The sequence below is a fragment of the Cardiocondyla obscurior genome, linkage group LG05, assembly GCF_019399895.1.
Source record: "Cardiocondyla obscurior isolate alpha-2009 linkage group LG05, Cobs3.1, whole genome shotgun sequence".
Taxonomy (NCBI): Eukaryota; Metazoa; Arthropoda; class Insecta; order Hymenoptera; family Formicidae; genus Cardiocondyla; species Cardiocondyla obscurior.
This window is the reverse complement of record NC_091868.1, coordinates 9,562,766-9,844,092: the sequence shown is the minus strand read 5'-3', so window position 1 is coordinate 9,844,092 and position 281,327 is coordinate 9,562,766. Positions and strand designations below refer to the sequence as shown.

The window sequence follows — 281,327 nt, the reverse complement described above, 5'->3', positions numbered from 1 at the left end:
TGGCCTGGCCTGGCCTGGCCTGGCCTGGCCTGGCCTGGCCTGGCCTGGCCTGGCCTGGCCTGGCCTGGCCTGGCCTGGCCTGGCCTGGCCTGGCCTGGCCTGGCCTGGCCTGGCCTGGCCTGGCCTGGCCTGGCCTGGCCTGGCCTGGCCTGGCCTGGCCTGGCCTGGCCTGGCCTGGCCTGGCCTGGCCTGGCCTGGCCTGGCCTGGCCTGGCCTGGCCTGGCCTGGCCTGGCCTGGCCTGGCCTGGCCTGGCCTGGCCTGGCCTGGCCTGGCCTGGCCTGGCCTGGCCTGGCCTGGCCTGGCCTGGCCTGGCCTGGCCTGGCCTGGCCTGGCCTGGCCTGGCCTGGCCTGGCCTGGCCTGGCCTGGCCTGGCCTGGCCTGGTGGCCTGGCCTGGCCTGGCCTGGCCTGGCCTGGCCTGGCCTGGCCTGGCCTGGCCTGGCCTGGCCTGGCCTGGCCTGGCCTGGCCTGGCCTGGCCTGGCCTGGCCTGGCCTGGCCTGGCCTGGCCTGGCCTGGCCTGGCCTGGCCTGGCCTGGCCTGGCCTGGCCTGGCCTGGCCTGGCCTGGCCTGGCCTGGCCTGGCCTGGCCTGGCCTGGCCTGGCCTGGCCTGGCCTGGCCTGGCCTGGCCTGGCCTGGCCTGGCCTGGCCTGGCCTGGCCTGGCCTGGCCTGGCCTGGCCTGGCCTGGCCTGGCCTGGCCTGGCCTGGCCTGGCCTGGCCTGGCCTGGCCTGGCCTGGCCTGGCCTGGCCTGGCCTGGCCTGGCCTGGCCTGGCCTGGCCTGGCCTGGCCTGGCCTGGCCTGGCCTGGCCTGGCCTGGCCTGGCCTGGCCTGGCCTGGCCTGGCCTGGCCTGGCCTGGCCTGGCCTGGCCTGGCCTGGCCTGGCCTGGCCTGGCCTGGCCTGGCCTGGCCTGGCCTGGCCTGGCCTGGCCTGGCCTGGCCTGGCCTGGCCTGGCCTGGCCTGGCCTGGCCTGGCCTGGCCTGGCCTGGCCTGGCCTGGCCTGGCCTGGCCTGGCCTGGCCTGGCCTGGCCTGGCCTGGCCTGGCCTGGCCTGGCCTGGCCTGGCCTGGCCTGGCCTGGCCTGGCCTGGCCTGGCCTGGCCTGGCCTGGCCCCTGGCCTGGCCTGGCCTGGCCTGGCCTGGCCTGGCCTGGCCTGGCCTGGCCTGGCCTGGCCTGGCCTGGCCTGGCCTGGCCTGGCCTGGCCTGGCCTGGCCTGGCCTGGCCTGGCCTGGCCTGGCCTGGCCTGGCCTGGCCTGGCCTGGCCTGGCCTGGCCTGGCCTGGCCTGGCCTGGCCTGGCCTGGCCTGGCCTGGCCTGGCCTGGCCTGGCCTGGCCTGGCCTGGCCTGGCCTGGCCTGGCCTGGCCTGGCCTGGCCTGGCCTGGCCTGGCCTGGCCTGGCCTGGCCTGGCCTGGCCTGGCCTGGCCTGGCCTGGCCTGGCCTGGCCTGGCCTGGCCTGGCCTGGCCTGGCCTGGCCTGGCCTGGCCTGGCCTGGCCTGGCCTGGCCTGGCCTGGCCTGGCCTGGCCTGGCCTGGCCTGGCCTGGCCTGGCCTGGCCTGGCCTGGCCTGGCCTGGCCTGGCCTGGCCTGGCCTGGCCTGGCCTGGCCTGGCCTGGCCTGGCCTGGCCTGGCCTGGCCTGGCCTGGCCTGGCCTGGCCTGGCCTGGCCTGGCCTGGCCTGGCCTGGCCTGGCCTGGCCTGGCCTGGCCTGGCCTGGCCTGGCCTGGCCTGGCCTGGCCTGGCCTGGCCTGGCCTGGCCTGGCCTGGCCTGGCCTGGCCTGGCCTGGCCTGGCCTGGCCTGGCCTGGCCTGGCCTGGCCTGGCCTGGCCTGGCCTGGCCTGGCCTGGCCTGGCCTGGCCTGGCCTGGCCTGGCCTGGCCTGGCCTGGCCTGGCCTGGCCTGGCCTGGCCTGGCCTGGCCTGGCCTGGCCTGGCCTGGCCTGGCCTGGCCTGGGCTGGCCTGGCCTGGCCTGGCCTGGCCTGGCCTGGCCTGGCCTGGCCTGGCCTGGCCTGGCCTGGCCTGGCCTGGCCTGGCCTGGCCTGGCCTGGCCTGGCCTGGCCTGGCCTGGCCTGGCCTGGCCTGGCCTGGCCTGGCCTGGCCTGGCCTGGCCTGGCCTGGCCTGGCCTGGCCTGGCCTGGCCTGGCCTGGCCTGGCCTGGCCTGGCCTGGCCTGGCCTGGCCTGGCCTGGCCTGGCCTGGCCTGGCCTGGCCTGGCCTGGCCTGGCCTGGCCTGGCCTGGCCTGGCCTGGCCTGGCCTGGCCTGGCCTGGCCTGGCCTGGCCTGGCCTGGCCTGGCCTGGCCTGGCCTGGCCTGGCCTGGCCTGGCCTGGCCTGGCCTGGCCTGGCCTGGCCTGGCCTGGCCTGGCCTGGCCTGGCCTGGCCTGGCCTGGCCTGGCCTGGCCTGGCCTGGCCTGGCCTGGCCTGGCCTGGCCTGGCCTGGCCTGGCCTGGCCTGGCCTGGCCTGGCCTGGCCTGGCCTGGCCTGGCCTGGCCTGGCCTGGCCTGGCCTGGCCTGGCCTGGCCTGGCCTGGCCTGGCCTGGCCTGGCCTGGCCTGGCCTGGCCTGGCCTGGCCTGGCCTGGCCTGGCCTGGCCTGGCCTGGCCTGGCCTGGCCTGGCCTGGCCTGGCCTGGCCTGGCCTGGCCTGGCCTGGCCTGGCCTGGCCTGGCCTGGCCTGGCCTGGCCTGGCCTGGCCTGGCCTGGCCTGGCCTGGCCTGGCCTGGCCTGGCCTGGCCTGGCCTGGCCTGGCCTGGCCTGGCCTGGCCTGGCCTGGCCTGGCCTGGCCTGGCCTGGCCTGGCCTGGCCTGGCCTGGCCTGGCCTGGCCTGGCCTGGCCTGGCCTGGCCTGGCCTGGCCTGGCCTGGCCTGGCCTGGCCTGGCCTGGCCTGGCCTGGCCTGGCCTGGCCTGGCCTGGCCTGGCCTGGCCTGGCCTGGCCTGGCCTGGCCTGGCCTGGCCTGGCCTGGCCTGGCCTGGCCTGGCCTGGCCTGGCCTGGCCTGGCCTGGCCTGGCCTGGCCTGGCCTGGCCTGGCCTGGCCTGGCCTGGCCTGGCCTGGCCTGGCCTGGCCTGGCCTGGCCTGGCCTGGCCTGGCCTGGCCTGGCCTGGCCTGGCCTGGCCTGGCCTGGCCTGGCCTGGCCTGGCCTGGCCTGGCCTGGCCTGGCCTGGCCTGGCCTGGCCTGGCCTGGCCTGGCCTGGCCTGGCCTGGCCTGGCCTGGCCTGGCCTGGCCTGGCCTGGCCTGGCCTGGCCTGGCCTGGCCTGGCCTGGCCTGGCCTGGCCTGGCCTGGCCTGGCCTGGCCTGGCCTGGCCTGGCCTGGCCTGGCCTGGCCTGGCCTGGCCTGGCCTGGCCTGGCCTGGCCTGGCCTGGCCTGGCCTGGCCTGGCCTGGCCTGGCCTGGCCTGGCCTGGCCTGGCCTGGCCTGGCCTGGCCTGGCCTGGCCTGGCCTGGCCTGGCCTGGCCTGGCCTGGCCTGGCCTGGCCTGGCCTGGCCTGGCCTGGCCTGGCCTGGCCTGGCCTGGCCTGGCCTGGCCTGGCCTGGCCTGGCCTGGCCTGGCCTGGCCTGGCCTGGCCTGGCCTGGCCTGGCCTGGCCTGGCCTGGCCTGGCCTGGCCTGGCCTGGCCTGGCCTGGCCTGGCCTGGCCTGGCCTGGCCTGGCCTGGCCTGGCCTGGCCTGGCCTGGCCTGGCCTGGCCTGGCCTGGCCTGGCCTGGCCTGGCCTGGCCTGGCCTGGCCTGGCCTGGCCTGGCCTGGCCTGGCCTGGCCTGGCCTGGCCTGGCCTGGCCTGGCCTGGCCTGGCCTGGCCTGGCCTGGCCTGGCCTGGCCTGGCCTGGCCTGGCCTGGCCTGGCCTGGCCTGGCCTGGCCTGGCCTGGCCTGGCCTGGCCTGGCCTGGCCTGGCCTGGCCTGGCCTGGCCTGGCCTGGCCTGGCCTGGCCTGGCCTGGCCTGGCCTGGCCTGGCCTGGCCTGGCCTGGCCTGGCCTGGCCTGGCCTGGCCTGGCCTGGCCTGGCCTGGCCTGGCCTGGCCTGGCCTGGCCTGGCCTGGCCTGGCCTGGCCTGGCCTGGCCTGGCCTGGCCTGGCCTGGCCTGGCCTGGCCTGGCCTGGCCTGGCCTGGCCTGGCCTGGCCTGGCCTGGCCTGGCCTGGCCTGGCCTGGCCTGGCCTGGCCTGGCCTGGCCTGGCCTGGCCTGGCCTGGCCTGGCCTGGCCTGGCCTGGCCTGGCCTGGCCTGGCCTGGCCTGGCCTGGCCTGGCCTGGCCTGGCCTGGCCTGGCCTGGCCTGGCCTGGCCTGGCCTGGCCTGGCCTGGCCTGGCCTGGCCTGGCCTGGCCTGGCCTGGCCTGGCCTGGCCTGGCCTGGCCTGGCCTGGCCTGGCCTGGCCTGGCCTGGCCTGGCCTGGCCTGGCCTGGCCTGGCCTGGCCTGGCCTGGCCTGGCCTGGCCTGGCCTGGCCTGGCCTGGCCTGGCCTGGCCTGGCCTGGCCTGGCCTGGCCTGGCCTGGCCTGGCCTGGCCTGGCCTGGCCTGGCCTGGCCTGGCCTGGCCTGGCCTGGCCTGGCCTGGCCTGGCCTGGCCTGGCCTGGCCTGGCCTGGCCTGGCCTGGCCTGGCCTGGCCTGGCCTGGCCTGGCCTGGCCTGGCCTGGCCTGGCCTGGCCTGGCCTGGCCTGGCCTGGCCTGGCCTGGCCTGGCCTGGCCTGGCCTGGCCTGGCCTGGCCTGGCCTGGCCTGGCCTGGCCTGGCCTGGCCTGGCCTGGCCTGGCCTGGCCTGGCCTGGCCTGGCCTGGCCTGGCCTGGCCTGGCCTGGCCTGGCCTGGCCTGGCCTGGCCTGGCCTGGCCTGGCCTGGCCTGGCCTGGCCTGGCCTGGCCTGGCCTGGCCTGGCCTGGCCTGGCCTGGCCTGGCCTGGCCTGGCCTGGCCTGGCCTGGCCTGGCCTGGCCTGGCCTGGCCTGGCCTGGCCTGGCCTGGCCTGGCCTGGCCTGGCCTGGCCTGGCCTGGCCTGGCCTGGCCTGGCCTGGCCTGGCCTGGCCTGGCCTGGCCTGGCCTGGCCTGGCCTGGCCTGGCCTGGCCTGGCCTGGCCTGGCCTGGCCTGGCCTGGCCTGGCCTGGCCTGGCCTGGCCTGGCCTGGCCTGGCCTGGCCTGGCCTGGCCTGGCCTGGCCTGGCCTGGCCTGGCCTGGCCTGGCCTGGCCTGGCCTGGCCTGGCCTGGCCTGGCCTGGCCTGGCCTGGCCTGGCCTGGCCTGGCCTGGCCTGGCCTGGCCTGGCCTGGCCTGGCCTGGCCTGGCCTGGCCTGGCCTGGCCTGGCCTGGCCTGGCCTGGCCTGGCCTGGCCTGGCCTGGCCTGGCCTGGCCTGGCCTGGCCTGGCCTGGCCTGGCCTGGCCTGGCCTGGCCTGGCCTGGCCTGGCCTGGCCTGGCCTGGCCTGGCCTGGCCTGGCCTGGCCTGGCCTGGCCTGGCCTGGCCTGGCCTGGCCTGGCCTGGCCTGGCCTGGCCTGGCCTGGCCTGGCCTGGCCTGGCCTGGCCTGGCCTGGCCTGGCCTGGCCTGGCCTGGCCTGGCCTGGCCTGGCCTGGCCTGGCCTGGCCTGGCCTGGCCTGGCCTGGCCTGGCCTGGCCTGGCCTGGCCTGGCCTGGCCTGGCCTGGCCTGGCCTGGCCTGGCCTGGCCTGGCCTGGCCTGGCCTGGCCTGGCCTGGCCTGGCCTGGCCTGGCCTGGCCTGGCCTGGCCTGGCCTGGCCTGGCCTGGCCTGGCCTGGCCTGGCCTGGCCTGGCCTGGCCTGGCCTGGCCTGGCCTGGCCTGGCCTGGCCTGGCCTGGCCTGGCCTGGCCTGGCCTGGCCTGGCCTGGCCTGGCCTGGCCTGGCCTGGCCTGGCCTGGCCTGGCCTGGCCTGGCCTGGCCTGGCCTGGCCTGGCCTGGCCTGGCCTGGCCTGGCCTGGCCTGGCCTGGCCTGGCCTGGCCTGGCCTGGCCTGGCCTGGCCTGGCCTGGCCTGGCCTGGCCTGGCCTGGCCTGGCCTGGCCTGGCCTGGCCTGGCCTGGCCTGGCCTGGCCTGGCCTGGCCTGGCCTGGCCTGGCCTGGCCTGGCCTGGCCTGGCCTGGCCTGGCCTGGCCTGGCCTGGCCTGGCCTGGCCTGGCCTGGCCTGGCCTGGCCTGGCCTGGCCTGGCCTGGCCTGGCCTGGCCTGGCCTGGCCTGGCCTGGCCTGGCCTGGCCTGGCCTGGCCTGGCCTGGCCTGGCCTGGCCTGGCCTGGCCTGGCCTGGCCTGGCCTGGCCTGGCCTGGCCTGGCCTGGCCTGGCCTGGCCTGGCCTGGCCTGGCCTGGCCTGGCCTGGCCTGGCCTGGCCTGGCCTGGCCTGGCCTGGCCTGGCCTGGCCTGGCCTGGCCTGGCCTGGCCTGGCCTGGCCTGGCCTGGCCTGGCCTGGCCTGGCCTGGCCTGGCCTGGCCTGGCCTGGCCTGGCCTGGCCTGGCCTGGCCTGGCCTGGCCTGGCCTGGCCTGGCCTGGCCTGGCCTGGCCTGGCCTGGCCTGGCCTGGCCTGGCCTGGCCTGGCCTGGCCTGGCCTGGCCTGGCCTGGCCTGGCCTGGCCTGGCCTGGCCTGGCCTGGCCTGGCCTGGCCTGGCCTGGCCTGGCCTGGCCTGGCCTGGCCTGGCCTGGCCTGGCCTGGCCTGGCCTGGCCTGGCCTGGCCTGGCCTGGCCTGGCCTGGCCTGGCCTGGCCTGGCCTGGCCTGGCCTGGCCTGGCCTGGCCTGGCCTGGCCTGGCCTGGCCTGGCCTGGCCTGGCCTGGCCTGGCCTGGCCTGGCCTGGCCTGGCCTGGCCTGGCCTGGCCTGGCCTGGCCTGGCCTGGCCTGGCCTGGCCTGGCCTGGCCTGGCCTGGCCTGGCCTGGCCTGGCCTGGCCTGGCCTGGCCTGGCCTGGCCTGGCCTGGCCTGGCCTGGCCTGGCCTGGCCTGGCCTGGCCTGGCCTGGCCTGGCCTGGCCCTGGCCTGGCCTGGCCTGGCCTGGCCTGGCCTGGCCTGGCCTGGCCTGGCCTGGCCTGGCCTGGCCTGGCCTGGCCTGGCCTGGCCTGGCCTGGCCTGGCCTGGCCTGGCCTGGCCTGGCCTGGCCTGGCCTGGCCTGGCCTGGCCTGGCCTGGCCTGGCCTGGCCTGGCCTGGCCTGGCCTGGCCTGGCCTGGCCTGGCCTGGCCTGGCCTGGCCTGGCCTGGCCTGGCCTGGCCTGGCCTGGCCTGGCCTGGCCTGGCCTGGCCTGGCCTGGCCTGGCCTGGCCTGGCCTGGCCTGGCCTGGCCTGGCCTGGCCTGGCCTGGCCTGGCCTGGCCTGGCCTGGCCTGGCCTGGCCTGGCCTGGCCTGGCCTGGCCTGGCCTGGCCTGGCCTGGCCTGGCCTGGCCTGGCCTGGCCTGGCCTGGCCTGGCCTGGCCTGGCCTGGCCTGGCCTGGCCTGGCCTGGCCTGGCCTGGCCTGGCCTGGCCTGGCCTGGCCTGGCCTGGCCTGGCCTGGCCTGGCCTGGCCTGGCCTGGCCTGGCCTGGCCTGGCCTGGCCTGGCCTGGCCTGGCCTGGCCTGGCCTGGCCTGGCCTGGCCTGGCCTGGCCTGGCCTGGCCTGGCCTGGCCTGGCCTGGCCTGGCCTGGCCTGGCCTGGCCTGGCCTGGCCTGGCCTGGCCTGGCCTGGCCTGGCCTGGCCTGGCCTGGCCTGGCCTGGCCTGGCCTGGCCTGGCCTGGCCTGGCCTGGCCTGGCCTGGCCTGGCCTGGCCTGGCCTGGCCTGGCCTGGCCTGGCCTGGCCTGGCCTGGCCTGGCCTGGCCTGGCCTGGCCTGGCCTGGCCTGGCCTGGCCTGGCCTGGCCTGGCCTGGCCTGGCCTGGCCTGGCCTGGCCTGGCCTGGCCTGGCCTGGCCTGGCCTGGCCTGGCCTGGCCTGGCCTGGCCTGGCCTGGCCTGGCCTGGCCTGGCCTGGCCTGGCCTGGCCTGGCCTGGCCTGGCCTGGCCTGGCCTGGCCTGGCCTGGCCTGGCCTGGCCTGGCCTGGCCTGGCCTGGCCTGGCCTGGCCTGGCCTGGCCTGGCCTGGCCTGGCCTGGCCTGGCCTGGCCTGGCCTGGCCTGGCCTGGCCTGGCCTGGCCTGGCCTGGCCTGGCCTGGCCTGGCCTGGCCTGGCCTGGCCTGGCCTGGCCTGGCCTGGCCTGGCCTGGCCTGGCCTGGCCTGGCCTGGCCTGGCCTGGCCTGGCCTGGCCTGGCCTGGCCTGGCCTGGCCTGGCCTGGCCTGGCCTGGCCTGGCCTGGCCTGGCCTGGCCTGGCCTGGCCTGGCCTGGCCTGGCCTGGCCTGGCCTGGCCTGGCCTGGCCTGGCCTGGCCTGGCCTGGCCTGGCCTGGCCTGGCCTGGCCTGGCCTGGCCTGGCCTGGCCTGGCCTGGCCTGGCCTGGCCTGGCCTGGCCTGGCCTGGCCTGGCCTGGCCTGGCCTGGCCTGGCCTGGCCTGGCCTGGCCTGGCCTGGCCTGGCCTGGCCTGGCCTGGCCTGGCCTGGCCTGGCCTGGCCTGGCCTGGCCTGGCCTGGCCTGGCCTGGCCTGGCCTGGCCTGGCCTGGCCTGGCCTGGCCTGGCCTGGCCTGGCCTGGCCTGGCCTGGCCTGGCCTGGCCTGGCCTGGCCTGGCCTGGCCTGGCCTGGCCTGGCCTGGCCTGGCCTGGCCTGGCCTGGCCTGGCCTGGCCTGGCCTGGCCTGGCCTGGCCTGGCCTGGCCTGGCCTGGCCTGGCCTGGCCTGGCCTGGCCTGGCCTGGCCTGGCCTGGCCTGGCCTGGCCTGGCCTGGCCTGGCCTGGCCTGGCCTGGCCTGGCCTGGCCTGGCCTGGCCTGGCCTGGCCTGGCCTGGCCTGGCCTGGCCTGGCCTGGCCTGGCCTGGCCTGGCCTGGCCTGGCCTGGCCTGGCCTGGCCTGGCCTGGCCTGGCCTGGCCTGGCCTGGCCTGGCCTGGCCTGGCCTGGCCTGGCCTGGCCTGGCCTGGCCTGGCCTGGCCTGGCCTGGCCTGGCCTGGCCTGGCCTGGCCTGGCCTGGCCTGGCCTGGCCTGGCCTGGCCTGGCCTGGCCTGGCCTGGCCTGGCCTGGCCTGGCCTGGCCTGGCCTGGCCTGGCCTGGCCTGGCCTGGCCTGGCCTGGCCTGGCCTGGCCTGGCCTGGCCTGGCCTGGCCTGGCCTGGCCTGGCCTGGCCTGGCCTGGCCTGGCCTGGCCTGGCCTGGCCTGGCCTGGCCTGGCCTGGCCTGGCCTGGCCTGGCCTGGCCTGGCCTGGCCTGGCCTGGCCTGGCCTGGCCTGGCCTGGCCTGGCCTGGCCTGGCCTGGCCTGGCCTGGCCTGGCCTGGCCTGGCCTGGCCTGGCCTGGCCTGGCCTGGCCTGGCCTGGCCTGGCCTGGCCTGGCCTGGCCTGGCCTGGCCTGGCCTGGCCTGGCCTGGCCTGGCCTGGCCTGGCCTGGCCTGGCCTGGCCTGGCCTGGCCTGGCCTGGCCTGGCCTGGCCTGGCCTGGCCTGGCCTGGCCTGGCCTGGCCTGGCCTGGCCTGGCCTGGCCTGGCCTGGCCTGGCCTGGCCTGGCCTGGCCTGGCCTGGCCTGGCCTGGCCTGGCCCTGGCCTGGCCTGGCCTGGCCTGGCCTGGCCTGGCCTGGCCTGGCCTGGCCTGGCCTGGCCTGGCCTGGCCTGGCCTGGCCTGGCCTGGCCTGGCCTGGCCTGGCCTGGCCTGGCCTGGCCTGGGCCTGGCCTGGCCTGGCCTGGCCTGGCCTGGCCTGGCCTGGCCTGGCCTGGCCTGGCCTGGCCTGGCCTGGCCTGGCCTGGCCTGGCCTGGCCTGGCCTGGCCTGGCCTGGCCTGGCCTGGCCTGGCCTGGCCTGGCCTGGCCTGGCCTGGCCTGGCCTGGCCTGGCCTGGCCTGGCCTGGCCTGGCCTGGCCTGGCCTGGCCTGGCCTGGCCTGGCCTGGCCTGGCCTGGCCTGGCCTGGCCTGGCCTGGCCTGGCCTGGCCTGGCCTGGCCTGGCCTGGCCTGGCCTGGCCTGGCCTGGCCTGGCCTGGCCTGGCCTGGCCTGGCCTGGCCTGGCCTGGCCTGGCCTGGCCTGGCCTGGCCTGGCCTGGCCTGGCCTGGCCTGGCCTGGCCTGGCCTGGCCTGGCCTGGCCTGGCCTGGCCTGGCCTGGCCTGGCCTGGCCTGGCCTGGCCTGGCCTGGCCTGGCCTGGCCTGGCCTGGCCTGGCCTGGCCTGGCCTGGCCTGGCCTGGCCTGGCCTGGCCTGGCCTGGCCTGGCCTGGCCTGGCCTGGCCTGGCCTGGCCTGGCCTGGCCTGGCCTGGCCTGGCCTGGCCTGGCCTGGCCTGGCCTGGCCTGGCCTGGCCTGGCCTGGCCTGGCCTGGCCTGGCCTGGCCTGGCCTGGCCTGGCCTGGCCTGGCCTGGCCTGGCCTGGCCTGGCCTGGCCTGGCCTGGCCTGGCCTGGCCTGGCCTGGCCTGGCCTGGCCTGGCCTGGCCTGGCCTGGCCTGGCCTGGCCTGGCCTGGCCTGGCCTGGCCTGGCCTGGCCTGGCCTGGCCTGGCCTGGCCTGGCCTGGCCTGGCCTGGCCTGGCCTGGCCTGGCCTGGCCTGGCCTGGCCTGGCCTGGCCTGGCCTGGCCTGGCCTGGCCTGGCCTGGCCTGGCCTGGCCTGGCCTGGCCTGGCCTGGCCTGGCCTGGCCTGGCCTGGCCTGGCCTGGCCTGGCCTGGCCTGGCCTGGCCTGGCCTGGCCTGGCCTGGCCTGGCCTGGCCTGGCCTGGCCTGGCCTGGCCTGGCCTGGCCTGGCCTGGCCTGGCCTGGCCTGGCCTGGCCTGGCCTGGCCTGGCCTGGCCTGGCCTGGCCTGGCCTGGCCTGGCCTGGCCTGGCCTGGCCTGGCCTGGCCTGGCCTGGCCTGGCCTGGCCTGGCCTGGCCTGGCCTGGCCTGGCCTGGCCTGGCCTGGCCTGGCCTGGCCTGGCCTGGCCTGGCCTGGCCTGGCCTGGCCTGGCCTGGCCTGGCCTGGCCTGGCCTGGCCTGGCCTGGCCTGGCCTGGCCTGGCCTGGCCTGGCCTGGCCTGGCCTGGCCTGGCCTGGCCTGGCCTGGCCTGGCCTGGCCTGGCCTGGCCTGGCCTGGCCTGGCCTGGCCTGGCCTGGCCTGGCCTGGCCTGGCCTGGCCTGGCCTGGCCTGGCCTGGCCTGGCCTGGCCTGGCCTGGCCTGGCCTGGCCTGGCCTGGCCTGGCCTGGCCTGGCCTGGCCTGGCCTGGCCTGGCCTGGCCTGGCCTGGCCTGGCCTGGCCTGGCCTGGCCTGGCCTGGCCTGGCCTGGCCTGGCCTGGCCTGGCCTGGCCTGGCCTGGCCTGGCCTGGCCTGGCCTGGCCTGGCCTGGCCTGGCCTGGCCTGGCCTGGCCTGGCCTGGCCTGGCCTGGCCTGGCCTGGCCTGGCCTGGCCTGGCCTGGCCTGGCCTGGCCTGGCCTGGCCTGGCCTGGCCTGGCCTGGCCTGGCCTGGCCTGGCCTGGCCTGGCCTGGCCTGGCCTGGCCTGGCCTGGCCTGGCCTGGCCTGGCCTGGCCTGGCCTGGCCTGGCCTGGCCTGGCCTGGCCTGGCCTGGCCTGGCCTGGCCTGGCCTGGCCTGGCCTGGCCTGGCCTGGCCTGGCCTGGCCTGGCCTGGCCTGGCCTGGCCTGGCCTGGCCTGGCCTGGCCTGGCCTGGCCTGGCCTGGCCTGGCCTGGCCTGGCCTGGCCTGGCCTGGCCTGGCCTGGCCTGGCCTGGCCTGGCCTGGCCTGGCCTGGCCTGGCCTGGCCTGGCCTGGCCTGGCCTGGCCTGGCCTGGCCTGGCCTGGCCTGGCCTGGCCTGGCCTGGCCTGGCCTGGCCTGGCCTGGCCTGGCCTGGCCTGGCCTGGCCTGGCCTGGCCTGGCCTGGCCTGGCCTGGCCTGGCCTGGCCTGGCCTGGCCTGGCCTGGCCTGGCCTGGCCTGGCCTGGCCTGGCCTGGCCTGGCCTGGCCTGGCCTGGCCTGGCCTGGCCTGGCCTGGCCTGGCCTGGCCTGGCCTGGCCTGGCCTGGCCTGGCCTGGCCTGGCCTGGCCTGGCCTGGCCTGGCCTGGCCTGGCCTGGCCTGGCCTGGCCTGGCCTGGCCTGGCCTGGCCTGGCCTGGCCTGGCCTGGCCTGGCCTGGCCTGGCCTGGCCTGGCCTGGCCTGGCCTGGCCTGGCCTGGCCTGGCCTGGCCTGGCCTGGCCTGGCCTGGCCTGGCCTGGCCTGGCCTGGCCTGGCCTGGCCTGGCCTGGCCTGGCCTGGCCTGGCCTGGCCTGGCCTGGCCTGGCCTGGCCTGGCCTGGCCTGGCCTGGCCTGGCCTGGCCTGGCCTGGCCTGGCCTGGCCTGGCCTGGCCTGGCCTGGCCTGGCCTGGCCTGGCCTGGCCTGGCCTGGCCTGGCCTGGCCTGGCCTGGCCTGGCCTGGCCTGGCCTGGCCTGGCCTGGCCTGGCCTGGCCTGGCCTGGCCTGGCCTGGCCTGGCCTGGCCTGGCCTGGCCTGGCCTGGCCTGGCCTGGCCTGGCCTGGCCTGGCCTGGCCTGGCCTGGCCTGGCCTGGCCTGGCCTGGCCTGGCCTGGCCTGGCCTGGCCTGGCCTGGCCTGGCCTGGCCTGGCCTGGCCTGGCCTGGCCTGGCCTGGCCTGGCCTGGCCTGGCCTGGCCTGGCCTGGCCTGGCCTGGCCTGGCCTGGCCTGGCCTGGCCTGGCCTGGCCTGGCCTGGCCTGGCCTGGCCTGGCCTGGCCTGGCCTGGCCTGGCCTGGCCTGGCCTGGCCTGGCCTGGCCTGGCCTGGCCTGGCCTGGCCTGGCCTGGCCTGGCCTGGCCTGGCCTGGCCTGGCCTGGCCTGGCCTGGCCTGGCCTGGCCTGGCCTGGCCTGGCCTGGCCTGGCCTGGCCTGGCCTGGCCTGGCCTGGCCTGGCCTGGCCTGGCCTGGCCTGGCCTGGCCTGGCCTGGCCTGGCCTGGCCTGGCCTGGCCTGGCCTGGCCTGGCCTGGCCTGGCCTGGCCTGGCCTGGCCTGGCCTGGCCTGGCCTGGCCTGGCCTGGCCTGGCCTGGCCTGGCCTGGCCTGGCCTGGCCTGGCCTGGCCTGGCCTGGCCTGGCCTGGCCTGGCCTGGCCTGGCCTGGCCTGGCCTGGCCTGGCCTGGCCTGGCCTGGCCTGGCCTGGCCTGGCCTGGCCTGGCCTGGCCTGGCCTGGCCTGGCCTGGCCTGGCCTGGCCTGGCCTGGCCTGGCCTGGCCTGGCCTGGCCTGGCCTGGCCTGGCCTGGCCTGGCCTGGCCTGGCCTGGCCTGGCCTGGCCTGGCCTGGCCTGGCCTGGCCTGGCCTGGCCTGGCCTGGCCTGGCCTGGCCTGGCCTGGCCTGGCCTGGCCTGGCCTGGCCTGGCCTGGCCTGGCCTGGCCTGGCCTGGCCTGGCCTGGCCTGGCCTGGCCTGGCCTGGCCTGGCCTGGCCTGGCCTGGCCTGGCCTGGCCTGGCCTGGCCTGGCCTGGCCTGGCCTGGCCTGGCCTGGCCTGGCCTGGCCTGGCCTGGCCTGGCCTGGCCTGGCCTGGCCTGGCCTGGCCTGGCCTGGCCTGGCCTGGCCTGGCCTGGCCTGGCCTGGCCTGGCCTGGCCTGGCCTGGCCTGGCCTGGCCTGGCCTGGCCTGGCCTGGCCTGGCCTGGCCTGGCCTGGCCTGGCCTGGCCTGGCCTGGCCTGGCCTGGCCTGGCCTGGCCTGGCCTGGCCTGGCCTGGCCTGGCCTGGCCTGGCCTGGCCTGGCCTGGCCTGGCCTGGCCTGGCCTGGCCTGGCCTGGCCTGGCCTGGCCTGGCCTGGCCTGGCCTGGCCTGGCCTGGCCTGGCCTGGCCTGGCCTGGCCTGGCCTGGCCTGGCCTGGCCTGGCCTGGCCTGGCCTGGCCTGGCCTGGCCTGGCCTGGCCTGGCCTGGCCTGGCCTGGCCTGGCCTGGCCTGGCCTGGCCTGGCCTGGCCTGGCCTGGCCTGGCCTGGCCTGGCCTGGCCTGGCCTGGCCTGGCCTGGCCTGGCCTGGCCTGGCCTGGCCTGGCCTGGCCTGGCCTGGCCTGGCCTGGCCTGGCCTGGCCTGGCCTGGCCTGGCCTGGCCTGGCCTGGCCTGGCCTGGCCTGGCCTGGCCTGGCCTGGCCTGGCCTGGCCTGGCCTGGCCTGGCCTGGCCTGGCCTGGCCTGGCCTGGCCTGGCCTGGCCTGGCCTGGCCTGGCCTGGCCTGGCCTGGCCTGGCCTGGCCTGGCCTGGCCTGGCCTGGCCTGGCCTGGCCTGGCCTGGCCTGGCCTGGCCTGGCCTGGCCTGGCCTGGCCTGGCCTGGCCTGGCCTGGCCTGGCCTGGCCTGGCCTGGCCTGGCCTGGCCTGGCCTGGCCTGGCCTGGCCTGGCCTGGCCTGGCCTGGCCTGGCCTGGCCTGGCCTGGCCTGGCCTGGCCTGGCCTGGCCTGGCCTGGCCTGGCCTGGCCTGGCCTGGCCTGGCCTGGCCTGGCCTGGCCTGGCCTGGCCTGGCCTGGCCTGGCCTGGCCTGGCCTGGCCTGGCCTGGCCTGGCCTGGCCTGGCCTGGCCTGGCCTGGCCTGGCCTGGCCTGGCCTGGCCTGGCCTGGCCTGGCCTGGCCTGGCCTGGCCTGGCCTGGCCTGGCCTGGCCTGGCCTGGCCTGGCCTGGCCTGGCCTGGCCTGGCCTGGCCTGGCCTGGCCTGGCCTGGCCTGGCCTGGCCTGGCCTGGCCTGGCCTGGCCTGGCCTGGCCTGGCCTGGCCTGGCCTGGCCTGGCCTGGCCTGGCCTGGCCTGGCCTGGCCTGGCCTGGCCTGGCCTGGCCTGGCCTGGCCTGGCCTGGCCTGGCCTGGCCTGGCCTGGCCTGGCCTGGCCTGGCCTGGCCTGGCCTGGCCTGGCCTGGCCTGGCCTGGCCTGGCCTGGCCTGGCCTGGCCTGGCCTGGCCTGGCCTGGCCTGGCCTGGCCTGGCCTGGCCTGGCCTGGCCTGGCCTGGCCTGGCCTGGCCTGGCCTGGCCTGGCCTGGCCTGGCCTGGCCTGGCCTGGCCTGGCCTGGCCTGGCCTGGCCTGGCCTGGCCTGGCCTGGCCTGGCCTGGCCTGGCCTGGCCTGGCCTGGCCTGGCCTGGCCTGGCCTGGCCTGGCCTGGCCTGGCCTGGCCTGGCCTGGCCTGGCCTGGCCTGGCCTGGCCTGGCCTGGCCTGGCCTGGCCTGGCCTGGCCTGGCCTGGCCTGGCCTGGCCTGGCCTGGCCTGGCCTGGCCTGGCCTGGCCTGGCCTGGCCTGGCCTGGCCTGGCCTGGCCTGGCCTGGCCTGGCCTGGCCTGGCCTGGCCTGGCCTGGCCTGGCCTGGCCTGGCCTGGCCTGGCCTGGCCTGGCCTGGCCTGGCCTGGCCTGGCCTGGCCTGGCCTGGCCTGGCCTGGCCTGGCCTGGCCTGGCCTGGCCTGGCCTGGCCTGGCCTGGCCTGGCCTGGCCTGGCCTGGCCTGGCCTGGCCTGGCCTGGCCTGGCCTGGCCTGGCCTGGCCTGGCCTGGCCTGTGGAAATCCTTTTACGGATACCCCCGGCCTGGAACTCCGGGGTTATGTGGGACTCAGGTCTTATGCAAACGTGCTGCCTAATACCCACTAAAACCACACGGGTGGCCTCGCGCAGGCAATGATTTGCGGGCGGCACGGGAACTACGGATGTATTGCAAACTCCGCACCGCCCGCGCATCGCCTGGCCCCCATTGGACTAAGGGCCTCTGCCTGGCCAGGGACATCCCCTCTTTGGCGGAGGGGAGCCCCGGCACCCGGTCATGTTGACTGGACCGGGCCACTTCCTGATGTTAATAACTTCTCGGTGAGAGGGACCACCACACTCTCACCGACGCCTCCTGGGCGAGGGGCAGACGGTTCCCAGCCGTCTGTGTTGCCACCCCCTCCTCTGCTCAAGGCCGCGGCCGGTTCAAGCTGAGAGGCGGAGAAACCCTCACCCTTTCGGGAGCTATTGGGTCCCCCGCCTCCCGGAGGCTATCACCGGCGCGCGGCCCACCTACCTTGGCCCTAAGAAGGGCCGATTATAATTGGGAATCCTGTGGGGGTGGAGTCCACGGTCCCCCTTAACTCTAACTTCGGCGCAAATGCGCCCTAACACCGGCAGTACGACAAGTTTGTCGCACCCCGGGGTCCCCCGCCTGAGGGCCCGGCGCGACTTCTCCGCGCCGAACTCTCTCGTTCTCCTCCTTCTGCGAGATAACAGCCTCGCAGAAGGAGGAACCTTTCTTCTCCGCCTCTCCCTCCGTGATGGCTTTGATGACAGCCGGGAGGGAGAGGTCATCTATCGCCGCTCTAGGCGGCTCTTCCTCCACAAACGCCGGGCACTCGGCCAGAGTGTGATCGGCCGAGTCCCGGCTATTGTCGCACTCCCAACATTTGGGAGTGCGACTCACGGCACAGGTAGTCACCTGACGCACCATGTCCGGTGACCACCTGTGCCGCCTAAAGGCATCCCCCTACCATGACGCCGTCCATCCACTGTTGGAAGTGTGGACGGACGGCGCTCTCGAAAACCATGGGCGTCAGGAGTCATGGCCATGAGGCGACTGCCCCATTGGCTCATGACCTGGCGCCGGCAAAGCAGACGGGCTTGGCCAACGCTGAGGCGGGGGCTTGATCCCCGCCTGGCCATTTCGGTCCTACGCCGGTAACGCTCGGCGTAGGACTTGGCCTCAATATCAAGTGGCGGGATGCCCGCCATAACGGCCGCCGCATCTGCGGCGGTAGTTCTATACAGGCGGGCAACCCGCACCGCCACTTTACGCTCCGCCTGCTTAACACTGGCCAGCGCCTTCTTGTTACGCGGCAAGTCGTCCGCCCAGATAGGAGCTCCATACAGTACAATGGAGCGGACGACAGCCGCGTATAATCTCCTGACGCCCAGGAGGGGACCACCCAAATTGGGCATAAGGCGGCCTAGTGACATGGCCGCCTTGCCCATTCTGGGAACCACTTTGGCAAAGTGGTCCCCGAATACCCACTTCCCGTCCAGCGTGAGGCCCAAGTACTTAATGTTTGGCCCCACCTGGACGGGGACTCCTATCATGATTCGGGCTGGGGAGGGCGCCCCAAGAGGCATCGTGAAGTACATGGCCTCTGTCTTGTGGGGCGCTACCTTCAACCCCAGCCCGGATATCACAGACACAACGATGTCCGTCCCTACCTGCGCCAGGGCGTGGGCCTCGTTCCAATCTACTCCCCGGGCTGTTATCAGGGTGTCATCTGCGTAGCAGATGACCTGGCCAGGGAAGTCCGCCCTCAATACCTTGTCGAACGCGAGATTCCACAGCAGGGGGCCTAACACTGACCCCTGCGGAACCCGCGCTCGACCTCCATCTACACAGGGCGCCTGTCCCGGTTGACATAGGACAGGCGCCGCTTATCAAGTATTGGCCCACTACCCGGCGCAGGTACGGGAGACCTGAAAGTGCTCCAGGGCCTCCCCAATCTCCCTCCACGGGAGGGTGTTGAGGCGTTCGCAATGTCAACGATACCGCCAACAACACCCTCCCTCCTGGTGGATTCCGCGGGGATCTAAGTGATGCTATAGCATCTATTGTCGATCTTCCCTCGCGGAATCCAAACTGCGCTTCCTGCAGCGCTATTCCCCCCTGTGTTATCTCCCGGACAAGGCGGCCGGCGATAATTCGCTCGAAGAGCTTACCCGCCTCGTCCAGGAGACATATCGGCCGATATGAGGACGGCTCTCCAACAGGCTTCCCGTCCTTGGGAATAAGGACAAGGGAGGCCGTCCTCCACACAGGGGGGAAGATACCCTCCCGAAGGAGCCGCGTGTACACGCGACAGAGTCTTTGACCCAGTACCCCGGAGGAAAGGCTGAGGACTTCACCCGGGACTCCATCTGGTCCCGGGGCCTTGTTCCTCCGAACTCTCTTAATGGCCTGGGCCAACTCCTCCTCGACCACACTGGGTCGGCGTCGTCCACTCCGGACAGGGAACACCCATAGGCACGGGCCCCTGCCGAATTCGTTCCCCCGTTTCCTGGGGGAAGAGCGACGCTACTATCTCCTCGACCACAGCGGGGTCGAGGGACTCTGTCGCTGGAGGACCTCTGGGGCGCAATCGTCCAGTGACGATCTTGTACGGGCGCCCCCAGGGGTCCTCTTCCACTGACGCCATCAGTGCGTCCCACGCGGCTCCTTTGGCGGCTCTTATTGCCGTCTTAAGGGCCCGGCGCGCCTCACTGTAAGAGGCGTAGGCGGCCGCAACTGCCTCGGCGGGTTCGTTCCGGCGCCGTCTGGCGCGAAGGAACGCCCGCCGGGCTGAACAGAGGAGTGGCGTAACGTCGCTATCTCCTCCGTCCACCAATACGCCCCATTATAGGGGTGACCTGTTGCCCGTGGCATGGCGGTGTCGCATGCATCTGACAGGGCGCTGCAGAGACTCTCCACGTCTTCCAGCGCGTTACTTCTGGGCAGGTCGGTGGGCCAGGTGACCCCCTCAATGCTGCGGTGAGAGGTCCTGTTGAGATGACGTATTGCCCACCGCCTCCTACGACACGTCTCCCTGGAAGACGGGAGATCGGGAAGGTGCGACTGGGCTGCGGACAGACTCATGCCGATGTACACATGGTCTGATAATGTCTCGCAGCCCGTCAGCACCCTCCAATGCCCGACGAGTCCCTGGGCAGATGAACTTGCCCACGTCAAATCCACAATGGACTCGCCCCGCCACGCCACACAGGTACTCTCGGCCCCCTCGTTGACAATGAGGAGGCCGAGTGCGGCCGCCCACTCCTCTACCAACTCCCTCGCCGGTCTCGCTGGGGCAACCCCAGTCTGGGGACTTAGCGTTGAAATCCCCCCCCAGGAGAACCGGCTGAGGATGCCGGGCCCTTACAAAGTCCCCGATCTCCTCGAGTCTCGCTTCGTAAGTGGCGAGATCGAGGGACGAGGACAGATACCCCGATTATCACGGGTCTAACCCATTGAACGGCCACCCACCCATCCCCGGATGACAGTGGGGAACATGGGTGAGTGTGCGTCGTCCACGTGATCGCTACGGAGCCTAGAGTGTCCCCAGCCCAACCTGGATGTTGGGGGGGGACGAAGTATGGCTCCGCAGCGATCCCAATACCAAACTTACGCTCCGCCAGGCTATGAATAAAAAGGTCTTGTGCCTGGCGGGCGTGATTCAAGTTCGTCTGGAGGATGGCCGTACTAGCCATTGGAAGGGCCAGGTACGGTCTCCTCCAGACCTCCACCCCTTATCCGCCCCCTCGGTACGCGCTTAGCGCGTTGCTCCTTTGGGGGGTCACTCTCCGATCTCCATCGCTTCGGGGCCACTCCTATCTGCCTCTTGAGAGGCAACAGTGGCGGGCGTGGTCTTTGCTCCAGATTTAGACCGCGCCCGCTTCTCTACTACTTCTTATGACTCCACTGCCCCGCACTTGTCTAACTTGTGCGGGGCAGGGTTTCCACCCATTTTGTGAGAGACGGTCGACCCGCCTTCTCACACACCACACAGGTGGCTCCTCACAGGTGGCCACCTGGTGCCCTCCGCTCCGCATCTAAAACAGCATTTGCTGCGGTCAATGGCGGAGGGGCATCTCTCCCTCACATGCCCCCCCTGCAAACACTTGTAACATTGCAGGGGGCGTTCATTTAGGATTTCCACCTTGGTGGAGATCCACCCTACTTTGAGGCGTTTCTTTGACGCCAATAAGTTGGCCGCTGCAAGGGGGCAACGCACCACTGTTGTGTACAACCCACTATATGACCCCCGCAGCGGTCCAACTTTAATCTCCTTCCTGTCGATGGCTGCGGCCTTGATTACCGCATCCGCGACCTCCTCCGTAGTAGCGGAGTCATCGAGGTCGCGGATTCTTATGTCCGCCATTTTGGAGGGACGCTGGACTCTAACACCCTCTTGTCCCTCCAGCGCCTTCCTCATTGCCTCGGCCAAGGCATCCGCCTTGGTCGAGTTACCTTCCCCTCCTACCTCATATACTATCGACCCCGTCAAACCACGACGGGATCAGTTCGAGATCCCCAGGCTCTCCAAGTCTATCTTAGACTTGGCGAGGCTTAAGGACCTCCGTGTATCTGCCGCAGGGCAGGTAACTGTGATGGCCGCGGTGTTCGGCGGCTTCTCTTCTTCGCCTTCCTTCCTCGTCGTTGGAGGCGGTTGCGCCGGTTGGCGGTCCTTCCGCGTCCTGAAGGTCCCTCTTAGGGGGCTTTTGGCGTACCTCCGCTTTCGGGTGGAGGTCGTGACGTAATTGACCAAGAACTCAGCCTCTCTTTGCGTCAACCACTTTGGCCCATGCTTCGGCTGGAGAGTGGCTCTAGACGCAGAGCTTTGGGAAGCCGTCCTCCTCGATTTTCTAGGCGGTAATGACGTTGTAGGGGGAGGCATTAAGGACACGTCTGTGTCGGTCTCCCCTTTATTCGCCTTACTTCCTTTCCCGCCTCTGGACTTCTTCTTTTTTGGGGTCTGAGATTCAGCCCTTTTATTCGCCCCCTTCTTTGATGCGGGGGGGTCCTTACTTCCACCTTTTGCTTGAGGAGGGAGGGGGGCAGAGTCCCCGAATTTTCTCCTCAGCCATCTCTCAAAGAGAGAGTCGAGACGGCTCATCATCGCCTCCTCGGCTCCCTCACTTCTCGGCGGTGAGTCGGGAATAATTCTCGACTTCCCTTGTATTTGCGGCCTCACCGCCGGGGGTAATCCGCCAGGATTTCTTTTCCCTTGATGTGCTGCACGCCTGAGTGCTGCCACTGCTCTATATGGGGGAACCTCTTCCTCAGGCCGCAATGGGAAATGGAGGGGACCGGAGGCCTGGTGCACCCGATGCTCTCCTCTTCGGCTTACCTGCGCAGGTTTAATTTCCCTGCGCGCTTGTCTGGCCCTTGGATAATATAAGGAGCTCGGATCTTTCGACCTCTCGGCTGAGTATATTCGTGGAGAGGATGGTCGCCAGCGCGGACGCGACAGGCCGATGTCTTGAGGGCCTTCGCCAGCGTTCCCTTGAGTCCTTTGGAACGCTGGAGACCCTCAAGACTTGTTCCCGATCTTGAACGCGGGACAAAATGTCCCCGGTTGGAGCATTTTTGAGCTCTTCTAAATAATGCTCCACCGTTTCCTCCGCCGTCTCTCTAATTTTGGGCGGCAAGGGCGTGCAGGGGTCGAGGATATTCCTTTTCTCCTCGAGATCCGCCAGTCTCCGATCCGCCTCCACTACTCTTAGCTTGGCAGCCGCCAAGCCAACATAATCCCCGGTTGTAGGGGGACGCCCTCTTTTTCGCGATCCGGATTTAGACGATCCGGACACGTCTAACGAGACGTCTGAGTCCTCTGCACCAGACACGAACACGTCGTCCGTGTAAATATCGGCCGTTGTGTTTGACGCGACCGACGGCGACGGTGACGCCCTCCTAGATTGGTGCCGTCCCATTAAAGGTGAGGGAAGGTGATGGCCCCCCTTGCCCTCATTTGCTTGAAGGACGCGGGGCCTGGTCTATCGGGCCCCTTCGCAGTCGCTGCTTCCCCTACCGCCCCTGCGGGGCAAACGGTAGGTGGCCCATCGTTGGATGACGACGGGAGGGGGGCTGGGACAGCACCCCCCTCTCGCCGGTCTCTGGGGATCCGACCCCCCTGAGACGGTAAATTCGTCGTCTTTGCACGTGCTCTGCCATAATTAATCATTGAAATTTGGTTTGTCTCGGGTTTTCCTTCCCTTAGGCCGGTTGGGTGCCAACCCTGACGAGCCCGGCCTGCCCGATACCAACACCGACCGTCGGGCCCCGCCTCGAAATATGTTCGAGCGGCCCCTGAACAGTCCACGCTCAAACCACACGGCGCGTGAGCCCGCCTCGGAATACGTCCGGCCTCACGCCCGTACACACCATAAAAATGAGCGGGACAGAAGAAGGAAAGGAAGGAAAAGGAATACACCCCCAACCCCCTAACCCCCAACCCCACCACCCGCCGGAAGGAACAAATCCCCCTAACGGCCCCGGCAGGCCGGGCGTTTGAATTCGGGTCGCCATCCCTTACCACCTTGGGGGAATAAAACCCACCCTCTCGGCAAAGTGGTTGCCGGGCTCCGGTACCTCGGGACCGCCAAGTCCCGTACCACAGACCTACACCGACCTAATAAGGGTCGGCATCTGGCCCCAGGGAAATGAGGTTGGGTGCAAGCACCCAGACACTCGTTGCCACCAGACTACAGCGGCTCTACATCCCATGCCCCCAACTGCGCGGGCACTAATAACCGGCCTCGAATTGATTATAGTGAGGGGAGGTGGACCCTCACTAGACGGACACCAAGTCCAAGGCGCGGTATCCACTCTCGCCACGGCTCTTTTCAGAAGGAACGGTAAACCGCCCAACCTTACAAGCCTGACACCCTCCGCGTGCGTTCGGGGCGCGAGAGGGAGACCCCAGGGGATACCCACATCGCTGAATCCCGACGATCACGGACTGCGCCCCGGACTGATGGCCGCCATTCCGGAGATCTGAGTGCGAACCACCCCCGGCCCGCCCACTTCCGATTTATTACAGAGGGTAAGTGGACCTCTGTTCGACGTTTCATGTCCGAACTTATGCCCCGCAAGCGGCGTATCACAGTCGGCCATGAACCTCCCTTCCGTGTCCGCCTCCGTGTTTTATACGTGGGGGAAGGCATTGGTTTACATGTGACCTTCAGGTCCTCGGACCGTCAGATCACATGCACCCTACCCGAAGTCTATGTCTGCGGAATTATTGAGGGGCAGACATAACCCCTACAGTGGACGGTTCGATGCCTCGCATTGCCAGCCTAACTCCCCCGAAGGGGCCGCCCGGCGCCGCGCGACATTAATGCGTCCTCCTACCCGGACCCCTTTCATGCAAAGGGTAAACTAATCCCTAGCCATCCTCCGTTATTTATCCAGGGTGAGGATGGGACCCCTGTAGCGGTCTTAGTCCTCGGGCCAAGGCCTTCGGCCAGTTGTCGCGAGGAACGATGCCTGCGATTTAGGGAGCAGGCACGACTCCTAATTCGCTCTGGCCACTGGGCACTAGGCGAATAAGTACACGAACCCGAACGCGACGCGAAGTCTGCGGATTATCGAGGGCAGACTCGAACCCCCTCTGGCTCCGCTCTATGGCCGTGGCTCATGTGGCGGAACCTCCTACCCGAAGAACTAACGCCCGATGGCTGACTCGGTGCGCAGGATTCCCGAGTCATGCCTACGCCACCGAGGCTCCCTGCAAACGGGGCCAAGCTACCTAAGCGGACAAGGCCGTGCCAGAAGCCGTCACGCTGCCAGGGCGTGAAGCTCCAGCCGACCTGTGCCCGAAGACAATTTTGAGGGTAAATGTCACGGGTATAGACATAGCTTTGGGACTTACAGCTGCGTGCAGCTACAAGTCCCTCCGCCACCAGTCCACCCGATGCAGAGTGAGGCTCCCCCGCCAGCGCTCTAAGCGCCGCGTGGCAGTTTCAGCAGAGACAGTTTCGGCCAAGTCGTGCTTCGGCTTTAAGGACTAGAAGCCCCCGGCCATACTCCGAAGAGTACTTTGCCGTTACCTCCGCCACGACTTATAACCTACTACTGCCTCCGATCCGCCGCCCGAAGTTCCACACCGGTGTGTGGACTTCGCCGAAGCCAGAGCCCCGTCAGCCTCGGGAGTACCCCGGGTTACCGACTCTCACCACGAGGAGGTGGGGTTGTGCGTGGGCCGGTGCCCTTCTGAGAGTCAACCTAACCTAACCTAACCTAACCTAACCTAACCTAACCTAACCTAACCTAACTAACCTAACCTAACCTAACCTAACCTAACCTAACCTAACCTAACCTTTTTTTTTTTTTTTTTTTTTTGATTTACGTGTGGAAAAATCCTTTTACGGATTCCCCCTTGAGTTGGGGGATATGTCGGACTCCGGTCTTATGCTACAGATGTAATTGAGCTGCCTAATACCGACTAAAAAAACCACACGCTATTCTTCTCTGCGAGAGATAAGTCACGGCACGGGAGGCGACATATCATTACAGTGCCGCGCCGTGACTTTCGCATATCATTTTCACCTCTGGGTTTATTGTCTCCCTTCTTGGTAACAAGAGTTATTATTCCGCATTTCTCACGTTTCATTGTTCTGCCCAAGCTCGTCAGGCGTAATAGAACACCGTGAGGTAAATGAATCCCAATGAAAAGCCCGGCAGAGATCTCCTCACCCACAAGGGGAGCTATTGGAGATCCCCGTGAGACCCTCATCAGGAAACAAAGTCCTCTAAGTTCTTAAAAGAACTGTTTGTCAAAGTATCATAATGATGATTTCTGCTTGTGATTAGAAATCTAATCCCGTCGTAGATGCGCTGGTGGTCGTCTTCTACGCCTTGTCCGTCTTGTGAGGATTTCTCGTCTTCGTTCTGTCTCGTTTTTCTCTTTGATAGAGATAACTTCTTGACAGAACGTGCAAAAGGTACTTTTGACCGAGGGGTCTGTTAGTATTGCAGACATGATAGAGTGCAAGTTTACATGTGGACCTATAAGTTGTATTAATAAGTCTCGCTGTGTTGTAAACGCAGAGCATTCGTAAGAGTGTGGTCAGCACCATCCTTTGATGCACCGCACTCCAGCACTAGCACTTCCTTCCTTTCCTATTCGGTGTAGGAAGTCCCCAAATACACCATGGCCGGTAATAATTTGTGCCGTGCGGTAATCCAATGCACCGTGTTCCTCCAGTTCTGCTTGCCATTCTGGTAGTAGGTCTCGTAATGCCATAATTACTCTATGTCCTGAACTTATGTTAGTTAATTTGTATAATTCCTTTTTCCAGTCCGCCAGTATCCTTTGATTCTCTTCTTTTCGAAGTTGTACACTAATTTCGTTAGTGAGAACTCGATGTTGATTTTCAATCCGCTTCTTGAAGTTATATCTACGTGCCAGGGACACCGCCTCTAAGTGTAGGGGAGGTAAACCAGCAAGTATACACGCCGCATCTGTTGCTGTAGTTCGATAAAGTCGTGCTACTCTAACCGCCAGTCTTCGTTCGAAGCGTCGTATTTCTGCTAATGCCAGCCGATTGTGTTGAAGCTCGTCAGCCCACACAGGAGCCCCGTATAGAATTATACTGCGAACTGCAGTGGCGTACAACTTTCTTGCCTTCCACACCGGACCACCTATGTTTGGCATGAGATGTCCGAGAGAAATTGCAGCTTTAACCGCCTTTGGCACAACTGACTGGAAGTGCGTGCCAAAGGTCCAGTTTTCATCTAAAGTCAACCCCAAATATTTTATATAGGGGGAAGTTTGCACAGGTGTGTTGCCGACTAGTAACATGTGTTGAGGAGCCTTGCACGTGTAATTGTGGAAGAAGACAGCCTCCGTTTTAGACGTTGCGACGGTTAAACCGAGGCTTTTAATTGTCTCAACGACAATATGTACTGCTAGTTCAGATTTGACTACTGCCTCTCTCCAGGAGAGTCCCGTGGAGAGCACCAGCGTGTCGTCCGCATAGCATATAGTGTTACAGCCACTAGGTATAGGTGCCTGTAATACCGCGTCGTATGTCAGAATCCACAGGGTTGGTCCAAGTACCGATCCCTGGGGAACACCGCGCTCGACCGTTTCCGTGACGAGAAATCCGTCTCTGTTATTGTAAGTAAGTGTTCTTAGCTGTAAGTAGTCCTGTAAGATATTAACTAGGTATCTTGGTAATCGTAATTTTCATAAGCACCCATAATCACCGGCCAGGGAATGGTGTTGAACGCATTGGCAATGTCCAGAGATGTGGCCAATACAGTTTCTCCCTTCTCATTGCTTTTATGCACGTATTTCTTGACCGCCTGAATTGCATCTATCGTTGAGTGTCCTTTTCTAAATCCGAATTGGTTAACACTCAGTCCTCTTCCAGTTGATTCGACCCACTCCGTGAGTCTACAGTTGATAATTCTCTCCATGAGTTTTCCCAATTCATCAATAAGACAGATAGGTCTAAAAGACGAGGCGTTGTCCAGTGGCTTCCCTGGTTTTGGTATTAGCACCAGTGAGGCTCTTTTCCACTCTCTGGGAAACACTCCTTCCCTTAGTAACCTGGTGAATACCCGACAAAGCCTAGGGAGGAGTATGTCTGCCGCCAGGGTAATTATTTTCCCTGGAACATTGTCCGGACCTGGGGCCTTGTTGGCCTTGATTCCTTTGATTGCCCTCGTGATTTCCTCTTCCGTGACAGTAGGGTCCTCTTGTTCTTCTTCCTCTCCAGAGTCAATATCCTCCAGGGGTGTAGGTATTACTGCTTGCGAGGTGTCCCTTGGGAAAAGTGTGGTTACAATTTCCGTGATCTGCTGTGATTCCAGCATTTCCGTAGCCGGTGGTCCTCTTCTTCTATATTGTCCGCTAATTATTTTATAGGGACGGCCCCACGGGTCTGAGTCAATGGTTTCCATTAACTCAGCCCACGCTGCTGTCTTAGCTGCTGTGATTGCAATTCTAAGGTTTCTTCTGGCCTCCCGATAGTCTTCATATGCTTGGTCCACTTCCTCTTGTGTACTTCTGCGCCTTCTACGGCACCTTGTAAAGGCACGTTGCTTGATCACTGCCTGTTTCCTAAGCGAGGCAATGCTCTCGTTCCACCAATATGCTCCTTTCACCCTTGTGTTTGAACATAATGGCATTGCCATATTACACGCATCCGTTAATATACGAGTTAGTTTTTTAGCTTCGTCCTCAGGTTCATCCGCAGGGATATCTTCGGGCCATGTTGCAGACTCCAGGGCCGTCATGAGTAAATCCATATTTAATTTCCGTAGTGCCCACTTCTTTTGGTCACTGTTTTTCCTTGCGTCCGTAGTACGATTTCCGCTTGTCGAGATGATCATTCCCACATATCTGTGGTCCGACAGGGTTTCTAATTCCTCCCAGACTCTCCAGTTACAAACATGCTTGACAGCACTGTAATTGGCCCATGTGATGTCCACAGTGGATTCTCCTCTCCAGGCCACACAGGTGTTAACATCTCCCCGGTTTACCAGAAGGAGTCCTAAGCCAGAGGCCCAGTCCGCGAGGAGACGACCCTTTTGGTCCCAAAACTTACATCCCCATTCCGGGGACTTGGCGTTAAAGTCCCCTCCAAGGAGAATGGGGGTAGCCGGTGTACGCTTAATAAAGTCGCTTATTTCTTCCAGAGATGTCTCCATGTCCTCAAGGTTTATTGATGGTGGCAAATATGTGGCCATCACGATTATATTTCTCCATTTAGCTGCAGTCCATCCTGTTCCGCTTGTGATAGGGTTACATGCATTATCATTGCCCAGCCAGAAAATAGCCACGCTCCCCGCTGGGTCACTCATCCAGTTTGGATGCTTATCCGGTATATTGAAAGGTTCCGAAATGAGCGCAATCCCCCCGCCACACTCAGCGAGTGTGTGGAGCAGTAGGTCTTGCGCTCTCCTCGCATGGTTAGTGTTAATTTGAATTAAAGTTGTACTAGCCATTAAGTTCCTATTCCGTGTGCATGGCCTCCTCCTGGCCACTAATCTCTGGTGCAAGTTTTGGTGCTTCCGGTACCTCCTGTGTTTCTACTTCCATCACTTCCTTGGAGAGCTGTGGTGGATTTCCATCGTCTTGTCTATTAGTATTCGAAGCTGGTTGTGTTCGAGGTTGTCTTCTATTTGTCTTGGCATTACATGCTGGTCCTCCCATTTTGTGCCTGAATGGTTTCTTCAGTTCTTCACAAATCAGACATTTAGGTAGGTTCTTACAGGTTACTGCAGTGTGGTTAGTTTCCCCACATCTGAAGCAACTGTTTGAACGGTCTATAGGACTGTTACAGTTTTCACGGACATGTCCCTTTTGTAGACACCGGAAACATTGTAATGGTCTTGCAGGTAGAGCTTCTATTCTTGCGGAGACCCATCCTATTTGTATTCTCTTCTTCTCGATTAGTTGGTTAGCAACGGCTACCGGGCACTTAAGTACTGTCGTGTAAAGTCCGTTGTATGATCTCCTAATTTCACCTAATTTAAGGTCCTCCTGCCTGCAAGTTTCAAAACTTGTAAGTACTGCATTAATGACATCATCCTTACGTGTATAATCATCCAGATCCCTGATTCGTATATCCGCGGTTTTCTGTGGACACGCTATCCTAACCTGTTGCACACTTGCAAGTGCCGTAGAAAGTTCTTTTGCAAGAACTTTTGCCTTCTCGTTATGATTGTCTCCCTTGATCTCATAAATGATGGAGCCTGTAATACCTCTCTTGGGTCGCAGGCTATCGATTCCAAGTTTCTTTAAGTCTATCCTGTCTTTGGCCATTTTCAGGATCTCCTGGTATTGACCATTTTCGCAAGTGATCGATACGGCCGCCGAATTAGGTGTTTTGCGCTTGGTCGTCTTGGGTTTAGGCTGCTCCGGTGCTTTCTTGCCACTCGTTGTCCTACTTCCTTGTCCGACTGTCTTATTACTGTTTTTTGTTTTTCTTCCAGCTACTGTTGCCCATGTCTCCACGCCAGGGCTTTCCTTGCTTGTGCCTGCTATAGCAGTTGCCGATCTAGGGTGTTCTGATGCTGTCACCGGTTTGCTCTTAGAGCTTTCTTTGTCCGTACCTGTAGTTGCCTGGCTTGATCTAGGCTGATTCCTGGTTCGTGGCTCCCCGCTGGATTTTCCTGTGCACCACGAATGGAAGAGTTCATCTAAATATTTAAAATGAACAGATGAGATTGCGTTGGTGGAAATCTCACTAGCTTCCCTGTCTTCATTGTATCGTAAAGTGCCACCTGCTTTGTTCGTTGGTTTTTTAAAAGTTGTTTTAGTAGAAACTACCTCGCTGGTTACCACTTTAGAGGTACCGGAAATTGGACCTGTGGTAGTCTTATATGGTATAGGGTCTTCCCGCCTCTTTTTGGATTGAGGAGGCTGCGTAGGTGAGATCTGTGCGATTGTCTCCCGCAAAGTATTTACTTCTTGTTTAAGGTTTTTATTTCTTCTTGTGCCTTGTGCAATTCATTAAGGAGACTCATGGTCTCTTGTCCTGTCGAACCGTCCGTGTTAAGTCTTGTCAGCATAGTGGTGACATTTGCTCGTGTTCTGCATGCGATTTCTCTCAGGGCCTTAGAGTATTCGCCCTTAAGACCTTTGGAAACCCCGGAAACTCGAAGTACCACTGCCATGTCCCGTAGGACTGTGCTGGCAAGGTCCCGAGATGGTGCATTCCGATTATCGTCCAGGAAATCTTCTTCGAGCTTATCTGCTCTTTGTTGCGAACGTGCTGAGATGGGGTGATTTGCATTGAGTATGCGACTCTCCTCCTCTTCCATAGCAGCTGCTCTTTCAAGTGCTGAGGTTGCATCATTTCTTTGTTCCGCAGTTCTCTTTCTGCCGATGATAACTCTCTTCCTTTTGCCGAGTGGCATATTCATGCGTTCGTCATCTCCTTCGATGGACCCTCCGTAATCCGAGCCGAGGTCTCCAGTACCTCCTGAGAGATAGCTGGAAGCTGGCGAGGTTGTTCTTTGTGAGGGTGTTCCCCTCTCTGATAAGTTCTCTCCCATGCTACGAGATAACAGGCTCCTGCCCGTATCTTTGCTCTTAGCTGTCTTCTTTGACGAACTGGTCTTCGCAGACACATTATCATCTACCCCCTGCGCTGCAGGAGGTAGATTGCCCGTCGTTGGATAACGACAAGGGAACCGGGACGCTACCCTCCCCTGCCGACTACTGGGTGTCCGAACACCCTGTAGCTGTAAGTTTTCTTCTTTCTCATTGTCCATATTCATAGTTGTTGAATTGGTTTGTGTAAGGTGTCCTTCCCTAGACTGGTTGGAGCCCAATCCTTTCGAGTCCAGTCTACCCGTGTTCCGCAGAAGAAGAGCCCGAGCTGCAAATATTTTCCAGTGGCCTCTTCTTAATTTCTTCAGGTGATGTCCTCCTGTGTCCAGCGATGTTATCCTGTCCTTCCTTGCGGGGTCCTCTTCTGTGCGCTCTTAGCAGAAAGCAACATGCTTTCTGTGCCCCCTCACCACGACAAGGTGGCGCACCTCGAGGGAACCTAACCTAACCTAACCTAACCTAACCTAACCTAACCTAACCTAACCTAACCTAACCTAACCTAACCTAACCTAACCTAACCTAAGCCTAACCTAACCTGGCCTGGCCTGGCCTGAGCCTGGCCTGGCCTGGCCTGGCCTGGCCTGGCCTGGCCTGGCCTGGCCTGGCCTGGCCTGGCCCTGGCCTGAGCTGGCCTGGCCTGGCCTAAGCCTGGCCTGGCCTGGCCTGGCCTGAGCCTGGCCTGGCCTGGCCTGACCTGGCCTGACCTGGCCTGGCCTGACCAACCTGACACAACCTAACCTAACCTAACCTAACTAACCCTAACCTAACCTAACCTAACCTAACCTGAACAAGTTAGGTTAGATTGGAGACAGGTTAGAACCAGGTAGAGTTAGAGTGGGAACCAAGACCAGTTAGGTTAGAGTTGAACAAGTTAGAATTTTTTTTTTTTTTTTTTTTTGGCGGACCAAAATTTTTCCGCCAAAAGGCTAAAAATTTTCGTTTTTGCCGCCGGCCAAAGGCCGGCGCGAAAATTTACCGACCGTCATTGCAGATTCCTGTTTTACCGACATAAATCGGTCGGTAAAACAGGTTTTCAATTTTATACGGGTCGGTAAAACAGATTTTAAAAAAAAAAAAATTTTTTTTTTAGCGGACAAAATTTCTCGCGCCAAAAGGCTAAAATTTTAGTTTTTGCCGCCGGCGAAGGCCGGCTGAAATACACCGACCGTCGGTAATGCAGATTTCTGTTTACCGACATAGCAACGGTCGGTAAAACAGGTTTTTCAATTTTATACGGGTCGGTAAAACAGATTTAAAAAAAAAAAATTTTTTTTTTTTGGCGGACCAAAATTTCTCGCGCCAAAAGGCTAAAAATTTTCGTTTTTGCCGCCGGCCGAAAGCCGGCGCGAAAATTTTTTACCGACCGTCGGTAATGCAGATTCCTGTTTTACCGACATAGTATCGGTCGGTAAAACAGGTTTTTCAATTTTATACGGGTCGGTAAAACAGATTTAAAAATTTTTTTTGGCAAATAAAATTTCTCGCGCCAAAACGCTAAAAATTTTCGTTTTGCCGGCCGAAAACCGGCGCGAAAATTTTTACCGACCGTCGGTAATGCAGATTCCTGTTTACCGACATAGCAACGGTCGGTAAAACAGGTTTTCAATTTTATACGGGTCGGTAAAACAGATTTAAAAAAAAAAAAAAAAAAATTTTTTTGGCGGACAAAATTTCTCGCGCCAAAAGGCTAAAATTTTCGTTTTGCCGCCGGCCGAGGCCGGCGCTAAAATTTTACCGACCGTCGGTAATGCAGATTTCTGTTTTACCGACATAGTATCAGTCGGTAAAACAGGTTTTTAATTTTATACGGGTCGGTAAAACAGATTTAAAAAAAAAAAAAAAAATCTGCGCAAATAGAAAGATGGGGGAATCAGTAAAAACATTTTTGTTAATAAAATTTTGTTCATCTCTCCCCTACGCCTTTGAGGGCAAAAACCAAAAAAAAAAAAAATCTGCGCGGGTAGAAGATGGAATCAGTGAAACATTTTTGTTAATAATTTTGTTCATCTCTCCCCCTGCGCGCACGAGCCAAAAACCAAAAAAAAAAAAAATCTGCGCAGGTAGAAAGATGGGGAATCAGTAGAACATTTTTGTTAATAAAATTTTGTTCTATCTCTCCCCTGCGCTGAAAGCAAAAACCAAAAAAAAAAAATCTGCGCAGGTAGAAAGATGGAATCAGTAAAACATTTTTGTTAATAAAATTTTGTTCTATCTCTCCCCCCTGCGCTTTCTGAACAAAAACCAAAAAAAAAAAAAAATCTGCGCAGGTAGAAAGATGGAATCAGTAGAAACATTTTTGTTAATAAAATTTTTGTTCTCCCCACTGCGCTACAGACAAAAACCAAAAAAAAAAAAAAAATCTGCGCAGGTAGAAAGATGGGGAATCAGTAGAAACATTTTTGTTAATAAAATTTTGTTCTATCTCTCCCCTGCCTGGCAAAAACCAAAAAAAAAAATCTGCGCAGGTAGAAAGATGGGGAATCAGTAGAAACATTTTTGTTAATAAAATTTTGTTCTATCTCTCCCCTGCGCACGAAGACAAAAACCAAAAAAAAAATCTGCGCAGGTAGAAAGATGGAATCAGTAGAAACATTTTTTGTTAATAAAATTTTGTTCTATCTCTCTTCCCTGCACTTTTAACAAAATTAAAAAAAAAAAATCTGCGCAGGTAGAAAGATGGGAGATCAGTAGAAACATTTTTTGTTAATAAAATTTTGTTCTATCTCTCCCCCCTGCGCACTGGCTAAAACCAAAAAAAAAAAAGAAAAAATCTAGGTAGAAAGATGGGGATCAGTAGAAACATTTTTGTTAATAAAATTTTGTTCTATCTCTCCCCCTGCATACTACAGGAAAACAAAAACCAAAAAAAAAAAAAAAAAAATCTGGGTAGAAAGATGGGGGAATCAAAAAACATTTTTGTTAATAAAATTTTGTTCTATCTCTCCCCCTGCGCCTTACGGGCAAAAACCAAAAAAAAAAAAAATCTGCGCAGTAGAAAGATGGGGAAATCAATAGAAACATTTTTGTTAATAAAATTTTGTTCTATCTTTTTCCCCCTTGCCTTGCCCCTGAGAAAAACCAAAAAAAAAAATTTTAATATCTCGGTCCAGGCGTCAGGGGTCTGATCCAGCTTGTTTTGAAGGGCTTGAAAGCCCGCGTCGAACAAAAAAGCGCAATAGCCTAGCCTTTCTGGTTCGCGAGATATTTCACATTTCCGAAAAAAAATTTGATCGTTAATATCTCGGTCCACAGGCGTCGTAGGGGTCTGATCGAAAGCTCGTTTTGAAGGTTGAAAGCCCGCGTCGAACAAAAAAGCGCAATAGCCTAGCTCTTCTGGTTCGCGAGATATTTCACATTTTCCGAAAAACTTTGATCGTTAATATCTCGGTCCACAGGCGTCGTAGGGGTCTGATCGAAGCTCGTTTGAAGAACTTGAAAGCCCGCGTCGAACAAAAAAAAGCGCAATAGCCTAGCTCTTCTGGTTCGCGAGATATTTCACATTTTCCGAAAAACTTTGATCGTTAATATCTCGGTCCACAGGCGTCGTAGGGGTCTGACCGAAAGCTCGTTTTGAAGGGCTTGAAAGCCCGCGTCGAACGAAAGAAAGCGCAATAGCCTAGCTCTTCTGGTTCGCGAGATATTTCACATTTTCCGAAAAACTTTGATCGTTAATATCTCGGTCCACGGCGTCGTAGGGTCTGATCAGCTCGTTTTGAAGGGCTTGAAAGCCCGCGTCGAACAAAAAAAAGCGCAATAGCCTAGCCCTTCTGGTTCGCGAGATATTTCACATTTTCCGAAAAACTTTGATCGTTAATATCTCGGTCCACAGGCGTCGTAGGGGTCTGATCGAAAGCTCGTTTTGAAGGGCTTGAAAGCCCGCGTCGAACAAAGCGCAATAGCCTAGCCCTTCTGGTTCGCGAGATATTTCACATTTTCCGAAAAACTTTGATCGTTAATATCTCGGTCCACAAGCGTCGTAGGGGTCTGATCGAAAGCTCGTTTTGAAGGGCTTGAAAGCCCGCGTCGAACAAAAAAAAGCGCAATAGCCTAGCCCTTCTGGTTCGCGAGATATTTCACATTTTTCGAAAAACTTTGATCGTTAATATCTCGGTCCACAGGCGTCGTAGGGGTCTGATCGAAAGCTCGTTTTGAAGGGCTTGAAAGCCCGCGTCGAACAAAAAAAAGCGCAATAGCCTAGCCCTTCTGGTTCGCGAGATATTTCACATTTTTCGAAAAACTTTGATCGTTAATATCTCGGTCCACAGGCGTCGTAGGGGTCTGATCGAAAGCTCGTTTTAAAGGGCTTGAAAGCCCGCGTCGAACGAAAGAAAGCGCAATAGCCTAGCTCTTCTGGTTCGCGAGATATTTCACATTTTCCGAAAAACTTTGATCGTTAATATCTCGGTCCACAGGCGTCGTAGGGTCTGATCGAGCTCGTTTTGAAGGGCTTGAAAGCCCGCGTCGAACAAAAAAAGCGCAATAGCCTAGCCCTTCTGGTTCGCGAGATATTTCACATTTTCCGAAAAACTTTGATCGTTAATATCTCGGTCCACAGGCGTCGTAGGGGTCTGATCGAAAGCTCGTTTTGAAGGGCTTGAAAGCCCGCGTCGAACAAAAAAAAGCGCAATAGCCTAGCCCTTCTGGTTCGCGAGATATTTCACATTTTCCGAAAAACTTTGATCGTTAATATCTCGGTCCACAGGCGTCGTAGGGGTCTGATCGAAAGCTCGTTTCGAAGGGCTTGAAAGCCCGCGTCGAACAAAAAAAAGCGCAATAGCCTAGCCCTTCTGGTTCGCGAGATATTTCATTTTCCGAAAAACTTTGATCGTTAATATCTCGGTCCACAGGCGTCGTAGGGGTCTGATCGAAAGCTCGTTTCGAAGGGCTTGAAAGCCCGCGTCGAACAAAAAAAAGCGCAATAGTATAGCCTTTCTGGTTCGCGAGATATTTCACATTTTCCGAAAAACTTTGATCGTTAATATCTCGGTCCACAGGCGTCGTAGGGTCTGATCGAAAGCTCGTTTTGAAGGGCTTGAAAGCCCGCGTCGAACAAAAAAGCGCAATAGCCTAGCCCTTCTGGTTCGCGAGATATTTTACATTTCCGAAAAACTTTGATCGTTAATATCTCGGTCCACAGGCGTCGTAGGGTCTGATCAGCTCGTTTCGAAGGGCTTGAAAGCCCGCGTCGAACAAAAAAGCGCAATAGCCTAGCCCTTTTGGTTCGCGATATTTCATTTTCCGAAATACTTTGATCGTTAATATCTCGGTCCACAGGCGTCGTAGGGGTCTGATCGAAAGCTCGTTTTGAAGGGCTTGAAAGCCCGCGTCGAACAAAAAAGCGCAATAGCCTAGCCTTCTGGTTCGCGAGATATTTCACATTTTCCGAAAAACTTTGATCGTTAATATCTCGGTCCACAGGCGTCGTAGGGGTCTGATCGATAGCTCGTTTTGAAGGGCTTGAAAGCCCGCGTCGAACAAAAAAAAGCGCAATAGCCTAGCCCTTCTGGTTCGCGAGATATTTCACATTTTCCGAAAAACTTTGATTGTTAATATCTCGGTCCACAGGCGTCGTAGGGGTCTGATCGACTCGTTTTGAAGGGCTTGAAAGCCCGCGTCGAACAAAAAAGCGCAATAGCCTAGCCCTTCTGGTTCGCGAGATATTTCACATTTTCCGAAAACTTTGATCGTTAATATCGGTCCACAGGCGTCGTAGGGGTCTGATCGAAAGCTCGTTTTGAAGGGCTTGAAAGCCCGCGTCGAACAAAAAAGCGCAATAGCTAGCCCTTCTGGTTCGCGAGATATTTCACATTTTCGAAAAACTTTGATCGTTAATATCTCGGTCCAGGGCGTCGTAGAGTCTGATCGAAAGCTCGTTTTGAAGGGCTTGAAAGCCCGCGTCGAACAAAAAAGCGCAATAGCCCTTCTGGTTCGCGAGATATTTCACATTTTCCGAAAACTTTGATCGTTAATATCTCGGTCCACAGGCGTCGTAGGGGTCTGATCGAAAGCTCGTTTTGAAGGGCTTGAAAACCCGCGTCGAACAAAAAAGCGCAATAGCCTAGCTTTTCTGGTTCACGAGATATTTAACATTTTCTAAAAGGGTGTAGTCAGTTCGTGCCACCTCCTCGATTACTATAGGCACCTGATACTTTTAAAATTTGTATCAGGTGCATATTAACTGATCAAAGTTTTCGGAAAATGTTAAATATTTCGCGACTTAAAAGAGCGAGGCTATTTTGCACGTCAATTTACAACAATTTAATGCTATTTATTAAGTATATTTACAATATTTTATTAATCGAATCGTTTCATGAATGTCAGTACTAATCCTGTGTTCCTATTGGTTCAAATTAATCGAATGACATTTTACACTTTTATTTTGCGTTATTTATAAATTTTTGTACTAAATTATATTTTGCACGTCAATTTGCAACAATTTAATGCTATTTATTAATTATTTTTACAATATTTTATTAATCGAATCGTTTCATGAATGTCAGTATTCATGCTGTGTTCCTATTGGTTAAAAATAATCGAGTGACATTTTGCACGTGTTTTTGGCGTTATTTATAAGTTTTTATACTAAATCGTATTTTGCATGATAGTTTACAACAATTTAATGCTATTTATTAATTATTTTTACAATATTCTATTAATCGAATCGTTTCATGAATGTCAGTACTAATGCTGTGTTCCTATTGGTTGAAAATAATCGAGTGACATTTTGCACGTGTTTTTGGCGTTATTTATAAGTTTTTATACTAAATCGTATTTTGCTAGTTAGTTTACAACAATTTAATGCTCATTATTAATTATTTTTACAATATTTTATTAATTGAATCGTTTCATGAATGTCAGTACTAATGCTGTGTTCCTATTGGTTGAAAATAATGGAGTGACATTTTGCACGTGTTTTTGGCGTTATTTATAAGTTTTTATACTAAATCGTATTTTGCAAGTTAGTTTACAACAATTTAATGCTATTTATTAGTTATTTTTACAATATTTTATTAATCGAATCGTTTCATGAATGTCAGTACTAATGCTGTGTTCCTATTGGTTGAAAATAATCGAGTGACATTTTGCACGTGTTTTTGGCGTTATTTATAAGTTTTTATACTAAATCGTATTTTGCTAGTTAGTTTACAACAATTTAATGCTATTTATTAATTATTTTTACATTATTTTATTAATCGAGTCGTTTCATAAATGTCAGTACTAATACTGTGTTCCTATTGGTTCAAATTAATCGAATGACATTTTACATTTCTATTTTATTTATAAGTTTCTAAACTGAATCGTATTTTGCACGTTAATTTACAACAATTTAATGATATTTATTAAGTAATTTTACAATAGTTTATTGTTTGAATCGATTCATGAATGTCAGTATTAATGCTGTGTTCCTATTGGTTGAAATTAATCGATTGACATTTAAAGTTTGCTTTTGCGTTATTTATTGTTTTAATTCATAATTTATTTTGCTCGTTAATTTACAACAATTTAATGCTATTTATTAAGTATTTTTACATTATTTTATTAATCGAGTTTTTTGAATGTAATGCTGTGTTTCCATTGGTGAATATTTTACGCAAAATATTTTATGCTTATTTTATTCGTTTGTAGAAGATCTACTGCTTTTTCGAGTGTCCGTTGGATTTTTAACAAATTTGAACCGTCTTTTTATTCCCACAATGTGCCAAGACTGTGCATTAACGAGAATTAATTTTTATAAAAGTTTTAATAGTGACAGGTATGTGATATAAATTAAAGATTGAAGCCTGAAAAACAAATATTTCTATTTGTTTTACAGGCTTTAAACTTATAGGAAAAAGGTACGTGACGGCAGCTAACCAACGAGACCATCCGGAGACCCGGGAAGCCGCAGAAGTCTCTCTGACCATTCCTGGTGCAAGAAAAATTCCTCGACTTACAGTACTCCAGATAGCACTAACACTTTGCAGAGTGAATTCAGGTATGTCATGCGTTAGAATTTAATTAGAGTACCCTCCTCTATCGTGAGGGACCGATTTTAGATTGCTCGAGAGCCTCAATTAATTAAAAAGTGAGAAAATTGTCAAAATATAACTTTAACCTCAATGTGTCACTTATGAGATTTTTAGTTTTAATTTAAAAATACTTCTGCTTTATTTACAGGTTTGGCGCTTTGGGGACGAAAGGTTCGCGACGGAAACTAACCAAGGAAACCGTCCGGAGAGCCAGGGAAGCCGCAGAAGTCTCTCTGACCATTCCTGGTGCAAGAGAAAATTCCTCGACTTACCCAGTACTCCAGATAGCACTAACACTTTGCAGAGTGAATTCAGGTATGTCATGCGTTAGAATTTAATTAGAGTACCCTCCTCTATCGTGAGGGACCGATTTTAGATTGCTCGAGAGCCTCAGTTAATTAAAAAGTGAGAAATTAGTCAAAATATAACTTTAACCTCAAAGTGTCACTTATGAGATTTTTAGTTTTAATTTAAAAATACTTCTGCTTTATTTACAGGTTTGGCGCTTTGGGGACGAAAGGTTCGCGACAGAAACTAACCAAGGACCGTCCGGAACCCGGGAAGCCGCAGAAGTCTCTCTGACCATTCCTGGTGCAAGAGAAAATTCCTCGACTTACCCAGTACTCCAGATAGCACTAACACTTTGCAGAGTGAATTCAGGTATGTCATGCGTTAGAATTTAATTAGAGTACCCTCCTCTATCGTGAGGACCGATTTTAGATTGCTCGAGCCTCAGTTAATTAAAAAGTGAGAAAATTGTCAAAATATAACTTTAACCTCAATGTGTCACTTATGAGATTTTTAGTTTTAATTTAAAAATACTTCTGCTTTATTTACAGGTTTGGCGCTTTGGGGACGAAAGGTTCGCGACGGAAACTAACCAAGGAAACCGTCCGGAGACCCTGGGAAGCCGCAGAAGTCTCTCTGACCATTCCTGGTGCAAGAGAAAATTCCTCGACTTACCCAGTACTCCAGATAGCACTAACACTTTGCAGAGTGAATTCAGGTATGTCATGCGTTAGAATTTAATTAGAGTACCCTCCTCTATCGTGAGGGACCGATTTTAGATTGCTCGGGAGCCTCAATTAATTAAAAAGTGAGAAAATTGTTAAAATATAACTTTAACCTCAATGTGTCACTTATGAGATATTTAGTTTTAATTTAAAAATACTTCTGCTTTATTTACAGGTTTGGCGCTTTGGGGACGAAAGGGTCGCGACGGAAACTAACCAAGGAAACCGTCCGGAGACTCGGGGAAGCCGCAGAAGTCTCTCTGACCATTCCTGGTGCAAGAGAAAATTCCTCGACTTACAGTACTCCAGATAGCACTAACACTTTGCAGAGTGAATTCAGGTATGTCATGCGTTAGAATTTAATTAGAGTACCCTCCTCTATCGTGAGGGACCGATTTTAGATTGCTCGAGAGCCTCAATTAATTAAAAAGTGAGAAAATTGTCAAAATATAACTTTAACCTCAATGTGTCACTTATGAGATTTTTAGTTTTAATTTAAAAATACTTCTGCTTTATTTACAGGTTTGGCGCTTTGGGGACGAAAGGTTCGCGACGGAAACTAACCAAGGAAACCGTCCGGAGACTCGGGAAGCCGCAGAAGTCTCTCTGACCATTCCTGGTGCAAGAGAAAATTCCTCGACTTACCCAGTACTCCAGATAGCACTAACACTTTGCAGAGTGAATTCAGGTATGTCATGCGTTAGAATTTAATTAGAGTACCCTCCTCTATCGTGAGGGACCGATTTTAGATTGCTCGGAAGCCTCAGTTAATTAAAAAGTGAGAAATTAGTCAAAATATAACTTTAACCTCAAAGTGTCACTTATGAGATTTTTAGTTTTAATTTAAAAATACTTCTGCTTTATTTACAGGTTTGGCGCTTTGGGGACGAAAGGTTCGCGACGGCTAACCAAGGAAACCGTCCGGAGACCCGGAAAGCCGCAGAGTCTCTCTGACCATTCCTGGTGAAGAAATTCCTCGACTTACCAGTACTCCGATAGCACTAACAGTTTGCGAGTGAATTCAGGTATGTCATGCGTTAAAATTTAATTAGAGTACCCTCCTCTATCGTGAGGGACCGATTTTAGATTGCTCCGAGCCTCAGTTAATTAAAAAGTGAGAAAATAGTCAAAATATAACTTTAACCTCAAAGTGTCACTTATGAGATTTTTAGTTTTAATTTAAAAATACTTCTGCTTTATTTACAGGTTTGGCGCTTTGGGGACGAAAGGTTCGCGACGGAAACTAACCAAGGAAACCGTCCGGAGACCCAGGGAAGCCGCAGAAGTCTCTCTGACCATTCCTGGTGCAAGAGAAAATTCCTCGACTTACCCAGTACTCAGATAGCACTAACACTTTGCAGAGTGAATTCAGGTATGTCATGCGTTAGAATTTAATTAGAGTACCCTCCTCTATCGTGAGGGACCGATTTTAGATTGCTCTAGAGCCTCAGTTAATTAAAAAGTGAGAAAATTGTCAAAATATAACTTTAACCTCAAAGTGTCACTTATGAGATTTTTAGTTTTAATTTAAAAATACTTCTGCTTTATTTACAGGTTTGGCGCTTTGGGGACGAAAGGTTCGCGACGGAAACTAACCAAGGAAACCGTCCGGAGACCCAGGGAAGCCGCAGAAGTCTCTCTGACCATTCCTGGTGCAAGAGAAAATTCCTCGACTTACCCAGTACTCCAGATAGCACTAACACTTTGCAGAGTGAATTCAGGTATGTCATGCGTTAGAATTTAATTAGAGTACCCTCCTCTATCGTGAGGGACCGATTTTAGATTGCTCGAGAGCCTCAGTTAATTAAAAAGTGAGAAAATAGTCAAAATATAACTTTAACCTCAAAGTGTCACTTATGAGATTTTTAGTTTTAATTTAAAAATACTTCTGCTTTATTTACAGGTTTGGCGCTTTGGGGACGAAAGGTTCGCGACGGAAACTAACCAAGGAAATCCGGAGACCCGGGAAGCCGCAGAAGTCTCTCTGACCATTCCTGGTGCAAGAGAAAATTCCTCGACTTACCCAGTACTCCAGATAGCACTAACACTTTGCAGAGTGAATTCAGGTATGTCATGCGTTAGAATTTAATTAGAGTACCCTCCTCTATCGTGAGGGACCGATTTTAGATTGCTCGAGAGCCTCAGTTAATTAAAAAGTGAGAAAATAGTCAAAATATAACTTTAACATCAAAGTGTCACTTATAAGATTTTTAGTTTTAATTTAAAAATACTTCTGCTTTATTTACAGGTTTGGCGCTTTGGGGACGAAAAGTTCGCGACGGAAACTAACCAAGGAAACCGTCCGGAGACCCGGGGAAGCCGCAGAAGTCTCTCTGACCATTCCTGGTGCAAGAGAAAAATCCTCGACTTACCCAGTAGTGTTTTTTCGTGGCGTCGCCGGCAGATTTCGCAGATCCGCTTCTCGGTAACATCGCGGAGTTTAAAATAATTTTAAGTAGTACGTAATTCGAGTCACCGAATTGTGTATGGTCCGACATTTTCAAGGTATAATGTATTGTAAATTTTTAATGTACAATGCATCAAAAATTTTCCGTCCCACTTTAACAGACTGCGGACTGTCGGTTGTATATACTTTTAATATTTTCTGTGAGTACAACCGGTGTGGTTAAAAATTTTGATGCATTCTACATCTTTTATTTCAAAGCAATATAATATTAGTACAAAAAATACATGTAATGTATACAGGCGCGCGCCTGTATTTTAATTAAAGGTATTTAATTTATTAAATAAAGAAATTGTAAAAAAAAGCATGCGACTTGCCAATCTGCATAAATTTCGGCGGAGTTGGTGAGTTGTGCCGGTGACTGTAACATAAAAAGGAAAAGAATTATGTAGACATGCCAGTTAGTCAATAAGATTAATATAAAAATGTAAAGGTTTTCTTTTAATAAAGATTTTATTTAAAAAATTAATGCTTACCTAAAAGTTGCTCCGCCGTAGCAGGATGCCCCCCGGGCCTGCTCCTCCTCTCAGATGGGAGGTCGTCGTCGTCGTCGAGTCATCTTTTCGCGCACTGGAAACTCTCGCGAAATACTGTCATTAACCACTAACGCTATCACTCATAATTTAAATTATCACTCGTTAGTTTACATTATCACTCATAGTTTAAATTATTATTAAAACACGGCACCCCGTATTATAAACGAAAACGCGACACTGTACACTCACACTCACATAATATTCACCGCGCACTTTATTACAATACGCGTCGCACAATCCGGCGTAACGCGATCTCTCAAACGCAGATGCCAATTTCCCGAATTGCGTGCAGTAGCGCACGCACTATCAGTCACGTCTAACGAAACAGAAAACGACACTCCGCGAGGGACCGACGAATACTCCGGGCTGTACGACGATCCATTAAAAAATAAATTAAAAACGCGAATTACTATATCCCGAAAGCGCGAAACAATATTCCGATTACGAGAAAAGCGACCTTGTTTTGTAATAACTTAAACACGGCACCCCGTATTATAAACGAAAACGCGACACTGTACACTCACATTCACTCACATAATATTCACCGCGCACTTCATAACACTATGACTCATATTCACCGCGCACTTTATTACACTATCACTCATACCTAGTTTAAATTATTATAAAACAAGGAAAAATTGTTCGAATAGGAATTTAAAACTACTAAAATACGCATCGCACAATCCGGCGTAACGCGAATCTCTCAAGCAGCAGATGCCAATTTCCCGAATTGCGTGCAGTAGCGCACGCACTATCAGTCACGGCTAACGAAACAGAAAACGACACTCCGCGAGGGACCGACGAATACTCCGGGCTGTACGACGATCAATTAAAAAATAAATTGAAAACGCGAATTACAACCCGAAAGCGCGAAACAATATTCCGATCACGAGAAAAGCGACCTTGTTTTATAATAACTTAAACACGGTACCCCGTACTATATACGAAAACGCGACACTGTACACTCACACTCACTCACATAATATTCACCGCGCACTTTATTACACTATGACTCATATTCACCGCGCACTTCATAACACTATGACTCATATTCATCGCGCACTTTATTACACTATGACTCATAGCTTAAATTATTATAAAACAAGAAAAAATTGTTTAAATAAAAATTTAAAACTACTAAAATACGCATCGCACAATCCGGCGTAACGCGAATCTCTCAAGCAAAAGATGCCGTTTCCCGAATTGCATGTAATAGTAGTGACTGGCAATAATAGCATGACTCAATGCGGCAACGGCGACTAACGCGCGTAAGCTAGGGTGGAGTGCGTCAGGCCTTACCGCGGATCGCGTACGTGAGTCCTGAAGTACCGAAAGAAACGAGAAAACGAGAGAAAAGTTGGAGGAAGGCATCTTCATGCTCTGTTCTGTTCGCGACCGTGCGTGTGAGAGAGAACGCACGAATGATCGCTAAGAAATCATTAGAGGCGCCTATAATGATTTCTTAGCGATCACTCATCTTCTCTCTCACACACCGGTCGGCAGAACAGAACAGAAAGGCTGCCTCTCCAACTTCCCTCGTTCTGCGGTACTTCAGGTTCACGATCCGCGGTAACACCTCCACCCTAGCTCACGCGCGTTAGCGATGTCACCACAATGAGTCAAGTCATCATTGCCGGTCACTATACACTATTAGCACGTCTTACCAGACAGAAAATCGACACTCCGCAAGAGATAACGCGTACTCCGGCTGTACGACGATCAATTAAAAAATAAATTAAAACGCGAATTACTATATCCAGAAAGCGCGAAACAATATTCCGATCACGAAAAAGCATCCTTGTTTTATGATAAAATAACGTTCTCCGCGCACTAGATCACTCGCGGTATATTCACGACACTCCCGTTAAATCTTTAAACACGACCCTGAGACGTAAACGCGGTCTAACTGTCACTTTAATCCTTCGGTCGGTGTAACGAACGACACAAAACTTGCACGAAGCACCGGTATAAAACGCGCCGCGATATAAAATATTCCTACTGCGGTAGACACTCGCGGGATAGTCTACGACACTTCCTATTAACCTTGAATCCCGACACAAGAATCTAACTGTCACTTCAAACAAGGTCCACGTCACCTTGTTGCGCGGTCAAAAGTCGTCGGTAGAATGACCGCGGAAACTTCCCCCAACCCCTTCAATGTTTTCCCTACTATCGCGCGGGATATTCTTTACCCCCTTGTGTTACCCCCACCGGGAAGTATTCACTATCCTTTCTCTACCGTTATTCAAAACGCGCGACCACTTTTTTCGTTAAATTTTAGATTTCTGCACGAAGCATCGGTATAAAACGGGCCGCGATATAAAACATTCCTACCGCGGTAGACACTCGCAGGATAGTCCACGACACTTCCTATTAACCTTGGTTCGACACAAAATCTAACTGTCACTTCAAGCAAGGTTTACGTCACCTTGTTGCTCGGTCAAAAGTCGTCGGTAGAATGACCGCGGAAACTTCCCCCAACACCTACCATTTTTTCCCTATGTCGTTTCATGAATGTCAGTACTAATGCTGTGTTCCTATTGGTTGAAATTTATTGAGTGACATTTTGCACGTGTTTTTGGCGTTATTTATAAATTTTTATACTAAATCGTATTTTGCAAGTTAGTTTACAACAATTAATGCTATTTATTAATTATTTTTACAATATTTTATTAATCGAGTCGTTTCATGAATGTCAGTACTAATGCTGTGTTCCTATTGGTTGAAAATAATCAAGTGACATTTTGCACGTGTTTTTGGCGTTATTTATAAATTTTTATACTAAATCGTATTTTGCAAGTTAGTTTACAACAATTAATGCTATTTATTAATTATTTTTACAATATTTTATTAATCGAATCGTTACATGAATGTCAGTACTAATGCTGTGTTCCTATTGGTTGAAAATAATCAAGTGACATTTTGCACGTGTTTTTAGCGTTATTTATAAATTTTTATACTAAATCGTATTTTGCAAGTTAGTTTACAACAATTAATGCTATTTATTAATTATTTTTACAATATTTTATTAATCGAGTCGTTTCATGAATGTCAGTACTAATGCTGTGTTCCTATTGGTTGAAATTTATTGAGTGACATTTTGCACGTGTTTTTGGCGTTATTTATAAATTTTTATACTAAATCGTATTTTGCAAGTTAGTTTACAACAATTTAATGTTATTTATTAATTATTTTTACAATATTTTATTAATCGAATCGTTTCATGAATGTCAGTACTAATGCTGTGTTCCTATTGGTTGAAAATAATCAAGTGACATTTTGAACGTGTTTTTTGCGTTATTTATAAATTTTTATACTGAATCGTATTTTGCACGTTAATTTACAACAATTTAATGCTATTTGTTAAGTATTTTTACAATATTTTATTAATCAAATCGTTTCATGAATGTCAGTATTAATGCTGTGTTTCCATTGGTGAATATTTTACGCGAAATATTTTATGCTTATTTTATTCGTTTGTGGGAGATCAACTGTTTCCTCGAGTGTCCGGTTGGATTTTTTAACAAATTTAAACCGTCTTTTTTATTCCCACAAAGTGCCAAGACTGTGCATCAACGGAAACTAATTTTTATAAAAGTTTTAAAAGTGACAGGTATGGGTTATTGATTAAAGTTTAAAGTCAGAAAAACAAATATTTCTATTTGTTTTACAGGCTTTAAACTTTATAGGCAAAAGATACGTGACGGCAGCTAACCAACGAGACCATCCGGAGTTCCGGGAAGCCGCAGAAGTCTCTCTGACCATTCCTGGTGCAAGAGAAAAATCCGTTACCCAGTACTCCAGATAGCACTGACACTTTGCAGAGTGAATTCAGGTATGTCATGCATTAGAATTTAATTAAAATACTCTCCTTCATTGTGAGGGACCGATTTTAGATTGCCCGAGAGCCTCAGTTAATTAAAAAGTGAGAAAATAGTCAAAATATAACTTTAACCTCAAAGTGTCACTTATGAGATTTTTAGTTTTAATTTAAAAATACTTCTGCTTTATTTACAGGTTTGGCGCTTTGGGGACGAAAGGTTCGCGACGAAAACTAACCAAGGAAACCGTCCGGAGACCCGGGGAAGCTGCAGAAGTCCCTCTGACCATTCCTGGTACAAGAGAAAATTCCTCGACTTACCCAGTACTCCAGATAGCACTAACACTTTGCAGAGTGAATTCAGGTATGTCATGCGTTAGAATTTAATTAGAGTACCCTCCTCTATCGTGAGGGACCGATTTTAGATTGCTCGAGAGCCTCAGTTAATTAAAAAGTGAGAAAATTGTCAAAATATAACTTTAACCTCAATGTGTCACTTATGAGATTTTTAGTTTTAATTTAAAAATACTTCTGCTTTATTTACAGGTTTGGGGCTTTGGGGACGAAAGGTTCGCGACGGAAACTAACCAAGGAAACCGTCCGGAGACCCGGGAAGCCGCAAAGTCTCTCTGACCATTCCTGGTGCAAGAGAAAATTCCTCGACTTACCCAGTACTCCAGATAGCACTAACACTTTGCAGAGTGAATTCAGGTATGTCATGCGTTAGAATTTAATTAGAGTACCCTCCTCTATCGTGAGGGACCGATTTTAGATTGCTCGAGAGCCTCAGTTAATTAAAAAGTGAGAAAATTGTCAAAATATAACTTTAACCTCAATGTGTCACTTATGAGATTTTTAGTTTTAATTTAAAAATACTTCTGCTTTATTTACAGGTTTGGCGCTTTGGGGACGAAAGGTTCGCGACGGAAACTAACCAAGGAAACCGTCCGGAGACCCGGGGAAGCCGCAAAAGTCTCTCTGACCATTTTTGGTGCAAGAGAAAATTCCTCGACTTACCCAGTACTCCAGATAGCACTAACACTTTGCAGAGTGAATTCAGGTATGTCATGCGTTAGAATTTAATTAGAGTACCCTCCTCTATCGTGAGGGACCGATTTTAGATTGTTCGAGAGCCTCACTTAATTAAAAAGTGAGAAAATAGTCAAAATATAACTTTAACCTCAATGTGTCACTTATGAGATTTTTAGTTTTAATTTAAAAATACTTCTGCTTTATTTACAGGTTTGGCGCTTTGGGGACGAAAGGTTCGCGACGAAAACTAACCAAGGAAACCGTCCGGAGACCCGGGGAAGCTGCAGAAGTCCCTCTGACCATTCCTGGTGCAAGAGAAAATTCCTCGACTTACCCAGTACTCCAGATAGCACTAACACTTTGCAGAGTGAATTCAGGTATGTCATGCGTTAGAATTTAATTAGAGTACTCTCCTTTATCGTGAGGGACCGATTTTAGATTGTTCGAGAGCCTCACTTAATTAAAAAGTGAGAAAATAGTCAAAATATAACTTTAACCTCAATGTGTCACTTATGAGATTTTTAGTTTTAATTTAAAAATACTTCTGCTTTATTTACAGGTTTGGCGCTTTGGGGACGAAAGGTTCGCGACGGAAACTAACCAAGGAAACCGTTCGAAGACTTGGAAAAGCCGCAGAAGTCTCTCTGACCATTCCTGGTGCAAGAGAAAAATCCTCGACTTACCCAGTACTCCAGATAGCACTAACACTTTGCAGAGTGAATTCAGGTATGTCATGCGTTAGAATTTAATTAAAGTACCCTCCTCTATCGTGAGGGACCGATTTTAGATTGCTCGAGAGCCTCAATTAATTAAAAAGTGAGAAAATAGTCAAAATATAACTTTAACCTCAATGTGTCACTTATGAGATTTTTAGTTTTAATTTAAAAATACTTCTGCTTTATTTACAGGTTTGGCGCTTTGGGGACGAAAGGTTCGCGACGAAAACTAACCAAGGAAACCGTCCGGAGACCCGGGGAAGCTGCAGAAGTCCCTCTGACCATTCCTGGTGCAAGAGAAAAATCCTCGACTTACCCAGTACTCCAGATAGCACTAACACTTTGCAGAGTGAATTCAGGTATGTCATGCGTTAGAATTTAATTAAAGTACCCTTCTCTATCGTGAGGGACCGATTTTAGATTGCTCGAGAGCCTCAATTAATTAAAAAGTGAGAAAATAGTAAAAATATAACTTTAACCTCAATGTGTCACTTATGAGATTTTTAGTTTTAATTTAAAAATACTTCTGCTTTATTTACAGGTTTGGCGCTTTGAGGACGAAAGGTTCGCGACGGAAACTAACCAAGAAAATTGTCCGAAGACCCGGAAAAGCCGCAGAAGTCTCTCTGATCATTTTTGGTGCAAGAGAAAATTCCTCGACTTACCCAGTACCACAGATAGCACTAACACTTTGCAGAGTGAATTCAGGTATGTCATGCGTTAGAATTTAATTAGAGTACCCTCCTCTATCGTGAGGGACCGATTTTAAATTGCTCGAGAGCCTCAATTAATTAAAAAGTGAGAAAATAGTCAAAATATAACTTTAACCTCAATGTGTCACTTATGAGATTTTTAGTTTTAATTTAAAAATACTTCTGCTTTATTTACAGGTTTGGCGCTTTGGGGACGAAAGGTTCGCGACAAAAACTAACCAAGGAAACCGTCCGGAGACTCGGGGAAGCCGCAGAAGTCTCTCTGACCATTCCTGGTGCAAGAGAAAAATCGTCGACTTACCCAGTACCACAGATAGCACTAACACTTTGCAGAGTGAATTCAGGTATGTCATGCGTTAGAATTTAATTAGAGTACCCTCCTCTATCGTGAGGGACCGATTTTAGATTGCTCGAGAGTCTCAGTTAATTAAAAAGTGAGAAAATTGTCAAAATATAACTTTAATCTCAATGTGTCACTTATGAGATTTTTAGTTTTAATTTAAAAATTTTTCTGCTTTATTTACAGGTTTGGCGCTTTGGGGACGAAAGGTTCGCGACGGAAAATAACCAAGGAAACCGTCCGGAGACCCGGGGAAGCCGCAAAAGTCTCTCTGACCATTCCTGGTGCAAGAGAAAATTCCTCGACTTACCCAGTACTCCAGATAGCACTAACACTTTGCAGAGTGAATTCAGGTATGTCATGCGTTAGAATTTAATTAGAGTACCCTCCTCTATCGTGAGGGATTGATTTTAGATTGCTCGAGAGCCTCAGTTAATTAAAAAGTGAGAAAATTGTCAAAATATAACTTTAACCTCAAAGTGTCACTTATGAGATTTTTAGTTTTAATTTAAAAATACTTCTGCTTTATTTACAGGTTTGGGGCTTTGGGGACGAAAGGTTCGCGACGGAAACTAACCAAGGAAACCGTCCGGAGACCCGGGGAAGCCGCAAAAGTCTCTCTGACCATTCCTGGTGCAAGAGAAAATTCCTCGACTTACCCAGTACTCCAGATAGCACTAACACTTTGCAGAGTGAATTCAGGTATGTCATGCGTTAGAATTTAATTAGAGTACCCTCCTCTATCGTGAGGGACCGATTTTAGATTGCTCGAGAGCCTCAGTTAATTAAAAAGTGAGAAAATTGTCAAAATATAACTTTAACCTCAATGTGTCACTTATGAGATTTTTAGTTTTAATTTTAAAATACTTCTGCTTTATTTACAGGTTTGGCGCTTTGGGGACGAAAGGTTCGCGACGGAAACTAACCACAGAAACCGTCCGAAGACTTGGAAAAGCCGCAGAAGTCTCTCTGACCATTCCTGGTGCAAGAGAAAAATCCTCGACTTACCCAGTACTCCAGATAGCACTAACACTTTGCAGAGTGAATTCAGGTATGTCATGCGTTAGAATTTAATTAAAGTACCCTCCTCTATCGTGAGGGACCGATTTTAGATTGCTCGAGAGCCTCAATTAATTAAAAAGTGAGAAAATAGTCAAAATATAACTTTAACCTCAATGTGTCACTTATGAGATTTTTAGTTTTAATTTAAAAATACTTCTGCTTTATTTACAGGTTTGGCGCTTTGGGGACGAAAGGTTCGCGACGAAAACTAACCAAGGAAACCGTCCGGAGACCCGGGGAAGCTGCAGAAGTCCCTCTGACCATTCCTGGTGCAAGAGAAAAATCCTCGACTTACCCAGTACTCCAGATAGCACTAACACTTTGCAGAGTGAATTCAGGTATGTCATGCGTTAGAATTTAATTAAAGTACCCTCCTCTATCGTGAGGGACCGATTTTAGATTGCTCGAGAGCCTCAATTAATTAAAAAGTGAGAAAATAGTCAAAATATAACTTTAACCTCAATGTGTCACTTATGAGATTTTTAGTTTTAATTTAAAAATACTTCTGCTTTATTTACAGGTTTGGCGCTTTGGGGACGAAAGGTTCGCGACGGAAACTAACCAAGGAAACCGTCCGGAGACCCGGGGAAGCCGCAAAAGTCTCTCTGACCATTCCTGGTGCAAGAGAAAATTCCTCGACTTACCCAGTACTCCAGATAGCACTAACACTTTGCAGAGTGAATTCAGGTATGTCATGCGTTAGAATTTAATTAGAGTACCCTCCTCTATCGTGAGGGACCGATTTTAGATTGTTCGAGAGCCTTACTTAATTAAAAAGTGAGAAAATAGTCAAAATATAACTTTAACCTCAATGTGTCACTTATGAGATTTTTAGTTTTAATTTGAAAATACTTCTGCTTTATTTACAGGTTTGGCGCTTTGGGGACGAAAGGTTCGCGACAAAAACTAACCAAGGAAACCGTCCGGAGACTCGGGGAAGCCGCAGAAGTCTCTCTGACCATTCCTGGTGCAAGAGAAAAATCGTCGACTTACCCAGTACCACAGATAGCACTAACACTTTGCAGAGTGAATTCAGGTATGTCATGCGTTAGAATTTAATTAGAGTACCCTCCTCTATCGTGAGGGACCGATTTTAGATTGCTCGAGAGCCTCAGTTAATTAAAAAGTGAGAAAATTGTCAAAATATAACTTTAATCTCAATGTGTCACTTATGAGATTTTTAGTTTTAATTTAAAAATTTTTCTGCTTTATTTACAGGTTTGGCGCTTTGGGGACGAAAGGTTCGCGACGGAAAATAACCAAGGAAACCGTCCGGAGACCCGGGGAAGCCGCAAAAGTCTCTCTGACCATTTCTGGTGCAAGAGAAAATTCCTCGACTTACCCAGTACTCCAGATAGCACTAACACTTTGCAGAGTGAATTCAGGTATGTCATGCGTTAGAATTTAATTAGAGTACCCTCCTCTATCGTGAGGGATTGATTTTAGATTGCTCGAGAGCCTCAGTTAATTAAAAAGTGAGAAAATTGTCAAAATATAACTTTAACCTCAAAGTGTCACTTATGAGATTTTTAGTTTTAATTTAAAAATACTTCTGCTTTATTTACAGGTTTGGGGCTTTGGGGACGAAAGGTTCGCGACGGAAACTAACCAAGGAAACCGTCCGGAGACCCGGGGAAGCCGCAAAAGTCTCTCTGACCATTCCTGGTGCAAGAGAAAATTCCTCGACTTACCCAGTACTCCAGATAGCACTAACACTTTGCAGAGTGAATTCAGGTATGTCATGCGTTAGAATTTAATTAGAGTACCCTCCTCTATCGTGAGGGATTGATTTTAGATTGCTCGAGAGCCTCAGTTAATTAAAAAGTGAGAAAATTGTCAAAATATAACTTTAACCTCAAAGTGTCACTTATGAGATTTTTAGTTTTAATTTAAAAATACTTCTGTTTTATTTACAGGTTTGGCGCTTTGGGGACGAAAGGTTCGCGACGGAAACTAACCAAGGAAACCGTCCGAAGACTTGGAAAAGCCGCAGAAGTTTCTCTGATCATTCCTGGTGCAAGAGAAAAATCCTCGACTTACCCAGTACCCCAGATAGCACTAACACTTTGCAGAGTGAATTCAGGTATGTCATGCGTTAGAATTTAATTAGAGTACCCTCCTCTATCGTGAGGGACCGATTTTAGATTGCTCGAGAGCCTCAGTTAATTAAAAAGTGAGAAAATAGTCAAAATATAACTTTAACCTCAATGTGTCACTTATGAGATTTTTAGTTTTAATTTAAAAATACTTCTGTTTTATTTACAGGTTTGGCGCTTTGGGGACAAAAGGTTCGCGACGGAAACTAACCAAGGAAACCGTCCGAAGACTTGGAAAAGCCGCAGAAGTTTCTCTGATCATTCCTGGTGCAAGAGAAAAATCCTCGACTTACCCAGTACCCCAGATAGCACTAACACTTTGCAGAGTGAATTCAGGTATGTCATGCGTTAGAATTTAATTAAAGTACCCTCCTTTATCGTGAGGGACCGATTTTAGATTGCTCGAGAGCCTCAATTAATTAAAAAGTGAGAAAATAGTCAAAATATAACTTTAATTTCAATGTGTCACTTATGAGATTTTTAGTTTTAATTTAAAAATACTTCTGCTTTATTTACAGGTTTGGCGCTTTGGGGACGAAAGGTTCGCGACGAAAACTAACCAAGGAAACCGTCCGGAGACCCGGGGAAGCTGCAGAAGTCCCTCTGACCATTCCTGGTGCAAGAGAAAAATCCTCGACTTACCCAGTACTCCAGATAGCACTAACACTTTGCAGAGTGAATTCAGGTATGTCATGCGTTAGAATTTAATTAAAGTACCCTCCTCTATCGTGAGGGACCGATTTTAGATTGCTCGAGAGCCTCAATTAATTAAAAAGTGAGAAAATTGTCAAAATATAACTTTAACCTCAATGTGTCACTTATGAGATTTTTAGTTTTAATTTAAAAATACTTCTGTTTTATTTACAGGTTTGGCGCTTTGGGGACGAAAGGTTCGCGACGGAAACTAACCAAGAAAACCGTCCGGAGACCCGGGAAAGCCGCAGAAGTCTCTCTGACCATTCCTGGTGCAAGAGAAAAATCGTCGACTTACCCAGTACCACAGATAGCACTAACACTTTGCAGAGTGAATTCAGGTATGTCATGCGTTAGAATTTAATTAGAGTACCCTCCTCTATCGTGAGGGACCGATTTTAGATTGCTCGAGAGCCTCAATTAATTAAAAAGTGAGAAAATAGTCAAAATATAACTTTAACCTCAATGTGTCACTTATGAGATTTTTAGTTTTAATTTAAAAATACTTCTGTTTTATTTACAGGTTTGGCGCTTTGGGGACGAAAGGTTCGCGACGGAAACTAACCAAGGAAACCGTCCGAAGACTTGGAAAAGCCGCAGAAGTTTCTCTGATCATTCCTGGTGCAAGAGAAAAATCCTCGACTTACCCAGTACCCCAGATAGCACTAACACTTTGCAGAGTGAATTCAGGTATGTCATGCGTTAGAATTTAATTAGAGTACCCTCCTCTATCGTGAGGGACCGATTTTAGATTGCTCGAGAGCCTCAATTAATTAAAAAGTGAGAAAATAGTCAAAATATAACTTTAACCTCAATGTGTCACTTATGAGATTTTTAGTTTTAATTTAAAAATACTTCTGTTTTATTTACAGGTTTGGCGCTTTGGGGACAAAAGGTTCGCGACGGAAACTAACCAAGGAAACCGTCCGAAGACTTGGAAAAGCCGCAGAAGTTTCTCTGATCATTCCTGGTGCAAGAGAAAAATCCTCGACTTACCCAGTACCCCAGATAGCACTAACACTTTGCAGAGTGAATTCAGGTATGTCATGCGTTAGAATTTAATTAAAGTACCCTCCTTTATCGTGAGGGACCGATTTTAGATTGCTCGAGAGCCTCAATTAATTAAAAAGTGAGAAAATAGTCAAAATATAACTTTAAGTTCAATGTGTCACTTATGAGATTTTTAGTTTTAATTTAAAAATACTTCTGCTTTATTTACAGGTTTGGCGCTTTGGGGACGAAAGGTTCGCGACGAAAACTAACCAAGGAAACCGTCCGGAGACCCGGGGAAGCTGCAGAAGTCCCTCTGACCATTCCTGGTGCAAGAGAAAAATCCTCGACTTACTTAGTACTCCAGATAGCACTAACACTTTGCAGAGTGAGTTCAGGTTTCTAAGTTAAATTTCAGACTAAAATTCGGTTTATTTAAGTGTAGTAGAGTGTTCTAAATACAATTGAATTATTCTGTTAACTGTAAATAATTTTTTATTTTAGATTTTTGGTGATTGGTGTTCTGCGAGGGTCACAGAGGTTTCACTGCATTTGAACAAGTTGTGAAAATAGTTCTGCGTTTTCCTCGAGTGCCCAATTGGATTTTTCATTAAATTTAAACCTCCCTCTTGCTGCCCAAAAAGTTCCAAGGCTCTACATCGACGGGAACTATTTTTTATAAGTGTTTTAAAAGTGACAGGTATGTGTTTTAGGTTAAAAATTGAAATATTGATAATTAAATTATTTTCAGTCTTTCAAGTTGAATTTTTAAGTTAATTTTAGTTTTGTTGAGTGTAGTAGAGTGTTCTGATAACAATTTAATATTATTTCTAACTGTAAATTAATTTATATTTTAGTTGGCTGGTGATTTGAGTGCAGCGAGAGTCGCAGAAGTTTCACTGTGCTTGTACAACTTAACAAAAAAGTTCTGCTGATTTCTGGACGGTCCCGTTAATTTTTTATATAATTTGTAGCCTCTTGCTGCATAAAAAGTGCCAAGGCTGTACCACAACGGGTGGAGTGTGCGTCTATACGAGCACTGTCGCAAGCTCCATCGGTGCCGCTTATATAGCGGTCCTTATCGCATCTGACTCTCGCGAAAGCTCTTATCTTTCGCAACGCCTGGTGGCCGCGGCTGTTATCAGTCGGGCCCGTAGCTTTTCTCCCACCAAGCTTCCGGGCCTTCCGGCATACGTTCCTGTATGCCGGGCTGCCTATGTCGTGGTGCGCCGAGTGCCAATTTTCCGGATTGTTATCTCGGCCGCCACACCGATAACTATTTTTTATAAGACTTTTAAAAAGTGACAGGTATGTGTTTGAGGTTAAAAATTGAAATATTGTTAATTAAATTATTTTCAGGCTTTCAAGTTGAATTTTTAAGTTAGTTTTAGTTTTGTTGAGTGTAGTAGAGTGTTCTAATAACAATTTAATATTATTTCTAACTGTAAATAAATTTATATTTCAGTTTTCTGGTGATTGGAGTGCTGCGAGGGTCACAAAAGTTTCACTGGACTTCTACAGCTTGTAAAAATAGTTCTGCGTTCTCCTCGAGTGCCCCGTTAGATTTTTTATCAAATTTGAACCTTCCTCTTGCTGCCCAAAAAGTTTCAAAGCTCTACATGGACGGGAACTATTTTTTATAAGTGTTTTAAAAGTGACAGGTATGTGTTTGAGGTTAAAAGTGGAGATATTGTTAAATTAATTTTTTTGAAGCTTCTTAGTTAATTTTCTGACTAAAATTCGGTTTATTTAAGTGTACTAGAGTGTTTTAAATACAATTAAATTATTCTCTTAACTGTAAATAATTTTATATTTTAGATATCTTGTGATTGCAACGCGTGGAGGGCCACAGAATATATTGCTGTGCTTCAGGATTTTTTAAAAAGTGTTTTGGTGCATCCTCGATTGTCCTGTTGGATTTTTCATTAAATTTGAACATTTTTTTTGCTGCCCAAAAAGTTTCAAGTCTGTGAATTGACGGGAACTATTTTTATTAAGACTTTAAAAAAGTGACAGGTACGTGTTTGAGGTTAAAAGTAGAGTGACTCTTAAATTAATTATTTTCAGGCACTCAAGTTCAATTTCTAACTTTAATTCTGTTTTATTTAATGTATTAGAGTGTTTTAATTACAATTTAATATTTGTTTTAACTGTGAATGAATTTATATTTCAGTTTGCTGGTGACTGGAGAGTTGCGTGGGTCAGAAAAGTTTTCCTGTGCTTCTACACATTGTCAAGAAAGTTCTGCTGCTTCCTTGGCCATCCTGTTGGATTTTTTATCAATTTTGAAGTTCCTTCTTGCTGCCCAAAAAGTTCCAAGTCTGTGAATTGACGGGAACTATTTTTATTAAGACTTTAAAAAAGTGACAGGTACGTGTTTGAGGTTAAAAGTAGAGTGACTCTTAAATTAATTATTTTCAGGCACTCAAGTTCAATTTCTAACTTTAATTCTGTTTTATTTAATGTATTAGAGTGTTTTAATTACAATTTAATATTTGTTTTAACTGTGAATGAATTTATATTTCAGTTTGCTGGTGACTGGAGAGTTGCGTGGGTCAGAAAAGTTTTCCTGTGCTTCTACACATTGTCAAGAAAGTTCTGCTGCTTCCTCGGCCATCCTGTTGGATTTTTTATCAATTTTGAAGCTTCTTCTTGCTGCCCAAAAACTGCCAAGTCTGTACATCAACGGGAATTTTTTTTATTAAGAGTTTTATAAGTGACAGGTATGTGTTTTAGGTTAAAAATGTAGAGTTATTTTTAAATAAATGATTTTGATTTTTTTAAGTTAAATTTTTGATTAAATTTGGTTTTATTAAGGGTAGTAGATTGCTCACATTATATTTCAATAAGTTTTTTAACTTTAAAATCTTTATTTCAGTTGTCTTGTGATTGGAGTACCTGGAAGGCCGCAGAATTTTTACTGTGATTTATACTTGGTGAGGGGGATTTCTGCTGCTTTTTCGAGGGTGCCGTTGGCATTTTATTACAGTTTTTTTATTCTACTTTTGCCTTACAAACTCTGAAGCTCATAAGTCAACGGAAAATATTAATAATTTAACTTATAAAGTAACATGTATGTTTTATAAATTTAAATAAAAATCTTTTAAAGTTAATGATTTTGAATGTTCTAAGTTAATTTTTTGATCCTAATTCGATTTTATTAAAACTAGTAGAGTGCCCACGTTTTATTTAAATAATTATTTTAATTTTAAAATACATCGAAAGAGGTTAGAAAGATCGATGTATTTCGGTGACGGTAGCGCCGGGAGCATTTGGTAGACGGATATTTCCAGAACTACCAAAATCGATGCTGATATATATATGTCATCATCGATTTTGGTAGTTCCGAAAAATTCCGTTTACCACACGTTATTAGCGCTTTTGTCGCCTCAAATACATCGATTGTTAGGTGTAATTATTCATTCGGGTATCTTGGGTAAGAAACCACGACGTGTATTTTGCCGTAAGGTTATGGTCGCAATGGGTGCAGCGGACAATTCCGTATGTTTTTCACTCATAACTGAAATTATTTCTATTCTTATCTCCTAAATTATCGCCGTTTCACGAACGGCGTGTGAATTGCAATAAAAATTAATGTATTAATTCGTATACGATATTTGCTTTGTTGACAATACGGTTGTTCGTTTTTGCCACGTATTCCGAATTACTGAAATCATATTTTAATGGAATATTTACTTGCAATTACGGAAGAATTACCGGAACATATTTTCTCTTAATTCTGTTTTCTGCTTTATATTTATTCAGAATTTTTAATGTAAAAATTATAATTTGCAATTTAATGCTTAAAAAAAAAATTTTTAATCTGCATAGATAAATTATTGTTACAAATGTACAATTTTTTATAATGTAAGCTTTTTTAAATTATTTCTATATACATATTTTGTTAAAAGGTGTTTGATACATTTTTACAGGTCATAAAAATCAATAAGTGGGATGGCTCAGCTGTGAAAAATGCCTTGGATGATGCAGTTAAGGATGTACTTACGAAGAAATATAATTATTTGGAAAATTTTGCTCTTCTTGATGGAAGACTTTTCCTCTGTGGAATTGCTGTTACAATAGCTATAGTAGCATTGTTATGTGATTACATGTATCCATTTCCAGCTTCTAAGCCTGTCTTAATAGCTTGTGTCTCATTTTATTTTCTTCTAATGGCACTTTTAACTTTGTATACTACTTACAAAGAAAAAGGCATATTTGTAGTCGCAGTTCAAAGGTAAATATATATATGCAACTTTTCTAAGAAATAAAATAAGAAATTGAATGGTATTAAATATAAAATGTAAATTTATAGCAATAGAATTATAGGATGTATTAGATTTATAAAATTGTGAAAAATATCGTAATTATTTTTGCTTTCAGAGATCCAGCAGGCTTCAATCCTGACATGATTTGGGAGGCAAGTTCCTATTTAAAAAAGTATGACGACAAGTATAATTTAGTATTGTCAGTCAAAAGCGTGTCTGTGGGTGTTATTAATGAGACGAGTGTAACCAAATCTGTTGCAAATTTCATCGACGTTAACGGCGTAGTGATACCCGAATTGATAGAAGCTGTAGTTACGAGCATGCATGACAGTCTGACGTCGCAACGCAAGGACAAGTAGCAGCATTCCAACTCGTAATCAGTAAAGTTTTCTTTCCTTTTTTTTTTTTTTTACTATAAAATTATATGTATTTGCTATGCGTCACAGTTCTTTGACTGTATAACAAGAATATACAGTTTTCACATTTTCAGTCTGATATAACGTAGAAATAACAAAGAAAAAAAAAATAATTTTTATTTGTATATGGTAATTAATTATATTCGACACTTAAAATGAAAATGGATATTACAATTTTTTTATTTCAAATGCACAAGCGCTTATCACTTATTTGTGATTAGTTTGTAGCGGCGTTAATTAGCGGAAATGAGAACAAAAAGCTTGCTGATGCAGAAATTGAAACACTCGCGCCATATCAGATGGGAATTACGTTTTGACGCACCACGCGACACACGTTTAATCAGCGGGGCATGATGCGCACAAAATAAATAATCCAAATCTTTGTATGAATCACGATGACGATATGTTTGAATAGGTATTTTACTTTGAATTGGCGGATGTTTTATTTAAATGTTAAATAGGCAAAATAACGCAAATGCACAAATAGCATTATGCAGTAATAATTCGTTGCAGTTTTTTTTACATATATTACGATTTATATTTATTAATACTTGTGCTTACTTCGTTAATATTGCTCAATATCATCTGTCTTTGCATAATTTATTGGGGGAAACATTTATTGCAATATTTTATACCGCACGTATTGGCGTAGCCAACACGACGTTGCGATTTAGCGTTTAGTTTAATATCGTTGAAAAAAGAAAAAGAAAAAAAAGTGGTTTTTCATGCAATCTCCCAATGATAAATGACCGTACTTCTGATATTCCCATTATTTATATGTTTTCACCAGGGTACCTGCATAAGCTCAAAGTAGACCGAGCATTATGCAGGACGAATACAAATATACGCTATTGAATTGCTTAACAATTACAATTTTACATTTTTCAATATTCTCATTTCAATAATTTTACCATCCATCACTCAATCTCCTGTCCTCTAATTCCAAGCAGGTTCGCTGAGACGACTGAGAGAGAAAAAAGAAGGCATCGATTCAACCCACGTTTCGGCGTAAAACACGAGCACGATGAGGCGTGAGTCAAAGTCAGCATTGTCAGTATTCGCATTCAGTGGTGCGATGTACATACATGCGTATATGTACGTACATGTATGTGTGCCATGCCATTCAGCATTGCCGTCGTCATTGTCGTATCGTCGTCGGTTAGGATGGCGATAAAAGAGATCGACGAGGCTGTTTTCTGTTAGTACCCGCGTGTTCTTCGCGGCGAGCAGTACATGGTAATTCACTTTGTACTTGTAAAACTTCATCTCCGAAGAACCAGTTTTTAAAGGGAACGCGATTGTTGTGTCTGTACGTCTGTACTCGGTACGTTTATGTTTGTTAAATAGAGACCTGCCATTAAGTCGGATTTAAGCGCAATTTGTTTAACGATTAAGTGTAACTGAACTAGACCTACATTCAAAAGACGTAGCGTTAAATAAACCGGTTGCATTGAAGTTCTAGGATTTACCAAATATTATTTAATTACGTTTCTAGGTTGGACTTGGTATTAATTGATTGTTCTCATTTGCATTTTGATTGTCCTAAAAAAATATTTTATTATTCAACAATGTCATAAGTTGATCGTTTATATTAACATAATATTGAAAAATATTTTATCCAAGAGTGAGTTGTGAAGTCTTATTTTATATAATAAATTATTTTATACATTAACACAAATCAGAGAAAATGCAGAACGCAAAACATGGTAAACAGTTCATGATCATCTTACTTTCACATGTGACCTTCGGGATAAAATCAAATTCAGTGTGGAGTAATTTTTAGAAAATACAGGGTTTTTTTTTTTTTTTTAAATAAAATTGAAAGTTTTAAATTGAGAATTTTACACGAAATATTAAATAAAAGTGAATCAATATTGAGATATATATATTTAATTAGAATAAATGGTATGGAATATTAGTATTATATATTATTAATATATATTTATTTTGTTCCTAGGCTTTATGACTATCAATTTTAAATTATATATAATTATTATTTATTTAGTATAATGTGAAATTAAGAAGAAATTGAAAAATAATTATATATACATACATCTGTACATCCTACGTACACACACACACACTCACACACTCACACGTGTGTGTGTGTAGACATTTATGCATCATTTGCGATAAGTAAGAAAAAAAAAAAAAACTGGCTCAATTGATAGTAATTGTGAAAATAACTTACGTTGTTTGACTTTCAAGCGGGAATTCCAGATATTAGAAGCGTCACTATTCGATGTAAATTAAAATGTGTCAGCACAGTACTCAATAGAGAATGCATTGTTGCGGGACATTACGTAAAAGTTAATTAAAAAAAATCTTATTTTACTATTTTTAAGCTTTTTTTTTCTTATTTTTATGTCTAACGTAACATTTTAAATAATGGATATCCTAAAAAATAAATTAATTTAAAGTTGTAAAAAAAGGTAATTAAACATTGCACAGCGGTTTAGAAGTGAAATTAATATACTGCTAATTAAAATATGAATAATTAATTAATACAATTGAAGATAAACTAAAAATTAATTAGCAGAAATTTATACTTATCAGTCTGATTACCACGTATTCAGTGCAAATTTTTATTTTACGTATATTTCCTGCTTGCAGATATTTCTATCAAATTATTTCCTGACTTTTATCTTCGTAGTTCTATCTGTCTTCATAATTAGCCAGATGTATTTGGTGTAACTGATTACGTTATTTTCGAATTAATTTCGCTTGACAATATGTGGCTCTTATTCCTCACGTGGTGAGAATGAATGGCCATTTGACGAAATATTGCAACTGCATGTTGTAATGTTTCTGCAGCGTATCTAAATTTAACGTAACTAATACAAGGTGTCTTTTTTCCAGATATCCAAAAATATGGTTACAGTACAGTTATTGTTTGGTATTGTGGCTTTGGCTTGTGGTCAAAAAATCATATACCCAGATGAATATCTCAAGATGTCGGTTGACTTTGATCAAGTTTCAGTACCTGCTGATTATTCCCCGTTACAAGCGGCGGCTCCTTCTGCCAGTTACCAGTCTGTTCAAAATGATCAACCGACCAATGATAGATCTGCAGTGCAATTTAATATTGCAGAAAGACAATTTTACTCTACGACACCTCATGAACCGTTAATGCCTGCAGCAAGTCCAACAGCAAGCCCGCAACCCATGCCAGAAACTTGGAACGATCGTGTACGTTATTATTCGGTTATTTGCCCAGCTGTGATTTCTTCCTCCCTCCTCCTTTCTCTCTTCCTCTTCCTTTTTTTTTTTTTTTTCCTCTAGAAACTAATTGTTTATAAAACTGTTAATGAATAAAAGAAAAAAAAAAAAAAATATATATATATATATATATATATATATATATATATATATATATATATTATATGTTTACTATCAATTACAGGTGAACAATATTATATCCAGAGGAGTCACAAAATTTGCTTTGGACTTGGATAGAACACTGTACAAAACATCAGGCACATCAACCAGTCGACGCGAGAATACCATTTTTTCTCCGCTAAGCATATCTGTCGCCTTGTCATTAGTTCTGTTAGGCTCTGCTGGCAAGACATTCGATGAAGTTACTCGTATACTCGGCTTAGAAACCGGGGTCGACATATCTCAGCATTCGGAGATCGTTCATCAGATGTTTGGTCAGCTCTTAGCTGTCATGAATCGTAGGGTTGAAGGTAGTAATATGCCACGCCTGAGTTCTGCCAGTGGTATATTTGTCCAAGTAAGCTGAAATATATTTTTATTTATGATATATAATTTATATGATTTAAAAATAATTTCCAACAATTACAACTATAACAAAATATTGAGGTCAAATTCGTGTTTAGTCAAATTCAATTACTTAATCTTTTAATTAAAAGACTTGACGTACTTGTAACTTATATTTTAGGAAGGATATCCGATTCGACCAGAATTCAAGTCAATCAGCGAGAGGGCATACAACAGCGAGGTAATAAATTTAGATTTTCGAACAAAAAGCAGGCAAGCTCGAGACACAATAAACGCCTGGGTGAAGCAACGAACAATGGAAAAAATTGATAGTATATTGAACGAAAACCCGGATGCGTTAACTACTGTGATTCTTTTGACCGCGCTTTACTTCAAAGGAGAGTGGAACCAGCATTTTATGAAAACTATGACGCGAAAGTATGCTTTATTTTAATCAATAGGATTTAAAAATAATTTTATTTTTATTATTTTGATGATTATAACATTTCTTGTTGCAGGAAACAATTTTTTATAGAGCCAAATGATACAGTTGAAGTAGATATGATGTATAACGGAGGTGGTTTTTCTTTTTACGAAGACAAAGAAATGGGTGTTAAAATTGTGGCTTTGCCTTACAAAGGCTTGGAGGTAAACATTTAATAATACTAATTATATACCTTTTGTTTTAATTTAAAAAGTGGCGAATAAGGCAAAGTAGTTAAATTTGTAACATATTTTTGAAAATTCTATACATATGTAACAACATAAAATTTATGAGAATTTGCTTTTTATTTCAAGACGTCTATGTATGTACTTCTGCCGAACGCAGAAGGTGCCGCTGCATTGAAGAATTTCCAAGACCATCTGACGCCTGAAAAGATCCAATATTTAATAGACAATACGAAAAATGAGACTTGCATCATCGGTCTTCCCCGTATGAAACTTTCGAGCACATTGAATTTGAACAACGTGCTTAACCATCTAGGCTTGCATACATTATTCGATCCCAAGACTGCGGATTTAAGCCTCTTGTCTAATGGATTCGGCCAAGGATCGCAGGTACCAATTGCGTCGGTTTCGCAACCACAAGCTGCACCAATTTCCCAAACATTGCCTACGTTTATTCCACAAGCATCGTCGCCTGTGCCACGGCAAGTTCCAACAGACGAATTAATTTTCTCGCGATTAGGAAACACTGAAGACGAAAAGTCTGGGGTAAAGAAGAATTATTTTACGTACGATGACAAGAAACGTGGAATCACCGTAGAGCAATGGGACTCGGGCTTTAATATTCGTACAATCGGGAGAACGCGTCGCAACGCACGCAGTAAGAGACAACATAACGCCACCAAGTCTTCGCGTGCGACATACGTTATGGGGAACGATAATATACTGAATACTGAAAAGGCCACGTTAAAAGTTAACGATGCGATTACAAAATACGTTAGTCTAGAAGAGAACAAGTATCGCTTTCAAAATGTCAGGGAAAAAAGCAATAGAAGAAAACGACAGAGCCGACCAATAGACGAAAATTTTTTAAGATACTTAAAGACTCAAAATTTACCTTTTTACGGTGTGGATAATCTGCGAAACAGTGCGAATCTCGTAAATCCAGGCTTGTACGCCACCGAGATCCTGCACAAAGTATTTATGGATGTAACAGAGACAGGAACAGAAGCTGCGGCAACGACCGCAGTACTTTTGCGTCGAGATGGTAATCAGAAAAAATTAATTGCTAATCGACCCTTTATGTTTTTTATCAGACATGATCCGACAAAGCTCGTTCTCTTTTGGGGAACTGTGAACGTTCCGACTCCAAGTTCTACTGTTGTCAGATAAAATGTGCTTTCAACATTTCCTGCATAGATCATATCATATCTATCCAGAATATTCACTTTCCTATTCTCGTATTATATGTTTCTTATACTTTTTTTATATACATATTTATATCTTTGTCTCTTAATTCGAACAAACGTGATTATTTTATGACTTTTTATTACGTTATATACATGTGTACTATATTTTGCATTACGTACTATAATAATTTACCTTGCCGTTCAATTTATCACGATGGCAAGGGTTTTTTTTTGCAATATCTTTGTTTTATTATTTAATTTCATATTTGTAAAAAAAAAAAAAAAAAACTCCCACCATTTTAATAAGATAGCGTAATTAATTGGCGCAAGCGTCACTTGTGCAAACCACGCCATGTGTGAAGTGACCCTCAAGGTCTTCACGCACGAATTTATTAAACACGTAATACGTAAATCCTCCAATCAGAGCCGACTTTAACCCCTTTACATTTTTCTATGCAAGACTCTGATTGAAGGATTTTCTTACGGTCTACGTATTACAAGTTGAGTAAATTAGTATGTGAATGCCTTAAGGACTACTCGGTCATAATATGCATGGTTCAAACTGTTACCAACTCTATCGTGCGCGCAGCCTGCAAAAATTACCACGTTTCCGTCATCCGCCATTACATTCAGCACGTCGCGTTTGTTTGTTCGTTCGTTCTTACCGCCGAGAGTTCGACGACGGAAAATGGAGCGAAAAGAGGGTACGTATTTGTTGCCATCTTTCCGACGTCAGCGGACGTGAGTGAGCGGGGCTCGTCGACGCGACGACCAAGTATACCGTCGAGCCGTTCGCCAACGTGCGCGCGAGTCTACGGAACGTCTTATCTAAACGTAGAGGAGGATCGATACGCCCGTTTCCTCCCCGGTCTTCGTCCCGGCCCCGTCCCGCGGCGCCGCGTCAGTAATTCGTCTCGGCATCACCAGGTTCACCAAGAATTTCGTTATGTCGGGCGAGCACAAAACAGTACTTAAATACCCTTCGGAGTATGTCAAACTGAACATCGGGGGCTCGCTCCATTACACCACCATAGGCACTCTGCAGAAGCATGACACCATGCTACGTGCGATGTTCAGCGGCCGCATGGAAGTGCTCACCGATTCCGAGGGTAAAACCTCGTCGTATTTGTTCCCTTTTGCCCATTAACCACAGTTTCTATTTGTAGGTTGGATACTGATCGACCGGAGTGGCAAGCACTTTGGGACAATTTTAAACTTTTTGCGAGACGGCTCAGTTCCACTGCCTGAAAATATGAAAGAGGTAGCAGAGCTGCTTGCAGAAGCAAAGTACTATTGTATCAGTGAATTATCTGAGTCCTGTGAACAGGCGCTTCTTCGAAAACAACGTGAACCGGTGGAACCGATCTGTAGAGTTCCTCTAATAACCTCTCAAAAGGAAGAACAGTTACTCATAAGCAAAACAATCAAACCTGTAGTCAAACTGCTCATTAATAGGCACAATAACAAATATTCTTACACAAAGTAATTACATGCTACTTAATAGTTGCATGGCATTTCATTGTAATGGCTTCTTTTTTATTTTTTAGAAGATGTTATTTAAAACTAATTTTTGTATCTCTTGATAACAATTATTGACATTATTTTATAGATATATATATATATATATATATATAACAAACTGCATAATAAGATCAAAAACTGGCATTAAAAAAATGTAATAGAGGCCTAAATGTTTATAATGTAACAAAAAAATTTGATAAAAAGCTTATTAGTAAATGAAATGTCATAATATAATTAATTTTGATCATATTATTATTAAAGTTAATTAAATTAAAAACAATTAAATTTAATTTTTGCAGTACATCAGATGACAATCTATTAAAAAATATTGAATTATTTGACAAGATGTCACTTAGATTCAGTGGTAGAGTATTATTTATTAAAGATGTTATTGGCTCGAGCGAGATCTGCTGTTGGACATTTTATGGACATGGTCGTAAGGTAGCGGAAGTATGTTGCCACTCGATTGTCTACACAACTGATAGGAAACACACAAAGGTGAACGTCAAATAATATCGACGACTCGCGTAAAGATATGCAATAGATCTGACTGTGCATACATTTTACGCAAAATGCTATCGCGTCTTTCGATAATGACGAGATTTTCGAACAAAATTGTTTTTATGTTCTAGGTTGAATTTCCTGAGGCTCGGATATATGAGGAAACGTTAAATATTTTGTTGTACGAGCATCGAATTGGTCCGGATCAAGAATTAATGCAAGCTACGTCGTCGCGCGGTGTCGTACCTTGTACGTCTGACGAAGAAGAAGGAGAACGTTCAGGCTTAGCACGCCTACGATCTAACAAACAAAACACTAACTGACCCAGTCCCGTTCTTCTCAGTCCACCTCATACCGCGATCCTTAGCGTCGTTCGCTCATTCAAGACGCGAATTAATATAAAATGAAAACGAAACACCAACGTTTACCAAATGCGAACGCTACATAATACTTGTTTATCGTCAGTCAAATCTCTATTTCTATTTGGTTTATAGAACTGTGGAAAAAAAAAAAAAAAAAAAAAAAGGTACAGCTAGTTGAAGGACAAATTAAATAGTCTCGCTACATTTCTCACATTTCAACACTTCACTTTCGGATATAACCGCTCTAATTGTTGAATACATTTATAAGATAAATGCATTATCCTAATTAACATCAAACTGAATAACAAATTTGTGTGCCTTAAGTTTTCTTTGCCATTCTTGCTATATAAGCGTGTTTATAGCTCAATATAAATGTGCGGTTAAGAATGGCACGTTATTAACTTTTTTTTTTTATGACGAAAAAAAAATGTAACGCCACGCGCTTGCTGATTACGTGCCAAATTGTATTAAATCCGCAACAGGATTAAGTCCAAGTTGCTATTCTGTGACTGATAAAATTGTTTATAAATTTATACTCTATGGCCTAGTATTCTTACCTTATTTTATCGGCAAACGTGCGTATTTACTTCTAAGATTCTTTATATAAATATAAGTAACGTGATCTAAATACGCATTTATCATTTATAATAAAAACGAGCTAAAAATACAGACTTATGATTTAAGCAGTCATTTAAATTGAAAAAAAAGTTGTTATAAAATTTTCGTGTACAATTAGGACTGCATTGTTACCTGTTAATAAGTATTATTATTTTATTATCGTCATCATCACCGTCACCATCATTATCATATTATGTTAATATGTATCATAATTATTAATTATTATTACTTATTACTTTTACGTCATTATTTGTATAAACCACCATCATCTATACGATAAATATTTTCATGTTTATGTTATTCTTTCTTACAAAAAAAGTTGCACAATTTAATATTTCAATAAATCATATATATACGTATATTTGAAACATATGTATGATGTGTTACTTGAATGTGCATTTTTCAACAAGTTTGGAGTTCTATAAAACTGCTTGAAGGATGATGCTGAGTACACACTGCCAATAAAATAAAATTCATATTTAATATCAGATATATACAGATATATAATTAACTGACATAAGATCAGTTGTATATGAGTAGATTATTTTCGACATATAGAAGGTATGTATCTTTAATGAATAACTTAATTATTTTATTTGAATCGTAATTATTAAACGTATTCTTAAATTTTTTAGAATTTTTTACTTGAACAAATATAACTCTTAAACAAATTAAGCTAATTTTGGCAAAATCAGATTTTTTCTTTACTTATGTATAATATGTATTAAGTAAAATATACAGTGGTGTGTGTGTGTGTGTGTATGTGAATGCGTGCGCGTGTATAAATTTTAAAAATAGAACATTTTACTAATTGTAAGTTTCAAATATTTAAAGTATTTTTTTTTCTGTGACAGGGAAAAATAAAGTAGAAAAAAAAATAAGATAATGAAACGAGTATTAGGATTGTTTCGAGCGACATGTATTATGAAACAAGATATTATACATAAGTGTATGACGGAGTTTGCAGCTAGAGACAGTACATGCAGCGCAAACCTTTCTTTTTGAGACGGAATCGAATGTACATACACATGTTGAGGAGGTTGTCAACCCCTGAATTGGAAAGGCACGTCAGTTCTTTCTGAATGATACTAGACATCGCTCATCTAGTATCTATACACTACTGATCATCTTGCAAATGGTGTTTTACATAAGATTATCGTGATTGCTTTTGCATTTAATAACTATAAACAATTTTTTCGATGAAATTACTGTCTATTGAAAATTGCGATTACATATGAGTGTCGACAGAAGAATATATGTATATTAGTGAAAAATGTCACATTTGTCGCAGATATCACTGGGTCAATTCACATTTCTATCTTCTACAATATTTCTCATAGAATTTTTATGTACTTCCGTATGAATTTCTATAATAGAAACACAAAGATTCTGCTATTTCTGCATTACGTTCGAAACAGGAATCTTTATGCAATGCGAAAGAGTCTTAACTGTAAAAAATATGACAATAGGTCTTTATTTCTTCAAGTATTGCCTATTTATGTACGTTAACATGAACTTTTTTAAATTTGCGACGAGTGCTGACGATTAGCGCCACATTAAATAATAATATTAGTTTATAAATCCAATCGTATTATTTTCTTAGACCAAAGTTCTACAGAGACAGTCTCCACATTAAAAACGCGCTCTTTCAGTTCGTGTTCACGTTGGGTAGATATCAGATGGAGGAGCTTGATGTATACGTAGGCACGAGTAGATATCTAAGAGCAAAAATATATTTTTATCTAATTGGTGCAGAAAACTGAATTCCGATAAATCATCGAACGCCATTATTTTCGTTAGCTACATGGGAAAAAATGGAGAGATTTGCTCCCAGATATAATATGCCTTACCCTCTATTTTGCGTTGAAATACTACAAGTATCTTGCACTTATTATACATATAATACGATACAAATATTTTGCGTGTCTCCAAATACCAAAAGGAATTTTGCAACTATCATGATGTCATGAGTACGTTTATCAAAATACTACCAGTATTGTGATACGTTAGTATTCCGAATTTATACTAAAATACCGTCATGCATTTGCCGCAACACTATATCGCGTTAACTTTTCAATTCTAGAATTGCAATTTCTTTTTATGCAAGACAAACCGTTTCCCAAAAATTACAAAGTACTTCTAAATACGATTCTCTGTATAAATTTACAAAAAAACATACTTTTGACATACGCAAATTTCCAATTTCAGATCGTTTCAAAATTACTACAGCACTTGACATAGCTTAAAACATGAGTACATATCTTTTTTTTTTTTTTTTTTTTTTTTTTGTATTTCTTTAAAGTTATCATTAAGACAAGATCACAAATTGGTAACGCGTTATACGCAATTGCCTTAATTACACATAATACAGTTTAAACGTCTTAATTTATATATATGTATATATACATGTATATATATGTATATATATATACACATATATATTCGCACACCATCCAATCCATTCAACCACTATACCCAGAAATTCAAAAATAATTTCTATTTCGTAAAAATAAGAGATAAAATGTATTGACTTACAAATATAAATCCTATAAACTACATTTATAAATATATACATTTATGTACTATGTAATCTAAAAACTCAAGGAATATACTTTGTAAGTGCAGTTGGAGCAAATGGGATGATATAAGAAAAATGGAAGAAATCTAAGTATCTAATTGTTATTTTACTTAAAGATATTAATTAAGACATGGAATATTATAATTATAAAAATTAGAAAAATTATTAATCATTAAAAAATTAATGACACTGTGATACAAACATGCATGAATGTATGAACTAAATTGATAATTCTTAATTAACATTAATTTTCTTTGTTCAAATTATATATCTTTATATACTGCATTGATTTTTATTTTACATTTATATTTGTAAAATTCAAGAATATATTATAATTAAGTATCGACTAAATAAGAAACAAAAAAACGTATATTATGGATTATATAAAACAGTAACAAGAAAATTAAAAAAGCAAAGAGATTAATAAAACTTAGTTTTTATCATTGCGCATATATGCTGTTATTAACATCACTGCACCGTTTATATCAAATTAGTCTCAATTAAAAAATTTATGTGTATTAAAAATTGTTAAAGTTGAATTAAAATTATATTAAAACTTATAATATATCAAGTTTTATACCATAAAAAAAAAAAAAAGACGTACAATTATATAAGTACGTATTATCGTATATTTAATATTAATAAATGCTTGCGAAGAAATAAAGGAGCTTTTTTATTTGTGAATTGTAATTATTAAAATTGTTTTATATTATTATTTTCTTGCTTTTTTCTATTACATTCTTCAATTTTTCATTATAATTCTGAATTATACAGAAAAACAAATTAACTTGTATATTGAATTTTTCGTTATAATAAAATAAATTTCAATATTAGATTACATTTATATTTAACGATGTTATTAAATCGATAAATATGCACAAGATATATATGTAATTTTAAAAGAGAATTTTCCTCCATATGTAAAATTTATGTCATTGAGAAGTGATGTGTATATTACTAGGAAACCTACATTCTATCATTCCCATGTGCTCCAAACTTAGCAGTCTGTTAGCAACGACCAATTCCACACCTTACTATTTCATGTGCCTGTTACTGCATTATCAATTGGTTCCAGCTCTACACATTAAAATATAAAGTTGTTACATAATTTTACATAAACTCACATTAATTCATCCGCTTCCGGAGATCAGTTCATGACGCATGGTGAATAATTCACATAGCTGCCTCGGTCTTGACACGTTTGCAAGAGTTTACTGTATTTTCTCCTGGGATACAGTCGTTATTTTCCTCAGCGGTTGGAGAAACCGATCGCTTTTTCGTAACGCACACCTCCGCAACAGTGTTATTTTTAAGAGTTGCAGTTGCCGGCGATTTAAACTTAACTATTACGGCAGTCATGTTATCGCAGCCTGTACCATCGCCAAGAGTATCCGGTGCAAGGCAATGATCAAAAAGCTGTAATACACATTAAATTATTTATTTTTAAAAAAATATTCTAAACTTTCTGAAAATAAGAAAAATTTCAGAAAATAATTTCTGATGATAAAAGCAATGTTTGAAAATCATTTTTATATTTTTTGTAGATTTATAACGCAATTTCATACCTCTTCGCAGATTTTTGAAATGTTCTCGTAATTTTGTGACAAACGAGTGCGCACAAATTGAACAACATTTTGACTGGTCATAAAGTTCCATATTCCATCGCAAGCAAGCACCATAAATTCGTCTTTTTCCGGATCGATTGTAATATGCCTTATGTCTGGTAATGCGGAAATCATTTGTTCTTGGGGTGGTAATACCATGTTTTGCTTATACGCATGATCACCGAGTGCTCTGGAAAGATTGAGGCCGCCATTCACTCTGCCATCGCTCGTCACTTCTCCACCTGCTTTTACTATGCGTTCCATTTCCGGTGCATCTTCAGGTTTATGATCTAAACTAAGTTCGATTGCTTGGCCATCTCTGCATAATACACATCGAGAATCACCAGCGTTGGCCACATATAGTTCGTTTTCCTTGAGCACTGCTACAACGGCTGTGCACCCACTGTCAGCACCAGGCTGCAAAAAAAAAAAAAAAAAAAAAATAGGTAAAAGAATTTTTAAATAAATTTTTACTTAATATATTCGTGTTTCATGATAAACTTGGATAAATTCTGTAAGAAAATTGATATCGTACCTTTTCAGTGTTTACCATCAAATCATCTGTGTCGTCATCGGAATCATCTATATCTTCCTCTTCCTCTTCAATTTCGTCATCATCCTCGTCACTTTCATCCTCATCTACATCCTCTGTATCGTCTCCATCACTGTCAAACAATTTAAAACACAAAGATCTTAAAAACGTTTAAAAACATACAAAATTATATAAATTTTTATATTATATACATCAAGTATCATAAACCTATACCTTTCAGGCACACCGTCGAAGGTTTCATCATTTTCGTCATCATCGTCGTCTTCTTCAGAATCATCGCTGTCTTTTTTCAGTAGACTTTGGTAAAGATCCACAGGCTGAGTTCTTCTTCGGCCACTGCTAGTTATTCGTTCCTGTTGGCCTGCATCTCCGTTTTCTACAGGAGTACAAGAGCTGCTCGACACGTTATCTCCTCCGCCCTTACTGCTGTCTGCATCTCCGATCCTCTTTGACTCTGCACCATTTACTTCCACCTCGTTCGCGTTAGACTCTGCGCACGGTGGTGCCTTGCTGGGACTCGAGACTTTCTCTTTTACATCTTCAGAACTATCAGGCATATCCATAGATTTAGCAGGTTCTACATCCGCTGTAGATACCACTGATAGAGACGCGTGAGCGCTACCATTGCTCGTCGTCGAATCTAACACTTGCTCGGCTTCATTACTACCCGGGCAATCGGAGTCTTTCCGTTCTACTGTGCTGGACAGAGTTGATCCGCACGGTTGACTGGAACTACTCACATCCGTTTCATTTGTATTCCAGTCAGACGTAGATGAAGATGATGTCGGTGGTGGCGACGATGAACAACCTGCGCCAGAAGCTGAACCACTTGCTTTTTCGCGTCCTCTTCGACCTCGCAGAAAAGGACTTGCAAATGCACGTTTACATTTTTCACTTTTTAGGTGTTTTAGATGAGGATTTGTCACCTCTGACTGATATTTTGCCATCACTTGCTCCAATGGCATTGTTGCTTCCATACATAGATTACTAACATTCTCTTCTTCATCTACACGTAATGTAACGTACGAAGATAATCTTATTAAAAGTTTACTCATAGAAATTAGTAAGAAAAAAAAATTTGAACTTGCGAAACGCACAATTAGCAAGAGTATCTGTATAAATGTAAATCCCATAAAAATACATATCCTTAATATAGAAAAAAACGCACCAGATTCGGTCAAATCACACTCCTTTTTCTCTGATGTAGATGTTCCTGCTAGCTCTTTGAGAACATTGACTACCTCTGGTTTCGTAAGAGTTTCATCAAAACCAAGAAAAGCATCTATTAATGCTTGCCTAATATCGCCTTTTTTATAAGCTTCCGTCTGTTTAATGAAATCGGGAAGGTTGCGAGCACAATATGTTGCAACCTCGTGTCCTCCATGACCATCGTATACGGCAAACAGCGAGACATTCTCATCAAAATCAATGCAACAGTTATGAGCATCCTGCAAAAGAAAAATCTATTAATAATCTGTCTTTGATAACATTTTTTTCCTAATCTGGAAAGATAGCAATTGTCTTCTATTGTTCTGAAAATTTTTACAACTTGTAACAAAAGATAAAAAAATACATATCGTGAAATAATTTTATTATATATATAAAAAAAAAAAAAAAAAAAAAAACAACTAATACTACTGCTGATACGCGAAGTATCAGTGAAAGCTGTAAATGTGTAAATCATCAAGAGAATAAGTTGCAACAAAGTAACGATAATACTAATCAATATGTTGTAATTTTCATTTTATCAATTGCATATTTCGTTTGTTGGTAAATAAATGCGCGAGGAAGTCGTCTCCTGTGCACGAGTCGGATGCTGTGTCTGGGACTCTGAGACGTCGTCGTCGGCGGCATTCGCACGCTCGGCCCCGGCACGAGGCCTAGGTGGGACGCGTCGACCAGCGTACCGTGCCGATGGGGCACCGGCGGCCGGTGATCCCGTGGCCGTGCACCTGGCCGAGGGCACGCGGGATCGCCGAAACTGGGTAACGGTGCGACAAACGGGATGGGTGAGAGCGCGCGCGCGCGCGCGCACACGTCGCGACCGTTGCCGCCGTCGCCGCGAAGGGCACCGGACTTGCCGCTCACCTCCTGACTGATCCGCCAACCCTGCATGGAGCTCGCGCCGTACGCGACGTTCTTGCCCACTTGGTCGCTCGACTCCTTCTTCGTGATCGGTTCCGACAGGTAAGCTCCCATCTTTTAAAATACCGGCTGGCCGTCGTGCTACTCCCGCGGCGTCCGCGTAATGTATCGCAACAGTTCCGCCAGAAAACAGAACTCACAAGCGTGGTGCACAGCTCATCGACTAGCCTCCCATGACCGGTTTGGCTTTCTGTTTTCCAGCGCGCTGCTGGCGCCAGCTGGCTGGCTCTCGCGCCCAGCCGAAGCGCCGCGCAGTATCTTCGCGCCAAAACTTAAAGCAACGTGCGCATGTAGAGAATCGGAAGAGGCCCGAAATCGCCGGATATATACGCTCTGTTACATTTCAAGGTTCGTGTGTCACCGCGTTCGCGCGACGTAGTGGGAGCTGCAACTCCTTCGGTTATTTCGAATACAAGAACGCTGCTCCCGAATTAACAAGAAAAACGTTGTCGTAAATTACGGGAGTTTAATTAATTTTCTTGTTCAATTTTGCTTTCCAAGTCACGTGTAGGGTTGTCGCATTTCTAACGATCGCTTCGCAATTACGCGTACTTTCAACCGCGGTTAGAAAAGTGTCGCATATGAATAAGTGTCAACGTCATTGACTTGAAAACGAATAACTATATTCTGTAGTCCTATGTCATTCTACTCAACATTCTGTGCTTTATTTTGTGCCTGGAAAAAGTCATTCAAAAAGATTACGTCGCGGGCGACATGAAAGGCGCCCTGACCGGCATATTTCCGACTTCCTACATTCGCCATCTTCTTCAGCGGCATTCAGTTCGACGATCGCCATTGCCCGAACGTGAGATCAGTACTTCGCACATCGTCGCGGCCGAGATACTCACTCACCTCGTCTCATGAACATGAGGAACATAAAGTGCGCGGGGAACATTTTATCTGAAACGAATTTCGAATTTTGAACAATCCGCGCTTCGTTAAAGTGAAGGGAAGCAGCGATGTCGGCCGCGGCGGCGTCGTTCGCGTAATCGTGCGGGAGCGTGCGGAGAGAACCTGATTGGTAGAGAAAAAGTGGTGAGGAGGAGAGTACGCCGTGGTGCACCGGGCGCTTCGAGCCCAACACACCAGTCAGTCGTTCGGCGGAGCTCGCGGAGGTTAAGTTGGGTCGTGCACCCCCGGATGCGAATGCTCGGTGGGACGGTACCCCGCGACGGTCGACAGACGGCAGCGGATACACGGCACGGAGTCGATCAGTGCTGCCGAGCACCGATTCCGTTCCCTTGTTCGCGCGCTCGCTGGCGAGCGTCGGTCACCACCACCACCACCACCGCCGTCGCCCCGAGTCGATCTCGTCCCGGCAACGAGGGCGAGCCTCGCTACGCCCGCTCGTCCCAGCTCATCGACGTCTCGCCACTGTCGTTGTTGCCGCCACCACGTCGACCGGACCACGGACGCGCGGCCGTCACATCGTGCCCGTTGCATCCGTCGATACGCGGCGCCGAGGGGAACGAGGACAAGCCAGCACCGTGCGTTCCCGGCCTAGTGACCTGACCTTGGATCTGTTCGACCAGGTACGTTTGTCATCACTCACTTGTACCACGCTCGTCCCGCGCAACGCTTACGATCGGCCGAGAGCGTTTCTCCCGGCGATACATTTGATTATGGTGGCGGGTGGCACGAACGCGAGGGGTTAAGATACTTGAGATCGCTCGCGCGATAGCACGGCAACGGCACCCCGCATAACGCTGCTAATTCGGGGTGCTCAGCGCGTCTACGTGTTGCGTTAAGAGGATTTAGCGCTCGCGATAGGCTTACGTTGCTTCGGAATACCTGTGTATCTTGGCGAGGTCTCCCGATACGGCTGACCCGACTCCACTCGGCAAATCAACTGTTGTTTATCGATCTTAAAAGCGTTCCCGTATCGCGGATTCCCGTGCAATTTCAAAACTACGCTCCCGGCGCGACTCAGCGCGCGGTTGAATTCTACATTCCTCTCGGCCGAGGTTTTTTAATCGAAATCACCTCTGGGACGAATTTTCCCCATCGATCCGTGACAAGTTTTAGCGGTAACTTTTTGCCAACTCTGGCTTTGTGTCGCGCGTGACGGTCCCGCTGCGATTCGCGTAACGAAGGCAAGCTAAACGTAATCCCTCGGCAAATAGAGGGGTAGGGGGAGGGGAGGATTTTTAACCACGTAACATGTATTCGCAATTAAACTCCTCCCGAGAGCATTCGTTTTCCGTTATCACGCGAAACGGAGCTGCCTGAACTTGGCGAGCATCGAGAGAGAGCTCCGCCGAGCGGGGCGCGCAACGTCTGGCTCAACGCGCCGTCATCTCCTGGCCGCTATCGCGTACCGACTGTCCGCACTACTGCCGATCATTAATCTCCCTCGTTACGTTAAGCACTTCGCCGCGAGCTGAACGAGCGGGCGTTCGTTTTGCCGTGAAAACCCGTGGAAAACGAGGGGGAAATATTTCACACGTATCGCGACTTGGCGGTTACTTGAGGTCGAAAGTGGAATAAGTCCCGGTTTAAAGCGTTGCCAAACGAAATTCTCCTATTTCTGTCGCCTAATTGACGCACGGAGCATCACGCGCGGCAGACACAATTTTACAACGCGTCCGCGCTCAGAGGTTTTCTATCGAATTTAGATGAAACGGACGCCGCGGAAAGTATTAATATTATGTACGGGCGCATCGCGTGCTCTTCAACGAGGATTCATTCAATTTCGCTCGCAAGCGTTTCTATTTCGCGACAAGTTGCCAAGTGCCCGCGGCGGCGGGCCGATGGCAAGTGTCCAAATGCGAGACGGAACAGGCGTACGTAATCTTACAACGTTGGTTTTAATTATCCCGTTTGATCCGCCCGTCTAGAAGTCGTTATTTGGCCCATGCAAACTGTTGCACGTGCGCCATTCGACGAATTCGTTTTCAATCGGGCCGCGCGAAACGCCGAAAGGTGCTTTTAAACGGAGAGCGAGCTCGATTTTAAAAGCACATTATTAGACGAGGCTCTCTTAAAGGGTGGGACTTTTTTTTTACGTCGCGCGTACATTTTTTTAGGAAGCCACCCTGTTTTACGAGATTTTTAAGAGTAATCTTTGCGTCATTTGTCATTTCGTTGTTCATCTATTTGGTATCCTTTGCTCTTACAATTAGAACATTTATAGATTCTCGTGCAATTGGTTTCATTCGAGGTAAACCGTGTTGTTTGTCATTTAACCGGTTGCGAGAGTTTTCTTCGCTTAGTGTTCTTTCACCTGAATAGATCGTACAGGTCCTTATTCGTGATAATCACGTTCTAGGACGCCAGGAAAGTACCGGCAATTACAAATGTATCGAACGATACTAACGCGGTACGACCGCGATTTAATCAATCTTCATTACAATCGGAAAAATATTTATTACTCCACAAATCGAAATTGATAACGTAGTAACATAATGTGCAATGTAAATATTTCGCATGCATTTAATTTTGATAATAATAATCTTGCTGTATTTTTAATGGGATTAACGTGTTATTTTATATTCGTGGACAAATTGACGAGATATAAATTTATATAATTTTGCGACAAATAAAATGATATAAAATAATTTTCGAACAAGCAGTTCCGTAAATTGCAAGCTTGGCTTAAAAATTCGTAAAGGTTCTTCCTCGACGATACTTCTGTCAAGCGATGCCCTTTCGAACTAAACGTGCAAAATTTGATGAAAAGGAAATTCGTCAAGCATTTCATTTAGCTTTTATTGGCCATTGTCAGCTCGAGTCGGTGAAGGGAAGGAAAGGAGAGGTATCGTTATTTTTATTTTAATTGAAAACAGTTTAACTTGATAAATATGCGTAGGGTCGATGGATATAAAAATGTATTACGTTCATCTAACTTTACTTTTTTTCTCTGGCTAAAGAAAGAAAAGGAATTTCATCTTTCATGTACTTCATGTTGTGTTCGGATTATTATCAGTTTAAAATTTTATAACTTATTAAGAAAAAAAAAAAAGAAAAGCTCGTAAAATGTGTCAAATTTGATTTCTGAACAATGAATAAATTTTGTGCGTTCATGAATAATTTTCGTACGTTGTTAATCGATAATTGACATGTAATACGACAACCTAGAATTAGAATTATATTGTAATCTTAATTTTATCATCGGATTGAGTCAAATGTGAGCTGTCGATAAAAATTACGTAACAAATTAGAAACATTAATATTGAAAATATCACTTTTGGTTAGACAACGACTCAAACGATCAAGCGTTTTATCAGTAAATTCTTCCGAGTTAGGTATTATACCGTTTATTATTGGATGTCTGTTTGCTTCTCGCGCGAATACGAAAAAAAAGGAAAAAAAAAAAAAAAAAAACAATTTTTAATCAACGATAAATATATTCGTTTAACCTTTTAACGTGGAAACTATTCTTTCTGTTGTCTTTGTAGCCGCGTCTCGCGTGCGAAAGCATTAATTAACAGTTGATATTTTACTAGATATACAGGTCCATATCGAGTTTCTACTGTTATTACAGTATCGTCTCAAATCATGTAAACTAGTTTATTGTTCTGCCGCAAGCTTCGTATCGCGAAAATTGCACGGCTACTACGTTGCGCCACTCGGAAAATTAATCATGCGCGGTGGCAAATATGTTTTTTCCATATTTGTTATTTGGGAAACAATGCAACTACCGTCACTGTCATTGCAGCACGTTGACAGACGTTGATAAAAATATGCACGGGCTGCGCAATCGAATTACAAATAAATCTCGACAAATACAACAGCTGAAATTGCATCGCTCATTCCTATTAAAATTCTATCCATTATTTGTCATTTTGTTATTCTATTGTTAGATACATATTATTTCACTGAATATACATTATACATGGGCAGGGTTATTTTATCAGCGCGAATGATAAACTCGACGATCTTCGGGTTCGTGCGGTACTCTTATGAAAATTGCCACGTCTATAAAATGTTGGTTTATCTTACGGAGAGAATTATAAGACTCGCTGCTGCTTGCAAAAATGATTAACTCTATCACGCGAGAATGCAGAAAAGAACACTTGGACTTGCATTTATAGTCGTATTATTGCCGAAGAACCGAGGTAAAACCGGGAAAAATTTCTGAGAGAATTAATCACGGGCGAACATACTTAGTATACATATATGTATATATATATATATATATATATATATTTTTTTTTTCCCGTAATTTCTGTTTCGCTAGTCTAATAAATATTTACGTGATCGACTAGATAAAAAGGTTGACAATGACTCTGGCGATTAGCACGTAATTTGCATAATCACGATTTGGCGGAGATAAATAAAATTTATTTCGTGATGCAAGTGTTTGAGCTATTTTGCAGAAATAATGTAAAATATTTCGTAGCGACGAAACTGTCCGGTGTATGTTCTCTCTCGGTATTGTTTCGGTAGCGCGTGACTTCGTACGCAAAGCCGCCGCAGGCTATATTGTCATTGTCAAGACTCGGAACCGGCAGGTAGCGGCATGAAGCCGCTCTATGCATCGTACCGGCACGCCGAGGCACGTAACGAAAAGCCGTGCATGTCAATTACCGTACTGACAATTAATTCGAGATGGAATAAAGTTTCGTGTGTCTGTGTACATTTACTTTGCAATATTCAACGTTAAATACATCGTCACTTATAACGTGCACCCGAGGTCGCCGTATTTATCATTCGCATAGCGAAAGTTGAGCTAGGCAGGTAGTGGCATAAGCTGCTTTCCGCGTCGTTGTATTACTCGAAACACGATGGCAAGTATTAAAAGTACTAGGTGCTGTTATACACGACAACTTCGTTGTAGCAAAGGTTATTAGCTAGCATTAAAGATTCGGAAACGTGTCTCGATACAGTAGCCATTTACGTGATTGATTTATTTATTTGGAGCAAAACGCTGAGACGAACAGGAAAATGTATATTTTAGTTTTCAATATTAGATGTCCTTTATTCTTATTAATTGTTCTTTGTTATAAAAATAAAGAGTTATTAGCATTTAGCAAGCCTGCCCTACATAACGATCAATATGTAAATTTGTTAGCGATACTAAATTAAATTTCTTTAATAATTACGTTTTTTTAATAACATGTTTTCATTTTTTTTTCTTGTTTCAAATTTGCCTATCACTTTGGGATTGATAGCGCAAAATGACGTGAGAATTGCAGGATCTAGATATTCAGGTAACGAACAGCTTTAAATTAATTATGTACCGGTAATTAATTCAAGGGGGGGAAAAAAAAGTAGAAAATTTACTTTGTAATATCCAGCGTTAAAATTTTAGCGGACAGAAAATTTACTTTATGATATTTAACATGACATTTTTCGAGGAAGCGAGACACGCGCGGCCTTGGGGTTTGGTTTTTTTATTACACAAAATGTGTTATATACGCACACGCATGCACATACACATACAAGACTATATACTGTATAATCATTTGTGTAACAAGGCTCGAGCCTGACAAGTAGTAGAGCATACACGCAGCTGCGTGTATCGTGGCATTACCCTTGAAACACTTTCACGAACTATTAAACTATTAGACCGCATGATTAATTAACTCTCCTAGTTAACGATTACAAATATTGGATATTTATCGGAGCAGGTGCAAACTTTCCTGATCGATTATGTTTAAGTTAACAAAAAATTAAAATTAAAAAAAAAAACGTAAGATACATTCAAATTAAAAGATCATTAAAACGTAGCATTGTTCTCTACATGAATGAAACATTTTGTGGATGTTGAATTGTATAATTTTTTTCCAGTCTCATTACAGTACACAAATGATAATAAAATGCGTGTCGCGTGTGATTAACACCGGGAATATCATACAAACGCGGACCATGCGATTATCCTACTTTAGCGATTAGAATGCGCAGTCTTAATTAGTATTTTCGTGAGTATTGTGCGAGTGCGACGAACAAATCTAAAAAAAAGGAGGAAAAAAATTAAGGGAACGGGTAACCGACGGGCGTGAAATGAGTCTATTATTTCATTTCAGCGAGCAGAGATAATGGCAAATAAAGAGATAATAAAAAATAAATATAATATCTTATAGAAATCTAGAAGAAGAATCTTAGAAGTGATAGATTCAGAAACAAATTGGTATAAATATTTTATCTTGAAATTTATATATATATATATACGTCAGTTTTGTTCAACATTTTTATGCACGCATTGCTAGACATGAGATTTTTAGAGAACTAGAAGAAACCATGCGCGCGCTATTTTTTAAAAGACCCCAATTACGAAAAAAAATCGTGCGATTTACCAATTTGCAGGAGCTTCAGCGGAGTTGAAGGATTCTGCCGGTGACTGTAACATAAAATAAAACATATTAATTTAGACATGTTAGTATTTAAATTAAAGTAAAGATACAGCTTTGTTTTTATAAAGATTTAATAAAAAAGAATTATTTCTCACCTAAAAGTTGCTCCGCCGATGCAGGATGCCCTTCCTGGGCCTGCTCTCCTCCTCTCAGTTTGGTGTCGAGTCATCCATCCGCGCCCTGGACACTCGCGAACACCCCGACCGTGATTTTACAACTGTGAAAATTATTCATAGCTCTCGCGCGTTTCTGTTCGGTACTCACGTTTAGAATAAAGCCAAAAAATTACGCCCGAATACTTTGTGCAACTCACGGAACGACCGACGAACCGACTGCGACACGTGCTCTCCTCACACGGAAAATAAGGAGGAGAGGATAGTTTTCGTTAAACGGCAGTACGTATTAAATTCGGCACGAGCACGCGGTTGCTATCAGTGCGTAATACGTACGTGTGTGTTGCGCGACCGCTAGAGAAGGACAATGCGAGAGTGGGAGTAGTGAGGAAAATACCAAGCGCAAGCCTACGTGCCGCGCGCTAGGTATATTCCCCACTCTCGCATTGTCCTTCTCTAGCGGTCGCGCAACACACACGTACGTATTACGCACTGATAGCAACCGCGTGCTCGTGCCGAATTTAATACGTACTGCCGTTTAACGAAAACTATCCTCTCCTCCTTATTTTCCGTGTGAGGAGAGCACGTGTCGCAGTCGGTTCGTCGGTCGTTCCGTGAGTTGCACAAAGTATTCGGGCGTAATTTTTTGGCTTTATTCTAAACGTGAGTACCGAACAGAAACGCGCGAGAGCTATGAATAATTTTCACAGTTGTAAAATCACGGTCGGGGTGTTCGCGAGTGTCCAGGGCGCGGATGGATGACTCGACACCAAACTGAGAGGAGGAGAGCAGGCCCAGGAAGGGCATCCTGCATCGGCGGAGCAACTTTTAGGTGAGAAATAATTCTTTTTTATTAAATCTTTATAAAAACAAAGCTGTATCTTTACTTTAATTTAAATACTAACATGTCTAAATTAATATGTTTTATTTTATGTTACAGTCACCGGCAGAATCCTTCAACTCCGCTGACGCTCATGCAGATTGGTAAGTCACATAATTTTTTTGTCGTCGTTTGTAAATAGGGTGTTTTAAAAAATTGCGGTCACTCACCAATTTTTTAAGATAGGAATTGCAATTGCTAAACAAAAAAATCTTATTTTATTAAAAATTTTTTACAGATAAAATACCTATTTATTTTTACAATTTTGTTTTTATTTTTACGCTGTATTCAATTTTTCAATTTATTGCTTAGTCGATTAGTGAAAACAAAAAAAAAGAATTTAAAAAAATAGTAAAATCAATTTGTAACAAATAGAACACTCACGCGTTTGTATTTTTTGAAGATTTAAACAAAATATTCATATTCTTTTGTATAATTTAATTATTACTGCCCATTTTTGCTTTATCTCAATCATTTCTTATCCGAAACTGATATTTGGAATCTCGTTGCGACAGTATAAGAAAAATTACGTCCGACGTTAGCTCGTTGATTTATATGAGAATCCACCTTTCAAAAAGAAACGTTTCTATTAAATTAAAATATAGCTATTAAAATGTTCAGCAAGATAGAATTTTATTTTAAATACTTTATCTGATAAATTTTTACTTTGCACAAGATTCATATAAATTATAAATATAAGTCGTAGAGTAACTTTTTATTAAGTCTCTAAAGAGACTAAGCAAACTTATATTATTTAAAAAGAAGAAAAAAAATTACATAAGAAATTAAAGCACGCATCTTTTATTCGACATTCTTTCTTTCTTTATTCGTTATCGCCTTCCTAAGAAAGTAAACTGAAATTGATTCACTTAGTCATTGATATCCGCTTAAATCTTATGTTGCGTGAGCTTCGTTAATGTCGCAAACTTTTTTGGCATCGACAATTCCCACGATACCTATTCTTTTTCTTCCGTGATGATGATTTCCGGAACTCGGGACTTTGGCTCGAAAGAACAGGCGTCGTTCGCGCGATTTCTTAGTGAAAGTATCTTTTTTCGATTACCTCAGGGGATGATTACCCACCAAATTTATACCGGTTGAAAGTAAGGTCAATGAAATCGCTCGAGAACATGCGACAGGACTTGATTTTAAAACGAAGGACGAAAAAGGAGGTTAATGCCTTTCTCAGCACTCGTCGTGTCACCTTATACTTTGGACGTACACGCCATTTGTAAAACAAGTGGGCCAAAAGGTTTTAAGGAACGTCAGGTATCGAAGAATACTTAAACTCCGCGCAAAGTTTTTTTTTTTTTAAAGATATCAGCCTCAAAGTTGCCGGTACGTGACGTGCGATAAAGTAACTTCGTTCCGATCGAGGGCGGAGACCTTTCCCTGATACTTAGTGCTCTTAAAAGCACGTGTCTGTGCAACGTGCACAAAGTCGTAGAATAAGATCTTTATCCTTTTGACGACTAAAATAGTACGCTAAATTATTTTTTTATTTCTTCTCCGTTGAAATCGTACAGACAGTATTTAATAATTAAGAGACACGAGCCAATTTTTATTACCCTTTCTTGAATAGAAAATTATTATGCAAAATATTGATAATAACGCATTCTCCGAATGCAAGAGATCGTGAAGAGAATTGCGCATCAGTCATCTATTTCGTGACAGTCGGAATACGCGGTGTGAAATTTGCACATGATCGATTAAACCACTCTCAAGTTCTATAGAAACTTTGCAGTTTGTGTCGCTGTATTCTGTTCTTCCTCGGTAATTCATTGGTGGCGGAATATTCTCAAATCAAATTTCTTGGTTTATTATTATTATTATTATGAAATTCGCATCTTGGCTGTTCTCGTTCAATGATCATTTGTCATCTCAATGCGATCCCTTAATCATAAAGATCTATCGTTAAATACATATAGTCGTCTAAGAATTTATTATTTTTATTTCAAGCTTTATTTCCTCAATTATTTAATACGAAATATCACGTGTAATATTATCGTAGAATTTTACGTAAACTTGAAATAATTTAACGAAAATGTACAATAATCTTTTTTCCGAGAATTATTCAGAGAAATATTTCTTAAAAATTAGATTTAAAATCGTTGAGAGAAACTGCACTTTTGATCCTTGTTAAGCTTTTACTCGTGAAAAGCGACCGGTCTTGCGGCGAACGTCATCTTTTCTGTTCATCTTACGTGATGAGATTTCTATGACGATGTCCGTCGAGGTGAACGACATTCGCGGATCGGTCGGAAACATGGTAAGTCCTTCGATTTTCCAGTAAAGCCTTTCGCGCGATACCGCGTCACATTTTCACGTGGTTTTTCATCGGTATTCGTTCGTTCGTTCCTTCTTTATGCAAATTTATATTTTATGTCATCTTTTTATATTTTTATCTGGCGGCAAATTTAACTTTCGATTTTTACTTTATTTTGAATCGCGCGAAATGTATCTTTTCTACGGGGTTCGGATTCTCGGATATGATTTTGCACCGGAAAAATACGAGCCGAGTTTCGTCGATTCGAATTCAATATGCAGAATGACATATAATATTTATTTCACACCTTGAATCATTGTTTCCTGCATACTTGAGGCGTACGGAGTGTTTTAAAGGTTTAATACGTACCGCGCGTTATAAATACTACGCTCGATGCAAGAACCGATAAGCGGCCAATTAAGAATGATAAAGCGCAGATAACCTGGAGCTTGGCGATTATCACGTATTAAAAAAAAATCTATGCTCAGCCTACGTGACTCAGGATTACGGCGAAACAGTAATCTCCTTAAGAAGTACATTGACTTAATAAAGATACCGACTACTTAGTCGCGCGGCTCAAGAATACCTAGCTGAAAAGTTGGGTCTAGTTCGTAGCCGAGATATTCAACAGCTTTTTACGAGCTTTGCGCGTAGCGTGTCCTATTTTCTACATAATAAGATACTGTCTCTCGGAGCATTGTACGTTTCTTGCTTCGTTACCGGCAATTTCCGCACAGCGGCCGCAAGTTGCGACGCGCGTTGCGAATCTCAAAGCAGCGCACGTCGCGCAGGCACACCGTGATTCAGCTACCAGAATCAATTTTTAACGCACGGCGTTTTCTCTCTTTCTCTCCGTTTCTCTGAATTTCCCTCTTGCGGAACGAGAAATATCTTCAACGTGTACAGAACGACGAGTCGTCGGGCCTCGCCGTCAGGAATGAAGAGCAGCGGTTTAGCCGCCGAGAAAGAATTTTCATTATTCGTAATCACGTTTACGTACGTGAGAAGAAGGGTGTATTACACTGTCACACGGCAGCTCTGGCGTGTGCCACGTTTCCACGCGATGTGATCGAGTCAAATCAGATTACGTCAAATAACAGTCGAGAGTAGCTTTGTGTCACGCCAGTACCGCTATTGTACGTCTATTAGCGGCGTGGCCTACAAGTGGCCGTAATTCGTCGATCGGGTTTTATACGGTAATCGGAGCGCACTCGATAATTCACCTCAAGTCGATGTCGGATTAAACGTTACATTGCCGCTCATTACAAAGGGCGTTTATTAAAATATTACGCTCGCGAGAAGGCGCGTGCTGCGCGCCTTTATCAAAGTCCCGAGTCGGGAGATAGATTATTTACGGCGCACTCTCGCGTTCTTTCTTAACGATGCGAGTTAATTACCGATCGCGTTGATTTGCGCCCCATTCTCTTCCATTAGCGATATCTTTATAGCCGCGTTGCGCCATCGCGACCGTGATTCCACGTCGGTTCGCGTGCAGGCCGCGATACTACGCTGCTTAGCATGATTTTTGTCAAGGGGCAAGTATCAGGCCGCGCATCGAGTAGAATGGCCTGATTTCGCTTCATCGGAGATAACAATTTCCAGCGTTTTACACGCGGCGCACCTGAAAAATTGCAAGTAACTGTTGTAATAGATTTCTGATAGGCGAACGGAAATAAGGTTTCCTCGATTAAAAAAAAAAAAAAAAAAAAAAAAAACCCGGCAAAATGCCGCTGTATTTTTTGGTGGCGAATGAATTATTTATGCCGCGGCCCATATTTTATATTTAACTCGCCCAATGAGATGTATCGCTTTCCTTCGCTTAAATCACTCGGAGACGTTCGACGAAACGCCCAGCGCGCCGTGAACTTTTCGAACGCTCTTTACACACGCCGCATTCATTTTCCGTGCGCCGCAACACCCGACCATTTCCAGAATACCGTGAAAGCGGATTAAAATCGTAGTTTATCTTTGGCGTTTAACGTCGAACTTTCCGACATGGAAGTTTTCGCTGCAAAGTCGAATTGACAATAGTCGCGCGCGCTTTGAATTCATTCTCTCGTGATGGTTATTTTGAAATAGCGCGTTCACGATGTAATTAACATGTAATCAACACATTTACAGAGCATTTAAATTTATATAAATTGATTATAATTAATTAAACTAACTGTTGTTAATAACAAGAGTTATTTTAATAATTGTTACGTATTTATTATGTTTGTCATGTCAAAGTGTTGCATATTTAAATTTTTTTACATTCGTTGATTTTTTCTTTTTTTAATATAAATAATAATTATAAAATTTAGAGAACGACGGATTATCTCCGAGCGATTTCCCTTTCACTGAGACTTGCCTTTGTCTTATTTAGATCGAATTTTTCACTGATTTTCATTATACAAATTAATGCAAATGGCAAGATTAGAGATATTAAACAGAGACATACAACAGAAACATGCGTCTCGATGTGCGGCATCAAAGAACCAGTTCCTTATTAAGTCTTTGCCATTTCGCTGTCATTCTGCAAGCATCTACATAATTTGCAACGAGCTCTGAGATAAAGGGTACGACGAATAATTCACGACTATACCAAGCAATTTGTCTTACATTGTGCTCGCCTTCTGCGGCACATCTTTCGCGCGTGACTTTACGCTCAATAGTCTTACTTACGCGAGCACTTATGCGGTATAATGTTTGCTGTCCAATTAGCAGCGATAAGTCGCTTTACATGCCGTGTCTTGCGTGCGTTTGTGAAACTTTATCTGGTTCGTACGTTTAAGTTAACATCAAGTCGTTCTTTTCTCCCTTGGTCGAGGTAGCGCCGCAAAATGTCATAAACAGCGCAACCATTAAGCAAATCCGTCTCTGCGGAGCAGACGTGCCCGTTTGTGCAGCGCAAATAGATAATACAAGACACATGCAGCGCGAGCGCGGTGGCCCTCCTACCCTGATCCATTAAGCTCGATATCTACGCGCGTAATATCGCCGCAACGGCACAGCGTAAACGCAGAATCGATAAGGAGAAGGATAAAGGAAACGAAAGAAAACCGCGCTCGCCGTCGTGCGCGGTGCGGCGTGTGCGGACGGGCGGAATCATTGCCTCGTAAAGGGAAAAAGCCCGGTTACGGCGAGACATCAGGGTACAGTGGGATTTGTGGGTAAAATATGACGTGATATCTCTCGTCAGAGGGAAAACTGCCCGCGGCGCGTTGCCACGGAGCCCCTCTTCGAGGAGAGAATCTCTTCGCCGCTGTGATAACGCGGAAGTTGTGCGAACGAGCGTCCTGCTTCCATCCGCGGCGACCGGCTCCGCTTTTCCCCTCGTGTGGATATTCGACCTAATTCTCCGCGTTCTTCTTCATTGTGCCGCGTTGCCTCTTTTTCTTCTCTCAATTTTTTTTTTTTTTTTTTTTTTTTTTCTCTCGAACGAACTTCGAAGCACGCTCGCGGCCGATACATCTGACTCCGAGGACGGTTGCCACAAGTGGCGTTTCGAGGGAACAGGGTGTCCGATATGCCACCCTTATGTAGGGCATTTTTTCCAAATACACCCTGAATAACCGATGCGGGGAAAAGAAAGAACTCCGCCGCGACCTGCGGACCAAAGCGTAGTCGCGTGCACGGGAGTAAACACGCAAAATTATGCGGCCGCCAAAGAAGTGTGACTCAGCTGTTCTCGTGGGTCGCGTGTCGCGATCAAATGTCTTATTATAGTGTCCACACCGCTGGAGGCATGCAATAATTACACTGTAATGCGCCGGTTGACGTGTTACTTTCATTATCCACCAGTCAATTCGCGAAAGAAAGTTTTCAGGCGGTTATAAATAAACGTCGCGTTTCTATAAAAATGTTTTACACGCTAGCTAAAAGTCCGGGTCGCTAGTATTTTTCGCGCGACACACGTTCTAACGTCACTCATCGGAATCATAAATCGCCGAGGGGTTGATTCGCGTATTTAAAATGCAGCATTTAAAATGAGCCCCGGACGTTTTTGCTAAAATCGTACGCTTACGCGACAGATTTGTTCGCGGGCGGATTTGTTTTTTCTTCTTTTTTTTTTTTTTTTTTTCTTTCTTATAGAAAAATACAATGGCGGTATATCATATCCAAAATCATCGTTTCTTGTTTTCTGTGTACAGAGAAAAATGTATTTATATTTTCCAACGTACTTGAGCGTACCGTAGAGAACCGTGCCCCACGATACGGGCTTCGATAAATATCGCGGAAACTAACGATGTTAGCGCAGTCGCTTGTGTCATCGGACATAATAAAATTCTCTGGGAAGAAAAAAAAATTTCAATTTTGGTCCGTATTGTTGTCTTTTGTTTCAACAACTAGCCATATACCTGAGACTCGGTATTCTTATCAACGAGGAAGTTATTATCGGTTTTTGCGACTGTCGTATTTTACGTACCGCACCGATATAACAACTTTATCCACGTACCGCAGTGACGAGGCAATTAATTCCCGTGACAACGATTGAAGCCATTAATTTTCAATTGGCCGGCTCGACATTAATCGCGGGTTTATTAATTAGCTGCGGGATCCAAGGATAACGGCGAGCGAGGAGAGCGTCATCCTTGAGTGAGTTATGAGTCAATTGCGGTAGCTATGCTAATTTACGATCCGATGTCGCGTATCGTTTTGGACGTGGCATTAAGTAAACGTTTTGCTACATATATTTTACGAAAATCGCCGAGGTGGATCATTATAAACGCGGTGTTAAAAGCAATCGCTGGCGAGCGCGAATGCTCCGGGAAAATTTGTTTCGCGCGAGCGATGAATTGCAATTGTGAAAGTTTCGAAAATCAGATGATTTGTGAAACAGTAACCCCGCCGCGGTTCCCAGAAAACTCGTTTCCAGCCAGACAAATTCTTCGTGGCTTTTCGCCAGACTTGCCGCCGTTCCTTCATCTCGCCGGCGCTAAGCTATCCCCGTTCCAATTTGCTCGGAAAATGTTTTTCCTTGCTCCGTGACTCGAAGCCGCGAACGGGGACGACTTGGAAATTGTAAGAACGTCTTCGCGCGCGTGAAGAAACGCTTGGACAAGACGAGACTTCTTCCAGTCTTTCTAACACATATATATGTATTTTCTTCGCTTAAATACTTCGAAGGTTCTATGAACTTAAGGAGATAGAACTTGCGGAGAATTCAAAGTTTCCGAACAAAGAATGTAATAGAAGAAAAATCAAGTTTTGCGTTTCTAGCGAGACACGATATATTCTCTCTCCTTTTTTTTTTTTTTTTTTTTTTTTTTAATAAACTTGCGTTAAACTTCCCGACGCACATTCGTATTATTTTACTGAAATATATATCGAGAAAGGAAGTTTTCTTTAAATCCACTCGTTTCTCATCGTAAAGTAAATTTACTTAACGAACTGAAGGAGCATTTCTTCCTCGCGAGATTCGCTTTATTGTTAGAGGAAGTGGGCAGGAAATGTGAAGATTTGTAGCAGTTTTATCTGATTCCAATTAAATACCGTTCGGAGCGTCGTAACACTACGAGTTTCTCTTTCTGACGTTGAAACGCAAGCAAAGCTGCGAAGCTACCCGTTTACGTTCTCCATGCATTATTATCGACAGCTCGATTCTTTCCACGTTACTTCAGGAACCGACGATTGCAGCTCGTGCAATGACGACGAGAAGAAATCGATGCTTATCTCGGTCAATGCGGGAAATAAAATAAAATAACTGAATTATAGAAATCGTCGAGTTCTCATGCAGAATTTATCTCTTTTTTTATTTTTTTATTAATACCAAGCTACGGCGGGTTTCGTCATAGGTAATAGTTGCAGAATTAATTATCCCGCATTCCCGTAATAGTATCTAATATCTCCCGTAATAGCGGAGACTTTCGATCATCGAATTTCACTTATCTTCATCTCCGTTCTCGCGTATGAAACCAGAATCCTAGAGCTGACTATCCGGACGATTGCAGGAAATTGAAACTGGTGCCTATCTAGCTCCGATCTCATCCCGAAATCTCAATAATCAACAAACTGCGCGCGCGCGCGCGCGGATTAAGTGCACGTCATTATTAATTACTCGTTACATTATTGATATTATTGTATCACGTTGAATGATAATTAATTTACATCTTGTCGGTGTATATGTTTGTAGGTTGAATCGCTCGCGTATTTACTTGATATTAACTATTCTAATTCGGCCAACAAGTACAAATTTAATAACGCCAATTTTCATTCTATTGCAGAGTTCCAGCGTACTCTCAGCCCCTTCGCCATGCATGGATTTTGAACTTCCACTTCCAATACGAGAGTATGTGAAGTCGGGCGCGACGCGGAACGGTAAGTCTGACAAATTTTCCAACATTTCCGTACCTACCATTAATTTCACGCTGGATGTATTAACTATCGCGTTATCATCCCGCGATTACGAAATGACGGTAACGAGCGGCTCGTTTAATTGGGGTTAGAACAACGTATCCAAGTTATCTTATTAGCGATAATAAATATTCGCCGCTCGATAATAAACGTGACCGACAAGCGTTGCAATTACCCTGTTGCATTCAGATTCGCGTATCCGATAGGGAAAATAGACGGACGATAGAGCAGGGTTGCGCTGCATACACGCACAGGACGTGCACCGCTCTCCAAGAATAATTTAGAGAGCCTTCGACATGAAACACGGGTTACGCCGTGATGTAGGGTGATGCGATCGATTCGAATTCTACGAACGGCGCGGAACTTCTTGCCGTGATTTCTTTCGCGTATGCGACTGTTTTTGCAGCAGCTTATACGGATAGAGCATTGAGTTGGAAAATTTTTATTGTGCAAAATGCGAGAAGCGTATAAACGCGCGCGAACGTACCTATTTATGCACGTTTATACGTAAGAATTTTTATGTCACAAATATCGAGGCCACCGCTCGGTTTATTTAAGATGATTTTAATTAGGCCAGGAACGATCTTTTGTAAACAGCGGAATGTGCGTTGCGCTGTAATGAATTTTTATTCGTAGCTGAATTTTAATTAAATCTTCCTGATTATTCGCGTGAATAATATTAAGCACAGTTCCTTCTCTCTCTCTCTCTCTCTCTCTCTCTCTTGCTTAAACAATAAACGGTTATATTCTGGCGGAGAAACGCGCGGTGGAAATCACGAGTTGGTAAAATTCACGACAATGTGAAGCATGGGAGAATTTAAGCACGGACCATAAGAGAAATAAATTCGCTCGGGGATAGTTTCCGGAGAATTTCAGGCGCTCGCATACTGGATACATCGGCGTTTTCGAGGATAAAAGAGACTGATACGATATCGAACACTTGAGTCTATCTCCTTACGAGAGGCAGAGGACGTAGAGCACAATAAAGAGAGAGGCGCGTATAGCTGATCGAGTTTCAGATTACTGTACTTGTTCACGTTCTCGTTATTGAAAGAAGCAAAAATTTTCAAGCTTCGAATTATTACCATATAATTAACAATTAGTATACGTAAATAGAATAGAAAGTGTAGCGATCGGATCGTACAATTTTGTTACGCAATAACTATTGAAGTGAAACACGAGCAATTTTGCGCTCGCTACAACGAAATCTTACGTTTTTGCGCTTATTTAATCTGTCGCAGCAAGCGAGCAATTGAATAATTGCTAAATACGGGACACTTTTTCAGATGTTTAAGAACGAGAGACAGTTGCTCATGAATATTTCAGTAGCGCTGGCTCGAGTCTCTGAAACGTAAAAGTAAGAGGACTAAAAGAACGCGCGGTATACCTCTTTGAAATAAAAAAAAGAAATAAAAAAAACATTAATATATTTTTCCTGAGAGACAAATGGTACGTGAAAACATCTCGCGCGTTTTTTTTTCTTCCTCCTTCCTCTGTCTTGCTTGCTCGCGCAGAAATTTTCGAAAAAAATCTTTCATCGTTACTGCGCACGGAGAATTAACGGGGACAAACTTTTAATTCTGTAAAACATCATTTATTAACTGCGTGCGTAGGCGCGAACTAAATTTAACGTTGTGCACCGTTGACACCGAGCGGTACAATGAAAGACCGTGGACGCGTAAAATGCGACGTGGGCGTGGGAAGTACGTGTCGTTGCGTTGTGATAAAATAAAAAAAAAAAAAAAAAAAAAAAAAAGACGACGCGTGAAATCACCAGTTAGAATCGACGCTGTAATTAAGAGTGACACGCACCGACTGACACGTGAGCATGTTTCGGAAATAACGCGATCCTTTCGTACTGCAATCTGTCTGATAAAATTGAACCGCCCGAATCAGTTGTCAAAGTGATTCGTGGGTGGTCAGACCTATCGGTTTGACCCTACACTCGTCGATTATTCTTCCGCTTTTTCCATCCAACGTCACCTACGCGATTCTCTACTAGATATCCCGTTTTTCTCCCATCGCGAGAATAACTCCCGCGTTTTTGTCGTCCCACGACGGACGCGTTTCTTCAAATCGAATAAATCGCTCCGTTTCGTAACAAGCCAGGGATGAAGAGCATGATAGAAGTAAGCGCGCGTGTTAACGGTCCGTTTGATCTTTTGAGCATTGAGGTGGCCCGAATGATTTGATTAAACAGACGTTCTCTCGGCGGTAAGTGAATAGATTATTTCCATTATGCGTCCTGTCTGCGAGCCATTCTCGCAAGGAGTAGATTTCCGCGAAACAACATTAACGAGCAAGTTGCAAAATGGCCGGGAGAAGTTGAGCCGGTGGCTGAATGGATTAAAGCGCAACTACGTAGAGTATGGAGTATCCGGCTTCGGGGTTCTTCTTCCCACCACGCCAAACCCATGCGAAAACTTTTCGCAATTGTTAAAGTATTAACTCACTTTTAAAGCAGCTTTACTTTCGTGGAATTTTTTTTTTTTTTTTTTTCTTTTGCCGGCGTAAGACGGCACGAGAAAGCACTCTCCGATAATTACCTTGATTCACGCCCCTCCGTACCCGAATGGTATTAAACTAAAACAATCGTTCATGCTCGCTTCTCTATTCAAACGCGCGCTTTCATCCCGTCGTTATTTTCAAGGACTTAAACTTGCACGACGTTCCGGCATATCAAATATATTCGACCTTTCTGCCTTCAAGTTATTCCAACTATGTCTCAAAGTATTTGAAGTACACCTATAAAAAAAAAAAGAAAAAGTAAAACATCGTTAGCTATTTGCGTGTCTGGCTGCTATTACTGTCTCTCGGTGATTCGGTAGTCGGTGGCACGGGGAAGTTTCGAATTATTCGGTTAAACTTTAGCAACCACATTCCTGCCGGTTGCACACTAATAAAAAAAGAGAGAGAGAGAGAGAGAGAGAGAGAGAGAGAAAAGATATTTACCGCCCGCGATTATTTAAAGAAATATTCTAGCGTGTCCGGCGAAGTTTTTCCATTCGGAAAAGAATCGCCGGGTCGACTTGGCCGGGACTAGGAGCTTTTCTCGCGGCGACCCCATTCCATTTCCTCTCTATTCCCGTTGCGTTTCTCTTCGTGCGTGGCTAAATGAATCCGGGTGCTATCAGAATTGTATTTGTAGCGGGCCGAGCGGTACCTACAGCGAGGCGACGTTACTCGCGCGAGGGCGAGAGCGCGATATATAAAAATTGGATAAGGCGTGACGTTTAGCTGAATCGCGCGGCACGAGCTACAAACTGTAAATCTTTACTCGGAGTCACTTCTAGACGTTGTTTATTCGAGAGAGGAGAAAAAGAGGAAAAGACGTTTGAATTTATGCGACGAAAGTGCGGCACCTCTACGCGAAATGTAACGCGCTCGAAAACAATTTTCACGCCCGATCATCGAGCGGGCGTGCAGAGTTGCTGCGCCTCGAAATGTTTACGAACGCATTGTAAGTATCTTTTTAAGGCCCTTAAAATAGTTAGCGTTGACCAAATAGATTCGCGCATGCATGCACGAACGCGAAAACGTCGTAAAGCCCTCGTTTACAGTCCCGACGTTCCTCGAATAAGAGCCCGCTGTAAAACACGCCCCGCAGAATTTACACCGGCCTCGCCCTGTATTTACCATAAGGCGCGATAATAAAACTAATGATGCCGTTTCACCAGTCCCCGAAGGAAGCGATAAAGTTCATTTTCCCGTGGTAAGGGGACTTCGGGAGACAAGGCGGAGCCGTCTTCCGCCTCGCGGCATCCGACTTCCAACTCGATTTCGTTCCGTGGCGATTCGATTACGGACATCTATACCTGGTAACAGACTGAAAGTCAAGAAGGCAGGAAAGAAAAACGTGGGGGAGAGCTTGGGTGGCTGGTCTCGTGTGAACCAGAACGCGGCTGTACCGTTCGCGAAGGCGCAGCTTGTATCAACGTTTTATCGCGGCGTAATGCATCGGCGTAATGCGCCCTATGAGCACGGCGAATTATCAACCGCGACCCAACTTGCCGTGCATTAAATTCCGAAAATAGAGCGCTTCAATTACCACCGAGTGCGAGCGGTGCAAAACGGATAGTTATTAGTATCGTTAAGACAAAGTCGCGTTCTGCTCGGAATAAAATATCCGGGCGCAGCTCGGCGCTCTTTCCTCGGCGGCCGGAATGCAATATCGAATTGCGTGAGACGAACACGGTATCATTGCGATTATAAGGCTAGAGAGAGATTCGCATTAGTGGAAGAACGCATGAACTTTTGACCCCGACCCGATTTAGCTTTTAGCAATATTCATAAATTCATAAACGCGTTGGCGTTAGCCAATGAATTTATCGGAAACGGACTTCGCCGATGTCTGTAATTTTGTTCGGTTTAATAGCAATGAATATTTACCTCTTCTTTCTTTGTCTACGGTTTTTTTTCTTTTTTTTTTCTATTGAAAAAAACACGAGAATTAATTAAAACGGATCATAAACGATGTAGTCAGTAAAGCGTACGCATAGTTGAGCGGCGTGTGCATTTTTTTTTTTTTTCGTAAATATTTATGAACGGTATGAAACGATCACTTTACTCAAATAGTTAATTTCGTCGCTTGATATCACGTTTTATGTTTCGTAGCGTAATCTCGTTTGCCAATTCTTATTATTGTTTATTGCCGCTGCTACTAAATTATTGGCCGATTGCAGAGCATTTTATCGTCTCCTCCACTTCCCTTCCCCTCTCCTCGCTTAGATACAAGCGTCGAACAATGCGAAAATTCTCGTGAGCGAGGCGTATTTGTTAGCGGCTAATCAAATATCGATTGTAGCCGGTAAATGGAATCGAAGGCGACCACGACCTGCCTCGACGTAATAAAATAAAAACGCAAAGAACCGGAAATCACGCGAAGTGCCTTTAAAGCGGAGAGTGCGTCAATTAGTGTCGCGGCTCATTCGCAGTCTGGATAACCCGAAATACGTTTACAAATGTATTCGGGCTAATTTGTGTCATCCACGCTCGGCCCTGCGTGGGCGATGCTACGTGCGTCTGATCAATAATAGACTCTTACTACTTGCCGCGACGGGGGCAGGCCAGCATTACTCCGGCACGCGTATCCACGATCGGTTCGCATTCGCATTTCTGTTAGATACACATATACGTATATCTCTCGCGGAGGCTAGGTAGCATCGTGATCGAGAGGATGAGATTATTAAAAGCTGATAACGGAGAAATTAATGACATAGCGTCGCTCGGGGAAAAGAAACGACGTTCTCGCACGTGGATGACCCTCCTGAAAACAAAGTGCCGAGCGGACGTCGGATATACGCATCTGCGTGTCTCCGATCGATGTTTCGTCGCCGGTTATTCATTTTAAGGAGAAAAGCGAGGTCAGGTCGATCGCCAGTCGGCAAGACCTTGACTCAGTGGCCGTATGCAGCGACAAGTGCGCACGCGCTCTCTCTTACTCTCTCTTTCCCACCCCCCTCACCCTCTCTCTTTCTCTTTCTGTCAGTCTGGCGGCAATAAGCCAGGGTAGAACAGGGTAGAACGACGCTACTACTACTACTACTACCCCTCTACTATTACTACGCTTACGTTTGCCACCCTCTCGATCGTTCGTACGCCTACGACGCTCCGCTCACGCGCGCACGTGTTATACAGCTCGCGTCTCCTACGCAACCAATTAATGAACGCGTCATGAAGAGGTTGCGAGGTCTGCGCCCGTTGCCCTACGCTCAAACTCCGATTCCTGACCTCTGACTCTCACGGAAAAGGGTAAGATTTATCCTTTACGTGATTCAAATGATCGCTGACGATCGACTATGAGGCGATAACTACGGGAGGGTTTTTTCTTTTTATTCCTTTTTTCAAAAAGTTTATAAAACACATATTTTATCGCGCTTGATTTTACTCTCGCAAAGAGATCGTTATACGTTCTATACTTTTATGTACGAATACAAAACTTATCTGCCATCGTTATCGAAGTCATCCTATTAGTATGCATAACCAATCTCTTTTTTTTTTTTTTTCTTCCTTTCTTTCTTTTACATGTATCTCATTTCGGACTTTAACGCGATTCGAATAACAAGAAACAGAGGAATAATCCAAATTTCTTAATTCAAAAGCTTCCCATCGGAAAACTTTGCCAATTATTAAAAGGTCCAAACCCGCAGGGGGTAAAATATTAAGTATAACTGAATATTAAATAAGCCCAATTTAGTCTCAAGAGAGTGGACTCGAATTTCAATTGCTGAAAAATTCATTCTGTAAATGGTGGCCCCCGATTTGCATGAACAATTCAAATATCATTATCTGAAATTCTTCTTCTTTACGACATGATTGGTTACGGTATCGGATTTCTGGTCAAAACGTAATGGATGTTTTAGCGCCGTTCGCATTATGAATAATTACGTAATTTGCGGCGAGATGTTGAGAGATTCTACCGCGGAGTGTATCGATCACGCGCCGCAATTATCCGATACCAACGCACGCGCGCTGAAACAAAATTTCATTTTCCCACCTGATGAAATCAATTACCGCGGTGTCTCCTTATGTAACAGACAAAACGGCGTAACGTCAACCACGTTCGAGAAAGCCTTTCCGTCTCGCCGCCGATGTTCTTAATGCTATAGATATTTGTATGTTATTTATGTGGCCGGATATACTAAATAACTGAATGACTGAGGTATAATGTGGACGGAAAAGGTCAAAGGATAGCGCGAGATAACGGAACGCGTCTCTGTCCTTGAAAAGGCCGAAGCGTTCTAGTTGCAAGAGCGCCGGCTGCTTTCTAAAGTTTTAAAGCGTGAGCTGTATCTAACCCTGCAAATTACCATAATCGGGTTTGCAGCATCGATTATGCGAATTGTGGCTCCGAACGCTTCGTTCACGCTAGGTTCGAATTCGTGCTTGCAGGTACGCGTCCCACTGAATTTAAACTAGATTCGTGCTAAATTAAGAATTTACAACTGCAAAGTAAACCGCGCACGAGGTAAAATACGGAAAAAAAGAAAAAAAAAAAAATATATAAAAATATCGATTTACCCTCGCGTACATTTTTGCGGGCGGGAATATTTTAGCGGATTTCATCGGACACGGTAGACGATCGAGATAAAATGTGAAATCTGCAGAATTCAAACGTGAAAGGAGAGCCGAGCAAGTTCAAGGTTCACCGTACATATCGGAAGTATATATAACCTTTGGACATTCGACCTCCGCCACTTGGATTATGCATACCTATAACGTAAAGGTGTCGATGAAAAGCACTTGATGATGAAATTAGAAACTATGTCAAGCATTTTTGAGAGGGAGAGAAAGAGAGCCATGGGATTGCAGATTCTAAAAATTGTGCTGAAACTTAACAAGTCTCTCGTTAGCTGCCAAAATCAGTTAAGGCGATCTTTTCTGGAGGATTTCTCACCCCCCTCCGTCTCATTTAGCTTTGCAGCGAGATACAGGTTCGCGCTTAATTCTATAGTTATTCAGGTTTACGAAGCTTAGCCGCGGCATAGATAACATTTATCTATAATAGGAATGGGCGTCCCTTTGCTGACAAATGGCGCGTTATCTCGGCAATGCCGCCTTTTCATTGGCCCGGAGAATAATTTGACCCTTCGATAAGAAAACGGAAGTTTGGACACGAATTTCGATTACCCTGCCGTTATTTAAACGGTTGTTGCTGTCAAACTTATTCAACGGGCCGTCTTATCTGACGACGTTCAATTTCGAGTGTAATCTGCGTAACCCTTTGGCAAACTCGAAATTTTCTTTAGTAGCACGAATCCCTCTTATCGCGCGTCTGGACGTTATTTTTATTCTAATTCTGGAAACCCGAATTTCTGCCTGGACTGAGGGTCGGTATTAAATTTAAGATGGAATATTATTTTTCGTGCAAGAAAACAGAATGCCGTTTTTCATGCTCATGCCACTTTCGTGTGGTCGATGGGAAAATGTTTTCGCCCCGTTTAGCCGATTTGTCAAATTCACGACATACTTGGAAGTTTCTGGGAAAGTATCGATTGCGGGCGCAGCCGTTACCTTTGCCGTTGCCAGCGCGGCGGCCGAACTTTTACCGTTTTCGCGTGCTTCAGACACATCGACCGGCGACTTCCAAAGCGGTCGTTAAAGCAACGGTAACCCTTGAACGATTCTCACAGACACTGACCAGAAATCATGCAATCTACTAGAATTTGCATTTATTCTCCGAATTATTGTGAATCTGTTTGAAAGAGTAATGGATGTTAAGGTGGGAATGGCCGCCAGAGTAATAATATCTTTCCGCTTTTATATTTTCTTATAGAGCGAAAAAGTGCGATAGAATATATTCCAGAAAAAAAAAGTACAATCCAGCTTTACTATTATTTAATTACGAAACATCAGTATTATGTTTTTTTTATTTTATTTTATTTTTTTATTTTTTATTAATCAGATATTCTTTTATTAATCTAGCGTAGATTTTTTACGAAAAATAAAATAAAATAAAAAGGTAGAAATCGTACTCGAAGGAGACCTAAAAACTACCTCTGTCTTGTTTAGCTTTCCTTCATTCTTTCTCCTCGGAGGCAAACGTAGCGCTTAGACTCTGAATTTTTAATATCCTTTCTACCTTAATTTCTCATTCCCATGCATAAGATCATTCTACTCGTCCCTGCCGATGACACCCAGTTTGTCAGAGATATCAACTTGGATCCGAAAAGAGTAGACGGAGCGAGCGGAACGTCTGGATGAGGGCACGCCGAGCGTCTCGACGATAAATAGAGCGTAACTTCGTTTCCGTGGTGCTCGTCGCTAATTCTACCTTCTACCCACGCTCCCACCGTCTCACGGAGGGGTCGATGTTACGCAAGCGGAAGAATGTCGAGTTACATCATACCCCGAGCCGTACATTCAATATATCGATTCATCCCCCCAGCGCGACGCGACGCGACGCGAGACGACGCGACGCAAGGCGACGCCACGTGTCCTTGTTATTTCGTGTAACGGTCAGACGGTCGCCAGACCGACATAGATGAAAATAGTTCTGTGGTAAAGCGAATAGACAGCTAGAAGCAACCCGTCAAATGTACATCATCCGGTCGATGCACACCTAGAAGGTGTTCAAGGCCAGCGGTAGGAAATTCGATTCTCTCTTCCTATCTATGTATATATATATATATATGTACATTATTTTTATTTTTTTCCCCCCCATTCTCCCTATCCTCTATCAATATTTTATGTATTGTGTGTGTGTGCTCGACGCGCGTTGTCGCGCGACGGAAAAGCGTAAATGCACAAGTGCATAGATCATCGTCTCGCGCTCGGATAGAACACGGCGATATATCAACGAGCGTAATGGTACACGCGTTGTAATGTCGTAGATAAATGGATACGTGTGTTTATACGCCGATGGATCGTCGCGTCGTTTTCCAAAGAGCGCGCTCGATGAGCACAAGTCTGGATATATATACTCGATAAGAATTGCTTGCTCCGTAGAAACGCAATCTCCGCTTATTTATGAGGAAGACATAAAGACACGGAACCGTATAGAACATAAATCGATATCGCTTCCCATTTCTCTTGAGGAACGGAACGTTCACGGCGTTTTAAAGACATCGGGGCCACGGGCGTTTCGAAAGTAAAGGACCTTAAACTGCCGATGAACGTAATAACGTCACGTTGTAAATCGTACGATGAGCGTTATAAGGCGCTTGGAGCGCGATTAAAAAAGAAAAAAAGAAACGAAAGAAAAAAACTATTAAGCGCAAACACGAGATATAGAAATATAAAATACATCCGAGGTGCGCTCACGTTTATTTACTCGAGCTTTTAACGGCGCGCGAACAGACAGCTTCGAATGAGAAAAGTTGTCATTCCGCCGAGCGATTTTATTTACGCCCTACGCAAGTTTTGAGTCGCGCAACTGGGTCACCGAGGGACCTCTTGAAAACCGTCTGATTTCCCATAGCGCGGTCCTATCGTCCCTATTGTCACAAATAAAAAAAAAAAAAAGAAAAATGGGGAAACTATGCGATGATTATTTATTAAGTACTCCGTGAAACTTAAAATTCTGTCGCGCGGTGATGCATCACGGAGTAACGAGGTACAAGCGACACAAAACACTTGATCGCGTTGCAAAGCAAATTGCATTACTCGAATATCGCGAGGTAGAACACAGAGGATACGCGTCGCCTAACAAGTTTTGTAACAAAATCGTCTGCATTGTTTCAGAAACTTCCACAATGTGAGCGAACAACGCAAATGCCCAACAAGGCGCGGCCTCGTCAAGAGTGGTCTCCTCAATTCCCCATAGATGTCTTGTGAGTATAGAAGCGATCGTCATTAAACGGCAATGTATTTCGATATATTCCTCCTCCGTCCGCGCTCGATTCGATTACATCGGGAACCGTGTAGAGGAATCCGCGGCGGGAGGGAATCGTATGTAATTAGTTAATTAAAGTTTCCGCGCTTGTCCTCCTGACGAGAAAATTGCTGCTTTCCGCGGCTACGTCCATTGAATTAGTTGACGAGATAACGTGCAATTTTACGGAACGGCACAGATGATCGGTGTTGCAATCTTTCTTTTAACTTTAGCGCCAGTTATCTTTGCCTTTAACGAGGCATCAAATTTCATGCCGGTTTAAAATGAAATCGCTCGCGGAGGCGTACGTCCAAAAAGTTGGCGCGTTATATAAATTTGCTCAGCCGTAATTGTACGTTATAATAAGTAAATAACGAATTGTTTCGATAGTTGAGCGCGGAAGTGCATCGCTCGGAGCGCAACGATGCGAAAGGCAACTCGGAAAATTGCAATTTGTCCGAATAATCACGGTGCCTGCATATTTCCCACGGAAACACCCCAGCCCTGCCGCGTCGCGCCATACATTGGCGCAAAAAAGAATTTTTGTCGAAAAACTTGCGCGTTGAATGGCTTACGTTGCGCGACGTGGAATCGACTGTGATGCGAATATTGCCCTGAGCGAATCGCAGCAACCGAGGAGACTCGTTAAAAATATAATATTAAAGCGTCTAGATACGCGATACGCGCGGAGTCGTTCGTAACATCAAGTATCTAGTTACGGATAAAGAAGAAAGTCCGGGCAAACACCCGTAAATGCCCGCAATCTCTTTCGAACGTGCGCGGTTTTTTAAGATTTTTCGGACGGGGAAAATTTAAGCGGAATATAAAATAAAAATAAAAAAAAAAAAAACAAGATAACACGAAGAAACAGAAACCGTCTTTGTTCGTACAGTCCTCGGCAGATTCGCTAATTGCGACGCGCGCTGCAATTAAGATCAAAATGACGAAGCGAGAGACTCGCTCGAGTGTTCTGACAAATCAACGTGAAACCGATGATGTAACGTGGCTGAAGCGTATCGGCGATAAACGTTAGAGAAGCCATTACATCGGAATACAAAATGCAGCCGCATCAAATTTAGATTGCACTCTGTCTCAGGGGTACCGACCTTTCTGCATCATTTATAGCGGATCGATCTTCCGCCCTCCGCTCCTCCGCCTTCACTTCTCGTCCCCGCCCCCCTCCTTCCCCCCGTTTCTCCCGTGTCTCGTTTCAGAAGTTCATTAGCTATTCGGAGTTTAAGAGCCTCTCGACTACAAGTTTCGTCACTTGTGAATTTTGATTCATTCCCGGGTCGCGCCAGTCTCGCCGCGGACGACTTTCGTCGTGGGATCTTTATTCACGCCGAAACATGTAATTTACATGCCTGTTGCGCTAATGCTGTAAATATCTCAATACCTCGGTCAACGTTAACGAATACGATCTGGGGTAGGTTGAGAGCGCGAGAACGTTCGTTATCAATTTTTGTTGCCTGGATTCTCGACGACGATAAACGGGAAACGGTAACGCGATATAATTGTCGATGAACACCAAAGGCATAAATATATCTTAGGGTAGTTGGATTTTAGTCGCTCATTTTTCTTTTTCTCTCTCTCTCTCTCTTTCTCTCTATTTGGTATACGGGACAGTATGCGGGTCGATGATTTATCACTCGCGGGGGAAAGCCATAAAATCCTAACGTACGACTCGCGGAATCACAGGTAAATCCAGCGATCGATGTTTTTGAGCCCGCATTCAATGGAGAACGAAATTAGCGAGCGCAGCATTGACAACCGCTTTGTTCGTCTGTCACGCGAGCGTTCCCGTGATAAATTTCCGCCGGCAGTCCGTAGCGCGCTTCGTGTAAATGCCAATCAGCTGCATAATTATCGGACACGAGCCATTGCGGTGGTACGAAATTGTTCCGGCGCCCCTCGGTCACATTTTTGTGCGGAAAATCAGCCGCAGGCCTGTGCGTTAAATAAACTATTATCTTTCGGTACACTCTCCCCGATTTGTTTCCGATAAATCGAACCGTTGACTAAAGTCGAGTAAATGGTCCGTAAATTGAACGCTCGCGAGAGTATCCGTGCACCGTTATCCGCGTGCGCGTGTAATAATCGCCGATCACGGTGGGGCTTAATCATTCCTACCGCGCCTTGGCGAGGAAAGAATAGATTAGAGACGTCGCGTCCGTGTAACTAACGGCGCTGTTGCGTGCCAAAGAGGAGGGAAAAGAAAGGGGCGATTGCCCTTTGGGAAACCGAGGAGGCTCGTGCTCGAGAGAGGCGAGTCAGTCACTTTGAATATCCAGCGAGACAGGAGGTTTCTCGATGTCTGCCGCAGGTGGATGCCCCGCTCCATCATGAGGCCGGCCGAGGGTGACGCGTCGGATTGCATTTTGGTGGTTGGCGTATCTAGATCGAAAATGGCCGTCGCTTTTCTATCGGTCGCCCTGCTGTCTCTCTTCCTCACTTTCCACATACTCTACGACAGCGCCGTTTACAGCCTCCACGCCGTCTCCGCCGTCGAAGGGCGCACGGTCGAGTTGGTTTCTCAGGTACGTGTCACGTAATAAAAATGCATGTCGCGAATGTGTCTCCCGAAAGGCAGGACTTGCCATGTACACGGTGGATTTATGGCAGGTACGCGCCACGCCGCCTCTCCTCTTCTCCAACTCTAAGGTTCACTTTCCGCGCACGAATCGCCATCTTCCCCAGGCTATCATAATCGGCGTACGCAAATGCGGCACGAGGGCATTGCTGGAGATGCTCTTCTTGCATCCGCAGATACAGAAGGCGGCCGGCGAGGTACATTTCTTCGACCGTGACGACAATTACGGCAAGGGTCTGGAATGGTACCGTCGGAAAATGCCGTACTCTTTCAAGGGGCAAATCACCATCGAGAAGAGCCCGAGCTATTTCGTGACGCCTGAGGTGCCCGAGAGGATCCGCGCGATGAACGGCAGCGTCAAGCTGCTGCTGATCGTGCGAGAACCGGTCACTCGGGCGATATCAGATTACACGCAATTGCGTACGCACTCCGCGACCGCCTCGACGTTGACCAACGGCACGCCGCAACAGCAGCAGCAGCAGCTACAACAGCAGCAGCAAGTAGCGCGTACATTCGAGGAACTTGTTATACGACCCGACGGTACCATCAATGAGTCCTATAGACCGGTCGCCATATCCCTCTATCACACCTATATGCATCGTTGGCTGGAAGTGTTCCCCAGGGAGCAGATTCTCATAGTGAACGGCGATCAATTGATCGAGGATCCGGTACCTCAGCTGCGTCGAATCGAGAATTTCCTCGGGCTAGAGCCGCGCATCGGTCGGCACAACTTCTATTTCAACCACACCAAGGGCTTCTATTGCCTCAGGAACGAGACTTCGGAGAAGTGTCTGAAGGAGAGCAAGGGGAGGCGTCATCCGCGTGTCAGCCCGATGGTCGTGACGAAGCTGAGGAAGTTCTTCAACGAGCACAATCAACGTTTCTACGAACTCGTCGGCGAGGATCTCGGCTGGCCGGAAGAATAACCATCGTGGAAAGCCCCGGCTCGTTCGTTACGCGACGCGAGTCGCGTGTGCATCCAGCGGCGGGCGTGATCGTGGAAGTAAAAAATCAAATACCCTGTCATCCTTTCTCACTTTCTCGCCGAGGAAGAAATATTGCCGCGATCATCGGTGAAATTAGCCACGGGTCGAAGAACTGACGACGTCGACCAAGACTCTTCGGGATTACATCGTTCCGAACGGCAATATTCTTCGGGGACACCGGCAAGGATAAGTAATTTATTATTGATTATCGATTTCTTCATCCTCGGTAAGAAGATGTAGCGCGCTGTCGTTTCACGATAAAAAGCACCGGCGCTATGATTTAGCGGGATGCATGCGAGACCGAGCGTCTTGTTATTGCATTATCAAACATGTAAGCGTACACGAAACAACATGCACACGGACACACACATACACACACGTAAAAGTTACAATAACGCCGGCCAAAATAAAATAGAGACGCAGACCTGCGAGATAGGCGCGACTGTCTCGTGGATTCACGCGGCATACGGATCACATTGGTCCGTGACTTTACATATCAATTTTACATATCGATAGTTTACATATCAATAGGTTAACTAGTTTGTACGACAAAGATTGAATATTTTTATAATCCACATTGGAAGTTGTTATATCGCTTATGTCGTTAAGGATATTATCTAACGCGAACAACTCTCGCGCGATCATGAAGATTGAGAGTTCTATTTACTGCGCCTCGCGCATGCACGATTCACCACCTCGAGCACAGAAGGAGAGTATTAATTACTCCAATTCGCTTTTTTTTTTTTTTTTAAGGAGGGGAAAGGAGAAACCAGTAGAGAAAGTCGAGTGCAATACTTTTTTTTTGTCTGTTGTCTTTTTTTTTTTTTTTTTTTTTTTTTTCTTACCGTATCTCTAAGTTTATTTCTCCTCTCTCCCATTCTCTCTCTCCCAGAAAAGCGCCAACGTGCTTTTCCATCGTTCTCTGACACTGGATATTGGCGCAAGCGTTCCTCTGGGAATACGAAGAGAAGTAGGGTGGAATCCGACCAACCGCGAATAAACTCGTCAGCGGCAGCATAGACGGAACGGTTCGCCGAAGCTCGTGGAAATCTTTATAATCGATTATTCTCCAAATCTCCCGATGGAGCAGGAGCATATAAAGGTCTTTATATGTAATAAATTTCTACCAAGGTACCGAGTGCTACATGTGTAGCGAAAAGCAATGGGACAACGGTACTCGGTCCATTACGAATTTATCGCAACAGTGCGAAAAGCACTCCTTTTGTCGTTGAAAGAGTTCTTAATTATTACACGGGTTATTAATAATTCGGCCGACGTCGACGAGAATGACGTGGACATTGCGAGACGCGAGTAACTAGTACTTTAATAATAATCTGCTCGGGGACGACAAAAGGCAAGATTAAACTTTACAATAACAAATTACTATGAAGAGTAGCATTTGAATAATTTTACAAACAAAAATTCTTTTTTTGCCCCCATAAGTTTTTTTTAATTTTTTTTTTATGTGGATCGCGGCTAATGAGGATCGCTGACGAGTCGATTACAAGGTATATATATATATATATATTATTGAGAACGCTACGAAAACAAGGGAGATGAAAGAGGCGAGTCGCACGTAAGCTTGCCGCTTAGCGACAAGCAGGCTCTTCTCTCGGAAGGATACGGCGCCATAAATAATCCGCTTTGCGGCGCAAGTGAATCGTGCATGCGCGGCAAAATGCACCATGCGTTAATTCGTGCGATAAATACCGATCGCCTAGATTCCGTTTTAGTGGCTGGAGATCTCGGGAATCGGAGTAACAGCATTCCGAGGCCGTGCGTGTCATTTTCTTTTCGTCGCGATTATTTCCCGACGAGCAAGTACACTTGTTATCTTCGCAATTAAAACGAGCGGTGTCATTGACTTAGATATTTGAAAAGAAAAAAAAAAAAAAGGAAGCAGCTTGCGCTGGATAAATCCTTTCCAAATAGGAGAACACGTTCATCCTTGATACTGGAACTGGAGAAAACCTTCTCCTCCCCCCGTTCAAGCTTATTTCTATTAATCTATTTTCATCAGGTGCGATTATTTAGAAACGATGTTCCGCTTTACTCTCGGCGACTTCGTTGATTACTTCATCCCCTGCAGTTTGTTAGTCGTCACCGGCAACGTTATACGCGACTCGATCATTGGTTTCACTAAAGCCTCCTACTCGAAGTCTCGGTAACGACTATTTCGAGTCTGGAGCAATTCGGCTCAAAGAGAGTCGCGCATCGTGCGTCGCATCGTCGATCCTTCGTTCCGCGTATACGCTTTGATCAAATCTTTGCTCGGCGACTCGATTCAAGTCGCGGGTTGCATTCGTGTAAGTTGTAATTTCCGCAAACAACCTTTGATTCTCGTTGAATTACTTCGCCGGTAACGGCATTTATAGAGTGCTCGGAAATCTTTCGCGATTAATTCACAAACAAAGAGGTTCTTTCGCAAAAGATTAAAGATTACCTTCGCTCGCCTCGCTTTCCTCGAGTAACGCTAGATCGATAAAGCCGTGACGAGTAATTGTTGCCGCGAGTTAATTTTCAATTATCAGATTAATGCGCGACGTGGCCGAGGTCTGAAGAATTCGGTAACGTCACGTCAATCGGTCTTGTCTCTCCCGTGAATATTTAATTCCACCTTGACTGATGACCGAGCGAGTTTGTTCGGTGACATGCGGGATTCGTGTGACACGCGTTTGCTTTCATCGTTTAAATCGTACGTACGTTTCGTTCGATATTCGGTTTGCGCGATAGCGAAGGGATTGCGTTGCGACCTTCGCGCCCAATTAGGAAACTTTCAGACCTTTTTTTTATTTTTAGAAAAGTCACGGTGAGGTAAGGAGCGTAGCCGGTTACGTTAGCCATCTTGCACGCTCGGTTACGCTCATTTAAACAGTCGGCGGAATATTTTTCGTGGAGAGTCACATTCTTCAGCGTGTAATAACTTTTCGAGATCGCGGTTCTATTTAATCGCCGATCAACGTCAGTATTTCCAATTTCTTTTTTTTTTTTTTTTTTTTTTTTTTCTCTTTGCTTCGAAGAGCGAACGCCGGAGAAAAGGAGATTTCTCTTTTCAATGAATTCCTCAGCACAGCTGGGTGCAGTTACATTTTCGATTATTATAATGCCCGACCGCAAACGGAATCGCCAAGAACGCAAGCTCTTTATTTCGACGAATATTGAATTACCGCGGGTTTAATAAATCTACCGCTCGAATCATCTATCCGTCGGCCGTCGTTAAAATTACGGGCGCGAAAAAATACGTCTCCAGAGTGGAGCAAGATAAATATTGTTCCTTTCCATCTCTCTCGTTACCGCGTAGGAGAGCGTAGGAGAAGTTTCATTCCCCGGCGCGCATCGCGCGCGATCACGATATTCTCCCTCGGCCTCCGCGGCCCCGGTCTCGGCCATTCACCCCGACTTTAGCGGCGTTAACAACCCTCTCTCTCTTTCTCTCTCTCTCTTCTCATATCCTCCGCTTCCTCTTACGGTGAGGTACTTTTTTTTACCCCCTCTTTTTTTTATTCGCCGATGTTCAGTCAATCTACAGAGATTTCGCGCGGACCCCACTATTTGCGGGATGTTGCGAAAACAAATATTTTCAACGCTGAAATTAGCGCGACGGTTTCTGCAAATATGTCATTTCATTCGCGCCTTCTAGATGAAATATGAAACCGCCGTAGCAGCACCTGCGATACAGATGTCGAACGTGTAATGTACCTCGTTACGTATACACCGGAGGTGTCCGACGACCTATAAAACGTAACACATATCGCGCGCTCGAAGTAGAAATTGAATTGGGGTCTTTCGGAAACAGCTGCCCCGTGTGCCCGGATAACCCCTTTGCCTTGACTGATCGATATTGCTCGCCATTCACGTGGACGTCCAGCGAAATGTACGCAGATCCCCCGCGGATCCCTCTTGTCCCTTTCGTCTCCATTACGGATGCACCCTCTACGGAGGGAGCCGAGATGAATATGCATTTTCTAGCGAATCTGGCACGCGAAAGCACTGAAATTTATAAAGACCTTGTAGCAGGTATCCCGACCGTTTCCTCGCTTTTCATGCAATAACGATCCCGCGTCCGAGATATTTAGCCTTGAAAATGACGGATCATTCGTAAAATTCTTGTCGAGGGAAAAATTTCGCGAATATCTTTTTTTTTTTTTTCTCCGCGTTATCTCCGTCCCTTCTTTTCCTCTTCGAATATAATTTCTTATCCCTCCTTTATTAATACCGATACGTGGGACAATGAAATAGCTTGACGCGGTCGCCAGGCGCTTCTTTTCGCGTGTGATGAATATGCATTTTATGCAAAATGCATCCGCGTTCGCCGACTTGAGTCGAGGAAGAAGAAGCGCCGGACTACGAGGCTTCGCAGGAAGGAAGGGCTCGCCTAACGATCTCGAGAAGTCGCCGCGAATAAAGGAATTATACGGAATTATGAGGGCGTGGATTCTGATCTAACTACGTGAATCCGAATATTCAATACGAGGGGGTTCGCCGACCTGCGGTACTCCGGTAAACTCGGGAAGAAAGTAGGAAAGCTACAACGTAGGAAAATCACGTAAGGATAGACAATAGCGGCGCGACGAGGAGATAGTCGGAAGGAAAAAATGTCATCCCCGAGGGAAAAAATTTTTACGGCGCCATCGGCCGCGGAGTATCTCCGAGCGCGTTACTATTGGCATGATAAAATTCTGGATCGATCCTCTCTTAATCGCGTATTACTATGCGGTACCCGACGCGAGCGGCGAGTTTCCTCGGTCTCGAGGGATAATAATAACGCGGTAATCAACCCTCGGAGAAGTTTCGTAGAATGGCAGCTTAATAATGCACGCGAAATGATCCCGAAATCCACCGCGTCGAACCAATAACGAAATTGAAACGTAACAACTCGCGGTCGTTTTGCTAAATTGCGCGATAGGTTTCGGATCAGGCTTATTTTAGCGTTTAGCTCGCTTTATTGTTTCATCTTTATAATGATCAAAAATAGAGCCGCTAACTTACTAAGGATGTTACGAGTTAACTAAACACAGTACGTTTTTTTTAATATTTATTGTTTTATTATAATGTAATATTGTTTGAATATTGCCCATAATAACAATATCTTCATGTATATTTTTTTTTTTGTGTTTCTCGTATGACGGAAGTGGAAATGGTGAGGCGCGGAAAAAGCTATGGAAAAAAAAGCGAAAAAGCGTAAAAATATCGTTGTTACTACGCAAAAATCTAATTAATTGCCCGCGCGCAAACTTTTTCACGCTTTAGACCGGGACCTTTAAAATTTTTCGACCCGGCGTCCCTGGGCCAAAAAGCGGACACAAAAGTCATTCGTTTGCGTATTTTATGCGACTACATTTACCGGAAATACTCTGGCAGAACGATTACTCGAATGCTTTAAAATTCAAATTTTAGTACTGAACGTTTTTTAAAACCCATGATCTTTATTCGTGTTGTTAAAAAGATATGAAACAAATTATTGTTTCTCGGGTACTTTTTATAGACATTTAAAACAACAAGTTTAAAAAAGCGCGTAAGTTGCAAATAATCTTATTTAATAAATGTTATATAAAACGACTGAAAACTGCCATTTACGTATTACATTGATAATTAATAATTTATAAAAATGTATATTAACAACACAATCACGCAAGTATTTCAAATCTAAGTTATTTTATAAACTTCTTCGGAAAACGTCCAAGTAAAAAAATCTGGTTGCTTCAATCACGTAGATAAACAGACGAAAAAAGTGCCCTAGATAAGTAATTATTTAACTTATATCATATAACAGAGTAAGTTTTGTTAGTTAAATATAAACTTAAATTACTCGAAACTTATTGTTTCCATTAATGAACATCCAGTATCAAGGTATACGTGTGTCTCCTCGAAAATGTTTCTCTAAGAAATAAAAATATAAGTTAGTATTGACTGGAAGATGTCGAGTTATATATTTATATATATATATATATATATATATATATATATATATATATATAAATATAATCGTGAAATAATTTAGAGGAAATTAAATTCGAAGCGTACGTTTTTATAATGACGTTCTCGAAGAGATTGACACGCAGACACAGGTCTTGGAATCTTCTGAAGCACGAAAAGGAAATTAGACCATGGAAAAAAATTAATACATTAACGCGTTAACAAGGAGGGTGTATACGATTATCTCTTTTTTGGAGGACATACACTCTCACGCTCGAAGCGCTAGTCGTTAAAAATAATAAAAAAAAAAAAAAAAAAAAAAATAAAAAAAAACAACATATCATACTTGATAAGAATAGAATAAGGCATAAAAATAAAATCGCTCAACGATCCTTGGATCATTCGAATCTATACTTCGACAAATCCTTGGATCATTGAATTCTCGAATTATCGGGATCCTCGTACCATCGGATCCGCAAATTATCGAATCGCGAATCGTTCTTTTGCGTCGCGCTCGCCACGAACGTCGTGCGTGAAATTCATTTTCGTCGAGTGTAATTTAGCGAAAATTGCGCGCACAGCGTCACTCGACGTGGTGCAAGTCCTTCCAATAATGCTCGATTGCATTGCTTTGTCAAGGTACAAAAATTCAATTTATAACTCAATCGCTGAGACACTCAATTCGAAAATGACAAAGTTGTAAGGCGACGAAGTCGGAGGTGAAAAGTACAAAAGACGCAACAAGCAGGCAGCCCTCCGACGAAAGAAATTTCCCCGAAAAGCAAGGAACCTATGAATGGTGAGACATGTAGTGGGTTTAGGATACAATGTGTACACGCGCGAGTTGCAACTTGCGCTTGCTTTTCCGTTCCTTCTTATCGGCTTTTGCGACTCCGACGGTGGCGGTGAAGTACACTCTCCACCACGGGATATCTCAACGAGAGTGTCCCCGTCCTGCCCCTTGCCGGCCGGCCCCATTCTCTTTCCCTTCACCTTCATCGTCTATATCGCGCACCCCGGGGGAGAGTACTGATTTATTTAAAAGACGAAGTCGACGCAAAGCTGCCGGCTCCGTCACTGCCGGCAAGAGTCGCTCGACTCCCACATCCCGGTTTTCACTTCAATTTTTATTTTAGATTTTTGTCTCTGTCGGTGCACGGACCGATTTATTTTTCTAGCCATTCACGCCGACTTTCTACATTTGTCTGTTCAAATTCACTCCGTGGCAAACAACTGCGAACTCTAATTCGAATTAATAAACTGAACCCGGCGTAACTATATATTCATGTTCCATAATTAAGTTTGGTGTAACAATTAATAATCGGCGGTGATTTAGACGTTGGATTAGTTTCATTCACTAGTGTCTTTAATTCACAGCTGCTTGCAACCTGAGCTTTATTAACACGACGCGTCTTTGAACCAAGTATTGCGTTTCCCCGGCCTGCTCGGTATCCGTACAATATCTTGCGCTTTCGAAGATATCTCGCGAGTAAATCCTTCGAGGAAACTTCTCCGATCAGAAAGAAACGGCGAAAGACCAGCGTATGTATATCGCGCTCTTTGTTCGCTTGTCTGCTGTAAGATACCTTTTTGTACCACGGGACAACGTGGCGGGCGCAATCGGCGCTCTGTCGACGAAATATCAAATATCTTATCGCGACGATAGCCTCTCCGAGGACTCCAACACCCTCGTCCTCTTCTATCAAGCTGCCTATCCCGTAGGACATTTGATATTGTTCGCGCGAAGAACGCTAAATCAGAGGTGCACAAACTAATGCGCGTTAAGCTCGGTGTAAACCAATTTGTTATTTTTTCGAAACGTATAAATAGAATTAAGTTAAGAGACACGACGATTCTACAATGCACGCTGCACATTTTTTGCTTGTCAAGAGTAATGTTATTGTTACGTTAAGATATCGGAAAAGTCATGTTATTTTATACTTGTTATATCTCTATCTCTCTATCTCTCTCTCCCTGTGATGTCAAATTAGTATCATAACTTTCGTTCCCGCGATCAAGTGCACAATATGTTACTACTACCGCGATCTATTAATATAACTGAAGCGGCGTGGAACGATCGATTATCGGCTAAACTGGTTAATAATGCGATAAGTGGGGCCAGTATCCTTTTTTGGAAGGAAAGATAATTAACCAAAGGAGGTAAGGCGTTAGGAATTTAGTTTACTCGATCGCTTGTTTGTTTAATTATTCCGTCACGTCGTTTCTGTGCGGTTTGTCTTGGGATACGCGGTATCTTTGTCCGGGTGACAAAGGCGAGTTTGCGCGCCGCTGGTGCAGGCGTAAAAATAGCCGTAAGGGTAGGTTTACGAAACCGTAGCTGTACGTTAAGCAATAAGTCATGCTAAAAGAATGAAAACGATACATATCAACAATTGCCTGTAACGGTGTTCACGTTGTCGTTTCACGTGCACTGGATTAAGCGAAAATAAAAACAAAAGAAAAAGAAAAAAAAAAAAAAAAGGAGAGAATGTCACAAAAGCGAGGTGTCCGTGCAGAACCGGAAACGATCGAGAAACAATCGCGGCGAAAGTTGCGAGAAGAACAGCAAACATTTTATATTACGGAATTTATAAAGATGCAATTTTTTTTTTTTTTCCTTTTTCTTTATGTAGAGATGAAACTTTTACATATTTTACTGAGCTTTACGGTGAGCGTGTAATCAATGAGCGTGTAATCATTCGGTGGAACTTACAGGACGAGCTTTACGCATTCACTCTCTCTCGTTTGCAGCGAGGTTGCTTTTGTACACGTATCGGGAATCGCGTTCAAAAGGGTAAAAAGCTTACCGTTGAAAATTTTCGGTCGTTTTTCGTTTCAATAAAAAAAAAAAAGAAAAAAAAGGAAAAAAAAGAAACGTGCGGAAAACACGCATGGAACGGGTTGAAAGCACGGGCGAGGAAGTTGAGAGGGATTGTTCCGTAAAGCGGGGCAGTTTCCCTTCGGGAAAGCGTGAATTAATACACGCGGAAATATCGATCGACTCCCGAGCCGGGTGGCTCGCGCACAGGGCGAAAAAACGTCAGGTCGTTCCGCGAAAAAGAAAAGGAGGAAACATCGGGCGGGAAGAGAAAACAGGGCCGCTTCTCGCGGCCGCGTTTTCCGCAGGAAAGTGGTCCGGCTGGTACAAGCTGACGTACAAAAGGCTTTTGCGCGACGACCTGAGAAAAATCGTCGACGCACATTTAATCGACCAAAGGGTTGTTCGATAAGAACGCGGAAACCGTACCGCTGTGACGTTACGTGGAAACTTGCAATCGGTGCGGAAACAGGCCGGCTGGACCGGCCGTGGTTGCACAATCGAGTAAGATAAGATTTCACCATCATTCGCGATACAAACGGAGATCTGATCGTTTCTCGATCGCGAGAGGCGACGCACGGTCGCCTTAGGGTCGCATCAAACTAACGCTATAGTTCAAAACGAGTACATATCACTAGTTGTTAACGGCGCATCGTAAATAGGTTTAATAACGATTAATAATTAATTTATTATACATTTACCCGTATCTTATATATATATACATATATATATATATAATATACATATAAAAAAAAAATTGATATATATGTATATACAATATCTATATACATATGTGTACACGCGTACATATATACACAACGCTAGCGCGTAAGTTTTATTAAAGCGGTAGAGAAAAACGACAGAGGGAACGTAACTCTTGGCGATTATTCGTCGTACATTTACACGTCGAAAGGGAATTATGAAGAAAAGCTATTCTAGCGATATCGAAGCCAGACAGTATTTTAAATGAGCGTAGATAATTATTGTTAGTCAAGTGTGTCTATTACGTATTGTTTAGCATCGGTAATCAGTTTCTATTAGAGGCTTTATGTATATTTCTTTTTTTTTTTTCTTTTTTTTTAATTCGACGATTCGTCAGCAATATTTTTTAAACGCCTAAAAATACGTCACAGAATTTCGTGTGAAAAATTGGAACGACCCGTGACGTTATTTTTCGTGGCGTCAAATCACCAGTAGGGGGTGATTTACCGTTTGGAAATCAAAAATTTTAATTGAACCTTAACATTATATCATAACAAAGCCGGACATCAATTGAGCACAACTGCGCTTCCACAATTAAATTTTTATAACGACTTGTTACATTAAGATCTATCGACGATTACATATACATATATATATTTATTACGCGCGATTAATTTGACGGCAAAAGAGATAAATCCTTTGAATTTAGATGTCAGAAAGCAACTCTTCCTCTCGTCGACTTTCCTCTAGATCGAAAGTGACACGAAGTACCCGTAACTCGAAGGTACCGCACACGCATACATAAACACGCGCGCGGTCATGTTCACACTCACACGCGCACACGTAAAACACTTTTGACAAAGACAAAATTAACGTTATCGGTGTCTATAATAAATTGTTAATCCGAGGGCGGCATCGAATCCCTCGGAATCGTTGCCGCCCGCGGGACTGATTTGCAATTAACGTTTAACGATATTTTTTTTTTTTTTTTGTAATAACATATACCGTATATGTGTTTCCCGTCGTAATTACCCTACCACTTCCTCTTTCCTCGTACTTCGATAAGAAATTTTAAGGATAACAAATTTTCGTGTCGCTTCTCTCCCTCTCCCTTCCCTCCTTCTCTCTCTCTCTCTCTCTCTCTTTCTCTCTCTTTCTCTCTTGTACCTTTTAAACGGGCGCTCTATTACACGTCCAACGTAATTAATTAATTCCCTAATACGTTATACTTGATCCGATTGTTGAAATCTGATTGTTTAACTGCATATACGAGCCAGAGACGATTCTGGTTGTTACCCACGAGATTCTGCGAGGCCAACCAACTCCGTTTCTCGTATCGAGTGACGTCGCGACGTCTCGCCCCGTTATATCGAGTGTCTTTCATTCGTTGCCATAGAGGCGGCTCAACGGATGATGCGGTAGATGCAACAAAACAAACGAAAAATTGAATCAGAGGGATCAGTCGTATAGGAAAAGACTCTAGCGAAATTCATAAATGAAAGCCGGCGATCGAGCTGTGCAAGCTCCAGGTCGTAAAATTTTTTTAATATTATTGGAAATTTATTGGAAAAAATCTCTATGGCGAGACGGATAATTTATCTCGGCGGAACTATGGAAACAAAGGTATAATATCGTATTATAATTAAATTAGGAATATCATCGCGAAAACTGTAATAACTGGATTATCTCGAATACTCGGGGCAGAGATTCCGCCGGCGCAGCCGTCGAGTTAACTCCTTCCCGCACGATACCGCGAATATATCTCGTGACTTTTAATCATTGCGCGTGACGCGCGATTAAAAGATACACCCAGATATTATCGGCTGATAGGGGTACAAGTTCCACGCGGCGAGACTTACGGCACTCTCTCGGTATGTAAAAGTCTCTCCTTAAATCAGTAGCTCAAATAACTTAAATGTAAATTTATCGCGAGTAATGTCCTTAGCAAAACCACTCGTGTAAAACTTTAAAGGTATATAGATTCTATTAAATGTATAATTAAATCGCAGATTTTCTCGCCGGCGGAAATTGCACGAGGGAAAATTTGTGTACGTTGCGTATTTGATAGTGAACGTTTTTTTTTATTGTTAGAGTATTTACGCGGCGCCGTTTACGACTTCGTAAGGTAAACGCGGTAGTTTTAGACGGAGAATGTTGTTGTGATTTTAATAATTTTTATTCCCCTCGTTCCTTTTTGCATCTGACATCTCGATGGAATAAATTTTATTGTACCGAGAGCCGCAAAACATGCCAACACGTTACGGGAAGGGGTTAAAGGCATCAAAGAGCTCGAAGCTTAACCATGTATACATATACACGCTTCTACCGCGTTTGTATGCACATCGCTGTAAATCGCGAACAAACGTTATTAAAAGGTTGGAACGAAACTCATGGCATTTCCCTCGGCTAATGTGAGTTAATAGCTAGCCTGTTACTTCTAGCATGTAATACGCGATCGTAACTCAGCGATAATCATAATTATTGAAAAAGAATTTTTCTCTTAATGTGTTACGTTTGTACGTTAATTATATAATATATATATTATATATATATATATATATATATATATATATAGATAAAATTTTATGTATGCAATTTTATGTGATGTATGTTATCAGATATTTCATTTTGTTAATTTTATCAAGAGACTCTGTTAAATAGATTAATTTTAACTTTTCACATCAATGCTCGATTTTTCTTAGAAAATTAATAACGGGAACGGGATAATTCTTTAATAATGCTACAAGTTATGGGGAAAACGGCCAAGTTCGACTCGCCTCGAGTGCCGGACGTCTAAAAGCGACGGGCAAGCAGAATCCGACGAAAAAAAAATTGCGATTTCCGCACATCGCGCGACCAATGTCACCCCGCGTAATAAAGAGCAATAATTTTCACCCTTTCGAAGAAAACTCGATCTGCAATTACGAGTACGATCGAGCTCTCTTTCGAGTAGCGCGCGTTTGATCGATGCGATCTTTGGCGTATTGCAAAGGGGATTTCTGGCAAGAAACCCTCGTTACGTCGCGCATCGTGTAAAAAAGGAGCAGAACGAGAGGGAATATTCCGTCGAATCGAGAGTGAGAGAACGAATTACATCGAGATGTGTGTGTGGGTGCATGTGTGCGTATGTGTGTGTGTGCGTCACGTCAGAAAAAGGTGCGAATCGATTTCTGATAAAATGATGCGGGGTCCTGCATCACTAAAAAAAAAAAAAAAAAAAAAAAAAAGAAAGAAAAAGCAGGCAAAGGACGCCCCAGTGATAATCGAGGAGACGATCACGCGTAGTTTCAATCTATAAGCAATAGGAGATCTGCTCTCTCCGCGTGTACAATTTCACGCAATAAAATGATATTAGCCACAAACGTCCCACGTCACGCTTTGCAGTCACGTATATTATATGATTACGTAATTGCGTGAGAAGCAGACGGGCGGCGTGTTCCGGCGCGCGATCGTCTCATTGATGGCTCATTTCCGACGCCCTCCGTGCCGGCACGAGGCGAGGTCGTAAATCACGTTTTTACGGCAAACGTAGACCGGTGGAGGGCCGAATTTGAGGGTGTAACGTGCCACGCGTTTTCGTTGAATGAGTTATTGCTATTAATTGGCGTAGGGCAGAAACCGCAGATTACGTCGCGCGTATCGGTCATCCCGTAAGCGACGCATTCTCATCTGCCGTTCCGTTCGTTGTCCATGTTATTAATAAAGTAATCTCCTCTGTCTTTGTTTCTCGTCGGTCCATTCCAATCCTCGTTTTTTTTCTTGGAGAAAAACTGGAAGAATTTGAAGCAATTTCTCGTACGAAACTGATTTCCTAAATACCTGAATTAAAAAAAAAGTTTAAAAGTTATTTTTAATGCGATATATCGATTATGGTAAATCAGGGAAGTGTTGCTAAGTTACGGGTTATAAAGTATTCAAGAGTCTTACGGGATGACGAATTATTCAGAGTTTTTTTTTTTTTTTTCTTCTTTCCTTCTTCGATAAAGCTTTGAGCTTCGCTCGGTACATCGAAAGATTATCGAGTTCGAACAACGTGGAAGAGGTTGATCGTGGTGCTGGAGGCGGTAATTACGGAAGGTTTCATCAACGACTCGACGATTAATTTTAACCTTTTGTATGTTTATATGCAGTTAAATAATGTGTACGTAATTATTGTAATTCAGTGTCGTAAAAAATTTTAACCGATTGTAATACCTACACGTACCTCGTTAGCGGAAAGCATGTGCTTCGAATTATCCTTGTAATTTCGTAAGGTAATTAAACGGACCTTTGAAAGATCCTCGTTGTGTCGTCAATTATCTGGTAGCCAGTTATCGTTAAGTATTTATTTATAGGTTGTAACCAAATGTTTATATCCTCATGAATAATGGAACATCGCGTAATCGTCGCCGTACCGCACGAAATTCGATTGAACGAGCTCGCGCGGGCATGCGCTCGTCGCTCATTAAAGTCTCTGCGAGGTACAGCCACTAATTAGCGTGCAATGCGCCTCTTGCTTGAACCGTACGCGTGGCGTCATCTAAAAAAAAATATCTGGAACCTCCTAATGAGACGCTCTTATGTCGGTAATACAGGTCAAGAAACTGATACTACAACGGTGACGTAATGTGCTCTTTGATAAGCTAGTTATCTAATTTATCGGAATAAAGTCTCTTCAAAGCATGCCGTCGCTTTCTAATTTTGTTCTTCTGCTCCGTCATATTCATTGTTTACCTCTGCTGTGGTCTATGATTTTCTTCACTCGTAATACCGCCTGTATTTGGCGGTTAAATTTTCAAAGCCCGCCTGTCGGATAACCTACGATGATCTGACAGACCGTTTACGATGCTGAGCACTGCTGGGATAACCGCCGTACACGTTAAAAAATTAGGTAAGGAGTAAAGATCCTAAGGATAACCGGTCATTCGGGAAACTTGGTACAAACGCGCGCGTACTCCGATATTTTTATTACCTTAATACTTTCGATTTTAGGTCACAACATCGATGAGATACGACTGCGAGCGTTGGATAATATTATTTCCAAGTATGACTTAGGCTTCGTATGTGACTGCGATGCTGTTAAAAAAGAAATAATTCAAAGGCTGCTCGGTTGGTTTTCATTTGAAACTGTGCCGCAGCCTGAAAAAGTATTGAATTTGTTATTACGACTGTTAAAGGTATTTTGATCGTTTTACTGATTGTTCTATTATCTTTCGTGTTTAGTGAGTCTTGGCTTTTTTTCGTTTTATATGTTTTGAAATAATTAAACTTGGAATTAAATATTATTTACTTATAAATATGTTTTTCGAATAGTGTTTTAAATTATGATAAAACGTTTAATGACATATGACTTATTTTGTTTTAATTAATATATGATCTTTGTGCTTTCAGGCAGATGCAAAGAGTTATTTAAATGCATTTGGCAAGTTAAAATTTCAAAATGAACTTTACCAGTTAAAAAGAAACCTTTCATCTGATCTATATACAAAGTTAGATGAAATTGAACAAGCTGTTTTGCATTTAGAAAAAAGTCAGGTTAGTAAGTCAACATGCATAATGAAATATAGTAAAAATTTTATATAAATATGTTTGTATATTTAAATAAGTTAAAGAATAATTATAATCACATTGCAGGATGTTGCTGCAGCATATTCAGAATTTAATAGAAATAAAAAACAAAGACAAGATATTAGGTACTCGCATGAAGACTATGAAATGGAAAACCTTGATGATTTGAATAATATTCTCAATCTTCCATCTATCTTGAACAAGTAAGAATTCACACTTGTAAAATCATAACAAAATTAAATAGTGTGTTACTAAATATGGATTATAAAATTAGTAATTAAAATTGTAATAAATTAATATTTTTTAATACATATATATTTATATATTTATTTCTTATAGCGCTACACCGTTTGATATAACTTTAGAATGTGAAAACGATACCCAAGTTTCTAAAATGATAGACAGTGGTATTAAATGGCTAGTAATGCCATGGCAGCCACTTGTTACATCAGACAGAGGAGTACTCACTGCAGTTGAAGAAGCTCTTAACAGTGCCGTTGACATTAATCACATATTACATACGTGCCAATTTATAACAAATGTTATGATGCAAGATTTTCCAGCAGAAGTTTTCTTACAGCGACCGGCAATAGTAACGGTAAATATTTTTTTAATCAATTGTATGTGTATCTATTAAATAGCTATATATTGTTACACTCTCCTCTCAGCTAAGTTCTTTAAATTATTTGCAAAACAGAGTGCAGGGTAAATTCTTACGTACAAATTGCAAACTTTAGGCACGATAAACTTCACGCCAAGTATAACGCTATCTAAATTTTTACAGATACTTCATAGTCTTCTTAAATCGAGCACTAGCATGTCGAAAATTAATATCACGTGTATAGTTCCGACGGTGTTAAAGACACTACGCAAACTAACTCGTTCTTTAAGATTCCGTATTTATTATTACTGCGAGCCATGTGTGGCGAATAAAAAACAAAAGGTAATTAAATTAAAGGTTTAATAATACTTTATTGATACAAGAAATTATATCAATTTTTTTATGTTTAATAAAGTAATAATTTTTAATTAAAAAAAAATTTTTTTTTATATAGTTATTAGGTGTAAAGTTAGATAGCAACGTTTATACATCCTCAGAAGGTGGAGACGGTCCAGATGGTGGTGTACCTGAAGCAAATTATCAAGTATATCAATCGGCAGTGAGTAGTTTTCAGTATATTATTAAATTTATTATTTTTGGAATTTTTTTATTGTATTTTTCTTTTAGGGAACTAGCGATAGAAGTCAAAGCTTCAGCGAAAATGTTGACGATTCTGTCTTACAATTACAGCAAATGCTTTTGCCAATTTATTGTATAGAATCCTTGAAGCACGTTCTTACTCAATTAAGCATTCCTATCGAATTAATATTTCCTTTGCGAAATATCAAATATATCGCAGATCTAACATATGAATTAGTGCAGCTGTTAACAATTTGTGTAATGCCAAATATTTGGTTGTGTAATGATGATATGGCATTGAAGATAAATGACGATTTAAAAACATTATTCAGTTTAATGGGAGAAGTAATGGAATATTTTGGAAGCTGTAGTAATGTAGATCATTTAAGAATAACGTATTTATATCTTACTGCTGTTATTATGAAGTTGTTGAGTAACATCGTGCCATTAGAGCTAGCAGATGCTGTTATACCGAATACTTTGAAAATATCGATAACTAATGCTATAATGGATGCACCAATATATTTATTATATCCAGCATTACACTCCATACTTTTTGAATATGCTCGCGTAAGTATGAAAAACTTTTTTTCTATTTATCACTATCTCCAATTAATATTACTAATACAATCTTTTTCGTCTTTAGCAATTTCAAAGTAGTGATCAGATAGCGTTAGTAAAACTTTTTGATGAAACTAAAACTGTTACAAAGTCTATGCAGTCAGCTATCTGTTTATTAAAAAATGTGCCGGAGCAATCACCATCGGAAACATTAAAAATGTTACATACATCCAAATTAAGTTTATCATATCATAAAAATTTAACTGTTGTTAAAATAGCTATAAAATTTTTGCAAAATATTCCGAAATATTCTTTAAATGACGAGGATCGTGCACTGGCAACAAAACTGATATTGAATTTATTAGCAAACACAGATGTAGATATTCAGTATACGGCATATGCCGAATGCCATACTCTGGTTAAGAGTATTCTAGGGATAGAATATAGTAAACTGACGTGGGAAAATTTAATGTTCCTGCTTGAGCCAAATGTCTTAACAGAAATTATTTCTCACGGCGCAATGAGCGAAAATAGCAAAGTAATAATAATTTTTTTAATTAATTGTTATAAAGTCGATGTTTTTTTTATTTTACAATTTTATTTTTATTTGATATGTAGATAAATGAAATATCAAGAGACATATTAATATTTATACTGAAAGGAAAAATACAAATGGGCGAAACTGGATGGTTAAAAGCTTTAGAAGCTCTTGTTCCTGTATTGTACCTCTTACAGTGTCACGCTGATACTTATACATCCTTAGGACAATGTGTAACTAAAATGTTTGATCCCGACATTTCAAACGATATACAGCTACCTTTTCTTGAGGTAATTTATCTACATTAAAATATATATCTTGGCGATTATTTGTTACATGTTAATTTAATTTTTTATTTCAGATATTAAAAGGCAATTTAAGGTTTCTTTACTCATCAAATAATGACATTCGAGAAGAAGCATTATGTCGGTTAATTTGGCTTCTTGGAAAAGAAAAAGATTCTGTTCAGAAACTGCCTCGTTTATTGTCTTTACACGGCTTACCTCTTAGCTCACTCTGTGTATTTGAGCGTAGAAACGTTATTAAGCGATCAGAAGGCAATTATCAGGTTACATATTTGCATCTAGAATATTTGTGAAAATCTTTTGATTTTGACTTAGTCATTTAAATAATATGAAATACCATTTCTTTGTCAGATAATTTATAAAAATTTTTTTTTTGCAGAGAAGCAATATGTTATCTGTGCTGGAAATGTTGAATGAACCAAACATTGATCCAAAAATTCGAAAATCTGCTTTAGTACAAATTAGCGTAATGCTTTCCGATACTTCTTTACATAAATTGTTTATTAATCAAGGTGGATTGCCTTTGATTTTAGATATTTTCAGTAAAGCATTAGTAAGTTATTATATTTGATAGAAAGAAATACGACAAATAATTTTCATTCACTTTGAGTATATTGAATACTTTAATATTTTTAGATAGAAAAGGATTATATTAATTACCCAGATTCTGTGATACCAATAATTAATATATTAAAGCTACTTGCGCTTTTTGAATGTACCATACGACACGAGTTATCTCTTAACATAAATGTTTTTTTTAGTATTATAAGAAGTAAGTATGTTTTATCATTATTATTTATTCCAATTTTTTCCAAAGTTAATATATTTAACAAAATTCTATTTTAATTGAAGTGGCACTAAATACATAAACCCTTTAATTTTTTTAGGTCTATTTTTGTTTCCGAACAACGAATGTGTAAAGTCTGATGGTGCGCAATTATTATGCTTATTACTTTACAGCGAATATATTATAAGAGTTAGTGAAAAAGATGTGGAAAACAACATTGCGTCACATATTTCATTGCCTTATATTGTTGTAACAAAAATGAAATTACCATTAATGTGCAAATCTCATTGGAAGACTAGTGCACATAAGCGAGCCAATATATCACGTAAGTTGTTTCAACTAGAAAAAATTATATTGGTATATGATTTTAAATGAAAAAGTTACGAAAAATTAATAATTCGTTATTTTTTAATTTGTAGTAATTCACAGTAGCAATCCAATAGTTTTAACTTTTATTAGACAATATTGGGCTTGGGAATGGAACGACGGTATAAACATGTTGTGGAAATGTTTAGATGATTTAAAAGATTCTGAAATAGCATCAAAATTAATGATTGTTGAAAGCGATCTTCTTTCTTTACAATGCAGTTTTCCGCAATATTGTTGTCAACAGCAATTTTACAATATTCAAAATTCTACTACGCATTATAGTGTTACGAGTGCATTAGATTATCTCACAATGTAAGTTATCCTTAAGTTTTTAATATACATATAAACATAAAATAACTTTGATTATTATTATTAATTTTAACGCATCAAATTAAGAATATTTTAAATGCATATTTATTATTTACTGTAATAATTTTATTTTTCAGGTATCTGAAATTTTACAAAGTACTTCAACGTAACAACGAGAAGGATATCGAGTCATTACCATGGGAACAAACTTTTGAGAGATTTTTATTATCACATCCTACAAATAAAGAAGACTGCGATTTATTTGTGGATGTTCTCATCTTTTTACAATTATATTTAAATATCGCAAAAAAAGGTAAGATAATCGGAATAACAAGCACTGAGAAATAAATTTGTATTTTTTAAATTTAAATTATAAAATAATTTTTTATTGCTTAGAAAAAGGTTTGTGGATCAGTAAGATTATGAAAAATATGACGAAATCATTGGCAGATTTATTTAAAAACTTAGAAGCTGACAACCAGAATGTACATCAATCTATACTAAAATTAGTACGTACATGTTCGGCGATCGAAAAAATGCAGAAGTCTAACGACGAATCTAAAAATACTTGGATTCGATTTGTGGAATTTGTTGTTTCCACGTTATGTTTCGGAGATCAACAGCATTTCTACAATCTTGGTATTATTTTTATTTTATTTTTAATATTTAATAGAACCTTTATTTTAAAATATTAATTTAGTAAAATTGAAATTGTTGAATACCTTTTCTTTATTTTGTAGCGTATCTGGATTGGTTGCTAACATGTTTAACATATTTAATCGGTCAATGTGAATGGAGAAATCATAAGAATTTATTATTATCTCTTTGTAACACGCTTATCGAACCGATCGTATCTTTTCACGGTGCTGGTACTGTTAGTTTTATGGGTTTATCGATAACAAGAAATTCCATAATATGCCTTAATCACTTGTTGCATCAAATGCAAATAAATTTTAATAAAAATGTAAGTAACTTTAATTTAATTTAAAAAACAAAGTTATACATAAATTATTAATTGCAAATTATATTTTTAATTTGTATTGTACATTAGTCATTTATCACAACTTAAACGTAGTACTTTTATTATATTCTTTCAGTCGTGGATAGTATTTTGGTGCGAAGAAGGTCGCTCATTAAATTGGTTACCTATGTTATGGCAAAATAGAGATCCTTTGGTTCGCGCTTCAGCTTTACAATTATTAGCAGGTCTGATAAACACAGTGCATACTACATCACAACTTTTCAATGCAATCGCAATGACACCGAGTGATTTGTGTCACACATTGCTTCAGTGTATCACAAATAGGGACGAGTCTTGCTTAGTGAGAGAACAAGCGTGCATTGCATTTTGCAACATACTCAAAAACAGTAATTCTATGATTTTCCAATATGTAAGTATATACGAAAGCCTAATTAAAATTATTAAAACAAGAACGTCAAAAAAAGTCTTAAAGTTATAAATGTCAGGTTCTTAAATTGTTAAAATGCAATATAAAGCTACACATTTTAAAAAATTAAAATAATTTTTTTATAGGAGGATTCCTTACAACCACAAGCTATTCTGATGTATATCGAGCAAAGCAATGCCTACCATGAAATTAGCGTTCTATGTTCCAATATCTACACTTCGATTACTTTAGATACGGAACAATCAGAATGTCAAGAAAACAAAACAATTGTGCAAAGTTTGCAATCCAATTGCATTTTATTGGTACCGCGCAATGTATCGTACTTGTACAATTGTCAAGACGAGATACAGCTCTGTAATTATATTAGTTATATGTACTATAGATAATATTTTTTTATACAAATATGTGTGTATGTTACTCTTTTCTTTTCTTTTTTCTTTTGTAGTTTCCGGTAGAGCATCTGAAATAACAGACATGGACAATCCTTTGCAATCAATAGCAACGCCTTCACTTATTACAGCAGCTTGTAATTTATTGAACCATTTAATATTTATCGGGCAACACGAAGTGATACGACAAATCTATGAATATTCGATTGACAAGTATTTATTCGGGTATGTAGAAAGATCTCTATAATATTTATTATTAGTTTTTTATCTATATTATTTTATTTATTAATTTATTTTTTATTTTAAGGTGTTTGGCTGAAATTCCAAAAGATATCAGGAACAGAAAGAGTTTAAGTCATTATTTCGACACCCTGGAAATGTATATTAGCATTTGTACAGTTTTAACAAATTGTATCACGCATAGCAACGAGTACGCAGCTGTCGTACTCTTTTCCTCGGACTCACTTTACATTTTATTTTGCTTCTTAAATATCGATTTATATCGTATGTAATGTAACGTTTATTTAACTCGGATATATGATTGAAGCTTTAAACAATATTTTTAATATATATATTAATTTTTTTAGAATCTACCGAACCACGCCTGCTATATTTACGCAATAGACTATGGACGGAGATCTATAACTTTATAACTGTTCTTTCATTAACGGAGGATCAACATTTCGAAGCTATTCAAAGCGCGCTAGAATTATGCGGGCCTGAAACGGTTATGGCTTCCATTTGTTTTGCAATAAAGGATTCTACAACAGATCTGAGAATGAGTGCCATTAGTTCCTTAGCTTTTCTACTGTCTCACGAAATTCAAAAAGACACCTTAGGAAGAAATGGCACTTTTTTATTACAAACCGTGCTCGACACTAATGTGATACATATTTCGTATGAAAGCAAGAATGGTAGTTTGCGAGATATTATTTCAAACGTCAATAAGTTGTCAATAAGAGATGCAAATGTTCATTGTAGAAAATCAAATGAAAACGAGAAAGATTTGCATACGAAAGACGATCAACTATCCGATCAAGAACAAACTACTTTAGGAGGCGAATTATGTGAATTATTATTGCATCTTTTTATTGCTCACAGTTATACGAAATCCAAAAAGAGTAGCAAACAATCGGAGGACAAAGATCTTACTATAGGTGCCCTTACTAATCTATTGTGCGTATCAAAGAAAGCAAAACAAACGGCGCTACTTGGTAATCTTCCCGAAACCGCGTTGATGATCCTAAAAGAATTGTACGTCAAACTGAATCTTCAACCATTCGAACTTTACAAAAAACAAGCGGAGAAAAAGGTAAGAAAAGATTTATAAAATATTAAAGAATTAAAATCTTATTTTTATTACAATTTTTAATATACGAATTTATAACGCTGTTTTAGACTCATCCTTTCTTGCATGATGTAAATTGTATATTCATACTTCTGATGGACTTCATGTACGGAGATGTACGTGTGAAAAAAAGTCTAACGAAGGAAGGTTTAGCAGATGTGGTACACAAGTTATGGGCTTGGATAGCGTTAAATAAAACAGTGTCAACATCTGGCTTAAAATTGCTGGCAACATTCACAACCAAATGTAATGCTGGTAAGATAAAAAATAATATTTAATTATTATGAACAATATTGGCAATTTTATTTTATTTTTACGAATATTTTTAGCTGCACAATCTTTAACATTAACGACTATATTACCGGGAAGCGGATTAAGGAAAACACCAAATACGCTAGCATTGATACATGTTATCATACAAATAACATGCAAAGAAATCGAAAGAGCCGGTCAAATTTTCGACAATCATAAGATGCACTTTACTTTTCAAATCTTACGAAATGCAGTTCACGTTCACGAATGTAGAGTCTGTATTTCGAAGGTAATTGCGATCGTTTGATTATTATTATTTTATATTATCTTAAAATAATAAAATTTAATATAATGTATATGTAAGCTTTTTCTAAATTAATTAATTATTAATTTTACAGAGTAATCTTCTTCAATTTTTTACTAAAATACATCCCACCGTTACTAAAAGGGTAAAACCATGGCCGTTGGTGGAAATATATTGTTTAGAATTTTTAATCGATTTTACTTATTACGAAGAGGGACAATTATGTGTACCAAAGGTAAAGTACATAGAAATATATATTAGTTGCTTGATAATTATATGTTAATATTTTTAGGCCACCGATGCCTTGGACGTTTTAATGTACTTAGCAAAATTTTCTTCATCATCGAGTAAGATTCTCGCAATATCGATATTACGCAATTTAGCATTCAATATATCAAACAGACCTCGGCTTCTTAGATCTGGTAAACGAATGCAACATAAAATATACTTTAAAAAGCTGCAATAATTTCTGTTTGTGTTACGAGTTGTAACGTTTGCTATTTTTCAGTGGATTTTATCAATTTGTTGCACGACGTGTTCAAAACTGGATCTCCATGTGAGATTAGTCTAACAGGATCTATGTTGTGGTCTCTCGTTAGCAACAATCAAAAAGGGAAACTTATCGCGCGGACCGCTGGTTTTTCTCAAAGCATTCGGGAAGCTCTCGGCAGATTTACGTTGTCGAGTACTGATGGCAGTAAACAGAAGCAAGAACTAGTCAAAGTTCTGCAATACGTACTCACCATTTTAAGTTCGGTAGAAGTAAAGAACAGTAGTGCGCAGATTAGTTGATATTTTAAATAATAAAATGTACATACATACTTATTTTGATTACGTAGCGTGTAAAATAATTCGTCGATGTAATATTTTTATGTATGACGTATTGTATAATTATATTAAAGCACACATTTTATAGTGCTGCATTTATATAAATTATCAGGTAGATATACACATTTTTTTAAATAAGTGTAATGTTATTATATAACAGTGCATACTTTTTAACATGTTTTTAATTCTTTTAACAAACTCTTTCTTGCCAACTTTTGCGTAATGTATTTAATTTAATTTTGTTCATTGTACTATTATCTTTAATCATATTGTTTGTCACGTTGAGAAATTATAAATATAATAAAAAAATGTATGTTTTGTTGTATTTCATGATAGTACGTTGACTATTGTGGCGGACTCGTACGGTATTTCTCGATATTAAAATAAAATTCTATTATTTGATTGGTTTATACGGGCGAATTAGAAGCAACTTTCTGGTCTATAGGGCCAATCATTAGCGAGTGGTACCCATCTTGTTTCGTAGCCGCAATTACAAGTTGGCGGAAAACGGGCTTCGGGCTGTCGTCGTGCCACCAACTTTCTTATTCTATACTCTTGATAAATCTTGATACTTTTCGAACGATTCGCCGCCGCGAAACCCCGAGATTGACGACGTCTGTTATCTCATTTATTATTAATTTTTCTGCAATTTATATGAGTACATGATTAAATTACCGTTTTTCTTTCATTGTAATTAAGGATCAAATATTATTTATTCGACTGTTGTACTTTTAAATAACAATAGAGAAATAATCGAGAAATATTGACGTTGAGAAAGGTTTTTCTCTTACAGCTCAGCTGATTGCACGTTCTCTCGTTTGGCTTACTTGGTGCCGCGGAAACTTGTGAGATTTTGTAGCCTTTGCACTAAAATAAATTTTCTTCAGAGCTGCCTGCTTATCATACACCTCTACGACAGGTCTCTATCAATTTGTGTTCTTATCAGTGAAAAAATCGGTTGTCGAGTACCGGTCTAAGATCAAAGTGCACAATTATATATCTTTGGCGAACCGTTCAAGCTCAAGTTTGTATAAAATATTTCTCAAAACTCGACGTATTTGCATTCTCAATACATTTATTGATCATGTAAATTATAATATAATAGGTAAAAAAAAAAACAATAGTTGCACATGGGCTCATCTAACAGTAATTCCAAGGACTTGTTTATCAGCTGATAGCAACAGCTGCACTTTACACTGCTTTGCACTTACTTTTTATCGTAAGATCTACGATTTTTGCAATTCACTACAAATAATATCTCACAAGATCAAATCGTGGACTGGTGTCAATTAATGCTTAAAAATGTCACTCTCCAAACCGGCCAATATTGTTTACAGTCTCATTGGTGCATATTTGGAACGGCTCTACAATAGTCCCTTAAAAACAAAAGCTATAACGAGGTAATGACACAGCAGTATTCTACTGCATATGTATGTATTTGCAGACGTCTACAAATCTAACAAACAATTTCACCGTAGTCGTAATTAATATAAATTTTTACTTAATAAATATATATCTCTTTATATTTGAAGTTAATTGTGTTTCTATATTATATACTAATATATACTAATAACTATTAAAAGGTATTTTAATGTTTTTAGTTGTATTATTGCTGCTCTTGGAAATGTGGCAGCTCAAAAGTTAGCTGGTGCTAGGAAACTGAATGAGGACAGTGTCTTGGCCTTTGCTTTGTTTGGGTAAGCTGTAGAGCATTGATTATGCTGCTTAAACCAAGTTTATAGAATTTATTCAGTCTCACATGTGCAAAATGTTGCAGACTGTTGTTTGGTGGACCAGTACCCCATTATTTTTACACATATGTAAGATTATTTGTAAAGAATCCTTTAGGGATACTTCTGATAGAAAGACTTCTTTACACTCCATGTTTCCAAGCGCTTGCACTCTATTGCCTTACTGTATTTGAGGTATGTATATCATAGACTTGCAATATACAGAATAAAAATGTATTAAAGCATGATAAATTATAGTTTTTTTTTAAGAGTAATGTCAGACTTTTTCAATACAAAACTATGTTGATATCTATAATTTTTACTGTGTAATTTAGTAGAAAACATTTATTTACAGGGTAAACCTCATCAAGTGGCATATTCACAGATGCAAAAATTATATTTCCCGATGTTGATGGCTAATCTGAAGTATCTAACCCTGTTTCATTTTATCAACATAAAATTTATTCCACCAATGGTAATATAACAAATATTTATCTTATTAGAATATTTTTTAAACCACTTTCTTCTATATTTTAGTTGTTTATAAACAATGTTGAATATTTGCTTTAAATTTTAATATTGTATTCATTTTTTAGTTGAGAGTCTTGACGGTGAACCTCATCGGTTTTATATGGATTATTTATATTGCTAAAAAGAAATCACAAATTTCAAAAAATAAGTAAAAAAAAGATGAAAACCTGTTATAATTATTGTTATAAACATTTTTTTAATAATATGCTGTACATTTTTTATTTAACACAAATATAATTCAACGTGTGTTGCAATGTCGAAAGATTTTGAAACAGTATGCAAGTGTGTGACACGATATAAACGTTTCGTCTGCATTCTGTCAGTCTACCATAGGTAAAACAATACAACTCCATTATTGAACAACGTTTATTAACGTAACTCATGATATTGTCATATTTTTCACTATTTAAATATATAACAACGTTTTTTTTCGTTTTTTTTTCTGTATTACTATGTGTGGCAGCGTTTTTACTTTCGATAGGTTTCTCGAAATTTCACATTGATAATATCAAGTACGTAATATTACAATGCTTAAGTAACATAGCATTTGTAACATACGAAATTCATAAGTTAAGGCGCATGGTAAGTACAATTAAATGCTTAGTGAAATAAAATTATTGCTACAATTTATAAGTACACACATAAGACACCAACATATTGTCGATTTTTTATTAATATATTGCATTGCCATTATTGACTCGTCTTTTATCCAACGTAAAACACTTCGACTCGTGCTAACAAAATTTTATTTTGTCACTCCGTGAATATTGCGAGACTATATTCCCTAATTAAAAATTGACTAAACGCTAAATATTATTATTAGCATTGGTGCGATTAAAAATTAATTGAGTAGTTTCTTTAAATCACGACAAAAAACTGCATTAAATTACTAACAGTAAATTAAAAAAGTCCTATTACAATAAATGACTATAATTTAAAATTAATATTAATAACTTGTTATTAATTTCGGATTTACTTCTGAACCAGCAGAACAGTTAGCTATTACTATGCCATTTAAAACAACGATACTCTTTTGGAGAATGGAATAACACTTATTTACATTTTCACAAAACTAGATCTCTCTTTTGCAACCTTATAACCCCTTGTTAAAATATAAATGCGTTGGCAGTTTGCCACCTTCGCAATTCTTCTCCAGCAGCTCATAATTTTCCGGTTCCCAACGCTGTAACGTAGTTGTTTTGATGGAACTGCAAAAAGTACCGCATAATAAGATATTTCATAAAAGCAAAATATAGGAAGAAAAGTTTGTTTCAAATGTAAAATAAAATAGCAGTTACCAATTTTGTGGAAATAACGCGCATGCCGTCGGCACCATAAACGTCAACCTGTACGTATAAAAAGAATTCGCATGATGTAAGAATTTAATGATAAGACGAGGAAAAATAAAGTGGAAAAAGTACTCACGAAATTCCGCACATCATAATTTGTATCGGTGCGTGTAGCGGTTTGATTCTTTGCATCCACGAGTATTTCTCTAATCTCTCCATGATGGGCGGTAAGATAACTGCGGAAATCAATTGTTGCTTTTAATTAAACGTATTATTGTGTAACGCGGAGTAATTAAACTTATAGGAAATTTTAATAAGCAATTCGAACGGAGAAACGTTCAATCGGTGACTTGGTACGTACGCATGCCGGGCGCGCACATGACGATTCTCGAAATGACGACTTGACTGATGCCTTTCACAGCCGCAAGCTGAAATCATTTAATAACGTTTATTAAAAAAATTGCCATAAACGTGTTCTAAAATTTTAATGCTATTTTATCTTGCAAGTTTATTTTGATAAGATAAATTAATCTTGTGTGTGAATGTGTGTAAAATTGAACAAATTTATTAACAACGAAAAATATGCACCTTTGATTTTGTAAGTTTCCTGCCATCCTCGTCGATAAGATCCACGCCGTTTACAATTTCATTCTGTCTCATTAGAGGGATATTAGCGCAATTAGCGGCGGCCACTGCGGCGAACGGAACGTACCTCTAAAAAAAAGTAACAGCATTAATATTTTTAATTTTGCAACATTGATGTTTAATTATTTTTTTCTTTTTTTTAATATAAAGTTTAAATTGCTCTCATAAAACTTACAGCCATCAGAGGACTTGCGCGTCTCTCCCAGTATGATTTACATCCTATCGCAGTTAACATCGCTGCGACAGTAGCACTAACATAAGCTACACCTAGCTGATTGGTCGTTACAGGACTATTTGCATTTCTGTTAGTGTAATTGACGAGCGCATTAAACGACTGATTGACCCACTGCCAAAAAACCACTGCCTGAGTCGTCCTAAATGAAAGCAACACAGTATATGTTAAAAAAGAGGCGACACTTTTATTCTAAATAATTGCAATATTAAAAAGAAAATAAAAATAAAATCATGGGAAAGCTTGACCAACAAAAAAGCTTTATATTTTATTAAAGTTAAAATAAAATATATAGATTCATGTTTCGTGTGGCTTGGCTGTTATAGCGTTACTATTTTTTTTTTCTTTTCTTTAAATATCGACATAAAAAAACGAAAAAATCTTCAATAATGAGTGGCACATAAAAGAGTTGCATTTTCAATGAGAATTCGGATACGAAATACCTGTAAAATTGTAACATAGCGCCGGTGATGGCCATTCCTCCCGGCACCTGGAAGGACATCCTGCCGAAGACGTTCTGTAGATCGCCAGTGTCGGGATGAAAGGCAGACTCGTACAGCTTTCTCGCGTAGATGATCTGGTCTCTGGTGGTGCCGGCTGGCTCTTTACCAATTCTACAAAACAGGAGGTGAAGGTTTACAATCAACTCACCGAAACAAAGGGAAGAAATCGCGTGGCGTATTTTTTTTTTTTTTTTTTTTTTAATTACCTGTACTGCTCGCACAATTGTTTTGCAGCCAGCAGGTCAGATTCCGACTTGATACAAGTGCGGAAGTCGGTCATCCACGCAAAGTACTTCCACCTTCCTACGAAGGTATTCTGATCCCACAAGGGCTTGTCCAAGTCTAATCTCTCAGTTGCCATCCCGCTCAGTCAAGAGACAACTGCAGCACAAATCTTTAATTGCAAGTGCAATTCGTCAGGCAGGAACGATACCGATAAATTGCTCATTTATCGTTTATCAACTGCAAATAAAAAAAAATAAAAAACTTTAATGATACGCGAAATAAAGAATGTACAGAGCGCTTCAGCGTGCTGAAGCAATGTTTTAACAATGAGAAAAGCATGCACGCATCGCAAGTGTTATATATAAATGAGTTTCGAACCGAACGATAGACATTTGACGTGCTTCGCATAAACCGCTGGCGTTTCCTTTTGCAATGTTATAAAATATGATCGATTCTAATTATTTGCCAGTCAGCAAAGACATGTAAGCACGGCTTAATAAGCCGTCAACTACATCCATTTTCCGCGTTATTGGCACTCCTCTCATGCATTTTGTTATCAATTCCGACATTCGTCGGGGTCCAGATTGGCCAAAGAAGTGGAGGTTTTAAGGATGTACCAGTAAACCAGTAATTGCGGGAATCAACCGGTCGCTCTCGCATTAAACGTCAAGAATGCAGGAAGAGAGCACAGATACGCCGTTTTCGGGCCGGCCCGGTAAGAAAGATTCGTTGCACTCTCGCCGTCCTAAGCTGCTTATGCAATGCTTTATTAAAACATAAATCTCAGTCACTCACTTTACCTGCGAAGCATGCACCGCTTCTGGAACTGGCGCTTGACCGTGCTGTTCTTGGCTGTGCTCCGTCCTGGTGTTTCCAAGCCGAGAGCCGAGAGCTCGGAGCACGAGAGGGAACGAAAAGCGCACCCGTCAACGAAAAAATTACGCTAGGCCGCGTGCGCCACGCGCAGCGGCGCGCTCTGGTCAGCTGGCTTGCCCACTCTATTTACCGGTCTACCATCCTCCACGCTCTGCCACACTTTCCGCAGTACTTCGCACTCTCCGCGGTTCGTCTCCTTTCAACTTATTTCCCCCGTCTGCCCGTCAGGCACAACGCCTCGGTGCCCCGCGTCCGTCGCACGTATGTATGCCTGTCTATAACCTTCTTTAACTGGTTTTAACTTATATATTAAAGTGCCATTTTACAAGAAGTAAGTTGATAAAAATGTTTTCAATTATTTCCATAATTTTCGTATTGATTATGGCGTATAAAATCAAACAGGGTTTATGCAAACTATATAATGTTTAATTTAATTATTTCAGATAGCCCTAAGCTTTAATTGATTGCTTATGTACGACGTATAAGAAAAATGTCAACTTCCGAGCCAGTAGCGATAGTGCAGTCAAAATTTGTGTCGGGTGAAACTGTCATAACTGTATCCTTTTACAGATTTATGAACAATAAGTACAGATATGAATACAATTGACAGCATTTTATTATAGATTAAAGATTATAAATACTGCATTAGATTACAAATTATATTATTTTTAATGACTTGATGTTATTATGGGTAATATATTTTTACCTTAACTATTAATCTTAGGCTACTGAAGCATCATTGATACAAGGTTGGATACAATCCTCAAGATACATTGCCCTTATTTACAAAGGTACAACTCATGCTTTAGCAATCTTTCTGACTTCAAGAACACCACCACAAGTGTACAGTGATCTTACATTGGAAGGAATATTGCCTATTGATCAGGATTTTAAATGTGGTATAGGTATCTTTCAAATTTTTTTGCAGTAATTTATTATATATATATAATAATATATATAATAATGATAGTCATGTATATTAATTAGAAAATTAAATAATATTTTATATTGAAAGGAAAACTTTTACTTACTTTTGTTTTTATAATTACAGATACTAATGGAGAGGCACAAGAAGGTTTTGATATATATATGAATGTTACATCGAGAAAACTTCGTCTGATATTTGAAATGAAACTTGGAGAAGCAACCAGTTCCTTAGTATCAGAAATATTTCGAGCGATAGAAGGTACTTTTATTTAATGCATACACATTTGATATAGTATTTAATTTTACCTAGCTTTTTAAAAAAATAATTGTAACTTTTATTTTAGTATATCAAACGGTTAAAAGTCCAGCAGCAGAATTTTCGTGGATCGAAAAACTAACGAGAAGTACGAGAAATTTAACTGCTGGTGGTAAAGAAATGCAGGATACTGCTGAATCTGTAAGTCAATTTAATGTAAATTATAACAAATATAGCAAGTATGAAAAAATGAAATAGAAGTAAAATTATTTTATTAAAAATGTATTTTCAGCTGCTCAATCTTGAGAATCACGATTTGGCAATACCAAGGCAAAGTATTGCCTCTGGTAGGTCTCCAGTAGCTGCAAGAGAATCTGTTGTACGATATCAGATGGCTTGTAAAGAGGATGATTATACATATAATAAGACATTTCGGTTTGTTATTTAACATTATTACAACTGTGCATTCTAAGTCTTTTTAATTAAATTTAATAGATATATTTTTATATCAGCAATTAATATGACATTAATAATTACAGTATACTTACTTGCACATGGAATGTAAATGGACAATCCCCAAATGGTATTAAATTAAATCAGTGGTTAAGTGCAGATGAAGTACCACCAGATATATACGCCATTGGATTTCAAGAATTAGATTTAAGTAAAGAAGCATTCCTATTTCACGAAACACCCAAAGAAGAAGAATGGAGGTGTGCTATTTGTATCACACTTAAAATGTTATATGTTAGCGTGTAATTATAATTTGTATAACATTACAATTTTATTCATAGACAAATTATAGTTAATTCACTTCATCCTGGAGGAATTTACACGCAAGTTGCTCTTGTCAGATTAGTAGGCATAATGCTGTTGGTATATGCACTCGAAGCTCACGTGCCATTTATTGAGAATGTGTGCACTGACACAGTAGGAACAGGAATTATGGGAAAATTGGTGAGTTTTTAATATTTAAAACTTTATCCGAAAAAAGTTAAATATTATAGTGCATTTAGTCTAATATATGTAACAATTATAATAAATAACTTATTATTAATTTTACATTAATACTCGCAAATTTTTAGGGCAATAAAGGTGGAGTTGCAGTAAGTTGTTGTATTCACAATACATCCATTTGCTTTGTTAATGCTCACTTAGCCGCACATTGTGAGGAATTTGAGCGACGCAACCAAGATTATGCTGATATTTGTGCAAGATTATCTTTTACAAAATATGTACCGCCTAAAAGTTTTAAAGATCATGAGTAAGTTTTTATAAAATAATATATATTTATTACTATAAATTATTCAAAGCAAGTGAATATTTTTTATAATCTAAGAATGCTTATATCATTAAAAACTCAACAAAAATTATTGTAAACGATAAACTTATAAAATATTTTAAAACTTAACTAGTATACATTGTGTATGTATTTATAGTCAGATTTATTGGTTGGGAGATCTTAATTATCGGATAACGGATATGGACGCCGTCACAGCCAAGCAGTTTATTTCAGAGGGCAAGTACGGGCCCGTTTTAGCACTGGATCAGCTTGGACAACAACGTAAGGTGGGGCGTGTATTTGTAGGATTTCAGGAGGCCGAGATTAATTTTAAACCCACTTATAAATACGATCCAGGTACCGACAACTGGGACTCAAGGTATTAAAAAAAAAAAATTAATTTCTAAAAAATATAATTTACAATTTAACCTAACGCTTTTTTATATCTACACCAATAATATAGTGAAAAATGCAGAGCTCCAGCTTGGTGTGATCGAATATTATGGAAGGGAGATATGATTAAATCAGTTGATTACAAAAGCTATCCGGAACTAAAGATATCTGATCACAAACCGGTCAGCGCGAGTTTCGATTCAGAAGTATGTATGCAAATATACAAATAATTATTTTATACTTTTTTTTTATTAATTACATTAATTTATAATTTCCCACAACAGATACGAATTATAGATACGGCTAAATATCGTAAAATCCACGAAGAAGTTATGAAGAAATTAGATAAATTGGAGAACGAATTTTTACCTCAAGTAATGGTTGACACTACGGATATTATCTTTGATACTTTAAAGTTTCTCGAACCAAGTGGTAAAGAGCTAATTATCGCTAATACAGGCCAGGTAAAAATATTATAATTCTTGCTATATTATGCTGTATACATGCGTGTATAAAGAAATGGGACGAGGGAGAAGAGGAGAAAACATACATAATCTTTATTTTTATTTTTTATATTAGGTACCAGTACAATTCGAATTTATAAAAAAATTAGACGATACAAACTATTGCAAGGACTGGTTGCACATAGAACCTTATACAGGTTTTATAAAACCAGGTACATATTTATATTATGTTTTTTTATTTATATCTCTTAATATTAATATATTTGTAATTATTTATTTCCCTCTTCTCATATTTAGGCGAGAAATGCGATATTAAACTAGAAGTATATGTAGACAAGAAAACTGCATGTAAATTGAATTCCGGTGAAGACAAGTTATATGATATTTTAGTATTGCATCTTGAAGGAGGCAAAGACATTTTTATTACTGTAACAGGTATGTACATACGATAATAATGATGATGAATACTAGAACTGTAGTTATTTATTTTTACATTTATTATAAACTTTATTAGAAATAAATTATATTAGATAATATATTGAATTAATGATAAAATTATTTATAATTATACTTTTTCAGGCACTTATGAGAGGAGTTGTTTTGGCTCTTCTATGGAAGCATTAGTTCATATTTCAGTTCCAATAAGAGAAATTCCTATTGGACGATTAGTCGAATTAGTAAGTATCTCAAAATTGAGATATATTTTATTGAAATAATTCAAGAACTTCTCTGTAATCAAATTTATATTTTAAATTTATTTAAAAATTGCAGGAGAATAATAAAAATCTTACACAAGAACCGTATGCGGTTCCAAAAGAAGTATGGCATTTAGTAGATAGGTTGTATCGGCATGGACTTAAAACCCCAGGACTTTTTGAAACGCCAGGGCTCCACAGTGAAATAATAGCTATTCGAGATTGGCTTGATGAGTGGAGTCAAGAGTCAATGCGTATCCTTTTAATAATATGCAATAATAAGAATTTCTAAATAAAAAATAACATTTTTATATTAAATTATTCCTTAACAATAATTGTTCTTGATGCATACATACAGCTGGTGGTGTACATTCAGTAGCAGAAGCGTTATTACTGCTTTTAGAATCTACCGCTGAACCCTTAATACCATATAATCTGCACACAGTATGTTTATCTGCTGCTACCAATTATTTGCAATGCAAACAAGTAAGTCGGAACACATTTTTCTATATGTAACATTTTTTACTGTAATTTAGATCACATCATATTTTTTTCTGTTATGCGAATGACTTAACAGAGCGCACGGTACGGAAAGATGAGCCATCGCCGATATCGGTTTTAAAGCGATTGAGGGCTCTGAGAATCGTGCCGTGTGCATCGTGTTTAATAAAACGCAGCATTAAATTTCTATTCGCATAACATTTTCATTTACAGATTGTAATGCAGTTACCCGAAACAAGAAGAACGGTCTTTCTCTATATCAGTGCGTTTTTACAAGAGTTATTAAGTCATACGCAAGATAACGAACTCGACGCAAAAACACTTGGTAAAGTTGTGTCATTAATTTCTATTGTGCTTTTACTCTTTTGAAAATAAGTAGTTATTAAATTTGCACATGTGTGTAAAGATTGAGCAAGCTAATTTAAAAACATATTTTTTATGTGCGCAGCCACGCTATTCGGATCAATATTTCTAAGGGATCCACCCAGAAGTCGGGACGATCGTCATCAAAGAAGCCGTGCGACTCAAATCACCTTTGATAAAAAGAAAGCTGCGTTTGTTTATCATTTCTTGGTCAATGATCAAAGCGATTTCATATTGGGCCGATAACAAGCAACTTGAATATTTGAAGGTACACTAACAACACTACGCATTTCTCACTTGCAATTTTACAATAGAGAAAAAGTAGTTAAATCAGATTTAGTCTTAGTGCAATTATATAATTTTTTGTATCAATAGGGTTTTATTTTAGTTGAACTGGTTGTACTAGTTAGAAGTTATTTTTCTTCTTCTTTAGTAGAAGAAGAGACATAAAATCTGAACTAATGTAACCAGTTAAGCTGAAAAAAATAGACCTAGAGATAATATTAAAGATAGGACGTGTGCTTTTTATTATTTATTAAATTATTTTTTTATTATCCCGTAAAGCACTACTTTTGAAAGTTACGTAGGTATAGTTTAATAAATATTTATCATAAATAGTTCATGACAAATAAAAAATTTTAATAAACATTAATTCTTGGTACTATATCTCGCAGTTTAGGCAATTTTAATTGCATTCTGCCGGTACGCATTCGCGGAATGCCAGCGTCGGTTTAATTCTACATTTGCGTCGCCAATAAGTATCAAAATTCTCCCGACGTGTGATAATCGTGACCGCGTCCGCGAATTTTTTATAAAGCTTACACGTTATTTATTTGCTGCTTCAGTATTAGAGAACACAGTCTTACGTTTTACAATTCTCGATAATGAACAACGAATGTCTGTATTTGGTAAATGGTACTTGAAGCACCTTTATTCGGGAATTTAATCACCACCGGCAAATTTTTCAAATTAAAAGTTATTTGTGGGAGTTTTATGTATTTAATATGCTAATTATATAAATTAAAGTTACTGTTTCTCTTTCAATAGATTTATAAAATAATAATAGAATGTTCATCATTATTTTATTTAAAAAAAAGAGTACATAATAATATTTAATACACACTTTTATACAAAAATTAATATTTTAAAATTCAAATCTATTCTCTGCCGCCGAATCCTGCGACGCATTAAATTCAATCTCTCCATCAATATTCTCGCTACTTACCACCATAGAAGTAAGTTCTTCCTCTTCGTCCTAAAAAAGATAATTTGTTTTATTTGATAAAAAAAATTCAATTAATAATGGTTTTATTGTAGTACTACTCATTAATTTTGATTTATGAACAAAAGAAATGTACAAACCTTTGAAGAGAAATATGCATCGAGTATAGCCATTGATTTCTGATAAACTTGCTCATTCTGATGATGTTGAAGAGCTGATATTTTATCTAATCCTCCGACTTCTTCGATCATAATGGCAACTTTATCCATTTGTCCGATGTTGTCTGCGGCATGTAAGATATTAGTTAAACCATCCAAGACAACAATAATAATACTCCAGTCTTTTGCCTCCAATAAGTTACAAAAAGGTTGTAATACGCCTGCTCCTACTAATTCAGTTAAATGTTGAATCGTTCCTCCTGTTGTTAAGTTAGTTACAGCCCAAGCAGCTTCCTTTTGCGCTTTATAATCTCCCTAAAACATATATTTATTTCTACTCAGTATCTATTCTGTAGCAAAAAGTTTAACACCAATTTTATACATAAACACTTACAAGCTGAAGCACTTCTATCAACGGTGGTAATAGACCAGCATTTATCGCATGCTGAATTTGGTTTGCGTTACCAGCCATAACGTTACTGATTGCCCAAGTAGCTTCTTTCACGATATTGCTGCGGTGATACCGCAATAAGGCACCAAGATGTGTTAATCCTCCTGCAAGAATCACAGCGTCCGTTTGAGCATCGTTACCGGTCACTATGTTTCCAACTGTACGCAATGCTGGTGTAAGAATAGCGGCTTCCGGCAGCGTCAGTAATTGAACGAGTTTCGGTATAATGCCAGTATCTACTACCGCTTGAATTCTATCGTTAGATCCATCAGTGAGATAAGAGAGCGCCCAACAAGTATCGGCTAGAAGAAATAATAGTATTAGATCTCAGATTCAGAATAAATTATGTAATTTGTAAAATGCTTAAAATGTAGATAATTTAGATGCATAGAAAGAAACATAAATGTCTTACCGAGTACATCCTGGTCTGTATAACTAAGTAGACGATTAAATATAGGTAGAACAGGCTTAATCAAGTTAAAAGACGGAGGTGGATTCTTATTTCGACACAAATTGGATAAAGTCCACACAATGTTGCGCATAAACGATATCTGTATATTTTATTATTATTAGAAAACAGCGATAAGAAAACAGAACAAATGTAGCTAAAAAATTTTACTTACAGAGATATCTGGTTTAATTAAATCAAGCAAAAGAGGTAAGGCATCATGTGAAAGAACAAGATTACGAGCATATGGTCCATCTCCTGCTATATTTCCCAAGGCCCAAACTGCTTGTTCGGTAACAACAGGTGATCCAACTTTAAGCAGGTTCACTAATTTTGCTATTGCTCCATGTTTCACAACATATTGAGTTTGTTCAGATGTGCCCGAAGCTATATTAGTTAATACCCATGTTACTTCAAATTGCAAGAGAACACTACACAGAAACATAAAAACAAACGGTTATGTCTTATTTGTAAATATGTGAAAAGAAAAACGAAATAAGTCATATTTTAAATTTTCGTAAATATACTTGTGATCGTTATCCAAGAGTTTAATGCAGAGCGGTACTATGCCCTTTTCTATCACCTCATTTATAGGAGGGTTTTTTTCTCGACTCAATAATTTTCTACAGGTTTGAACTCCTAATAATTGCGATGCTTCATCTGATGAGTAGATAAGATCTAAAATTTCATCTATAGAAAGAGCAGAAGTGGATACAGCAGCATTATCTGATGTATTTAGTTCTTCATCTGTGTTGAGATTACGCCGTTTTGCCAACTGATCATTTTTTTTCGCTTTACGAAGTTCTACTGACAAGGCAGTCCTTCTGTTACGTGCCTCCTGATATAAAATAAGATAAAAAATATAAATGCAGCTTTCTGATATATATTTTTAATGATATCTTTAATTTTAATTAAAAAAAAAACTTTAATAATTATTAAAATTTTTTTAAACATAAATTAGAGAATAATATACTTACTTCGTGTTTATTATTAAATTTAAAATTTGCCATGCGATTATTGCCGCGTTCATCTCGACAAGGCATTGTTTCGCAGTTGTCTTTAAGTAAAAAACGATATAGTTTTAATTTATTTCGATATGTTATCAATTCCTCTTGTGCAAATATCTAAAGAAAAGATTCAAATAATAAGTATCAGTAACCAGTTAGAATATGTAAAATATACACTATATCAAGAGGCACGGTACTGCCTCGCGCCAAGTATAGGCACAGCGCACTACCGTGCCTCTTATTACGCGAGACGCCGTTAAACTTAACACACAATTCCAAAAAAACGTGTTCCTAATTAATCTCATCAAAATTCATATTTGCTTAATAAGAAAAAAAAATTCGTGCATTAAGATATCTTCAAGACACAAAATGTGATAATCGAAACATCAAATTTATTCCACAGTTCTACGCAATAAGCAATTAGATATTTACGATTTAATAACCATGATTAAGATTCTCTCAATTATAGTTGCGTGAATCGGTTCTAATTCATAATAGCACCACTAATTATTTGACGTTATAATTACCTGAAGCTGCAGCCAGGCTTCTTCTGGGTATACCTCCGTTTGAATGTGTCCGTTCTGCGTTGCTGAGAAACTCAAGTTTAAGAAATAACCCTCATATATTACTCTAGAAAGTAAATAAAAAGGAAATACAAAAAAACCGTTACCTTGTTTATATCTCGTGAAGGCAAGTTGCGTTTGTGGGTTCCAAAACCCATAAAAAAACTTTGGAACTTACGCCAGAGGAAATTGGTGCGTTCAGCGAAACAACTGTTCGGTGAGCTCTTGCATCTGATTAGTGAATATCTTCAGATCTTAAAGAATGTTTCAATTAGATGCAAGAGCTCACTAAGCGGTTATTTTGCTGAACGCGCCCAATGCTTCGTTGAGTGAAGTTGGGAGAAGGGAAAGCGATCGACGATTAAATTACTATTGTGAATAAAATAATTGAGAATAATAAATGTACTTTGTAAAACTTAGTTTATTCAATATATTAAGCAATAAATTCGTATGGAATAGGGGCAAGCAAGATAGGTGCCTCTCGTCCTGATACAATGTGAGCCTTGGAAGGTTCAGCGGGCTGTCTCTTAAGCTGAGCACGAATATTTGTCTCTTTCGCCTCTTTCCTAATTCTCTCGTTCTCTTTGACACGCTTAACGAAGTCATCTCTGCACTTGGAATGACTCAGATGTTCAATGCGCACATTGATTCTCTTAGCAATGATGCGCCCGCGAACTCTCTTGTTCACGATAATTCCTAGGGCATGTGCCGTCACGTTAAACACACGGCCGGTCTTCCCATGATAATCCTTGTATGGCATCCCCTTTTGTACAGCACCGTTCCCTTTAATGTCCACTACATCGCCAACCTTGTACGTCTTCATGTATGTGGACAATGGAATAGTGCCATGTTTGCGGAACTTGCGAGAGAACGTGTCCCTTGTGCCGCGTCTGTAACCCTTCGAGTTCGTCATGACGATGTATCAGTCTGTAAAAGAACAAAAATATTATGCAAAATTGGTTAAATAAATTACAAACGGTATATGAAAATGTCGCAATTCCAATCTTCAAAAAATAAAATTATTTCACTATATTTACTTCGAGTATAATTAAATGTTATTAATAATCAAAAGTTGCAACAAAAAGAATAACTTTCTTTCCTCTTGATAGTAACAGATGTTCTCGTCATTTAACAAGTTTCAACCAATTTTGTAGTAAAACCAAACCTAAAATGTTTCACAATTTTTTATTTAGGTTTAATAGCAGTTAATTTTACAGAGTTATATCTTATAACAGTTACATATTGCGTGTCGCATGATAATGTATGTAATAAAAGACGAATGACTTAACGACAAAACGTATTGTTAAAAGTAAAATGTATGTTGAACATGTGATATGCAAAATAGCACGTGGCTTTGCGCTAAAATCAACCAGATTAAATCTTTAATGTTTCAATCGAGCTGAAGGCGATCATGTAATACCAATCGAAAGCGGAATGTCTATTTTCAACATACGTGGAGGTGGATTATTTTAATCTTGGCTCGGATTGCAGTAAATAAATTCTCAAATATTAACAAATGTACACAAGGAACTCACGTCTATCGTCGTTGCCATAAAAAAGAAAAAATATTCGAGAGCAGCGACGCGCGAGTTCGCGCGGTACCGACGTAAACGACGGCAGCGCTACACTCCGCGAAGTGGCGTAAGTAAGGTTGATCGCGACTTCTAGCAGTACCGTTCACGTTTGACAGGTTGGCTTTCGTTTCTGATTCACATCTCAAGTTTATTTCCCTTTAAATCAAAAGGGAGCAAAGCTTCCTCGTTCTCGCTTTCTCCGAAGCTTGTCAGGCGGGATCAACAGTTCCACATGGATCGCGCATCGACTCATTGATTGATACTAACGAAAGATAACTTGCAGGCTGGATCAACTGCTATCGAATTGGATTGAATAATGCTGCCGTCCCGTATGCAGTTGACATGACATTTGTGCGCACAGTGATGAGGAACTGCAATATTAATCGCCACGTGCCGTCAGCGAAAACGAAAAATGTTCGTCAGAGATCCCTGTGGTATCGTATGCATCATCGTTACCTATGTGGCGGTTTTCTACGCTGACTACGTCGTGGTACGATGGATCGTGTTGCATACCATGCAAGACAGGTTGGCACAACAATTATTTGTTTATAGTAGAAATTATCATTGCAAACATTTTTGGACCTTGTTAAATTTTTTTTACATTTTATACGACATTTTACGTTTTTATTTTCTATGGCTTTTTGCTCATTTATCGCGATCTTTTCATGAGATATTTTTACTAACATTGTTTTTTTTTTGTTTGCAGCCTATGGTGTCCCTTCCATGTAATAGCATTTAACACTGTTGTACTACTTCTAATGATGGCACATTTGAAAGCCGTCTGCAGTGATCCAGGTATAGTACCCTTACCACAAAGCAGAATGGACTTTTCTGATATTCATGTCTCTGGAAGAAGTGATGATCACGAGGATGAGAAGGACGATTGGACGGTATGCACTAGATGTGAAACATACAGGCCACCTAGAGCGCATCATTGCAGAATTTGTAAACGTTGCATCAGAAGAATGGATCATCATTGTCCATGGTAAGTACGAATTGTGATAAGAAAAGATTAATATTTAGTTTTTTAAAATAATCTTATAAAAATGTTCAACATATTGTTGCGCCCGCGTCCGCTTAAACTCTGAAGAGCTTCTACCGTCACGTTCTCGTAAATTCTTTCTCGCGCGCGCCGCGTACTCCCGCACTCACGCACGAGAAAAAACGGAACACTTTTTTCTTGCGAAAAGAAAAAAAAGAGACTCGGTTGCGCGTCCGTTCTCGATCGAAGCTGTCGCCGAAGTCAGCCGTCGTGATCGATCCATCAACAAACAGCTGATGGATCGAACTTTGACGACGGGAAATGTCGTCAAAGAGCGTCGTCCCGCCGATCAAGATTTAGCTCGCGAAAATCGCGAGCCTCAGGGTACGTCCATCGCGGGTCTAACAATATAAAGAGTGTGGATTTACTAAAATTTTACAACTGAACGTTTAAGGATTAATAACTGCGTTGGAGAGAGGAATCAAAAGTACTTTATACAATTTCTGGTATATGTTGGTGCTCTAGCTATTTACGCTATTATTTTGGTTATTACGTCCTGGATTTATGACTGCCCACAGTGCAATAATGATATTGCCATCAAGCAAAATCGCATGTATGTACTTAGCATTTTTATGAGAAGTTTATGATAAATAAAATACTAACGGATATATTTTGCAGTTTACATTGTGTGATATTAGTTTTGGAGGCAGCTTTATTTGGTATGTTTGTCATAGCAATTCTAGTTGATCAGTTTCAAGCGATTCTAGGCGATGAAACTGCTATAGAACGCGTCCAAGGTATACAACAACGTTATAATAAGAATACACCACGAACGTTTACGCTCTTATCTCAAGTATGTGGAAGGAGCCATCCAATATTTTGGTTGCTACCTTGTCACAATCCACCGCGTTATTCTTTTAGAAAAGACGCGTATTTAATTGACCACGAGGTTTGAGATAATATATAAATCGAATGTGTCTGCACATAAAGCGGTATTTCTTTTTTTTATATTATTTTTTTACATAACAATATATTAGAGGAATTTATTCCTTGTATTAGTATCTTAAATCTTTATACAAATAATTAACATAATATATATTTGAAATTTGTAGCTATAATATTTCTACAGCATGGAAATAATAATATATAAACATTTATTCTTATTATACATATTAAGATTAATGTATATTATAAATATATTAATCACTATATAATTATATATAGTATATACATATAAGTACAGATTTATTTATACTAGGGATAAACAATAGCTTTAATTAATATATGATTATTACTTATGTTGACTTATGTGTGATAACACTACATGGAAATGTAATTGACATTATTTTAATAATTTAATTTTTTATCTTTTAAAGATAAAATATATAAATATAAGTGATGCTCCAAAGTGATACAGTAAACAGTAATTCTTTAATTTAAGATAATTATTACTAGGAACCGTATATCCTCGCCTAATAAATTTATTCGCTGCAAGAATTATTGTAGTATTATAGAAAATAAAATTGTTAGTTTAATTTGACGAAAAAGCTTTATTAATATGTAATTAATATATATTGCTCTTATATATGTATATTACAATATATATATAACGCAATGATACATTAACGTGTAAAAAATACTTAACGTGTAAATGTAATGTTTTTTAAATACCCGAGATGATCCTTTTAATAAACGTATTGTTTTGCTAATGCTCTTAAAAATCTAGCTTTACGAATATTGGCAGCCTCTCTTTGAATCTCTTCATTGTTGTTGGAATTTAACTCTAGCAAACCGATAACTTTAATCTGCAAAATAAATTTTTTTTAGGTAACAGAAATGTTTAAAGAAATTTAATTACTTACCGCGAGTTGCTTTCTATGATGTTCTCCACGCTTCGTGTGTAATTGTACGAGATACTCGAGTATCGTGGTATCCCAAATGCAATGATAATACGCATCCATAGCATCAGCTACGGCACAGCTCTTTTGGTCGCTGGCTGCCATTTTAAACGCCAAGGAATAATCTACTTCCTCCAAAAATTGACAGAGCACAGCCGCTTGAGTATAGCACTGTAAATGAGCGCAGCATTTTATCATCCTTCTATAAACTAGATCGTCTATTTGTGCGCGTGGTATGGGTTGACTAAATAAATCGCTAGCCACCATGATTGCATCCAAATAGTATCTCATTGCACTTTCATAGTAATTCAAAACTAGAAAAATTTAATAAAACGATATTAAACATATAATACAAATATATTGTACATACAACAATACGCATGGTAAAAAACGGTATCATATATGATATTTGAAAAGATAATACATACCGAAATTGAGATCACCCATTAGCCTCAACCACGGAACATTGCAGGGGTGATACTTCAAAGCTTGTGTTAGCAATTGAAACAATAATTCTCCAATGTATCTGATATTATATGAATTTGCACTGCAAATTTTTATTTTTATAATTTATTAATACAGCAAATATGTATACTGCCAAGTTACAACATATATTTGTGGTAATATTAAATATTCAAATTTAAATTTGTTAACGTGTAGAAATATGTGTAATATATTATTACGAGTTTTATATGATGAAATGTATTGTGATAAATATATAATACAAATGATTACGTACTTTGGTACTCCGGCAGGCCAAAGGGACAAGTACTGTGTGTGTAATTCCAAACTAGACTCGTCGCGCAAAACATTACGCAAACGAGCCAATAACGAGATCACCACAGTGAGGACTGTAGGCTCCCGTAATCGAGTAAGTGTGAGAGCAATATTAGCAGCAATATCTTTTAATGTAGAACTTGAGCTGTTGCTGCCACTACTATTGCGTTTTTGAGATTGATCCCTAGTAGGACCAAATGCTGTTAGAACTAAAAAAAAAAATATGATTTTATTTTGTAAAACCAATTTTAGGATTTTTTCTTTTTTTTTTGATAAATGTTTACTTCAAGGAAAACTGTTCTTCCCTTAAAATAAACATTTATTTTTTTTTTTTACAAATATACAATTAAATTAGTTGCAAAAATCGATATATTATATTCGTAAAAATTCTATACGTGGCTATAAATATGGCATACTCATATCCCATGCGTCCCGCGGAAATTTTCGGGTTCCTTTGTACTTGACGATATCTTGACAAACGCTACTAATGACAGACGCAAATTCAGTGTAACTCCAACGTTTCTCCATACTAGTAAGATAATCCCATTCACCTACATTTAAGAGAAAGACAGTACAGTATTCTATTACTTCTTGTCGTGGAATTAACTGATCGGATCCTTGTAATGCACCAAGACACTGTTTACTCCGTACAATCATACTCTGTACTTCACCTAAAAAGTAATATTATTACAACTAAATTGCAAGTAATTTATTATAAATTCGTCGCAAAATTTTTTACAAACTATTAATTATTTTTTTTTATATACGTACCAACGTCTTTTATCGGCCAAGTATAAAAGCATTTCCATATTTCGACAAGCAGACATTCCCAGTTTGCTAATTTGCACAATTTCAAGATTGACGAGCTTCCGCCACTATTCCCGCCATTGCCGCTTTTTACATGATCTTGTAAATCTTTATCCAATACCTTGAAAAGTTCGATGGCATTATTAAAATTTTTAAAAGTCACTAATTCTCGACTCTTTGCGAGCATAATATACGAATAATCTTGAATAAAGCCTTTCGGAACGGCTATTACTGCACTCCGCAATGGAAGTGGCAACTCCCAACAGTCATTTACAATATGAGAGGTTTTCATTCGATGTTTTCCATCCAGTTGAATCAATGTTTCACGAATTACACTAGGATTGTACGACTCTAATAACTTTTGTTCTAATTCGAATATTTCAATCCTCGATTTTTCTACAAGTTTTCAACAAAAAAGCTTTAGTTAATATTTTAATATTTAATTTAATTATTAAAAAATATTTTAATGATATTTTCTTCAATCCCGTAACAACATATACTTACGTATATATGGTACAGATGGAATACCCCAGTCGTTATGTAGCAATAAATTTGGTAGTTCTATTTCATCACAAATAGCTGCTTGTTGAAGAGTAGCGAGTTCAGTTTCATCGAATAACGGTGCGTAAGAAGGATCGTTGAATACCCGTGAAGCAAGTCCTTCTACATTAGCAGTATTTATAAGATAAAGAAGATAACGTGAAATTCGTTTTTTATCCATAGTTGTTGCTTTTTCCAAGACGCTTTCTAAAGCCTAGCCCAAAATAGCAAAATAATAATTTTATTATTAGTTCGCATATTATAATAAGCATAAAAAATTATTTTGCTGGTAACAGGATTATTTATTAATTGAAAAATATAAATAGAGATTATTTTTACCCAGAATAAGATATCCAGACCCTTCGCCCCAGCTGCTTTAATTTCAGTTACATAATCACCCAAAATTATACTGTCATCGAGGATTTTCCTAACGAGATTCAAACACTCTATTTGCAGCAGGAGATCTCGAGCAACCACAAATTTTCTGTTAACCAATCCACCTTGCACATCTAGCTCCAAATTATCTCTATAAACTTGCGGTATCTCCCTGAAAATATTATCTGCTTGCAAAATCTGCAATATATTCTACAGATTTTGCATGTGTGAATATATAATATTCAATAGTACAAAACACGTCATAAATATAGCAAAAAAAATATACCCACAGTGTATTGATCTTTAATGGAGGCGTGCAAACGCTGTGTAAGACTAGGCATGATTTCTTCCAGCGGTACCTCGCACGCTAAACAACAGCCTTCTAAAAATTCCTTTTGCACTTTACAGTACATCAAATTTTCTGTCGAGTTAAAATTACTGTACAACTCCTTCGCTCGTTTAATATGGTGTTTAGCATCTCGATACTCTTCTCTCAATAAATGGAACATTGCAAGATCATAATGTATCTGAAAAGTAAATTAACATTTTTTTTATTATGTCCTGTTAATATTAACAAGGTAGCAGCATCCAGCATAAAAAAGTTTCATACCTGACATTTAAACTCGTCTATATTCACTAAATACATATTTTCCCAATTTTGCTTAATCTCTGTGCTATCTTCAGTCAGCATTCGAAAAGTATCAAAGGACAGTACTTTCGGCTTTATATCAGTCATTTGTAAAACATTGTTTAGAGCACTTACACTGCTTGGCACATGAACTTCTAATTTTCTAATAACATCATCTACAATACCTGGAGGTACATATGTTGATTCCTGAGTACCTGGTCTAATTTACAATAATATATTTTATTTACAGTTTGTAGTGAAACAAGAATATTTCAATTTCATTATCTTAATAACATATAACTCATATAATAAATCTTACATGTGAAGTAGCTGCTGCTTTGGTTGTTTATTGCTGAGAGCCCGGCAAATAATTGCTCTCAGATGCCATCTGTGATATAAAACCAAGGTAAATAAGAGTTGATCTGAAGCAGTTTCCATAAAAAATTCCGGAATTATAGGAATTTCTACTAAGACATCCGCAACAATGTAAAATAAATCTTGTAGCAATGTCAATTGTATTGGTAAAGGTAATTTTTTCTCTAACACATCCAAGTCCCACTTGAGGTAAGCTGCTACTTTTAAAGAAAGTATCTTTAGAGCTAAGTTTCTATGAGACCATTTGTTAATACCATTAGATTTGACCTCATTAAGTTCTACATCGATCACAACCTTAGACTCGGTCTCTTTTTGATCTGAATTAATCGTTATAAATTTTATTATCAGGTCTGTGGGTGATGGATCTGAAAATCAAAAGACTTTTATTTGAGGTAAAGCAAAGAATTTTTAACATTATAATACTGATATTGCTGGAATATTTCAATTCCGCGTAGTTAGAATTCATTCTTTACCTGGAAAAGGCTTTGACAGGTGTTTCTGCAGCAATGAAGGATTCAATAAGAATTCGAACCACAGTATTGTGTCCGGTGAAATTGGCACGGTGCCCGGTCTGAGCAGATCGACATCCATCACGCCGATATTATCATTAATATATTAGTAATTAATTAATTAATTCAGTACTACGTTTTAAACGTGCTAAAATATCGTGCGTGCACACTGTACGTATGTAGTATAATAAACAAACATAATACTCCGAAGAGTCTGAACTGCTGTTACATGAACAAGCATGGATTATGAAGTGTGAGATTGCTCCGTTTTCTTGAATTTTGCTCGATTAAAGCCTAGGGTTTTTTAAATTTTGACGTTGACCGGCGGCACCACTCGCATAGGAAAATAATTTAAAGGTCCGGCTCCGTAACAGCCGGCAGTCACCGGCAATGGCCACAAAAGTCACACAAAAGTAGAGCGACGGAATGATGCAATCTTTCGGCAACAATACTCTACTAGCTTGCATAGATATAGAAAAAAGGCATCAAATTCTTCAAAATCAAGCCGAAAGTGAAGCCTCCGTGCGGGAAGAAAATGTCAGTGATCTGGGAAAATATGTTGAGTCAACTTTAACGTTCTCGCATTTAACAAGCAAGGAAAATAACATGGACAGATCTGCCTTAGCTGATTTCCGCGCGGAAAGAACGGCAGACAAGAACGCAATACATTTCGAGGACAGCATTATACTTTCGCAGACCAACGGCAAGAAAAAAGTCTCTTCGGTCTCGAGCGTGTTGAAGAGAAAAGGGCACTTAACGTCTCAAAAAAATCGGAGCGACCCTAAGATTAAAAAAAAAAAAGTCGATATCAATTTAAAAGAGAAACGTCGTGCTGGCATAATTAATAGTCTGGAGAAGTACGATGGACCTAATACAAGGAGTCTATCTAAAAATAAATTAGTTGTTAACGCACAAGATGCAACAAGTGTATGCAGCAATGGAGTCTCATCGATCGCTGATTCTACCGATGACCGGAAAAATTTGGATTTTGTTATTTCATCCCCACCTCTTTGTACGCAGGATCGTTGTAAATTAGCATCGTGGAACCTACCGCCGAATGTGTTACAAGTATTTATTTATTCGGTTATATGCAGTTTGTTTTGTGTAATATTAATTAAATGTCATAATGTGTTCACCACTTTTAAATGTTTATTAGTAATTTTTATAATTATTATTTTTCAGAAATACATTGCCCGTGGGGTAGAAAGTATGTTTCCATGGCAATTGGAATGCTTGTCAAACCACCTAGTAATGCAAGAAAGAAAGAATCTCATATATTCTGCACCTACCTCAGCAGGAAAAACTTTTGTTGCTGAAATTATTTTACTTAAAACGGTTTTAGAAAGAAACAAGAAAGTAATTTTTATTCTGCCATTTGTTTCTGTTGTTAGAGAAAAAATGTATTACTTTCAAGTAAGTAAATCTATATTGAAAACAAATTATTATTTAAGTCTCAAGTTGCAAAATATTTTTTATAAGAAAAATAAATAACACTTTTATTTTTAGGATTTATTGTCTGATATTGGAATAAGAGTAGAGGGATTTATGGGAGGAAACGTTCCACCTGGAGGATTTGCTGCTACTCAAGTTGCAATAGCCACTATAGAAAAGGCAAACTCTTTAGTGAATCGTTTAATGGAGGAAAACGATTTGAGTAGCTTGGGAGCTGTGATAATAGACGAATTGCATCTACTCGGTGATCCCAATCGCGGCTATCTCTTGGAGTTGCTTCTGACAAAGTTGAAATATATGACTCTCCAGTGAGTTTCATGATTGTATCGTAATTTTTAGCCGTACTGGGAGTATTTATAATTTAATATTTTAGTAACAATGCTATTGACATACAACTGATTGGTATGTCGGCCACATTACCAAACTTGACTTTGCTAGCCAATTGGCTAAGCGCGGAACTATACAAGACTGAATTTCGACCGGTGCCTTTAAATGAATATTGCAAGGTAAGTTTACAAGGTAAACATATAAATTATTTTTATCTTTATTTTTATTAAGACATTTAAGAGGTCTGTTGCGTTATTAACAAATTTTTACTTATACAGATAGGAGCAAATATATATGACAATAAATGGAATCTTGTCAGACAATTAACAGAATTGCAGGAATTAAAAGTGGATGTCGACAATGTACTGCAGCTTTGCATTGAGACAATAAGCACCGGTCATAGTGTGTTAATTTTCTGCCCTACAAAAAAATGGTGTGAAAAATTGGCAGAACAAATTGCTACAGCTATCTTTAAATTAGGTCTACTTTAATTACTATTTTTACTTTAAGTAAATATTAAATTATTTTTTTTATTAAAGCATAATTTTTATATCTGCAAATAGGTTCTGAAAATGCAAAGCTTGGTGAAATATTAAAAAAAGAAATTAATTCTACGTTAATTTATGAAACTTTGGAACAATTAAAACGCAGTCCAAGTGGTTTAGATAACATTTTAAAAAACACGATTTCATTTGGTGTTGCGTTTCATCACGCTGGACTTACGATGGACGAACGTGATATTATAGAAGGAGCCTTCAGGTAATAATTGTATCTTAAATTAATTTGTACATTTTTTGTGCGTATTTGTATAATATTTAAATCGGCATTACAGAACGGGATCTTTGAGAGTTCTCATAGCAACATCAACATTAAGTAGCGGAGTAAATTTACCTGCGCGAAGAGTAATTATAAGATCACCTTTATTTGGCGGTAATTTATTGAACAGTTTAACTTATAAACAAATGATCGGACGCGCCGGCCGTATGGGAAAAGACAGCGCAGGTAAGAAATATCAGAACGAAGCGACGAACTTGTGACGCAATTAACTTGTCATATTTATTTGCAGGAGAAAGTATTCTAATATGTCATTCAAACGAACGTAAAGCAGCTACGTCGTTACTTGCCGCAGCTCTGAATCCAATTGAATCTTGTCTCACTGATTCCGCATTGTTAATAAGAGCACTCTTAGAAGCGATAGCTAGTGAAGTTTTACGTACATATAAAGATTTAGAATTGTATATCAATTGTACTTTGCTAAGTTTAAACGAACAATCTGATATACAAATGTTTTCCAATGAAGCAATAACATTTTTATTAAACAACGAATTATTATTGTAAGTATAATTAATTTGTTACATTTGTTTCCGTAGAAACATTAAATGTTTAATAAAAGTTAATAACAAAAGAATTAAATATATTAATTAAAATAATTTTTTCAAGCTATTAAAAATATTTTATATGATTTTATTATTTGACCACAGATTACAAACTACAGAGCGGGAATCTAGGTGGATAGCAACACCGCTGGGGAAAGCATGTTTGGCCGCGTCTATACCTCCTAGAGAAGGATTATTTCTATTTGAAGAACTGCAGAAAGCACGAAGATGTTTCGTATTAGACACGGAGTTGCACGTAATATACTTAGTAACTCCACTTTCTTCCGGATGTCAAATTGGAAATGTCGATTGGATGACGTTGTATGAATTATGGAATACCATGTCAGAGAGCGAACGCAGAGTTGGAAAGCTCGTCGGAGTGGAAGAGCGCTTTGTGTTATCAGCTATTAAAGGAATTGTTAAATCCGGAAAATCGGTAATTAAATGCAAACAACACCTATGTTGATGTACAAACTCCGTATTGAAATAAAAAATAATACGAATATTTTATATTGCAGTTAAATATACATAGGAGATTCTACAGCGCATTAGCGCTGCATGATTTGGTGAAAGAAATGTCACTTGACGCGGTTTGTAAAAAATACAAGTGTTGCCGCGGAGTATTGCAAACTTTACAACAATCTGCTGCCACATACGCAGGTAAAACAATTAACGCAAATAGGCTAATGTAATGATACGTTTATTTATTCTATAAATAATTTTCTATAGCATGTATTAATTTTAGGTATGGTTACGCAATTTTGTAAGCAATTAAATTGGGATTGTATGGAATTACTAGTTAGTCAATTTCAAACAAGATTACAATTTGGCGTCAGTAGAGAATTGTTAGATTTATTGCGTCTACCAATGCTAAACGGTTTGCGAGCAAGAAGCCTGTATAAACAAGGAATAGAAACTGTAACAGATTTGGCTGTTGCTAATGAACTTGATGTTGAACGTGCGCTTTATAATGCTCTTCCTTTTGAAAGGTGCAAATCTTATTAATTTTAATATACATATATGTATATCTGATTCTTAGTAATTATCTTATTATTGCTGACTTTTTGCACATATTTTTAGCGAAAAAGAATACGAAGGCGAGTATGCGTTTCAGATGGAGAAAAGAAATAAAATAAGGACAGTATTTGTCACTGGAAGAGATGGTCTTACACCTCAACAAGCTGCAGTTTTACTGGTTCAAGAAGCGCGCATGTTAATTCAGGTTTAAACAATTCTTAAATAAAAAAAATCTTTCTCTCTTTTTCTCTTTGTATCATTTATTAGAATAATGTAATGTTTATTTATAGAAACAATTGGGATTGGAAAAAATGCCATGGGAGCAAAATGAACGGTCGCTACAAGTAAATATGTATGAAAAAGATGTTGAAAATACATCTGACGTAAAGAAGAAAAACACTCAGATGGATTTGGATATAAAAAGTCCAAAATCTATAAAAATGAACACGTCTATAAAAAACTCGACAACTGAAAACTCTGTGAGTAACGAAAATCAAAAAGACGACAATTTGAAACTTGATACACGTAAAGAATTAAGTGGAATTGACACGTTAAATAAAAAAGAAGTACTTGAATTAAATAATCAACATTTAAATGAAGCTACTTTGTCATTTGAAGTTTCTGAAATTAATAACGCTTCATATACTTCGCTTTACGTAAGTTCTCCCGATATAATAGAAAATGACGAATCACCAAGAGCACCTAAAAAAGAGAAAAATTCTTCTCTGACTGATGAGAGCAGTAAGATAAAAAGAAGCAATAAAAATTTAGAAAAATCCAACTTGATCGTTAACGATATATCCGATAATAAATTCAAAATTATCGACGTAAATGAAATAAAGAGTAACAATTTGACAAAGAACAATGAAAATGAGATAAAACATTTAATAGACAAAGACAAAATACATATAGACTCTTATTCAAGGAGTCCGAGTTTATTCGACGACAGTTTGAATCTTGACACTCAAATGTGCGATATGCTTGAGCAAAATATGAATCCGATGGAATTGAATTTAAAAGTACACACCAATGAATTAAACACTGCGAGTACATTGCAAAAACAATGTACAAGTTTAAAAATCTGCAAAATGCAATGTCAAGAAAATAATGCGAAAGATATAGATGTAACTAATTTGCAATCCAGAATCAGCGTATCGTCTTGGGGTGACGATTCGTGGAATAATTCCGAAGGATTGGCAAAACAGATAGCTCAAGATCAAAATATAATGCGATCCAAAGAAGAAATTTGTAATTCTAAAATTAGAAACATCGGAAATACAAATGTATCTGCGTTAGAAAATACAAAAACCTACATACGAAACAGTGAAGACGGTATGCAAAGAAAAGCGGATGTTAAAAAACCTGTCACAATTAAGAAGAAAGCGGTGCCACAGAAACCCAAGCTGGCAAAAGTAAAGGAAATGTCCATGGAATCAAATAAATCTGATTCAGATGATTTTATTGTTGATTCGCAGCATTTTGAATCTCCCTTTAGCAGTAACAAAAGTCGAACGAGAACAACATTGGAAAAAATACGTAAATTGCGTTCTCAAAAACTTGCCGAAGGTACAGCAATGGAAACAAATAATCATTTAACTTCTCTTGAAAAAATATCGAAGGATAAAATAAAAAAAGAAAAAGAAGAACAGCAGAAGTGCAGTTCCGAATACGGCATTACATATAATTCTGACGAGGAGATAAATAATTCGCTGGAATTTACTTTTAACACAAAGCAACACGAGATGCAATCAAATAATATAATTAAAAATACGAAGTCAAATGCAAACAATATAACGTACGATAAAAAACATTTGTCGAATGAAACGGTGGATTGGAACACTTTGAACATCGTAAAAATAGCAAACAATAGAGCGACTTTTAATCTATTCAAACGCGAAGTATTAAAGAAGCAAAATATCGCGTTAGCATTGCATTGTGACACATGGACAGATAATGCAAATAATATAGGCTCAAAGATTTGTACCTCTAACACGGAAAGGATTAAAAAAACTAGAAGATCTGGAAGTTATACGCATGGAAATAAAGAAATTCGTGGCGTTGCGATATCATGGGAAAGCAATATCGCTTACTACATTTCTTTCGGCAACTCGCAAGGTAATGTGGACATGTTTTTTCAATGAGTTTAATTACGTAAGTTATCTATCATTATATTTAATTTTAATATAAGTATTATAATTATCTTAGAATCAAAAGTCTCTGGAAAAGAACAGATAGCTCTGTTGAAAGAATTAATTTATAGTACGACTTTGTATATAAAATGCTTTGCGATAAAGGACGTATATAAACTTTTATACCAATGCTGTGGAATTGCTGCTAGGTGTCGATTTCTTGATCCTGTGATTGCACACTGGGTATACACCAATGATGTGGAAAAAAATTTCAACGAAATGGTATGGTTTTAACTATTCTATTTTAAACAATGATCAGAGAAACAATAATATGCATTTATTCAATTCCAAATATAGGTAATGCAATACTTTCCACAAGGAAGCTTTATAATGAAACGTATAAAATCATATTATTATGCTGGACCTGGAATGGATACGCAAAGTTCTTCCCCAGGCGAGTTTAGATCAGCGGCAGAAGCTGTTCTTACATGGCACATGATGGACAACATCGTGTATAAATTAGAAGAACTTAATCCTGTTCTTCTTTATACATTTAGAGGTAAATATAAAGTTCAGTAAAATACGTATATCTCTTGAATCTGTAACATTGAACATTTATTAATATTTATTTTCAGAAGTAGAAATGAAAATAATAATAATTTTAGCTTGTATGGAATTATCAGGAATTGGTATAAATTTAAAATCTTTACAAGAGTTGGCATCAGTTATTTCAAACGAAATGCAAGCCTTAGAAACGAAGGCTTATAATTTAGCAGGAAGAAAGTTTAATTTTTCGTCGTCTAAAGAAGTCGGACAGGTTTGTGAAATTAAATATTTAAATATATTGTACATAAATATATATGTATATATATTATTATATTACACTTATTAAATAGATTTTTATATAATCTTAATATCTATATAACACATATTTTATATGTGTATAAATATAAAATGTGTCTCATATAGGTATTAGGATTATATAAAGATAAAAAGATCAGTACAAGCAAGGCTGTTTTGGAAAAGTGTGATAATCCAATATCATCCTTGGTGATTTCTTGGCGGAAATTAAATTCAACGAAAACAAAAGTAAAAAATAAAAATAAAATATATTAAAACAAATTGATTAAATTTATATTTTACCATATATATTTTTGTCTGTAGATGATATATCCATTGTTAAGCTTAGCCCAAGAAGATTCTCGTATTCGTAGCAATTGCATCACTTGCACAGTGACCGGAAGAGTCTCGATGCACGAACCAAATTTGCAAAATGTGCCAAAGGATTTTTATTTTGTGGATAATAATTTCGTTATAAGCGTAAGAATGGCATTTGTACCAGCTTTAGGCAACATAATGTTGTCCGTTGATTATTGTCAACTCGAATTACGCCTGTTGACGCATTTCTCACAAGATTCGATACTGTGCAAAATTATGAGGCAGGAGAGTAGTGACATTTTTAAAAGTATCGCTGCCAAATGGAATAGTATAGAAGAAGAACAGGTATTCACTAATATAATAATTGACATATTTATATTATAATTGGTTGTTTTTAAATATTTTACACATTTATCGATATTATATTAATTGCAAAAAAAATGTATAGGTAACTAATGAAATGCGTCAACGCGTCAAACAGTTGTGCTATGGCATGATTTATGGCATGGGAGTAAAATCATTAGCTGAAAGTTTGTGTATTAGTGAAACCGAAGCTCAGGAATTTTTAGAATCTTTCATGAATGCATATCCTGGTATATATAAATGGTTAAATAAAGTACTAGAAGAAACACATCGCGATGGATATGTGACGACGCTACTTGGAAGACGTAGACAGTTTCCAGATTTAAAAAGTACAAAATCATCTACGAGAGGTATTTATTAATCGCCATCACGTATCGGATTTTGCTTGCTTGTCGTGAATGATTCACAAATTGTGTATTTTTATTGGATTTTAGCGCAAGCAGAACGACAAGCTGTTAATACGAAGGTACAAGGTTCTGCCGCGGACATAGTCAAAAAGGCCATGATAGGTGTAGAGAGCAAATTAAGGAGCTACTTTCCGGATGCGACTATGATATTTCCAGACGTACATACCACGCGTAGATTACGAAGCAATTTGCAACAAAAAGGTGGCTATTTAGTTTTACAGTTACACGATGAATTGTTATACGAAGTAAGTAGTATATCCAGATATATTTATTATGAATTTAATTATTCAGGTATCGTAACGTTTTACAAGATACTTTACATGCAAAATAGAAAATCTCTTAATATAATTTCAGGTCTGTGTAGCAGATTTAAAGGAAGTTGCTATTATAATTAAAGAATCGATGGAAAACGTGTGCCAACTTACTGTGCCATTGCCGGTAAAAATCAGAGTTGGTCCTGCATGGGGAGATTTAAGCGATTATCAATTTTAGTAGACTTTTTTAATCACGTAGCGAGTTATTCATTAATATCGAATCGCTGTTTTTTTATTAATTCTTTTTATTAATTTATTAGTTTAATTATTCGTAGATCGTGCCATTTACTACATATTTTACGTGCGTTATTTTTATTTACGGGAATCGTGTAATAGTATTTAATTCTTTTAATTCGTATTATTCATATAGTACTTTAGAAAATAGCAATTAAAAAAATTATAAATAAGTAGAATCCAATATTTTTCTATATTAAAAAAAAAATTTGTTATTATATCGAAGCTTGTAATCGAATCATGTTAGTATTTAAAAGTAAAAATACTTTATTTTTTTTATATTGTTTGCTGTTGTCGTGAATAAGAAAAAAAAAAAAAAAGAAATCAACATACATATATTATAAAAGCAATTGTATAGTTTATAAAATAGATCGTAATATTTTTGGTCAGTTCTTACATCTATATTTCTTCAAAAATCAAAAGAGGAAAAAAGAAACTGCAATACCTATTCAATATAAAAATATTTTGAATATATTTCTTAAGAGTATATAATTATTTTTTTTAATGAAATAATCTTAGACTTTATTCGTTGATACGACAGTACGAAATGATGGTCTTCTAATATATAATCTTTACAATAATATGACGATTATTGTAAACACTTTACGTTGGATAAAATAAGGTGTTAAAAAATTACAATGTAGGATACAAAGCGCAGTATTGTTTCCAGAAGAATAAATATATAATTGAATATGAAAGTAAAAAAAAAAAAATGTACTACAATACCTGTAGAAATATTTATCTGCGCTATATTACATCGCAAGGCGGTGCCAACGATTGATGCAATTTCGTTACCGCTGTTTGCACTATTTGTTGAAAAGTCTCGTCCTCTTTGCTAGTTACTTCTAAGTTAAGCAGATCAATATGCGCTTTTTTACCGTCCACCGTGACGTAGAGTTTTTCGCCTTTGAATATTTTAGGCACGGAATCCTCGCCAAACATTTCCTGCAACATCTCGATGAGGCACTCCTTGAAGTGCATCCTGTCCATTTTGGTAGGCGCAGGCAACACTTTGGCGGGCGATTGGTCCGTCATCTCGGCATGCAGAATCGCAGTGAGAACGGAATCAGCGTACATGTCGTTCACCGGTGTTGCGATCCATTCCATTGTGATGATTTTGCCGTCGATCGTAACGTCAACGTTCTTAAATACCCTTAACTTCTTGTCATCTACGACTTCCAGACTGCCGGCTATTTGCGTAAGCAGGTGTTTCAGTACAGGTAAAGATGTAGAAAAGTATACGCTCTGCCGCTGTATTACTTGACCTATACTCATGTCTGTATATTTTGATAAATCGCCAGGGGCTAGCATGTGATAATTAAAATTTCTCTTGACCAAGACGCCGGATAACTTTTGCCCTGGTTTAGGCGTCTCCATGGCCAGTGTGCCCATCACTTTGGCAGTCTTCTCGCCTCTAAAATAGAGCTCCACCGCGACTGTGTTTCGTGGATTATGTATCTCCATGGTGGTGCTGGGATCATCCTCGTATTCCCGTTGTAACGCCGCTTTCAGTCGGCCCATCTCATTCTGTTCGCCATGTACCAGCACTACATGCGGCGGTTTCAAAGTGCGTATAAATTCCGATGTCTGTTGGTAATCGGTGTGCGCCGAGAACGATATATAGTCGACAGACATTTTCAATGGCAATTTTTGCCCTGACATAGTTGTAATTTCCTCTGGCTCTGATAGAATAGTCTTGGCCAGTGTGCCCTCCACACAGTACCCAGCTATTATCACACCATTTTTCGCATCTGTGCACCAAGACTCGAATAATTCTCTCGACAAGCCACTCTGCATCATACCGGGCGACGCCATTACCACGCACGGTCCAATATCCTCGAAGTGATCTATTCCTTTCAAATTAGAAATGTGCTTGAATACAAAAGGATTATTAATGGCTATCTGTCGTCTGATTTTATCGTTCATGGCGTTTACGTAAGTCTGGTAAACAGCCATGCACTTTTTGGCTAAGGAAGAGGCATAATAGATAGGTATTTCGTGAAGTTCTGTATGTTGGCTCCAATACTCATCCAAAATAAGAAGAAGCTCTTGTGCTCTTCCCAGAGCAAACACTGGTATCAGACATCTACCACCCCTGTTAACAATTTCGTGAACAAGATTCGTAAATCTACCTTCGCGGTCTTCTCTCTTTTCATGAATGTGAGTGCCATAGGTGGACTCTGTAATAAGTACATCTGGATGAACGTTTGGAATTTCAGCAGCCATTAAGTGCCGGTCTTCCTGTCGGCTAAAATCTCCTGTGTACAGAATTTTCACGCCAGCAATTTCGATCATAAACATAGCAGCGCCTAGAACATGCCCTGCATTGTAGGCCCAAAACTTGATCCCGAACACATCCTTCTCCTCGTGAAAATTTATTGTTTCTATCTTATCCATGCTAGTCTCTAAATCAGACTCGGTATACAGCATCTGCTCGGTAGCTATGTTACTCACTTTAATGTAATCGGACAGTAGCCAGCGATAAATAGCTTTAGTGGCGTGAGTCATAAAGCAACGACCCTTGAAGCTCGTTTTCTGCAGAAACCAGGGTAGTGCGCCGCAGTGGTCCAAGTGAAAGTGAGAGATGAGCAACAGATCGATCTCGTCAGCCTCGACAAGATCAACGAACGGGAGAGCATCCATCCCCGAGAGACCGGGATGTATGCCGCAGTCGAGCATAATTTTTTTCCCTTTAAACTCCAGCATGATACATGACCTGCCGACTTCCTGACCCGCGCCGAGAGGCCGGATCGAGAGTAGATCGCTCTCTTCAGCCGGCACGACTTGTTGTAGTTGTTGCTGCTGCTGGTGCAGCTGCCCGTCGCTCTTTCTTTTCGTTGACATTTTGTTAGTTCTCTTAAGATAGTGTAACTATTTTTTATTACATTATTTTAATATTATAACGTACTGTATATATTACAATCTTTTCGAGAAAAGCTGCACTTTAAGCAGTATGCATTTTGAGGTTATCAAGCAACACAGATTCCGCTAAATACTGAACTTGGCCACTCAAGCCGGCCGCGTGACTTCGCGTGGTCTGTCGTCAGACTACAGTATATACAGTATATACTGTAGTTAAACTTTAGATTACGCGTAGCCCCAAAGGATGGCGTTAGTGGTACCGAAATATTTGTCAATTACATTTTTGTAGTTGGTCACGTAACTCATTAGTGCTCATTAGGAATTATATGTATATGTATATATATATATATATATATATATATATATATATATATATATATATATATATATATATAATTAACTTACTGGGTCAACTCCATTCATCAATCTAATTTATTAATAATTAAGTTAATATACCAACGCGCTTTGCCACTCAAAATTTTCAAAGGTAAATAATGATAAATAATATCAGGAAAAACAGGAACATCAGCGAATCATTAATTAATGAGCGAATTATTTATCTGTTTCTCACGTGTGCAAAATATAGACACCTAAAAACGAGAAGAGAGACTCGAGAAGCCCGTCGACCTGGAGTTCATCGGAGATTGATCCCATCTTCAAAAAATCAACTTTACGCAAAAATGCAAATAGCGAAAATCTCATGCAGCTTTCCTCGGTTCTGACGTCACGTTACGACGAGCTGATGCGTTTTGCATTCTCAAGAACGACGCTCGTAAGTGCAGGAAACCTATCTCTGTGTGCGTACGTAAGTAAAAAAGGAGAGATAATGGATAAACGGTTTGCTCATAATGCTCGCGCTGCGTTTCAATGTCCAATTCCAAGGCCATGGGCTTTCTGGATGTTATATAAATATTCATAGCGATAAAGAAAGAATCTTACAAGTTTTTACTTGCACTTTTCGAAGTTTTCCCACTTGTGCTTTTTTTTTGCTGAACGAGTTTGCAATTGATAAAGATCAATTATCCGGTTTTTGCAAGGTAAACAAGATTTTTATTTTATTTGCCTCAGAAAACATTATCATAATAATTTTACGTGCATCGTTTAATTACAGCTGAAAGATAATTGTTAGCTAAACTTGCTGACTTATCGATAAACGTTTTTTATTTATTTGTTTTAAGTCGACAATTTAAGTAACGTGAGCTATAACCTATAAAAACCATAATACGCGCGCTACTGATAAGCACGTTATTGATAAGCACATTTTGAACCCGGGAGTCCGTCAGGAACTTGGCGAGACTTAGTTTTCCTTGCTATTGCGATTTGCACATGACGAGAATGGGATGTCCCGCGAATGATTTCGTTATTACATGCGTGAAACCGATGTTAATATGACATACGCAATGTGGATATCCCCAGCTGGTTACAGCTTCTCGCTTGTTTGTTTTTTTCTCCTATATAAGGAAACGAGTCGAAAGCAGATAAGAGTGGACAAACGTATAACTCGAAAAACAGCTCGGTAAAGAGAGTCAGTTTGCTGCTGTTTCGAGATTGAAGGATAGTGCTCTCCCGTTTTGTCTTTGTATTCTTCAGATTGCTTGCAGGAATTAATCATGAAATACCTTTTTACATGTAAGTACAATACTAGCTATTAATTACTTTCTTTTTTTTTAATGTATGAAATCTGAAATGTTACATCGTTGTTAAGAGTGTCGTTAAAGTATCTAATGTCAAGATGGATTTATAATTCTTTAATTGTTAAGTCTGAGTTTCTGAATTTGTTAAAAAGTTTATAAAATGTATGTGCACGTGTATAAATTATTTTTTTACTTATAGTCATTTACGTATTGACCCTGATTTGGTTGGTTGCCTTGGCATTCCCACAAAGAGACCAGTCGAACGGGCTCCCCAATGACTCGATATTATTCGATAATAATGAATCAAGTAACACCACACCACGTACTACTGCGACTACTACTACTACTACTACTACAACTGCGTGTCCATGTGTTGCGACTGCCGAATACAATCCAATATGCGGCACCGATAACGTTACCTATTGGAATATGGGTAGATTTAACTGTGCACGAAATTGCAATCCAAGTAATATATTAATCTATATTATTTTACTTTATTATTTGATTTTTTATTAATTTTATTTAATTATTTTTAATTTTATGCCTTGTGTAATAAAGATAATATTTTTTAGGGCTTGGAATAAGAGTGTTAAGAGCTTGTGAACCATACATTGTACAGAGCAGTAATTGAATATTGGTGTGATCTATCGTCGCCGGCAAATGGTCAACAAATATATATAGATTTAAATAAATAAGATTTTTTTATTTTGAAAAAGTTATATAATTGGTTCACTTTATATGCTTTTTTATGTTCTTATGAACTTTTGTGAGGTATCATTATCATAATCTTTTATTTATTCAATAATAAATATGATTAATGTTACAGTCTTACATATATCCATTATTAAAAATGTATTACATATTCAAATCTCTGTACAATCTTTTTATTTTTTGTTTTTACAAGAAGTTCGACAATTATAGAGTGAAGTCATACTTTTATATTGGGAAATACCTTTTTGCTCGGTATTTATGCGCATACTTACGCGGGTAGGAGCGCTGGCTGGCAACCAGTTCTATAAAAAGAAGCGCAACTGATGCTGTCAAATAGTGGACTGTCGAACTTCAGTATTATTTTAAGCATTTAAGACGTTATACAACAGTGATAGTTTGTGATCTTTTATAGAATTAACAGCAAAATGTTGATTTACTTGTCGCTAAGTATGGAAATTACTTTAAATACTTTAGGAATGACGTGAGATATTATTTTTATATATTAATTGGTTTTAATACCGGTGCAATTTTGTTGAATCATTCTTACAGTTGCCGCATTGCCGCTGCTCACCGTCACATTTCCACAGGCAAGTACACTGCATCTTTTAAATAAAAGACAAGTTATATTATTTAAACAATTCAAGACATTTAATATTGCTTGTTAAATGTGCTGTAAAAATATAATTATATATAATTGTAAAAATAAAACATTAAGAGTTTCTTTTATTTAATATTTATTTAATATTGTTAATATTTTATAGAATTCAAATAATGCATCTATAACTCAAGTAGATGGCTTCGTCTTTGATGGTCCAGCAGCTTCCGAACAACCTAATGGAAAACAAAGAATTACTTCAACATCCACAACGACTATAGCATCTGTTCCTTTGCCTGACGACTTGTATAATGCTTGCTTACAGAAGTGCCCGGTAATTATAATTTCTCTTTTGTTAAAATTATTGTAGCTTTCTTTATTTAAAGTTACAATTTTAATATATTCTAATGATAAATATGTGATGACACTTCTGTCATAGACGACACCAGAATACAATCCTGTTTGTGGCACCGACAGAATTGATTATACTAATCCAGGAGGATTGGGTTGTGCACAACGTTGTGGAAAAGGTAAGATACTTTACAGAAACTTTATTAATTTAACAAATGCATTTATTATGCAATCTGAAAGATATATATGTGATAACGATAATAAAATAAACTATCTACCGTTGTAACAATGCTTTTAAAAATAAATTCTTACTGTAATATTTAAATTGTCGATTATTTTAATGAAATTTTGTTCAAACAGAGATTATTATATTAACAAATTAATTTAATTTACTTTTGTATTTTTCTCCAAATACTTTTAGTCGTCTTAGTGTTAACAAACCTTACAATATATTATATTTTATACTTACAGATGTGACATTAAATTACTATGGACGCTGTTCAACAAGTAGAGCTGGGTAACAATTAAAATTTTTATTACGCAATGTAATTTATCAAAATAAATATTTTAATGAAATACTGGCAAGTATAAGAAATATAATAATTTTTACACTAATCTGTGCAATATTTAAATTATTTTTATGTTTGAAAAGTGATGTACTGAACCACCTATATGTATTAAAATTATTTAAGATAGATACATTTAAATTAGAAATATACCAACATGCCATATTTCATCTCATTAAACTTTAATTGTAATGTATTACTAAAAAATAAAATGTTGATTCGGCGTCGGTTGACTCCCATCATTATCTCAATTTATATCATTGAAGACTAGCATTTTAGGATTTCTTAAAAGTAAAAAAATTTTAATTTGGCGCACAGAGTTTGCCAAATTGATATCCAATGAGAGAACTATTTTCTTAAGCCTTATGTCAGTCATGACGCAGAAAAGAGCTCTCGTTAAATATTGTTCATCGCTCCTCGCTTATAGAGTTTAGTGTGGGAGTGTCCTCATGAGCGATAACACCGAAAGGATTAAGGAAAATTGAACGGAAATGTGTTGTCTGAACGCCTTCGCGTTCTCTGCCAGGGGCACGTCTGTAAGAGAAGAAATCGTGGTGAAGGAGCGTGGAGAAAGAGAAAGATCGCGTACATAAACGAAGGCTGTTCGTCAACGTAATCGGCACCGTATATCGAGCACGGATCTAACCATGTGTCTTCCAGGTTGAAATATTCAGTATAATTTGATGCCGATGTAACAGTCGACAAAATAAGCCGATATAATATTCGACAAATATTTGGCGTAGAAATTCCTTTATCTCGCGTTAAACCGTGTAAAGGTATTATCTAAATAAATCTCGCGCGGCACAAGCGGCTCTTCGCTGTTATTCTCGCATTCCTCGCTTGCATTTTCGGAATCGAGCAGATACCACGGCGATAATCGGCATTATCGCGGATGTGAGTTTATTTTAAAATTAATATGTATTTCCATCGTTTAATTATGTGTATTACAACTGATTAATCTGTTAAATACCGTTACGCGTCTGTTAGTTACAGACGCCTGGTATGTTAAACTTAACAAAAGATTAATATTTAATATGATATTTGTTGTATAATTTATTTTATAATATTTCAAATTTTGCAGGGATTAAAACAGATAAAGTTGTTGAACACGCAGAGACTTGTAGGCGCGAGCTGCGCATGCGTTGCGGTGCGCCGTGGTGAGTGCCGATGAGCTTCCTTCCATTGCCTCACAGGCCGCCGACTGGGTCAGACCGAGAGACCTTTGCTAGCCGAAGTACAAGACGTTCCGTCCTTAAAAGTAAGTTTCATTGGTTATTCAATTCAAGTTAAAAAAAATTACGTTTGTCATTGCGTTACATTCGAGTCTTGGAACCGATCTTGAAGCTCGCGAGTGATTAATTGCGTCTTGTTTAATCAAGTCTCGAGCAGGCTGGCCAACAATTAACTTGATTATTGTCTGCCATAGAAGTTTCGCGACAGTGGATCAGTGGTCAGAGTTCGCTTGAAGTGTGATTCTATCCAAGAGAACAGCGACGTATCGAGTTCATAATTATGCGTAGTGAGCAGCGGACGAGGAGTGAGGGGGGAAAAGCTGCGTCACACGGCGCAGCATCACAAAATGGCTGACGGCCAGGGTCACCTATTCACGCAACCTGCCGACTACATCACACCGCTGGACGACTACACCACACCGCTGGCCGACCACGAGCTGATACAGTAACCTTGGACTAGCTCGCGACCTACAACAATCTCAAGGTACGTGGCTCGTGCGCGTGGTGTTAGGTGATCGTCTCGCGTACATAAAGTGGTAGATGAGGCAACAAGAGAGTCTAAATACGCAATGAATATTTTATGTGTAGTGAGCAGCGGACGAGGAGTGAGAGGGCAGAAGCTGCGTCTCATGGCGCAGACTTCACAAAATAAATGGCTGACGTCAGGGTCACCTATTCACGTAACCGGCCGACTACATCACACCGCTGGACGACTACACCACACCGCTGGCCGACCACGAGATGATACAGTGACCTTGGACTAGCTCGCGATCTACAACAATCTCAAGGTACGTGGCTCGTGCGCGTGGTGTTAGGTGATCGTCTCGCGTACATAAAGTGGTAGATGAGGCAACAAGAGAGTCTAAATACGCAATGAATACTTTACGCGCGGAGAATATGTACGAATACATTTTTATACCGAACTTTTCTTTTGTTTCAGATGAAGATTTAGAGCAGAAACAGAAGTGTTTCCGTCTCAATCTCAACATTCTGAGAGGAGGAGGAGGCCTCGGAAAGGCATCCTGCAACGGCGGAGCAACTCTAAAGTAAGAATCACTTACTTATTACACAAAATTACAAGCTTTGTCTTTTCGTTAATAAATAATTTGTATTTTATTTGTATAATTGGAAATTTAATTAAAAGCGCGTATAAATTTTCTTTTTGAACGATGTAAATTATAATTATTATCTTTACAATAAAAAAATTTATTTTTCTGTTGCAGAATCGTATGCAGAAAACTCCGCCCGCTTCGCATCAAGTGGTTAGTTGCACGTTATATATATATATATATATTTTTTTTTTATTTAATATAATTATTTCGGGTGGGAAAAATTATATATAGTACACGCGGAAAAATAGCATTGATAATATAATAAAAAATAATTTAATACATTAAAATAATACGTAATGCGTGTAGTACATGATAATAAAACTTAAAATAAAATATAAATATTTAAATATTAATTAAAAACAACTTGCCTCCTAATTTGTGTATAATATGTGTACAACTAATTCGAATTTGATTATATTGAACTAGACTTGCACGTAATTTAGTTTGATAATGTTATAGCTCATCACTTCAAAGATATCGGATCATCGGAACAAAACTTTGGTTTTGTTTTGATAACAATCCGAAGGAGTTGTATTGTCGTCGCCGATATTACTAATTAAACGAACTGCAGCCAGTTCGTCGGGCGCTCGGGAGTTACGTTAATGTAGTCGCGCGAAAGCTTTTGTTATTCGAATTTCATAAACGGGAGAGTCGTATACCATCGCGCGAGAGACAGTGTTTTATAATTATTTCTCGCGATTATTAAATTCACGGTCGCGATTTACGCGAGTGACCATACAGTTCACGGAAGGATGACTCGTCACCCAAACTGAGAGGAGGAGGAGGCCCCAGGACGGGCAACATGCATCGGCGGAGCAACTTTTAAGTAAGAATAAATTTTTCTTTTTCATAAATTTTTTTTTCCTTTTTTTTTTAAATAGTGAATATTTTCAGGATCTTTATAATTAATATTTTTTATTTTTTTGTTACAGTCACCTGCTGTATCGTCAACTCCGCTGCTGCGCATCGACCGGTGAGTCGCATGATTTTTTTTAATTAACAATGAAATTGCTGAATCTTCTTTTTAAATAATATATTATACATCGATTGGGAGAGCTAATATATAATACACCTACACATGCTATTTTTGTACAATTTTTATTTGGACATATTAAGAATATATTATACTAAAAATTAAGTACTTAAAACGTCGCGCGTTGCTTAAATCCTAAAGAGTACATGATTAAAGAGGCACGGAATAATATTTCTATTTCGTCTTTCGCTTCATCGACCGCAATTACATTAAATCTTGAAGAAAAAAACAAAGAAAAATAAGAGAGAGCTAGGATCTGATATATGTACAAGTAGGATGTTTCTGAAATTGTTTCGTTCTTGTCGAGCATTGATTTCGATCGATTTTGCATCTCGATATGTAGCTCACCGTTCTCCTCGTCGTACAAGCGAAACAAAAGAAAGAGTTCTTACTCGCGATTATCGTCGACGGTGGTACGCGAAAAGAATTCAGCGGAAGGAGCGACGCTATGGTCAAATATTCGTTTGCTTAGCGCTATTAATGGAATTACAACGTTTCCAGATCTCATGCGGAAGTATAAACGTCGCTCCTTCGCGTGTTGGAATTTCAGTAAGGCTACGATGGGCGCAGTTAACTAATCCGGTAAAAAGCTTTCGCACGGCGTTTCGCAATCTCTCGCATTACTGATACGCTGACACTTCGCAACTCGGGCTCTTACTCACGCAAATTGATCCATTCTTCGCAGAGATTCTTTGTCGAGGATAATTTCGATAAAAATTTGTACCCGATAAGAGGAATACGCGTTCTTCTTTCTGTGCGATTTGATCATCTTGCCGTTATCGAGAAGCCCCTCCGATCGAATGTCAAACGATCTGGTCTGTGTTAGTCGGGAAGGGGTATCGATTTCCCGTTTAACGTTTGATCGACAACGATTAATTAACGTAACGGCTTATCTCTCTCCTTTCCTCTCTCGTTCGGTCACGTCTTAAGTTAATTATACATGTTACCTTCGGGACATTACGCTAAAGCTATATTCCATTAATTAATTAAGGCGAGTAACGTGGTCGGTTTAAATATGATTTCCCCTTGACGATCTTCGTTCGCGAGTACTCGCTTTATCCGCGTATTTACAGCGAAGTCTGTTAATTGTAAATCTGAAAGTTTCAATTGCATGATCCGCAATATTGTATAAGATTTTCCATCGCTGATAAATTTAGTTATTTTCATTTTTCCCCGTTTCGTTGAAAATGGCATAGATTATTTTATTGAAAATTCTAGATAACGGAAAAAGTCCATTACGTAACGTATTAACCCGAGCGGGATGAAATACCTCGTACAATGAGTTTAATGAAATAGCAGAGGGCAAAGATGCAAATGCTACGATAAGTAATTATACTCGTTTCCGAAGATCGCTCTCAAACGCGTTATCATATTTCTAAAAGTTTTCTTCGCATCCGTAAGAATTGTTTTGCGATATCACTGTATCGAGCAGGCCTTCCTGGATTCCGTTCTCCCCGTTCTAAGCGTGATCCTGGATCCTGGCGTATTGTTCTCGTTTCCGGCCGCGAGCGAGCACGTCTTCGTTCGCATAATCATTAAATCCGTTCTTATGCTGGGCCGGCGCACGTTTGGCGCCACGACGCCGCAAGCGTCGCTCAGTCGGCGTTTTATGCTGAGGGTAGCTTTGTGTCGCGGCTGAAAAAAAAAAAAAAACAAAAAAAAGGTCGATTTTTGTAGGTTTTTCACCCGTCCCTCGATATCAAAGGTAATCCGCGTTTAATCGATCGCGATGCGGCTCCAAGCGACCAACATCATAACGCTCCGCTCTTTGTCAGCTTTAATTGCATTTTCCGCGATCGGATTTCAATTACGGTTGATTAATTTCGAGGAAGTCACATTGTAACGTATCATTTCACGCGGCTTAGCACTACGTACCTGCGACGGCGGCAGCATGGTCGGCGAGCCGAAAGTTAGCGGCACTTTTCGATGATGGTTCGGAGCCATCTCCAGAGGTAGACCGGCCACTACGAATAACTGATAAAAAAGTTCGTCCACGTGGTAGTTTCGTTTCGCGGAAGCCTCCACGAAGATGCAGCACTCGTCCTGACTCACGCAATATTGCTCGGCCTCCTCCACCGTGACCGTTCTGTAACAAAAGCCGGGAGACAGACTTGTCAGCAAAATTAATTACGTTGCTCAATGACGCGTTAATTAAACGGTAATTTACGGAGCCGGGGATAAATTAGAACCAAACGAAGAACCGTACGTACTTAACGTCCTTATCACATTTATTTCCCACGATGACCATGGGGACCTTCAGATTGTAGTGAGCTCTTCTGCTCTTCGTGGCACTTTGGGTCGCGCTCACTTTGGTTTCGAGAATCGCCTCTCTCAGCCTGATGGCTTCCTCGAAGGACTCCCGACAGTCCATGCTGAACACCACGACGAAAAGGTCCCCTGCGAAATAGGTGTCGAAAATGACCGAGCGTTGTTTGATTCGATCACGCGACGGGTATAACATTTGCTCCCATAATTCACTGACTCGCGAAATAGGAATAGTCAGAGTGGCATTAAATAAATTTATGAGCTGAACGAATTATATTATTTTTTTTTTCGGCGTTGTGGGCCAGCGCGTTAGGAATTTTCAAGCTTCTGTTACGGGCCGCAATTAGTTTGTACCGGAAGAAAGCCGCGACACGCCATCGTACGACTGATTGTAAGAGTCACGCGAGTTACATGCGCGACACACGGATGACATATATTAATCCCGACTGATTTATTTCCACGGCGGAAGGCACGGCTCGTTTATTTATAAATCCACTGGCGACAATGATTCCCGGTCTTATGACTATGAGTGCACTCTTATCGCTTGTTACCGACAAAAACGCGGCGCGAACAAAAGAGCGACTAGGATCAACTGGCTCTTCTCGTGGACGAACAAAAAGCTCGTCCAATAGGAAACTCGACAAGTCGACCGTATAGAACATAAGCCCGGTAATAACGTCGCTTTGCCAACACACCGTCGCTTCACTTGGTTTTATTATCGCATATCCTTTCTCACTAGAAGATGCCGCTAAGTGTCGCATATAATAACGTTAGCGTTAGCTGTGCGTTAACGGTACGGAGTCCGAACTACCCTCAGCATTCTCGTTTCGCTGTTAGAAATTCACCGTTAATAAAACATTATTACGAATTTATTAATTACAATAACTAATTAATAACGTGCAATGATTATACGTTTGTGCGCGTCGTTGATAATTTAATTACTTTTATTTTTCTTATCATTTTCGATCATCTCGATCATCGCCACCTGTTTCCGTTTTATATCTACTATTTTCTATTCAAAACTAATATTTTTAATCTCCTTGCGACAATATAAGAGAAACTACGTTCGACGTTAGTTCGTTTTTATACATTACGTTACCCTAATTATCAGTTTGATGGCACGAAAAGATAAATGAGGTTTCGCGTGTAAACTCTGTGACGTCCCTTTTTCCACCGAGATGTCTATTAGATAATTAAAATTGTAAATACTAGTACAGTTGCATACGTAAAATTTAATTAAACTTTACGGGATATCTTTGTGAACGAGCTATAATATACCGCGTAACAAGTTCACTCTTCTCGCAAACAAATTTTTTTTTTAAATTTCAAAGACGATAGCTGATCTATTTTCGTCGTTTAATTTCGCTTCATTCTGGAGGATCGCCAAGAGAAACTTCCTCGAAGATCCGACCTTCATATTTCGAAAATCTTGTGGACTACGGAGCGTCACGAGACATCTTATTCCCGCGAAACACGCTAGGCAGGCCCGATATTGTCCTTGCCGCGAGATGAAAATATATGTATGTCAGCCATTATGCGGCAAAGTTCGTGTCTTTGGTGTCGAAAGGAATTCTCTCTTCTCGCAACAGCCGGAGCTCCGTCCGGAGGCTCATTGTCTTCGAATCGGGGTCATATCGCGTTCCTTCGTATTCAGCCGTATTCCGACAACAGATTCGCGGCTCGCGTAAATCTTTTTCACGCTTCCGACGCGCGAGTGAGTCCCATCCGGGCGAGTAATTACGTTTACGAAAAAGCAGTGGCCTTTTACGCGGCAGGTCGTTCATTAATTATTACATTGACGGTACGGCAAATGTCAGAAAAATTGAAAAAGCTCCTATTATTATTTGATAATCGGAACGCACGAAAAAAAAAAGAAAAAAAAGATTTGCGTCACTCGCGAAATGATCACACATCGCGAAATGGTCGCACAAAAAGGAGCGCGAGCGCTTATGGACTATCGTTACGTTCGCTTATATCTATGTGCGAAATGTTTTTGGTAATCGGCCGATCGTTGAATTATTAAGAGATCTCGGTGCAGGGAGAGTCGAGAAAAATGCGAACGGGAAACGTGGAGTCGTGACTCGTTTTGCGGAATACGCGGAATTTCCGACGTACGGCACGACGAGCGCCGGACGGAATACAAAACTAAACGCGCCGCGATGAAATTCCCATCGACGGCGACTCTCTTGATTTCCGCACACACGGACGGCAATTTAAAAATTCTTCGGATTTACGTGTCTAATTTTATCGTGTACTCTCCTACGTGAGGTCAACTTTACCGGCATGCGACGATATATCGCCGCTTGCATGCGCATGTAGTGCAATAACTGAGAGGCGAATATCGGTTCTGTCCGATGCAATTTGTGCAACTCGGCTTAAAACAGCGAATCGGGGTGGCCGGATCCCGGGAGCAAACTGCCGCTATCGAAACTTTCAGATCGCGTAAATTTCGAGGAGCGTTATTAAAAAAATTTTTTTTTTTTTTTGTACGGTTTTAAAATTATCTAAATTGTTTTGCTTCGTCGCAGAATTTGTTACACGCTTTCCGTATAAAATTGTAACAAGAATCATGTTGAAGGAATACATTTAGGATAAAATAAATCAGGCAGCCCGTACTTTCGATATATCAATCCGTATTAAACTTTTAAGCGCAGGGTCGATGTTTTATCTCCGGTAGACGGTGTCACGCTGTATAGTAATTTACAATTACCTTGGCAGATAGTGCCGTTTTGGGAATTGCATACCAGATCATAACTTAGATTACATTCTGGGCCGGCGACGTGACGTTTATACGTATGCATGTCCAAGAGTAAATATGTATTTTCAGTTGGGAGGGCCTGCCCTCCATCTTGACAACCGCGATACTGATGCAATTGTCGCGCATCCGACAGCGTGCGATATCAGGTTATCGGGTACAGGTGGCAACGCGACGTGACGAGGAACAAGGGGAGATCTACGTGTGAAATCAATGGCGCACGGTTTCGTCGCGGGGGTAAAGTTACCGGGTGGCGAAGAAAAGGGAAAGTGGGCGAAATTGAGTTATCGAGGGAATGTATTTACTTTCTCATATGTTACTGTTCTCACGAGCGCCAAGTTCTTCGATACCATTAACCACTTATCACCATTTCCTCCCTTATTGCTCGGTTTTCAACTCACGGAATACCCCATTTTCGTTTAACACATCGAATATCACAGAGATTGGCACGGAATATCTCACTGTCTCTTTAATATACAGACGAGATTCGATCAATCGTACTTAGGGGATTACGCGTGGCTGTGTATAAATAGCTTCAATTACAGAGACAAAGTAACGTTGAAGAGCCTACAATCAATCAGATCGCATTATTGTCAGAACGAGATAAATAATATTGAAGTAAATGAGGGCGATTTTCGTTCCGGACTTTTGCGAAATTAATTGAAATCGTATGACACTCGTGTAATTTTATATTTGAACTTGGTTGAAATTCTGGTAACAGTCGACACTTGCCGCGAGCGGTCTTCCTCGAACTTTTACCTTCTGCAGAATGTAGTGAACTATCGTTGTTCAGAGTATGAGATTTCACCGAAAGTCGTGAAACTTTCGGAGCACGAATCAGACGACAGAAGCGTTCGGTACGGTTTTTCGCCATATAATATCGGTTCTAGACACTTTTACGTCACATACGAGAAACGAAAGTTTTCCTCGGCCGTCGGGAGTAATAAAAGTGGGTGTTAATCTTTAGATGACCGTCGTCGCGTTGTATATACATATCAACCGCATTTTCTCAAGCGCTTAAATATTTACGAAATTATTTTCACGCTGAAGAGCGTCTTATAACTTCTCTCCCTTTTTTTTTTTTTTTTTTTGATCTGCCGCAGACTGGCGTATTCTCATATAAAATGTATTACGATGCATTTGCAACACGTCATTCGCTAGCGTGCAATATTTTATCTTCTCATACATGAGTCAAATATCCATTAATTTTTTTTTAACCAATTTTTGTCGCGATAAAACCGGGACGTCATCGTCGAGTTATTAAATTTTTACGCTTAACGAAAGTGTGCGCAAATTACTTCGCGGCATCTTGAATGCGATATACGGGAGCTTTGTGCTTGAAACGGAGCGGCGCATTTCTCGGGGGAGGTAAGCCGATGGACTTACCCGTTAGGAAAGACAATCGTCGCATCGCTGGAAACGGGTGGTTTCCGCTTGTATCTAAAAGATCAAGCTGATGAACTTCGCCTCTGATCCTATAAAGTTTCCTGTGAAAATCCTCTATCGTTGGCGTGTAGCTTTCCTCAAATTTGTTGAACAGAAATCTGAAACGTGAGCAGTAATGATTTTATTTGCACGGATGCTTTGTTATTTTGGCCTTTGATTTTTTTTCTTTTTTTTTTCTGTTTCTCGTATTCGATACCTTTCGAGTTTCAACTTTCAACTCAACAACTATTTCTTAATTTGTTTTATATCGTTGGCGGATTAGAATAAAATTTATTTTACAGTTTTATGTCTTAGGTTTTAAAAATATTTTAGAAATGCGTTTAAAAAATTTAATTTTGCAAATGCGTCGTTTGAAACAGATGTAGGCTCGATAAACGGGAATAAGCACGAGATTATTTGCAATAATTTTAGAAGAGATACGTTTGTGGGCGGAAAAATAAGCATCTATCTCGATTTTTTATATGAGCTTGTCAGCGATTGCTATCTATGAGAGCACGAGCGAAAAATTTGCTTAGCATGTAGGAGTCGCGTAATTGCGGTCAATTTAGGATGGTCGACATAACTTCGGACTGGCCAAACTGCGAATTTTCGGCATTTCGGCAGAACCGCGACATTAATCGACGCGCAATATTGGAGCAGCGGCAAGGGATTTTATCGGTTCCTTAATAACTCGCGGTCACTTTCAGTTTAATTTGCCGACGAGGAAAGAAATATGATTAGGTTGCAATTTTAACAGGTCAATTCAGTACGGGAGGGATTATGCTTTGTTCTTGAGAGCTTGTGGCGGTTTTTCGATACCCTATCGTACGGTGGCAGTGGTTATTTAATAATAGAAAACAATAATACGACATATATGGGGCCGGCAGTGAGGCTCAAAGATTAATTGACTGACATTGTTTCGCACTATTACTAATCGATATGAAAGAGAGCATGACGAACGGAATTTTAGGAGACCGAACGGACGAAACTTTCAAACCGAATATTAAAACGTAGGACGCAGAAAGTATCGAACTGGTCACATTCTAATAGAAAAAGATAGGCTCAAATAAAGATAAAAAGACAAAAAAAGAAAATTATATATATATTTAAATTTTAAATCTTTAATAAATTAAATCTAGGAAATTTGCGTAATTTAATTTAAAAAGTGTAATAAAAAAAGTATATATTATATTTTTGAAAATATATCAAAGAAGCGTAATAGAAAATTAGAAGCGAGATAGATGAACGATGATATATTACGGAAGAATAATATTTCACGGGGTTGAACATCAGCTTAAACATCAGTTAGTTAATTTCGGGCGTTTACCGTGCTACAATAGCGGTCTTTCCAACCCGGGCACTGCCGAGCATAACGAGACGATAGCAGTTGCGCGGCGGCGGTTTGCAAGCGTCCTCCTGCGACGAGGTGGATGCGGGGCTAGGGCTGACGGGCATAGCGAGCATTCCATCTTCCGGGCCCGAGGGACCCTGACCCTCGACCAATTCGGGTTCCGCTTTCGCTCCTCGTCGACCGCGAGCGTTGAGCCGTTGCTCGGCGGGCTCGTCGGTCGCACTTCCGCTTCTGCAGAGCCTCTGCACGCAGCACAGCAGTCGGCCGCACGCCTCCAGCTGTGGCAACGAGAATTACACCCTCATAAATGTGACATTACACCCCTCAATCCCGCAGTACTTTTGTTACACTCGCGGGACGCATATCTAGAAATTGTCCACATCATAGTTCTCGCCGGTGTAAAGTTAGCGCCCAATTTTAAGATATTTTAAAAAATCCACCGCTATTCGGAAAAGAATCCGTTTGTACCCCATCGGGAGCTGCATAATTGTCGAAATACAATAGAGGAGAAAGAAAAAAGAAAAAAAAAAAGGATATAAATGCCGACAGCACTACGGTTTGCGCGCTGCGTTTTACATTCCCTTCATTTCCGGAAAGATAAATTTTTACTATTGTTGTTGCCAAAGACTTTCAAATGTTCTAACGTCAAAGTAAAGAGCAAAGAAAATATTCGAGAGTGCTCGCAGTGAGATGCGTCTGGAGCATTCGCCTCCTCTCTTTATTTTTCCTCGCCGCTTTAATAAAAGTATTTTTACCGAAGTCTTCCGTTACGAATCAATTCGAGAAAATCCAATCGGGATTCGTGTTCCATACGCTCATACTTGGATCTCAAATATCCCATTTTTCTTCTGTACTTCGCGATTTCTTGGGAATACTATGTCGTGTGCATGTCTGGACATGGTCGCCATCTTTTTATTTATTGGAAAAATTCAAGCTTGAAAATACTAAGGGATTTTGCCCGTTGAATCGCGCGAAACACGTACGACAAATCGCATAACACTTGAGCAAATTCGCAAATAATGTTTATTTAGGTGAAATCAGTGGGATTTTTCCGAAATCCAGTGCAATCTCGCGAGACCTCATCGAAACTCTGTATGAAATGTAAATGACCTGCTGGAATTCGTATTAAAACGCGGAAACAGAAACAATATTTGTTCTTTCATAATTAAAACGGTTTTATATACAGAGTATTTCGTTAAAAGTTATTAACCCAGTAGGAATAGGTAAAACTCTTGCATACAAGCATAAAAGTCCCGTACCGTTTTGCTTAATTCGCGTTATTTACCAAGATAACAATTTCGTAAAATTTAGGCCGTAGAGCGAATGCGAGCGCGCTGTTAGAAGTAACCGTACCCGAAAAGTATAAACTCCGCTTATTTGGCCTACAGATTCGACGACGCGTGAGAAGATACGCTTCTTATGATATGAAGTACAGCGTTTTCTAAAGTATTGCGCGAGGGTAACGCGTTTAACAATTCGCTTCGCTTCGCGAATTCTTTTTATTTATGTTGAACTTTAAGGGGGTATTTATTCATTAATATTTCATCACGGTGTATCAAATTTTTATATACTTTTAAAATTGAAATATTCAGAATGCTAAATGTTAATTGCAAAAAAAAAAGAAAAAGGAAAAATTTTTCACGGGGATAAGGTTTACAAATTTAGCAATATAAAACATTTTTCACTTTAGTAAATACAAAGCACGTTGATTCTGCCTCTTTTGAAGAGAAATCTTAGATAAAACGATTTAAGTGGCTCCGCTATCATTCATGAAGTAACACCCCCGTTCCTGCCTTTTCTCTTAATAGATCTTCTCTACCTATCGTGCGTAAAGCGGTGTTAAGCGGTATTCAGAACTTGCTTCGTTGCAATCGTTAGTCCTCTATTCAACGCGACCGAGTTAGAAATGCACGGCGTTATGGTAAGGGTATAACGCATTCTATTATCCTGCCAGTTTCCAGTATCCAGATCGTGACTGCGAATATCCGAATCAGAAGATAAACTTTCTGAAGTACGCGAAAACGTTGTCGCTTATCGTAATTGGAACCTTGTGTTCTCGAGTGAAACGGCCAACGCCATTCGAAAAAGCGCGATTAGCAGCGTCTGTTTGTACCTCGGTTTAAATCGTTTGTGTCCCAAAGGAACCGGAAGTACAGCGAATCTTTGTAGACACGTTTCCCTGAAAAATACATGAAGTAAGCTTGATGCTCGTCGTCGTTGTTGCTCAGCAAATTTACCTCTGGACAAGGCAACGTGCCGCTTCGTGTACCTCGGTTTCGAGACGATACGCAAAAGGTGAGGCTTTATAAATATTTAAATAGGACACCTGATGCCCGCGTGTCGAGGGTGTGGGTCGCAATTATTAAAGCCTCCATTAAAACACGTACCGCGCTTTCTTTACTTTCTCTCTTTTCCTTTTTTTTTTTTTTTTTATTCTCTACAGGATGTAGTAAAACATTCTGAATGAAACTGAACGTAAACTGTATTTTATCTTTGTTGTATTACACAATGGCAACCATACGAGGCATTTCGATACGTTTTGTTGTCGTTTAACAAATGGCGAAATAAACCGCACGGTTTAGAACTTCGTTTTATCTTTATCTCGAACATCGTTTTCTATTTGGAGTATTTAGGCCATTAACGCGTCGCTCAGCTCTTAAATTTCCTAGTAAGATCGCAATTACTGACCGCAATTGTTTCAGTGTCGAGGGTTATTGTTACCTCGATAATGGTTTATTTCTGTTTTCTGCAGGGAAAATGGGGTTAGGGGTTTTTTTTTTTCCCCCCCGTCATATTTTAACTGTAAATGTGCGAAATGCAAAATATTAGAAAGGTTTCACGTATCATCGGATCGTTTTCTGGGATATCATGTTTCACCCTCGCGCGAATGTGACGAGAGAGTGTTATTCGTCTCGCGATATGTCTCGGTGATATCGATGTTTTCAATATTTTCATTCGTATATCTTTTTTCCCTCGCCGTGCAAATATCTCAAAATAAAAGTCGAACGTGACCCTGTTACTATTTTTAGGATTTGTGAACGTTTTCAGCAAAGTCGGTTAACTTTAATCTCAGATATCTACTACATCTTTATTTTCCTCTGGAATTAGATCGAGTACATGAGAAATCAAGATTTATATTTTCCTTGACTATTTCTGTGCGGGATTCCAGAAAAGTGTTCAATTTCCGTTAAATTAAAATGTACCTGTCGTCGTCGCGAAAATTTGCCGTTTTCGTTTTAACGGGCAGATATACGCGTATATCGCGGCGAACGTTTAATAAGTGATCTTTAATCGCCGGCTTTCGTTTTAATTCTTCGATCTTTGTTCGAAAATAGGGGCTATTCTCCGGGGGGAAGTAGTAACGGTCTGCTTATGGTCTGGCTATGAATACTGCAGATGATAAGAGGCAGCGTTTGATGGCACCGAGGGTAGGAACCACGTTAAACTGCGGGAACTATGTAAATGCAGATGTTAGCGCTCGTATCATTATCCTTATCTCTCCCTTCTAATAATTACTCCGATCGATGATATTACAGATTCGGGCTTCGCTTTAACTGATTCGTGCATTATTCGCGTATACTTGGCAACGACATTAGAAACTTAGAAAGGGGTTTACCGGGCAATACGTGCGGATTTCCATTCCAACTTTTGTGGAAGAGATTAAATTAAAAGATAACCGCTCGCTGCTAACTCAGTTCGCCATTTAATGATCGCATTGGGAACACGGAGATCGGTTTCTGAGTGTAACGTCGGGCTCTTACGGCCGAAGGAACGCGTTACATTTGCAAGGCTCGTTGACTTCGTATACTTGACGTTTTACCACATAGCCTCGTATCGCGGTGCGGCACACGACGTAGAAAAATGAGCAACAAATACCTCGGTGCTGTGCGTGTGCTATTGATTTTACGATTGCGCGCCATGACAAAGCTCTCTTCGGCACGCGATGGTTTGAGAAACATTGATCTCTTAACGCCAGCGAATCACCGTGTTCTGGTACAGTACCGGGCGGCAAGGTACATCGTACAATCGGTAATTTTGGTCGACAATCGGATTATGACGTCGCTCCACGGTCAGGACATGCGTTCAGCGGTATCGAATAAAGTTCCAAGTGTATTGCGAAACGTTATCCTCTTAATGCTACGTGGCTTAATCACACTAAGCGGATTCGCCCGTCAACGTTGACTAAACATCCGTTAGCGATTCAGTAACACAATATTTTCTGGTCGGGCGAGACTGGCCGAGATCTGGACGGTCTCTTCGGCCGGGGCTTAACGAAACTTACGACAATGCACGCCATAGAGCACCGTTCCGCAGCGATCGATTATGCGAGACGTCTCGTTTCGCGGAGGATACGTAAACAAAATTAAAAAAAAAAAAAAATAAATAAAAAATGATAAAGAAAAACGTGATTGATCGACGTGTCGAGGGAAAGCACTTTTATTTTTTCTTCGCGTGATCTTCTCACTGTCACTGTGTCGCGATCGTGCATACCACCTTACGCGTCGCGGGGGTTGTTTGTATTCTACGTGCCAAACGCGCATCGCATTCCATCGCCTACGACGATTGCTAATCCGATTGAACAGTAAATCTCTTTTAGTTTATTACTGCAGCGCACGGCAAACAAATAGAGACTCGGCTCCTCGCGTATTTCCGCACATACTACCGTGCCCGGCTGTATTTCTAAAACATTTACATCGGCTCATTCGTGCCGTCCGTCCGTCCGTTTTATGATGCATCGATATATTTAACAATTTACTTCGCGTCATATTTTATTCAGCCGCCGTGTATTTCGTTTGATAGGCGATTAGAATGGCGTACCGGCGGTGGCAGCGCGCGAATCGTCATTAAATATTAATTTAATATTTTCGTTAATTGCCGCGGTGCGCTTCCGTTTGTTCGATCGCGCGGTGAAAAAAAAAAAAAAAAACTTCCGCGTCACGCTACGAGGGCTGACTGGCCTCCGATAATCCCCGTCGCGGCGAGAGCAGTGATATTATGTGAACCTAGAGAATTATGCAAGTATATAATTACGGCATAAACGATTACCGCGCCCCATTTAATCTCGGGCTGATACCCTTTGCCGCCAGGTCGTTTGTTCTGATATCGCTCGAGCCGCAAGACAAGTTGGTTAAAGCCGCCAGTTAAAAGACGCTCCCCCGAGAGAGGGTGGCGCCGGTTTCTTTCCTGAAAGTTTTATTTCCGACGCGGAAATCTGGAGAAACCGCTAGATAAATCCGGTACAGTGTTTCCTACTCGTCCGCGTAAGATACGGGGAAACTTTTATTAACTATTAATTTAGTGGGTATAAGGTACGAGAAAGGAAATTTAAAAATTCAACTGCATGGACGGATATAAAAATAATTGCGCGAGACAAATTATTACAGTTGCTAGAAGCGTCCGAAATTTTTGCGTTATTCTCAAGAATAAAGAATGAATATCCTAGCAGATGTTCGGAAAACTTTAGGAAGCATTAGTTGATTGGCGATGCAATTGGCATGCAGGTACCATGCGAATGCAGATACACTTTTACTTATCGATTTACTTTCTCAAGTGGAATATAGATTATTTTCTGTTAAAACACATTCGAGTGAAACAAAATATTCCGGGGAAGCGCGGATATTATTTCTGAAATCTGCTCGACTTCTCGACCCAATAACCGAATTTATCACACCTGCGGGATAGAGGTCGTGGAGAAAACTCTAGTTATTTCAGGAAGTAGGGTACGCGCGGAGATAATCTACAACGCTTGTAAATGCATTCACACAATCGCATTGACGTCGTGTCGAACCTGGGGGAACGTCGCGATCGGGCCGCTGGGACACAAAGGCGGCAGAAGTTCGGCTTTAGTCCGGCGAAGAGACTCCGACAGAGCAAAGTAAACTGTTTGCGGATGAACAAAGAAAAAAAAAGATGTAAATTTCCGGTAGGCCGCGCCATCAAATTTCTCGCGGTACGTCGAGCACCGCGTCTCTGTGAGATGCGCTTTTGTGCATGCTCCCGATGCGCCGTTACGATCGTTACGACACGCGAATTTTCGGTTCAAATGACAATCACTCGGTCGGACGGCATTGTTATCCCGGTACACGTGTCGCAAGAAATAACGCTGGGCGTGGCGCGCGACACGCCGGCAAATAAAAAAATATTTGTGCGCCCCGGCCACGGCGTACCTTCATTCTTAATTTAACGGGGGTTTATTTTTCATTGTGTATCGGTTATCGAATTTGCGATCGATATTTCTTCGGGGAAAATTCCTCCGCTTTTTAATATTGAATATCGAATATCCACGGTGCCTCGAATTAAAATTCTCAAGAAGTAGACTTCACTCGAGTTTAGATGGACAATGAAGTTTCGTTATTCAATTTCTTCTCAAGAGCTTACTACGCGGAGTGAAGTCCCTTACCTCCGTGCTTTTATAAACCCGGTAGTTGCCGATGCAGCGACATTTTCACGAGAAAATAAAAAGATTGATATCGAATTACGTTTGTTAGTCTGCCGGGGATGTAACATGCCTCCCGGCGCGAGTACGAAAAATTCATTCCGATGCCGGACGACTGCAAACAACGCGGGCCCGATTGAGCGATTACAATCGATTATCGTGCCGACCCCGGTATTCGATGCGGGATCGTCCCGCCGCTCTTTTTTCGCGTTTTATCTGTCGCGCGGCCGTACAAGATAAATAAAAGTGTACGGATAAATACGCGAAGAGTGCCGCGCGTCCGGAATATGGCGGGTGTGGTTGTTTAGCCGCGATTGCCGATCAATAGAGACAATCACGCTTTTAATTACCGGGACGTGACTAACCGCCCGCGCCGGATGGAATTCGGCGTCGGGCTTTTCGTCGATTAGATCGTCGCGTAAAAGCTCTCCCTCCTCCCATTTTCGCTAGCTCGGGCGACGCGCGGTCTGAAAATAAACTTGCGTCGTTCCAGCGTCGTTTCCTCTAAAATTGCGCCGCGGTGCAAGTTACATTATGCCCAGATATACCGAGTCTACACGCAAAATCTCCCCGCATGCATAAGGAAGTACAGTCGTGATAAAAGTTCGCGCTTAAGGGCCGACTTATACGGGGTGTTCGCGCTTCCTGCCGCCCACTATTTCCTTGATCCCTTCTTCCGAGGACGGTTTAATGAAAATTTAATCGGACGTAATCCGATTCCGGTATCTTTTTCTACTTTCAAATATCTGAAGCAATTAACCTTCATTTAAAATTAGCCGAATAATGAGCGCGACGGGATTCTCAGGGCGATATCTGAGTTATCGCTCGAAAGCTGTCGGTATCTGAACGTTGTTTTAAACGCGATATCTCGAGCTAGCATCCGTCCAAGTATTCACGTGCGGAACTTACGAGACATCCTGTGTGCACATATTGTACGCGGGTGCTGACGAAGTTACTTCCGGCACGTTAAACGCGCAGGCATTCTTCAACCATCGCGGTTGATGTTGACTAGTGCGTCTATCTATGCGACGCTCGCCCGTAAACTCGTGAATCGCTCTCAGCCCTCGCCGCTATCAGAGATTGTTACTTACACTCGAACACGTGGATGTAGGAGGTAGCGATAGCGACGGTACCAGCGACAACGGCGTGTATAGTCGCGGCTCGAACTCGCAAATGAAATAACAGTCGGCGGCGAGCCCAATCAGATTACGGCAAAATATATTTTGATATCGCCACGCGTATTGGCTTTAATATCGCTATTTTAATTATGCAATTAAATCCTACTAACGATACAACGCTACATTTCAATTAACGCTGCGTATCCCATTTTATCGTCATCCATATTTTAATTACCATATTAATATATCTCGAAATAATGAACCCTGGCTTTTCCTTTCACTTCTCGCAGATGTAGCGTAACGCGTCGGGCGTAGTTTTCGGTTAATCTAATCGTCGGCATCTCGTCTTTCAACTTTGATAACGCAATCACGATATAGTAGCCGATAATTATATTCAACAAAGAACCCTTCGGTTACGTGCTCGCGTGGCGAAGTTCACCAGTTGCAGCGCGGATACGTCTGTTGACGGTGCAACAAGTCGGGTTAACAGCTGTTTCGGGCGCATATAGTTATGTGCACGACGCTGGTGCTATGGCACTTCGATTTGGCCCAAGTCCAGCCCGAGTTTACGAGGCTTTAGTGAACTTGGGCGTCACTTTTGTTGAATAGCGGGGTCGTATTATCAACTATCAGCCGTACGGCAATTGAGGTGCTTTACGAGTCAGCCCGTAGATCCGGTAGAAAAAGAAAATTGGCAATCTCGTCGCGATCGAAACGATTTTCTCGCCGTTTGATAATGCGACGACGTTAAACGTACTTAATTTAGTTTACAACACGAGATATCGTATTTCTTATATTTTTTTTTAATAAATTCCTAAGACAGCGATTGTATTAATATTACCCGTAATTAAAGCACCGCGCGATTAAGAACGACTCTCATGTCGGAAATGATTTGGCTCGCGTATGAGACTCGCAAACCGACCTAATATGTATTGATCCTTGAAAAATACGGGGGTAGCTTCGGCTTTGCAGTGCTTTCGGCCTGGCGATATATCGAATTTGCACTGAAATGTCACGTTTTCAAATAGGAGCACGTGTCCTAATGGGTTATTACGAGCCGTATGATGCGACCTACGTCTCGCGAATCAATAAAAGTTTGTGCTACACGTGAGCACGTAATTATTAACTCTTTCAAAGCTGCGCGTTTTTCCCGAAGGCGTAAAAAAAATGTTGCGCAGTAGCGATAAATACATGGACTTTGCGCTATTTATGGAAAAGCGTATGGAACGTATACGTATGCGTTTTTAAGGGATTATTTCGTTCTCTTAACGGAGAATCTATGTTTCATATTTCGCCGCGAAGTGTTTTCTCTTCTGGACTTTTAAAATTTATTTTTTCTTTTTTTTTTTAAGTTAAATAGGTTTTGCAGCGAATGTAAAATTCAGAAAATTGCGCGTTGAGCGTGGGTATTTACAGAGAAGTATCAATTAGCACTCTTTTATATTGCTTTTTGCAGAAATTGTATTTGTCATACCATGCACGTAACTTTATCGTTCTTTAATCCTACGTTTTTTAACTTTTTCACATAAAAGCTACTTTAAATAGAAAAATGTTCAAGTTTTATCGCAAAATAAATACGTGCAAGCTCAATATCTTTGTAAATCGCGAATGTGCATTTTTTTTTTTTTTTTTTGGAGAAACTATGTAGCACTAACTATTAATTTATACATTTTTTATATAAAAAATGGACAAAGTTTGTGAACAATAGGACAGATACATGTAATCCAATTCGTCATATGTCAAAAGTGAAAGAAACAGACAACTGTGATAAATCTGTACAATTAAAAATAAACACTCTGATATGTAATAAACGGGATTTTATAATACGTGTAGCATCAGCTGTAAAATAACAATTTCTTTAACCGAGAGTATAATTTGTTGCAAGTATTAATTGAAATTATCAGTGGACAATAAGCGGTATTTTTTGAAAGAGATCCAAATGTTACATCTTGAAAAGAATTTAATTCCCTGTAACGTAAAGCTTCAAGATTTTCCAATTTGCACAAAGAGATGCCCGAAAAGTTTCTTCTTTCGAAGCAATGAGGTTAAAACATCATATAAAGAGCCGAAAGCACTGGGAGAGCTTGAAAGGATTGCTAGACGGACTGACAGGACATTGAGCAAATAGGAGATCAAATCACGAACTGAGGGCTTTTCCTTCAAGACGTCTCTCATCGCTAATATATCACTGAATGATATTCGCGCGAACGTTAAAGCGGAACATTTTAACACGATTACGAGCGGGCTCGATCACGGTTATTAATAAACATAATTAATTACTGGGTGGTATATAATATATGCATTAACAAATTGGTGCTTTACATTTTCTACAATTTTTTTTTTCCGTGAAGAGATCTTGCTTTTTCTATTTCAAATAATATTTTGCCAAGTAAATATTACCTCGTCTCGAATATTACAGTATAAGAAAGATAAAATAATTTATATTTTTGTACAAAAAAAAAATGTTCTCAGAGTCGCTGAAGGATATGATCGATAAGCAATTCGCGCGAGCATAAACATTAAAATTTACGGTTTCCTTTCACCGACATCGATCGAACAGATTGTAAAAGACTTTTATTTGCGTAGAGCCGCGGCCGCAAGAGCAAAACGTTCTCATATCGCAACGCAGCGCGATACAACTTGAAAGCGTAGACCCCTCGGCGTTCTCTTATTATAAATGTCCGCTACTTACCTCAGGAACGTAGACAAAGCGTTGTCGGAGAAAAAGCTGAGAAACAGGGTCCGAGACATGCACCGTCCTGAACGTTAAGGACCTGTACAGGTCCTCGATTTCTTCTTTCGATCTCGTGTTCACGCTGTGGCACTTCTCGCGGTTCACTTTCCCTTTCTCTCGATCTCTTATCTCCCTTTTTCACCTTTTTTTTTCTTTTATTCCCCTCTGGCTGCAGCGACAAGTGGCAGCTTCGACTATCGCGTATGACTATCGTGAACTTGCTCTTTCTCCCGGCGGCTCTCTGCCGTCGCGGCAGCTTTACGGCTGCGATTTACTAGGATGAGACCCGGACGTGGCTGCCGATACGTCGCGAGCTCATTGATCTCGCGAGACAACTGGGGGGCACGCGGCGATGTGTGCACGAGGACGTATCCCAAGGGTGATATCCCGACCGGGGAGCGAAGCGAAGCGACGCCGGTGCGAAACGCTGACTGAACCTCTGGCGAGGCAATGGGGGTTGCTCCGTACCGTGTGCTCCGTTTTCCCCTTGCTGCTCTCGCCCTCTCGATCGGCCCTCTCGTTCTCTCACTCATCCTCCCTCTTTGGCCTCCACCCCGAGCGTCCCTCCACCTTTCGCTGTTCCCTTCTCGCTTTCGCGCTCGCGTCGGCTCGTCTTTCATCGCGCGCGCCCCGCGGCGCGTACAACCCCTACGCTACGCCGTCGTTCCCCGCCTGGTTGTAATAGCAGCGTACACACGCAATACAGAGAAGCACCGTCGGATCAGCATTGCGCGATCCTACGATCCTGCGCCCTGAACCGTACGTCGCGGGAACGTACGTGCTCTCCCTCCCCCGCGCGAAAATTATCAACGAGATTCGACCACCCCCTTCATAACGCGGTAGGGATTCTTAATCGGCACGATTTCGCATACCGTAGTCCTTATATCAAAATCACGAACTTTCGCGACTGGCGAAGTTTGAAGAACCGTGTAGGACGACGATCGGAGTACTTGAGATAAAGTTCTTTAGTAGGAACGAAGACCTCTTTATACGTATATACCTCTCCGTGTTTCTATGTAAAGAGGATCTTTCAGAGATTAATAATCTTTTCTGTATTTAATTTTTATATATATATATATATATAGTAAAATTGAATGTAAATTTAACGATGGAGTTTTTTTTTATCGCTTTAGTATGTCAGCTTTAAATGAAGTAGAAATGAGTGGTGGTGATTAAATGAGGAAAAAAAAAGAAAAAAAAAACCGTCTCCAAAGTTGCGCACGTTTCTCGAGGAGGGCGATGTACGAACGAACGGTTTGCGGTGTAGACGAAAAAAGCATTAAGGGAGATAGGGGCAAGCTTATACGATACGAAGCGAAAAGTCTTCGTTTTTGCGCCTTCGACCCATCGACACCGTATGCGAAGGGTTCACCTCGTCGGCGGAACGGCAGGAAATTTAATGCTACAAAATGAGGATAGAATATCGAGGGGACGAGGAAAAGCACAAGTAACTTGGCGCGTTGGGCGAGATCTCGCGACATTTCACAAAATAAAATTGCGACGATACAACGCAAAAATATAAAAGATTTAAAGAAAGAAAAAAAAAAAAATTAGAAAAAATAAGAACGTGCGATTGAAACGTCCTTCGAGCCTTGCCACGAAGCTTTCGCGCGAAATCGTAAAAATCGGTTAAATTGTTTTCCCCGCGACGTTCCCAGATAAATGACGCAATTAATCTTTAATGAAAATTCATTGCGAGGGTGATCGTTATATGTGCGCGCTTTAAAGATCGGGAGATACGACAATGCGTCCCATCGAAATCATAAAAGGGCCAGTGCGATCGTAATTTCAAAACCGCCATCAAACGTCAATCGTTTCTTTTTTACTGCCCCGTTACGGAAATATTTACGAGATAACTTTACGAGTTCTATCAGCGCGATTATATGTTTAATATATTTGCGATACAAGCGACGGTAGATATTTCAGAAAGCATTACACAACGTTATATAATATTCCCAGGGCGAGCCTGATGCCGTAAACGTTTTCATATAACTAAGTGTCGTGTAAATTTCCGCCGCAGCTGTACAGAGCTATATTGATTTGAAAACGGAGGTTGGTTCGGGTAAGGGAGAAAAAGAAAAAAAATCTTTGTAATAACTTGGTTTGTTTTACTTCAAATTTAAATCTATAATGAGAGATATACAATAACTGTACACATGAATTACTAGAATTTATTAAATATAAATCAATAGTCGTACACAGAAGTGTGACGGATCTTCTTAACTGCCGGATCGTCCGGTCTGTAAACTGAAAAATAAAAGCGCAATTAGTAGATGTATTGAAATATGTTAATTAGACGCTTTATCAGGGTCTGCTTTATCGACGAACGTTCACGATTGCATAACAATGGGAGGCTGAGCTCGGGGCTCGTAAAATCATCATTCTCGATTACTTACTCCTGTGTGTTTCGTAGTACTTCGGCGTTAAATCGTGCGTTAGTCCGTAGTACATCGTATAGATAGATAATGCGGTCCCTACTAACAAAAAGCTCGACGATGCCATGATCCCCGGGATTTCCACCCATCCCTTGCGCCAGAAATATTTAACCTTCGTCCCTGAAAGTAACAAATATTGCTTCGTCGTATCTGCACGTATCTCTCGACGGATTGCATTTTTATTCTTACAAGTGGGAGTCCCACGCAGAAGCTTCAAGTCCTCGGCGGTCTTCCATCGCGTATTGATCTTCACCATCGTTGCTTATTCTCGGACCGAATGCGACACGAGTCGACTCTGTGCTCGTCGGTATTTGCGAACCTCGCGGTTGTCGATTCCGTCGCGAAAAAAACCTGCGAAACGTATCGCGTATTCGAGTGAAAAAGTTGGCCCAGCGCGAATCGAGGTTAGGAGAAACAAATCAGCTGTTACACTGCTCTGCGCACCGCGAGCGACGGTGCTCGATAACGCGAAGAATCGTCGATAATTTCGACACGCGACTTTATCCGGTCGGTGTACGTTGTGAAATTAATTTTTCTTTTTTATACGTTTGAACGTTTCTCTGAATTTATGCATCTCTCGACTTTCTGTATATAATAACAATATTAAAAAATTTATAAATTAATATTTAGCGTATTAAAAATATTATAACGACTCTATTTTGATAGAATATTAAAGACTTTTTTTATTTTAACAATTCTAGCAATTAATAATTAGGGAAAATAGTTTCTGCGAGCGTGATATTTAATAAAATTAAATAAAAAAAATAAAATATTTCTATTGCACGGCCGGCGCGGCCGTTCGAGCGACGCGTGGCGCTATCGTGCGTGCTCAAACTGCGTTACCTCGCGAACGGCAGTATGGCCGCCGTCGCGATATCTGTAATTAGTGACAAGTGAATTGTTCCGTGTTTTTGCAACTCCTGCGACGAGCCCGGGGAGCGCATCCGACCGCTGCACGCGCGGCATAGTCTGGCGGGTCTCGATGAATCGGTGAGTGACCAAATCTTGTCGATTTAATAGTCGATAGGTCACCGGCAACCTCCAAAACTCACGCGGCACCGCGCGGGCGGCCGTGCCGCCCAGAGGTTCTTAGGTCAATTTCCCACGCGTTTATATTTGCATTATTCGCGGAGACGCGTGATGCCGATCGATCTTACGATCCCCGCGCGTCGATCGCGAGCTAGATCAACGAGCAGATCGAGCGGTGTGACTCGGGGACCGAAACCCGGAACGCAACCCGCGGGTTCAATTATGTCATCGCGAATCGCGTTAATACTTCCGCGTAGACGGGCTTGTTGCATATCGCGCGATCGCCGAAAGTTCGTTTCGCTAGACTTCACCGGTGATAAAGGGGAAGGAGAGCCTCGCCCCGGCGTGTTTATCGCATCATTCGGGTACGTTTCGGCCTCTCGCGTTGACGAAAGATCGTCGGTTGGAATGTACATTCTGGTTAGTTGGCAGCGTGCCGCGCGATGTCGCCACGAGAAATCTCGCGTCGAGTCCGGCGACGTTTCTGCCAAGCTCGGGAGGCGCCTCACCTTTTGTTTATATTACGTGTATATTGAATTACGTTACTTCGGCTCTTTTACTTCGCTATTGCGCGCGACACGGACTAGATAGCGATCGTAGACTGCGAGATCGCGTCGCCAAATTAAAGAACAATAAAGAAACACGGTTTATCTCGTGATTGTATTCCAATTCAACGATTATCGTAACGGTGTTGTGTCAGGCGCGTTCGTTCGGTATCTTGATCGTTAGTGGTTTACGATAAAGACCGCGACGAGTTCTTGACTCGATAATACTCGCGGTCGACACGACATTCAACGCTGAGTAGAATATATTAGTTTTGACTATTAGTATTTTTTTTTTGTTTTTTTTTTGTTTGTTTCGTTTGAAGATCGAGTTTTGGGATTGTCGTTGGGAGATGGGCGGTTGCATTTATTTCGAAATATTTCGTGACGTTGAAAGTGTGACACGAAACGGAATCATAAGCGCGATATTTCTGCATTGCAGTATATGTGCCAGAAAATTGATATTTATGTCACATTATTGTCTTTACATAAAGTTCGTGAATTAAAAATAATGTTCTGGCATGGTATTGCTTCATGACGATAGATTTATGGCTGCCTGATGAAATAATTAACATAAATTTAATTCGTACTCTTCGATTTTTTAAGAAGTATTAAAATAAATTAATCTTTAAAGAATTTCATTGCAAATTAATATTATTTTGAGCTTAATTATTATCTCGCGAGTTATTGCGCTTTAGCTCCGTTTATAAAAATATTTAACAAAAATAAATGTTAAAGAGAAGGCTAGAAATCAATGCGAGAATTAGGTACTTATTGCTAAGCGATGAAGTCGAGTATTTCTTGTCACACTCATCGAATTCCATCGGTTCCAAAGGGTAGCCTCTCGATCCGGTGAAACCCGTGGATCGAGAATTTCAGGGTTTTGAGCCTAAAAGCTCGCGCGCGAGAAAAAGTTGCGTTCGCGTTGCGGCCGACACGTGCTTCGCCGGGACCACACACGTGGTTCCAAGTAAACGGAGAAGTAAAATACGTCCCTCGCGAGGCTTAGATTTAGTTTTCGTGTTACGCAGGCGTATGGTTTTTTTTTTTTTTTTTTAGTTAACGATCTTAATGCAAAGAACGCGAATGTCCGATGCCGAAGAGAACTTTTTCTCAATGTTATTAAGGAAATTTATTGAGCAATAATTTTAACGTATTCATATTTATAATAATAATTTACCCGAGAACAGTTGTTTCTTGTATTCGCACTATTTATTCCTGTCAGAAAGTACCGCGGACGAATTTATGAAGACCTCTGTCAATGTATTCACGTATGAGATCTGTGAATAGATATGTACGTCTACATATTCGATACGTGCCACCTAGTCGAACTGATTTATTCATGAATCTGCCTACACGCGAACGCGTTTACACCTGCATGAACGTATTACTGTGAATGATAGGATTTACGATATGATCTCTCTTGATTAGTCTCATCACCGCTGTCGGAAGTACTTACGCAACTTGAGAAATCGACTTTCACGAAAATGAACGGTGTTTGATAAACCGGGCGATGTCGCAAAATATATATATATAAAAAAAAAAAATATATTCACTATTGCTGCGTGTAAATTTGCCTTTTTTTCGCGTTTCTTCTGCAGCGCTTCGAAAAGTCGGATACTGCGAGTTTTGACATTTGCACTTCTTATAGAAGTTATTTATCGCCTTACTGAAAATGTCGCGAGCGTATAACAAGATTTTATTGTATCTCCCTGGCGTTAAAGACGTGGATAGATCACTCTGATGCGTCGAATAGACGCGTATAACTATTGGCGCATCTATTAGGCGCCGACGAGAGAAGCGAACACCTGTCCGTCGTGCTGCACTTTACTTACAAGAGCGCTTTTCCCTTGAGCTTAAATCGCGACGGAGTAACAACGGCTTAGGAACCGCGACAAATCGCGTCGCTCCCCGTTCCTTGGCACAAACGGCGCTGCCGATTATTTATTCGTTGCCTGTTACGCAATGGCTCGCGACAGCCGACAAAGCGTCAGCCGACAGAAGAACGATGTCGGGCCGCGAGAGAATTGTTGCTAGAACGACAGCAACGAGGTGTCGCGGGTGGACGCGTTTCATGGAACATTCGAGTTAGATCTGCATCACGAACAAAATCTTCGCCTAAACGTCTTGTCGACGCTCTCGTGACGTTCGTTTTTTGCCCTCGGCGTACATTCGTCGACACTCGCCGGCTCGGCCAGCTTAGCTGACGAAGCCAGAAAATTAACGGCGAGATACGCGGAAACTGTCCTAGCTTTACATAAATTGCTTTATTGACGCGCGAGGTTGTTTTAATATATATATATATATAAAATACAAATTATGAGAAGTAGGTTAATACGTTTATTATGAAATAAATTTATATTTAAAAATTTATACGTATAGAATGAAAGTAAAGCAGAAATCGCGGGCGTTGAAAGGAAGAAAGAAAGTTTAGAAAAAAAAATTCCATTATTCTTTTTATAGGTCCCGTCGGAATTCCCCTGCGTATAAATTAAGCCGATTGTTATCCTGTTCTCGTCGATGTTTTGCACGCACGTTTTCCATGAGAAATTACAGAATCGCGAGCGCTTTAGAGCGTCCACTACACTAAATCACGGGACTCGCATATGCTGCCAAAACGACAGTAATACTCGGCGGTGCGCCGGTGCACCTACGTCTGTGCTCGTGTATACGCGCATCTCGCGTAATAATGCACTCCAGCATGCATAATCCGTGCCAGATCCTCGCCATTTTGCCGGATTGAATAAACTAACGCAGGTGACGGCCTTTTGCGCTGGCTCGCTTCTCTGATAACACGTTTGTACGATCATCTCGCTCTAACAACCTTTTGCATTGCGAAATATGCAACTCGACAGAAACAGTTGAAAAAAGAAAAAAAATAAAAAAGAAAATTCTCTTTCCGTGTAATATTCAGTTTGCAAAAAATATATTAAATTAACTTACCTTTATTTTTACTTATTTATGACTTTTTAATAAATGCAAGAGACGAAAAAGGAATTTTTTTCTAACTTTTGAATACGTAGAGGCATTACGATCGAACTGCCATTTATCGTTGCGGAGCAAATTGTTGTGGGCGTCGTTGAGAACGCATCTTCTTCGGCTCTTCTCACTTTTCCGTTTCACCGTTCTCGGTCGTTCTCTCGAAACGAGACTGCCACAAATCTCCCGGTAAAAGGTCAGGCGTCGTTGAACCCGCGAGGTGTATGTGCGTGCCCGGGGTCCACCAGTAAAACGCGTATTAAATTATTTTCAAATTGGCCCTCTCCGCTTTATCTCTCTCTCTCTCTCTCCCTCGCGCTCTTTCTCCTCGCTTGTCAACGCTCGCGCGGTAATGCGGCGGGCGCGATAATGGAACCGTCTGGAGGCCTTAATTCAACGTAATTCGCGTTGTTATTAATTTCGCCGGTCGCGAGGGCGCAAAATACGAGATGCGCGTCGATAAATCACAATTACCTTACGGGGGGAAGCAAACTTTTATCGTGCTTAGTCATCGACGCGGTGGGCCTGTATTTCGGGTCAACTTCGTTTCTAATTAGAGAATCCGCGACTCGCGTTCCGGGATATCGATCACACCTGTCTTCCGCCGTCCAATGTCTCGAATCATTAAAAGGCACACGCGAGCCATTGTGACTGAGATACAGAAGAGATACATAGAAGCCAGTTTCGCGAAGGACGAATTGCCAGATTCTGCGAGAGCAAAGTCACAAGGTTCTTTCTAAATTCGAACATAAATTAATACTGCGAGTCTCCGTCTAGTAAGTGTCGTTTCAATTAACAAGTCGATTCAAGCTGAAATATGTAAAGCAGAGTAGATATCTGTTTTTGAATAAATGCCTAAGGAAAAACGGAGTGAACTAACGTAGAAAGTGCGTTCAATGTCGCTCGAATATTCGCTAATTACTCAATTTGATTGCGGTTTTCTAATGTAATAATTTTTCCGACACATTGGCGCACAACCTTGTCGTTTTCTGTACGTGGTAATTCAAACGTTCCTGCCCGGTGCCAAGATACAAGTTCTCTCGTTACTTATTTATCGCATCGCGCGCGAATCTGGCTGTTTATGGAGCATTTTTGGGCCAGCTGAATTATTACGCGCATGCAACATGAATCTCGCGATAAAGACGTTTCGGTTAGGGGATCTCCGCGCATCGCAATTCTGAAAATTAGAGTCGCAAGTCGTTACTCAGACCTATATTAGAGAATCCGCGCACCTGTCCGACTTCGTCATCCACCAGCCCGGATTATTAGCTAGACCCAGAGCTTATGCGATTTACATTCTGTATGCGGATGAATTAGCCTGGCAGGTGGAAATTACTGGTTCTTCGAGGACGGCCAACCGTGGACCTCGCGTATATGCCGTGTGTACAAAATTATTTCGCCGGGCATCGATGTAAAACGGTGGGTGTGTATACACATAAAGTATCGCCGAACCGTCGGATATGCTTCACAAATTAATTTGTTACTTCATCGTCTGACGTTCGCGGTCGACAGTAGACATCCGCCGGGTTCGGAACACTCGGGTATTTAATCCCGTGTACAAAGTTAATCCACCGGATACCTGCCCGAAGCAGTCAGTAAAAAAAAGAAAGAAAAAAGAAAGGAAGAAGAAAACCGTGTCCACATCTTGTCAGTCCCTTTTTCTCCTCTCCTTTTTCTGTACGCCAGGGTGGGGGGAGGGAGGGAGAAACCAATTACATTATTTATAATCCTAAACTAATCTGATTACACGACGTGGCGCCGCCACGCGTCGTTTGTCCCGTGAGTCGATGGCATCGGGCGTTTCAATTTAGAGTCCTCTACCTCGGTCACGGACGGAAACGCAGGAGAGACGAAATGGAAGTTGTCTCATATAATTATCAGCGAGAGGCAATTTCGCTCGTCGATATTTATCCCGTCGTTAAAACTTTCGAACGCGCGGCAACGCGCGTTACGTAACGCGTTCGCTTCGTACGAACGGAAGTGTTTGAGAATAATAATAAATAGGCCGTTGCAAGGTCCACGCGGGCTCTCCGCTCTTCTTACCGGCTCGCACGGTGCCTATCCCGTGAAATTTTAAAATAAGTCGAAGGAGAAAGAGAAATACATCATTTCGACCGTCAGACCTGTCGTCGCGAAGACGTCAGAGAACGAACGACTAGGTCAAGAATGTTAGGCGGGTTTTCTCTAATCGTTTTGCTCTCGGCAGACAATTATTTGAAAAATAGTTTTCCCATGCTTTTTTTACACGAAGAAAAAGAAAAAGAAGAAAAAAAAGAAATTTAATCCGACAAATGCAATCTCTCACCGATTATTCAGTAATCTTTCACGCTGTCTTCGGCGAGAGATTTGCGCCGGCCGTATACATAATTCTGCCTCGTTTTTCTCGTTCGACAGGACGTCCCTTTTCGCCGAACTTTTGGTAGACGTAAACATATAAAGTCGGCACGTATAAATGCATCTTCTCGGCTTTTACGATCGCCGGCAGTAAATTCCTGTTGGCATCGCAACGACCACGTCACGCGTATATGTGCACGTGCATATGTTGTTTTATGTAAAAATTAAGGGTGCGCCTCGTGAACTCGCGACATTCAAGGATCTTGTTTTTTGCTCCCCCAAGGTTCGCTTTGTCGATCCGCCAAGGCTGTTCTAGATTTATCTTGAAACTATTTCCGTGCCGCCGCGTTACGACTGATACGCGAAGAAAGCGCGACGTGAGGTAAACTAATTGTTACGGAATAGCCACGATTCTCAGATGGAAGATTTGAAAAATGAAACTTTTGCTCTCGTAACCGTTCAAGGATTTTGTCTTAGATTTTTGTATGAAAATTTTATCTGTCCTCTGTTTGTAATGTGCAGAATTACACAGCCACTTATTGTTCATCCATAAAGATCGGGCGCGTGTAGTCGAGGCTAATGCATTTACGTTTCTAACGTCGCGAATTACCACCCACGCGGCATCGCACGTGCATAATGCAACTCGATGCACGGCCAGTCTAACATGAACGCACACGTTTCGATAGTCCAATATTATTTATTCGCCGGTATCTAATTTTTAATACGACGTCGGAGAGCCGACTCGCGTATTGCATAACAGATCCTTCGTTTTTCCTCGCGTATCCTCGACGTTTTCTACCCCGTTCGAGTCGAAGTTGCTGTTTCGCAAGGTGTGTGGCTAAAATTATAGCCGTGTCCCACTCGGTAGCGACTGATCGCGGCCTCTTTTTATGCCTTATATATAATTTATGCGATAATACGAAAGGAGCTTTAGCTTTATGTCGGCCGGTCAAACGCCGGATTTTTGCGGGCCCGAGTATTTTTCCACGAAATTAGCCGTTTGGGGTTCGTCAAACTTTTTTCTGTATTTGTTTTATGCAAAAATTAAGGGTTTAATAATAATAATAATAATTTAAGGTATTATAATTTGGTATTATAATTTATTTTTTTTGGTATTTGGTATTATATTATATATATATATAATCTGACAGTATTGCGTAATTTCGAGAAAATTAATTAATTGTCAAATCGTTCGAAAACGAAGAGGGACGTTCGCGGTGCCACGCTTTCGGATCGTGAGATATTGCACAGCCGTTTAAAGAAACGCACGGGCGAGAAGAGAAATGGTAAAAATACTTTTTACGTAATCTCCATATCTTCTATGATACTTCGTTGATTATGCGGAAGATTCTGCTCGTTGCTTATTGACAAAGGCTAATTTTACACCGTGCTTGCCGGCCGAAACCGCGCCTTACCGCGCACGTTTCTCGCCACGCTGAATCTTGCCGAAGTTCTTTCCCAAATAAGAAATTAGAGAACGATTTAATTTTCGAAATTCCTTTAGCACGAGTGTACGCATTTATCTGAATTAGTAGTGCCATTTTGATTTACGCCGGGATACTATGTGGCGAGCTATCAATTTGTAATTTATCACGGGACCAGCCGTGTTTTATAGGCCATATTTCATTCAATCGTTGCCATTTTGATAATGCGATAATCGCGCGATTATGACGATAATGGGAACCTGCCTATCTATTGTCCGCGATCGAATTGGTGCGCATCTCGCGGTCGTTTTATCGCTATTAGCGCCTTTTATGTCATTCGCGCATAATAGGAGGCGATATGGATGAGGTAGTACCGGTTGTTTGCGAATTAATGCCGCCGCTTTATAGGGCCTCCGGGGTTGAAACGTCGCGACCTCGCCAAGTAATTGGACGTCGCGCGAGCTGACACTTGATCGTGACTCATCGCGTGTTCTCGCACGGATTATCTCGCTCGCGCGAGGATAATCTGCTCTCGATGAAGCCGGAATACGAACCGCCGCGGCCAATCTCTGCGCGGCCGCAAATGATTACGGGTATTATGCGATAATGACGTGCTAATATGAATTTAATGGCGCGCTCGATATCGATCGACCGCCGATCGCGTGCTATCCTAGCATGATCTCGAGCATTTTACGCTTTATTCCTGTTAACGCAATAAGCTCTCGTTATCCTTGAGCGATGCGTCTTACGGGTATTTAACGTTCCTCGGGCCGACGCGATCGTCCCGGGTAAGATATTTCAATAACTATTTAATAACACCGGAGTGAAAAGGTTTAAAAATATCGACGGTGAAGACGTGTTATCGAAATCGTTTCCGGTTGTCGCGCGCCCAGTTAAGTTGACGTTTGATCTATGAATCACGATTAGGTCGGGGCTAATCCGCTGCCTCTCGCCGGCGTAACGCCGTGCGCGGGCAGCTCGCGACGCGTCTCGCTCGCGGAGTTTTCGCGGCGCCGGGCGACGTGTCGATGCGTGTCGCAAAAATCGATGACGCCATCGCGCGGGTAATAACCGCGAAAAATCGAGGGGCGGAGACACCGATGACGTCCGTGTTTGTTGTGAATGTCGGAAAGGCGCGAGGGTATTTCTGACCGCGGTGAGTCATGTCGCCCACGCGATCTCACACACGCGAATCGCGACATGCTAGAGAACGAGAAGGAACAGGGACAGGGAGGGGGGAGGAAAGCGCGTACACGTAATTTTGTATTCACCTTGCTGCACTCGCGTGCGCAGCCTCGGGCGGGGCATTTTTTATAGAATTAAAGATTAAGCCCCGTATTCGCACCCCATATTTACCGGATAAGTGCGCCAATTCGATCTCGAATTTTATTCACGCCGTGCCGGGTTCGCAAACAGTATTATCTTGACCGCAGACTCAAACGATCGTAATTAACACTGAATATTGAATCGACCGCAGAGCGTTCGCAACGTTATCCATGAATTATTTCGATAATATTCTGATAATTAATTATTTATACAAACGTTCTGCTTTCACTTTTATTGTCTGAAAATTCAGATATTTTTTTGCAGCGAATTGCTTACGATTTAAAATTGTTGCTTTTAATTATTTATCGTTTTGTTCCGCGACACCTTGCATCAGAAATTTATGCTCCAATTAGTGTCCAACGTGTGACATTTTGCTTGTAGGAATGATAAGAGAGAGAGGTTTAGCTTTATGTCGGCCGGTCAAACGCCGGATTTTTGCGAGCCCGAGTATTTTTCCACGAAATTAGCCGTTTGGGGTTCGTCGAACTCTCTCCTGTATACTTTTGCGTAGCGGTACCGTAAGCCAGTGCACTTAGTGGCGTTAGATTCCCCAAGAAGATATTAAAAACAGCTGGGTCGCTACATCCGACGTGTCGCTTACAAGCGACGAATTTATCGCCGCTGCTGCGAATTTAAATGCCATCCTGCCGTCGCGAACGACATCGCCTCGTCTCTTTCGATAAATACGCGCCGGCGTTCCGAGACGCGTTTTAAAAAATTAATCGGATAACGAACGCTCGCTCGTCGTGCTTGCCCCTCGAGAGTTCCCGCAAGATTATAAATTATATCTTATATCTTAATGCCGTATATCTTTTTTTCAACGACAGAGATAATTTTACAATATCACACGTCGTATATTGAGGTCTTCACTTTTTCACGCTTAAATAATTTATTAATTTTTTTTTTTTTTATTATTATAACGATGTCGCGAGAATGGGGCGAAATTTCTATCGCACTTTTCGAACACTTCTATTCCGCGGGTCTTTTAATTTTATTAACAGTTCACGGTTGTACACGTACGAAAATTCGTATCGACATTTCGACCGAACTTACTCCACTTGTATCGCTCTTATGTCCGTCGCGATAACGGAGCCAGTCGTCGTACCTCATCATATTACAATAACGAATATAGCGTCTGTTAATGTTCCGGAGACGTCGAGTAGATGATGTCGAGAGGCGCGCAAGAAAGAGCGTGCATTCGCGCGCGGCGAGTGGATGCTGCTGCTGCATCATTACGTCACGCCGCGGTCATCAGATCAAAAGCAAACGAGGTCTCGAGCGGCACCTCGAGGACAATAAGGCGTTGAATACTCGTGGCCACGACTCGATTCGCTAATTACCCGAAACAGCTTAAAGCGTCGTCCAAGAAAATACGTCGGCGATATCTGGGTCGATCCGAAAATAACTCCGATACGCATCCACCCGCCTCATCTCGCCCGCCTCTCGCTCTCGGCTGAATGAAACGCATCCTCGTCTCCTGCAGGCAATCGTGTCGTCCTCCTTCGCTCCGCGTTTCCTTTCGTCTCGTGTCTTCGCGTTTCTCTTTTTTTTTTTCTCTCTCTTTTTCTCTCTCTCTGTCTTTCCTTACCTCCGAGCTCCTTCGCGGCGATTAATTTGCGAGGCCGCTACTTCGGCGCGAGACTCGATAGCTCTTAAATCCGGCACCGTATCTGCGACGTAGAAACCGCTTCTGGTAATGCACAACTCGACTCGGACCATTTGTAATGATGCAATTCGTGATTATCCTTTACGAGGCTGCGATTATTTACGACCGCGAGCGTGGCACGGCGCTGCGCCTCCTTCGGCCGCGTGAGTTATACCGCGTAGCATCGCGTGGCGCGAGAATTACTTAATTTCCGACGCTGTCGATGAGTCGTCTAAAACGATCGGGGGAACGTAATCGCGTCTTCTTCGTTATCGCAGTCGTCGAGGCGCACAAGTGCGGCGCGTCAGTTTTGCAGCTTGGCGACGGCTTTTTATCATTTGCCTGGCACTCGTTTCGTATACGTGGGAGGAGGCGCTCTGACATCGCTGGCGGGTTTGGCGCGGTTCGGTCAAGTCCGATTCGCGGGACTTAGCGCGAGAATGACGGCCGTCGTTTCGTCGTACGCGTCGCGATCGTTTGGTAAAGTTTAAAAATGTGTTGGGGCACCCCGCGCTTCAAGTTCTCGCCCGGCGTTCGACCGGTGTACGTCGGAACGATGCTCGTATCGAGGGAGCATCGTTACAGCCTTAAGACAGACGCGCGTTTGATACACGTGGAATCGTTAAAAAGGATACCCGATGCACGGCAGCGCGTAGAGGGATGTCGCCGAAGCTCGACAAGGCGCGCACGTTACTCGTGAATCCTTCCTGAATTATAGCACCACTTTGTCCACTCTGGGAACTGTCTGTCTCTCGTAATAACCGTCGGTGTTTAAATAACGACGCGAGAGCGAAAAGAAGAAGCGCCGGTCTTCGCGCGGCAGTGCTTCGCTCGCAGTCACGTCGCAGGCGTTCTCTCGCTCCGTTTTTATCGTCGCCACCGCGTCGTCTTTTTTTCCCCACATCCTTTTTCCTCCTCCTGTCACTCGTGCATCTCGTCGTTTTATGCTCACCCTCGTTCGGGGACGAGGAACGTTTTGCCGCAATTAGTTTCGCGGCTGGCGCGCGCCTCTAAATCGGGCGGCGATCGTAAATCCGCGGGCCGACACCGGCCCGGAATTCATATACCGAACGATGCACCTCGGGAAATCTGGAGCGTACCGCGACGCGCGGCAAGATCTTACCCTCGGGGTGGTCGGCGTTAAAAAATTGACGCGTTCCGTCGGTGATTTCACTTATTTTTGGCGGAGATCACGGGCAGCGGGGTTTACGATTCACGATGTACGCTAATTGATACTTCCTCAAACTTTCCGAGCGAATGACTTGTCGATTGAAAAATTAGAGATTTTTATTTTAATCGTAAATGTATAATGAAATGAATTTAGTGCAGCTGCGCGTTTTAGAGAGGGTATTGTTCTTTGGTGAACGCTAAAATTTCGCGAATACAATTACGAATTGCCACGGTCTAGCAAAATCCAAATTTTCGCAACGTCCCGAGTATTCGGTCGTTGACGTGATGTCGCGCGCGGATAATAGTCGGCTCATATTTGAGAGGGCGGCTCGTGAGAAATTAATCTCGGCATTATATTGCCACGGCGACGTCTGCCTGCCGCTTTATTTCGGACTTTTGGCCCGACCTACTCGTTACGAGTATATCTGGCTGCCGAAAGTGTTTAGCACCTTCTTCTTGTGTTCTATAATCAACAAAATGTCACATACCGCGAAATGGTGTTTCATCTCGACCCTATATTCACCTCGGTGTCCCAAAAGCTTGACGCACGGTGCGTTATAGATGACAATTTATTTCAGCGTTATACCTTTCTTCCACGATAACGATTATTATAAATAAATCAGCTCTCCGTATCCGAATTTTGTGTAAATTTTTTTTTACGCGTTGATTAATTTGATGCACGCTGAAACCACCGACGGCGAGCAAGATATTATCAGAGCCTTCGGCAGATAACTCGATGCCGCGATTGATTGACGTCCCCGCACGTAATGCGTAAGGCACGTGTCGCTTCGGTAAATATTAACTTTAATCCTGGCTGTGCTACGAGATATCGAGATACCGTGTCGCACTTTCACACGCTCTTTTCTCACGCCCCCACGTGTAGCATCTTTCGAAATCCCGGAGTATGCGTGTAGATTTTGACGAGCAGGGCCGATAACGCGCATAACCACTACGTAATTTCGTCTTTTATTATCAGCGCGACAGATCGCCGAGACCTGTTTGATCAGAAATCAGAAACCGGTATGAATTTCGGTAAGCTGAAGTCTCGCTGTTTTACACGCACACGGATTACGCCTTATGCCTACCCGTGAAACCTGAAAACGCGCCATTGAAAGTAAATTATCGCTCTCAATAACGCAGCAGTGAATTTTAACAATACGCGAAACGTTTAAACATGCATTTTAAATTTGAGTACGCGATGCTTCGACGATAAGAGAAGGTAATATAAAAATTCCACCCGATATTTGCAGTACGTAAGTACAATATACCGAAGAAGCAGAAGTAAAAAGTTCTAAATATCGCTCCCGAAAATTTTACTCTCGATACGCGAATTAAGCAATTTATTCACGAATGTAACCGCAACGGGAGGCGGGGGGATGGACCCCTCGCGATCGTTACGAAAACACCCTCGGAACGGTCGGGTGCTGTCCGTTTGATTCACCGTTTCCTGCGATCATCGTATTTTTGTCCGCGCGTGCCTCCACTTCGTTTCTTTCGATGCTGTCTCTCGCCTCGTCCTTTTTCCGCGCTCTCTCAAACCTTTCCCCTATCTACGACCCTGTCGTATTTTCTTGCGCCTCCAACCCTTTCTTTTTTTTTTTTCCGCTCGCAACTCTGCCCTCCCACGCGACGCGAAGAAAACACTTGGCGTGTGCGTGCCTGCGAAATTGTGAAGGTGCACTCGCGCGCGCGCACGTGGAGGTGAACCTTACGTAGGTTTAATGAGCGCTATTATGACCTAGTTGCACTCGACATCGCGCACATAAATCCTCGCGGTACATTAATCCTCGAGAATCTCGAACTCTGGCCGACGCGCGCGGGCAGGCGAAGCCGCGGAGAATTTATTAATCGCTCGGGAAAGAAAAAACGAAGTCCCCCGCACAGAAGAAGGATGATCGCACATCGTCCGGAAGCGATGGATGGCCGGGCGCGACGCGAAAAATTAAGAGATCCGTGAGAAGATCTTCGCGCGGCTCGCGTTCATAAATAAGTGGACGAGATTTCGGGATACGCGCGGATGTGTTTATTACCTACTCACGACTTGCATTTCGCGGTGCGTATTTTTTTGGTCGTTAATTAATCGATATTTAGATTATGTCATTCGCTAATTATAAACTGCTCGACAGGATTTGAAAGTTTGTTCGAGCTGGACTTGATATTTCCAGGATGTTTTCGATATCTAAGAAATTAATTTTTTTTTTTTTTTTTTTTTTTTTTAGAAATCTATACCTATCTAATTATCTTTGCGTAATTTTGCAAATATTTTTTTTGTATATTAATTAAATTAAATTTTAAATCCCGTACTCTTTGCAAGGCTTTTTTGAATCTTCGGCGTTAAGGTATACGACTTACAATGCGCGGAAAAAAAAGGAAAAAAAAAAAACCGAAAAACGAAAAGGCGGGATCACAAAGAAATATAAGAAAAAGCGAAAAATAAATCCACAGTGCCGCCTGTGCTTCTCCTCCCGTCTTTATCTCTCGTCATCGCTTTCTCCCTGCCGGCGTGATTTACACCTGAGTTGTCTTCCTTAATTAGGTTAAGGTTCTTTAGTCCTGCTGCTCACTAAAGAGGAAGACGAAAGAGGAGCGTCAGGGTTTCCGATTTGCTCGCGAAATTTATTCAACGCGCTCCGCTTAGTGTAAAACGGTCTGTGGTTCGTTATAGCAACTGAAAGACCGCGGAAACTTTACGGAGCTCGCCTAATTAATCGCCTTTCGTTAGTATCCTTTCGTCGCGCTCGCCGGCTGTTATTACGCTTCATTGGTAGCTTTGCGGGGTCCGCTCTTCGTGAGCGAGAGAGAAAGAGGAAAAAGAAGAGAGACGTTTAACGAAGCGTGACACAGTAACCGACGACGGTTTAAGTAGTAACCGCCTTCTACGTCCTGGTTGGTCAGCTGTTGCGTACTCGCAGCCACCGAAGGCTGTTCTAGGCCGTTTGGTTGTAACCGTTAGGCAATGCTTCTTGTGCACCGGTTACCTCAAGCGTTCGTCTGAACGCGCCCGTTGTCCTTGCGAAGATTCGAGCCACGGTATCTCCTCGAAAAGCACACACGGCGACGTAATCGCCGCTGACCCGTAAAAAAAAAAGAGAAGAACGAGCGCTATAATCGTCGCTCGGCTAGTCTTTTTTTTCCTTTTTTTTTTTTTTTTTTTTCTTTCCCTCGCATTCTCTTTTTCTCCTTTTCTCTCTGTCTTCTTAAAAGCAATTTTTTTTTCTCACGCATTAATTGAAAAAGCACATACAATCCGTTCGCGCGTTTATGTTAGCGTGTTTACCGTACGCAGGTCGAACTCGCATTTTTCATACGCATTTTGATACGGCTGACGCCACCTTTATGGCACATTAGCTCGTAACTCGCGATGCTTCGCCGGCTGATTTATGCGCGGCGACCCGTTTTTATTAATTCAGCGGAAAGGTACGCTGTCTCGGGTGCGCGATTTAGTGAAAGAGTCGACGTGTTACTTCGCGGTAACGTGAAATCTCTGTAGCGCGTTCGCGCCGGGATAAAAGCGGCGGCGGAGGCGAGGACTTGCTCTCACGAGGGAAACTCCGAAATTTATTAACTTGTAAGGTACGTTCTTGCGCCGGAGCAACACAGCCACCCAGAACTCAATAAAATGTACTTTCGTTACTTTCTCGCGGTCTCTTTTTCCTCCTTGTTCTCCACGCCGTTCCGGCGCATGTTCGTTTATTTGCTGGCCGCGCGATAAAACTCCGCTCTCCTCTTTCTGCGTCTCTCGCTTTCCTCCTTCCCGTTTCTTTTTCTCGTTCCGACGTATTTTTCTCTCTCCTTCCTCCTCCGGGATCTTTTCATTTAAACTGTCCGCCGGTCGTAAGAAATAATGCTGGAAAAAGTCTCCGCTTACTCGACTCAGTTACGAGATACTCTTTTTAACGATCGCACTTAACCGCGCCTTTTGACGCTGACGTACGACGTACACAATATTCGCGATTGCGACGGGAATTAAGCCCGATATAAAAATGCAGTCCCTTTGGTGGCCGATTGCCGGACATATAGGTAAAATACATTGCGCGAGTTCTTCGTACCTTGCACCGCGCTGCGTACAAGGCTCTCTCGCCTCATCTCTCTTTTTCTCTCTCTTTTTCGGATCCGACGGAGAGAGAAAGATTCGGTCATATCGACGAAGTGCGTGGCGAACGTTGTGTTATTATAAGCACGGAAAGTACATGCAGATGTTCTAGTTGCGCGATCATCCGTGCCTGGATTACGCAAGTTCACGTTGCAGAAGGTCGCTAGACTAATTTGACGAAGCGTTAAGTCTGTGGCGCACAGTAAAGCTTAAAGACTTGAGAAAATTAAAAAAAAAATTAAATTAAATTAATTAAAAAAAAACAAACGATCGATTGCAATCGAGAATTTAAGCTATCGTTTTAAAACGTGAGGAATGCCGTTTAAGTTTTATGGTTTGTGTGTTAAGGTCTCTTACTTTTCCGAATTGCTCTATCGTACAATGTTGGCGGGGCGTTTAAGTTTTTCGCGATTCCGTAAAGTGGCGATCGGCGGCCTATGGTCAACTATAAAGGCCATCTGTTCGCTCTCAGAGTTTTCTTTATACGGTGACGTCACCCTTCACGTCGAGATAAAACGAGACGGACGCTCACTTAGCTAGTCGCGAATCGTGCAACACCTTGCATTCTTCTTTGTTTTCCCTCCCCCTCGGCGATTCGGCCCCCGTCTGTTTTTCGCGAGGAGCCATCGAATTCTCAACGAGCCACATTGACTGACGCGCATGTTATACGATGGGACTTTAACGAGTGTTCGTCTAATCGTCGTGAACCGCGTTTCGAGGAAAGTTTCACGCGATACTGCTTTTGGCACGGTTATTGCCATGAACGTCATTGTCGTCCGTAAATCATTTGCCCGCGCTCGTTTCGACATGTCCGCGGTGACTAGGCGCAATAGTGGACGGATTCCTTCAACGAGAAGACAATTCAATCGATCTATTTTGAGAAAAGTTCGCCGTTTGTTCCTCCATTTATTTTCTATCGCTTTTACTTGCAATTATTATTCTATATAGTATCGTTCATAATTTTTTTGGGGTTCATATTTTTTTTTTTTTTTTTTTTTTTTATCTTTATTCGCAGTTTCAATCTCTCGAATATTATTATTTTGCAGTCGCTTTTCATTGATTTAAATTACATTCGCGCTCTTTCAACGAGATGAATAATTGCGAGTGACGGTGACTCACGACATTTGACCGGTCCTCGGGAACCGTTCGCGATCTCGCGAAGGCGCGCCGCGCGGGATTTCGTAAGGCGGCGTTAACGCTTTCTGCCGAGGAATCGATCGAGCCAGCCTCGCACGTTGGCGCGACGCCAGCACGGGCGTCCCGACGCTTCCCGAGATGGTGGACCGAGTCCGACCGAAGGCGAGCGTCCCGGCGTCGGCGTCGACGTCGGGACGTCGGACGTCCGTCAGTGCGCGTGTGACATGGCTGCGAGGCGCTACTACGGTGACCTAGACGACGCCCTCCACCTCGCGATGTGAACGCACCCGCTCGCGACATCCTCGCCTACGATCCTACCGCGAAATCTCTCTTCAGCCTCGCGGTGGTACGTCGATACCCGATCCAACGACACAAAGATGAATCACAGTGGCCGAGCGCTTCGCGAAAGACTGCAGATAATGCGACCGATCGTCGTGTGATTGACGTTGATGCACCGGCCAGGAAGATCTCTTATCACTCGTCCACGTTATCACTGCCAGCGGTGCATTATATCATCGTGCGTTGTACTCTCTCGCGGTAATCGCGGAAGTTCTTAACTGCATTCTGGAGACTAGACGGAAGTAAGAGACGGTCGCCCGCGTGAATTACAGAATTGGAACGAACATTGTCTCGGGAAATTTTTTTTTTTTTTTTCGAGGCTTGATCGTTCGATCGATCGCCATGTCGGCGCAATAGTCACGCGTACGGAAGATTGAAACGCGTGGACGGAAACAGGCGGAACGATGTAAGGGAGAAGTGCGAGGTGAAGTCGATTCGCGCAGGATGGCAAATCGAAAGGGTTGATCGTCAGCGAGGTTGATCGTACGATCTTATCTCGCGCGTATGAAGCGCAACGTACCATTCCCACCGACAGATGAAGTTGCATTCCCTCTAATCTCGATCGAGGCGAAAACAGCGGTACCGGCTGTTTTCGAAACATTGTACATAAATGCACGCGTAGGAAACATGTGGCGCGCATCTATTTTTAATCGAACGTTAATCGCTCTAATTAAGTAAGACTCGCCACGTTAAGCGTTGCCTCCCGTTCTTATCTCGTGACGCCACAGAACTGTAAACTACTGGGGCGGAAGGCACGAACTATCTTGAAACGCGAACTGCCGCTCGTAGCAATATACATCGTTAATGGTGCGAGTGTCTCGGATTATGCTAATCTAAATATGCCGTAGCCAAGGAACCGTCGCGCAACTTTACGCGGGAATATAAACGATCGGAGATAATCGGAGTCGCTTTCGATGATCAGCGCGGATAGTGCGTGTAACGCGGCTGCGGACTGCACGTCAAGACAATTTTCTCTTGTGTCGGACTAAGAGAGTAATTCGCGTCGCGAGAAGTGCAGAGAGAGAGAGAAAAAGAGATAGAGACAGATAACGGGGAAAAAAAACGAGAGAGAGAAAGAGAGAGTGAAAGAAAGAGAAGAGAGAGAGAGAGAGAAAGAGAGAGAGAGTGGGTGCATGTGAATGTGCGCGCTCGTGCGTGTCTATGCGCGAAGTGCATAAACCGACGATGGGATATCGGTGAGATCACGAGGTCACCGCAGAATGCCTGAGCCGAGGGCGAAGCGCTGTAAACACTGTGACGGTACGGTACGCGTGGCTAGCTGGACTGCAACACGTCATGATGAGTGGTTACCCCGCTGACCCTTAACACGACTTGATCGCTTGCGACTAACATCTGTGTCGACTAATAAAGAGTGTTACGTTTGAGCCGAGATTGCGTTTCAATCCCATTAACCCCCTACCGCTATTGTACCGGTGTGAGAGTTACGGAACGTCGTCACGCCGAGTTTTACGCGAAGTCGACGAGCATGCGAGTCTGATGGCGAAGTTACTTGCCGAACGAAGCGACGGTCCGCTCGACTCTTTATTCGACTTGGTCACATCGCGCATTCATCTCCGAGTAATTTTTTTATTATTTTTTTTTATTTTTTTCAAGTCGAAACGAAAGAAATAAGATAATAAAACCGGGTTACGTAACCGTTTGGCGGACGATCGATTCTCCGTTAAAAACCGAAGAGACAGTAATGAGGATAGTACTATTTTATTTGTGGGTCATTTATTCCACGAGCGCAACCGGACATTTGGACCGGGCTTGAGGCAGACCGAGACGAATGAATGCGCAAAGCGCATTCCGGATCGGGCGGCGACCACGTCCAACTGCACTCCTCCCCCTCTGATCTATCTCGTTCTCTTCCTCGGGCCTTTTCTTTTCATCCCTCCGTCTTCGTTTTGCCTTTTTTCTTCGTCACCTCTTGCACTCCGTTCTGCCAGTATTTTTACCCACGGTTATTCACCCTCTTATCTGTGGACGCACTCGGCAGTGGTCTACCTGTACTAACCGTCGCTTTTCACGTACCGACACCGCGTGATTTTATTGCGGAACCTCCGGAAGTTCCGAATTGCGTTAAGTTTACAGCGAGTGGTCGTCCGAAGAGAGAACTTTTAGGAATATAGCAGCTACACTGGAGCTATTTTAAAAATCAGATTTAAAACCAAGATCTCGCTGCCGGTGAAGTAGTTTATTTGAATTTCTTTCGCGATTAAATCACCCTGTAAACAACGAACTCTACAAGTATGCGAACGATCATTCCGAGATTCCTGGTATTGACCTACTTATTTTCCTCAACGATTTTGCTCCACGCTCACTTTCTTTACTGCTGCATCTGTTAGTAGTTTAATAAACATCGTCGCACAGGCCAAGCGTTCGACCCGCGAGTGTCAAAATGCATTTTAAATGCATGTCGTTGTTCAGAGAGAAAATTAATCTATTATTTCATACGGTTACCACTTTTTTAAAGACTGAGTTAGGTAAAATTTAACTTTACTTAGTACTAGGATGTTTAAACATGAAAGAGGGGAAAGAAAAAAAAATTGCTATCACTTTTTTAATAATTACTAGAACAAACCAGGTTTTTTTTTTTAATTTAGTAAAACATTTTTTGGATTGGTTTTCTTTTAGAAAATAAAAATAAAATTATATTAAAAAATAGCGCGCGCATGGTTTGTTCTAGTTTATATATAAATGCGTAAAACAGATTTCCGACTATCAAGAAAATCGATTTACCTTTTTTTTTTACTCGGAAAGCTCAGAAAGCTTTTAGCCGAACACACTGATATATTATGTTTGAAAAGCCGAACATTTCTTTTCACTTTTGTAACTTTTTCCTCTAATCAATTACACGTTTCTCTAATTAGCCGCGCTAATTATAGAACCCGGTGAAATAAATTAACTGCCGCATATTAAGTCGTACGTGATCTATACGTGGAACTTTTTAAATTCGAGGTTTCAAATTTTTTGCACAAGCAATTTAAGTGCTCTCTTCTCATACATATTTCCGCAGCGAGCGGCGATGAAATCTCCCCCCTCCCCCCCGTTTTTTTTTTATTCTTTCGTCGTGAGGAGAATTTCCTAGCGCTCTTCTCGCCTCGTGACACCGACTCAAGTCACTCGTTTTAATTAGCGGAAATTTCTATACGCTCGTACATTACGAGACCCTCCAAATTGTCGCGGCTGCCTGGCGCGTGGAGACGTACACCCACAATTAACCAGCCCTCCTGTTTACAAGCCTCTTCACCGCTTCCATGTGCGACGCGGCCATCGATCCTTATCGCGGTGTAGAAATCTGGCCCCAGATATCGGTCAAGTGCCGTCGAGGATACGCGGCTGGTACGTGAGAAAAGCCTTTTCTCAATATCCGTTGCGTAACTCTAACTGATTCACTTCGTTTGTTAAACAATATACGAAACAAGCGCGCACGCGGTCTTACGTCGCGTCATATAAATTTATATTATTCTCTCTTCTCGATCTTTCAATTTTGCTCACGTGAAGCGTTGCGTCTCGCGACGGACGCTTCGACGCGAAGATGGAAAGGCGGCGCGGACTCAGATACGCGATGTCACGTGCGATTAGATTTTGCACCTTTTCAGCCACTTTCGACATAACTCGCGGACGCGCGACGCGCCAGGGCGCGGCGGAGCCCCGGATGTGGCACGTCGATCGCGATCGGCCCGTCGTGGCTTTTTACGGTTTACGGTTTAGTAAACATCTTTATGAATATTCAATATGCCGCAATAATTTCGGAAATGCCGGACGTGCCGCATGTCTCGAGGGGAGGGGGGGGAAGTCGACCGACGAAGTATCGCTAGTCACGCGTTGCTCTCAAACGTGGGCGAAGCTCGGAGAGACGTTATTTCGACAACCGGACCCATCGGAGGCCCGATTTGCCGCGTGGGCGCTCTCATAAATCGAGTGGGCGATAGTTTTCGGTTGCATTACACCTCGCATATTTTTTTTTTTCCTTTTTTTTTAGACGGCAAAATCTAAGATAATGAATGCAAAGCATGCCGATAATGAATACAGACGCGAGACGTACTCGTCATTTAAGTACTTGTCTTCATCGCTTGCACCACGGCTGACGCGTCGTGCTCGCGCGATGAGCTGCCGCGGACGCCCGATGACACTCGTATTTACGGGTTCCCCGCCGTTTACAAGCAGCTTTTAAAGCACCTGAGGCTTTTGCTTCCGGTTAAAAACTAGTAAAAGGTACTATTTATACGGCCATTAGCGTACAATCTCCGCTACGTTTCTATAAATACGCGGCATCGCGCGGTGCAGTAGACTCGTTTCGTCATCACTCGTCGGAGTGCGGCGGACTCTCGTAAAATCCTCCTGACAGTAAAACCTGGCTCTCGTCTCAACAGCGTTCTCCTGTCCGCTCTTTGCCGCGTCGTCGCGGGAAAAGTCCATAACGTCGCGAACGACTTAAAATGCCACGGTTTTTTAATTCCGCTATTCCGCGTCAATCAAGCGGGCACCGTAGATCGAGATCGTAACCAGCACGTTATGCCAGCACTCGGCATTCTTTCATGACTGCCGCTTAGTCAAGCTGGAGCGTCAATTTTAGGAAACAATTAATCGCATCTGTGTTTCCAATTACGCACGCGCCTCCTCGCAAGCCGTGATTCAAGAATAAATTTGTATATCTAGTCTATTGTCAAGATTAGCAATGGGGTAACCAACGGTAGTCAGGCTTAAATATAACCGTGTTTTCCATCGACAGCTGCTCGACCCGATGTTTATGAGCCATTCGCGTATCTACGAATCACTTTTACGCCGCCGTGAGATGAGCGCTAGACTTCGCGCCGGCATCGTCCGGAAAAAAATTAAACTTCGAAAAATCAGACGTATGTCAAGAGCGGCCGAAAGCGTTGAAAACAGGCGAATAATTGCCGCGAATTTATAGAATGTATAAAGCGCGCGATCTGTGTTTATGCAACAGCTTATGCGAAGCTGTAAAACTGTAGCTGGAAGGCGCTGGCCATAAATCGAAAAAAGCAACGCGGATTACGAGCAACATGTTTCCGCGGGGTAGATAAATTTAGATCGAGATTTATCGATCGTCTCGCCCGACTTGGGCGATCCATCCCGCGATCATGCGATTGTCAACACCCACGGGAACCCAACAACTTTATACCTATCGACCGCAAATTCAGTGATCATCTCAAAGAAAAAGAAAAAAAAAAGAGAGAAGAACGTAAAAATAAGCTTCGAGTTATGTAATCGTCAGATCAGAAGAGAGAATAAAAAAATAGCCTGTCTGATAGAACGCGAATAGAATTCCCTTGCCTTTCGATTACCATTTCTCTTTGAAACACGAGAAAAGGTGGATACAAATGGACGATATATTACGCGCCTGATGTGAGACAAAGCTCAAGTATGTAACCTTCAACTTTTTCAGCAGGATCACATCATCGCTTCTATATTCGCGAAACGAGCCGATTCGTTTGTTTTATGAGACGTCGACGTAAAACTTTTTGACAAGCACACGTCCGAGACGTACGTTAAATAAGTTTGCAAAAACACGTGCAAATTTTAGAAATTACAGCAATTATTATAAAAACTCGCCGTCTGTAACTGATGAATTAAATAACAGTTAAATTTTTTAAGGTCTTAGGCTGGGTCGCGTTTATTCGTTTATTCGTTTTGTATACAATGTTTTTTTTTTTAACTATGCTGTTTAACTGTGCAAATTATAAATTATAATAATGCAATTTATAATTTAATTGCATAGTTACTGAAAAGTATTGTTGGTCCTTTTTTATTCTATTTTCTTTTGTGGTCAAATGATCTCAATTGGTTATCTCAATTATTTTTTTCTTTGGGTGCCAGAAGGCTTCTAATTTTCGCCGCGCTGTTTGCGCTTCTCAACATTTAGTTTAATTTCTTTACTACGTTAAACCTTGAATAAAATCGAACAGGCATTAAACTCCGTGTATTCGATTTCAACGTAATAAATACGGTGATTCACGGCGCGTGATACCATTCACAACGCGCGCGGAAACGCGCGGCGGCGCTCAATGACTGAATTGAACGTGCCGAATCGCGGAAACCCAAGCTATAGTTTATAGATAATGGTCCGCGTGTTTTGCGTTTCCACTTACGCTGGGTCGCGTTTAACTTACAAAGTTTTCTTTTTAACTATGCATTTTAACTGTGCAAATTATAAATTATAACAATGCAATTTATAATTTAATTGCATAGTTACTAAAAAGTATTGTTGGTCTCATTTTTATTCTATTTTTTTTTGTGGTCAAATTATGGTTATCACAATTATATTTTTCTTCGTGGCAAAAAGCGTACAGAGACGGTTGACAGAAGCAACGGAGTTAAAGAGGCTGGACTGATCTCACGTTGGGCTCATTAAGGGCTACAACAGCCGCGTCGCTTCCTAGACTCCTTGCCAAGTCCACGCCAAGTGTCGTCATATCTCGTTTAATCGTCGATTTTCATTTCGAATTCCGTTGTTGTTCCATTCGCGGAGTCTCGTTATTAGGTTATATTATTGTAAAAAATACTAAAAAATTTTTGACTGAAAAGTTAGAGGAAGTGACTGAAATTTTTTTATGACCCAGCGTAAAACCATAAAAAATTACTTTCACTGTCTTCCTTTTCTGCTCATTTTCCTCCTCCGCCTATCTACTCTCGTCCGCGGCACTTCGTCCGGAGGATGACCTGGATGGTGCCCAAACGAAATACCACCTTCACTACTTCCTTTTTCACGAGCCATTTTGGAGAAACGGTTGTCGCTCTAGCTGTCTCGGGCCATAACGTTTTAGGACTAGAGCGGAGATGATTTTTAGACATCCATTGTGAATATTTTAGACGTGTCGTTCTTCTTAATTTTTATAAAAAAAATTTTTTATTATTAAAGCAAAATTATCTGAAATTTATTTTCAGACATTAAAGGTCGACGTACTCTCGAATGTCACGGCGCGCTTATGAAAATCATTTATAAAATTGCACGGCAGATTAATGAGATATTATGCAATAGACGCGGCTCTGCGAGATTTGGCACGTATTTTCGTGATAAGCTTTTCCTATTATCTACTTCCTGTTAACGACATTGTGTGCCCGGCAGCGAGCGGGGAATTGGCTGCCTTCCGGGCTGCGGTCTAAGTCGAGTTGGTCGGCACGAAAGTCGTTTGCCATCTTGACGAACAGAGACGGCCAATTTTCGCGACAAATATTTTCAGATATTTTTAAGTGGATCGGGTTAGGTAGAACTAAGTGGATAGACGACGGAAATATGTGTTGAAGAATATTTAGAGCGCATAAATATCTGGGAGGTCGCGTAAATCACCGGACGTCAGTAATTAGAAGGCAATACGCGCATATGGAATTTTCTGACGCTTCCTTTGGCAAATTTTGCAAATTCTCTATGGAAATGTAAAAAAAAAAAAAACACGAGGGTACCTTTTCAGTAAAGTTATATTTTTTATTAAAAATTGTTTCTTCTTACTTTGGTAATTTGTTTCTAACATGTAATACGAGATAGGTTATAAATGTTCATTAAACAAAGCCACGCGTTTGCATAATTCACGTAACCAACAACACGCAGCTGAGCGTCGCCCACGTTCATTGGATGTCGCTCATAATTCTTCGTTATTCCGTAGTCTTTAACATGGTCCTCAACATTTTGGAGTGCACGACGCTCGTCTGTCTTTCACTCCCGCGCAATGTTACTTATTATATCCCGAGATAAAAGTGTCAAGTGCCATTATAGTGAGCGCGAATGGGAGCGAAGCGCGTATGACATATCTGTCATGATATTTTGGTTAATCGCGAATCCAGGCGCCGCGAAATAAACAAGTTTATCGAGCCGTAGCGCGGCGTGCTCTTAGAAAATTAGGCGACGAAGTATATTCCTGTCACGATGGCAGGTGTACCCTCCCTCATACTGCCCTACGACAATTCCTCGATTTACTCCGAAGTTTCCCTAAATTTATACCGCGCGGCAAGTACGCAGAAACATTGAACAATCACACGCACGTTATAAATGCTTCAAAATCACTTTCGGAGATCATTGGATTAGCATTAAAAAATTAATTATGTAAAATATAAAAATGTAGAATTACGTGAAAAGGCAAGGAAAAAAGAAATATATATAGGTAAAAAAAAAAAAAAACATTATTTTTTGTTAAGGATATAATCTTTTGTATAATTTCTATACATTGTTTTATAATTACAACTCGTGCAGAGGAACGTTTATTAATTAAAGTACATCGTCGCTTTCGCGGATATTCGTTCACGCTTGACATTGTTTCAAATTTGTATTCCCGACGCAGTCCGAAATATTCGTAAACTTGAAGGTAACCGGCTCGGCTTGTCGTAAATCGTAATATTCACTCGATTTTGTTAAAAGCCCCCCCGTGTGTTTTAACTTGGCTCTCGACTGCATTGTTGCTACGAGTTGGCCTAATTTCGAAAGGCGCCGATGTACAAGTTGGCACTAAGTCCATCGCGTGATAATGTTGAAAAACATCTAAATTCCGGTGGACCGCGACAATTTTGAGATCGCATTTTCTCGGGTATGCCTCGTACTTTATGAAGTTTGTGTGAAGATTATGACACGGTGGCGGCGCGTACCTCGCGCGTAATTAATTGGGTGGTTCCCAGTTTCGTGGATAGCGGAATTGGGGAGTCGCGACGTGCGTCGCGAATGCCGATATAAGTCGAGGCGGTTGCGAAATCCGGCGATTCACCGCGGCAATTCGAGCATCTTTATGCGACGTTCACGAATTACTGATGAACGCGCACCACCCACGTGCGGCCGCTGATTCGCTCCAACTCCGACGGAAAACGAAGAATTTGTCTCGCGGGCGCGGTCCACACGCGTGAGTCCGCCGTTCCGCACGATTGATGTCTTATGCGTTTATTCGATTTTGCGCGCAGATGGTGCGCGATTAATCAGCGTGGAAATATAAACTCGCGTCACGGCGGGTTTCCTACGCTTTTGGGAGACGGTCTAGTGGCCGGGATCACGCGGGATACCCTTCGACATTTCGTCCTACGCTCGGAATTACGCTTGGCCGCGTTCTCGCGCGGGGTACATCGTGAACCGATGAGGTGTCAGCTCATCTCCGAAGAACAACAAGTCGACAGATATTTCGGATTCCATATAACATTGTTTACCGTTCGCTTAGACGAACGTGTGGGTCGCGTTGTATATAAGATTGCGCACCGAATTCATTGAAGGCGCCGAGTATCAGGTTCAAGAACAGGCTCTGAAATGGACACTCTGACGTCGGCGAATTTTTGCTTAAGCGTAAGCGTCTGCGTAAGCGGAAGTCGTTCGCGCGATCGAATAACGATGCATTGCTTCTGCATAATGCACGGAGGCGATTAAAAAAAAAAAAAAAAAAAATAATAATCTCGTGCAACATAGCGTTTGCATTTGATTCGCGTATCTGAACTTTAACTCTTATGTATATTTTTTTTCCGAATATAACGTTTGCAATTGACGTCGCGCGTTTATCGAATTTGGTTTGATTGCGGCAGCTAGATTCGCTTATCCCCGGTCGGTTCGAAAGCTTGGCGAATATTTCGCGTTCGATGCGAGCGGTCGGGCTAGAACCGCTTGCTTGTCCTTGCATTACGGATATTTCCGTCCAGAGTATTAGCCGGTATAAAGGCAGAAGGTCTCCCCTCTGCCATTCCCGGCATGGCCAGACGTTGGCAAACGCTATGTAAAGCGTCCGAGCGACGCCTTTCTGCCCCTTTTGTGCTTTTAAGCGCCAGCAACGAATAAACCCTTTTTCGTCGCAACGCACGCGCTATTATTCTATTTCCCGTTTTACTTAGCGCTGCTTAAAGTAGATATTTATTTTCTAATAAACTTTTAATCGAAAAATATTTTTCTGCAAGCAGTCAAATAATTTGATAGATTAATTTTATTTGTACGGTGACTCGGGAAAGTCCGTCGATTTTTGTCTTTTATTTTAATTTTAATTAGCACTAGTTATGCTAGTTAGGCATTGACTTTTATGTACGTCTTAATGTTTGCAATGCCGCGTATAACCTGCGACGCCTAAGTTAATGAACACATGCGCAAAACGCGAGCTCGCTTGTTTTCCTTACGCTCGTTTCGTTCACGTTCTGACATTTGTGCTCGCCGTAATCTGCGCTGGCGAGTTCCTCTCGGCATTTATTATAGTTTCAGCAACACCTCGAATCGGCGATAAAATCGTTAAAATATTTCGCAATTATGACAAGCACGCGAGTCTATGTATACCAATAGGCTCGGCCACGTTGGAATATCAGAGGCAGGATAATTTCTTTGAAGTTTAAAAAAAAAAAGAAAAGAAAAAAAATTGAAACTAGCACGGAATGCTAGTGTGGGAGATAATATGCAATTCGAAGTAGGTAAAAATAATAAGAGTCATTTCGAGTAACTTCAGATTATAGACTAGATCTAGATCGGCTAATCGAATTTTTCATTGTTTGTTATATTTTATAATTCGACTTCCGCGGCTGTGAGAATTTTTTGCGAGCGATACGAGCGTCCGTCGTTGCACGTTTATTACACGTGGAACGAGTGCGTGGGTAAAGTCGCGGTTTCGCTCGTTAAACAGTGATCGATCGATCATTCGCAAAGTAATTCGAGGGCTATTAAGTACATTATCGAGCGTTGCGGAACAGACACCGGCGGAACGAGGTTCCTCCCCTCGTTCTCTCGAGGCGAGAGCGTGTAAAATCGGGCGAGGTGAGGAGCGCGAAGGTATTTCCTTCGCAGCAGCTTCTCTTTCCCGGCCGAAAGTAATTTTCTCGCCGTTACGACGTAGTCGCGTACACACGAAACTCAGTTGCAGAAAACGGGGCCCGTCGCCGCGAGCCGACCGGCAGTTTCCTCTCCCGTGATGATCGGTCCGTCGCGATTATTATTTTGCACCGTTACCTCGCGGGCCGCGTATTTACGTTTATAATTGCGCGGCGGTGCGTTTTTACCGTTAACAGTAATCGGGCACCGCCTGGTATGCGGCGATTATTAATTATCGTGCGGCGCATTTTCGTCGTGCGGCTTCGCGAATGCAGCGTCGCGAAAAAAAGGCGGACGTCGTACGTCTCGTATGCAAATTTCGTCGGCGCATGGAGGCGGCCGCGGCTCTCCGTAATCACGCGAACGAGCGGGCCGCGCCGGGCAACTTTTTGGCGCAAAGTGCAAACGACTCCACCGACTGCTTGCACACCAGCTCGTTCCCGATCGACGTGTAAACGACTCCCGGCAGCGTCCGGTTAAGACATTATCCCGACGGCGCTTTTGTAAAAAAAAAAAAAAAAGTGAAAAAAATAAACGCCGTTGCGAAACGCACCGACGACGACCGGCTCGCGTCTCTTCGGCGGACGTAAATTTGTACTTTCTTATCGGATCGCCCTGAATTCATTTCGCCGCCCGTATCGCGCGCGGGATACGAGTTGATAGGGGAAACAATTTACGAGGCAACGCCCGCCGTTAGCGTGTTATTTTTGAAAGAGCTTCGTACCTTATAAATAAATGTCACTCTCTCCTGATTTATCTTCCGCAATTTACATTCGGTATTATTAATTTAAATTAAAATTTAATTTAAATTTCAAGAAAGTTTTTAAAATTGAGAACGTAATTTATATTATATATATATATATATATACATTTTTTTTTTTTTTTTTTTTTTTTTTGCTTTTCGTGCACGTCGAAAAAGACGGCATAATTTATCGCGTTCGCGGTGATTCGCGCGTAACGCGCCGAGCGAAGCGTGTGAAGAATACGGAGAGAATTTTCGAATCACTACCTACGAATGTTCCTGATTCTTCAGGATGCAAGACGTGATCTCATCTGCATGCTCAGATATGCGTTGGCCCCGGGGAACCCACACGCGTTCGCGGATTATGCACGCGCGTGCGTTCCGATGGGAAAGAGGAGAGGCGAGAGGCGAGACGGAATGGGAAGGGCAGAAACTCGTGCAAACATTTCACTTTGCGGCTCGCCGTGGCTCGCCGCGAGCGTGGGCTAATATTTTTTATTTCAATCCCGTAACGAGATCGCGCTCGTGAAATCCGCGGGAATATTTCTTTCCGCGGCGCCGTCCCCGTGCTATTTTTGCGCGCAAACGCGGCCGCGAATTGTTGTGCGACGCGTGTCGAAGTGTCGCGCGGGTGCGAAAATCCTGGGGATACGTAATTTCAACGCGCAACACATTTATGGACCTTGCCGTTCGTATTTGAGGCACAACACTCGCGCTTTCCCGGGCTCGCCGTCGGATTCCGAGGAGCTGAGAAATGAGATATATCGCGATCGAGGAGCATTGAAAATAAAAATTTGTCGTCATTTCAACGGCCTGAAAAACGCACGACGACATTTGTCCGCACGTGGCCGCGGTTGCTCAATGAATCGAGCCTAGATCCGTGGAGAGATGTCTCTCTTTTACGCAATCGTTAGCCGTTGTTTTTATTTCGTCGTTAAATTGTTCTCGTGACCATGACAGTCCGCGCAAACGACTCGGGTGATTATTCAATTCGACGCCCCCTCGGAAATTTTATTTATCACCGCCTCCGAAAATCCCTCCCGCGGCAATTCGTCATCTGGCATTTTTATTCAGACTTGCCGTAACCTGTTTCTCGCGCCACCGAATTATGTTATAAATCGATAAGGGGGGAAAAAAGGAAAAAAATTAAGCGACGAAATTATTCGTGGCATAAATAACAGTGATATTCTCGAACGCATTAATGAAGTCTGAGAATGTGTGTGTTTTTTTTTCTTCTTTTTTTTTTCTCTCACTCTCTTCAAACCATTTTCACGCGTTTACGCGTTTTACGGCAGCCGCCTTGTCGTCAGGCAAAAGATCGATGGACCAACGACAGCGGCCGAATTTAGGTATCCGTGAGTCGCGATGAAATGTGTCGGGCAGGTGGCGCGAAAAAAATGGAGGAGTCTCAAATCGAGGATTATTTTATTCGCCGAAACGCGAGTAGGCTCGCGAGGGCGAGAGGCTCGACTTTCTCTTATTCACGGGCGAAGAAAAAAGCTCCGTAATCGCGCGGGGCGTTGATTTCATAAAGCTGTCGTCACCCTTCGCTCCCCCGTAACAAAAATCAGAGGACGATACCGGCTGCAGTCGAAAGTAAATATTAAGCCAAGAGAGGAGAAAGAGAGAGAAAGAGAGGACAAGCCCCGATGCGCCGATAGTTCGGTCGGCTGAGTCATTGTTCATTAATTTTCTTATTCGCTCCTTCGTTTGCTCTCGACCTCCCGTTTATCGCGCCGAAGTATCTCGAGTTTTATCCGGTCACTTTGGGTTTAATGCTTAACGTCGTATTTTTAAGTCACGATACTTGATAAATTACAATTCATAAATGGATTTATGAGTGATCACATCAGTGGACATTATCAATTCGCCTGTGATATATATCCCTAACAGAAATCGGCATAGCAATGACAAATATTACTCTCCGAGGTTTTTTTCATTTTATTTTATTTTATTTTTTTTTTTACAAGTCGTACCACTTTTGCGATGTTGAGCAACTTATACTTCGTCGAACGAGTTTTTCTCGCGATAGATTACCGCGTACGTTGCGATCGCGCGCGACGATGAGCGATCCACGGATGTAGGCGAATGCGAAAGGTGTCGGCAGGGCGAGGAGAAAGAGGAAAGCTATGGACAGACGAGGAGACGTTGGTTGGTAAAGCGCGCCTGGTCCAACTTCCCCCTTGATCCGCCTAGCGAGACCGTTAGGCTAACTTGGGCGTTCTATTTGCGTCTTTGACTTCTTACGTCTTACTCCCCCTCATCTCCCTCCACCTTGTCCGCCTCTCGTTTTCCTCTTCAGCATCCCTCGGTGAACCCTCCTCGCTCTAGCAGCGGGCGGTCAGCAACGCGGTCAGACCCGAATTACCGTTGCTATCGAGCGGAAAACATCAAAACATTCCTCTGGATTCGGTCCATTCTGTACCTGAGCATCTTAATCTTTGCCACGTGCCGTTTACGCGCCGGTCCATCGATCGCGGTTTAAAGTGCAAGGGAAAATTGACGTTTCGAATCGATAGCAAATGTCAATGCAATCACGCTGAAAGCTCGTATTGAAACTCGCATTGAGATAGCGCCGCCGAAAGCGCAACACGCGCCTATGATTGCATTGATGATTGCGCATCGGGAGTTGGAAATCAACCAATAAACATGATGCCGGATAAATCGATCGAGCTTTCGGCGTGTCCGTGAAGCAGGCACGACATTCTACAAATATAAAAAGAAACTAAAAGTTTTTCGGAAGATATATTTCTAGGCTTTCATTGTTCGCGTTGTATTTTTTAAGACTTAAAAAATATATACAAAGTTACTTATTTCTCGCTACTTTAAAATAATATCCTTTTAATCAATTTTAATGTAACAAATATTCGTGCAACAAATTAAAATTCTTTTTTTTTTAATTTTGTGTTTAAAAAAGTGACGTACAGTACTTTTTGCTACGCCCGCATATAGCACTGGCACAAAGCGCTTGTCTCTTCTTTTCTATTCCCGTTTCTGTTCACCTGTTACGCAACCAATCCCGAAACGGGGTCTGCACTACCAAACATCTCAGGCACGTTATGCCTAGGACATTCCTCATACCCACCGCGACGTCGTGCCTGATTTCTCGAGACACCTGCGAAAAATATTTTCGAAGATCTAGATTTTTATGCCCGTCTGTACGGGCTTATGTAATATCTGCGAGGTTTCCAACGCCCAGCACTTTCGCACGCGTCGAGTTTGTCTTTGACCTAAAAAAATGCATAGCTATACGTATTCCTAGCCGGTGCTACTATTCCAGTCGCTTTTCGCTGCCGTCGGCAATGTCCGGGAATAATTCTCAGCATATTGAAATATAAAACGTAACATCCGATACCTTTTTACACCGCCGTTTCTGATAAGATCACCGCGCATTTTATCGCGACGTCCGAACAATAATATTTTACAACTCTCGCGGATGCAATATAAATACGCGTTTATGATCGTCACGGTTGCTGTTGATTTTCGAGCACAATCGGCTTTTGGTGCATTAAACGTATAATGAGAATCGCGATCGGTGGAGGGTACAAAAGGGAGAGGCGCAATGACGAGGTCGGTGGGCACTGGCTTCGGTGCATGCGGGGACTTGGGCGAGTCGGCAAATCGAAGAGGGCAAAGGAGCGCGAGCGTTTAATTCTCGGGCGAGAGAAACGGAGCTCGGTGTGTTACGAGCTCAGGCTTGAAATGAACCGCGAGGAGTCAGCGAATTTTCGAGAGAGCGAGCGCTGGACTCAATCAGCCCGGGCCGGCGCAACGCCGCCGCCGCCGCGCGGACGTCATTAACTGCCCGTTCGAATATTAATTACCTGGTCAAGTAGCGCGCACTTATCTCGCGCTCTGCAATTCCTACCTCCGGGTGCAACCTCCTGTTACGTTCGTTCGAATGACATAATTACTGAAGCGCGGCAGCTAGCCGTCTCGTTGTTCCGTCGGTTACGGACAACAATGTTGCTTAAACTAGTTTGCGCGGCGCGCTCTTAATTAATCTCAAGCCTCGATGGAGCTTTTCTCAGCACCGCAACGGTATATTTTTAAAGGATACCAAGTGCGCTTTTAACGTACCGTCGGTGAAGAGGACGTGGCAGCTTGACCGCGTCCGCGCCTTCCTGCTTGCATAGATCTTACATTGATTAATTTCGAGGGATAGCGTTATAAATGATGCGTCCCTCCGGTCGTACCGGTTTCGCGTGCGCGGGCAAAATATAACGGAAGGGCCCGTACATTTGCTCCATTTTAACGGCTCTCGGGGACAAACGAGTAATGGTGCACCGTCGTCGTTATTATTATAACAGGAGGCCATTTATTTCAGTTGTTTACTTTGGGCGTTTGCGAACATCGTTCTGTCGTTGCCTCCTTCAAAATTATTTACTTTGCAAGCTCATCGCTAACATGACTGCGACACGAAATCAGCGATCGCGGGTCGGCTATTCTGTCAGCGTTCGCAAATATAATTTCAGCGGCGCCTGAAGCAGTGCTGCTGAATGAGCTATACCTCGCGATTAGCATGAAGCGAATATCTAAATCTCTATCTCTCACACGGAACTTTAATACGTCGTATTTTATCATTCTCTAATTCCTTTTGAAATACGTTTAGTCACCGGTCGGGAATGATAGAGTCCTTTCGAGCGGCCGGCTCTTCGCGCGCCAACGCGAATACCTGCGAAATCGAGAAAAAGACTTGGCACGCCGCTTATTTTTTTGTCCCCTATTCACGTGCCGTCGTGACCCCCGCGTCGATACGAGAGGATACGACGGGTCAAAAGCGCGCTCTTCCGAGGGCAGTGCGGGAGATAAAAAAAAAAAAATGTGTACGAGGAAACCGAAACGAAAGAAAGAGAGAGAGAGAGACGAGTCTCGCCCTCGGGACGCAACAATGCGCTTAATGAACCCCGCCCGGCTTATTACCATCGTATCTCACCGACGAAATACTCGTCTCTCGCTCTTGTTCATTGTTCGATTCTTCTCGATCGTAAGCTTCTCATTCCTCCGATGTGCGACGGCGACAACGACGACAACGGTGATTCAGCTATGTCCATAATAATGGCTAACGAGCGTGGCGGCACGGCGGCGGCCGCCCGCCAACCACATTCGCGAATTCCTGGCCGAATTTTGACGACTTTCGTCACACCGCCGTCGTCGCCGGAATGCCGAGTAATTCACACCGATATACGCGGGCCTTTACCATCCGTCTCCGGACCAAGCGTTCGGCGCGGCCTCACGGTGATTTAACATCTTGTCGAGAGCGGACCGGTCTGCGCGACGAGAAATATCTTATATCGATCGTTAGGCTCTTTCTTTTTCGTTCTACTTGCCTGCCTGCGCCCGCGATCGATAATTATTTTCCCTCGCCGGTGAAGAAATCTGTCGCGGTGCCCTTAATAATATTTCAATCTTTCACGCGGCGACCAATACCGCGGAGTTGCGCAATTCATAAATTGCGCAACTCCGCGGTGTCTGTGATGCTGGCACGACATTCTACAAATATAAAAAAAAAAAAAAACTAAAAGTTATAATAATACTTTGCATAGTTCTATAGTTCCTGATAAAAATTCTTTAACTAATTTTTAAAAAATAATTTCATATTCTAATTACTTGGTACAATATTTTATTGATTAAAAATACAAATAAATTTTTAGATACGGAAACTACTATTATAAAAAGCACACGGCCGCTCTATATTCGGAGTATTATGCATTCAAATAAGAATGCGTTTTCGTGATTCCTCCTCTGCAGGCGCTCGCTCCGAGTCCAAGTGCCGATCTCGTTCAATCGCGACACGTTAACAGGCGCGAATTAACATTCCGGCGATAAGATTATAAGGATCGCGGTTTTTTTCTATTTCACGCTCAAGGACCGTTTGGCGAGGATCGCCTCAATTTCAAGATATCTTTCCCTCGGCCAGTTTGCGGTTTTTCACCGCATCCAAGGATGCACCTTTCTAAGTCACTGCTCGGGTAGCGAGGGCGACCGTTCTTTTTTTTTTTTTGCGCTCGTCATTGAAGACGCGAAGACGAGAGTACTGAATGACGAGACTACGTCGACACGAACTCGGAATATCGCGTCGCCAGATTTAACGAACTGATTAATCGCCGAAAGCTATTTCGCGACCCAGAACGCGGAGGTTCCTAACGCGCGCGGGAGGGACAGAACGTTTGAGAGCGAGCATACGCATTCTTCTCGGAGTCATTACATGTCCGTTATGTAAGCGTTGTTATTTATCTTGGTGACGATCGCCAGAATATTCACGTTAAAATAATAACGCGGCGGCTGCCAATGGCCCGCGAGAGCGAAACGTCAGAAACTCACTTGTTACTCCATTAATACTCGCGGCGTTCTTTGATACCGCGAATTAATTTACGAATCGTACCAGCAGCCACGACAATTATCGATCGCATTTATTTTGGCGAACATAAGCTCTACTGAAGTCGAATTTATTCACGCTTGTTGTACAATGGAAGAGTAATGGAATAATTAAAGTGTAAGATTCTCATAATACATTAAGAAAGATAAAGAAAACGATTACTCGAAGCATTTCCTTTAGTTTGGTCCGCTAAATATATGGAGTGCATTATTGCAAGTGCGGCATGATCTCCGAAGAATGATACTCGCCGGTCGAATGTCGGGTCAGACTTCATCCCGAGCGTATATAGAATCGCGGGGCATGTAATGCGGGGGCATGTAATACGTCACGAGATGCGCACGTACGCGAGTAGGCGTGTTAGGTCTGCTCTCTGAAAACTAATCTTCTACAACCGAAGCGTGCGATTCACCAAAACGTAACGGTTTCGCGGAAACGGGGCAGAGACCGACCGGCGTAGCCGGCCAGATTTCGGATGCGTATGACGAAATTATTCGTATTTTCTTTTCCTTCCATGCGCGAAGGAGAAAAAGAGAGAGAGAGAGATTTGTATGTCCCTTACCCGGATTCTCCACATGCGCGGGCGATACCGCCGCTTTCGTGCCAGTTATTTCGTAATGATCGCACACCGCGGGAAATCTCGCCGCCTTCGCACGCGAACTCGCGCCGCTCGTTGGAGCTCGCGAAACGCAAAATTTCCGCTCGAAACGCTTCGCGCGCGACTCGCGTGAATAATCACGGTGATAGTCCCGCGAGGTGTGAAGTCATCGCGTAAAAAAAAACACCGAAGCCCGCCACACTGACGCTGATAGATGTCAATAAAAATGCGCGTTAAGTCGCGCAACACGGTGTCTGTGAAGCTGGCACGATATTCTATAAATATTAAAAAAAAAAGAAACTAAAAGTTCTAATAGCACTTTGCATAGTTCTACAGTGTCTGATAAAAATTAAAAAGAGTTCCGCGTGTTTGTATTAAAAAATAAAAATTGAAAAAAATGACGTGCTAACTTTGCGAATCTAGCACGACATTTTCCCCTTCAAAGTATTAAACGTAAAGTGCTATTAAAACTTTAGGTTTTTTTTTTATTTGTAGAATGTGCTAGCTTCACATACATCGCGATACCTCGCTCTGGCTCGCGTATAACGCGGACCGATCTCACGTGTGAAATCGCATCCGCCGCCGGTACGCATTATCTGCCGGCAGCGATCAACGGCGATCGAGCGCCAACTCTTGGGCTATTGATTTACGGCCGCCGCGAATCGTAAAGCCGGCCCTTGGCTTTTCCTGCGAAGACGTCGCGGCCCGAACTCGTCGAGAAACGCGACACGGACCGAGTCCCCCGGCTCTATCGAAAATTTACGTTCGATTTTACGACAAAAGGCCGATATTGCCTGGATATTGCAGACGTTGGAGGCTCGATTTTTGTTCCGTCGCGTAAACGTCCGAATGTTACAAATAGTATACGCTCGAAGTCTGAAAATTGCGCGACACGCGGCCGAAATGTATATACGCTTCAAAGTTAGACAGTCACACTGCTAGCAGATATGCGACGATAAAGCTACACGTACGCGAATAAGAAGGCACTTAGCATTTTCTTGAAATATCAGCGAGAAATATTCTACGATAATTTGTCAAATTATAAAAAAGACAAAAAAAAAAAATAGTGCTACTTATTTTCGTTTTTCTATTTTTGAGAGGACGAAGAGTCGTCAATTGCCATTCATCATGGCTGCAACGACAGGTGCGCAAGGCCGTTGGAATTTTCTCAAAGCGTTTTTCTAACCCGGGATGACACGTCGCTCTGTCCACCTCGCGATTTACGCAGCGGAATCAAAGCGCGCGCGAAAACAGAAATTACGTAAAGTCGCCGGCGCGGCTCAATATGATCAATCCGCATGGGAGACGCTCTCCCATTCGTTCTATGCGATTGTGTAAATATTTTGCGCGATCGTGATAAATTCGAAGATATATGTGCGATTCCCTGTGTATCGGCCGTCCTATCTCACGTGCTTTACGTCGTCCCGTCTAGACAAAAAGCGAGAAAACGAGACGCGGCGGATCGTGCCTTCTGGTTAGAAATAGGCGCGAGATCCGACAGGCGGTGCGAGCCGTTTATTCCAATAATTCGCTCGTTAAAATACTGATCGAAAGATCCCGCGGAGATTTTCACAGGCGCCGCGTCTCGCCTTCTGCCGACGTCGGAATTCTCTCTCTTTCTTTCTCTCTCCTCTTTCCAGAGCATGCTCGCATAAGCGAGATAGCTGGGTGAGGCGACCGATTGGCTTTTTGGTACTATTCCCCTCGGCCCGTGAACCGTTTCTCATCCGCTCGTCGAGGTAAAACCCGCACCTCATCCCCGTGTCCGGCGAAAGTCTCGAGATGGGTGACACAATTGGACGAGCCTCCGCTTTTGTCTGCCTTCCAAACTGCCCTCCCACTCTTTCTCTCTCTCTTTTCTCCGTTCGCTCGGTTAACTATGCTAATTCCAACGTGAACACGCTCGATCGATTTAATTATGATTTGACTGTGTTAAAAAAATTTATCTTTTTTTAGTTTTAATATAAATTTATTTATTTTTAAATAATATACATTTTATTACATTAAATTAAATTAAAAAAAAAGCCGCAGAAAGATCGTCGAAGGATGGTAGTTTGAGTGTTGGCAGCTTCACCTGGTCGCATCGTTGCTTCTCGCTGTACTTAGTTGACGGTTTTTCTGTCGGTGGAGGAACCCGCTCGAGCGGATTCATCAAATCTGCCTTGATCGCGCAACATTTGTCGTCAAATTCGACTTCGTCCGGTGCGTGCAATTTTTCGTACTCTTTTTCTGTCGCTTTCAGTAGCTTTCCGCATACTTCTTGAAATTTGTGACGAATCTTGTCTACTGCACTTAAGCGTGTCGATATATCCGCGTGCGGAGGAGGCTTACGTGAATCTAATCGCGAAGGAAATCGCAGGTTTATTTAAAAGTCGGATAAATGCAGAACATTTCTAATCTTCCGGCATGAAATTAAACGTTCTTCAAGGTTTACTCTCGGAATAAATTGTAGGTTTTGCTTAGAAGATATTTACGGTGAAGTGTAATGATTCGAATTAAAAATAATGACAAATTTCTTTTTTATTTTATTTTATTTTTTCTTTTTGATAAAGCTTTTTTTTTTTTCTTTTTTGTTAAATTTGTTCAGAGTCTATAGATTATCCGCTTTTAACACCTGCTTTCAGCGGTTGAATTTGCCGTCGGGCGTGTTCGTCGGGTATTTTGCGGCGGGTCGCAGCGTCGGACACGCGCAAAAATCAGGACCGCGGCCGCGGCCGCGAGGACGGTCCGGACACTTCTGATCGATGGTCCCGCGTGTAGTCGCAACGCCGCGACTATACGCGGGCCCGATCCTTAACTTGTTAGCCCGGACTGCCGACCTGTGATTAAGGTAACGGTAGTCATCAATTCGGCCACGTGATCGTTAGGCTGTCAGTCGGCGACCGACATTTAAGCGGCCGCCGCCGCCGCCGTGAAATCGTTCGACGGTAATTTGCCACCGTTCGACGGCTCGGGCGCGAAAATGACCTTTTCGAATTTACTACGGATTCCCGCCCGTATAACTCCCCACGCTCCGCGTGAATTATAAAGTGGACACTTCGTCGGCTCCGAACGCGTCGGCATGCGCGACGAAATGCCTCTCCCGTGAAACTCATTATATCACGTATCCGACGGTTAAATCGATGTTGATTATTTTACCCTTTTTATTTATCCCTGTTGCAAAACAAGCGTAATATATCTCCCCTTCTTCGAGATAAGCGAGATATAAATTATTTTTTTCCCCCATACGAAGTGGCAGAGCCTCGCTGGCCGATTTTCGTCCGGCTCTTTACGATTACACGTCCGAATGTAATCGCGTAGGAAACGTCCGCGTACGTTGCGCAATTCGATGCAACGCGCGATTAATTCGAGGCGGATCTACGCAGCCGGTCGGATTACATATGAAATCGTTACACGCGTTTAGCATAATCCTCCGGACGGAATTCTCAACTAATGACGTAGCGTTACAGTTTGTCGATGATTGTGATGTGACGAGAGGGCTGTCGTGGGCGATCATTACTGGGAACTGAACTCCGTTTTGTTCTCCCCCTCTCTCTCTTTTTTTTTCTCGTTGTTGTTTTTTTTCCCGTTTTTTTTTTTTTTTCTCTTGCGTGTTTTTCGTTTCTGCAAAATGGCCTCCGGATCACGTCGATTGGCCGTCTCGTCGCGATTACGGGCATAACGTGGGCGAGATACGTCGGCCGCGCGCGTTTCCACGGATTTATGCGAGCTCGCCGAACGCGCGGAATGTCATTCGATGTGTTCTCGTATAAACGTGGCGGTGGCGGCGACGTTCTGGCCTCTCTCATTCTGTCGCAATACCTGCATTCGATTTTCATCGATCGTCCCGTGAGTAACGTGTTTTACGACTCGGAAGAATCTCCGGGGCTATAACTTCATTTCTTCCACGCGGGGGATCGAAGCGGTATCTTAATCATCCCCGTGACATTATTGTACTTGCGTACCAGGCCGCACGCATTTCCGCGGATAGCTATTAATCGCCAACGATGATTAATGGTTCGGTGGCGCGAACTCGATTTTCGACGCCGACGACTTAATGCATGATCGACGCGAAGGAACAGCTCTCGTCGCTAGTCAGAAAATGATTAAAAAGAAACGCGTAAAAAGGGACGCTATTCACCGGCGACTGATTGCGTCCAAAGTATCGACATTAATTAGGTCACGCTGACGTTTCTAATTAAGCGAGGCGGTCCGCGTTCGTCGTCGAAACTCGCCTGCTTGTCGCAGTCTATAAAACCGGCCGGTCTATATCAATAATTCGAAACGAGGACAATTATTCCGCGGAAATAGACGACAGAGGATGAATTCTGCGAAGCAGAAACGTTGTTTTAACTCTTCGTCGAATGATAATTTTGTCTACGTAACATTACCGCAAATAGATCCTTTATCTTAAAGCGCTAGTATTTTAAATGCGCTTTAAATTGTCGCGATAAAGCCCTTAATATGATCAATCAATTAACGTAATGTCATATTTCGAATACCTCCGCTAACTAACGCAGGAACTCACGGAATGCCGGCACAACTTTATTCAATCATCGTCGCGGTATCGATTACGCGACCGGTGGCATTTTCTCTGCCGACGAAGATCCACCGGTTTCCTGCTGCGACGCGTAGAAAAAGTTAAATTGTAACGGAGTGAAAATTGAAGGAGCATAGATGAAAATAAATCGAGATGTTTTACTCACGAGTCAAAATCAACGATATTTTACAAAATATCCGCCGGCCTGCTGCTTCTTACTCTCCACTCGCGTCGTCAATCATCGCGTTATCTTTGGCCGTAATTAATTATTCAGCTAATTTGGTTTTTACATGAAAAGCCAGATCTTAATCTCAGTCTCGCTTGAGACGCGCGTGGGATCAACGTATTACTTACTTTCGATCGCGCGAAGGAAAGTGGGAGGAATAAAGGCAGGCGTCGATAATAAGTTCGTTCGACACGCCGTCGAATTAACGATCGACAAGGCGGTGATTCCTTTGGGATCGCGTTACTTCACGAAAAAGCCCGCGTCGCACCGCAGCTGTCCGCCCTGTCTGTCTGTCCGCGGTGCGCTGCTTTATACCTCGTCCCGCTTATTCTCGTATTCCTCCTCGCTCTCGACGCTTCATCGCGAGAGTTCCCTTAATCACTGCCCTCTCATTAGTAGGCGTCAAAGGCACCGACGACGCGGCGTTCGAGAGAAAGGGAGCTCAAGTCGCCTTTCTTCGCGATTCCCTTTAAACTTCGATTCTACCTTTTTCTGTTGGCGGGGCCCCGTGAAACCGTGAGGCGGGCGGACCGCGCTGAAAGAATGATCTCTTCGGACTTAATGAAGCGTAGGAGACGCGCGAAAAGTCCCAAAGAGCGCACGAGAGCGCGCGCGATAAAAAGGCGCTCCGATACTGCAGCTGTAACGTTTGCGCTTTACGGTTTCGCACCGCCGCTGTCGGCTAACAATAAGCGAGATGTAAACCGGAAATATTTCAACCGACAAACTTTTTTTTTAATACATGTATATATTTATTTATTAATAAAAATATGTATGTAATTTGAAAAAAAAGTGTGTAATAATAAATCTAATAAAATAAAAAAAAAAATGTAATAACACATTTAATGAAATTGTCAAGACTGCTGTTACGTCGAGTTTAAGAGCACAATTTCGTACGCGTTTCCGGAGATTCGCCACAATAGCGCCGCTATTTTCCCCTCGGTCGCCCACGCGGTTACGCCCCGCTTTACGATTTGGCTCGTCGCGCGTCGAGGCGAGTTCGCGAATTCTGGGTTGGGACGAGTAGCGTCTTCGAATAGTCACAAAGAGAAAATAAACTTCCGTCACTCTCTTCCCTGCCTCTGACCGCCGTCCTGCCTCTCCCTAGTCCGGATTATGTGGCCTACTGTACAGAGTTAGGAATCTATTCCAAGAGCTATCCCAAGTCCGTCTACGCGACCGCTGCGTGCGCGCGAACGCCGACCGTCTTATTAATGCAGCGGCGCTTCTCCCGGCTCTTCCGCGAGTGTATAGTATACTTCTAACGATCAACGGGGCTAACAGCTGCGCCCCGAAGAGACTGCTTTATAATAGCAGAACCATATAAACTCGAAGAATCGTTTCGAGCTTTCTTAAACTTATCCACGTCGCCCTACTCTTCTAGACCTTTTTTTTTTTTTAAGACTGAATATTTTATACCGCCATTACAATTCTTTCTATATTTATATATAACTTTATTCTTGAAAGTTAAAAAATGATTAGAAAAATTCAGAATTCCCGTAGAATATTTTTTTACGTATTTTTATTTTATTCAAATAAATATAATCATCGAGATTGTTATCGAGAATAATCTCGGGATCGAGTGAATTAACGAAGAATCGATCACGGTGGAAAAAGAGAAAGAGATCAAGAATGAGAAAATATCAAAGGTAGCGTACTAAGGAGCTAGAGGGAAAGGGTGCATGAGGACAGCCGGTAACAAACGACTCGCAAATCCTCGCCGTCAATTTAATCTCGCCGCGAATCCCGGTGAAAATGTTAATAAGACCTCGCCACCACCTCCGCCACCCTCCTGCGCCCGGCAGAGTCCCGCGATACGCGTACTGCTAGCGCGCGTGCAACGACACTTTATTTTCGCGCAAAGATACCGCCGCTGGCCGGCCCGACCACGTGGAAATTGTGTGCAAAGCGAGCTGCGCCCGCCGTTCGTTTCTCTTTTCCCGCCTCTCGCCCTCGCCGCCGTATCTTCTCCCTCCTGCCTCCCCTTTCAAGTCTTCCACCCTCGTAATTTATCGCGGTTATGCGGTGGACGCACGCGATGGAATCTGTACCACGGAGGACGCGGCGAAATAGAACACGAGGAAACGGTTCGGTAGGGCGCTTCTGGCACGTACTAATTTAAATCAGAATCCTTCGATCGACGTTGTCGGTAACGGTCCCTGACCCCGCGCAAGGTAAAACCGAGATAAGTGAAGCAAGAGCGTTAATTCCGCGGTTCGCGTGTTAAGTTCCGAGAATTCAGTGCGCCATCAACGGGCAAAATGAGTCTCGACTTTTTGCGACGTCAGAAACGGGCGTACATGGGTCGATTGAGCGGCGTTCGGACATTCGTGGCCGATCATATCTCGGGATCAACCGGACTCCCCGTAAATCGGACTCTCGTTGCGTCGCTAATGTTGTCGTTAACGTGTCGCGTTTCGAAAGATTGCGTACACACGGTCGGTCGCGAGCTCGAGCAGCGTCGCGCATTACGCGACGGCGGCGTTTGTTCGACGTGATCGGCGCAAACGAGGAGATACATTCCCGCTCGCTCGGCGGTTTATCTGCGATCTATCGATCGTTCGTAAGCGATCTCCGTGCTAGTCTTTGTACAGCTCGAGGGATCCGATCGCGTCCTTCTCGCTGCCGCCTCGTGCACTCTTCCACGTCGCGCACAGTCGACATCGTTTGTTATCATAGTTTCGACGCTTGTTGCCGATGTCGCAGTCGTGTAATTCTACAGAGCGAAACAAGCCGCCGCATTTTTTTGCACCTTCTTTTGTACTCTTCGTCGTCCCCTTTCCTCGTTTCGTAGTCGCAAACGACGTCGCGAGGCCGGAGTTGAAAGCGAGACCTTCTTACGCTCTTACCTGGCGATTTTTCGTCCACCGTCTGCCGCGATCTTTTTATACGAATTTATCGACATTGACGCGTGACACTTTTCTTATCTACTTCGCGTCAACTTTATTCAATTTCATTTGTACACAGTTTAATTTGAATAAGTCTCTGGCCGGTGGGAGAGATAGATCCGACGAGGCCTGCGCTCAAATGTCGGCATTTGCCTGGAGAGATTGGACAATTAAATCCGCGAGGACGGTGCCGTAGATTCCGCGGGTGCCTCGGGTAATTTCTCTTCCCGGCGTCGATCGCGCGGCGACGTCGGGTTGCACAATGGCGCGCGCGCTACGAAGGCTCGACTACGAAAATGTCGACGCGAGGAGATCCATCAATCCGAGGCCGGTCAACGTGTATCTCTTCTCCCGGGACGGGAGAGTATCGATCGTATCGATCCGGCTTGTCGAGGCGCGTAGGTACGCGCGAGAGTTCGACGAAAGTATCGGGATTCCTGTCCGCTCGCTTGACCACCAGAGGCGATTCCCGCATACCTCGCCCGCCTCGCCGTTGCTTCCTCGCAGCCTCCGGTCCGGCTCCGCGCTCGCGAATCCGGTCGAGATCACAGGCGGCGACTTTCCCACGACCATCTCCGCCCGGATTTCCACTAATCGCGATAACAGCAAGCCGGTACCGTCCGAACTCCTCGTTGACGCGTGTCCCGACGTAATTCCGTTCACGGCGACAAATCTAATTACTCGGCTGGTTTAGATCAAACTGGCCGCTCCGAATGATTAACGATTGGATTATTTGTTGGGCTACGCGCCGGTTAATTGCGCAGACGTTGCGTTGTATAGCGAAGAAAAATCTGGTCCTCCCGTTTATTTATGTGCGCCATGTATTTATCGGCGAGTGCAGCCACCGCACGAATATCGGATTACACTTGTACGCGGCGCGGACCGGCGATCCGTGTTTTTTATCTCGATCGACGTTCTTCATCCCCCGGCCGCGCGATGCCCGGGCCTCTCCGGTGATTGCGTTCCTCCGAGAATCGCGTAGCGATATTAACCCATTAACGTTTATAAATCGTCGCCGAGCGACGCGTGAGATGCCTGCGAAGTGCGTTTCGCGACGTGCATTTCCAATGTCGAATATCATGTGGCTACCGATCTTGATCAGGGGCGGGCTAACAATACTTAAAAAAAAATTCTAGAGAGAAAAAATTTAACGCATCAGCATTACAAAGCATGTAATTATATTTTTTTTTTTTGTACAATATTAAGTCGCTCTATTAGATTAACATATGCATAATTACTTAATTAAAAACTCAACCGAATTTAGGCGTACATTTTGTTTTGTACCGCAACAAATTGCTCGCGAAGAAGTTTAATCTCTGCTCTAATTATTCATCCGAGAAATCGTTTCGTACGAATATCTTCGATTTCGCGTTTTTATTTGCGGCAGGATTTAATTTCCTGCGGCGTGAAGGCGATGCGTCTAATGATAATGAGGGTTCTGCGGGCACGCATTTATATGCGAGAACCGTTTCGCCTTTTTAGCATCGCGTTTCCTTTTTTGTCTTCGAACTTAGAAAAAGAGTGAATTAAGAACAGTGGGAGCTGGATGGGCCGCATTAGTTCCGATTAGTACATTAGTCCCCCCCGCCCCGCCGCCATCGATCTTGATCCCCGTCTCAGATATCGGAGACGGAGAGGACCGTACCGACTTGCGTAAGCGCGGTATTTAATAAATCCGCCGCGTGAGATAAATAACGTCTGTTAACTTTGAGTGGCCGCGAGCTTCAAAGAAGCCGCGCGTTTCTTTATCTATCTAATCGGCTTGTGAACTTCGATGAAATGTCTGTATCGCGCGGAGCCTTTTTACCGGCGTCATTATCGCCACTTAGGACGCCATCGAGCTATCCGAAATTAATTTAATCTATGTAAACGAATGTCCTAAACGGTGCCTTTCCCGAACGAGACACGGGGGTGTGCGTAGGCGCTTCTTTCTCTTCTTCGGTAGATATTTCTTTTCTCGACGAGTAACTTTGGACGCCAAGGTTTTCCAGGTGAGACGACAGGAGCGTTACCGAACGTCGCCTTTCTCTTCTTTTTTTTTGTCTTTTTTTCTTTTTTTTCTTTTTTCTCCGGTCAAGATGAAAAACACACGCGTAAAAGTGTTATCGCGCGGCCCGTAATCTTTACGGACAGCGCGGCACCGTCGATGAAACGGAGCGACGCGTCGCCTCCCGCGGAGTTTTCGAAATCGGCGAGGCAAGCTCGCCTTTTTTTCGCGCACAGCCGCGCCGCCGGCTGAGCTTCGATGGTCATTACCTTTACGATCAATCACACCGCTCATTATGTTTAAGAGCGGCGTTACACGGCGGCCGCGCGCTCGCCGTTACGAAGGATCGGCCACGCCGCCGGCCCATTATACACGTCGAATGGAACCTCTTCGTTACTTTGTAATTTCGCTGACGTTATCGAGGGGGGAACTCCTTCCGAGCGAACGACCGAGATCTCGCCTGTCGACGAGTATTACCCGCGATGTCTCTGCGATCTCTCATTCGCGCCTTATCGATGGAAAAAAATCTCGAGCTTGGCCGGCACGGCCGTTTCGCGCGCAAGCTGCTCGACGTTAGAACGCCGCTCTCGATCCGAATGAATTCCCTCCGTTCGCAAAAAGAGTCGGGCGCTCATTCTGGAGCAGCCCAGGTATGATGGAGAGGTGCGACCCGAATCATTTAACGTCGCGGAAACCGAGGGACTTGTAAGTCAGTAAACTCGACCTTGCAACGCACGTGCGCGGCTTGTTTTCCGGCGCGATAGAGGCGCAATTAGTACCTGTCCGTGATCAATTAATAACGTCTCGGTATGCAAGCTAGAGGCTCCACAGTGGACGTCTTCTTGGCATCCGGCGTGCCCGTCGCTCGGCGGAATTCACTAATTAATCCGCGCGCGGACGGTGGATAATGATTAATCACGTCGCTCTCGTCGAGAATTTCGTCGTCTGTCGTTCGATCGGTCCTATTATTATCGATATTATTATAGACGAGATGAGCTCGCCCCGCGTATCGGCCAGCCCGTAGATCCCCGATTAGACACGGTCGCCCGGAAAGAACGTCTTTCGCCGAATAATTCCTGATTGAAAACTCGCTTGAGGATAATAATTACGTTCTTTCTCTCTCTCTTCCGCTTTGTTGCGCGCCTCCTTCTCTTCTTTCGGTCGGCTCCGCTTAGAAGGCACGCATTAGGAATAATTGTCGGCTGTCACGCGCCTCACCTCGCGTCTGACCCCTCCTGTCGTATTTCACTCGATAATAATTGTCGGTGATAATTCATTTTATTCGACGCAAGTGAAGTAAGAGCGTATTTTCCGGCAACGTATTAATTACAACGCGGCCCTAGCGTCCGAAGATGTTTGGAACGTCTACGCGACATCCTCGTCCTTGTTGTAGCGCATCATTTTTGATAACCTGGCTATTGTCGACGAACGTAACGGTACAATCGTACATATCGATGGAAGCCGATTAAAGGGAGCCGGATTGTTCGAATGGCACGGACGCGCGATTGCAAACACGTTATTTTTACGTACAGGATAAGTCCTTCGTAATTTCAGACATCTTTATTCGAAGTCGCGCAGCGCAATAAGACGACGAAAGGGAAATAATCGTCTGTCGCGGCACGTAACACTCGACAAGTCACGAGCCGGCATTTCCGCAGCGGTTCCGCAGACGTGACACGGTCTCTTCCACTTCTTACGTGTGTGTCTCGTGCGTCATTAATTTCGTCGTAAAGCAGGCACGGATCGGTTACAGTAATTAAAATTTATATAGACTTTAATATTCAGTTCTTTCTTTTACACGCGACACGTAGAAAATTGAACATTTTTAACAGTCCATTTTTAATAATGCGTCTCTCTCTCTCTCTCTCTCTCTCTCTCTCTCTCTTTGCAATTTTTTTATTTATGGAATGTAATTTTTTAATATTTATTTTGTTTGGTATTGATTTAAAATTATTGAACAATACCTGGTCAATATCATTTACAATCATTTAAATGTTTAAATCAGAGATTCGAGCTTCGATAAATATATAAATATTATTTCTGGTTTTTTTTACATAAAAAAATTTATTTTCACGTAATCCAAGTGCACAGTGGTGGAAAGTTCTCTTGCGAGAAAGAGAGAGAGAGATAATCTTTCGCAATCCTGGAATCGGTTGGCTTCTCGAGTTCTCTGGAGAAGGCAGCCGGAGAGGAAGAGGAGGAGAGACAGTCCGAGTACCACGGAGGGAACTCGTTTGTTAGTTTTTGCCCGCCTACCCAACGACGGGCAACGATCACCGTAGTTGCTCACCGCGGTCTCAGCCCTGGCAATCATCGATTTTTATAATTTTCCGTGTCCGCCGCTTTCAAAGCTCCCAGTACCCACTCGCGCGCACATCCCCAGAGAGACGGACATGGACATGCCCTTCTCTCTTGTCTCGTAAAATTTTTTTTGTTAAGATATCGATCACAAGGATTTATTAGTCGCTTAAGTTTCCTCGTGGGAACGTCCACGTACAGCCGCATAACGTTATTACTCCGGCGATAAGTTTTAGAAAACCGTCGATATTCTCTCTTAAAAGCAAATGAATAAATCTCCAAAGAGTGGACATTTACCGATACTGATATATATTCCGAAAGACATGATGGAGCTTTTAATGCATCTGAACTTGTATCGCGCTTGATCTCGAGGCTGTCGCCTGAAGGAGGTACTGAGAATTTACGAAGAGACCTTTCTCTCTCTTTCTCTCTCTCTCTCTCTCGACGGTTAATTACAATTGGCAAACGCAGTGCGCGGCGCGGTCGTTGCGGCAATTAGTCATACACGACAACGGCATCGCGGACGTGTAGGATGATCGATAGCGACGCTATCGGCCGATGGGCGCCACAAACTAGCGGATCGCCCTTATGCCGTAATAATCTTCCTCCCCCCTCCTTCTTCTTCGCGGGGAAACTGTGATTAATACTACCTCGCCCACTTAATCTATCGCCGCGAGGCGCTTCCCGGCGATCAAACCGCCGTCCTCGTATTTCTCCACTTTGTGCCCGTTCCGTGCGTGTGTTGCGCAGAAAATCGTGATCTTAGATTCGCCCAAACGATATCGGGTTCATTTGCCGATATCTCCTCGGCCTCCGCTGGCAAATAAATCACCGGACAAGTCCGCGGCCCCGCGAAAATTAAAGTAATACTTCGATACGCCAGCTTCCGCAAAGCAACTCCGTTCGCGCTCGTCGCGTAATATATAAATATATATATATATATATATATATATATATATTTACTCTCGCAATTCGCGAAATTTACATCGCACACGGTCGATCCACTTTCTCCGACGAGCGCGGCTCCGCGCGCAAGATTTAAGGCGAGCGAGATGAGAGGGAGGAAAGGTCGACCCCTTAAAGATCACGGAGCGCGCGCGGCCACCGGCATGCGTAATTCGGCGACAGAAGCGTACCTCCGCCGGCCGTAGGTGCGATCATTTAGGTCAGCTGCTTCGTGACGTCGCGAGCGTGCTTTTCGTGGACTGAGAAAAGGTAAAAAACGTGCGGCGAACTCGGCTCGTTCGTTTGTTCGATCGTGAACCGTGCGAGAGCAAGAGCAAACCGACGGACGCACGGGGCGAGCTGAGGTGACCGGCTCCGGGCGGTTTTGCGAGTGCACGCTTGTAACCCGGACTTTTATATCCCGCCCGATGCAATAAAACCCTTCGTCGGCATTTCGGCTTCTGTGCGCTACGTTCTGTCTCTTACCCGGCCCGCGTCTCCCCTGCCGCTCTTCGTCGCGTCGGCTCGTTGGAGTTTACTTTACGAATGTCTTTACATTAAATTTCAATTTTTTTTTAAATTTTTTATTTATTTTATTTATTTTTTCTTTTTTTGACGTACTATAGTATTTATAATCGACAGAACTTTAGGGGACAGGCGCGAGAAACGCTGGCATAAAAAGTTTATTTCCAAATTTAAACACTAATTAACACCAATAACGCATCAAGTAATATACTATTAAATTGTAATGACACTCGTGAAAATGGCATCGTCGAATTTTTATGCAAGCTGTTCCCCTCTCGTGTTTCTTTTTTTCTTTTTTATATCGTCAGATTTATATAAGTCCCAAACAATGTGTCGCTTTTAAAAACTATGGGTAGAAAATTGGAATCGACGAATAGTCAAATACAATTAAAAAGAAATAGTTTTCGAGAAAGAAATTAATTTATGTATGTATATGAGCGACGAGGAAGCTGCGCGTGAGTGAGCGCGAGAGAATGGCGCCGTCGCCTGTCGCGCTCACCCATCCCACGCTTCCTTACGCGTATATAAATTAATTTTTTTCTCGAAAACTATTTGAGAATTTTTTTAAATTGTATTTGACTTTTCGTCTTCGATTCTAATTTCCTCCTGCCCATAATTTTTGGAAGCGACACATTGTTTGGAACACCCTGTATATATTTGATAACTAATTGTTGTCTTAACGATTAGAGCGTGTCGCTTAAATGAGAATCTACATATTAATTAATTCCTCTCACTGTTGGTGTGCGAATCAATTCCTCTCTCGCCGAAATTTCCGAGGTCCCGCTTGAGTTTCGTCGAGATCTTTGCGAAATTCAATTTGAATAATAGATGGAAGAGCCGTGCAGCGAACCTTGCACGCTGGCTCATTGCTGCCTCGAAGCGGATTTCTGTAATTACTTAACACGTCGCACGTGCACACGCCGGTCCCTACACTGTATCGGAATGAAATATCTCCCGGCCGCGTGTGTCTCAGGTCAAGAATCTCGTCGTGTAACGACACGTTCGCACGCGAAGGTTAACACGCGGACTTTCCCCAAAACTCGCATCGGCGACGGGCCGACGGCGACAAATTTCGCAAAATCCACCTCGCAGTTACTCACGCCGCCTGGAAACTCGCGGTGTTCTGTCGTGGGCGGACTTTATGCGAAATCGCGTTGACGCGTCGCGTCGCGCTGTTCAAATACTTTACATCCTCTTGTTAAGAGAAAATACAACGTGCACTCGCCACCTCAACAACTCGCGCAATTAATCCTGCATCGAGGTGGAATCTCGCAGGCTCTCGCTAAAAAATCGCCCTTTCCCCGTCTCAGAAGAAGGCGTAGCGCCCAATTATAAATTGCACTTCTAAAATTACAACGGCTGATACGTGGCTCCGACCGTCCTTTCGAAATTTTCACAGAATCCTCCGAATAAGGAAGCGTTTCGCCGAGCGAAGCCGCGAGCATTAATCTCGAAACGAAGTGTTCAATAATAGCTCCTGTCCGCTGATCGATTTGGATAGCGCGAGGACGTTGTTCGTCGTTCGCGTAGTCGCGCCGCGGGTATTGTTCGATCGTCGTGAAAAAATGGGTCAGCCGGCGAGGCGAGTCGTCCCGAGAGACCGAGAGAGTCACTCTCACGAACTGTCTCCGAAGCACCTTGGACGGGTCCTCGGTTGCGCGATAGGTGGGTCAACCTCTCGACCACGTCTCTTCTTGGCCGGTGTTGTTCGTCTCGGTGAGTCATTCTCGGGCCCCGCGGCTCTGCGGCCTGGCGCCAGCGTTGCGTAATAACGCACCGGCACCCCCTTACTCGCCGTGCAGAAGACGTGCGCGGGATGCGCCGCGTTATCTGATTAATCACGCATCAACGGATCGAAGGGAGGTCGCGCTCTCTTAATTTATTCCAAAGTTTGACTGCGCGACAACCATCGAGGAACTTTCCGCACGTTACTTAAAGGATACTCGAAAGCGATCATGAGTGCTTCTCGGCTAAAGTTTTTTTTTTTTTCCGGAGATTTTTTGAACGAATGTTACAGCGTTATTGGTAAAAAAGAAGACGCGCGCAGTGATAAACCCGGGAATGTATTTTCTTCTCGGTACACCCAACGTGAGAGAAGAATCTCTTTACGCGAGGCTCGCTTTGAAAGAGCCATGATACTTTAAAGGTGGAGACGATCGCCGTCTCCGTCGATCTCTCGGAGAAGGATAGTGATTTGCGCGTCCGCAAAACAATCGTTGTCTCACGGCGTAATGCGAGATGGAATTGCCATCGGCGTTTACTCTGTAGACTCCAAGTTTTTTTTTTGTTTTTTTTGTGTCAACTAGTAGGTGCGAACTTGCAATTCAGCCGTTTTCGAAACCGCGCATCGCGCTACGAACGATGATTGCCGTTCGATGGTCGTGCTTTTTACTTTATTTAAAGAGGCTATAATTTCGCGCAAGGTATACAAGTTTGCGCCGTGTTTTGTAATACCTGAATTTTTACGACGGTCTACATAACACGCGGTTTTACATCACCCTTTTTTTGCGAGCCCCTTCTTACTTTGCCGCGGAAAAAATACGTTTTTTTTTTTTCGTGCGGCGCTCGTGCCACCGCTTTTTTCTATATAATTATCTATTCAGAGATTTAAATATTATTAATCTCGGAAAATAAAGTCAAATAAGAAATAACCACTGTCGGAAAAATATAATAAAAAGAATCTTTGATTATACAGAATGCATGTTAAAAAAAAAGAAATAAAATTGACGCGTGCGTCTGAAGCAAAGTTATCCTCGTCGGACTCTTGTTAGCGAGAGACTTAGGGTTCGAAAGGGATATAAATTTCATTGGCTTTCATACAGATCCGTCCCTAGAGGCGCAAACTCCGTTCACAGTGAGAGATCCAACCGTTTATCAGCTCTGATTTCACGACCACCCAGGGGAGCGAACTTCCTCGCGGTAATTGATCGTCTAAAACTCACCTCACGTTTTCCCCAAGCCTTCTGCTCGCGATATTCGTTCGCCGCATAATCACGCGACTCGATCGCTCGAGCCTCGAACGAGAGAGCCACGTGTGCGCTATTGGCTAAACAGTTATTTCTCAATTAATCGGTAATTTATGCGCGTTACCGTGATAAAATCGCGTTTTCACCCGCTTACCCGGCGCGTATCTTGAACTCTCGACCACCCAGCGAACCTGAAAGCCGCTACGCGATTCCGAGAGGTACCTAAAAATATTCGGCTCAGGTTTCTTCGAGCGGTTATTATCCCCGTAAGTGAATACGCCAGGTTTAACGACAGCACTTCGACGGAGAGGTATTGCACGTTGAGTCGTTTGCATAAAACAAATAGTGCGGGCGAGTTAATTTTCGCGGTCAGAAAACCTCATTGTCCGTACCGAAATTCTTTTATTAGAGGAAGAAAGAGAGAGAGAGAAAGGGCCGCGAGATTTCTTTTTACGAGCTTAGGTAATTTATCGGTCTCCTCATTACTAACGATTGCGAGCGGCGAGTGAGCTTCAGCTTGGCCGACCCCAACGAGGCGATTCGTAAACGATCCTCGTACCAGTCGTTCGTCGCCGGCGGGACGGATCGACTCGAAAATGCGTAACGCCGATCGATATACGGCCGAGGAACCTCCGCTATTTTTTTACCCGGCTAAAAAATATGTACGAGCGAAGTACAACATGCGCGACTTCGTAAGAAGCGGTAACATCACGATGAAGTAATCTCATTTCTGATTCCGCGACTGTGTATCTTTGAAAATCTCAACTCTTCCAGCATAAACTGGTTTCGCGATATCGATCGCATTTTACAGTTTCGTGAAAGAAACGGGGGAACGTTGTAAGATTGGCTTTTTATAGATTTGTAATTAGAGAAAGAAACGTTATAAAGAAAGATGCCTCTTGCCAATGAAAAAAGAAAATTATTCGGCCGTGTGCTTCTGTATTATATTAATAGGCGCGCAAAGTCTTTTCCCACGATATTTCTTTTCTACCCTGACACAGCTTACTTATACGTATTGTCGCGCATAACAAATGAAAAATACGCTCGCTGTCGGCGCGAAATCCGTATAAACTCGTTTCGGCCGACCTTCCCTATCGCGTCTTCCGGGATTCCACCTTTCCACGAGACGAAGAGCGGAGATGGTGTACACTGGGTCGATAAGAATCTGCCACGGTGGCCAATGTCCATGGACCGTGTTCCAAGCAGCGATAGTAAATACGTCACGCGTCTCGCGACAAATTAAAATGACGATTCATATTCCACGTATCTCTTCAAGTAGAGTAAAACAACATTTTATAACATTTATAATTACTTCTCCTCAGTTATAACAAACGATTCAATTATAATTGTCAATCATATTTATCGTTGGAAATATCTTAAAATTATGGTCGGGTCCAAAAGCACTTTACCGCGTTTTTAGGCCGGACTATGACGGAATTCGAACACGTTAAAAGTTTGGCGAAGTTCCTAATACGCAGGGACGATCAATTTGCTCGACGCTCCATAGCGCTCTCGACTAAGAGGTTCTAATTTTAGAAAGACATACGTAAACTTCTATAATTTCGTACAAATATGAAAAAAAAATAAAGAAAAAAAAAAATGTAATTCGATTTCTATATAAAGATAGAACTGTGCCAGTTTTTTACGTTAACCACGAAAATAGACAAAAAAAAAAAAAAAGCGACGCGAAATCGAACGTGAGGTAACTTTTGGTAACTTTCCCTTTTTATCCGCTCCTCCTACCTTCCGCCGAAGAAACGGGTAGTAAATCGCGTGTCCCTCGTTTCTTTTTTTGGATCTCACCAATGAATATATACCCAATGAAGGCATTACTAAAAAGCCAAGGGTACACGCTGCGCGAAATCGCCGTCAAAAGCAAGACGATCCTTCATTGAAATGAACGTTTTAAATGGTAGTAAACGTTTCGTGTCACATGGCGAATGTATAAATCGGCCGGCGTTGCGGTTTTTGATCTGTTCTCCAGCCGCGTGCATTTGGTATCGAGCCCGCGTTCGTCTGGGTCGCATTAAACGCGGACTTCACGATAAGGTACGGCAATATCGGCCGGTCGCATTTAGCGTTAAATGCGCGGCGAAAAAATACAGGCCCCGCGCGGACGACTTACGATCTCGAAAGAGGCATAGCCAGCGGGACGCGGCTCTTCGGCGCGTCGTCACCCACAGGGAGATCCATCAAAAGCTCCGGCTTCGAGTAGCTCGCGAGGCAGTAAAGCATCCGTTACAAACGCGAAATGTCGGAGGCCCCTGATGTACGAGCCCGCAGGCAGCGGCATAACGAACGTCAGATAAAACACGAGAGGGGGGGACTCTCCCCTGAAACACGATAGCGTGCCGCGACCGCGACGAGCGGACGCGGAGGGCTCCGGCTACTCGGCCGAGTCGCGAGTTTAGAAATTGATTTGCAAGTAAAACCCGATACCGGCGGAGGGTTCCACTTGCAGGCTTTACCCTCGTCATCGTTCGCCGCGTGCAACGTCCTGAAGAAAAGAAAGAACGCGCCGCTCCTTCGCGACAAGAGCCTGAGAGGAACCGCTTCTAAGTAGCTACGTGATCGGTGACAATAACGCGACTTGGAAACGTGGAAGATCGTACTTCCTACCCGCTGACCTTTTCTTTTTTCACGTCGGGAGCATGTGCAGGGGGTTATATCGCCGGCCGGCTGTTTCGGTTCGCGCAACTATTGACGCAATGCCGCGGGGACCGGTAGTAGGAGGAGGCACCGCCTCAGGATTTAAGTTCTATCCTAGGGTACTCTCGGGAGCAGCGTGTATTCCGAATTCCCGGAAACGGAGACGAAGGTAACGGCCATCGCGTTGCTGCTCGTTCACCTGTTCTTCTTCTTCTTCTTCTTCTTCGTCGCTTTGTCGTCGATGTCGATTTGCGCTCTCGCGAAACGATAGCTTTTGCAATAAAATGTTTGGGAAATTGAACGCGACACTCTTAGAGTGCATTTTTACCGAGGTTTACGATGCTGGCTGCTATCACGAGCCGAACGAGAGAGGAAGAGAGAGAAAGATATTGACAGTAATATGATGCAAGTTGGAAACATGAGCAGATAACGATCTGCATCGTTAATTGAGCCGTTGGGTAAGATAATGGTACAAAACAGTAAAAAAAAAGAATGTTTTTTTATTATTTTTTATTTTTTTATTTTTTTTGTAATTTGATACAGAGTTAAAATATGTATAATAATATTAACGTGTAAATAAAATTAAAATAAGTCATTTTTAATTAATATATTAAAAGAATTTCGTGAAGTTTTCCATTAATTTTTCTACTACTGTTTTCTATAATCTTTCAACTGTATCTACATCGAATAAGAAACGAAGAGATTTCGTAAATGTATTTCATTTAGCGCTTAATAACCGTGCCATCAATTTCGCGTATAATTATAGGCTTGCGATGAATCGATGAAATGAAACAAGCGTTAGGGCAGTGATTAGCGACTTGACGAGAAACGAATTCCCGAGGCTACTGATTTGTCGGGACCTTTTAAAACCCCCGAGGGTAAAGCCTGCCAAGCTTTGAAGATCTCATCCTATTTTTTAATTCGGACAAGATGCTAATGCGTAGAAAAGATATTCACGAGCGCACGATTTCGACGATCGATTTCGTGAAGAAGTACGAAGCGTTATTCAACATCGGCCCGAGGCAAATTAATCCGGATCGTCGATCCGAATCCAAAGAGATTAGATACGGTCAAACAAATTGCTCTCGATTATTCTCAGTACGCGTTAAATACAATTCAACTCGCGGCGGGATATCGGTGTCACCGGCTGCAGCCGCGGAACTGCATTCTCCGCGTTGAAGGAACCAGTCTCGACAAGAATCCTGGTCGCGGCTGATCGGAGTGCTATCGGCAGCCCGGGCCACCGTTTCCAGCTATATCGAAACGGTCAAGCCTCGATACAATAGGGCGGCGATCGTTTGTACCGAAGATCCCGGCCGCCTCTTCATCGTCTTCTTCGCCGTCGTGCCCGAGTATATCTGACCGCGCGCTCGCGTTGCCGATTTAAACCGCGATTTTGCTCGTCGCATGCCCCGAGCCGAGCGGAGTCCCGGGATTCCAGGAGCATCCATCAGGCCTCGTCAAACCAGCCGGATCGGCGCGCATCAGCAGATCGGCATTCATTGGCCACGGACGGAGAAAGAGGAAAGGCCGGTGGACGGCGAACAGACAGACGAAAGGAAGAAAGAGGGAGGCCGGGGCTGAGGAACGCCGAGAGGAGACTCCGCGAGAGTCCCGCCGTTCGTCTACACAAAACCTTCTTCTCCTGCCTTCGATTCCCGCCGGTAGCGAATTCGCATACGTAGCAGTTCCTCCGCGTCGCGCCGGCAAGAAAACCGGGCAAAAATACGCGGGCACAATCAGCTGACAGATCAGTCGACGCGGCATAAATATTCTCGTCAAGTTCATGAGGATTGTTTCTAAAACTCCACGGCTAAGAATATTTATTTTTACGACTGTAAAATTTGCTAACGTAATTTCTACTTTGATTATCCTCCCCTCGTTATCACCGAAACACTTTTTTTTTTTTTTTTAAATAATCGTTAGTCCATGAATGACGAAGGATCTCGCGCCTTCTTTACCGCGTAAAAACGAATCGGTGTCATCCCTCAAACATCCGACACTTGTCATCCCGTGATATTTCGTGACGAAAGCGCGTCCCAGATCGCCTGGGCGATTTCGTAAGGGCCGCGCGAGCGATTTGAAGTGAATTGGCGAGGAGCAATCAGCGTCTGAAAACGGATACGCGGCATTAGGGCGCCTTGATGCGATGATAATGGGTCCGCATTACTGGGAGCGGTTAGGATCTACGATGACAGGTGGATCCGCTAATCGTTTGGCGGTCTCCGCGCGGCGCGGCGCCATTACGGTACACGCGGGACTGTCCGTCACCCTCGTTTGCTCCTCGCTGCCTCTGACGAAACCAGCTATGATAGCTGTAATCGTTCCTAACTGCCTGATGGCCGGTAAATGGATGATAATTGTCCTGGAACAGCACGAAGCCGTCGCGTCGCGGACTCTTCGTCACCCGACTTGCGCCTCGCTTATAAAAGAGAGAAAAAGATACGCGGGGGGTCTCGCGCGTCTTTCGCACGGTTCGCGAGTAGACATCACCACTCACTGGCGCTTGAATTCAGTTTATCTCGTTTCTGTTATAAATTTTACCGCATTACGATAGCCACGCGACAATAGATCTGCTCGCTTAAAAAATATTTTAAACTCCCGTTACGTTTAGAATTTATTTTATAGATATTTTGTATGCTTCGATATTGGCAGCTCGATTGATTTGCGCGTGAATTATTTCTTTAGAGACGAGAATTGTCGGGCGAGTTTGCTACGCGCGCGTTAACAAGAGGGATGAAAGCGAGAGAGGAAAAAGCGTTATCGAGGAGCGCGCTGCCTCGGATGGCATAACGTTCTTCTTGCGTTCGTTGTCTCTCGAGGCACGTCTCTTTACCAAGAATCGTCCGGATTATCTCGGTGACTCGTTCGCCATTCTTACGTTGACCGCGAGATAACCCCTCCCCTCCCCCCCTTCTGATCTCGATTGCTCTTTTCCTTTTCGAAAAGTCTCTGAGCTTGAAACGAGACACGTCGTTCGATATGCGAGTTATAATACCGGTACGTCTGACAGATGGAACAAGCGCAGGGCGTGACAGGGAGTGGTCGCGCTCTAATCCGAGCGAACATTTACGACACGCGACTCCTCGACTTTAAATCGCGCTGCACTTTCACGTTGCTTTTGCATCGGCCGACCGCGGCGACGTCTTCTCGCCCGATCGACGCGGTCGGACTCGAACTTGGAAATAATTTCCGTACGTAAAGCATGAGCGATCGTGCCCAGGAAATGGTTCGCACGTTCTCAGGGGAGATGTTCTTACGCGGTGTACAACGTCGTTAGTTAGATTTTCAGCTCGATCATTCCCAGAGTCCGCGGAGAAAGAAAAGAGCGGACAAGCTCCCTCTTCGCCCTCCTGTGCCATAGATATCTCTGCTCGCGCGCGGCAAGGTAGCCGGGTGAGCGAGTCAGCCTGGTTTTACTCGTTCCCCGCCGTCTCTCTCTTTCCCCGTTTCGTTTCGCCTTCATCATCTCCTCTGCCATCTCCACCTCCGTCCGTTTCTCACCCTCTCCGCACCCGCCGGCGTCTTTGCGAGTATTTGTGCCTCGCGAGGCACAGACGAGTAGGTCCCCGGCTCGGCCAGACAGCGCTGCGCCTCCATGAGCTTCCCAGAATTGCACGAGCGCTCGCGCGCGCGATGCGAAAAGATGCATCGACGAGAGATACGAAAGAGAAAGAGAGACGAATAGAAACGAAGGGAAGAAGAGGTCCGTTTTCTTCTTCCCCTGCCCCTGCCCCTCTCTCCACCTCCTTTCGCGCGAGAGAAGCACCCGGATGACTAGACGGTGGGAACTGTTCCCGGTTACGGAGGTGAACCGGCACATCACATCAGCCGGTCTTGTTTTGACGCCGCGCCACGCTGTACCGCGCCGACCGAGTGCACGGGAGGAGTGCATTGACCCCTAAGGTCGTTGCGCTATCCTCGACCTACGGTCATCGTGCTCCGTGGCCGAGGGAAACTCTTTTTCCCTCCCCTTCCCTTCCCCTTATCCGAGGTAGGCAACAACACACCTGGGACGCTGGGAAAACGCGATTAAACGGTCTCGATGCGCCTTCTAACTACTTAACCGCGACCCGAGAATAATATCGTAAAGTTGTAAGAACGCGTCCGACTTCGATTTCCGCGAACGTGCAAGTCTTCCGCTCGTAAAGTCCTCGACACTATCCCTACGACTCGAGAATTGGAAATATTCATTATCTTTTACAAACCGCGTATCCTTTCTTCCGATTTCACTAAAGAAAGACGCAAACAATAAGCATCAAGTTGCGCTTATTGTCCTTCCTTCAGGAGGATGCCGGCCAGTGCCGCGAGGCGGTCCCTATTGTTGAAGACGTACGCGTGTACGTCCGACAGCACGCAATCGCTTTCTCTCTCCCTCTCTCTCGCTGCTTAAGATCTATCGTTGGAATTTGCGTATGTAGATTAACCCCTTTGCTGAAACAGCTATTGTTCCCGACGGAGGCGAGGAAGAACGGGGAACGAGGCATTCGGCAGGATGTAACAAACGCTCGTTAGAAGATTCTTATGACAAAGCATCCGCGTCGAGCGGTGCATTCGATAATTTTTAAATATAAATAAAAAAAAATTAATTATTTTAGATTATTAAAAAAAAAAAAATTAAAAATGTTGCATCCTGTATCGGTCTTTAAATTATTTAATGCTGTTTTTAACGGCGAACGATGGCATTTGATAGATGCGAGATATCGGCGGTACCAGCCTGAATCGATCGGGATCGCGAAATCAGAATCTGTGAAATCCGATGTGAAGGAACTCTTCCCTCGGGTAGAGTGCCTGCTCCTTCAGGCACGCGGCGTGTCTCGTCCTTACGTGCGCGTTCGTGTGCGTGCGCGCCTGCATTCGTGTCCGGACTCGTAATAAAAAAATTGACGACATCGCCACCGCGCCGGCGACACGACGGCTCCCCGCCGACCAATAGCTATTGATCAGCTGCTCTCTTGTGCCCGAGCCGATGCTCGTCGGCTCTGGAAAGTGAGCCTTGGAACTGATCTCGGTGTGGCCGACTCGACGGCGACCGACAAGGAGGCGCTTTATTCTGTTCGAGGACTTTCGAATTCGGACGGAGTACAAGACGCGATTCATTAGTCCTTTTGATGGCCCGTCTATCCCTCAATAATATCGTCGCCGTAAGAGCGACTCCGATCTCTTATCCGACTGCGCAAATATTTTTTCGCGACATCGATATGATATATCGAAGAATTAAAATTAAAAAAAGAAAAAGTAAAAAAAAGAAACATTTAATATCTCTTAATTATCTTTAATCACTTTTCATTCAATATATAAGTATTTTTCTGCTTTCTGAAACGGCTGCAATTAAATCAATTACAATCTCGCAGGCTAACGTGTCAACTTTAATTAATATCGTTTATAACGCGAATATGTATCACGACGATATATAGCTAATTCCCGCAGAGACGAATAGCGCTCCACGTGGCCGGACGTGTTTTACTACCGAGAGAAGTTGTAGGTCAGCGCAAGTGGCGATAGGTGCGTTCAAATCGCTCGTACGTTATCCTTAACGTTGTTATACGTCATTTACCGGCGGTAACTGGCTCGATTACTGTCCGAGAAATCGCCGGGCACCAAGGTGGGTCCCGGCCGAGGTATCGTCGCGCATTGCGGTGCATTCGAAGTGCACGACGACGCTTTGATCTTCGGAGAACGCCCGTTCTTTTTGCCGCGACGCCAGCGAGCCCTTCGACACGGCACCGTTATTCCTGTCAAGCGTGGAATTGTCTTTTTTACGAAATACAACGCGGCCGCGTCGTAAAGTCAACTTCGATCCGCCGCCGAAACATCGAAAAAGATTTCTTCCTCGTTAACTCCGGCAATCATCGGCGGTTATTGCGCGCGCGTGGGATTTCTTTAGACAATTTCTTTAACTTGGCACGGTTCCGAGACGTCATTTAGCAACTATTTAATGCCAAACAAGACATTTGAGATAAATGGTTATTTATATTGCAGACCGACGTTCTAGCTAACCGGCAATTTTTTTTTGTTGCACGGGTGACGGAAATATAATAATACAAGAGAAGAAGAAAAAGCTTACTTTTTTTTCACTGCAACGTCTCGTCTGCTAATTGTCAGACTTTTTTTTTCAAGTTTTAACGCCCCTTAAAACTCGCATGCATAAATAAAATATTACTCCTCGCTTGTAGTATACGACGGTCATTCGGCAGGTTGCGAAATCTGACTCGCGCTCGTTACACGCGTTGTCGATATTGCGATTTTTATAACTGCGCGCGGAAAGTGATAAAATTGCGGCAAAGCGAGTCGCGCAAGGAAATAATCGTCTCGGCCGTTTGAAGGCACGTGGCTGAGACGGAGCAACGGTGTTACGTGCGTAGGCGCCGTGCGCGCAACCACCGACTTGTGTCTCTCTTATTTTTTTTTTTCATCTCTCGCGTGTGCACGCGCCAATTTTTTCGTTCGCGCAGCGCGCGGCGTGGCACACTCGCCGATTTCAATGCATACTTTCTGGCCACAAACGGCTCCGATTCGACATATTCCGATCCGGTTCGCCCACGAGCACCCGGGGCACCACAGCGCGCATATGAATATGCAACGATAAAGCACGATTTATTTATAAGTATGACGCCGGAGATCGATCCTTCCACAACGCGATCGCGGAGGGAAAATCAATGCGTGCTTATGGTCGAAATGCGAGATCGCCCTGCTTTACGGGAGTTCATGTTTGACGGAAATAAGTCCACCTAAGATTTTTTTTCTCTTTTATTTGACCGCGTAGGGCTAAGACTTGCGAAAATATAAAATAATAAAGGCTCGAATAATAAAAATTAAAAAAAAAAAATTAAAGAAATATTAAAATAACGCGTTTAAGTCTTCTTCAAACGTCCATGAATAAAAACGAAGTAAATTCGACGGTTAAATTACTATCAAGTTTCGACAAAAGAATTCGTGTGGAGGGTTGCGGGCCCCGAAGTAGGTTAACTCCGGTGACGAGCACATTTTCAGGGATCGCCTCTTACAACAAGACCGTAAAAGTGCGCTGCTGGCCCGCTTTTACGGTCTGACAAAAGCCGAAAGTTACGATCTTGCTTTTCATTTAATTAATTTCACCGTCGCTACCGCGAATCCTCGAAAAATCGGGCGATCGCGTCGCGTATACAGGGGTCGTTTATACGGCGAGATGAAAAACGCGGTTTTCGCAGCCGCGTAATTGGCCGCCGGTGGTACTTTTCAGTATGATCACCAACGAGAGCGGTCATATAATTAACTCCGGTAAAGGCGCACCGTGCGCCCGCAAACCGGGTCGATTCGCCGCGATAATGCGCGCGGCTTTCGGACGTTTAGATGAAAAAGCGCGAACGACAGATACGTGCTTCGATCGAGTCGGTTTTTCTAGATTTTAACCCACCTCTGGGAATCAAAGATACGACCTCGTAAATCCGTCTTGTTAAGTTAATTTACTTATATACGGGGACACCGTCAGTAACAAGCGACCGATAAAAAGTAAATGTCGCGGAGTGTCGCAGCCCATCCATTCGAGAGTAATTTGCTACTCGATGTGACTATCTAATCTTCATCGGAAGAAAAAAAGAATACGCGAGGGAAAAAAAAAAAAAAAGAAAGAGAGAAAGAAACGGAAATTGGAAAATGTAAAGACATACGCAGTTAGCAGTACGGAACTATCTTCTAGGTACGCAGCTGTTGCCATAAATTGCCGAGAACGTCTTATCTTAATAACGTATTTTTCTTCGGTATGCTAACTAGTGCCCGTCGGCCACGCCGCTTAGATAAATGCAACGGGTACGAAGGTCGCGGTATCCACGCAGTAAGTAAGGAACAGGACGGAATATTGGTAAAGCTCTTCTAACTGAGACGCTTCGCGGCAGCGTCGAGCACCTCCCCGGGAAGGCGCCTATAATTGAAGGGGAGAGTGCGGAGATGGCTCTTTTTAACATTCGCGGGCAACTTGCCATTATATCCCGAGGCGACTGTAATCATCCGCTCGTTATTCGGCGCGCACCGAGCGCGCGGCCCCCGATTATCGATTCGGAATCCGGCGATCTTTTATCGAATAAAGAAACGCGCGTAGCTTTTATCGCCGTGCAAAATGCAGCTCGCCGACCCATCGCCACTTCCGCTACTACCGCTGGCTACCGGCAATCGCCCCTAGATCCCCGTTTTGTATTCGGAACGCAACTTCCCACGGGCAGGATAAAAGTATCAGCCAGTAAGTATTACCGTTAGCGTTCGGCGTTGTATTTTCGAGCGGCATATCGGCGCGAAATAATCGTAATAAGAGCGTACACTTTAATTATTGAAAAGAAATACTCGAGAGAAGCTCCCTGGGAGACTTGAAAATTGATTTTAAGTCTGGGATGCACTTAATTTTAATTATTATCACAGGAACGAAAGTTGTTTCAAAATGATTGCTCGAAGACAGGCGTGCAAATGTCACAAGGGGGGCCGCTTTGGAAATTTGACGGCGCGTTTCTTCCGCGGTGAATCGAACCGCGTGCGTGAAATTTTTTCGTCCACGAATTCCGCGATGTATACATACGCTCGCCGATTCGTCGCGGTCCGTTCCCTTGTTAAAGCCACAGGCCATCGCGTGCGCGGTCTTTAAAACGTCATTTTGTCGCGTTTATCGATCGCCTTTTTCTGTAATTAACTTGCCATCAAGTGCTCTCGAAACGTTCCCCCTTCACGATCTGCTCGAAGGACGCGCATCGTATAACGAGAGCACACGAAGCGTGCTTGAACAATATGTATCACTACAATTTTTTTATAAAAGATATTTGACGCGATATTTTTGTGAATGGTCGGTAAAAATTAATAACAATTAGTCTTTTAAAACGTTTCAAAGAAACGCTTTTAAATGGTTTGTTATAAAAAAAAAAAAAATTAAGAGTTAAATTTCTGTAAAGACTTGAATATTTTAATATTCGAAATTAAACCTTTTGTAATTTACAATAATTATATTTCCTGCATTTGCTAGTATATTCCTAGAATTTTCCGATATTTTTATTAGAGATCCAAAAGGCTTAGCAAACGATTTTTAATCTTAACGCTACTTGTACATGTGAAATGCAGAGTGTGTGTGACTGTATACAGCTAAGAGACACTGTCGGGCATTCGTGCGGACAGGTAGGTGCAGATTCGCGTGTGAGGGCCGCGTACACGCGTGTATATGTACGCATGAGAGACAGGAGGCGTGCCTATTTATAACGGTGATATCATCGCCGATTACCTACGCTTTCGCGTGGACAATCGTAAATTCTCGCGGCAAAAGGGCGCGGGTTTGATGCTTTTTACCGAATATCCATCACGACTTTTCTCTTTCTTTTTATATAAAATTTATATATATAAATCTAATACCTATTGATAAAAATTCTTGATTAAACAATCATTTAATTTGTATCGATTGCCAACTTATTCTCGTCTATTTTTTTCTTAAGCGGTTTTTAATTATAAATTTATAAAATTTATGTAACTTAAAAAATTTATCGGATTTGTGATTTGTAATTACGTCGAAAGAGTAATGATGTAAAAGTAAGAAGTCGCTCGATCGTATCTCTATTTCGCAGCGCTGCAATGAATCTCTCGACGCTCATTCGCGGGTGTATCGCGCGTACTTGAAATGCGAAAGTACTCCGGTCGCCGATTACGCCGAGCTAATTATCGCTGGCGTATCTCGCCCTAAACGACGACGATGCCGTGCACTCGTTATACCGGCGCGCGAATTTGCGCGCTCGTTTCGTAATGGGAAATTATGTCAGAATTATGCGCCGCACACTCGGAGAAGCCGCCTTTCCATCCTGCAGAACCGATAACCTCGAGTATCTCTGCGACCGCGTGCTTAATGAGACATCATTATTAATAAAATGTCTCACGCGACAAGCTCGTTTAGTTATTATCAAAATTAACACGGCTTATATATATAGTATATATATATTTTTTTTTTTCTTTTTTTAATCTTTCGGTGACAGCGAGGATCGTAAATAAGCGATCGATTAAAACCAACTATTTTCCAAAGAAGAGATTTTATATTTTTTTACTCACAAACATTTATTCTTCTTAAAGTGTTTACTTAATATTTACGTGTTTATTTCCAAATTCTTTTAAAACGAGAAATACTTCACGAAGAAGTGTATATTATTCTTAGCCTACTTAAACGGTGACATAAATTACCTCGCATTTTAAGACTTTAAAATTATTGCTCCGCATAAAAAAGAAACGTGAAGGCGCCACGGTGAACGGCGAGGAAAATGAAGACGGGAGGCGTCTTCCGCCGAAGACAGGCAAAACAAATCGCGCGGAAACGAATTTCATGCCGAGCACTAATTGACCGGTGATAACGCATACGAGACGTTTCAAGGCTTTCGTATAATTAAAGGGAAGAGCCAGTTCCCCCTTTCTCGGCAAACCCGCATCACGACGGCGGAGCGGAGACTCGTTCCGATCGTTACGCTTATCTGTCCCTTATCTGTACGAACATCGGCGCGATACGGACGACAAATATGCCTCAAACGAGCTAAGCGGATGCTCTTTAGTTTTCACAATAATATCCGCGCACGTACGTATATCGCTTCATTATAAATTCGTAGTATATCTCGAAGAAAAACGAGGAGTTAGGTTTCGTAGCTTGAAAGAGGTTGCTGTAACGTCTAGTAATAGCCTGTGATCAACACCACCGTCACAGAGGGGCACGCGCGAGGTGGTGGAATTAATTACCGCCCACTTTTTACGTCGCCTCGCCTATCGTTGCGCAATCCAATTAAGCGATCTCCGGGATCACGAAGTTACGCAATCGCCGAATAATTTCTCGCCAAGTGCCGGGCGTGAACTCGTGCAAGGACGGGCGGATTTTCGCAGAAATCGCGGAGCCGCGTTACGTCGTCGGTTTCTCGCGGCGGATATTTTAATTACGTACCGTTTGCGCGCGCGGCGAAACGGGAACGAGCGGGGGAGGATGTTTATCTGCGATGAAGCCCGGCGGCCCGTCGTCGCCTGCTGTCCGCGCCGTTCGAGCCGCGGTAACGATGCTGTGCCGGGATGCTGTCCTTGAGCGTAAAGGCCACGTAGGTGGTGCACGACACGCGGAAGATGGAAAAGCCGTTCTCCGCGCGAGCCGCGTGTAGGCGAAATGTATCAAGGCTAACGCAGCCGTTCTGTCGACACTTGTCGACCGATCGTGACGTTTAAATAGGTGAACCCGCGTGACAAACGATCACCATGAATGAACTCTCCCGAGCGAAGGCTGATTTCTCGCGCTCGGCCCGCGTCTTTTCACGCCGTAGCCTGGCTACGCGCGCGGTTAATTTGACGAAACTAGGTAGTGACAGCCGCATCTCAAACGTCCGTTAAGCAAACTACACCTGCTTGGGAGAATAAAAAAAAAAAAAAAAAAAAAAAAAAGAAATTCAAGTACCACGTCGCAAGCCCTTTCCTCGCGCGAGGCAATTTTGAATATGCCTTCGTCATTATATCTCCTGTAATTGCGTCGGTTACATCGCGCGTATATCGTGTCTCCTTTCACATTCGTACGCCTCGTGCATCGTGGCGTGGAGCAGGAAAGTGGCGTGAAGGTACCCAAGATATTTTCGAGCGTCGTGATTGAAAGACGTTCCAGCGGCGCCGAGGCTTGTACCGCTCGGCGAAACATATCTTTATTACTTCGGTCGGATATGTTAAACGCGCGGGGGAACAGTAAACTGTCGGCGTCGGATGTCTTGTTGCTACTGGAGAACGTTCTTGTATTAACGTCGCGCGCCTTAACGCGTATAAGCATTCTGTTACTCTTATCCGGATTCCCGCCGCTTTAAACAGTGGTAGCGCATACACCGTCAGCCCGAATTCACCTCCTCGAGAATGATGGCTCGTGCTCGGCATTCTTGACCGTTCGGAATTGCAAAGGATCCCGGTATCGCCATCCCGCTCCCTCTCACCCTTCCCCGAGAGGAGACCGAGACGTAGAGGAGAGAGAGGTGGGTGAGGGCCGGTAATGACCGTACGGCGCAAAAATTCGCAATTAACTTCTGGCGGGCGCGGCGGTGTGTCGCGTCGGCGTAATTGGTTTTGCAGAAAACTTTTACGTGTTTTCGCGGCATTTGCATAATGTGCGAGGTGAACACGGCCGATCGATCGGTTAATTTAAATACCGAATGCAGAACGCAGCAGTCGCCGCTGCCGCGGCGCGTACCGGACGCGCGAGCATCACCTCCATTAGCTTGTAATTATCGTTACTTATTACTGGTAAACGCTGGGCCAGGTCGGCTCGGGAATACATATGCACTTGTCAATGTGTAAGATCGTATATTCAATATCCAAATTTGCGGAACATAGTTTAGAATGCGAAATTTGCATTTTTATTTTCTCGGAAGCCGGTCGATTTTAAGTTTTAACACGTTAGAATTTTATTCGATGCTACCTTAAGTTAATATTCTATGTACAATTCAATAATTATATCTCTAAATAAATTCTCTAAAAATAAAAATAAATTCAGATATCGACGTCGGTGAATTTTTATCACGGTTGCTATATGAGCATTTTTTCGCTGGATACGAACGAGCTTTAATTTAATACGACGTTAATACGATATGTCGCCTACAGCCGCGTCTCTCGCAACCCCTTTCGTACCCTCGGACATCTCGGCGAGCTAAACGAAGTGGAAAAGCGGCGTCTCCTCCACTTGTGGGCTCGGCGAATATCGCGTTTCGTTTGAAATCTGACGTGACGGTACTGCGCCGGTGGATTTCGTGAGAGAGCCGGCTTACCGCGGCTACGTCCGCATCCCGCACCGTGTCGGCGCGTTTCGCGGTTTGGGATCGGGCGGACCCCAAAGGCACGCGCGTCTCGACTGGTCTCTTCAAACCAGCACAAGAACAGCGGGGGTCAGAGGGGTCAGTGGTGGAGTTCTGTGTGTTCCCGAGGCTTCTCTTGTCATGCGATATGTTGTTGCCCGTACGTTGCGATAGTGGCGTTGGTGACCCCGAGGCTTTCTTGTTTTGTCACTGACAATGCTACGCGCGATGCCTTTGTAGCCGCGCCTCTCTACGTTTTCTCTTTCTCTCTCCCGCGGCAGTCTTTTTATTTCGGAGAGAGTATCGCTTCGGAACGAAAGACGTAACGTAGCGAAAAGGCATGTCTCGTCCGCGCATGGCGGAAGGTGATCGCAAAAATTCGCCCAAACCGCGCGCTTTCACTACCGCGGCGCGATTTATCGCGATGGCTATCTCCGCCGTGAGCTTCCCTTACGCGTCGACCGTCATCACGCGCAACACGCGATAAACTGGTAACGTCAATTACGATACGGTCACTTGCAGGACCGGCAGCGACGTGACGGTGATCACCACATCCTCGACGGGAAGCTTCGAAACCGCTTGTCCCGCGGTTTCTAGGACATGCCTCGCGCGAGATTAACTTCAATAAAACTTTTACCTTAAAATATACGTTATAAAAATTTGTCGGCACCGATTAAGACAATGTAGATATTAATTATCGTAGGAATATTTCATTGAGTAATAATTTGGCTTGATAAGTCGAACGCGGAAAATGGAGAGAGAGAGAGAGAGAAAGAGAAAGATTCAGTTGAAAGACAAAACCGATCGAAGGACTTTCCGTGGGCTCCGGATAATTCCTCGACTTACTAGATGGGTCAAGGCCTTTCTCTTTTTCTCTCTTACAAACAACTACCTACGATCGAAGAAAGAGCTCTGCGTAACTTACGACGCACGGTTATTTAGTCACGCTTCGTCTCAAGGAAACTGACCTATTAATCTTTCGAGGAAGAGCAAATGCGACGAGTTCGCACTTCGTTCGGTTTAAAATAAAAATAACACGAATAACGTTTGATTAAATGATTTATGATACGAGCGTTTCATATACATATATTATATTATTTATCACGTTAACTTCGTGAATATATATAAAATATATCGCCTGCCCGTTGTATTTTAAATCGATATCGAATAAATCTCGGAACTTTTCTCGGATCCACCGACAAAGTCAACACGGCCGATTTAAACGAAAAAAAAAAAAAAAAAAGTGGCGCGGCGGTCAAAGCGTCTGCTTAGCTTTCATCTCGAGTCTTCGTTTGTTATCTGAGCGTTACCTACGTGTACCATGTACACCCATCTGCCTATCTGCTTATCTACCGGCCGCGAAAGAATCGCCAGTACGCGTCTCTACAGCGGTTAGGATGCAAACGCAATGTAAAGTCGCGATAACGTCCTAGTCGTGCGCGATCTTGTTTCACGCAAAAGGCGCGGTAAAATAAAGCAATCTTAAAAAAAAAAAAAAAAATCTAACGTTTCCTACTCTACGTAGAACAATAACGCGAAACTGCGACCGGGTCGGTTTCAGGCAACGTTCTTTCGGGAATTGTAAGAATTATTCGGGACGATTCGAAAAATGTGAGATCCACGGGACCGAAGCGCGAGAAGACGTAAGAAGAAAGCGGTAGTATCGGTCGTGGTTTTCCACGGGAAAGATTTACGTTCAGCGCGATGTGAACGTGGCCTTATCGCGGCGCACATGCGCTACCGCACGAGCTCATGCGCCCACGCCTCGCGTGTATGCAGCACACTCCGGAATAAATGCGTGTTTATCGCGGTGGTGGCGGTGGCGGCATTGCTTTTGATGCCGGCAGCAGCTCGTGCTGCTGCCTCCTTTTCTCCTCCGTCGCGCGGCCTCTCTCGTCTCTCTCTTTCTCTTCGCCTCTCGTTCCATCTCGCTCCCGCGAGAGAGGGCCCCCGCGCAGATGGGCCCGACCGATTTACATAAGGCCGAGAATGCTTCGTGCCCGCGCGTACTCGCATCGCGTCGGGGCCCTCTTATTAAACGCGTTCGCGAGCGCGCACGCACACACGTGTCCTTTATTAAGGGCGCAACCGGCGCACGAGCGCGCATCGCGCGCGGACACAGAAGCGCCGCGCATACCTTGTTGCGCTAACAATACGACCGCCCACGTACGAGATATCTCGTTTTATTATTATCCCTGTGCGTCCGCTTTCTCTCTCTCCTTCCTCGTCCAGCTTTCCTCCTGGCATCCCGCATCTTGCCTCCTCGCCCTCGTCTTCGCGCGACCGCTAGTTCACCGTGTCCACGACGCAGTGCGTTTTGCATGCGTGCGTCGATTCGCCGACGTGCATGCGTTTATCTATCCTCGACGCAAGACAATGTTCCCTTTACTCGAGAAATAAACATACGTAAGAGCCATATGGCGACATTCAACGATCCAAAATTAATTCATCAATGAATAAATATTAAGAGCAGCATAAATTTTTTTTTTTTTTTTAATTACCGATACCGTCTGTTTTCTGTAAAAATGTCACGTCGTTGAATTTTTTTTCGGTCGCAATAATAGATTTGCGAAAGAGCTTCGAGTCGCAGGTTCTCGCAGCGAGGGATATCGCAGATTGGTGGAAGGCCGTGGAAGACAAATCGCGAGGAGGTGAAAGAGAGTAAGAAATATCGTTCGGATAATGCCAGTGTTTCACGTCCGAGTTGGAGAACACCGGAGTCGGCGTCGCTGTCAGTGCGTGAAAGTTCGGAACAAAGATAAATTTGTACCAGGTCTCCTCTCCGTCGCGCATTGGTCCCACGTGCGGTTACCACATCGTATCCTCTCGCGTCCCGCAGCATCCGCGAGTAACGTACTACATATCGGGCAGGATATTTGGATAGACATAAAGGTGTCTACGGGGTGTCGGGCAAAGTGAAAACGCAACGAGCTCGATCCGCTAGTTTTATGTCATGTTTTCTCTCTCTCTCTTTTTTTTTCTTTTTTTTTTTTTTTGAGATGTCACAACGCGCTCGTTAATAAGTTACGACCTCTCCGACAAGCACGTTTTTGGACGAAGAAAAAAAGAAAATAATTTCAAAAAACAATTCTTTCGACAAGCGAGAGTTTCCAGATTAAAAGCCCGCGCTGGATATCGAAAGATTGATGGCGATTCCGAACATAAATAGATATGAGCACGTTCTAAGTACGATAGAACATTTAGATGGAACTCGCCGATACCCCATAGACGGATGCGACTTTGCACGCGTGTCGCGGGTCTTTATTAGCGCGACAAAACGAGCGATTATCTCGCGTGTAGTCCCGGAAGCGGCGCGATACGTGCGCGCGATAACAGTAATTGCTCGCGTGACCGTCGTCGGATGAGGAATTTCTGGCATTTACCCAAGGTACCCATCAAAAATGCGCGATAAATCACGCACGCCCGCTCAGCCCGACACCCAGAAGGTAACTTTCGGAAGCGTAATTAAACGACGCGGCGTGTGGGCGGTGCTCTTCTCTCACAGCGATTTCTTTATCCTTTTTATTTTTTTTCCCGTCTCTGTTTATTTTGTGTTGCATAAACGCGCGTCCGATTTTTCATAAAGCGTCTCGTTGGCTACGGCACAATCGCTCCATTGTGATCTATAAATACCACGGCGTTGAAAACAACGTAAAACCTAACCGCGCGTGTGTAACAATGCCTATAACTTTATTGTAATTAACGTTCATGAAATTACGCCGTTGTGCGATTCGACGATGCTTATTTCAGCCGCGTTTTTACTTTGGTAATTACTAAAACAAACTTGAATAAATAATTGTTACACGATAAATGATTATACTTCCGCGCGTGTCGAGACGACAGATAACTCTGTGACGAAGTAAGGTGCAGCGAAATAATTCTAATTTACACGAATGAATGCGGGGGACTTGCGTTAAGTTTAATGAACTCGTGTCTATTAAATTAATTTTTTTTTTCCTTTCTCGTCTCGAGTAAAGTACAAGCGCACGTTTGACCAGGGATAAAACGGCATTACTACCGCGTTTCGTCACCGCGACAATGGGTACAGGCGAGGTGACCCCGCGTGTTCCCGCAGGACAATTCCGACAGCCCACGCGCTATTGTGGTCGCGGCAAATCGGTCGGCCACCTGGTCCGATCCCGGTGCGTCATCGCACAGTGGCCTTCCTTTTCTTCCGTTTGCCGTTTCGTTCCTTCCTTTCTATCCGCAAGAGATAATCACCGTTCTCTCTTAACCCCAGAAGAATTTTGATGCTTCGAAAAGACCCGGTTTCTCCAACACAAGTTAAATTATACGATTATCTTTGTCGCGTCGAGAAGAAAATATTTTTCAAAAGTATTTTAAATTATGAAGCGTATTCGGGATTGCGATTTTTTCACGAAGGAGCAACTGTCGCGGACTCTTCTATTTTTTTTTTTCTTTTACTATAAACGTCAATGTTTTATCTTTCCTCGATGTACTTTTCAGACACGGTCCCTTCGGAATACTTTTTCGAGCCTTCGTGCTCTTCCTCGAGGTGTATCATCGCGCGGAAATTGGAGCGAGCCGCTTTCGCTCGGCTACTTAGAATTCATGTCACTTTTAAGCGTTTAAACCCGTCACGCTGGAGATGTGACCGCGGCGATTTCTTTCTGCCGGCCGCCGCAAGGCGCACAATTTCCCACATTAGCGGCATAATGACGGTGGCGGCGGTAACTCGTGTCCCCGAATCGCAACGTAGTTATTACCATTTCATTACCTGCCGGCGAAAAGGCGGCGAACGACGCGTAAATTAAACATCGTGACATAAAGCACGCCCAATTTGCCGCACGTACACGCGTGTACGGCACGCAGTCTATATACGCGTCAACAAATACGCAACCTGCGGGGACTTTTCACGAGTGTGCGGCGATTAATTGTCGCGGCTCGCGAACCACCCGCGCGACACGATCGCTCGTCTTCGACACCCACGGTCGGCGGTGTCGCAACGGCGCGATCTCGGGCGACGCGTATGTCCAAGGGAGCTTTCGGTTCGTGGCGGCGAGAAAAAAAGGACGGCGAGGAAAATAATTACCGGTCTGCGAGTAATTACACGCGCCGTGCGGGGGATGGGGGGAAGACGCCGGGCGAAAAATGACGCGCGACAAACTCGTTTCTTTTTTTCGTCGTTTTTCCATTCAATTTTTTTCCTTCCTTTTTTTTTTTTTTTTTTTTACGGACACTTTCTCGAGTTCCGCGATCGATTTGAGGCACGAGAAGAAAAAGAGGCGAGAGAATGAGGCGCGAGAGTTCCCGCAAGTGCCTCAAGTGCGACGTCGTAGCGCCGTGCTGGTTACGCAAGGGGAAGGCTTTGATTAAGGCGAGATACAAATTGCTAATTATACGTAATTAGACCCACTGACCCACAACGAGCGACCACCCATGCCCTCGCGCGGTGCGAACCACGTCGTAGGATCGTGGTGCCTCGCCTTCACCACCTTTCGTCGTCTTTTTTCTAACAATTTTCGCGGCAATCTCTAGGCTGCCTAGAGGCTCACGAACGTGTATTACATTCTATGGCTACAATATCACCATTCGCCTACAACGCACTGCGAAAGAAATTACAATGCCTGATAGAATAACTTTGTAATGGCTTTTGTTAAATAACGGTAGCCATTGGGACTGCAATAATTTATCCAGCGTTCTGTTATAATATCAGTACGAGATTCATACACTTCATAATTTCTTTTTAATTCACGTTGCGATATGTTTCAGCAACTGAGTGAAACTTCAGTATTCCCTATTTGCATATTTATTCGCGCATTAAATAACGTGCCGCGGTAAATAATCTCGAAGTAGGCTAGCTTCGGAAGGGAACATCGTTTATTCAAAAAATTTTGTATTCAAGCGGACATTTTATAATGTAAGCAAGCAGGTTGCTGCAAGCGTCACCCATCACGTTTCATTATAATCACCGCGATTAAAATTATGCATCCCGTCGCACGGACAACGATTGCATTGCAAATTACACGCGGATCATTGATTTATCTTTTGCGTAAGAGCCGCACAACAAAACGGTATTCGAAATCCACGTTCGATCCGTAAAATTGTTTTAATCGTTGAATCGAAACAGGTTTCTCTAATCGGCGCGTGAAAATTTGTTCAGCCATTCGTTGTGTAGCGGGCTGGACTCCCGAGTTATTACTGTTCACTGTGTGGAGATAATTGGTAAGATGAGACGTGGATGAAGCGCCGCGACGAGTGTGTCGTATTAATCGGCGTGTCGGCGGACAATCGAATTAGGCGTTTCCGAGCACGATCGCTCGCGGAAGGAAGAGAAGATGTCCCGTTTAATTCGCTATACGCGTGGGCATCGCGAGCGAGAATCAATTCCGAGCGGTGGCGGCCGGTCAACGTTAACACTCGGTCATTGGAGTTCTTTGGCTCAAGAGATCCCTCTCCCTTGCCCCCCGCCCCCTCGTTCTTTTCCTCTTTGCCATCGTGCTTTTGCTCGCGGCCGTTCAATCGGTGGCCAGCCTTGAATACTAACGATCGCCACTTCCTTCCTCTCGTCGACGCTTTCCGTCGCCGTTGGCCGCTGAATTTTAATTCGCCGTGCCGTTCCGCTGCACGCATTCTTTTTCCCTATCGCGTTTCGATTCGCAAATGTATTAATTGCAATTCGTAAAGCAAGCAGCGTGCGTTAATTTGTCGAATCGGCGGAGAGTTGATAATTATCCGATTTCATAACTTACGTTTTGTGTAGACTTATTACGAAACGCGTCAATTTATTCAGAGTCGCGGAAAAGCAACGGCGATTAAATCTTTTACGTTTCCTCTTCAAAATATAATCTTCCACGCAGCGTGGGTGTATAAAAAAATAACTCTGCTCTCCGTAGTATTTTTTTTAAATTAATATCCGTGAATTGGTGGGCGAGCCTCGAACTCGCCGATGAATGACCGATGAACATATTTCTTTTTTTGCTTTGTTATTTTAATTGTGTGGTTAGAGATCCTTTCGGAAAAGGAAAATTACATGGTAGTACAAGAATTAATCGATATCTACTTTAAAGAAAAAGAAAAAAAAAAAAAAAAAACTCGTCGACTCTGAAATGTCACGGCAGGCGCGTCGATACAAAGAAAGAAATCGCAGGAACAAAGATCAAAGCGAATCGCGCATCTGCATTCCGACGGGATAAGGTCGTACGCTGGAAAGGCATGTATGGACGACAGCTAGCGAACGTGACTTTAGCGTCGTGTGCGTCGAGTTTCTCATGTACCGCATGTGTGTACCGCGCCGGCCGGTTTGCGAAGACTGATTTCTCCCCCGTTCTCTCATCCCCTGTCTCTGCGGCCTAGGATTACGTATGCTAGCCGCTGTCGCCGCAGAAAACGCGATATCTGCCCTTCGGTGTACTTAGCTCGGCAACTCCGGTATCTCGCACGCAGGTGTCTCTAATTGGTTATTTATAAGCGATTCTTAACCCGGCGCTGATTTACTGCGTTTAGCGGCACGCGCAGATGGATTTTACACGAGCCAATTACAATCGGCTGATGGCACGATTATCTTAGTCATCGGTCAGCTGGCCGATCTGCCAAAGGAGATCGATACGAGAATCGGGACTTCGCTTTCGCGCCGTGTCGAAGGTTCTTCTTCTAAACGGACGTGAAAACGTGTCGTCCTCGACGGTGAGGCCGCGAATACGTTTTCGGAGCCGTTCGAGGAAATCCTCGATTAATCTTCGCGCTGAGTTCTCGGCTTTTCATTTGCTTCGACGTGTATTTGCTTTCGATTTCTTTAATTACGTCCCGGCGCAATTAACGACTCGGAATTACTTTGCATTCAATTTTCCACGTTATATATACATATGGAGATGTGTGTCGGATGTTAATTGAAATAATTGAGCAATTGGTTTCCCCGATGGCATAATTTGCAATCGTTATAGATCGATTAGATTCACGCAAATTCCTGTGCTCGAATAATATATCCCGGCTGCTGAATGGCGGCGTTCAAGAGTCTCTTTAGGAGGCACCTTAGAAAGTCCACGACATCCTGACCGAGAATCGTCGTCTGCGTGCTTTACGGCCGACTCCGACGTTTCCGACGTCGAGGATCGTTGTCGCCGCGGTAGCATAAGATCACGAGTGATTTAATGGAAATGCGTTCCCACGCATACCGCGCATCTTCTCGCGCGTCCGACGTCGCCACTTTTTCACGCCGGTTTCACGCAGTTTCGCGTGCACTCGTCCATTCCGTACGGCGCCGCATTATCCACGAGCTTGAAAACGTTTACCGTTACGCTATCAATATATTTAGAAGAGATTTATGCCGCGTTTGTTTAAGATAACTCGGGATAAATGAATCCGTCAAACAGTCCCACCTTTCGTACCCGATAACTAATGAAGTTTAGTGACGTTAATGACGATGGTTAATGACAGGTTTTTGATCGGGAAATTATTACAAACGGTGAGGCAGCTATTTAATTTCGTCACCGAAAGACTACTTACCCAGATTTCAGCTTCTACAATTTACCGCGCGTTTTCTTTTATCTCGCGCGTGTTTGTTAGCCGATTGAATAACATATCTTGACCTATCGCAGGAAAATCTCTCGCTCATAATTCTCTCACGATTGCGCGCAAGAAGTGACAGTTATGTTTATCAGTAATTGATCACTGGGACAGCAACGCCGTACTTCGTGAATAAAATGAATGAAATTATCTCATTTAATAGAAAATACGGGACGTGTGCTTTGTTGCGTTTTATCATCGCGATCGGTGATCAATAACTCTCAGGCGGTTAAGCGCGTTTTATCATATCTACGCATCACTTCCTCAGTCTCTGACCTCTCGTCGATCAGTACACGAGCGACGTATTGCGCATTAAGTAATGACATTGTTAGTGGGAGACAAAATCTCAGCGATAAAGTCGTCAGCTCAATTAGGACAATTAGCCTTATCACCGTGCTTCATCCGGATGTCGTTCGCCATCGGCATCGTTGAATCAGTATCGCGCACGTCAAATGTAAGCCCTATCGCGCGCGTTAGTGCTCAAATTATCAGCGATTCGGCTTGTCATTGAAGACTCGTTTCTAATTTCGGCTAGCGAAACGAACCCTAATCGTCGCATAAATGTTCGCTCGTGAAAACCGGACGCGATAAATTGTTTTGCTTGCCTCCCACGCCGAGAAGCTCCCGGAAAGCTTGTCATCTCTTTGTGTCGAAGCAATCGGAAACCGATCCTTGGCGGGTATTACCGAGATGATGTTTCTTTATCTTACATTCATTATAACGATCGATCACCGTTGAAAAGAAGCACAGCGACGAACGAGCGCGGAAGGATGAAAATCGTCGTGTTCACATCGTCGTTTGTCCATGCCGCAACGTAAAGACAGCGCGGAGAACGCATCTGCAGTCGCGTGGGAAGATCGCGCTCCCATTCCGCGCGCGATGAAATCCCGCATGGAGCGGGTTTCTCTGACTTATGCGAGATCAGGCGTCGTCGACGGTACGTTCTAACGTCCGTCGCGAGCGCGAGGTAAACGGAGGACGAACTGACCCTCGCCTATGCATTCAAATTCCGGGAGCGACGCGACAACGTGCCGCCGTCCTCCCGACGTTCGCGTGCGATCGAAAAACCATTATGCGCGAGGGGAATGGGACTTGACTGAAATATGAAACGACGTCACGAAACGCCGGAAATGCCCCGGACATTGCGAATGTATGTCAAACGGCGCGCCCGGGCTTACTCGAATCTTTTTTGTTTTATGGTGTCAGATACACCACCTTAACACGTGTTTACTCGTACGAGTCTCGTCCGCGTCTTCGCTCTCTCGCCCTCTTTCTCTTTCCTGCTTTTTCTCTTTCGGCCGCGCTCGCGCTCAGCTGGGCGTGTGGACCAGTCGAGATAAATCGCGGCCCGGGTTCGCGCGAGTGTCCCCCTGGATTTTTTTTCACCAATAACACGATCCGCGAGGCGGCATTCTCGATACGCGTGCTGGACACGCGTAGATACGCGGGCGCGTTTTCCTCTCCCGGCCGACGCCGTCGCTCCGCGTCCGAGCTATCGCCTATCGGCATCTTAATTCCGGAATAAATCACTGCCACCGCCGGAGAGAAGTCGTAAATTAATACGCGCGCCTTGGATATTTTTTTTTTTTTTTCTCCATCCCGTCCGCTTCTCGGGGCTCCTTGTTACCCCGATGCAGCTTGGCTCTTACTTTCCGAAAAATATACGCTTTTGAAATGAATTTATTTTATCGCGGTCATTCTTACCCGTTCGAAAAGCGAACGGCTCGCGCGCACGAGACGGGCTGATTATTTTTTTACGAAATGAAGAAGCGCTTTTGTGTTTCTCTGCGTGTAGCAAATGGGAGTGCCGCGAGAGATATATAAAATAATAATAAAAAAATAAAATAAAATAAAAAAAAGATCGTACATCTGCGCATAAACTTGGGCATTTCGATCGAACGCCCGCGCCAGGAGAACTGATCGTACGACGTCATCGGCTAGTTTTACATCGCGCTGTCGGGTCATTTTTTTCCACGGCGCCTTTCCACCTCCGTGAGTGCCGATCGTCGCCCACGATCGCTAATCGGCGGCAGTCCTAGTGGCAGTCCGCGTGTCCGATCCTATCCGATCTGGTGGACTACGTCATACAGGTGAATGCGTCGGCGTGCACGAGTCCATTCCGCGGTCGACGGCGCAGCCATAATTTGCCGCCTTATAAACAGGTATCCTTGCGCCGTGAAAATATTTTGCTAGTGCTCAACGGGTGAACGGAAAATACTAATTGAGCAGTTATTTTTTTTTATCTCCCTGTTCCGGTCATTAATAGAAAACATATACGAGAGTTTCGGAAAAACTTGATAAAGCGGTATTGGAATTAAGATCTGCCGATTACCGGGCGATTAATCAACAAGCCGGTGACTTTAATTCGAACCTCGCGTACTTAACTTAATCGTCGCACGTCGTTTGATTGAGAATTATTAATAAAGTATCCCAAGACGTGGACGTTCTCGTATTGATTCGCGTTTAATCGTATCTAGTTCGCAATATGAGGGTCATCCGTTAGACGTAAATTGCGGAGGTAGTCAATCGGCGAAGGCAGACGCGGAGGCAGAACTCGTCGCGTGGGTCGTCGCAGAGGCAGTCTCTTGCCCTTCCCAGCATCGGAAGAATTGAGCGCGATACCTCGCGGGAAGTACCACGCGATCGATGCGGGATCGGCTAATGTTTGAGTGCTCTCGAGTCCGCGGAAGAAAAGAAGAAGAAAAGAAAAAAAAAAATTAGAGCGAGAACTCGTACGTGTCAACGCGCGACGATAACGCGCGGCGGATATCGAGGGGGTTTCGTCGAGTTTAAAATCTTAGCAATTGGCCGCAAGTCGGCCATCGTGATCGCGATAAATCACGTTTAAAGGGCCGGCGGTAACTCGCGGGTGGAGCAGTCCGATAATATAATCCAAATGTGCCGGAGTGCGACGTCGAATAAGGAGAAACGGCGCGGCGACTTTGCTCGGCGAGTGCAGCAAAAATCGAGAAAAGTCTGAAATCGGAAAGGAGAGTCGGACGCGCGGCGGAGACGGAGAGGAGCAAGGTGGCTGAGAAAGGATCGTCCAATAGGGAGAATCGATCGGCTGACCGGTGGGGAACCGTCGTCGCTGCCTACACCCAGCCTACGGCCGATCGCCTCAAGGTGACGAGGTATACCCTCCTATCGACCTGGCTTCGATCTAAGGCGGCTTCTGTAACACGCGCCTTTCGAAATTCAGCTGGATCGCGATCTAGGCGCCCGATATTTCTTTTTTTTTCCAGCGTCACCGATCGCGTATACGCGCGCCGGGCTTGCCGCTACGGTAGCCGTGTTTTCAGAGATACGATCGAAACGCTGGAAGAGAAAACCCTCGCGAGGCTTTATCGGCCGTTAACGTCGTTTTATGATTTACACTCGCGGCTGATCGACAGTTGTTCCTAGGAGCGTGCTCTCGTAAACGCGGCTCGTGTAATTTTTCTTCTTATCAAACACGACAACCTTCCACAATTTTCCTCCCCAACGACTATTTTTCTGAAAGTTTTATGCATTTATGCTAATACGGTCGATATTTATTTTTCGATACCCACGTGGAGAGCTGCTGCAGCTAATTTGCATAATAAGCCGGACGTATAATGCAACGGGGCACTATAATGGGATAAACTTGCTACCGCGAGGGATTTCGATAGTTTGTCCGCGTGGTTCGTTAGTCGAGCGAAATCGAAGGAAGGACGGGAGGTTCGCGCGGAGTGCGAAAACCGATTTGGGCATTTCCGTGACTCTCATTAAGAGCAGATTCCGCGCAAGATAGAAGCCCCCGAGAGATCTTCGTGTCGGGTTACATCTTCATTTTCGGATCTCCCAGCGCAATCCACGCCCATCGCGTGCCGCGAGGTCGTTAAATCATTAGCAACCGCCGCCACGTGGCCGACATGGCTCGAACTCTGAATTGGTATAGCGCGCAGTAATTTCTCGCTGGAACCGAGACATTTCGGGGAACGTCGAGGGAGGCTGCCCGGTGCGTTTAACTGCCGGACGCGTTTTAATATACAATCTCGTTTCTACTGGGCACTACTCTTCAATGCTTAGATGCATAAAATCTCGAGACGCGAAACAGTCGTTCGCCGTTTACAAGCCGCGAGAGATGTTTTTTGTTTCGGGATATTAAATTAAAACGCCGGAACCGGAGCAGTCACGTCGGATAATCGCCGATCATGCGCACGGACGTTTTTCTTTGCAATAAAAAAAGAAAAAAAAATTAAAAAAAATAAAAAGACCGGGCACATCTGCATATAAATTATAATGCTAATCGCTACGGATTACTCGCGTATGCCTTATAAAATAAGACACCGCGAATCACGGCGCTAGGCATCGAGCATTCCTATTAACGAGCCAGGAAGTGGAATTTTGATCATTTCCTTAAAGCGGCCATTCCTATATTTCTATTCTTGAAATATAAATAACCGGTTAAGGTAATTTAGAAATGGAATAAACACCGCCGTCTCTGATCGACTCCGTTAGATATAAATCCCCTTGAATTCTCGCGTCGTGACTCCCCCTCCCTCCGCGAGTTCCCAGAGGTAACCTTTACGCGGGAATCGGCACGAATATCCGGGAGCTCAATAAACGCGATCTCGCCTTTCCTTTAATTAGGGCCGATCACGCGATCGCCGTCGCGATCGCATTTAAATTCGTGTACAAATATTGCTACATTCGGTGCCCTTTTTCTCTCTCGCTCCCGCCCGCCATAGGCCTCGTTATTGATGTCGTTGCTCCTTTTATTCTGCCCGCTGCATGAATATTGATACGGCGCAATTTAACGTAACGGATGAGATCGTAAATCTCGAACGAAATTAATTAAGGAACCGCGCGGAGTAAAATGCGACGGTGCGTGTCACGCGCGCGGTCCAAATTGTATGCGCGAAGGTAGCGGGCGGCGACACCTCTCATTTGCACGGGTAATTCTGCAAATCGTAATTGAATTCGAAACCGCGCCGTCGCCCATTCAGAATCATTCGTCAAAGAAATGAATGGGCCCGGAGAAGCGCGATTTCTTTTGCCCGCGCGCGAGTTCCGCCGGCAAGCACGGGCGGGACGAAGTGCAAATTGATCGGCGCATCTATCGTTCCTTATGCGCGATAATCGCGCAGTATTTGCGTAATGTTCCACAAAAACGGGGAAAGTCAAAGTTGCGAGAATTCGGTGGCGACGTCGCAACATCGAGATGCATCGTTTTAATGAATATTAAAATATACGTAAAACACGTTACCGTTTTAATAACATATTTCTATAAATAATTTATTTTATAAAAAAGCAGTTGAAGAGCAATGCCGGGCATCATTTTCGATATTTGCGTCGGGCATAGATTAGATTTTTCTAATTTATTCGTAAGCACCGTGACAGGTTTTTACGTCGACGAGTATTTCGTGCAAGAAACGAATGCAGGCGAGCGATCTCGCTCCGTAAAGTCGATCGGAATGCACGCTATTGCGAAAGCACGCTGCACTTTCCTCGGAGGTATTTGGCGTATACGCCATTGTCATTATCTCCCATATACGCGAATATTCCTTTAAGTCTCCCTGTCCGCACATTCGTCCTGACGCGAGATGATAAACCTGGCCGGGCCGGGCCAGCGCGTCGCGAAAACGCAAATATCCGAAAAGAATGATGAATTCGCGCGGCTGTCCCATTAATTTTATTCGAGCCTTCAATTATGCGGATGCGCTCTCCTCATTCGGCTGTCACATCGCGGCCGTGAAGTAGACATGAGGCAATTCGCGGCAGATATTCCCTGTCAGGCATCGGCCGTAGCGAAAGTTTAATTTGCACCGTCCGAATTTTAATGGATCCCGACATATTGTGTCCCGCGCAGGTAATTCCTGTCGGATTTAAAGGAACCGCCGGGCGCGGGTCCGACGCGGCACAACGAGACCGCTCCCGGTTGCATCGGCAATCAAAACCCCGGGACCCGGGCTCGTTGTGGGACGAGATAAAGTCAATCTTCGTGGCACTTTCGTGCCGGGCCGTTGCACGCGGCGTCGTCGTTGGCCCGCGCGTTCCGTGCCTCCGCTTCTCGATACGTCGGTCCCGATATCGCAATAACGCGCCGCGACTGATTTCACCCGCGATCGCTTGTCGACTTTGTATCATTATGCGCAAACCCGAAATTTCGCGAGGCCGAAACCGTCGGGACAGCGAGCATTAAAAGTTAGCCTTCCCCCCTGTCCTCCCTGCCTTCCCCCTTTGAGCAATCCTTCCTCCTGACGTCCCGATAACCACTTGCGCCAAGTGTAGGTATCGCCGGAGAGCGATATATTCGATACATCGTAAATTCAGTCTGGTAACGAGGCGACCGTCGAAAGTGACTCGAAATAAACGACAAGAGGGGTACCCCGTTTCCACCCTGTCCTCTTCTTTCCGCTTCCTCCTTTCTCGCCTTCGCTCGGGCACTCCGGCCGGTGCTCGGTCGTAAATCAAAAAGCGCGACTCTCCCGAAAACCTTTTCTCGCGAGGTGAAGCGACCGGGGTGTGCCGGCGAAGGATGACGCGAGGGGGAGAGGAAAGGGAGAACCGCGGTACGCGGGAGTAATGCAAAGAGGGTCGGAGACGGAAGCGACGTTCCCCGCGGGATAAATCATGGTCGGCGTAAATTAAAGCGACTTGCTTTACCCTTGCTGCCTTTACCAAGGTATGTTCTTTCCTCTCTCTTCTTTTCTTCCCCGTTTTTTTTTTTGTTCTTTTCCGCGCAAGTGACTTATCGAACGGGATGCCGGGGCTCCGCGCGTTCTTGGAAGCGTGGCGCGGCCGCGATAAATAAAATGCGCTCTGGACAAATTGTATCGGCGTTACAAGCTGTTCCCAAGACGGCCGTGGCGGAGAGAGATTAAAGCGAGAAATATAAGCTGTACTTAATTCAATTAGTAGGCGGTAGGCGAGACATCTGACGCGTCGCTTCTCGGATGAATAAAGAGGACGAGAATACGTTCTCGATGGTTTCGTAGGACCCGGTTCAAGAAAGATGTGGAATCGTAACGTGCTCGTATTCTAGATTAATGATACTAGCACTTGATTTTACTGTCTGCAGCGCGCGCGTATACGCACACAGACACCTGGAATTCCCTCGATAAAATAAACCGCATTCGCAATATGAACGAACGGACGGACGCTTACCCGCTCGCAGAACGCGCGTAACGCGCGTCTGCGACTTTTTTATCGTCGATATCTCTCGCGACGGCGTTGCACGGAGCTGCCCCGTCTCGGGTCCGCGTCGCAATAAAATTCGCGATATTTACGACCCGGCCAGCCCTCCGGAGATCTCGAAAACATTTCCCGAAGGCTGTTCCGCGAGATTCTCGGACGGCTCTTTTATTTGCCGACGACGGAGGGCGCGGACGCCCTACGGAAATAATTTGTACGAAGTGCCCAGAGTCGATCGCTTTATCTCCCGTAAGAAAGAAGATCCGTTCCGAACCCGGCCGGCTGCGAGACTTTACGGCACGGAAATATCGTATATTGTCCGTGTTATACAGTGCTTTTCGTCTGTCGCGATAAAAGAAAACGCTGCAACAAACGGTCCCGTCGCGGGATTAAAAGTATCGCGTTCCTGGCGCATTCAATAGTGCGCAATGGCTCGTGTGCGAAAGCGACTCACCCGGCTTCCAAGAAAGTTTTGTCATTGCCGGCAGCACGAACCTTCTCGCGGTCTTTTTTTTTTCTTTCTCTCTCTCTCGACTAATTTCCCAATCTTTTGCCCGTACAGGTTTTTACTTTACGAGAGAAGTCACCGGTAAATGTGAAATTCGACGATCGCGCGAGTTTTCTCGATCCGACGTGGCCGCGCCGTCTGTCGCAATCGGAGAACAGCTGAGTGACGAAAACCCGCGCATTCTGCGAACGCTTCGTCGCCATTGCGAATTTCGCGTTAATTATCGTTTCTTAGTAAAAACATTTTCGGACTTACAATCGTATCATAAATTATTCATACCCTGTTGAAATAAATGATTCGATTCACCTTTCGTTCGCACGTAATCATAAATAAATCGTCGCTATTAATCAAAAACGTACGCATGCAGGCGTATTTGAGACACGTGACAGCCTCCGCGAGCTCATATTTGCCGCTTCGCAGGAAACAGTAATTACTCATGTTATCTCGAGAAGGTCTTGTAAGACCAAAAGTATGCGTGTTGAAGGGTTGAGGCCTAATGCGACGAGCGGATCACTTCGAGAGTCCACCTCATTCTGTATACATTATCGCGTTCTACGAAATCGCAATCGTGTCGACACGGCCCGCACGATTTTCTGTCGCGGGATATCGGCCTGATCGATTCGACGCACGTACAACCCCTTCGTTCCAATTTCCAGGTAAAAACGCCGCGCAACCGAGTCGCGGGTCCGAGAGTAGCACTTTCGTCGCGCGGAATTAATCGCTGATTAAGGCAGGCAAGGTTAATCGTCAGATGATTCAGCCGTGAGTAAGGCATCCATCGGCGGAGTATCGGACTCCTCGGCTCGCGTGAAAGAAGCTTGCCGAGGAAAAAAACGTGGTCGAGTAAGAAAGAGGAAAAAAAAAAGCAGTCGCTAAAAGGCACGGGAGATAAAACGAGAATTAAGATACTCTTTACCTCGTTCTCGGCTTTTCAACAATTTACAATTACTCAACGCGTGCATGAGTGCGATAAGAGAGAAGTTTCAAGCCCAAGTTGGCGTCCGAAATATTTCTAGTTTAATTAATGTATAATGTATAAAATTAATGTATAAGTATATACGTATAATGTATAATGTAAAAATTTTTTTTTTATTTACACGTCAGATAAATATTAATTTTTATTTTAACAACGGAAATTTAATTCTTCGTATTACACGACTTCATGGCACCGCTGAGACCGAGGTCTCCTAATTACATAATAATTAGCCGCTGCGACCGCCGTCGCTGGAGAAGTTCAAAGCGTATTCAAAGCGCGATCGTATCTTCGGATGCAATTTAAAATATTTAGGCAGCGCGCGTCGAGTCACCGGCGATTACGAAAGCGAGGCCCGAGAGCACCAAGAGAGTATTTGCTCTAATTAAGCGCGCTCAATTGCGCGAGCGCGATTTACGGGGCGGCGTGAGTGTTGAAAATTCGCGAATTTCGCTTTAACGAAAGGCGCTTAATTTGGGCCGGCCCGTTTCGCCACCAGTAATAAAGCGAAGTGGACCGATAAAGGAAAGGCCGGGGAGGTGTCCGTTTGACTGTCCATCGCGGCTGTGCTCTGTAATAAAGGCGGCTTCCTCCTTTGCCCTGCCCCATTGTCTTTACCCCCCTTGTCTTTCTGCCACCGCGACCGACTCGTTATCCGCGCCGCGCCGTCTCTGCGTTTCTCTCTTTTCTGTGCCGACGACCGCGCAGACGGTTCCTGCGTCCCCCGCGTGGGCCCTCTGCCACGTAAGAAAAGTTACCGACACTGTTAAGGGTCATTTTGCTCCACGGAGTCGCCGTTCGTAAAACGGCACGGATCGCCTCTCTCGGCTGTAAAAATGGCATTTAGGACCGTAATACGGCCGGGACTCGCGCGGCCGTTTAACTTCGCGTACGCGGCTACGCTTGCCTCGAAGCATCTCGGCGTGTGTGCGATTATTCGAAAAGCACGAAGCGACATTGCGCTTATATTCCTCGGCTCGCTTATATCGCGAAAAATTCTTTTTACGTACTATTTAATTCGATGGAATTGACGTTCCAGTTGAAAATAAAGACACTGTCGCGGGTTATACCCGTGTGATTTATCCTCGCCGCCAATTAACGTGGAATGTAATTCGCGGGACAATTATTTTTGATACCCGTTACGCGGCGACGTGTCGACAGCCGTGCAACGGCCGGCGCGCAATCATTTTTCTACTTGCCGAAAGAATTGCATTTTCTTAAAGCGGATGTTTCTAAATATAGAAACTCTGAAAGGGTCTCTCCCCGGTCACAGTGTGTTCCAATATTGCGTGCACTCTCGCGCATATCGTTTATCAAATTCTCCCTTTGCAAAATGTTCCAATTTACTTTCGAAACGTCGCTCGAAATTTATTTAAGCCGTAATCTACTTCGAAAAACATTTCCTCGAGACGTTATTTAAAATTCTGATGGAAAACGGGATAAAGCCACGTTTGCGGATTAAAGTTTTATGTTTAATCCGTAGTTTATTTTAAATTAATATCTTCGGTGCTTCCGGCGGACGAGCTTGACATTATTACATGGAAATTTTGCAAACGGGGTGCTAACGCTGCGAAGAGAGTCATCTTTCTCTCTCCGAGCTATCCGGGGAATCCGGCTCGGTGCATTCGGCGTCGAGAGACTCGTTGCGAGTTCTGGTTTCTGGTACTGGATTCTGGACCGCCGCCACTGCCGCTGGACGAGGCCCGATTAAAATGGAAACAAATGAAGTTGGACGTAATGAGGTTCTGCGGTGAGGGAGAACCCGTTCTTTAATTTATTCCCCCCTTCCTTCCCGTCGCGCTACGGTCTCGCTCTCCTTATCTTTCCTCTTTCTTCTCGGTATTCTTCGTCCTTAGCTGCCCTCCCTTTCGTTCTCTGTTTCTCCTTAACATCCGCATTCACCGAGAACTTCGTCTTCGAACGTCTGCCCGAGGGAAGGGTCCAGTTTTCCCGAGTATGAGCGCCTCCGCGATGAATGCCTTCGATATTGCCCGGTACACATAACGCATGAACGGACGATCCTATCCGTCGAGTCAAACTCGCGTGAGCCTATTTCGCTCGTTCACGCGGCGCGGAATAATCCTCGCTTATCCCTCAGCTTTGTGTTCAAGGTGTGACACGTGTCAAACGATCTCAGTTACCGCTAACACACGTCGCTCATTTCTTTGCCGCGACCGATGATTTATGAATATCTAAGCTCTTTTTTTTTTTTCTCTCTTTTTTCTTTTCTCGAAAAGCGCTCACTTAGCAGCGCGACGGCATTTATGACGATAATGAAAGTTGTTGCCTCCTTGCGAGATAGACGACGGCTTACCGATACGACGTGAGCCCCGACACTTCTCGTTCCTACTTGGGATTTGTCTAATGGGCTGACAAATCGAGGCCGCCGACGGTGACTCGATGCACACGCGCTCTTTTGCTTTCGAGCTCTCGCCGGATTAGTAAGGGGCGAGTAAGAGAAACACGTCCACCAGACGCGGGCAAAGGAGGTGTTGGAAATGATGACCGTTAGCGGTGAGATTCGTAATTAATCTGGGTTAACGAGACGCAAAGCGAATAAACGAAATAAAGCCGAACAAAGGGAAATACTTTCGAATTCCTTATCTTCGCGCCTTTCGCACCTTCGGTCCCGCCGATTTTTCGCCTCCATGCCGATCGCAACGTATGGCGCAAAAGTTACGTTGCAACATTCTTTTGTACGCCGTGTAATGGCGCCGGTAACGGTTAGATGTAAACGTCAATGACTCGTCATGAACAGCAGTCGATCACCGATTTCACGTTGTCAGATCGAAGACGCTGATAACGCGTGTTTTGGCATAATCATCCTTCATTAGCATGACTCCACGAAACGCGTCCGCTCGAGGTGGATGCGGATATACGCGCGGAGAAAGTGAGATCTATCTAGGAATAAATCGGAAAGGTAGTTAGGCGATCACGGCGATCATTGTGACAACTTGATCCGGTGATAGGATTCGTAATAACGTCCCGAGAAAAGAAATGTATGATGTCAAAATATGCGTGATGGAAAGAATTTGTATTATCATGTCGATGTAAACTAGCTTCGCTCGGCGTGCCAGTATTCGTAAACGTCAAATCGTATTTTCAGATATTTAAACTTAAAAAATTATTGCACGTTAATTTTTTAATTTTATTTTTATTTTATTTTATTTTTTAATCGTTCTATGTCGATTTCGTCGCACGGCACGTTTGCAATTAAAACAAGTTTATTAGAGCCGCGCTAAATCGACTTCTTTTTTCTTTTTTTTTTTCTTTCGCACAAAGTACGGAGGTAAAAGAAGATCGATCGCCCGAAGGTTGCGCCTTTCATTTTTCACCATAGCTGGATGTGTCATCTTACCTATTTAAGGTGGAAAATTCACTCGTTCGTCGTTATCGACGCGATACGTGCCATCTGCGACCAGCTTTGCACGTGTACACGCGCGCTTGTGTACGCTCCGTTACGTAAGAGAACGGGCATTGGGCTTTAGGATCGTAACAGTTACATTAACAATACCGAGAAACCACTCGCGATGAGATCTCGGACGTTGACAATTGCGTTAATTTGTACTCGCCAAGTCTCGCACCGCAATTAGACGGTGGAAAACAGAAATTAAGCCCGCGAAAGAGAAGCTCGATGCATATCTTATTTATACTCCTAAATGTTTTTACGTAATTTATTTCACAATTGGTTAATAACGCTTCAGGTACGCAAAACTATTACGAAATTTGCAATCTGTGCAGTATGCGCTGAATTTACTTCACCTTCTTTCAATTGAACATTGTTGATTATTGCGCGATCGCCACCTTTTCATTTAATTTCTCAACGAGACGCTTCGCGAGCTAATATATCCTCATTTCGAACAACGCGATAAACATTAGCGAGAGCCCCCCAGTGTAACTCTTCAGAATTCAGATCGTGATTTAATGACTTCTCTCTCTCCACGGCGCGCGTCTAATAAATATAATTAACGCGACTTACGCAACTACTTATACCGGATTGCCAGTTATCGCGCGCCTGTTACCGAACGTAGGCCTCTACGCACGCGAACGATCACACATCCGTTTGTGCCCGCCGACAAAGGTGGTTCTTACACGGCGAAACTGAATCTATTTCGCCGCTTTGTCTACATTGCTCATGCCTTTTCTTGCGTACGGCCGGGGCCGTCTGGATACCGCCTTGAGATTCGTATGAAACTTTGAATCGCCGGCGCCCTGAGCGCGCCGCGCGCACGAGGAAGCATAAACCCGAACTTGGTAGCAGCGTTGCTGATTGCGCCAGCGGACAGCCATGTCGCGCTTGTGACGAGCGGATCAGCCTGTTTTTCTAACGCAATTGAATTTCGCCTCGCGAGGCCGCCGTTCCCCCTCGTAATTGATCACCGTCTCTCGCCGCGTTCCCTCGTGCATCGTGTATAGAAATCGGACCGGGGAAAAGATTTACCGATCCATTTTTTTACTCCCTCTCCGAGAGCCATCGCTAAAAAGTTTCCCTCCCCGTCCCAGTATCCCGACGTGAGTCATAGTGCCGTGACATTCTGTTGCGCGAAATAAACAGAATGGCACAACAATAAGTTGCGGTGCGGCCGCGGTGGCATATCGCAAAACAAAAAAAAAAAATGTGTGTATTGCACGAGCGGCAAATCACGCCGGCAGCGATCCACTCTCGAGATAGCCGGTAACGATTTGTTTTATTTACTCAGATGATCGAGATTGCCTCGTATCCGCGGCGTCGTATATTTTTGCTCGCGGGGATGCATCGATATACGTCGATATACCTATTTATGAGTGTACGTAAGAAGATTCCGGTACGAGCTTTCTTACGCGCGTCGAGGTTCATCCCGCTAGCGACGGGGCAATGAGATTGCCGCCGCGTGCAATATCGTACGGTGGAATCCCGACGGGAAATCCTGGGTGCGCAGGGCTTTCGAAGAGACGACTTTTACCCGCGAGCTCCTTTCGTCGAAGTAGCGCTCGTCATTATTTTATTTTCCAAACAAAATGATTTGTTCTCTTACGAGTTGGCGCTCCTTTTATTCTACGAAACACGTTGTCTTACGTATCGAGTATTTTTCTGACGTCTATAAATTTGCCTCGCGCGCCACAAATATTTCCGAACAATGAATCTTCTTTCCTCCGCCTCGTTCTCGCTTATCTTCTCCCTCGACTCTCTCCGCTCTCATTCTTTTTCTATGGCAGCGCGCACGCTGATTGCGATTTATAATGTCAACCGGCCGAATGCGGCCGGAATCCATTGTCGCGGGATCGAGAATCGGTTTCGATCACACACGTATAGGAAGCAATCGGTATAATAGCCGTCTTTACCGAACGGGCTTGGCAACGTAAATTTCACGTACGTGCACGCACGTGCACGATTGGTTTTGATCTGATTCCGGTTTAAATGTTTTTTTTTCCCCCCAGATTAAATTATACCAACATAAAATATTATATAACAATTTCACGTTTGTAAATTCTCTTTTCATTATCATTTATCGAGATTCAATTTGCAAGAATACGCGGGTTTTCGATCGTCAGAATTTAAATTCGGCACGATAACTCCGCCGGGAACACAAGTACGCTAAATTAAGCGTAGAATTGACAAGAGACAAGTGCGCCAAATTGAGCGAAGAATATCAAATTTTAATTGCACGGGGGAACGATACCGATATATAGATATCCATCGTATTTTTATACGCGATGGCATTTATGACACCCGGCGTATGTATCCATAATAACATGTCGATTCCGGTTTTACGACGCGACCGTGTATATTACTTAGCGAATTTGACAGCGCGTATACCGCGTCCGGTCCGCTTTTCCTCGAGGTAAT

The 281,327-nt window shown here is 44.0% G+C and overlaps 20 protein-coding genes and 2 long non-coding RNA genes across 34 annotated transcripts; 11 read left to right on the top strand and 11 right to left on the bottom strand.

Moving 5' to 3' along the window:
* Positions 1 to 27,343: 27,343 nt before the first annotated feature.
* LOC139102826 (uncharacterized) lies at positions 27,344 to 29,616 on the bottom strand. Its single transcript, XM_070656970.1, has 2 exons — positions 28,834 to 29,616; positions 27,344 to 28,771 (listed from the first exon to the last, which is right to left on the bottom strand). Exons 1-2 carry the CDS (start codon positions 29,614 to 29,616, stop codon positions 27,344 to 27,346), a joined length of 2,211 nt encoding a protein of 736 aa, XP_070513071.1.
* Positions 29,617 to 41,227: 11,611 nt separating this feature from the next.
* On the bottom strand, positions 41,228 to 41,687 carry LOC139102504 (uncharacterized). The gene is made up of 2 exons (XR_011545707.1): positions 41,412 to 41,687; positions 41,228 to 41,296 (listed from the first exon to the last, which is right to left on the bottom strand). It is a non-coding gene; the product is annotated as an uncharacterized lncRNA (long non-coding RNA).
* A 14,610-nt stretch (positions 41,688 to 56,297) lies between these two features.
* Spase25 (Signal peptidase complex subunit Spase25) lies at positions 56,298 to 58,663 on the top strand. Of its 3 annotated transcripts, none has more exons than XM_070657212.1 (4): positions 56,298 to 56,434; positions 56,866 to 57,170; positions 57,317 to 57,581; positions 58,568 to 58,663. In XM_070657212.1, exons 1-3 carry the CDS (start codon positions 56,405 to 56,407, stop codon positions 57,558 to 57,560), a joined length of 579 nt encoding a protein of 192 aa, XP_070513313.1. In that variant the 5' UTR covers positions 56,298 to 56,404; the 3' UTR covers positions 57,561 to 57,581; positions 58,568 to 58,663. The 3 variants fall into 3 exon arrangements, with proteins under 3 accessions (XP_070513313.1, XP_070513314.1, XP_070513312.1); XM_070657213.1 differs by lacking the exon at positions 58,568 to 58,663 and adding an exon at positions 57,839 to 58,484; XM_070657211.1 differs by lacking the exon at positions 58,568 to 58,663 and having other exon boundaries at positions 57,317 to 58,484.
* A 77-nt stretch (positions 58,664 to 58,740) lies between these two features.
* Positions 58,741 to 63,433, top strand: LOC139102968 (iripin-2). 3 transcript variants are annotated; one of them, XM_070657202.1, is made up of 6 exons: positions 58,741 to 58,853; positions 60,477 to 60,806; positions 61,021 to 61,353; positions 61,522 to 61,778; positions 61,859 to 61,988; positions 62,139 to 63,433. In XM_070657202.1, the coding sequence occupies exons 1-6, from the start codon at positions 58,851 to 58,853 to the stop codon at positions 63,177 to 63,179; spliced, it is 2,094 nt and encodes a 697-aa protein (XP_070513303.1). In that variant the 5' UTR covers positions 58,741 to 58,850; the 3' UTR covers positions 63,180 to 63,433. The 3 variants fall into 3 exon arrangements, with proteins under 3 accessions (XP_070513303.1, XP_070513304.1, XP_070513305.1); XM_070657203.1 differs by having other exon boundaries at positions 58,786 to 58,941; XM_070657204.1 differs by lacking the exon at positions 58,741 to 58,853 and adding an exon at positions 60,159 to 60,372.
* Positions 63,434 to 63,519: 86 nt separating this feature from the next.
* On the top strand, positions 63,520 to 66,760 carry LOC139102971 (BTB/POZ domain-containing adapter for CUL3-mediated RhoA degradation protein 3). 2 transcript variants are annotated; one of them, XM_070657210.1, is made up of 4 exons: positions 63,520 to 63,900; positions 64,363 to 64,678; positions 65,017 to 65,215; positions 65,350 to 66,760. In XM_070657210.1, the coding sequence occupies exons 1-4, from the start codon at positions 63,885 to 63,887 to the stop codon at positions 65,539 to 65,541; spliced, it is 723 nt and encodes a 240-aa protein (XP_070513311.1). In that variant the 5' UTR covers positions 63,520 to 63,884; the 3' UTR covers positions 65,542 to 66,760. The 2 variants fall into 2 exon arrangements, with proteins under 2 accessions (XP_070513311.1, XP_070513310.1); XM_070657209.1 differs by lacking the exon at positions 63,520 to 63,900 and adding an exon at positions 63,907 to 64,305.
* Positions 66,761 to 67,101: 341 nt separating this feature from the next.
* Positions 67,102 to 73,250, bottom strand: LOC139102969 (probable protein phosphatase CG10417). 2 transcript variants are annotated; one of them, XM_070657205.1, is made up of 7 exons: positions 73,022 to 73,250; positions 72,102 to 72,381; positions 71,147 to 71,939; positions 70,916 to 71,072; positions 70,342 to 70,797; positions 69,901 to 70,192; positions 67,102 to 67,916 (listed from the first exon to the last, which is right to left on the bottom strand). In XM_070657205.1, the coding sequence occupies exons 1-6, from the start codon at positions 73,130 to 73,132 to the stop codon at positions 69,950 to 69,952; spliced, it is 2,040 nt and encodes a 679-aa protein (XP_070513306.1). In that variant the 5' UTR covers positions 73,133 to 73,250; the 3' UTR covers positions 67,102 to 67,916; positions 69,901 to 69,949. The 2 variants fall into 2 exon arrangements, with proteins under 2 accessions (XP_070513306.1, XP_070513307.1); XM_070657206.1 differs by having other exon boundaries at positions 70,916 to 71,045; positions 73,022 to 73,248.
* Positions 73,251 to 74,119: 869 nt separating this feature from the next.
* Positions 74,120 to 104,184, top strand: Hs3st-a (Heparan sulfate 3-O sulfotransferase-A). The gene is made up of 5 exons (XM_070657207.1): positions 74,120 to 74,610; positions 89,839 to 89,932; positions 100,151 to 100,239; positions 102,604 to 102,817; positions 102,903 to 104,184. The coding sequence occupies exons 3-5, from the start codon at positions 100,181 to 100,183 to the stop codon at positions 103,794 to 103,796; spliced, it is 1,167 nt and encodes a 388-aa protein (XP_070513308.1). The 5' UTR covers positions 74,120 to 74,610; positions 89,839 to 89,932; positions 100,151 to 100,180; the 3' UTR covers positions 103,797 to 104,184.
* A 1,657-nt stretch (positions 104,185 to 105,841) lies between these two features.
* On the top strand, positions 105,842 to 127,526 carry Ana3 (anastral spindle 3). The gene is made up of 28 exons (XM_070656326.1): positions 105,842 to 118,162; positions 118,264 to 118,448; positions 118,663 to 118,806; positions 118,906 to 119,042; positions 119,179 to 119,437; positions 119,624 to 119,782; positions 119,895 to 119,999; positions 120,068 to 120,589; positions 120,666 to 121,118; positions 121,199 to 121,408; positions 121,480 to 121,686; positions 121,803 to 121,976; positions 122,060 to 122,195; positions 122,311 to 122,535; positions 122,630 to 122,891; positions 123,026 to 123,201; positions 123,285 to 123,527; positions 123,629 to 123,852; positions 123,986 to 124,279; positions 124,423 to 124,651; positions 124,743 to 124,911; positions 124,994 to 125,190; positions 125,274 to 125,998; positions 126,085 to 126,289; positions 126,364 to 126,575; positions 126,685 to 126,825; positions 126,883 to 127,012; positions 127,099 to 127,526. Exons 1-28 carry the CDS (start codon positions 118,117 to 118,119, stop codon positions 127,380 to 127,382), a joined length of 6,453 nt encoding a protein of 2,150 aa, XP_070512427.1. The 5' UTR covers positions 105,842 to 118,116; the 3' UTR covers positions 127,383 to 127,526.
* On the bottom strand, positions 127,367 to 128,317 carry LOC139102447 (uncharacterized). The gene is made up of 2 exons (XR_011545697.1): positions 128,210 to 128,317; positions 127,367 to 128,061 (listed from the first exon to the last, which is right to left on the bottom strand). It is a non-coding gene; the product is annotated as an uncharacterized lncRNA (long non-coding RNA).
* LOC139102445 (PXMP2/4 family protein 3) lies at positions 127,971 to 129,884 on the top strand. Of its 2 annotated transcripts, none has more exons than XM_070656338.1 (6): positions 127,971 to 128,032; positions 128,212 to 128,818; positions 129,020 to 129,115; positions 129,196 to 129,343; positions 129,504 to 129,623; positions 129,745 to 129,884. In XM_070656338.1, exons 2-6 carry the CDS (start codon positions 128,721 to 128,723, stop codon positions 129,829 to 129,831), a joined length of 549 nt encoding a protein of 182 aa, XP_070512439.1. In that variant the 5' UTR covers positions 127,971 to 128,032; positions 128,212 to 128,720; the 3' UTR covers positions 129,832 to 129,884. The 2 variants fall into 2 exon arrangements, with proteins under 2 accessions (XP_070512439.1, XP_070512440.1); XM_070656339.1 differs by lacking the exon at positions 127,971 to 128,032 and having other exon boundaries at positions 128,300 to 128,442; positions 128,524 to 128,818.
* Positions 129,885 to 130,203: 319 nt separating this feature from the next.
* On the bottom strand, positions 130,204 to 133,591 carry Sfxn2 (sideroflexin 2). 2 transcript variants are annotated; one of them, XM_070656335.1, is made up of 9 exons: positions 133,369 to 133,591; positions 132,555 to 132,810; positions 132,289 to 132,459; positions 131,789 to 131,987; positions 131,557 to 131,682; positions 131,330 to 131,396; positions 131,105 to 131,204; positions 130,978 to 131,025; positions 130,204 to 130,887 (listed from the first exon to the last, which is right to left on the bottom strand). In XM_070656335.1, exons 2-9 carry the CDS (start codon positions 132,707 to 132,709, stop codon positions 130,773 to 130,775), a joined length of 981 nt encoding a protein of 326 aa, XP_070512436.1. In that variant the 5' UTR covers positions 132,710 to 132,810; positions 133,369 to 133,591; the 3' UTR covers positions 130,204 to 130,772. The 2 variants fall into 2 exon arrangements, with proteins under 2 accessions (XP_070512436.1, XP_070512435.1); XM_070656334.1 differs by having other exon boundaries at positions 133,374 to 133,591.
* Positions 133,592 to 133,648: 57 nt separating this feature from the next.
* On the top strand, positions 133,649 to 139,354 carry Ocrl (Oculocerebrorenal syndrome of Lowe). Of its 2 annotated transcripts, none has more exons than XM_070656331.1 (19): positions 133,649 to 133,780; positions 133,893 to 134,005; positions 134,174 to 134,348; positions 134,501 to 134,635; positions 134,721 to 134,833; positions 134,925 to 135,067; positions 135,172 to 135,345; positions 135,427 to 135,589; positions 135,718 to 135,896; positions 136,072 to 136,293; positions 136,378 to 136,513; positions 136,592 to 136,771; positions 136,887 to 136,983; positions 137,069 to 137,206; positions 137,351 to 137,448; positions 137,543 to 137,720; positions 137,825 to 137,952; positions 138,181 to 138,292; positions 138,416 to 139,354. In XM_070656331.1, exons 2-19 carry the CDS (start codon positions 133,940 to 133,942, stop codon positions 138,574 to 138,576), a joined length of 2,598 nt encoding a protein of 865 aa, XP_070512432.1. In that variant the 5' UTR covers positions 133,649 to 133,780; positions 133,893 to 133,939; the 3' UTR covers positions 138,577 to 139,354. The 2 variants fall into 2 exon arrangements, with proteins under 2 accessions (XP_070512432.1, XP_070512431.1); XM_070656330.1 differs by having other exon boundaries at positions 134,174 to 134,354; positions 138,416 to 139,353.
* A 39-nt stretch (positions 139,355 to 139,393) lies between these two features.
* Pen (karyopherin subunit alpha) lies at positions 139,394 to 142,304 on the bottom strand. The gene is made up of 9 exons (XM_070656333.1): positions 142,287 to 142,304; positions 142,144 to 142,205; positions 141,587 to 141,733; positions 141,137 to 141,447; positions 140,785 to 141,040; positions 140,574 to 140,712; positions 140,105 to 140,463; positions 139,693 to 140,025; positions 139,394 to 139,585 (listed from the first exon to the last, which is right to left on the bottom strand). Exons 3-9 carry the CDS (start codon positions 141,650 to 141,652, stop codon positions 139,475 to 139,477), a joined length of 1,575 nt encoding a protein of 524 aa, XP_070512434.1. The 5' UTR covers positions 141,653 to 141,733; positions 142,144 to 142,205; positions 142,287 to 142,304; the 3' UTR covers positions 139,394 to 139,474.
* A 278-nt stretch (positions 142,305 to 142,582) lies between these two features.
* LOC139102446 (large ribosomal subunit protein eL21-like) lies at positions 142,583 to 143,807 on the bottom strand. Of its 3 annotated transcripts, none has more exons than XM_070656342.1 (2): positions 143,715 to 143,807; positions 142,583 to 143,106 (listed from the first exon to the last, which is right to left on the bottom strand). In XM_070656342.1, exon 2 carries the CDS (start codon positions 143,090 to 143,092, stop codon positions 142,613 to 142,615), a length of 480 nt encoding a protein of 159 aa, XP_070512443.1. In that variant the 5' UTR covers positions 143,093 to 143,106; positions 143,715 to 143,807; the 3' UTR covers positions 142,583 to 142,612. The 3 variants fall into 3 exon arrangements, with proteins under 3 accessions (XP_070512443.1, XP_070512442.1, XP_070512441.1); XM_070656341.1 differs by having other exon boundaries at positions 143,633 to 143,772; XM_070656340.1 differs by having other exon boundaries at positions 143,702 to 143,767.
* On the top strand, positions 143,806 to 146,147 carry Dnz1 (DNZDHHC/NEW1 zinc finger protein 11). The gene is made up of 5 exons (XM_070656336.1): positions 143,806 to 143,869; positions 144,037 to 144,278; positions 144,460 to 144,738; positions 145,190 to 145,348; positions 145,414 to 146,147. The coding sequence occupies exons 2-5, from the start codon at positions 144,166 to 144,168 to the stop codon at positions 145,688 to 145,690; spliced, it is 828 nt and encodes a 275-aa protein (XP_070512437.1). The 5' UTR covers positions 143,806 to 143,869; positions 144,037 to 144,165; the 3' UTR covers positions 145,691 to 146,147.
* A 253-nt stretch (positions 146,148 to 146,400) lies between these two features.
* Ints8 (integrator complex subunit 8) lies at positions 146,401 to 150,916 on the bottom strand. The gene is made up of 12 exons (XM_070656329.1): positions 150,609 to 150,916; positions 150,080 to 150,500; positions 149,743 to 149,980; positions 149,423 to 149,659; positions 149,097 to 149,342; positions 148,722 to 148,971; positions 148,182 to 148,613; positions 147,827 to 148,081; positions 147,373 to 147,619; positions 147,062 to 147,180; positions 146,598 to 146,947; positions 146,401 to 146,540 (listed from the first exon to the last, which is right to left on the bottom strand). The coding sequence occupies exons 1-12, from the start codon at positions 150,724 to 150,726 to the stop codon at positions 146,421 to 146,423; spliced, it is 3,033 nt and encodes a 1,010-aa protein (XP_070512430.1). The 5' UTR covers positions 150,727 to 150,916; the 3' UTR covers positions 146,401 to 146,420.
* An 88-nt stretch (positions 150,917 to 151,004) lies between these two features.
* Positions 151,005 to 160,183, top strand: Dnapol-theta (DNA polymerase theta). 2 transcript variants are annotated; one of them, XM_070656327.1, is made up of 21 exons: positions 151,005 to 151,712; positions 151,827 to 152,057; positions 152,151 to 152,404; positions 152,470 to 152,602; positions 152,702 to 152,903; positions 152,987 to 153,182; positions 153,256 to 153,425; positions 153,490 to 153,757; positions 153,905 to 154,235; positions 154,318 to 154,459; positions 154,545 to 154,788; positions 154,880 to 155,021; positions 155,107 to 156,931; positions 157,022 to 157,227; positions 157,303 to 157,504; positions 157,581 to 157,762; positions 157,915 to 158,034; positions 158,110 to 158,448; positions 158,552 to 158,816; positions 158,901 to 159,118; positions 159,228 to 160,183. In XM_070656327.1, the coding sequence occupies exons 1-21, from the start codon at positions 151,071 to 151,073 to the stop codon at positions 159,363 to 159,365; spliced, it is 6,450 nt and encodes a 2,149-aa protein (XP_070512428.1). In that variant the 5' UTR covers positions 151,005 to 151,070; the 3' UTR covers positions 159,366 to 160,183. The 2 variants fall into 2 exon arrangements, with proteins under 2 accessions (XP_070512428.1, XP_070512429.1); XM_070656328.1 differs by lacking the exon at positions 157,915 to 158,034 and having other exon boundaries at positions 159,228 to 160,182.
* Cpsf73 (cleavage and polyadenylation specificity factor 73) lies at positions 160,169 to 162,626 on the bottom strand. The gene has a single exon (XM_070656332.1). It carries the CDS (start codon positions 162,263 to 162,265, stop codon positions 160,169 to 160,171), a length of 2,097 nt encoding a protein of 698 aa, XP_070512433.1. The 5' UTR covers positions 162,266 to 162,626.
* Positions 162,627 to 163,471: 845 nt separating this feature from the next.
* Positions 163,472 to 164,745, top strand: LOC139102434 (uncharacterized). The gene is made up of 3 exons (XM_070656324.1): positions 163,472 to 163,912; positions 164,117 to 164,383; positions 164,490 to 164,745. The coding sequence occupies exons 1-3, from the start codon at positions 163,894 to 163,896 to the stop codon at positions 164,546 to 164,548; spliced, it is 345 nt and encodes a 114-aa protein (XP_070512425.1). The 5' UTR covers positions 163,472 to 163,893; the 3' UTR covers positions 164,549 to 164,745.
* Positions 164,746 to 164,869: 124 nt separating this feature from the next.
* On the top strand, positions 164,870 to 166,362 carry LOC139102433 (uncharacterized). Its single transcript, XM_070656323.1, has 5 exons — positions 164,870 to 165,075; positions 165,178 to 165,215; positions 165,390 to 165,557; positions 165,663 to 165,753; positions 166,046 to 166,362. Exons 1-5 carry the CDS (start codon positions 165,054 to 165,056, stop codon positions 166,093 to 166,095), a joined length of 369 nt encoding a protein of 122 aa, XP_070512424.1. The 5' UTR covers positions 164,870 to 165,053; the 3' UTR covers positions 166,096 to 166,362.
* Positions 166,363 to 169,278: 2,916 nt separating this feature from the next.
* Positions 169,279 to 187,738, bottom strand: LOC139102432 (dexamethasone-induced Ras-related protein 1). The gene is made up of 6 exons (XM_070656321.1): positions 187,560 to 187,738; positions 177,290 to 177,591; positions 175,924 to 176,081; positions 171,728 to 171,914; positions 171,393 to 171,603; positions 169,279 to 171,152 (listed from the first exon to the last, which is right to left on the bottom strand). Exons 2-6 carry the CDS (start codon positions 177,424 to 177,426, stop codon positions 170,934 to 170,936), a joined length of 912 nt encoding a protein of 303 aa, XP_070512422.1. The 5' UTR covers positions 177,427 to 177,591; positions 187,560 to 187,738; the 3' UTR covers positions 169,279 to 170,933.
* A 1,950-nt stretch (positions 187,739 to 189,688) lies between these two features.
* Positions 189,689 to 190,496, bottom strand: LOC139102435 (uncharacterized). Its single transcript, XM_070656325.1, has 3 exons — positions 190,226 to 190,496; positions 189,998 to 190,156; positions 189,689 to 189,848 (listed from the first exon to the last, which is right to left on the bottom strand). Exons 1-3 carry the CDS (start codon positions 190,290 to 190,292, stop codon positions 189,787 to 189,789), a joined length of 288 nt encoding a protein of 95 aa, XP_070512426.1. The 5' UTR covers positions 190,293 to 190,496; the 3' UTR covers positions 189,689 to 189,786.
* Between the last annotated feature and the right edge of the window lie 90,831 nt (positions 190,497 to 281,327).

Coding starts and splice junctions, on each gene's coding strand:
- LOC139102826 (XM_070656970.1), bottom strand. CDS start 29,616: ATGAATATGGACAATGAGAAAGAAGAAAACTTACAGCTACAGGGTGTT. Junction 28,772..28,833: donor TCCTTAATGAATTGCACAAG/GCACAAGAAGAA, acceptor ACAATCGCACAG/ATCTCACCTACGCAGCCTCC.
- Spase25 (XM_070657212.1), top strand. CDS start 56,405: ATGGTCGCAATGGGTGCAGCGGACAATTCC. Junction 56,435..56,865: donor TGGGTGCAGCGGACAATTCC/GTATGTTTTTCA, acceptor ACATTTTTACAG/GTCATAAAAATCAATAAGTG. Junction 57,171..57,316: donor TTTGTAGTCGCAGTTCAAAG/GTAAATATATAT, acceptor TTTTGCTTTCAG/AGATCCAGCAGGCTTCAATC.
- LOC139102968 (XM_070657202.1), top strand. Junction 60,807..61,020: donor CAGAAACTTGGAACGATCGT/GTACGTTATTAT, acceptor TATCAATTACAG/GTGAACAATATTATATCCAG. Junction 61,354..61,521: donor CCAGTGGTATATTTGTCCAA/GTAAGCTGAAAT, acceptor CTTATATTTTAG/GAAGGATATCCGATTCGACC.
- LOC139102971 (XM_070657209.1), top strand. CDS start 64,143: ATGTCGGGCGAGCACAAAACAGTACTTAAATACCCTTCGGAGTATGTC. Junction 64,679..65,016: donor AACAAATATTCTTACACAAA/GTAATTACATGC, acceptor TAATTTTTGCAG/TACATCAGATGACAATCTAT. Junction 65,216..65,349: donor CTGATAGGAAACACACAAAG/GTGAACGTCAAA, acceptor TTTATGTTCTAG/GTTGAATTTCCTGAGGCTCG.
- LOC139102969 (XM_070657205.1), bottom strand. CDS start 73,132: ATGGGAGCTTACCTGTCGGAACCGATCACGAAGAAGGAGTCGAGCGAC. Junction 70,798..70,915: donor TGATGGTAAACACTGAAAAG/GTACGATATCAA, acceptor TTTTTTTTGCAG/CCTGGTGCTGACAGTGGGTG. Junction 70,193..70,341: donor TTTCAAAAATCTGCGAAGAG/GTATGAAATTGC, acceptor TGTGTATTACAG/CTTTTTGATCATTGCCTTGC.
- Hs3st-a (XM_070657207.1), top strand. CDS start 100,181: ATGCCCAACAAGGCGCGGCCTCGTCAAGAGTGGTCTCCTCAATTCCCC. Junction 100,240..102,603: donor CAATTCCCCATAGATGTCTT/GTGAGTATAGAA, acceptor TGTCTGCCGCAG/GTGGATGCCCCGCTCCATCA. Junction 102,818..102,902: donor CGGTCGAGTTGGTTTCTCAG/GTACGTGTCACG, acceptor GATTTATGGCAG/GTACGCGCCACGCCGCCTCT.
- Ana3 (XM_070656326.1), top strand. CDS start 118,117: ATGCTGAGCACTGCTGGGATAACCGCCGTACACGTTAAAAAATTAG. Junction 118,163..118,263: donor CGTACACGTTAAAAAATTAG/GTAAGGAGTAAA, acceptor TTTCGATTTTAG/GTCACAACATCGATGAGATA. Junction 126,826..126,882: donor GACAATTATGTGTACCAAAG/GTAAAGTACATA, acceptor TAATATTTTTAG/GCCACCGATGCCTTGGACGT.
- LOC139102445 (XM_070656338.1), top strand. CDS start 128,721: ATGTCACTCTCCAAACCGGCCAATATTGTTTACAGTCTCATTGGTGCA. Junction 128,819..129,019: donor AAAACAAAAGCTATAACGAG/GTAATGACACAG, acceptor TAATGTTTTTAG/TTGTATTATTGCTGCTCTTG. Junction 129,116..129,195: donor TTGGCCTTTGCTTTGTTTGG/GTAAGCTGTAGA, acceptor AAAATGTTGCAG/ACTGTTGTTTGGTGGACCAG.
- Sfxn2 (XM_070656335.1), bottom strand. CDS start 132,709: ATGGCAACTGAGAGATTAGACTTGGACAAGCCCTTGTGGGATCAGAAT. Junction 132,460..132,554: donor CAATTGTGCGAGCAGTACAG/GTAATTAAAAAA, acceptor CCTGTTTTGTAG/AATTGGTAAAGAGCCAGCCG. Junction 131,988..132,288: donor GCTATGTTACAATTTTACAG/GTATTTCGTATC, acceptor GCTTTCATTTAG/GACGACTCAGGCAGTGGTTT.
- Ocrl (XM_070656330.1), top strand. CDS start 133,940: ATGTCAACTTCCGAGCCAGTAGCGATAGTGCAGTCAAAATTTGTGTCG. Junction 137,449..137,542: donor TTGGACGATTAGTCGAATTA/GTAAGTATCTCA, acceptor TAAAAATTGCAG/GAGAATAATAAAAATCTTAC. Junction 137,721..137,824: donor GTGGAGTCAAGAGTCAATGC/GTATCCTTTTAA, acceptor GCATACATACAG/CTGGTGGTGTACATTCAGTA.
- Pen (XM_070656333.1), bottom strand. CDS start 141,652: ATGCCTTGTCGAGATGAACGCGGCAATAATCGCATGGCAAATTTTAAA. Junction 141,448..141,586: donor AATTTAATAATAAACACGAA/GTAAGTATATTA, acceptor ATTTTATATCAG/GAGGCACGTAACAGAAGGAC. Junction 139,586..139,692: donor ATGCATATTTCTCTTCAAAG/GTTTGTACATTT, acceptor TATCTTTTTTAG/GACGAAGAGGAAGAACTTAC.
- LOC139102446 (XM_070656342.1), bottom strand. CDS start 143,092: ATGACGAACTCGAAGGGTTACAGACGCGGCACAAGGGACACGTTCTCT.
- Dnz1 (XM_070656336.1), top strand. CDS start 144,166: ATGTTCGTCAGAGATCCCTGTGGTATCGTATGCATCATCGTTACCTAT. Junction 144,739..145,189: donor ATGGATCATCATTGTCCATG/GTAAGTACGAAT, acceptor TGAACGTTTAAG/GATTAATAACTGCGTTGGAG. Junction 145,349..145,413: donor GCCATCAAGCAAAATCGCAT/GTATGTACTTAG, acceptor TATATTTTGCAG/TTTACATTGTGTGATATTAG.
- Ints8 (XM_070656329.1), bottom strand. CDS start 150,726: ATGGATGTCGATCTGCTCAGACCGGGCACCGTGCCAATTTCACCGGAC. Junction 148,972..149,096: donor GTCTGGATATCTTATTCTGG/GTAAAAATAATC, acceptor ATTTTGGGCTAG/GCTTTAGAAAGCGTCTTGGA. Junction 148,082..148,181: donor TTGGCCGATAAAAGACGTTG/GTACGTATATAA, acceptor ATTACTTTTTAG/GTGAAGTACAGAGTATGATT.
- Dnapol-theta (XM_070656327.1), top strand. CDS start 151,071: ATGATGCAATCTTTCGGCAACAATACTCTACTAGCTTGCATAGATATA. Junction 151,713..151,826: donor TACCGCCGAATGTGTTACAA/GTATTTATTTAT, acceptor ATTATTTTTCAG/AAATACATTGCCCGTGGGGT. Junction 157,763..157,914: donor CGTCTAAAGAAGTCGGACAG/GTTTGTGAAATT, acceptor TGTCTCATATAG/GTATTAGGATTATATAAAGA.
- Cpsf73 (XM_070656332.1), bottom strand. CDS start 162,265: ATGTCAACGAAAAGAAAGAGCGACGGGCAGCTGCACCAGCAGCAGCAA.
- LOC139102434 (XM_070656324.1), top strand. Junction 164,384..164,489: donor TGCACGAAATTGCAATCCAA/GTAATATATTAA, acceptor AATATTTTTTAG/GGCTTGGAATAAGAGTGTTA.
- LOC139102433 (XM_070656323.1), top strand. CDS start 165,054: ATGTTGATTTACTTGTCGCTAA. Junction 165,076..165,177: donor GTTGATTTACTTGTCGCTAA/GTATGGAAATTA, acceptor TCATTCTTACAG/TTGCCGCATTGCCGCTGCTC. Junction 165,754..166,045: donor TGCACAACGTTGTGGAAAAG/GTAAGATACTTT, acceptor TTATACTTACAG/ATGTGACATTAAATTACTAT.
- LOC139102432 (XM_070656321.1), bottom strand. CDS start 177,426: ATGCTCGCTATGCCCGTCAGCCCTAGCCCCGCATCCACCTCGTCGCAG. Junction 171,604..171,727: donor AAATGTGATAAGGACGTTAA/GTACGTACGGTT, acceptor CTTTTGTTACAG/AACGGTCACGGTGGAGGAGG. Junction 171,153..171,392: donor CCATGCTGCCGCCGTCGCAG/GTACGTAGTGCT, acceptor TTTTTTTTTCAG/CCGCGACACAAAGCTACCCT.
- LOC139102435 (XM_070656325.1), bottom strand. CDS start 190,292: ATGGTGAAGATCAATACGCGATGGAAGACCGCCGAGGACTTGAAGCTT. Junction 190,157..190,225: donor TCTGCGTGGGACTCCCACTT/GTAAGAATAAAA, acceptor TGTTACTTTCAG/GGACGAAGGTTAAATATTTC. Junction 189,849..189,997: donor GTACTACGAAACACACAGGA/GTAAGTAATCGA, acceptor TTTATTTTTCAG/TTTACAGACCGGACGATCCG.